Source organism: Neolamprologus brichardi, chromosome 20 (assembly GCF_056152115.1).
Source record: "Neolamprologus brichardi isolate AB-2024 chromosome 20, ASM5615211v1, whole genome shotgun sequence".
Taxonomy (NCBI): domain Eukaryota; kingdom Metazoa; phylum Chordata; class Actinopteri; order Cichliformes; family Cichlidae; genus Neolamprologus; species Neolamprologus brichardi.
In genome coordinates, this window is record NC_142123.1 from 27,677,602 (window position 1) to 27,961,739 (window position 284,138).

The window sequence follows — 284,138 nt, forward strand, 5'->3', positions numbered from 1 at the left end:
GCATGCATGCAATAAGTAACAAAAGTTACATGTGGCTGTGCAGAAGAAGCATATTGTGGCTTTCAGCAAGTGACTGAACTCACAGGAAACCAAATACAAGACATAAATAAACCAGAATAAACACATGTTCAGCTATCTTTGTCAGAACCAGTTTCAGTTTGAAACTGTAAGAGTGCATAAAACGTATATCTTTTTTTTCTTCACACCCCTTAAAGAGCCTGTTTGAGATTTAAGACTTGGCTTTAGGGTAAAAGTCAGAATTGCATTTAGATGAGAGTTTTTGAATGTCCACGCAAAGATAGCCAAGCAGCCATGTCTGTGTCTGTGTATGCATGCACATCCCTCCACACACAAAGTGGTGTAGGCAGAAAGTCTCTCAAGGGCAAGGGTGTCAGACCCACTTTAGTTAATGGGCCACTTACAGCCCAATTTGATTTCAAGTGGGCCAGGCCATTAAACCTATTGCGTGACAGCCTACCTTTCTTTCAGTGTGAAGAAGTGCATCCATTTACAGTAATGATTAAAAAAAAAAAAACGCCTGACATGAAAAATATATGACTGTAATTTTAACAGTATTTCCTAATGCACATCCATTACAGTTTAACGTCCATCTACAAAGCCACAAAATCTTCTCAGGTAGAAGTTTTTGGAACTCTGCAGCAGATAAGAAGGGAGTCTCTGCTCTCAACAACAGATCACGCTGCCTGCTGAAAGTACACTGCATCCTAAAGGACTCATCTCCCCTGCTTATCAGCTGTTTGAATGTCAGCCCTCAGGCAAACATTTCAGGTCCATCAAAGCATGCACTGCACGATTAATCTCAGATCCATCACACTGAGCTCTTCTCTGAAATCACCCACTCTAAAATCAATAACACATCAAATCTACAAGCACCCAGGGCCACACTATTTATTGTTATTTCTTGTTTACTATATATACACAATTTTCTTACACAAGTGCAATAAAACTGCTATGGGCATTTTTACTATCTTAAGCATACAAGAATATATGGGACACACCTGAGCTAAATGGACTGATTCTTATATAGCGCTTTTCTACTCTCCCAGAGTACTCAAAGTGCTCTACACAACATGCTTCATTCACCCATTCACACCCACTCATACAAGCACTTCTAAACTCAAGTGCAACTAATACACATTCACACTCCGATGAACGCAATTTGGGGTTAGTATCTTGCCCAAGGATATTTTGCATGCAGACTGGGGGAGCCAGGAATCAAACCACCAACCTTCCGATCAGTAGCTGATCTGCTCTACGACCTGAGCCACAGCCACCCAGGTAGTGTGCAGGATTTCTTTGTGCATTTTTTACACATTGACAATAAGTGAATCTAAACAAGCGCAGTATTTTACCCTTTCAGTCAAAGACATTCTCAAGACCTAGAAATACATTTCAGGCCAAGAGCTGTAAAACTGAAGCTATTATTGACTTAGCATAATTATCATGCTTTCTGAGGTTATTAAGCAATTAGTATTTAGTAATCTAGATTCGGGGTCGGTTCTCACCTTCAGGCCACATGTCTGACACCCCTGGTCTGGAGGAAACTCACACTAAGCATGACATGAATAGGACAAACAGCTCACACATACACACACAACTGACAGTTCTCAATAATGCCTTTAAAGGCATCTCACAAGAGCTGGCCCCAGAGGTCATTTCCAAATCTTGCAGTCTATAGAATCACCGGACTTCACCTCAAGTGACATCGTGCTACATACATTAGCGGGTAGACTGCTCCCAGTGGCCCATCATCTCACACGTCAGATGCAGTGAAGTGGAAATTTAAGCTATAAAAGTCTCATGTTCCACGTTGGAGTTTTTTTTTTTTTTTTTAATTGGGTAGAAACATCTTGAGATGAGGCGTGATATAAAAAAAAAACCCTGGAAAATATTCTGTTAATTTCATGTACCTGCATCACCTACTTCCAATTCTGAAGCTGCTTTTCCACTTAAACATTGTAAGGGAAGAAAGTTTATAATCCAGCTTACTAAGAATTGTCATAAACTATTGTGACAGTTGAGATGGCAGTTAAGTATATTAGTAATTAGTTCAGGAAGCACAAACTGAAGCACAAACTGAAGCAAACCTGTCAAACCCACTTGTGCAAAGACTAAAACAAATTCTCCACTTAGTCTTTATGTCAACAGCAGTCTTTAAGCTTGTGGGTGTCATGCAAATATTTGCAACAGCAACCACACGCCTAGCCTAATCTCCTGTGGTGTTAATTGCTGAGCATCAACTGCACCCTGCTTGTTTGGGCCCCACATCTCTGTTATATAGCTCTTCCACACATTGTGCACTAAAGACAATTATCTTGACTAATTAAACCCTCGTTACACATTTGGCCCATTCACTCCAACCCCATATTTTAAGCACCAACACACACGCATAACAATCCTTTATAACGACCGTCCTTTCCTCTGCTTCTCCTTCTCACTAGAAAAACGAGGATGAGAGGGCCTGGCTTTGACACATGTCCACATACCATCGCTCACCAGCATCGTCACTCCTAATGCATCTGTGAACGAGCAGCAGAGGACAAAAGGGATCAACCCAACAGAGCCAATGAGAGAGTGACCACCATGACCTCATGGGTCAGCTGGGAGCCAGGAATGAAAAGACTCCAAGCGACCCCCGCCCAACAAACGCTCACACACCCCAACACCCAGCGAGCCTTTGGACAACTGAAGCCGCCATGGGAATATGGTAGTGTGGAAGAGTAGGAATCAGCATTCGCCTGCAGGAGCTGAAAGAAAGCGGTTGTGTTTGGAATTCTGGGTCATGCCTTTCTCTGCACATTCCTCACTATTCTCGCAACAATAAACTGTGTCAGAGCAGATACAACAGCTTCCATTCTGGATATCTCACACCACAAAAAAGCCTAAAGCATCCCAAGCCGCACGCTAACCTCCAGAACTCGGCTGATAAGATTCTTAAACGGTGGAAGAGTTGTGAAATTATAAAAGCTTACTATATTTAAAAGCATCACATGGAGCAGAGCACATCTCCACCAGGGGAAATTACAGATTGTGTGTATACTCGGGGTCTTGGCACTAATTTAAGCTTGGCAGCTACAATTCCCACAAACAGTTGTGGCTTGGGGAGGAAAATAGCTTTTCAAGCAAGTTCTGCACAAAATAATACGCATATAATCATCAGCCACAGTTTTTATTTTTGGGAACCGTGACCTCGAGTAGAGAAGAAAAAATATGATCAGCCTGAGTCATCTGAAGTCATTATCAAAGTTTTTTCTTACAAAATGTTCTGCAACGCAATTACAATGATCATTGGTGTTTTATTCAGCTGTCAAAATTAAACTTGTGCATGCAGTACAAACTGGGACATCCTTCATTCTGAACATAAACTGAACATGCAAAAATAAATAAATAACTTAGAACAAACAAAAAAAAACAACTTATGTACAGCCATAAAACACTGAATGCTACCAAATGTAGCTAAATGTCCATTGGTCTACCCATTTAAACAGGAAGAGGTGCAACTACAGAACCAATACACTTTGGTCTTAAATTCTTCACTCTTTGGGGCTGCTTGCTGTTTTCTTTGGCACTTTAGTTTGGCAGTAATTATTACTTTAAGTCTTTAGTTCTGCTGTCTGTGAACAGTTTGCCGCTCACAGTTTGCTCTCCTCCTCCTCCAGTGGTCGGTTCAAGCCGGGGATGAATTTGAGGAGGCGTCTGCGGAAGCTTTTCTGTTTGGGCTTCCTCTGCAGCGTGGCTCCCGGCTTCTCCCCCGGAACGGACGACGAAGATCCTTTGACGTAGCTGCGAGTGCTGGCGCTGCGGGTCAGCTGCGTCTTGGGCGTTGAAAAGAACTCGCTGGTCGGCCGGAGGCGCTGCAGCTTCGGTAACTGTTCTTTCTTTTTTTCTGCACTGTCAGAGTCCACGCTGCCATCCGCCTGATATATGCAGGTTTGGTAGAGAGGGTCATCCTCGGTGGCCGTGCTGAGAAAGCTGGCGCTGCTGCTGGTGCTGCCTGTGCAGTGCAGGGCTCTCTGAAGCGCAGGGCTAGGAGCGCCGAGGCTGCCGTACACACCGGCTGACTCCAGGGACTCATACAAGGCAGCGTCACTCATTACTATACCTGCGGTGAAGAAGGGCAGCGTGAGGACATGGGAAACTGACCAATTGTAAAGAAAGCATGAATAATAAATGAAAAACACTGCTTTCATTTTCTGTGAGTCTTGTTTGCCTCATTTTGCACAAGCGACCACCCGACTATAGCAACGAGCTGTTTGTTTTCTACTATGTAATCAGGACTTCCTGCAAAGCAGCAGTCATACACATCCTGATTCTCTCCCCCTCAAGAAGGAGGTAATGTGATTGGTACAGTTTGTTATCAGGATGACATAAAATGTTCTGGATACATGTACATGAACTTGTTTTTAAGTAATTTATGGTTTGTTTTTTTACATTTGGGATTTAGTGTGACCTGGAATTTGACTACATTTTGGAATCTTGTCTGGATGTGGAAAAAGTACTAATAAAGTAGAACAGAAGAATGCAAACTCTGTATGCATGCAAGTTGAGCTGCACAAGGCCAAAAATCACCTACCATGAACAAGGCGCTGCTCCTGCACCATCAGTGAGCGATATTCATCCCATTTCTCATGCAGCGTTTGCTAAAAGACAACACAAGATGTTGGAATTGATTACAAGAGGAAAACAAAAAAAACAACAACATACAGACAGGAAATCCACCACCCTCATGTGCAACCTTTAAAAGCAATAAAGCTAAATCATCTGAGCCCACACCACAGGTGTACTAAACAAAAACATAATAATAATAATAATATTAAAAATAAAAATACGGTGCCAGTTTAGATCAGTGCTTCAGCAGGCAACCAACAGAATTAGAAGCTACAGACTAAAACTGAGTTGAAGATGGTAAATCTATATGTCATAGACTGTTAACTGAAGTTTAGACTTGTCACCGTTGCATAAGCGGCCTTCACTCATTTCACTTTTTTTTTTTTTTTTTATCTGTTCATAAATGAGTCAACAACCACGTCACATTTATTTACACATTAACATTTACTTCATCTTGTGCGTCAAACGTGCCGCGTTCGGCAGCAGGTTGCCGTGTTTTAAAATGTTGGTTTATTCTCTCACAAGGCAGCTGTGTCGCTGAGGATTAGAAAAAGGACAGCTGCTGTAATCTTGGGGGAAAGCTCGCTCACTTAAGGCCACTTCACAGGCAGCTCGAGTCGAGAATGTGTGCAGCCATCAGTGGGCCTGCTGCACAAACTGCTAATGTAACAGGTGGCGGTGCTGCTGGAGGGACAGGTGTGGACGGAGGGAGGTGTGGTGTCTATATCCAGCGTGTAACTTAATGTTTAAGCAGGTGCGCGTGTGTGAGAGGCTGCTGGACGCTCATCCGTTCTGACTCACCACTGACAAACAGTGAAAAACTCACCTTTAGATACTGCAGCCGGGCCTCTAGTTCAGCTTTTCGAATTGAGTCACTGTAAACCGTCTCCAGCCTTTAAACGAAAAACCAGAAGGCAGTAGAGTTAACAGGCGTAGCAGGAAGCGCATAAAAACTACAAGGGCAGAAAACAGTGATTTAAAAAAATAAATAAATAAAACTTGACCATATGAAAGGCTCTTTTCATAAAGTTAGTAACAGGAACGGGTTTGGTTTACAAGCAAGGGGGGAGAACAAGAAACACACAGTTTCCACTCAAGTGCCGCAAATCTGTTCAAATAACATGAGCGAGAGAACATACAGAGCTCGTTTTCACTCTAACAGCTTTTACTGACTTGAACTGTAAGTATAATTTGATGATGTCAGTCTGTAAAGTGTGTCTACACTGGCGCTCAGATGCGGTTCGCCTCACTTCTTCTGCATCAGCTCAGAGAATCTTACACCATGCTAACTTTCTTTTAATCTTTTACAAGCAGAGAAGGGGGTTGAAGAAGACTGTGTGGTTCAAATTAAAAACACCCACTCAGCACACCGACAGATAAGGACTCTAAACGGCGAAGTGCCAGATAATAAAGCTGAGGCAGACAAATTATTCTAAGAGAGTTAAACGAGTACAATACAGAAGGATTTTTTAAGTTAACCTCAATTATTTTTCGAGTTTTTCCTGGACTCCAAAAACAGAAATAGCATCTTCTGATTGTTTTCCTATCCTACTGAACATTTATGCAAGTGACAATAAAAGCAAACTGGCACGTTTCATGCCATTGCAAATGTTTACCATCTGCATTGTTAATGAAAAACCGTAACTAACATCTTTCATGTTACCTTAACAGAATTCAGGATGTACCGCCTCTCTGACGTTAATCTCAAAACCAAAACAGCACTTTTGTGAGAAATTATTCTCATCTTTCCTGATTTGGCCCTCTGTTAGCGTTCAAACTTATTTGGTTTCTGTTCCCATGTGTTCCCACATTCACTTTTGTTTTTTAAGTTAGAGAGGTGAACCATGAAGTGAGCATCCTGTCAGCTCTATCAAGCGTTTAGCCACCGCGATGAGCTGAGCATACTTATTAACAAATTCTGAGGAAAGTGTTTTGAAGCCACTGTTGTTGGGTTTTGTGAGTCTGTGTACCTGAGCGAGTTCCCACTGGCTCTGATGAGCTGAACGATTTCCTTGTGTCGAAACCCCTCCACGGTGGCTTCGTTCACACTTGCGATGGTATCCCCTGCACAAACACAAAGATACAAACGTGTATGTTAGCCAGCCGCGCCTCACGAAGCAGCCAGATGAGGCACGCTTCTGAATGAAACCTCAACACATGTGCAAGACAAATGTGGGAGGACTAGTTTGCGTCTTCGTGGCATATGGCTCGTGACAGGACCGCAGAAAAGCGTTTACATCTGGGTAGCTGTAAAGTCGCGTATGTCACAAAGTTCTACTTCAGTTTCATCAAAGCAGGAAAAGATGTGGCGTGGATACTCATGTGACAGCATCTTTTGTGAGATTTTAACCTACTTTGACCTTTTAAAAAAAAAAAAGGGAAAAAATCCCCACTGCGATGAAGTCATTGTGTTCACAGCAAAACTGAGAGTGGGGGGGACAATGGAGCGAGTATGCAAGGAATTTAGGAAGTGAAACTAAAGTGACAGACGCAGGTTGAAGAAAATGGGCGGTAAGAGCAGCAGCACATAATCTCCTTCCCTCTTTTTTTGACATAATGGAAACATAACACTGGGTGTGGACAGCTTGTGACTGACCAATCACAAGTTTCAAAGACTGAGACAATTCACAGTTCAGTTGATAAAATATTTTCTTGTCTTTCCCCAGTCTCTCAAAAACACAAAATATGAATGCACTTCCTGGTTTAATTAATTAGTTATAACACATTAGCTGTTTGTAATTTTGACTTCTTTTTCTCATTTTATTTTGTTTTTTTAAAAGGAAGCCAGTCATTAAAAATATCACTTCCTTCAAAGTTAATTTGCTTTTGTGTCATTTGCCACGTTGGTGAGGAGTAGTCGATCACCAGCTTGTTTGTTGACTGGGAAAAATGAGTAGGGATACAGTCTTCTTTGTGCTTCCCTAAACAACCAACAGAAACTCACGAGTGCTTATGTTGACGCACGTTACACAAGCGTCAGCTGGCAAACAACGACCTGAACCGAAGCCTCGTGTCACGCTCGCTTCCCCTCGAGTCTATTTCAAGTTTTTCTCCAGGTTATTTTAAGCTTAAATACAGCTCAGATAAAAAGAGGAAAACATACAGAAGGAGGAAGTTTGCTTACCAACTTTAAGTCCTGCTTGCTGAGCCGGGCTGTCATTGTGGACCTTACACACAAATGTACACATCTCTACAGAGTTTTGGTCCTGATGGTGAAGACCGTAAGTCTGAAGGAGACAGAAAAATCACACTGAATAAAAGGAACTCACACACACACAAAACTTTCCCAATGCTAGGTGCTGTCTTATACGTGTTGTAAAAGAATGTGGCAACGCTGAAAAGCCACTGAATAACCGGCAGAGGAAGTCATGACAGACAATGCAGGAAAGAAGATACCACTGAACACGCGGAGATGTGACGCAAAGAAGCAAATGAGGTTTTCTTCCTCTCGTCTGATGAAACATGCCCGGTTGATGCGCGACACTGAAGTTATTTTAATGCCCCGCTCATCACAGATCACAAATCAACTACTATACACCACTAAATGTCAAAAGGAAGTACTGTAATAATAATCTGGAAAGCTACAGCTATAAAGATAATAAATTACAAAAAGAAATTTCAGTTGTAAAAACTCTTTCTGTTCTATCATCACATGAGCAATTTCATAACCAGTTGTTGGGTTTTATTAACTGCTGTAAGCAAAAAGTGACAAGATTGGGGGAAAAAAAAGAAGGAAAATCAAAAAGTAATTGCTGTAAACTACTCAAGGGTAATAAATGTCCTCTATAACTTTTGAAAACTTCAATCTGACTCCAGGATATTGGGTTGTATTTGCTACTTTAACCTAACCACATGACGTGAGCATTACTTAAACTCAAAGGCCAAATATTTTGTTGTTCTGGCAACCGTTTTTGTAACTTCCATACATATTTGCATGCTCTTCCTAGTTTCTGTCACCACAGCTCCTCTACAGAAGGTCAGACCACTGCAGAACATAGATAGACTTCCCCTAGTAGCAAAACTGTTAGTCAGCATGCTGCTGCTGCAGGAGCTTCTACCTTACAAAGAAAACCAATTTCCAGCTGAGAGAAAAAAGAAAACGAAGCATCCCATAAAATAAAATTCAAGTTATAAAGACTATCTGCTCCCGAATTCAGCCCGACAGATTGTATCCTATTCAAATCAGCCTGAGCCTGCTGCTCGTTTCCTTCTCACGCAACCATGCAAATATTGTTTCAAATGCAAATATCACATTGATGTGCTCGATCCTCAGCTCCCAGTATTAACAGGGCAGACAGCGAGAGAAAAAAAACAAAACAAAAATGTGTCTTTCTCTGTCTCTTTCACTGTGTAGCATCAAACTTGTCCTCATGATCTCACTTCCTTCTGGTCAGGAAGGGTGGGAACGTGCAGCAAAAATCCAGAAATAGAACAATATAGTTATATCGCTTCCTCAAAGAAGTACTTCAGTCCAAGAAGTCTAAAAAGACCGCCAAAGCACGATAATGTGAAGATGTACTCACACGCTTTAATCATTTAGCAAACTATTTAAAGAATGAGGTCTGAGCAACAGAGCCGATATTGTGAGGTAGGGAGCTTCAGGGCACACGAGCGAGATCAGAGACAAACTGAGGTCAAAAGTGAAAAGTTTCTGTCTGCTGAGCGGGGCAGGTATTACATGGAAGGCATGTGAATAAACCACACTGCTCAAAATACAAATGCTGGGAGAAAAAGTAAAAATAAAAGCATCTCCACAGTCATGGGATTAACATCAACAGGTCTATTGATGTATTGACTGATGTGTGACCTTTCCTACACAGAACAGGATGTACAAGCTTCTGTCACTTAGGTTTTATCATGTGTGGACAGACATAGTGGCGGATCGTGAAAGTGGTACTCGAGAAGTTCAGAAATCCACTCCAATCCCCCAAATATCACTTACCTGAATCTCAAAACCAAATGCCTCCTCTTCTTTTTTCTCCAGGACCACCACCTTCCTAAAATAAAACGATAAAAGGAACATTTTGTCACTGTTAACTGGACAAACTCTCCTCTGGGTTTGCTGAAGCCAGCGCTGCTTCTTTTCCGTTTTTAAAGGTAGCAGTGCAAAGACCAAGTGATCGTGTAAGAGTCATGTCGGTCTAACAGTTGATGCCTACTTCTTTTTAGTCTTAAAGGAGGAATTCACCTTCTGATTCAGTTGTAGAATCAAGAGAAATAAGAAGGTTAACCGGTACAAACAATCTCAATAAACGATGGGTAAACAAGGGGGGGTTTGTCAAGGGTGTACCCAATTATAGCTGGAATCAGCTCCAGCAACTCCACGACCCTGAACGGGACATTTAGTTACGACAATGGGCGGATGAATGGGTTTTATGCTACAATTTGGACAAAATAGGACATTTATAGATGTCGCCTTGAACACTACGATATAGTTAAGGAGAAGTTTTCACTGTTTCCAACACAGCAGAGGCATAAATGTTCTTTCCTTTTTTAAATTTGATGGGGGTTACATGAACCACAATCACAGCTTTTTAGTTTTATCTCTAAACTCGTAGTCTTCAAAGCCAGCAGAGTCTGTGTAGTTGCTTTAGTTTCTGTAATTTATGCAATGTGCGTGCTTATATTAGACATGGTCAGTTTGAAATGATAAGGTCAGGGTATGACACTGTAGGATGTTAAAGAGCGGGGATATCCTTTAGAGGCTTATATCACCTTTCTGTCAAAAGTTGACAAACAGTGTGTGGAATTTTTCTTTTTCCGACTTCTTAAATTGCAGCAGGTCAGATAAAGTTAGAACCACAAGATCGAAGTGGGGGAAGGGACCGTGAAGTAGACTGCCCAGAATGAGGTAAACTATGGTGCAAATCTATTCTAGCACAGTCCAATAATAAAAGTATGGTTTATGGTTTTAGAGGTTTTATAGCTCGTTCGAACATAGCTTAATGATGTTTATTCTGACGCGTCCATAAAACAGCCTTTTATGTACGTCAAACACAAAATTCAAGAGGAAGGAAGAGTGAAAGTCAGTGAGAGGTTAGTGTCTGTGTTTCTCTGCATCCTTAACTAAACTGCATAACAAAACTCCTCCACTGGCTGCATAGCACTTCCTCTGTATGCAGGAGCATGTGGACGTCACATGCAGACATACAGTAACAGTACAACGGTCTGTTGGAGTGAGGCTCAATGAATATTTATAACCTTCCTTAACAATGGCTTTAATCAGTGATCCCCCTGTTCGAACGACTGCCAGTCACTCTGATATGAGGCTGCTCGCCCTGAATCATTTTTCTGAGGAAGATGCCACCGTGAAAGAATTCATGTGAAGGCACAGTAAGAGGGAAAAATTTAAAAAGTCCAAAATAAATATCAGAGAAAGATGAGGGATATTGTACCTTTGTGGTTCTGGCGTCTGCGTAAGGGGTTTCCACTTCTGTAAGCCGCCACCCTGCAAGGAGAAAACGAAACAAGATGTGAAGCATGTCACACACCTGCGTAGCTTCAAGTTTACTCGCGAGGATTTCCCCCCGCCGCCCCGGGCATTTCCTAGGCACACCTACTGAGCACATCAGCGATCAGCGGCCAGTCCATCCAGTCGTCTCGAATAATGAGCCAAGAGTGTTTTGGTACTTTTAAGCTACTTAACCAGCATGGAGATATTGTTGACAAAACCAGAAATGCATGACTGCTGCTGTGTTTACTCATTACATCAAAACAAGTTGCACGCATACCTACAAGCATAACAGCAAATTGGCTGCCTTCAGGCACAAACTGTCAACCAATCTAAAAACTGCAGCGCTGTTTACACCAAGTTCAGTCTATTAAAAGAAGCAAATAAGACACAGAGGTGAGCACTGAGCACAATAACAGCATTGAGAGAAAAGCCAACTCACCAGCAGGAGCAGTTCAGGTCCCTGCCCCACCTAACTGTGTAAATAAGGCAGGTATCTGTCCAGAAGGCTCCACTAAAATCACTTGAATCAATCCACCTCTGTTCCAGCTCAATCATTTTCAAATCCTGCTCCAATGAAAGGCTGCTTTGTGCTACAGTCTCTCTGGGTAGTAAAATGTTGCTTTCTTTATGTCCCAACACTTACAGAATTGACCCAGAGGAGTCTCAATGAGTGCATTTATTCCCAAATACCCAGAGAGACCAACAGGGGTGGCTCGAGCAGGATCTCCATCCCCGAGTGTACACAATGCTGTGTTGTAACCCGGCGCACTAGCGTATGTGTGTGGGTTTAACTATGCCTCAGTCACAACAGGGCACTGTGAAAGGAGTTTTTCCCAACTCTGATGTGCTCTTTGGGCAGAAAACTCCAAAGCAAGTTGAGTAACAGAATTTACTGAAATCAGCTTCATGAGAGGAAAATAAAAGCGACTGATGCAGTAGCCAAACAAATTTACAGTATAAACATTAAGCATTACGCAACATGGACTAAAGGATGAGGGCTGTCTGAAACCGTTCCTAAAATCCAGACTAATATGTAGGCCACGGGTTAAAATCATTTCCCCCTGAAATAAGAAGACTCAGGGCCAATTTATAACTAATCAGATCACAATCTGCCACAACATTCAAACCACGGCAGGTGATGTGAATAACAATGATCACACTGATCCTCATACTGACCCACCCCCACATACCTGCCCCAAAGTCAACGGCTGTCCCTAACTGCAAAACGGCTCAGGGAAGGAAGAAGACAAACAGCCCGAAGCGAAAGATCCGGGCAGGTAATCTGCATGCTGTGACTAACTGCTGTAAGTGTTAAACAAACAAGCACGTCCCTCCGGACTCTGTAGCGCATCCTGTAGCTCTGATGCAACTTACTGTTAAAATGACTACAGTGACAAACTTTCTATGAATCATCAAATGCAAATTTGCTTTTGTAACAATCTACCTGTTCTCAACTAAAACTCTTATCAGTCATGTGTTTAATATTGGAGATCACTTTCATCTAAATAAAGGTTTTAAGGCATAAAGAACATGGGCGAAGTCTGTTTCATGCAACATAAGATTCAGAGTCTGGGTGGGCACCCTTGCCCCTAGATGGGCTGCTATAAGATGTCCTGTGTGGCGCCGACCAGCCACTCACTGGATACAATAACTTGATAACCCTTTTAATAAGCTTACACAGTCTCTGCTTAAATAATAAATAATAAAAGGACTAATAGGAAACATACAGAACTTGCTGTGTAAATGATTTTTGCCTTGTAAGTTAAAAAAGCACTAAATAAATTTAATAAAACTTTAATTTATTAGTTTACCTGCCAAAAAATAAACTTTTGCAGGTACATTCAGCTAATAAACTTTTAAAAGTAAAAGTAGCAATACCTTTTTGTAGTTTCTGGGCAGCGTCCCCCCGGAGTAAGCCAGGGTCTTGTAGTTGTAAACCTCCGAGGAGTTGCTCGGTGTGTCCATAGTCCTGCAGCTGTCCGACTTTGACGAAGGGAAATAAATGTCGTCTTGAGATGCGGGACCGCTGTCCGGTCCATTGGAGTTCACCTTCTTCAGCCTCCTGAACGTCATTGTTGTTGAAAATGAAAACTGAAAAAAGTAAAAATAACTTTCTTGGTGTCCTCCCACAGAGTCTGAAACCTGCCGAGGGAGATGCTGACCGAGTTTGGAGCTTCAGCGTGGAGCCAGCTACAATTTCTCTTGTTTCCTTTGAATAGTTTGGAGGCGGGGACTGTTTTGAGGAACACAAATGAGTGCCAATAGCAACAGAGACTTGCTTCCTCCGCGGTGCCTTCAAGTGCACCTCGGATCTTTTCTGTTTCGTATTGAAACAACAGCAAACAGTGTTTGTCAAGACGAAATAAATAAATGTCGTTAGTTTCTTAGCTGAAAGAAAGAAAGTCGAAAGAAAATTAACTAGTAGAGACAAGAAGACGGAGTTTCCGCTTATTTGCTTTTTATATGGTTGCAGACTAAATATTTTTACTATAGGGACAACTGATAGGACAAAACGATACTTCTGATTTTTTAACAGACCGAAAATAGAATATCAGACAACATTATCAGCTGAAATACCTCAGCTTCTCATACTAATTGGTAGCAGTTTGAATGTTGGATTACCCACTTCAGCTTCCTTCTGTCTTTAGAAATCTTAATGACTCTTTGCCAAAAGAGATTAAGCCTGCTGCAAATGAGTGCTGGATCTGAACCCAGGCAGCAGGACCATTTGGATAGATTTCAATCCTCTGATAAGGTGACGCAGGAAGGTTTTAATTTATGTTTATTACCAGTCCATGCATTATGAATCAATCCAATATAATAAGTTGACTGATGATTTTCTGTCCTTTTGTTAAAAGTTAAAAAAAAACGATTCTGCTTATTTTTCTTTAATAACATTGAAAAGCTGCTTTGAGTATTTGCTCATTCATCAATTGGGGTTATTTCAAATGAGGGAGAAGCTGCAAAAAAGCAAATGTGCCTTGCAGAAATAATCATGTGTAAATTTCATTAGAAACCTGGGGTCTTACATAATGTTCTGAGTGGCCGACTGTTTGCATTACAGTTGTGTAAACCTTTGTGACCACCAGCCATTGACAGAGTTTCCACAAGTGTGTCATCATGTTGTTAGTGCTCACACTGCTGTGACAGCAACATTTGTTGCTTTCAAACCAACCTTTAGTTGCAAATTTAGTGTTTTTATTATTTATAAAAATTCAGCAGGGGGAAATATGAACAGATTATTGATCCGTGACACTAAACAGATTAATCTCTAAGATAAAAAAAAAAGTCAAAAGTCTTTCCCAGAGAGAGACTTTGATGAGAGCATGACCCAGGACTAAAAAAAGTTAGCAATGCCCCCTTGTGGTATGTAAAAATTATCGAATTGTAAGAAGTACAAAACAAAAACTGAAGTCTGGGTGATTTATTAAAATCTTTACACAGTCACTTATTACATCAACATCCTCCTGATATACTGGAATGATATGATTTATAAAGCATTTAAATAAAAATAAACATGTTTAAACATATCTTAACCAATAAGTTCGAATTGAACTCATAACAAATTACAAATTAAAATCAACATATCTCAGCTTTATGCCATCACACTCATACACGCTCACTGATGCACACAAACACACACACGGGAACAACAGGCAGTGAATCAACATGCAGCCTCTTTGCTATTCCCAAAAACACTTTCAAGTATCTTCAACATCACTGAAATATAGCTTTGTCTTTACTTCTGTCTTGGTTCCAAATTCACACAAACATATTTCTGACTTTCTTTAAAACAACAACGAAACAGCAATACTACATGGTCTATGCTCAAAGTGCATGCCTGTATGTTCGTCTACCTAAGCCATAATGAAGAGAACAGCTAATAAAGGCACATGGAGCTGAATACTCTACTCTTCGCATGATATTCAGCTTGCTTTAAGTTTCTACAGAGCAGCACTTCCACTTAGCACTCACACAGCAAGTGTTGAGTATTGATAGAAAACACTGAGAAAATTTGGTCAGAGTCATTTTTGCCACAATGCAAACTTATCGTACCATAACATTTGTATTTGTATCATGCCATGCTTAGTTTATGTGTTACAGTAATGCAGAACATTTGAAATAGTTATCCTAAGTTTGACTGTCACAATGCAGTTTTTCTACAACATACACATCCAAACTGATTTTATGTTACAAAGAAAAAGAGTCAGTTGTCTATTTACAGCAAACACTTGCATGTCGTCAGTCTGTTTCATTTGAAAAAGCCAGATGGTTTGGCTGGAGGACCCATCAACATACAGGCTTGATTCTTGTGTGTGATTTGAATCTGTAAATTAAAAAAAATCTAATCAAATCAGGCATTTCAGGCATGTGACTTCATTGCATTAAGCAGCCACTGTGTTTCTGTGCCTGTGCAGTGTTTACCGTGCAGGGAGGCTGCATCCACGGTTCTCCATCTATCTGCATTGGTAATGCTTTCTTTGTCCTACGTGTAGAGAAGGATAAACAGAATGCATCACGAAGGTCATGTGCCATTAAAATGTAAATGTATCTTCTTATGTAAATTAGCTAACAATGATCCTTAACTATGACCCACTGTTGAAGCTCAGAGACCAGCCTTGTCATGTCTGAACATGTCCATGTGTCTTTTTCCCCCCCCCCCTCACCTGATGGTGATCTGAGACGTTTTCGCGAGCCGCACCGCACTCTTGAGTCCAGTGTAAATCTGGCCCATCTCCATCGCTCCTTCAAGGCCGACCACCTCTAATCGCCGATCACTGAGGTCTGACAAGAAAGCAGAGGCTAATCAGTCCAGAGAAGGAAGACAAGATAGGGCCTGAGGCAGATGCCACTTCTCATATTTAATGTGCATCAGAGTGGAGATCGATAACAGCAGCGGTTTGAAGCACACCAATGCATATCAATATTCATACATAATGTATTATCATCATGCACCTGCAAACAACTGCAGTTTACGTGCACTTATTTCTCTGTGCATACAGTGGCAGGATGGTTGGACTCAGGTCTTGGCTGACAGCATAGAGATGAGTAGTTAGGAGGAAACTGATTTGAGAAGCAAACCATAACTAACCACCAGTGCAGAGAACCTCAAGAAAAAGAAAAAAACAACAACATTTTTGCAGAAGCTGGTTTCTGCTTCTTAAGATTTCAGCTGAGATGTCAACAGCTTCCAGCCTGTATGCGTCATCGTTTCTGAGAAGTTGGCTAATGTTAGCATGGTGTCATTCAAGCACTGAAGAGGCACGTGGAAACTTAGCATCCCTTCTGTGAGAAATTGGGCCTACTTCAAATGAATGCTGAAATCTTCTGATAAGATGATGGAGGGACATTACAGTACAATCAAAAGAAGAACTAAGAACATGGAAAATAACACACAAACATTTTTTTTTTGCAGATAAGAATACAGATGCATTGAAATTTTGGCTTGCTATTCTGGTGGCTCGGTATCATAACGTTCAATAACCAGATTACACAAATAGCACCAGGTACTTGTTTGTATGTATGCACTAAAACCATGCATTTAAGTGTTAATATTTTGGCAAGTCAAAAAAAAGTTAAACACTTAAATGGACTATCACTTTCAAAGAGAGAAGAGGGGCTGCTACAAATAAATAAGATAAATAGGGATTATCTTTAACTGTGAATTATGTAGTAAATATGTTTGTAGTAGAATCCAAGAATAAATATATGGAGATGGACAGAAGTACAGTATAGTACAGCATAGATCAGCGGTCCCCAATCCCCGGGCCTCGGACCGGTACCGGTCCGTGAGTCGTTTGGTACCGGGCCGCGAGAGTTGAGGCTCAGGTGTGAAATGTATAGTTTTCAGGGTTTCTATCGGTTTTCAGTGTTATTTTGTTATTGTTTTTATCGTTTACTCGGTTTTCCTTGGTCTTTTCACGTGTGTTATGAATAAATTTTATTTTTTTCGGTACCGGTACTAGTTTTATTTTGTTGTATTTATCTGCGACACCTTAAAGGCCGGTCCATGAAAATATTGTCGGGCATAAACCGGTCCGTGGCGCAAAAAAGGTTGGGGACCGCTGCCTTAAAGGGGTCAAAATCACGTACACGGGGTTATGCTGCCCTCAAGTGGCCGGAAAAATCAGTAACTCCACATTCAAAGTTAGACCAAACATCATCATATGGGTTCCAGTTTCATTGGACTGTTATTATAATTTGTGCAATTTAGAAACAGTGGAAGTTTGGTTGGAATAAATCGATTTTTTTTATTACACCCTCTAGTACTGTTGCTAGAGCACTAACTAGACTAGAGCACTAACCCCCTGTCTTTTGGAGAAAATGTGGAAATTAAAATGCAAATGACTACCGTGTATTTTGGGATTGTGTGGTTATTTAAAACTATCAAAGAGAGATATATGGTGCCCGCAACACATTTTTAATGGTGAAATTCCTCTAGGAAGTTTATATACTCTGGATATATGGATGAAGTATAAGTACTTAATGAACACACTGCTGGTGGCTCGTAAAAAGACTCATAAAGGAGTTGGTGACAGGTTAAACTTTGTGAAAAGTCTAATGTGTCTATGGTGAGTCGATGAGTCAGTGAACCTTACTTCTGTCCAATGACGCTGATGCTGACGTGAGTTTGAGGATAAGCGGAACTTTTCTATCAGTAAATGCTGCTGATAACATTCACATAGTGAATAAACTTCCATACGTTGAAGGAATGTAATCAAACGATTTAACAAAGGGAAAATGTAATCTTTAGAACACTAAAGCAAACATAATGTTAGCTTATATCCGCCTGATGTTGTTTAGTTTTCGATGTTGCTGGTTGTCAGTTGTTGCATGTCTAACTTGCTGACAAGAAATCGTTACAATATCAGAAATAAACAAACATATTATTGCACGTTTCTGTGTATTAGAGCCGTGACTTCAGGTCAGGAGATGAGGCTTGTGGTGAGGATGAATTTAGGTAAACTTTATACTTGCTGCTAATTATAATTTCATTAATTTCATTGTGTTCTCTCAGCACCACTGCTGTTAGATCAGACATCTGAATAATACAGGTCAACTGCAAAATACCTTGGGATGTCACTTTCAGGATTTCTGGATTGACGATCACCTCCGGCTCTTCCTGCGCCGTCAGTCCCTTAGTGTCCACTTTTTTGGTCTCCCCCCACAGGTTGGACCCACCATGCATGCTAGGAATGTTCAGGATAGCAACACCCTCAAGAGACACACCACTGAGATCCAGGGCAGTACCGCAACACTGGAGACGGTACAGCACACCGCAGCGTTAGAGTGAAATATCAGTGCGCTGTCTCTGATTGCTGTTTTGTATCGAGGCTACTTATTTCAAAGTAGCAAACTGCAAACTTGTGTGCTGTGCGCTCACCTCGATTGTTAAGTTTTCGCTCAGTTTTTTGCAGGAAGCAGAGATGGTTTCTGAAGTGGCAAATTCAAAATACCACAGCTTGTTCTTCATTCTGCCGTTAGAAAAAGCGTCTCCTTTAGGTTTACGTGATACTTCACTTTCACAGAACATTTTCTCCTTTTAGTGCACGCAGCGCTTTAGAAAGAGTAGGAGTCAAGCAGCAACACTTGCTGCCACAGACATCTGCTGTCACCTCGAGCATTCGTGCCTTTTACTGCTTTAAAAAAAGCAGTAATTGCAAAGGCAAACAGGAAATACAGAAGTCATGTTGCGAAGAGAAAATTTGCTGTCTTTTAGCTCTATTGTGTTTTTAAACTGTGCATCTGTTAAGCTATGAAACACTGTCGTATTGCTATAAGCAGGAATGCATTCGCTTTGTTTACTGTTCCTGACGATGTGCCCTAGAGACACATAATACTCAAACAAATATGCAAACCTGCTGTTGAATTTCTGAGGATGTTTTTCCCTCATTGTGTGAAACCGGTGGGCAATGGAGGCATCCTGCAAACACAAAACAATATAGCAATTATACGACCTACAAAACCGAAAATAAAACACTTCCTCTTGTATTACATATTTATGAGAAACTCACAACTCCAATAGAGAAGTAGTTGTTGATTATTTCATATGGCACTGGGTCACCCTCCTCTTGATTCTCATCAGTGATAACCTGCACGCTCCAGCGATCCATCAGCACCTGGGAGCTCCCCTCAATGTCTTTAAGAATACGGTTCAGATCTTCACCATCATACCCTTAAAGATGAAGACAAGAAAACTGTAATTTGGAGAACTTGCTGAAGCCCATTTAATTAGTGCAAACACTGTCTCTAAGCACACATAGACAGTGGCGCCATAGCGTGAAAATAGTGACCTGCAAGTATTATCTTATTTACATAAGGGAACACTTCATCTCTTCATTTCTCACCTCCTCCCCAGCGAAGGCATCGAGCAAGGTCATTTCCTGTGCCAAGAGGAAGTACAGCAACAGGTGGCCGCACCAGCAGATTGCCTTTGTCTGAATGCAAAAAAAGGGAAGGAAATACAAAGCGTGTAACAATCAATTTCACATGTGATGTTGTGAAGTTTATGCCAACAATCTCACCTATTGCATCGAGAATCCACCCAACTGTGCCGTCTCCACCGCACACCAAGATCCTGTACTCCTTAAGATTTCTGAAGAAACTCAAACTGAAAGAAATTTGTAACAGGAAGTTATGGAGGTTTAAGTAAGTACTCAGGATACTGTGGTAAGAAATAATCTAATATTAAAATCAAAACTCTTGTATCACTTTACTTACCCTGGTCCAGGGCCACCATTTGAAAGGTTGTATACTTGTCGTGGATTCAGTAAAAACTGAAATTTGCGAAGCACTCTGAAATAAAGAAAACATAAAGAAAACCAAGTTGCACAATGTTCATGGATTTGAAATCTCTTTTTCCGGTAAAATATTCTTTTCCGAGCTCACCTTTCTCCCTGCTTACCACCACTTTTAGGGTTGACGAACACTAGAAGAGGATGGGCGTTCAGCACAGGGCAGATCTGATGATTAATAAACAAATGTTACAGGTATTATACTAAAGGAATATAAAAAGCAAACCCCACACTAATAGCATGGTGTACATTTTCGAGCTCTTGTTATTCAGCTTTAATGAAAAGCTTTTGCTTGCATGAATAATACCTGAAGCACTTGTCCGTCAGGAGTGGTATTGAGCTCGCTGTCATCTCCTGACCCAGAGCAGCCATTTTTTACATTATTTGGTCTCTCCTTTAGGGAGAACAATAAAGACAGAGAGTAAATAAATCGTTAAAAATATCATAGTGTTTCTTGGATAAAAAATATCTACACTGTGTACCTAACAAAATGCCACACAGGTGAGAATGATTTACCAATGAAAAAAACAGCCTCTGGCTCATGTTATGTTTTGCGTTGGTGTGAGAGAGGCACTGTTTACGTACTCTCTGAGCTGTGCATTTGCTTGAGATGTGCCTGAGGATAGTTGTGTACCTTTATAACAGGATATATGGCCCATGGAGGAAGAATATGGTCTCTGAGCAGCCCACACGTACACTGTGTTGACTCTTGGTCCACACATTGATCGTGACACTGTAGAGTACAAATAAAATTACTCAGAAATACAGTGCAGATTTAGAGCATACAATAAAAAAAACTGTATAGAAAGGGGGGGGGGGGCTTCCTGGATTCAATAGATACAAATGCGCACAACAATTCCAGAATGCAACTAAATCAAATCTCCTCCTTGATTAGAAAATAATTTACTCAAATTTATTCCTCAATGAGTCATGCACTGATATGTTTGCTCACCATCGTGTGGCACCACACACAGTGTTTGCCTGTTAGGCCTTGCAAGCTCTTGATCTTCTTCTGGCATTTGTCACACTTCCTAGAGTCACAGTTCCCACTCACCCAGTCGTGTGTTGAAACCTGAAAAGTGAGATGGATTTTAAATTGTCCATGTAAGAGCACTCAGACATAGCATGAAATCAAATTTAGACCGTGCATGTGACCGTAAAGGTTGTCATGGAGACATCAGCATACCCCTATTTCTTTCTTTGACTTCACGTATGTCCTGGCGCAAGGGGCCGGGTTCTTGTTTGCACAGCGACCGTGGACTGTGAATTTGCAGGCTGCGCAAAACGACACACAAACCAGCTGTCACATAATTTGTAAATACATATAAATTACTGTGGTAAATGTCAAAGAGGCAGATGAGCATTGATTAATCCCAAAAAATATATATATGCAATTTTCAAATTAGACACTTCCTTGCGCCCTCTTCTGGTTAGTTCTTGTACTCACAGGTGCAACACAGTCCCTGCTTCCTCAAACCCAGCAGCATGCTGTGACACACGTTGCAGTAAACGGGCTTGTTAAAATTTTTCATCCTCCACAGGTGTTGCCCGTCTTTCTGGGTCATCTGTTTGTTGAAACAACAGTCAGTGAAGAAGTCAGTGCAAGAAAGGGAAGAATAAAACAGTTTATGATCTTTTATTTTGTGAATATGATTTTTGAGCAGAAAAATATATGTTTGCAAGAACAGAAGCTGTTCTCTCTTCCAATTCTTAGATATTAGTTCCACAACAAGGCATGATTTTCATCTTTTGCACCCATTCATTATTAAACTTAATGAGATGGCTCATTATGTAGTATGGCGGTGACTCTACATGGACATTCAAATCAAAACTATCTATAATCTTGCTTAACAAAAGATTATAAAATTGTTTCAATCTGTTTACTGAGTGGTCGGCGTTCTTATCCAGATTAGATACTGAAACATTTTTTTTTAATGACAGGATGTATCACCCTTTCACTTGCTGCAAGAGGATCAGTAGACAGAATTGCGAATCAGCACACAGGAACTGTGAGGAGGCTGAATTCATGCACCCTAGGCTTCAAATGTCCACTGGTGGCTAGAAATAGCTGGAGGGGAAGTCCCTGGCATTGTTGCAGAGGCCAAACCCGGCGACACAATCTAGTTTGTGGGTTTAGGTCGCTGCAGCTAACTGTCAAACAGACTGTGCGTAGCTCTATATTGTTGCCAACACATTAAACACCAATAACACAAAGCGGATCTCATAAAACCCCTTTAAAGTATAGGGCCGATAATAAATGGATTCATTTTAAAGAGATGAAATGAAAAACTGAATTGTCAATGGAGAGTTCTGTCTAACTCTTGTGAATACTAGCCTCAGATTAACACAACTGGTCAATGCAAGCATGTGTAACTCCTGCCAAGTTAAGTATTTATAATAAAATAAAATATACCAGACTTATATACAAATTGTGCAGATGGTGGTGGGAAACTGTTACTCTGTTTGGGATTAAAACATTTTAGGAAAAGGTCAGAGTGACACGTGAGAAAAGTCTCGCAAGAGAAATTCCATCAGACCCAAAGATGTTTCTGCTTTGCTTGTAGTCACAAAAATAAAATTACAAAAATAACAAACAAATATGCTTGAGCTCTTTGGGTTTAAGTTTTTAAGTGCCGAGTCTAGCTCTGAGTGGAGGAGGTGCAAGCATATGAAAATATTTCTTTAATTACATGGATTAGCACATACCAACAAAGGGAAACCCTTATTGTCATTTGTTTTCTTTTAATCTTAAAGTGCTTTCCTTTAACTATTTCCTTAGTTGTATATACACGGCCTTAGCGCTAAGCACTGCTATATCATTCAAGCATTCATATTGTGCAGAATAAACGGAAAACACAAAGGCATTCTGATGGTGCAGAGCATGGAAGGAATGAGATTACCACACCCTGTAACAGTGAGTTGGCAAAAAGGGCTTTAGGGAAAAGGAGGAGGAGGCGAAGGACAGAGGCGAGGCATGCGAGGCCAGGAATTTACAAGAGTAGTTACCACTTTGTGAGATATCTGCTATAAAAAAGAAATATATTTGAGCTTGGACTTTGGAGCCAACACACGCTCCTTTTAAAAGCACCTTTAGACCCAGCAAGACCAGCAAGGGAACGTTGTTCATGCCTCCTTGTACCCACTCATCCAGAGAAACTGTGCCGCTGCTGTCAGCATCAATTGCTGTCATCATGTCCTTCAGAACCTGATGAAATCACATTCAGTTGTTATTATCCAATCAGCACACACGTTTCTATTACTTAAAAGGCCATGTGGTTTCTGAAACTAGTCGAGTTGGAATCTGTAAATTGTATATGCAGGGAAGCTTATCACTTTATGAACCTCTGGCAAATGAGTAACAAGAAGTGCCATATAGTGTGTACCTGACACTGTTATGGATGTCTTGCGCAAATAAATCTGTCTTCGCATACATTTACTATACGTTACCTAAGTGCAGTGCATGCAGAACATTTACATTACATTTATATTCTGGGACTTACCGGCTTGAGCTCTGACACATCCCAGTCGAGATATTCTGCAGCGTGCATCATCTGTGCAATAATCCGATCCACTTCCTGTTCAAAATGTAGCAGGCTTGTTTTAGTGTTGCGGCTGTTTTGAAGATGTTTTAAATATACTTTAAAAGATTTTCTCAACAACTTACAGAGCTGTCCAAAACTCCATTCCCATCTCTGTCATAAAGCCTGAAAGCAACTAAAGAAAGAATGGAAATGAAAGTGGAGCTGCTAGATGAGTCATTACTATTTTGGGCACAAAAGAAAAACAAAAACTCACACTCCAGTTTGTCCCTGGGCTGGCCATCTTCGAGTAGAGAGAAGTAACATGAGACATCTTTAAGGAAGACTTCCTCTACAGGAGAGATTGAGGAGAGAGAGGAGGCTGTGAATTCTCTAGTTACCATATGTATACAAACAGTACGATGCAGGGATGTGGTGATAACTGCACGCATGCCAAATCGGCCATGAGGCGAAAAGGGTCGGCTGAAAAGGCGGTAAGCTGTTTGTATGCACGGTGCGTATGTATAATCTCACTGGTACTGTCTTCTTGGCCGGGTTCAGAGTTTTGAAAGGAGCGGAAGAGTCTCTGGCAGAGATCCACAGGGAAGTCCTCCACTTCTAAATATGTCTTGAGAAACAGACGAAAGCCTTCTTCATTGATGCACTGGGAAAAAAAACATGAATGGGAGAAGCATGTTCTGTTTACAGCGGTCTAGTGAAGTGCGAAATGAATGGGTTGAAGCTTATTTGTATATAATATGCTTGTTACTTCTGAAAAGAAAAAAAGATAATACTACGAACAACTGTGTGAAAAACTTATATTTTACAAGTGTCGCTTTATTAGCTGTTCTAAGCTCAAATAGGGATTGGCAAGATCTCAAAAGCCTAAAATAGATTTAATCAATAATTTAAAAATGTACCAAAACAAAGTGTCTACAGGGTGTCATGTGACAATGACATAAAACCAAAAAAAATAAGCTCCTGCTTGAAGATTTCAGTCCATCTGTCTGGCATGGCATCTGTGTTTCTCACATGATATTATGCTGCAGGGCAAACAAGCTGTAGTCCCCTGATAATGGTGAACTACAAACCCATTTCTTGTTGCTAATGCATTTCCCTACTTTTTACCCTGCAGAGCTGCCCGAGTAATAAACAACATGAATGCAAGGCAGCCGGATCACACAAAGAAAAAAACAAAACAAGGGAGAGAGACTAACGCAGCTGCACCACCAAAACACAACAACATTTCCAACAAATTATTTAAATGTAGTCTTGTAGCCATATTTGTATTTTGACAGCAATTAACTTGTAACTTTATGGACGCAACTGTGTTCTCTCCCATTATGAAAAACAACATTTCATTCTTCTAATTATCTCAAAGTGGCAAATAAACTTTCACTGCTGTAATAAATACTTGAGAAATTATTGTATTTGCTGTCTTCACAAATTAGTAGTCAGCATCAGCCATTTATTTGAGCAGTCTTTTTTTGCTGTTCAATCACATCTGAGCTTACACTGCATGAGGGAAGCCAGCACACTGTTAAACAAGGCCTTGCTGCGTGGGCAAATCTAAGGAGGTAATTTACATTTGCAGTCTCACTTGAATACGCTGACGATATTTCTCATGGACAGCTTAGTCAGCCTGATCGATACTGCAGGTTGAAATCTAATTCATCAGCGAAGGATAATTAATAACTGCCCAATACACGTAAATCTCATTCTCATTTTACAGCGAACAGCTACTCTCAGACCTATTATTCTGTTGAGCTATGAAGCTTTTAGATGGCATCTCTGTGAATTCGTTTTGGAGGGATGGATTTGACTGTGAACAGCAGGACACACTGTCCCCTCACCTCTCCATGCCTGTGCCGGGCCAGACTGCCATCTGCATAGAATTCCCTCAGCACATCTTTCACCTTCAAGTTGTTGTCTGGAAGCAAAGACACGCAGGTCACACAGGGATACGCACGCATACTTCGTCCATTTGACGTTTTTATTCCACACTTCTAAATGTCATCTGTGTATATGATTACACCATAAATATAGATTTATCTGGAGTACAACAATGCATATATATATATATATATATATATATATATATATATATATATATATATATATATATATATATATGCATGCTCAATTTGCAGAAAAAGAGAATGTGGTAGACTGCTACCTCCTCTAGATATGAGAAACCATGAGCGAGTGTAAATGAGTGTGTGTGGGTGGAAGTGGAAGTGGAGGGGGGGGTGTTAAGCGCTGAGAAAGCTGCCTGCCTGCCCGCCTGTCTGTACTCACATTCAATGTACTGTTGTAGCTGGATAAAGTCGACAGGGTTCAGTTCCTTCACCTCTGGGTTTGTGGGGGAGGACATGGTGCCTGCTTCTGCACAAACTGCCTGCCTGTGAACAAGCAGGCAGCGAGAGAAACAGTGAGATGTAGACGGAGAGAAAAGAGAAGGTGGGTGCACGCTAGCCTGCCTCTTTGTAAAACATAAAAGCGTGGCTGCAAGCAAAAGATAGCATCTCACATCTCGCTTTGTAAAAATCCATGATTATAGACAGGGAGAATCGCTCTTAACATCCAAACTTTCTTTGAAGCTGAAGCAAGAGTACACAGAACTGTGCACACATTAAAATGTCTTTAATCAGAAAACAACTACAACAGGGCGTTTTTAAATCAGAACGCAATATTGTCACTGTGCTCCAGGTGCATACGCCCACAGTTTTTCCTCAACATGATAACATTTTTCCTCGTATGATGCACTGAAATGCAACTTCACTGCCAAACACAGCAAACTTTAAGCACTTGTGCTTTTACGCTGTTTGTTTTAGATCTCACACCATCAGAGTATGCGACTAGCCAATGGAAACTGGGCCGAAAGGCTTTCAAAAATAATTTGAGGCTAAATTTTCCCATGATGCCTTGTGTCTAGGGATTTTTTGCACCCAAAGTCTTTTTCCATGTACTCACTGGCCCACATTAGTTTTGCAAAGTACCAGCTACAGGGAGTATTTTGGTTTCATTTAGGACAAGAAGATGCACCGGTGTGTTAAAATGCACAGATAAACAATAAAACCTTGTGGAGAGGTTGCAAAAACCAAACTGGCTCATCAAGGGGCCTCCCCGTTAAACAAAAGGAAGAGACTTAAATGTCACAGAAGGCTGAAAGAGAGCGTGAAATTTGAATCTGACACAGAAAAAGAGCTTGTAAGTTAATAAAAACTGGCCCGGCAAGTCGTTCAGAAGCAAGGAAGCGTGAAGTGCGGATGAAGATTTGGTATGTTTCTTTTAACGACTCCACATGATGGGGGATGAATTCTATAATGACAGGAAAGCATACAGCTCATCACTAATTAAAGAAAGAGGAGAAACTGGTTAATGGAAGGGAGCAAAGTGGCATCCTGAGGGGATAAAAATGGTTCCTAAGGAAATGCATGGATAAGATCAATAGCAAATTTCTAGCATACCTAACATACTCGTGATCAGTGTTCTACAATTAGGTGAGCCAGGAAATCTCTCCATCACGTCTGGCACCAAGAAATAGCACACGTGCTTTTCTGATTTACTATCCATTTCTTTAATGTTGAGGCAAAAAAACGTGCCATTTTTCTCGCATCTAGAAATGAAATATTGAATTAATAATCAAACAGAACCCTTGCTGTATTAAATAAATGAGAGGATATGTAGGTACAGTGTTAAATATTGCTGTAAAACTGACAAGACTCAGGCAGTTCAAAGATTTTATGGCTCCTCTGAACTTGTCACGAATTCTTTCTTTTACACATTTTCTCATCTATTATTATCCTGTCATCCTTTTGCTACATTTACTTGGCTTTTCTCAAAAGGATTACACCAGCGCTGGTTTAACCCGTGAATACTTCACGACAGAATGTTTTGTATTTGTCATTCTGTGCTATAAATCACAGCGAGCTACATTAGGTTTTGTCTGAATTATATTACCATAATGTGGCAATGCAGCGAAGACTTTTTATAAATCGATCCGTTCTTCTTCCACATTCTTGTGCAACGGTAATGGGTACTTGAAACCATTAAGTACCGTTTATATAACACTCTCCAAGAGTACAAGTACACTATGCGAAAGTTTGAATCGTCTCCTAATTGATTTTATTACTGTTTAGAAATGGAAACTGGAATGCAAAATAAGACTTTGAAGGCAAACAACAACAAAATAGATTCAGGTTTGAAAAACTGAGAACACTAATCTGATGATGAACAAACTTTAAATCACCCATGGTGATTTCATGCTTAAAAATGTGATCATTAATAAAAATTATTACAAGAAAAATCATTTTTGTTTGTTTCTTATTAAAGACGAGTTTCATGCACACGCTGCAAATCCAGTCTCATGAATAACAGAATAAAAAAACTTCATGGTGATGTTCCGTCCGGGCTGACGAACTGTAAATGTGCCGTTCACGCAGCTGTCTGCAGGTGTTATCACACATCTATGTGCAGTCTGTTTAGGCATTAGTGAAGGCTGCCTGCACCAAACAGGAAAATCAGAGTACTTAAAGAACATCCTGAGAAAATGAAATGAAATAATCTGAAATAACACCCACTCCCTTTGAATCCATTTGCTCCCTCTTTGGGCTCTGAAAGGTTCAGGCTGTCCTCACTTAATTCCCTCAAAAGGTCAGAGCCGTTGCCTAGCACTTTGTTTATGCAGCCGATCAGGTGGGCCAGGTTTTTATTGACAGCAAAGTGACACATGAAGGAATCATGAGAAGCCATCTGCTACTGATCACCAGATTACAGCCTGAACTTCTTTATCCTATAAATGTTCTCCTGTCTCCATCTCTTTAAAAACTGCCCCATAAATAAACTAAAAACAAGCTTACGAGTGAGTTTTTATTTGCAGATAAAAAGACACCTCATTTTCGATACGTTCTAGGTGTTTTTTGTTCATGATGTCACGAACAGCGTCGTGCCTATTTTCTCTCCTTCCCAGAGCATCATGATCATCATCATCACTATCATCATCATTATTGTCTGGTTCCACTAGATCTTGAGCCTATCTGAGTAATCTGATTCCACACTTCCTGATTAGATAATGATTTGCATGCACGATGCAGAGTGGGAAATCGGGACCAGTCAGGACAGGAAGAAGCATTCTATGTTCTCAGAGGACGGATGAAGAGTGTAATGCACACCGAGCCAGTTGTTTACACTCAAAAGCACAGGATGGATTTCTTTGAAAAATTATGGCCCTGACTAAATGAGCTTACTAAAGTGGGCATACATATTTCAGGAGGTTTCACGAATGCCTGAAGCTCGGTAAGACCAAATACAGACCATGTGACTAAGTCAAGTCAATAAGGTCCCACTGATAACATTAAATGGCAGATACCTTATGAAGGAACTGTTTGTGTTCCTTTATATAAAGTTTATGTGGTAGAGTCTTGGCTATGTAAATTCATATTTGGCCTAAAAAGAGCACAAATCTTCTACGTGATTTACTTTGATTTGCTCGACAGACAGACAGTTTGACGTATAACTGTTTAAACAAAATGTTGCTCCATATAATCAGTACAGAATAAATGATGCAACATATTCTGAGCAGCCGTGCACAGAAGCTACTGGCGCAGTAGGGGTTCTTCAAATAGCACTGAAGAACAATTTAAATGTTAAAGTGGTTAGCAGCGACTCGTGACAGCAACATCGACTTCCCAAATAAACTTCTGAAAAAAACCACCTGTCTCGGTCCTGACAGCGGCTTTAACTTCTGACCACTTGCTCAAAAGAAAAAACACCAAAGCAACTGCTTTCACCACATGGAAAAAAAAACCCCCAACAACAACAAAAAACTACAAAAATAAAACTGGAGGATTAAAGCGACAGTTCCGTTTGCATTTTCCTTAACATATGGCAAGGGTTTAATTATGAGCTCTTAAAGTTTTTATGTAAAACTGTCAACGACCCTAAAACCACCATGTTTACAACAGGCACTTGAAGGTATACTTGGGGATGACCTTTTTCCACGCAGGCTAATGTTTGTGCAAGCTGTCATAACGCCTACGCCTTGTGTCAAGGAAATCTGCTGTTTTGCAACACTTGCAGGGTGTAAGTCACTGACTCCGTCATTCTGCGGTTGGAAAACACTGCGTAGGTTCTTTGAAGAGAGAGAAGTCAACATACAATGTTGGCCATTTGTTTTTCTCTCGAATCTACAAAGAGTCTGCTCATTGAACCGTGTGCCGAATGCATCGGGTTAACACGAGTGGAAGGGCGGACATGTTTGGTTGCTATGGAAAGTGTTTCCCTACATCAGCTGCTCTCTGTCAAAGTGCTGCCATGGGTGACTAACAGGTAGGAGGATCCAGAGGCAGAAAGGGGGGGTATCCATTAGAGGGAAGGGGAGCCCAGTCATAACTGTGAGTCTTCCCCCTTCATCGGTGCCTCCTCCCACACCACAGGTCTTGGTTGGCCTTCAAAACTAGAGGACACGCTCCAAATTGCGTTCTACGTGCAGATGCTACTGTGACTCATTGCATGAAGAGGGAAACACTCCCCTAACTATAAATGGACTGTTTGCTTAAGGGGTCAGTTTGCAGGTTAAGCCTGAAGATACAAACCACTAACTGGTGGTGGTAGAAGAATGGTACTTCTGCACATTTATGTAGTGCTTCTACTTCTGTTTTTTTGTTTTTTGGGTTGGGTTTTTTTGTTTTTTTTTTTTTGGGGGGGGGGGGGGGGGTCATCTTCAGTAAAACTTCATTATAACTTTCATTGATCAGGATAGACAGACAGACAGATAGACAGATAGATAGATAGATAGATAGAGCACACAAAGCTGGGCCGAAACGATTCCACAGACAGAATTGAGCATGCTCTGTTAAACAGGGCTTTCCCTTGTCTACCACTGTTTGGTGATATTTGAAGAATGCAAACTGCAGGCTCCAGTTAGGAGGAATACTGGATAATGTGAACATAATAAACATGGCTTGTAAATCAAGACAAAGAAAGACTGGGAAAAACAACAACAAAAGCTATTCACTACAGCATGAATCACACATTTCTTGGAAATGTAGGCAGGGCTTTACATGCTCACAAGCTTCAAAGAGAAAGCAGCCCATCACTCTGAGTTCAGACTTGAATGTGACTTATATAATAGCTGTGTGTGTGTGTGTGTGTTTGTGTGTGTGGAGGCAGCCCCGTAGAACACCATACTGCCTTCAGAAAAAAAAATCCTCAAACCTGCCCAGACTAGTAAGAGTGCATGCTGTCATATAAGGGCCACATTGCTTTTATGGTGTGACTGTTTGCACTTATCAGGGAGTCTCGTCTGGTTCACCCACAGATCTCTCCACAACTAAAAATGAAACAAATGTCACATTTCTTTTAAAATGATCTCAAGTGCTGTTCAGCAGTATTTTCCACTATCATACCAGTAATTTAGTCTTTTCCATCCGAAAGAGTTATAATATACAGATTCGGGATTTCCTGCATTGAACATTTTTAAATGGTTCAGTCAGAGCCAGAAAAAACGGTTTTGTTGATTGAGGCTTTATTAATTCTTGCATAATACATATTTTTATTTCAAAATGGTCAGAACTAACGTGGAAATAACTGGACTTCTGTCAAATAAGATACCTAATCTTTGCTTTTAACTTATGTGATCTGATCATGCTTACTTGTGTAGTTACCTCCAACTAAAGACCAATTATGAACTGGGAAAAAACCTGTACTTTGAGGAATTTTCTTCACTGGAAAGGATCAGCGTTACAAGTCGCAGCATGCTACCATAGTGTGTTACTGAAAATTACTGATGTACACACACACACACACACACACACACACACACACACACACACACACACACACTTCATGCCATATTCACAGGTAGTAGCTCATTAATTTTAGGCTGGTTTGCTAATATAATAAAGGAAGGGAAGCTCATCCTTTCTCATATCCTGCAAAACTATAGCTGGAACATTAAAAATGTGCAAGTTAAACCGAAAGTCACAAAATGGGCTAAATTCTACTTAATTTACATCCTCTAGCCTGTGATGCAAATGTGAACAATGGCACAATTGACCTGACTACACTATTGATTGTCTGTTCCTAAAAACCCTCTTGCAGCCACAAACAAATGAGCACCTCGGAGCCTCTTCAGCGTTAAAAATAACCTGCTCACAAGATGACAAAGGAAAAACTGCTCCATAAATGAAATCACTTGGATGTAAAGCACTTGCAAAACTGGAGAGTTTTGGACAAAAAGAGTGGTGATGGGGGACACACAAACCTGATATCTAGACTGTCCTGTATGCTTTCTTTTTCCACTTAACACGGGGACTCGTGTTTTGCAGACAAATGCCAGTGAAAGGAGAGGTTTGAGAAAACAATGCAATAGTGCTATTCACCAACGTGCCCCATCACCTACTTCACACCAGGAAGGATTTTGCCTTCCCAGTAGTGACGAAAACTCATACAAAAGCCCTTATGGGGTGTACTTATTGTTTTTTCCCACTGGTATAGCACCATACCCTGCAACACCTGTAATCTTAGATGGGGGTTATTCAGATAAGATCCTATCAGGCAGTGTAATCACCCAATAACCTGTTTGTCGAGTATGCTGCTGACATGCTTTGACAAACACAAAACAGTAAGTGTTTTACATGAAGTATCTTCAGGTGTTCAGCAGCCTACATGCTTACCATTTCCTACTCTGACACATGAAATAGGCTGACAAAGGTACCAAACTTATTGGCAAAGGGAACTGAAATTATGCATGTTTGTGGGGATTTTTAAAAGGCTGATCTGCTGAGTGAATTACTCTGTTATTAGCAGCAAAAAAGCACTAAGCTGAAATTCATCGATATCCTCATGAATCTGCTCGGATCTTTTAATTCAATTCTTAATAGCAGCGCAAAACCAAGACGAAATTTTACCCTCTCTTATTTGACTGGGGCTCATCTGCAGCCGAAAGACGTATAGAGGTTTGCTAAAACTTCGATCAATGCGAACGGTGCAAGGTTTTGTTTTTTTGTCATTTACCTTTCCGCCGCCACTGTGTTGGTTGCCTTTACACAGTCCGTCTCGACGCTGTGCAGAAGAAAAAATCCAAACCAAAATCCTGCTCTCAGACGCGAAGCAAAGTGGTCGTTAACTTTAAACGGAGGCGGCGAGGTCTGCCGAGTGGAAGCGGTGAACTACTGCGCAGAGCAGCGACTGAGGATCCCTCCGGCGAAGCACCGCCTCAGCTGATCTGCGCCCTCCTTTGCTAGCCAATACACACCCGTTATTCCGGTCCCGTGCGTCCATCTGCGAAGTTAGAAAGTAATGCTTCGTTTAAATTATGCAGCTGTAAAAGCGCAGTTATCACTCTGCATCCTTCAGGAAGTATACGCTAAAAGCACCGTAATGCTTTCAACAGTCTTATCATTTGCAGCGCTGTTGTTGTTTTTGGTGTTGCTGTCCATCATGAGCCTTTTTAAAGTGATGAAGCTGACGTCACATGTTAAGGCGCAGAACAAAAAATGCCACCGTGGTTACAATAAAATAATATCAGCATATAACCCCTTCAAATTGCTTGTAACAACATTAACAAAAATAAATAAATAAATAAATACTAAACTTATGGCTACTTAGGCTACAGACGTCGAGCCACCTTGGTGTTGATAGAATTTGTTTATAGCTTAGTGACCAATAACGATAAATATTAATTGTATTTACGTGGTTATAAGCCTTATAGAGGCTACGCTGTTATCTGAGGTATGCTTTTAATCAAATAGTGAGTAAACAGTGAAATACTGTAAATACTGCGGCTATGAACTCATATCTTTAACAAACAGTGCGTATTGATATCAAACGTGAACAAAATCCGGGACTATACTATTGCTGACGAGTTTTACGTTAACTTCACCCAATTAGAAACGAGTATTTTGTGATTAAATAATAAAAGTTTGGTTTGGTTTTTTTTTTGTTTTTTTGTTCCTTTATACTTCATTACATTTGTACACCACTAACAACGGATACGTTACAGATAAAATGAAAAATTTAACTTACCAGGAAAGATGTCTGTTATGGGTGAACGCCGTACAGCTTCTGGTGTTATCGCACAGTATGTGAATGAGTTGCTCACGCAGTAGCCCGTTAATATAACAGTGAAATTCAAACAGTTGCACTGCCAGTTTATTTCCTAACAAAGACATATACAGCTACAGTATAATGCAGCCACACTTTAAATTTTCTTAAATGAGGTGAATGCTTCCTCTGCGTCTCCATTAAACCAAGTTCTGTTTATTTAAATTATGCTTCTTGTGGAAAGGCTTAAGTACTTTATTATACATTCACACATATTCTGAGGTGTATTGTAATATTCTGGCCAGTGCGGTACTGCAGCATACCAGTCCTCAACCAACCACATGACATAATTATATGTGTGGACTTTAACAAGAACCACAATATTTGGTAAAGCACACGATTTCACATTCCACTGAGCACAATGGTGAGGGCTGCACAATGAGGACGAGGCTGGCAGGAGAGGATAACAGACATGGAAAACATGTGGGTGTCTGGGTTAGAAAAGAAGGGTGAGTCAGGTCAGAGTTAAACTTTTCCCCGTCTTTAGTTTTGTGGTTAAACTTTCCTCTTTTTTCGTAAACTGGGTCAGCACCACCTCACACTCCATATCGTGACTTCTTACAGGCTGCATCAGTTTTCTCTGGAATTAAATCTTTATATAAAGCAGTCAGCTGAAGTGAATTATGAAGTGTACTTCCCAGCAGATCTCTGATGACATGGTGTGGTAAAATAAGGAACTGCATTTTTTCCTAATTAGGAAGCCAAATAACAACTCAGGCTTTTCCAATGACAAAAATCCACCCAGATTTTACATTTTATTACCTTGTCTGTACAACATGGTACATAACAGACACATAACAAAAACAATAACAAGGAAAATAGTAAAGGGAATTATCCACTTGTGTGGGTTTCTATAACAACAGCTTTTTTTTGCTCGTCTTACTACAGCAATGAGTGACTAATGGCAAAGCATTTCTCCTCTTGAAAGCCTTAAAAGTGACTTTACAAATACTGGTACAATCTCCAAGCTGTGTCTGGTTTTAGTGGCATTTCAGCGACAATGTTAGCCAACTGTGAATAATGAAAAGATGTCCATGATGTAAATGTCTATATTTAAATCAGAAATGAGCCACAACACTTTTTCAAAGCTCATTATACATAGTCATATCCCAAACTTTAAAACTTTCACTAGACCCAACATACAGACTATATGTACAACTGAGGCAACAAACAGAACACAAAATCAATTTCTTTCTGCAGTGAACTTCAAATGCACCGATAAAGGCAGAGCTCCAAATGTCACATGATAACATCTTCAAGCATAATTGTGTGAAAGGCAACACAATAAATAAAACAAATGGCACGGAAGGTCTGAACAATCTAAACTGAGAAGCACAATGTCTCTGGGAATATTCACAGGAAACTAAATACTAAAGCAAGCACGCCCCTGTAGACAGTAAGAGAAGCTGACTAAAGAGAACTGAGATTAACAAAAACAGAAAATCACAATCTAATTACAGTGAGGAGTATAACATTTATAATTCAATATAGTATTTCTATTTACAAGCATTTATACAACAGAGCACATTAAACTGGGGTTTGGGCTTATTACTCTATCAGGACATGGAGCAGAACAATCAGATCATATAATGCACTAAATATAAACCTTGTAAACATCACATCTCACCTTTTATCTTAGATATCAGTCAGTTTAAGTTTATATTTGTCAGGTTCAATAAGCATTTGTCCTTACTTTAAGGCATAGGTATCAAGCTTAGGAGTAAGCCTAAGAGTTTACTTTAAATAAGCCAGATTTATTCAAAAGGTTTCACTCCAAAGAGAGAAATCATACTCATCACAGCAAACCCCCAAACCAAAACGTCCCTACTCGTCGCTGGATCAGTTCAGCTAGCTGCACAGTTATAAGATCTCCTCGACTCCGTGCGCAAAGATCATAACCAGGCCGGGTTCCAGGATCATATCCTCCCCCATATGCTGATTCTCACAGGCCATCACCACCACTGCCTGCTTGCCAGGGATACGCTTGGCAACGTAGTTCTCATAGTAGCGCCTGTTCATCTGCCGCGTCTCGAGAGTGGCCAGTCCCTGCGGCCAATTACGCTCGTGGGCGTTTTCGATCAGGTCGTTTACAATCGAAAGAGGACAGCCGCTGTCAATGAGGGAGCGCTTGATGACTGCTTGGAGGACAGCATCAGGAGTGGAGATCATGCCACCCCAGCGTGTCACTCTAGCAGGCTGCATGGAGTTTACCCACCTGAAGGTTTATAAAAAAGAAAAAGAAAATTAGGAACTGAATTTATTTCAGATCAAATATTAGGAGAGGAAAGCTTCACTTACTCAAGTATCTCATTGTACTCGATGCTCTCCTCAAGGTTTTGCAAGTTTGGGTTTGCACTGCGAATTGCTCTCATGTAGGCTTTTAGCAGCTGAATGTCTCGTTTCTGGAAATGAAAAGCAATACAGTGAATGAAAAACCTCTCAAAACTGCCTCAAGTACAAAATCTGTAACTGTCCATGTAAAAAGCCCAAATAGATTCACATCCACACCAAAAAAAAAAGAAAAAAAAAGTGCAATAAGAATGAGGAGACCATTGTTATTGCACGTCCATCAAGCACATATAATAGGCATGCATCTGTGTCTTATACCACAAAGACATGGCACTCAAATTATTTCTGCCAAATATCATAGAGACAGACAACTGTTAATATTTTATCAAGACTAGACCTAATATTTTGTCCAAAATATACTATTGTGTTGACAAAATACTCATACTTGTTCCCCCAGCTGGTGTTTATGTTCTGCTACAGTTTTTTCCAGCTCTGAAATTTTAGTTTGCTGCTGCTGGACAACGCTCCGCAAGTGTTTAATACAGTTATGATTGGGCAGCTCATCTTTGGGCATTTCAAGCCTGCAAGAGTGAGAAAAACAGAATATTAAGAAAGAAAAGAAAATTTAATAGTATAAAATACAAAGGAGGCTTGTAAGGCTTTGGATTTATTCTATGAAATCCACTTACCCACATCCCTCCTCACAGTTGACAGGCCTTTTGGGGTTGTGCTCACAGTCCTTGAGATGTGACTGCAGCTGGTCCAACCGCAGTGTTGCTGTGCAGCCAAAGCTCGCATTATCACAGCTGATCTGAAGTTTGGACAACATGTTGCGCATAATGCGGGGCACAGGACGGAGGTGAGCCAGCGTCACTACTGTGCGGTCAACAGGACAAATCTGCTGCTGGGCAAACCACTGCGTTATGCAGGCATTGCAGAAAGCATGTTCACAGTGTGGAGCCTGAGGTGGAAAAATGCATATGCATATAAGACAAATGTAATGTCAGAAATACAGATAGAATTAAGAGGTGGGGGGTATTTTGATCAAAGACTTGCCTGCACTGGTTCTTCTAACACTCCACTACATATTGGACACAACAGGTCTTCATCCACCTCCCCTTGAAACCTCGTAACGTCGTACCCCATGGTACATTACCCACAACCTCCTGAACAGCACACAAAAAGGTTTTTAGCCATATTAACTTCTTAGAGACACAACTGTAGACAGATTATACTAATCTGTACAAAGATTTTAAGTATTTTTAATTGTTATGCAACAGAGAGGCACTGACTAATCCTAAATGTATTTGGGTGCATGATAATGACCCCAAAGTGATTAAAAAAACACTTTCAGTGACAAGAAAAACACCAGATGGTACTCAACTAGCCTTGAGGGGTGTACCACAAAGCGAGACTAATAGGTCAACAGCGTATGTCAAGCTTAAAACTCAAGAGTTTTCAGTGTCACAAAGGTGGTCACCATGGTAACTCATGTTAAACTCTTAACCTGGTCCAGAGCAGGTCGTATTCAGAGTTTTGGTTTACAATTGTAAGCAACTGCCACAATTTAATTGGTACTCTTAAAGACAGTATGAGCCAAGTGTGCTATAGATTCTCTGCTGAAGGAAACCATTTTATATATAGCACCAGCTGAACAACACTTACTAATAAAAATAAATGAAGCCATTACAGTGCATACTGTGGACCACATCATCATATAAATGTACATGTATTCAGTTGTCATAATTCATAGTAGACTGCTGAAAATACAGCAGATTAGAAATTAATCAGTCAATTTGCTGGATATCAGTCACAGAGTATATTTAACCAATAAAATTAATTTTGCTTTGATCTGTTGACAATGTCTAGCAGCAATAGTTGCCATTTGAGGTTATATTTTTGTATGTTCTTCATAGATCTCTATCACACAATCTGGCAATTTTATGCTGAGAAGCAGTCATGTGATGCATCAAATTCCCCTTTTTATGCAAGTGTGAGAATCAATAAAGATCTTCATTATGTTCGAATAAAGTTTTAGGTTTGGTAAAGCCAGCTAATGCAAAAAAACCCTGGATATGTTGAACCTGCTTCATAATACAACTGTGCTCAACACCATCAGCTCAGTCTGAGTTTACATAAAGAATCAAAAACAGTTCAGATTCAAAGAAAAAGGGCAAGTTTACCAAGACATGTTGACAAATTACTTGCCAAGCAATGCCAAATAACCTGCCTAAATCCTTTACATAGTTCAAATATTTTAAGCCTACCTCACGCACAAAAGGCCTCAAATGTTTCCATTCAGGTCCTGATGTTTTGCTGATACGTCACATCTGGTAAAATGGCCTCCTTGCTAAAAGAGTTTTTAAAAAAGAAAAAGAAAAATTATAATATTCATAGTGATTATTAGATTCAATACAGTTCTTGCATGGGACAAAATCCAAGATCGACGCAATTTATCTGGAGATATATTAAAAAAGACGTGAGCTCAGTCGTTTTCAAATTTTCTTGCAATAATCTATATTCTTTACCTAACAGCATCCCACACCTGTTTTATCTTTATGAACATCGTTTTCTGCTTTAATCAAAAAAATGTTTTAAAGGAACAATGACTCGAGACATTGAGCACACAGCCCTGTATCGATGCCCTTGACCTAACGTTGTGTAAATGTAACCCTACTGTCACCTACGGCACCTAATGAGAACATCCTGTCATTCCAGCTGACTGGCTGATGACCCAATTTGACTGAAAGCAGCACATGTAGGCGATTTACAGACCCCCATTTCTCCAGTTGCTCTCAACATGCCCTGCAAACATTAGCATCGCTAACGTTAGCTATATGGAAGATATTTCGTTGACAACGCTGTACTTTGCTCCAGTTATTTGGGGTTTATAATTAAAGCAACTGGGGTCATCACACAAAAAGCACCGCAATGCTTGGATATAAGAACCCCTCTCTAGTCACAAATTACATGTAGCTATCGCTATTCCACTAACCATCCCTTTTAGCAAATACGGTACCGTTGGTTTTCCCTGGATATTAGCATCAAGCTAACCAGACAGAGCTCAGTCTAGGCGTATTACACAGAGAAATGTCCGCTTACAATTGCACACGCTAGAAGAAAATACCATAACTAACAGATATACTTACCTACGCGTGTATTAAACTAGTTCTTTATGACGAATTCTGTGTTTTTTTCAGACGTCCCAGTGTAGCTAGAAGCTTGATAGCCACGTCCTGTGCTACATCCTACACTTCAGCGTCGTTGAGACGCAAGCGAGCGGCGACGTCATGACGTACCGCTACAACGTTCGTTTGATTGGTCCTTTAACTTTTTCTCTCTCCATCCATCTTTCTATCTTCATTCATCTACAGACCATATTATAATACACATTTACTCAAATCTGACTAGAACTACCAGTTCATTTTTTCCGTGATGGTTTCCTTTTTAAAGACAAATATGGCACAAATACATACAGTAATCTGGGACATTGGTTGCTTTTTTTCATTCATTTTCAGTCCATTCCTATTACCCACCACATTCAGATGAAAACATTTTTGTCTCTTAAACTACTTACAGCATTGCCTGAACTCTATTAGACAAGCTTTTTGGTACTTGAATGAATCATTCAAGCATTAAAAAGCAACATGTCATGGGATGAACTAGTGTTGTGTCTTTAGATAACACATTAGCAAAGATTTTGCTAATTTGTCTGATTTTAAATTGCATCTTTAGGTACTTTGTTTTTAGCAGCCTGTTGGAAGACAAAAGAAGTGGAAGGCCTATAAAAACTGTGTCTGAATGTTATGTCTGTAACAAACAGGAAAACAGCCAGCAAAGACTTGACACAGGACCCGAGAAATGCATCATTAGAAATGGTCTCAGTGGAAGAGTGGCTGTCAAGAAGACATTCTTAAAATATGAAAACAGAAAATGCTGAGGTATGCCAAATGACTGACAATGAGTCGCAACATGTGATTCAGTTCAGTTAAATTAAATTTTATTTACAGTTCATTAACAGTTGCCTTAAGGTGCTTTATATTGTAAGGTATACACTTGCCAATAATAAAGAGAAAACCCCAACAGTCACCCCAACTCCCTGTGACCAAGGAGCTGGTGATAGCGGCAAGGAAAAGCTCCCTTTACCAGGAAAAAAAACCTCTTGCAGGACCAGTCCCAGTGAGGGGGATCCATCTGTGATGACCAGTTTAGTGTGAGGATGATGAATCCAGATTTTACGTTTTTGTCTCAATGTTTGGAGGTGGTCAGGAGAGAATTAAACAATGAATGGCTTAATTTATAATCATCAAAATGACCACAAAAAGCAAAGTAAGTTAAAGAATACCCGGATTTACAAACAAAAAAACATACACACACAATGGATCACTATCCGTCATGGACTGACCTTCCCAGAGCCTAGACGTCAACGGTGTGGTGGTGACTTTGACAGGGAACAGAACACAAATTAGCCAACATCCAAAGAACTTTGAATCTCCTCCAAGATGCCTATAGAACTATTCCTGAAGACTACTTGAAGACTAAAATGTGTCTAAGAGAGTTCAGGCGTCCTTTAGGCATACCAGGAATACCAAATATTGATTTTCAATCTTGTTGGAGTTGTGCAAACTGCCTAATATACCAAATTTCAAGATATGTTTGTGCATGTAATGGAATTGCTGCAACCATTTGCCATTTTCCTAGCAAAGCATAAAGACACGGAGGGTTGCTCATTACTTTTCCACAGCACAGCCACACAAACATGACACGATTCTTTCTCAGCCGTGAAAGAACATAATGTTATATTTAGGACAGAAGGTAAACAGGAAGGGGAAAAAATAGGTAGAAATATCCAGACAGAAAATGCACTTTATGCAGAGTGGGTGGATCTGGTTTAGCAGAACGGGGCGCACACTGAAATGAATGACTCAGTCTATAACAGTGTGAGTGCATGCTCCTCCAACACTGACACGGTGTCATTGAACTGCACTGGTACTCTTATAAATCTATCTGGTTTTATGCAAAATAAAATCCAGCTCAAATCAGTCTCACTGTTAGAGGAAACTTAGAGCTAGTTACAGCAATATTCACATTACTTTTGCATGCAAGTCAGTCATTTTATTACATTAGTTTCTTATGAAACTAGTGGTTCAATCTGGTATAAACTCCAGCAGATCAATATTTTAATGTCACTTGTTACTGTATTTTGCACAAAACATAAACACTTTAAGTAGTATATCAATTCCTTATGAGTAACACACAAAGGTCAAAGTCCAATACACTCCCATCATACTACTATAAAATGCGAGCTAACAGTGGTGGTAAAAACAGTCAAGTTCTTTGCTTTGTCAGTTCCTCATTTGAGTTGAGAAACCTCAAGCAGATTCTCACATACACACACATTAAAAGGTTTAAAATGTCTTCTCAGCTATAATTTTTTTTTCTTGGGTTCCTAGTTTGAAAGACACTGCAGAAAACAACACACGAAAAAGATAAATAACTCCAGACTCAAGAAATATTTAGCAATAGCACTTTATTGAACACAAACAACCCTAAGCCACAATACTGAATGACAAGACCAATTGGCTGCAGCAAACATTTTATAAAATAGATTCAGGTTTAATGTCACTAAATTGTTTTTTTTTTCCTTTTAACGTCAGAAAGACAGATGCAGGTTTTTCCAAAACAGTGAATGATCTTTTACATATTTAACATTTCTGTAACAAATTATCATTCACATGTTCACACAAAGGAATAACAAGGCAAAGTGCTTTCAGGATTGCATTGTCGAAAAAAATTTAAAATAAAACAAAAACAGAAAAATGAATGGCTTGAGGTTAAAGGTGAGATGGTGGGTGAGAGGGGAGGGGTGGGGGAGTTGGGCTGGTCTTGTTTTAGAGTAGGCATGGGTGAGCTGTTGGGTGGTTGTGAGGGTGGTGGGATGGTGGGGCCTGGTCTGAAAAACCTCAAACCTTTCACCTTCGTCCCGTACCCCTTTGTAGTCAAAACTGGATGTAAAATGTTGGGGCAGTGCGGAAACAAGATGCCTGTGTAGCAGAATTTGGTACAGAGTGGACAGATGGATTCAAAGGCATACGGCTCGAGGGGCTCAAACTCATCCACATTTACAAATACACCTTACTATCATCCCTGTGACAACCTGTGATATCATTACAACTGTAGGGGGGAGAAAAAAATCAAAATAATGAAAATAAATAAATAAATGGCTGACCCAAAAGGAAGCTGTAAACGTTGAAATATTGTATAGCATAGGGCTAGATAGGGGAAGTATATGCATAAGAGGAAACCAAAGAAATAAATGCTGTTAAAATATAAAGCCAATGGTTATTCATTTTCTTAAAAAGATGATTCCTCTGACCATTCGCCACTGAATGTTAAAGGGGATAGACTATCATCATAATCTGCATCATAACGTTGTCTGGCTTCACATTCCAGTGGTATTTTGTCGTATAAATGCTTCTCATAAATATTTTTTTTTTCCAAACGTCAAATAGACAAGTACACATACAGCACAACCAAGCACACTTTATGTATAACTACCATTGCTTATGATAAAATTTTTATTCCCGCACTGTGAATAAACTTTTTTTTTTTTTTTTTGTAAGTCAGAACAGGTGGAGAGACGAACAATACTCAAGGCTGCAAAACAAGGAGGTAGGAGAAATGCTACTGAAAAAACAGCAAGTGAAGCTAACGCAATCGTTCACTTAAACAATTGTGACACACCAGGCTTCCTGAACCATGCTAGTGCCAACAGCTGCTAGTCCAGTTGGAGTTTGAAGAGCTGTGTTTTAACAAGTGTTTGATTTTAACTTTGAATATTGACTTGGCTATTTAAAAAAAAAAACAAAAAAAACCCTAATAAAAGTGTATCTGCAGCTTTCTGACAGCTCCTGCATTGACTGGGGTAGCAGCTGTGGTGATGTACTAGTTAAAGAAATCTTAAGAGGCTCATTCATCTTTACACAAAAAAAAAAAGAAGAAGAAAAAATATGTCTGAATCGTGTCTTAACCCTATATTCCCAGACTGGTCATATTTCAAAATTGACTAATTTCAACTTCATTGGTCCTGTTGTCATCACAGGTCTCGAGACCGCGCTGCTGGTGATGGCATTGACTCCTTTACACACAGTAGAATAGTGTATTTGCAGATTTGTAAATGAGGTAATCAGCGTTAGGCTAAATAGGGAACCCTGTCGTTGACACACACGCCCACTTCATTCACCAGCAAAGAGAAGAAAAAAAAATTCCTCAATCAGAGGGACAGGACTGTGGAAAATTAAATCAACTTTGGAATGTTGGGTGGACAAGCCAACTTTTTTTTTTTTTGTTTAACTTTCTATGAAGGTGCACTGTGAAACTCTTTGATTGTAATTCATCACATGACCTGATTCAAAGTCCTTCCACTCATGATAGGAGCTCCTTTGTCATTACCCCATAATAAGCCACTCAAAAAAAAATAACACGAAACAGGCAACCCATTAATCTAGCGTTTCCTTTTTAAAACTCGCAATGACTTAAGGCTGCATCAGCAGCAGATCAACGCCTGCTTTAAGTCCAGTTGTGAGAGGATTGTTAATAGCTCGTGAGTTGCAATGAGGTGGCAACATCTACAGTGAAGCAGACTAAACATAAAAACACAGAGAAACAAAAAAGAAAAAGGGACAACCACTACTAAAATGTCACAGAACATGCAGTATACATCCTTTCCTACAGTAAGCTATTCCTAATAGCACATTCAAGGGGGCTCCTAATGGGCAAATTCTTTGATATGGCTCTGCTTTAGAGTAATCAAGCTTGGTGAGAGACTACTTCTATTATGGGCTCACAGAAGGAGCATGTCGATAAGGTGCTCCGTCAGAAGATTGCTGCCTTGGTTCAACTGCACGAATGCGTTGTGTCATTCAGTTTGACGGTAAACACTGGAAAGTGTTTCGAACATTTGTTTTCCTTCGTGTAAATAAATGTTTCCCCCCAAAGACACATCTTTTGCTGGTGAAAACAAACGGCACTTTCAAGGGGAATGTTTCTCTAAAACCACAATCACAGGACCTCCAAGTAACAAATTCTGAAAACACACAGGCTATACAGTAGATATAAATCTCATGAGTTTCTTAACTGTACAAGCTTTAGGCTACACACTGAAAAGGGAGGGACACGCAAGAACCCTTAATGCTTAACATTGAAAACAAATATAAGGCATTTCATATTTCCATTTATCCGCATACATCGCCGACAGCAGGTCTAAATATGTTTTTTTTTTGTTTTTTTTTTTGAGAAAACATTTCATTCAAGGAGGAAGAAAGGATGCATATACACATCTACACATGCAAATGAACATGTCTATACCGGCTATTAAACCAGAAGTCCAAACTACAATACCATCAAAGTCCATCCATAAGAAAGAAGAAAAAAAAAATGCTCCTACTCAAATTTATCAACTTGTGCAGGGTCCTTTGTCTGAGCAGGCAGCTGTTAAAAATGTATGTTGATCACAGTTTTAAGAATGGAATATCACACACTCCACAATCAAATGCCACCTCTCTGATCACAAACAAGAGGACCACTTGAAATCCTTCATTTGCTACAGATGAGTGACTTTTGGTGTTAACAAAAAAAGGGCATATTAAATATTTTTCCCAACTGAGGAAGCAATGATAAACAAAAGGTTATTGCACTTTTATCTTCCATTTCAAACGAGGTCAGCTTGAGAGAAGATGATCCATGCCTTAATGTCGAAGTAAGACAACAAATGTTACGTCACTCCTATAATATGATCACACTGTTATTAACACTGCACACAGCTACTACTGCAACCCTACTTGTAGTCAGTCTAGCCTAAAAATAAAAGACAAAAAAAAAAAAACAATCTCCACAATCAAATCGCAACACAGTCACAACAAACAGTTTACCTATGTCTGATGTTGAATTCAGGTACCGCATCGTTTCACAATCTGCACTGTGAAGTTACTAACCGTCAACGAATACCCAAGAGTTGAGAAGAACAATCAGAAGAAAGCTCTGAAATTCCAGGCAATGGTCTTTCTACAGTTAATGTGTTACTGACAATCAAACCTCATGTTTCCTGCACTAGAGAGTTAGATGTTTTTCCTCACTTCTTTGCCTCAATTTGGTCTATAGGCTCCTTCGCTTCTTATTGTTGAGAGAGCCAGCTGAGCCCCGAGGTGCCTTCTTTGGATTTGTGCTTTCGTACTATTGATCCTCATCCATCTGATGTTTGATGTGCCCTAAATCGCATCAGTACTGTGCAAGTTATTGAGCCTCCCGGAGGGAGCAAATAGTGAAATCCAGACTAAAACTGTAGGAGTTCTTTAGAGTGTTTTGTTTGTTTTCGTCGTTTTAACTTGGATCACACTAGATTGAAGTAATAATGCTCAGTGGGAGTATGAGCCCATCTACTGTAGTCATGTATGTTCAGTGTAATTTCTCTTTCCCAATATAAGGCTTCTGGGAAATACAAATGGAAGACCGTACCTTTCGGTAGTAACAAATAAAAGGCACCATGCCAACACTGTGTTCGATATTACACAGGTCTTATTGGTGGGGGAAATTAATGACCAAGTGTTCAGGCAGGGAAGGCGGTCAAACGAGCATTAGTCATAATGTAAAACTTGTATTGTTCTGACTTACAGAGGTAAAGTTTTATAGCTACCTTCATTTCCCACCTTAACTTAGACTCTACCCTTCGCTCCACATGACTTGCGTCAGATAACAGAGTCATTGGTTGATCGTAATGAACATGTCGCAACAGGGTTAACTAAGCTTTTCAGTTCAGTTTTCAATTCAAAAAGGAAAAAAGAAGAATAAAAGGGCTTGTGCATGTTTAGGTTCAACATGCATATGTTGAAAGGTCACTCACACTACACGAGAAATTTTCACAACTGGCATCAGGAAGGAAAAAAAAAGAAGAAAAAAAGAAAAAAGAGAACGCCCCGCCCCCCCAAAAATCACAGAGGATCAATGTCAGCATTGTCACACAAAAGATCACTGATGAGGTAAAACTGCAGGTCCAATAAAAAGTACAAAGTGCAGTTGGCTGCCCCTTCGTAAGGTAGGAAACATGAGACATCTACTGACACTAATCAAACACTTCCGCGTAGATACATCTGATTTAGGCTGGTTTAAGCAGAATTACACAACTCACAACGAAATGGATCAAAAGATCTGAACTCTTTGTTAGCATAGCTGTACAAGCAAGAATTTCTTTTCTGTCTGAATATTTCTGAGGTACACCACTGCTCTCCCCCCACCCCCCACCCCAGGTCGTTTGGCTCTAGATATTACATAAGCCAAAGTTGATTGTTTACGAGTGAACTCTGAATTCATTCACAGTGGAAAATATGGCGAGATCCCAACCACTCCGAGCAATCTCTGCACCATGGCAACCTTGAGCTATGTGCTACCTCAATTTATTTGTGTGCTTCTTGACACCCAGAGATTTTTGTAAGACCAAACAAAAGAAGGAAGAAAAAAAAAAAGCCAATTTTCTTTTTTAGCAATCCAACCTAGCAGCATAACTCTGAAGGTGACACAACTAAACAGGTACTGCCAGGTATCATTTTCTTTTATAGCTTTTAAGGCAAAAGGCTCAACAGTGGATCAGAGGGTTGAATTGAAATTTGCAATTTACTTCAAGTAAGAACCAAGACATCCATTGAGGCAAATCAATTCTATTCTGTATATATACCATGCAGTTTTGGACATCAAAAATTGTTTTTTTCTCCTTGTAACACACTTTACAAACCACCTTATTTACCACAAAACCTAGGGACTGCTTTGCCAATACCAAAGGGACTAAGTATATTCTTCAAAAAATGTCCAATTATAAAATAGACTTCTAGCAACACCAAATTTTTTTTAAACAGAATACTTGGTTTCAAGTATGAATATCCCATGCAAATATTTATAGCTTTTCTTTTGACTAATATAACTGGTGAAAAGCATGCAGCTCCAAACACAAAATTTATAATACTCCTGCCTATGTCTGAATATGTTACGGACTGAGTAAATGTGATTAATGTCTAAAGGCAAATCAAGGTTTCTATGGCACTAAATGGGTGTAGCTTAGGTGCATTTTTTTGTCAAATATAGGCTATTTAACGTGTGATCGTATCTACTGTAGACCTTCTTGTCCCTCTTGTTTTACTGTACTGTAAGGCAATCTCAATGGAATGGATGAATATGAATGTTGAATTCATCTGAACTCCTGTCCCCCGTTTACCTTGTAGGCTACACTCCACACAATATGTATAGAGAAAGAAAAGTGATATTTCACAACAGTAAGCCTATACACCAATGATAATGCCAAAAGAAATATCCAGACTTTCGATGCAGGAAGACTACTACACACACAGTATAATATGCAGAGAATCATTTTACTACATGCTACCTGTATAATCATATCTATGCAAGACAAATGAAGAGCAACAGTTTAAAGTCGGGAGAAAGCAATTTGTCCTGCTCTAAACTGACCCTACATTCATTTCAGTCAGAAAATTCATGGCTCAGATTTGATGGTCAGACTGTAAACTGCTTGAATGCATAAATCCATTGCTGCTTTACTAAGAGGGGTTTCCCCCCTTAACACATTTTGGCAATCAGGCCTTTTTCTTTTTGTGACCAAAGATTATGACATCTAACCCGCATTTAAATCTTCCATTGGCATTTATGCTTTGATTTACTAAACTGGCCTAAATGGATGGCAGTGCAATATTTGTGCTGCACACTATTACACACGCACGTGCGCTATTGCTACAAGTGGACCTTTCATTGCTTTCCGTTTCTGACTCCAGATATATTGTATATGCTCCATTTGTTTAATCGTTGCTATATCAAAATCGTGATCTAGCTCCGTGCACAATCATTCAGTTATTACTGGTACACACAAATAATAATAATAATAATAATAATAATAATAATGAAAAAAAAGCATGTATAAGAACACTGTAATAAAACAAAAGGATTCAGTTACGACTTGTATAGTTGCAAGGGGCAATGGCTCCATTTACTGGTCAGATATGGACATCACAAGAGGCAAGCAAAAAAAATTAAAAAAGGACACCCCTGCCTGGACAGGCTGGCCTGACAGCACCTACTGATGGCAGAAAGAGTATGTAGTTTTTGAGGAGCCTGCCTGAGGTGTTTAAAAATCATTGGACTGACTTTAAGTGACTTAGACCAGAGTCTATCGTCAGCAGTAGGCTGGGTAATGTAACCATATCACGCTGCTGGGCCATGCACCCAGAAACCGATAACTCAAGTCAGCGGGCAGTGGACACTGTCGCCAAAAATACACCTTTTTTTTTTTTCCTTTCTTTTTTTCCTATTTTAAATAATGCATTGTTGGAGTACAATTTCATTGCAGCCTTTGCTTGTCTTTTTACAACCCTTCTTTCCTGTTTTCAGCAGCATTACACATGCATGTAAACATAAGTACATACATTACATCTGCTCTATTTTGCACACTTAGAACCTGAATGTACTAAAGTGCGTGCTTGACTATCTAATTAAGTGCTGTGGGATTGGGGTTAAAAAGGAATTAAATTATGGAACATCCCATCAAGAAGAAAAAGTGTAGACATAATAATCCTGCAGAGATCTGATTGGATTAATAAATTCTGCCTGTTGTTTCAGCACAGATCCTGAGATTACAACAAAGTATGTACCTATCCCCAGTAATATTATATTGGTTCTCGAGAAAACTAAACTAATCAAGAGAACGAAGGCTGGGGTTCACCAATTAGTTTCGCTTCATTTCAGTCAGTTATAGAGGTTGTATTAAATGCAAACTATGAATCATTAACTCATAGAAATCACTGCCCTAACGTGTACTATTGTCAGTTTTAGAAAACCAAGTTAAATACAATTATGCTAAAGTGTTTTTGTAAGATGTATTTAACAACATAGCCTAGCCTAGGTCCTCATCTCTCATCCAGTCAACTAACGTGTGCAATTGTGCCACTTCATTACCTGTGGATATGAAGTTATCGCGCCAATGAAAACAATCTGACTCAGTGTAATTTAACCACCAGCCGATGGTTTTTAAAAATAAAAACAACAACAAAATAGCATAGGTATAACATCTAAAAGTCACAAACAGCTCTAGTGGTCCGATACAATCATCTTTAGTATGCTTAGTACCAGAAAATGGGATGAAGAGACAAAAAAATGAACACAAAAAAAGCACATATTTGGATTTCTGCTATTCCTGAAATCTAAATAACAGGTATTGGCCTAAGCAAAGATCCCTCTCTTTTTCCTCTTAGCCCTATTTGATTCTATTAGGAATTTCAAACTCCCTGGTCTTTGATAATGCCGGGACACAAAGATAAGCCGGGCAGTTTTATTCCCACTAGATACTGTGGTTTAATGCTGTTCCAATCAAATTGGTGGAGACATAATTGGTCTCAGGGCTCGTCATTCTCTGCCATTAAGCGATCCAACTGAAATGATGTGGTACGTACGGAAGGCATGGGTCAAAAAGGCATTTCATGAGATGCCATAAAGGCAATCCAGTGCATTTGTGTTGACACTGACAGTAAAATGCCCGGCACACAGAGCCATTCGTTTAGTCTTTAGGTTATTTTTCCATGAAATATTAAAAAAAAAACAACCAAAAAACTAACCCCCGAGAAAAAAAAAGAAAAATCAAAACACATTCCAGGGAAACAAAAGCCCTTGTGACAGTGATTGTCTATTCAATAACGCCAAACAAAAGAAGGCCAAAAGAAAATATTGCTTGAAAACTGCCCAATAAAAATAGCAGACAATACTCCTTAATCTGTTCTAATTGATCAGCGTTCACCGGTTGACATATAAGCTATTAGATGCTTAAGACTAGTTCATCAGCTCCGAGAAATACTCCTTTAGAGAGAGCTTGTTAAAACCGCAATGCTGATGGCCGGTTCAACTTCAGAAACACAAAGAGCAAAAACATCATTAGTGCCAAAACCCAAAATTGATCACTCTTTTCAACAATCAGGCCATTCAGATTCTAAAATCTTTTCCTTAAAAACACTGTTAAAGAGATGGGAAATAAATTGAAATGGCTTGTTCACTTATGTGCTCAGATATATGATGCTTTGATGAGGTGTTGTTGGCAGATATTACTAGTAAAGCCTTCATCTAGAATAAACAAGGCCTCAGTCAGTCACTATCCTACAGTAGTTCTCTAGTCCTACAAAAAGAGAACATTAGGCCTACGGACCCTGGGTGAAGATGAAGCAGCTGCTAAACGAGTTGACGAGGTATATCGAGATCTATTGTCTTTCTCTATACAGTACAGTTCATCTCAAATAAATAATTTATAGCCATAGTAGTGTTGATCAACTTTGGTCATAACTTATATGCTTAGAAACATTCTAGCTTAACAAACACTTATTTAGCATCTTTAAAAAAAAAGGAAGTCAGCATTAAGAACAGATCGATGTTACGATGCTGACCCGAGCATGGCTCTCCTTTGGAAGGAGAGCATGCCAATGTATTCAGCAGCATTACCAAATTATCTTAAAATGCCAAACAATTCTAGGCCGTACATTTAAAGTACACTATGGAATTAACATCTTTGTGACCCTTTTCCAAATTTGCAGATTGTACTGTAGTACACAAGCATTGCACTCTGAAGCTAAATTTAGATTTTTCCCTTGTGTGGTTCCTTCATAAAAATCTAGGCTAACGGACAATTTAAAAACAAAATTAAAAAAAAAAAAAAATACCATAAAAAACAAAGAAACTCTTTGATCATTAATTTGGGAAGGCTGTATGTTCCTCTACAAGGTCACTGCAACTGATTTAACATGATATGACTTTCTTTATAGTGAGTGATATGAAGCGAAATACAGTTGAGGATACAGACATGCTCTTAAATGTTGGTTATATAACTATGTGAACATGATTTTAAAGGGTTAAATGATTTAGAGATGGCCAGATTGCTAGTGTTTATTTTGAATGCCACACTTTATCTGAGTGACCTTGTAGAGCAATGTGCCTCTACATATTAAGCACTATTAGGAGATGGAGGAATGGGATCTAATTGCATATTAGGTTTGACTGCACCTCAAGAGAAGACCAAACACTCACGCACACACAGACACACAAACACATACATACACAGAAAACAGACATGTGGGTGGGTGCTCTCCTGGTCCTCTGGGCCATTTTAAAGGGAGTCGCCCCCTGGTGGTGATGATGGTGATAGCAGCTGACTGAGAGGGCCGTGTGGCCTCACTCAGACAGACACCCGTCGAGGCCAACTGGTGCACCGTGACGGTCTTTGACGTAGCCGTTGTGGAGGCCGTTGCTGGGCAGCGGGGCGCAGGCGGCAGTGATGCCGCAGTGCTTCAACAAATTGAGACCCGGGGAGGGGGAGACTGTAGGAGAGGAGCAGGAGCAGGAGGAAGGGTCCCGCTGGGGGAAAGGCTTCATGGTAGAGAGGATCAGAGCCAGGCAGTCAGCCACGTCCTTGTTGGGAGCACAGGCCAGAGCTGGGGTATGTCCTGTTCCACATCAAAATGCACATTAGAGCATCATGTGTCAGAGATGTTCTAATCAATATTGGAACTACTGATAATTAACTAATGAAACATTATTTAAAAAATTAAGAAGTAACTCAGTGGTACAATTTCAGAGAAATACTACACTTTCTCTTGGCTCTAAGAACATTTCAGAGTCTTAATTCTAATTGCTTAGTTTGCCTCAGCTCCCCATCTTAAAGCTCTTATTACTGACTCACTTCCAGTACATGGTTTGTTGTCCACAGGCATCGGTAAACCACTTTAATATTGAGTATAGCTCAACTTCTGAACACTCGCCTCACACATTGTTGTTTCCATCTCAGCGGCCAATCAAAATCAAGGGGTGGGACTTGCATCAACATTGTCTACAATGATCCTGTCTGTCACTGTCATCCAGCACTGAAGAAGGAAGCTTTTGTAACTAAGCAACAATAAGCACTTCAGAAAAAACCCTCAACAAATTAGATCACAGGCACACCCAGTGCAAAAGCAGCTGCCTTTGGACAATGACCCTCAGAGCACTGAAAGGCCACTGCTCACTACCTGCACAGCCACGTGTATGCAAAGTCTGTGTTAGTTAGTGAACACAATGAAATGTTTTACATCTGAAGAAAGACATTTTGCACATTAGGTTATTAAGGTAATAGATCTTTTTCTTTCACCGCTGGCTACCTGCACATAAAGGGCCAACATCCAATAAGTAATGGCTTTAATATCATTCCACTGCCTGCATATTTAACCCATGTGCCATTAATAAAGATCACAAGTTTCAGTAATAATATAGAGCTAAAAACAAAAAGAACACTTGGATATAATGGTAGCAGTGTTTGGTGGCCAATGCATGTTTGGTTACCAGACCCATTAAAATCTGCTTTCAACATTACTTCCCTCAAACAGGAACAAGATTAACAAAATAAATGAGTAAAAATGGACTGCCTTTGGGTTCTTATCTATAGAAAAATGAAACAAACTGAAAAATCTCAATTTTGGTGTTGCTCACCTTCCTCATCCACAGCCAGCACCGTGGCTCCTCTACTCAGCAGTGCCTGCACCACCGTAGCCAGGCCATTGCGTGCTGCAAGATGGAGGGGCCTGTGGACAAACAAGGTAGTGTTTGGGAAGATAAATAAATAAATAGATGCAAGTCATAATATTCAATAAAAGATCCATCCTAAATCCAATGCTCAGATGTAGAGCCTAGTGATAGTAATTAAATTCCTGTGCATCTGTTACTGCAACATGGCAAAATATCTTCTTAACAATACAGGAGATAAATTCTACAAATTAATTAATCTAAATTAAGTAGACTCCTGCATGAAAAATGTAATATATTAACACTTTACAGTTGAACGGGAGAAAAAAAAAAAAATCACGCTAGAAAAAACATGGACTATGCAGCATGTTGTGGGTGTCAGTCTAATTCCACATATACAAAAAAATCTATTGTTGGTTTAAAATGTTGCCAAGTTCTCACATTTGCAGAGCACTGTTGGTGGCATTTATCAGAGTGGGACTGTGGATCTCGCCCAAAATCAGCAGGGCGCACATCTCATGAGCCTGAGGAATAAAACAAATGACCATAAAAAATAATAATAATAATAAAAAATAATAATAATAAAATGTCAACAGAAAGATATTCCTTAGAGAATCCTGTGATTTGAGGATCTTGTGAAAAACTAATGTGTACCTTGCTGCAGGCCAAGTGCAGGGCAGTGTTCCTATTCTCGTCCAGCAGTGTCAGGTCAGCCTTGGCCCGGTGAAGGAGGATGGCTGGACAACACCAAGACACAAAATTTGTTTATTCTTTTTTTGTTGCACTAATTTGCCTTTTTTCCTTTCTTTTTTTTTTTTTTAAATTGTTATAGAAATGTTTCACATTCTGCAATAAAAACTAAATCCCACATAAGTAACAGTTGTAGTACTTACCCACGGTGCCGCTGTGTCCCTTGTCAGCTGCTACCATCAGAGCAGAGCGTCCACTTTTGTCCACTGCATTGATGTCTGCTCCATGACGAAGCACAAGCTGAAGTCCTGCGACATCCTCAGCAAATGCAGCAGCATGCAGTGGGGTCCTATAGAGACAGGATTTGTGTTTTTTAAAAAAAACTAAAAAAAAAAAACCCAAAAACTGTTAAATGGCTGTGCTGACGAGCCAACTTTCCTGTCAAGCTCTTTGCGGTCAAACAGGACCAGGCTGCTGTACGTCTTTTTAAAATGTATTTTATGCCCATTTTATTAAAGATCTGTTTTGGATATTCCACCAAGATCTCCCAGTTGAGAATGTGGGAAAATGTTTGCCCATTTATAAACTATGTAACATTTAACTCCACATCCCATCCCTGCATCTATATATTTCTTTTTTGTTTATAGCCAAAATCACACCAAATCACAACAACAGTTGCCCCAAGCTGCTTTGTACTGTAAGGTAACCTTACAGTAATACAAAAAAGAAAACAGGAAACCCCAACAATAACCACAATTTGGTAACCACAATTGCTCCACATTGGTCATCTTTTGCACAGTCCCAGGCTTTTTCTTTTTTCTAAATTGAACAAATGTATTCCTAAAAACCTGATAAAGTACTTTTCATTCTGCAGCCTCACCTTCCTTTGGCATCTCTGGTGTTAATCATGTGGACCCCAGAGGTTTCCAGCAGTCTTTCTGCAGCACCGCAGTGGCCATTCATCCTATCAGCAAGAAAACCATGTTAATGAAAAGTTAACGTTATCTAAAGGTGCAATGCATATATCCATATTTCGCAGACATCAATATAATCCTACCCTTTCACCCATGTGCCTCAAATGTGAGACAGAAATTGGTACCCTAACTCACAGCTTCTGGTCATGTTTGAAATTGCAAGAATATTGGTCTAATGTGTTATCTGAAATGGAGAAGATTTTCGGTTGTGAATTGGAGATGGACCCTCTGTCTCTTATACTGGGCCTCCCCAGCCAGCTATTAATATCCAAGAATAATAGGAGATTGTACTGTGTTCTCACCTATGCGGCAAGGAATAATATACTACTCCAATGGATTTATGAAAAAGCACCAACTATTAAAGGTTGGCAAAGAGTAGTGTTGGATCTTGTGCCATTGGAATATCTTACATGTATACTGCACTCAAAAACAGATCAATTCTTCAAGGTGTGGGAACCATACTTGAATTATGTGGAACCTGATGTTTCTAATATTATGTTACAAGGATTCTCTTGAGGGTTCAAACTGCAACGTACTACTGGGACCACAGGTATTGTACTGTATTGTATTCTCTCTTTATTTATTTTTTAGATGGAACTGAGCTGGTGTTCTGTGCTTAGTTATCAGTCTGTTTGTTTTTGTTTTGTTTATTTGTTTTTATTTATTTATTTATGGTTCTGAATTGTATACTTTATTACGTTATGTAATTATGTACTATTTGTGAAAAAGAAAAAACTAATAAAAATATATATTAAAACAAACAAACAAACAAACAAACAAAAAAAACAAACAAACACGTTATCTAAAGGTAATTAGTTTTTCCAGACCAAGATACTCACAGAGCACAGTGCAGGGGGGTGAAAGGGTTTCCCTCTTCATGGATAAATGTTTTATATTCAAGTAAAACCTCCAAACAGTCTTCATGCCCTGAGAACAAATACACAAACACACACTTAGCATCAGAGACAACAAATGTGACAGTGATTATGTGTAACATTAATGTTTGGCGTTTAGGCATTAAACTGAGCAAACCTTTGTAAGCAGCCCAGTGTAATGGGGTGTATTGTTTGTTGTCCAGCAATTTATCTTGTGGGTCTGTTTCCATGGCGGCCTGCACCAGACTGGCCAGGATCTTTGTGTGGCCTCTGGATGCAGCGTAGTGCAGCGGTGTCCTACCCTTGGTGTCCCGACATAAAGCAGAAGCTTTGTGCTCCAGCAGGGCTGTCACACACTCATCATGGCCCAACACAGCCTGTGCAACAAAAAACAATGAGGAATGAACTAAACTTCACTGTCAAAAACTGAATTCAGAATATTACTTTTTTTTTTTTTCCCCTTTACATTTTACTTCCAAGGAGCCAGACTTTTTCTTAAGTGGCCTTGAACGATAGTTCTCCAGGCTTTCCAAAGGTCTTTCAAAGTTTTGTTTGGATACTGGCTGCTTTTTCCATTTATTTTTAGTTCAGTGCTTGTACGTGACCAAGTTTATTTTTCTTTAACAAAAAAAAAAAAAAAAAATGCCAAAGACAACACAATCTAACATGCATTTGGGTATTTTTGCAGCAACACACATTTGCATAGGACTAACAGGTGACAACTTTGTGTATCTGAGCAGTGTCCAGTTTATAAAACATTTGATGGCAATTTTACAACTGGAAGAAAAAAAAAAAATAGGGAGAAAATCCTGGCATTGTCATTGTCATTAGAATTTTCAAACAGGGGCACCTGTTAAAAACGAGCTTTACAGTTACAATGTTGTTTTTGTTTTTTAATACCAACTTCCAAGTTTAATAGCAACTTTTAAATTACTATATTTCAAACAGCGATGGCATTTAGGAGTATTCCAGCTTTCTCTCACAGTCCAAAGACATGCATGCTAAGTTAACTGTTGTTTCTTTGACCTACCCCTCTGTGCAAAGCTGTGCTGCCTCTCTTGTCCTTGGCATCTGGCAAGGCACCCTTCTCTAGCAGGAAGTGGACACAGTCAGTGTGTCCTCCGAGAACAGCTAGCATCAGAGGGGTCCTGGATGGGGACAAAAGCAACAAAAAAAAATACACTTTAGCACTGGATGTTCACTCGTCAAGTTAGCTGTAAGCATTAAAGTTTTTTGAAGCTGAATGAAAAAATAAATAAAAATAAAATAAAAATAAAAATAAAAATAAAAAAATAAAACAACTCACTGGCCAAATTTGTCTGCCATGTTAGTGAGATCTCCCTCCTCCCCATAATCAATCATCATGCGCAGGCAGTCAGAGTGTCCATTCACAGCTGGAATGTAATAAGATACAAAAGAACAATTACAAGGGAAAAAACAAAAACAAAACACAAAATCGACTTGTGGGAAAGAATCACAAACATTGCTGTATCAAGAAATCTTCCAGCTCAGATACCTGAAACATGAATTGGAGTCCACATGAGGCGGTTGTCATTGAGGAGACAGGAAGCCCCCTGGGCCAATAGCACCTCCACACAACGTGCGTAGCCTTTCTGTGCAGCCAAGTAGAGTACAGAACGGCCTGCAGCGTCCTGCATGTCCACATATGCTGCTGTCTCTGTGAGCACACGCAAAGCCTGCCAGTGGCCCTTATCAGCCTGAACGAGCAGAGGAAGGTAGTCACAATTTTGCATTTAGTTAAGATTATGAAGCTGAAGACGAGCAGAAGTGACTGCAAGTGAGTGCAACACTTACAGCAAGATGCAGTGGACTGACTGGAATGCTGCTCTCTATGTCTCCTAGTGCATTAAAGGACATCTCCAAGAGCTGAAAGCAAGGCAGAAGAATTGATGTTGTGTAATTTAGGAAAGAAACTAGTAAAAGAAAATGTTACATAAATGGTCATTGGCCTCATGAACTAATCCCCAACCTGATGCGAAACGTGTGAGATGACTGATTAATCTATGGGCCAAGTTATTTGGGGAGTTCAAAACAGGAAACTCACCAGCTCCAGATTCTGTTTGTTGCCATGGTAAGCTGCATAGTGAACAGCACTGTAACCCTTTGAATTCACCATTGATGGATCAGCACCATTGTCCAAAAGATGCTCCAAGCAGCTGTTATCAGAAGAAGAAAAAAAAAGACATAAAGAAATGGTAAATGGCCTGTGTTTGTATAGCGCTTTTACTAGTCCCGCCTAGGGACCCCAAAGCGCTTTACACGTCCAGTCATCCACCCATTCACTCTCACATTCACACACTGGTGGAGGCAAGCTACAGGTGTAGCCACAGCTGCCCTGGGGCAGACTGACAGAAGCGAGGCTGCCATATCGCGCCATCGGCCCTTCTGGCCAACACCAGTAGGCGGTAGGTGAAGTGTCTTGCCCAAGGACACAACGACCGAGACTGTCCGAGCCAGGCTCGAACCGGCAACCTTCCAATTACAAGACGAACTCCCAACTCTTGAGCCACGATCGCCCCAGAAGACATGTAATTTGCCTACAATTAACCGGTTATGGTCAGGTGATGACAAAAAAACAGAACTTACAAGTATGACTCCTTTGCCTCGTCCTCATCATTCTGATGGCTCCCAGAAAAATGACGATCAACTCTGAAACAAACAAGAAATGCTTCCATTTAGTCAACCTTTCCTAAATGATGCTGTGACGTGGTTAAAACTTAACTTCTCAAACTTGATGGTTCATATGGGTCATATATAGAGTCATATTTGTCTGTATAGGCTGACGAGAACAGTTTATCCGATACAGAGGAAAACGTAGTGTCTGCTGTGAGTAGTGCTCAGACCTTAACATGGAGAAACAAAATAATTCTTCCACAAACACATGGCACAAAATACCAGATCCACCTCAACAAGTGTACACCTGCATTTAAAGGGTGCAGGACCGTGAAGACAGCTGGTTTGAAAGAGGAGTAAACGAGGGACCACATCCACTGTGAACAACCATCGTTTAGAGGTGGTGGATTATGACACCACTTATCAGCCACTGATGATACAGTTTTGAGATGCCTTCCCAGGCATTTCAACCCCATCTCACACCTTGCATCAAAGTGTGAGCTGCTGTTTTGGAACACCCAAATACCTAAAACAACCATCACATGTTTGAGAACATGTGATGGTTGACATGAGGTGTTGTACTCCTTGAACACTAAAGTGGCCCTCACATGAGATGACAGTGCCAGCAGTAGCCTACAGCTCATTTAAGTTTGAGACCCCTGCTTTTGGATGAGAGGCAAAACGTCTTCACAAACAAAAAGACATCCAGCTGTTTTCTTTTCAGGCATTCAAGACTACAGTCGCATTTGCTCCCCAGCTGCAAATGAATTTCAAAATAACGTATCTATATTACAGGTTTTTAAAATCAGCCAGCCATTTTTCTGAAATAACAGTTGACTTTTTGACTTGGACTGAATTTGGTAGCTTGTGTTGACTCGGTCTTTTCAAACAGAAAACAGAGAGAAGGAGATTAACAAGTGTCTAACCTGCTGAAGGCTTGAGAGGCAGCAGAATAGTGCAGGGGAGTACAGCCTGTCTGGTCAGGCTCGTTGACCTCAGCGCCAGCGCTCACCAGGGTCACAGTGCACTGGTACCTCCCATTAGCAGCCGCATAGTGCAACGGTGTCCTGCAGACAGAAAAAAAGTCCTCGCTTTGAATTCTAACCTGTGTTGAGTATGCAGGACATGATACTCAGATGCTGTTTAAAACCAGATGATACCTAAACAAGATGAGCGGGACTCACCTTCCCATTATGTCCCTCTTATTCAAGTCGGTACCGCTACTTAAAAGCAAGTTCAGACATTCAACATTTCTGGGAAAAAAAACAAAAAAAAGATCATGAGAATAAATAAAATGGAAGTAAACAATTTAATTTAATGCATGTGCAACATTTCTGCTCATTTTAATATTTTAGTGTTAAACCAGATTCTGCATCTCACCCTCCAGAGGCAGCAGCGTGTAGACAGGTCCTCCCAAAGTTGTCAGGGGTGTTTATGTCAAACCCAGCTGATAGTACATGCTCTTTACTCATAGATGAAACTATACTATACAGCTGACCTGTGGGCCAATGAGCAAACAGCTGGAGGTAACTATCTCAAAGTAATACACAGACACAGATGGTAAGGGATTAGGGTAAAGAAGAGTGCACACATTTATTAAACACACCTGAGGAGAGTAACTTGCGACAACAGTCTGAAAACCCGTACAGCACAGCTAAGTGCAAGGGGAACATTCCATGGATCCCACGTCTGCAAAGAAGAAACAAAACAGTCGATGGTACAAATGCATCTACTTACAACCAAGCGTCTTACATCGTGAAGCATAAACTTTAATGCACCCTCATATTGGGCTATGCTTTAAACCATTTCTATAACCTCACAGTAAGATTACATTACTACATTAGCAACACCACTTAAAGTTGTCTGATACCTGGCCGTGTCTGCTCCGTTGGTCATCAGAGTGCTGATCAGCAGTTCATGGCCGTACTTAGCAGCAACGTGGAGAGGAGTATTGCCATACTTATCCACACAATCAATTTCCCCACCTGACGGAAATCAGAGTACAGGGAGTAAATCAAAGACCCATTAACAGAAGAGAAAGAGACGGTGACATGATCTTATAATAAAATAAAAATAAATATGCGACAGGACACTCTGTGTTACCATTTTGGATGAGGATCTGAGAGCGTGTAAAGCGTCCGTGAATGGCTGCCATGTGCAGGGGGCTCTTCCCTTCTTTGCTCTGCAGGGGGTAACAAACACATTTCAGGGTAGATCTTATGCATGGGGGGCTTTTTTGCCTTTTTAGATAGTGGAGCAGTGAAGATAGACAGAAAAGTAGAGAGCAAGAGAGAAAGAGGGAAGGCAGCACAGACTTAAACCTGGGCCGGTGCACTCTGGCACTGGGATAAAGGCACCTATAGATTTTTGTTTGATAATTTTCTTCAACAAAAATGTGCAGTAATATTCTTCTTAAGGCACTGTAAACTAGAAACTGAGAAATCATAAATGGTAAATGAAACCTTAGGACCTGGATTTCGTTTGGTTCTTTTTTTTCTTAATATTTGTATATGTTGTCAGAATGGCCAAAGGATCGAATAATCGGATCAACCCATCTACAACTATTCCAACTCTGGTTCTTGCAAAACGGCCCTAAATAAAAATGTGGAGTTTCACTACTTTCAGAAGTAGTGAAATAAAGTAAACAAGAAGAAGAACCAAAACAGCTACCTGCTGGTTGACATCTGCCCCGTTGTTGACCAGCAACTCCAGACAGAGGGCACCGTTGGTGGAGACGGCAGCCAGGTGCAGAGGGGTGTAGCCACACTTGTTGGGTTGGTTAACATTAGCTCCATGGTTCACCAGCTCTGTAGCCACAGCTTCTTGCCCCATGTAGCAAGCCACATGAAGCGCAGTGTTTCCAAAGCCATTGGGCTCATCAATCTGACAATAAAACACAGAACAAAACGACATCAGAATGTGCCAAAAGCCTGAAAAATAAATAAAGTGCGCCCTGAGCTGCTCTCAGACGCTCACAATTTATAAACCAGACATGAGGGAAGACTACTTTGGCTTTGCTGAAGGTAAATATTTCTTGCATAGTTACTCACATCTGCCCCCATCCTAAGCAGGTACTTTACAATTTCAATGTGACCACTTGCAGCAGCAGCATGGAGAGGTGTGTAGCCCTGTTTGTCCTTGCAGCTCTTGTCAGCACTGCGTGACACCAGTAACTTCACAACCTCTAGATGCCCTGTGGATAACACAAGAAAGACACAGTTCATTACAAGTTCTACTTATTTCAACAGATTAAAAGCCCAGGCCAGCACTTGTCATCACTCCTGTAAGTGCTATTTGGCAAGAAAAGTAAAACTTGCTTACCCAGGTAAGCAGCACAGTGGATAGGCTGTCTCTCCTTCTTATCGATGGCACTCAGGTTGGACCCTTTGTTCAGCAGCAGCTTAACCATCTGCAAGACAAATTGAAGGAACTTTATTGCAAAGAGAACACTCTATGTCCTTCAAAAACAAAGCAAATCACTTAAGCCTCACCTCCTGGAAACCACTCTGCGCCGCATGGTGCAGGGCAGTCCTGCCACTGCGATCTGCCATGTTCACGTTGCTCAGCTGGGTCAGCAGGGCCTCTGCGCAGCGCGAGGCACGGTTGGCAGCAGCCACATGCAGAGGCGTCTGCCAGAACTTGTCACGTGCATTTGCGTCAGCTCCGCGCCTCAGCAGCAGACCCACTGCCCTCTGGGAAGAGGGAAGCAATCACCACAGCTTAAGATGTATATCACATCTGCAGCTTCCCACATTTAATTTAGTGCAGTTCATAAGTGTGCAAATCTAAATAAGAATTATAATCTCTGTATTTTAATACATAAAAGACTTAGATGATGAGGTCATCTGACTGGGAAATCATCAGTCTTAAACGAAAAAAAGGAAATACATTGCTTACGTCATTCCTGGAAGCAGCTGCCCTGTGCAAGGGGGTCAACCATATATGGTCTTTAGCATTTACACTGGCACCTGTGATACAGAAACAGAAACACTATTACATACTATATTACATAGTAGATTTTAATTATATTTCAGGTGATACAGAAGTAGAGTGAACCAAGAATGAGCAAGATTATTTATGTGGAACAATGATCAGGTGTTAGGATTACTTCGCTAACAGAGGTGCCCAATACTTGCACAGATAGATGGATGAAATTCAGTCACCTGATTCAATGAGGAGGTCCATTATATGGACGTCTCCCACACAGGCAGCAGCATGAAGTGGCGTACGACGCTCTTGGTCCTGATATGCGGGGAAAAAAATAAAAGGGATTTTTTTTAATGTTTCGGGGTAACGTCCTTCAAAATCATGATCATGGTAACTGAATCTGTTTCATACCAGTGCATTGACATCCTCCTTTTTGTGCAATAATAGTTGAACTTCTTCAGCATTGCGACTGAAGATGGCCTGGACCAGAGGAGGCTGCAATACAGGAACATCAGTCAAATTACCGCAAAAAATAACGTTGCATAAAATTACGTGCAGCCGGAGCGCTGACTCTTATACGACCATCACACATCATCTACGTCTCATCTGAGGAGGTTAAACCATCGTTAAAGCCGCCAACTGCGCAGTGGAGAGGTTAAATGTACTCCCGTGCCATTAAGTGTTTCACTGAATACTTTTACTGTGTGTAACTGAATGGGTTTCTTGTTTGCTTCCAGCAGATACACCAAGCCTTTGGCTGAGGCCTATAGGCCATTTTTACTTACGTCAGCTAGCCAAATGGCTTCTGTTAGCTAATTCTGCAACAGAGCTGGCCCTGACCCAGACCAGGGCCTAAACTACACCATCAAAAAAATAAAACAAAAAAACCCTCACACATTAACATTTAAAAGACGAACATTGCTAATCTTTTCAAATAATACCATTACCATGCGAATATCCGCCTAAATATGCATGCACCCGCCGCGAGCTAATAATGAAAGCAAGCCGTTCGGCGGAGAAGACGTAGGATGTTGCGCACAAGAGCAGAGTCTCTCCCAGCAAATAGACTGCGCCACAGCACAAATACGGAGCGCTTTCTTTCAGCGTACCTGGTCTGCAATATTGAGTACTCCCATCTCCCAAACTCAGCCAGGACGGAGCTCCTTCATGAGGATAAAACTTCGAGGTATATTGTGGTGCGCTACTGTGTTCTCTTCTTAGACTACACCCATAGCTGATTGCAAACAGAAATACGGTCTCGGTCTGTCACTGTTGTTGTCTGTATCCAGTGTCTGGTCTGCTGATACTGGCTACGACTGTGCGGGTCCGCCTACAGGCGTGGCGGTCTGTTTTCGTCTCCTCGGGTGAAATGGCGACACCGTGCGGCAAGAGAACGGTAAAACATCCCATGTTCACCCGGCGGTGTGACGTCTGTGGCATGGAAACTTGATTCTGCCACCGAAAAAAAATGTTTTTAAACTTGGAACCTACAAGTTAAAATTTCGGTTAACTTACTCAGTAAGTCGAGATTTCAACTTAGCTCTGCCTGACAAAAGAAAAAAAAATCCAACCACTGAAAAACAAAAAAGTTCCACTAATTCCAGGTTATTTCAAACTTTCGACTTAAGAACTCAAATTTTAAAGTAAATTTCTCAATTGTGAGTTATTTTGAAATAGTAGCCAACTCTTTATGATAAATAAATAACCTGACATTTTGAGATATTATCCCAAAATTTTGAATTATGGATGGTAAAAGTGTTCTATTTTGGGGGGGTTGGGGGATTTTTTATTCAATGGTTGAAGAAACCCCCCCCCCAAAACACCAGCTGTGGTGGTTACAGGTCAAATACAATAACACTTTATCACATTGATTAGTCATGTATTCCTTTTCTATCACTATAACTTAAAACATTCATTCCATCATATTGTTCTACCCGCTAACTGGCTTTTGGCTGTCACTGCAGAGCCATATCCATGCAAATCTCCATTTCAGTTTACTTTTTGTAAAACTAGAGCCAATAAAAAGTAAGACATTTCCATTTCCATGTGTGAGAGTGAAACTGAAGTGAAAAATCACAGATAAAAAAAAAGTAATGTAGGCCTTGGGTGTAATAATTAAGATCAAGTTAAATATCCAGATTTGCTGAATATTCGTCCCCTATAACATCAGTTAATGTTGTGGAACAAAGTGTTCTTTAGTAATAAATGATCCACTGCTACTTTTTTTTCATGAGTTGTCACTCCGTTTTTATTCTTTTTATTTGTTATAGTGAGTTGATAAGGCGACAGCAAAAATAAAGAAAAAGAAAAAAAGGCTACAATGGTAAACAGTAAAATAAGCCTATAAATTATTGACTGTTATTTTTTATTTGGCTTGAGGACCTTTGTTTTTAAACGTGATCTATCTCCCCTCTTTTATCGTTCTCACCATCACTGCCTCTGTTCCTTGCAGCTTCACTGTTACTGTCTCTATCGCATTCACACACTGTGTTCTGTCTCGCTTCTACTGACTTTTATTCTTCTTCTCTCCAGTGCTACTCTCCATCTGCTTCCTACTCAGACTACAGATGTCTTCCACAAACAACATATTCCTCGGAAGACTGGAGATTCCTCCCTGACCTCATCAGTCAACCTGTCCATCACCAATGCAAAAAAGAAAGATCTCAGAACCCCACCCCCACCTTCATCCCATCTGACACTCCTACCACACACATCCCTACTGTTGTCGTCCACATATATGTGGGCTATTGGATAAAAGATGTAAGAGAAATATAACTTATAAAATATTAACTGTGTTTCTTTAGGGGTCATTTTAATCAAAGTTAAAAAAAAAACAAAACAAAAACAAACAAACACTTGAACCCTGTTTATACAGTCTCACAGCATTTTGTTCAGGATATTTAAATATATATATATTGTTATACTAATATAAAAGTGTTTTCGTAAGTTAATTAAAATAAAATAAAATACAAATATTTTTTCCCCGCCGTTAACCTCCTGCAGAGTAGGGGGCGGCATTTCTTCTCAGAGCTGTTGGGCAGAATCGATCACAGAAGAAAGGAACAATTTGTCCCACCGGCGTTTTATTTAGCAGCAGAAGGTCGTTCGCAGCTGGCAGCAGTTTGGCAATATTTATAGCCATAAAGTGACGTAAATAATTTAACTTTGTTTCAAGTTTGGAACTCGACGCGTGGAGTAATGTGAGTATTACGTTAAAAAAAACAGCGGAACGTAGCCATACGTCGTGATTGGTTGGGCTGTTGGAAATCTTGCTAGCTAACGTTAGCAGCTGACTGCCGTAACTAACGATAGTTACGCTCACAGTTCGGAAAGCGGCTGTGCTAACGCTACGTGTTCATTAATATACCCGCACCGAAGCAGCGTGCAGGTTGGACTGGACCCTTGAATCTCTGTGCCCTCGGTCTTAAAGCAGACCCCGGGCTAGCTCGACAGACCCAGGATCTCCCTCTCTTGAAGCGGAGAGGCTGACTTAATGGCAGCCTCGACCGGTGCCCGGAGATTACCCATGGGTGTTCGGACGTTCAGTGACTTTCTCCAGATCGCCACTGTGGGCTCCCCTCGCTCGTGTCGCACGGCGGTGCAAAGAGGATGCCTGCGACAAAACATCAGGTGAGCCTGTCGGGGAGTTACTGGAGGCTGTTATTATTATGGTTAACAGCACCGAGCTGGTCATTCAGTACAGAGGGACTGACGCTCTGCCGCCACTGAGGGCGGACGATATATAACGGGAAGGTCACAAGATAATGTTATCAAGCTCCATAATTCTGGTTTCTTATCTTTAAAGTGTGACCAGCCTCCATTTGAGAAGCAACTGCTGATTAGTGTAACAGAACTACCAATAACCAGGACTGTCTCACCAGGTAAAGGCAACTAACAACTGCCTTCGACATGGGTTCTGCAGTCCAGTCTGCTTTAATGTTTTTGTAGAATATATACATAAACATAAATGAAAACAAGCAAGTTAATCGTTATAATTGTGCCATGTTGCTGGTGAAAACAAATTACAAGAAGCTAACTTGATATAGAAGGATATTAGCTACGTTTGCACTGTTGTATTGACTTCACATAACTGTAAAATCACAACTATAAACCACTCAACTTTGTTCTTTCATGCATGAAATATAAACATTACAGAATACCCCCACAGTTATTTTATTCCATAAGTAAACTGCTGAAAATAAGACCTGAAGAATGGTGTAAAAGACTTGGGGGGGGGGGGGGGGGGGGGTATAAAAGGGACATCCACACTTATTCCTAATAAATTCTGTGTTACACCAGCCAAATGAGGATAGCTCAATAAGGTAAAGATTACAAAGGTATCACAGGAAAAAGCGTAATAAAAATCTAAGTAAAATAACCTAACGCCACTTAAAAAGCTTGATATTTTCTATAAATTCTAGTTATCATTACAGTTAATTCAAATATTTTGTAACTCCTAGTTTTAATTATTAGTTTAGTTTTAGTAATTATAATAACCTTGGTGCAGATGGTGGCTTATCCATAATGGATAACATGTTTCCAAAATGTGGAGAACAGTTTCCAAAACAGCCTGTTTGTGGTAGCAGTGAATAGTATGATGCATTGACTTAATGAATGAATGTTTTCATGTTTTGGGAAGCACACACACATAATCACTTGGATTAACTAGTGATCACAACCCAGTTGATCAGGTTGACCTTGATCGAGGTAAACTTTGTGTTAATGGATCTTTAGATGAAAGAATAAAATAAATCACTGCTTCACTGCTCTTTAACTTGATTCCAACAAATGGCAAACAAATTTTCTGTCATAACCTATAATGTCTTATGGTAAAGTTATATAAAAAGTTGAAAACTGGTGCTTCATTTAAGTGGAATATTTTATTCACGAGGATCTAATGTTTCGTGTCATAATTTGATACAGCAATACTTTAATTTGCTTATTTAGTTTGATCCTTAACTCTCAGTATGAGGAAAAAATGTTGCTCACCCCTATCCTACAGGCTACCTTCCAGAAAGCACAAAGCTAATTTGTTCAATCAGAGCAGGTAGGTGTCACCTTACAGCTTTTTGCTATTCACAAAAAAAGACCAGACGTGGAAAATACCAGCATGCTCTCAACACTGACCTTTCATAACTCTCTGGTCCATCTGCGCACTCACTGACTGTTGGAACTGGAAAGCAGTGGACCTATTTTGTTGCAGACTGCACTCTTTCTAGATAGGGGCTTATGGCACATCACTTCAACACAGATTCTAATTACCTTTCCAGACACTTGTCGTCATGTGGCATTTTGATGACAAGAAGTCCCAGGGTGCTTTGCCTTCAAGATTGTGACACAATGACAGCGGTTTCCCAAAGCAGAAGCTTCATCAGCCTCACCAACAAAAGGAAGGAGTACTCTGAACGTAGAATACTTGGGTAAGTATTGATGAGCCTTTTTATAATCATAAATTTGATCATTAATACAAAAAATTTAATTAAGAGGATATTCCTGTTACAGGTATTCTATGCAGGAAATGTATGATGTTGTGGCCAACGTTGACGACTACAAGCACTTTGTGCCTTGGTGTAAGAAGTCCCAGACCATCATGAAAAGAGCAGGTCACTCCAAAGCCCAGCTTGAAGTGGGATTTCCTCCAGTAATGGAAAGATACACATCTATGATCACTAATGTTAGACCTCATCTAGTCAAAGTAAGTAATGGTAGAAAAATATTATCCCAGTCCTTTTGAATTGTGATATGTGATTTTTAATGCTCCATCTGTTGCTAGAATTTGTTTATATATAAACTATATGACTGAAACACAATTTCTGTGTTTTACAACTCTTAATTATTGTCTTTGTTTTGGTTATTTGTAGGCAGTGTGTACAGATGGAAAGCTCTTCAATCACCTGGAGACGATATGGCGCTTTAGTCCTGGCATTCCCGGTTACCCTCGTACCTGCACCGTAGACTTTTCTGTAAGTAGCCTATGCTTCACTTTAGCCTGTAGCTCACTTTAACTTTAACTGCTTGTGTCTACTAAACACCACATGGGATAGATGATACATCAGAAGACTGATATCATTAAAGTCTGTATTCATGCTCATTAGTAATTGTTTTTTATGCTGTGAAAAAGCACAAATGTAAAAATTACACTTTGTGGTTTTGTGAGTGGTTACATGTGGGAGACCACCTGTGGAAGTGTTTCCCAAACATTTGATTTACCTGTGTTATATAATTTTTAATATTACTACTTTTTGCAATTGTCAGTTTTTCCTTATATCTATTCAAGAGATGATTTACTGTTTGGTTGGCAGTCTCCAACTTCTTATTTTAAAAGGTCAGTTGCTTCTTATCAGCAGCTCCCGCCCCCTTCCTGTCTAATTTGTTCATTTTGGCTGAAGACAAGCAGTGGCCACTATAGTTTCACTCTCTCTAAAGGGTTTGTTGTCCTGTGGTCAGATTCCAGCTCCACCCTTTTTAACTGCAAGTTAAAGGAAATGCCACCAGAACAAGATCTATTTCTGCAGGAAACCTTTCAGTCGGGTTTTTGTTTTGTTTTTGTTTTTTTAAACCATCAGTCTGGCTTCGTCCCACTTTTTTCACTCTTTATACTAAGCTAACTGTGTTCCAATCTCATCTGATATCTTTGCAAGAACACAAATAAGCTTAGCTTTAACCTATCATGCCCACTATATATATTTGCCGTATTTCTTTAAACTTCTGCTCTCTAATTATTATGTTTCTGTGTGTTTAACAGATATCCTTCGAGTTCCGCTCTTTGCTGCACTCACAGTTAGCCACCATGTTCTTCGATGAAGTGGTAAAGCAGAATGTTGCTGCATTCGAGCGGCGAGCCTGCAAGCTTTACGGCCCAGAGACTCGCATCCCACGAGAGCTGATGTTTCACGAGGTGCATCAGACGTGATCTCAGCAACTGTACGTCTTCATCTGGCCTTAAACCGTACCCTCTTTATTCCCCCAATAAACTTAAACCTGCATGATGTGGCTTAGAAGGCCACTACATCAAATCTCCACTGCTTCATAGATGTTATAGCGGCTACCAAAGGTGTAGCGCATCTAACGCTTGCAAACATAATGTTGTAATTCCTGCCTTAGTAAATTTTTGCTCACCTCCCTTCTCATTGTGTTACGTTTGTCCATTTTCTGTCTACCTCCAGATTAGGGTCTCCTTGTTTAGCAGAAAGAACAGTAAGTCATCGCAGCATTGTTACATTGTGCTGGAGACTCAGTTATTACTTTAAACTTAAACTTCGGTTTTTCTATAAGACACAGAGTCCCTTTTGCCGAAGCAGTTGTCTCACTGTAACTTGAGGTTACTACTATCAAGTGAACTTCAGCTCTAATATATTGGGAAAGCACATTCTTTGCTTTTACACTTAGCATTGACTTCATTTCAAATGGAAATAGTAATATATAGTTTGAAATAAAGTACTGGTATTGCTGCAAAATAATATTGCTTTTAGTTCTTTAATTTATTCAGCAGCACTTTTCAACCAGTTTTATTGGGGTTCATATTGACAGTGCCATGCTATAAGAGCATTATTGTAGGTTAGTATGAAGTGCAAAGGAGGAAAATTAGCTGTGGCCTCAGTATACTAGGATTTGAGAAATGTCACTTTAACTTGGATGCTGTGAGGATTGGGCTTTAGAACGTTAAAAAAGAAAAATTAGCATAGTAGTTTTAATAATGCCTTGTTTTACAGCCCAGCACTAGTATCAGTCAGTAAAGGTGGGGAAATAAGAATTAGCACAACCAAGAACCCCTGTTGAAACGGTGAAAAATCTGCAGTACTGTAAAAGCTATCTCAAAGAATGTAAGAAGAGTACAATGTTATACTCAAAAATTATCTTTATGATCGATTAAAAACAAAACAAAATTGGAAATTAAAGATGGCTTCTTGTGATTTGAATGTGGCTTATATTGTAATTGGATCAAAAATAAATAAACATTGCCATGTTATGTGGATTCTAACTGTTAGGAGTCAGTTTAGGTCATAGGTTAAAAAATGTAGGCGTGCCCTTGCTAGTGGGCTGTTTTGTGTTTAGATTCTTTTGAAGGTGATCCGGAGGATGAAACACTCGAGTCATCTTTCTATAAATTGTAGCGGTGGGCTGTAGAATAAAACATTACTTATTTATCAATGAGTTTCATGCTTATTTGTTGACATTTTGGCTTATCTTTACACACATTTTGATGCATGGATATAAGTAACAAAGGCAAATATATTTGTAGCATTTATGCGTTGCATTGTCAGGACTTGACTTAAATTTAAAATCAAGCAGCCCCTTCACAGTATTCTGTGATAAAGGGCTATTAAAGGTAACTGATTGTATTTTGCTACATTTTAAAGGTGACTCGTAAGTTGCTAAAGAAGTAATTTAGTGTGACCTTCTCTGTGAAAAATGTTTCATTTTGTCCAAATGGTCCAGTAAAGCTAAAAGGTGTTTTCGTATTTTTGTGAAACTGAAGTATGTTGTTTTATTTTTGGTTAGTAAGGTGATTTGGGAATTAAGAAAAATGAGTCATCAAAACCCAATACAGGCGTATTCAGTCTGAGAATCACTGTTACTATTTAAAAAAAAAAAAAAAAAATACATTTAAAAATGGTTTGAGGTAAAATCATTGAATACCACTTTTGTGTATTATGTTGCAATTTGGCCTTTGTGTACTATCAAAATTTGAAAAGAAGCAATCAAGATATGATTGAAGTGTAGTTCCAGCGTCTTTTTTTTTCTTTGAGCAGTTTAACAAAAGTATTGCATTAACTGTGTAGTTTTATTTAAGATGGTCCTACCATTGCCAGACTCAAAGTGGACTAACATAATTATAAATAATGTTAATGAAAATTTTGTGTTGTGTTTTTAACGTTGCATCACATTAGAATTCATCTTTACTCTCAAGGGTTTTTTTGTCTTTAAGTGTATTACAGAGAGAGTTTGTTTTTCATTGTAAGTGCCAATCCTTGTTGGAAAAGAAGGGGCAGTGTAAACAGAAATATTTTCCGAATTAGCCTATTATGCTTTTCTTGATTTTCTGACATATACATATAGATTCTTATAATAGTGAATGCTCGTATTAAATATGCCAAAAATTGAACATAATGAGGTCAGCGTATGCACAAGTAATGCCTGTGAGCCAAACGCTCAGGTTCCAGGCAAGTTTTTCTACTGTCTGCACTATATGATGTCAGTGACAGTGGTTATCTCAGGCACACTGCTTGGGTTATGAGCTCAGAAGCCCCGCCCACCTGCTGTTCTAACCTCCTGTTTGTAAAGGCTGCCCAATCAGAAAGGTGGAGGAACTAAAACAGGTTATTTCAGACAGTGGATGAACTGAGGGGCTGCACCAAGCTGTAGTATAAGATAAACTGATAAATGAACTGTGACTCATGCAAAAGCTACTCTAGTACAGTCCAGATGAGCATAAAGGGTTCACTTGAAATTATTGTAACCCTTCGACCCCTCTGTACATTTCCACATCAATATTCATGCTGCAGGTGTATTAATGACCACTGGTCTTAATACAGGCAGCCTTGTATGTATAAAAGGAGATATAAATAAATATCAGTCACTTGTTGCTTCAATCAAAATTATTTTCACTGTTTTGGATTTCAGTTGCTTTTTTTTTTTGCAAGCAGAAAATGTATCTATGTAAATATCAGTGTATTTTAAATTTGTATTTAAATAAAAAGGAGCTGTCACATTTTGCGTATGCGCTTTTTTTAAAAGGTGATTGATAAAACAAAAACAAAACCGACTCCTGAAGGTATACCTGCATTAGTGCTTGAGCATTGTGTCCTTCACTTGCAGCAGCTGCGTTATAATGCATTTAGATGACACCAGGTACCGTTTTTAGACTGAGCTTGTGTTCCAGAGGATGGCATTGAGTTGATGTCCCTAAGCACTGCTTGCTTTTGTTGCACAAGTGGAGTGGAAAGAGTGGCACAGCTCAGCTGACCAGCAAGAAACCAGAGTGGGGTGATGGTATTTGGGCCAGTTATTAATAACAGCACATAGGAGAGGTGGGCATTTGGACCGTCTTCTCATGATCACAGTATGGAATAAAGACTAATTAAAATTGGAGCATTACAACAGGAATCATTGATGATCATGATATTCTTAAATGAGCAGGTTTTGTATCTGGTTTTTGAATTCAAACACTCCTTTACACTCTTGCCTAGAGCTGTATGTCTCATCGGAAAGAGAAAATTACTCAAAGTTTACAGTGTAAATACATTTTTTTTACGTTGTGCCATCATCCTCATGTTACAAACATGACAAGAATTTACCTAACTGACCTCACTTGAACCCTGTCACTGTCATAAATCATTTTGAAATGCCACACACGATTGCAAGAAAAAAAAGTCTGTAATGCCTTTGAAGTTATCAAGTAGCACTAATCACTCATAAAATATATTTTTTTATCTAAAGTCACAACAGCTGACAAGTTCAAGATCTTTAAACATTGATGCTTTTCATATTTTATGGTCCATACTGAATAACCACACAGTGCGGGATGGAAAAAGGTAAACCTCTGTGGAACAGCTTCTCCAAAAGGTATTTAGTGAGGTCAAGTGTTCCAGCTAAGGATCTCATTTTGGAAGTGTGAGTTGAAGAGGTGCCCTTCCTATAAATAAAGGCATTCAAAGTGTGTGAACTGACAAGAAGTGATGTTCTCAGTAAAGATTGCTCAGTGTGAATGGTCTTTGAATCAGGAGCATTACAGTGACACACAAAGTCCACAATAAGGGAAATTAACTGCTGTTAACAAATGGACATAAGGTTTACTAATGAATACATTGGTTTGAAGATCATTATCTGGTTATTATAAAAATGCAAATTATGTTTATACATCTTAGTAAACTGGTAATATGTACTGTGTAAAGCATTATCAAACATTATTTGGATGCAAGTGTAAAGTCTAATACTTGTTTAAATAGATAATAAGTAGGTAGGTAAGGGTGTAAATCACCAGACTGTGAAGCTGGAGAATGCAGTTTTGGTCCTGTTATATTCACTGTTTATTACATTTGCTCCTGAATGTTAGGTACACTTGTTCAACTGCTCTTTAATGCAAATATCTAATCAGCCAATCGCATGGCAACAACTCAATTCATTTAGGCATGCATGGCATGGTCAAGATGAACTTGTGATGTTCCAGTCAAGCATCTGAATGGGGAACAACAGTGATTTACATGACTTTGATGTGGTATAGTTGTTTGTGCTAGATAGGCTGTTGTATTTCAGAAGATGCGGATCTACAGGATTTTCCCCACACAACCATCTGTAGGGTTTACAGAGGATAGCCTGAAAGAGAGAGACCTTGAAAAAATTCCTTGTTGAAGTCAGAGATGGAATGGCCTGACTCTTTGAGCTGAACGGTAAGTAAAATTACCACCAGTTACATCCAAGGTATGCAGAAGAGCAGCTTTGAATGCATGTGTCAAATATCTAAGGAGCTTGGAAACAAAAGCATCTAGACTTCTTTTCTTTAAGTTTTGTCTTTAAGATGTTTCACCTCTTATCTGAGAAGCTTCTTCAGTTCTAAGCGCAATTGGTGGAGAATCCCAGATTTTAAGCCCTATGGGAGTGTCCGCAAGAGGGTCATGGACTCTCTATTGATCTTTTACCTAATCACATGAGCCAAGGTCTGAAAACGGGTGTGTCTCACAGTCAGCCAAGGTTTCAGGTGAATCCATTGTGAAACCCATCCCCACCCTATCATGTGATTTATTGAGGTCAAATAGCCCAGGATGTGAGTGGGCATTAAGGCGTCTGGGAAAGGATCTCAAAACTGTATTGCAGATGGCAGACAGTTGGTGTCGTGAACCACCGCCTCTGTTCAAAGATGGCCGTTCACAGTTGACATAGATGGATTCTTTCACACCATCCTTCTGCTCTGTCCAAAATGTGAACACTGGCATCCTCCTTTAGATGCAGATGTCCTGTGGAGGTGGCTCTTCTGTGTTGTGCCATGCTTTTATGAGGTGTCTGTTTGGTCTCTCCGATGTAGAGGTCTGAGCATTCTGAGCAACAGCCTGAAAGCATGCTTCCACCCTGGCTTGTATCAACTGTTCAGGCTGTTGCTGGAACCTTGTGAGGGATATTTTCCTTGGCCCAGTTTAGATTCCAACTGTACCAACTGAGTATCGTTTAAACATCAAAGACATTCACATCATAGATGTACAGCCAACAGATCAGAAGCAACTGTGTGATGCTATCATGTAAATATGGACAAAAGATTTTTTCCACTATCTTGCTAAATGCCATGATGAAATAAGGCAGTAATGAAAGCAAGAGTCTAATCTGGTACTAGCAGGGTGTAACTAACAGTATCCAGTAAGTGTATAATACGGTATCCAACAAGTGCAAATTTAATTGTTAAATAATTTAATAATTGTTAAAATATTTTTTTCCACAGCCATTAATAATGATTGTTAACTATTATTTCAGTCCTTTTTAATCGTGAAAGCTTAACAACTGTTAGCAATGGCTAAAAGACAGCGTTTTGTGAGACTGTGTTTGTCAAAAGATTTTACCTTATTACCTTTCATGTTTAGCTTATTTAAATTGCACAGTAATGCCTGTACATAGCGTGTCAGCAAATTCTTTAGCTGGAACAAAGTGATCACATGAGGAAGTTGCTCAAGTTTAGACAACACCCACATGTATTGTTTTAACCCACTACAAGATCGTTAATCAACTTGTCCATCTTCGTCTTGCAAGGCTGCATCCTGTGCAGCCTCGTATGCAAGCACCAGATAAGAAGTTGTTTTTTCCTAACTTGTACTCCACCCATGAGTGTTACATGAGTAAGCAGTATATAATAAAGTCTGACCAGATGCCTGGGCGCATTCCTGCATAGGATTCGCCCATGTACATGAATTAACTCTGGGCCCGTGATTCTTTGCTTTCCTGAGGTTTTTCTCCTTACAGTGTTTGTGTATTACAAGGAGGGTACGTTTGGGTAATCACTTCAGAAATCCTGGTAATTTCAAAGGTTTCACAAACTTACATGCAACTGGAACTGGAATTACATCACAATTTCTTTTTCAAGCACTTATGAAGAAAATGAGACCAAACAAGTGTTAATAAAAACCTTTATTTTTCTTTTTTTTTTCTAAGGTTTTCCAATAGTTGTTTCAAGCTTTTCTTGCCCATTTGACCCACCCAGCCCTGTCCCCCTGCCCCAAGTGTTTCTCTAATGATTCCTCCCAGTTACAACCCATAAGCTCCTCTACGATCAAAATAACCACATCTGTTGAACAACCTGCCACATGGAAGAACGCTACAATAAAACACAAAACACGTGCCCGAAAAAGCCAGAAGAGCAGAGCAGAGAGAATCAAGTATCGGAACGAACACGTTAAAGAGTATTCTTAGGAGGAAATACGCAAGAACTCTAACTAGACAAAAATGGAGTGTTGAGAAACCCAGAACTTAAGAGCAAGCTTGACACATTCAAGTGAAATACCTGAAATACAGCACCAGCTGAGGAAACAGAGCTTGGGAATAAACTGTATATACAGAAGATAGCTGCAGTTTTTTTTTTTGTTCATTGTCAGATATTCACAGTGACCAGCGAGACTGGACATATAGTGGACACGACTACTCTGCTGGTAAACTGTGGTGCTCATTGTGGTTATAAGCAGCAAGTGAATGCTTACAGCTCATACATTAATGCTATACATATATATACCTATGTACACAGAGTATAAATAAAACCACAACAAAATTCAAACCCAAATATATTTTCATACATCATTCAACACCAAAAGAAAGAAAAAAGGGGGAGATTTTCTACTGTTACAATTTAGGAAATCCAATCAAATACTTCATAACTTTATAATTGTCATTTGAAGTGCTCTGCTGCTGGGATAAAGAAATGAACATACAGTCAAATAAAAGAAGACTTAAAAACAAAACAAAACTCTACAAAGCCCCCCCTCCCATCCTGTTTTTATTCAAGCTTGCTCTTAAGGATTCCCTGCAGGTTGCCAGTTACAACACCCTTTGCTCAAATCTGTATCAGTTACCTTCATTAGTCCTGATTCTCAGGCATTCTTATATAAGAAACCCATTAAAAAAATAGGAAATTACTTTGAGGAAAATAAGACCAAGGAATCAAATTTTAATAAAGACTGTTATTTTGATCATAGAGGTATTACAGGTCATCTAGAAAAAACTACAAGTTAGAGAAGAAAAAAAAGGGGGAGACCAGAGATTTAAAGGGGCAGTGTCTTTAAACGAATATTTTTTCTTAAACGGCTTTCTAGGATTTTTACTAGTGAGGACCTTTTTTTTTTTTTTTTTCTTTGTTACACTGGAGTGTTCATAAGTGGGAGTGAAACGCATTGATCAACTGGGTGGGATGACAACGTTGCATAGACGAAAAACTAAAATTAGAGCTGTGTGACAAACTGCATTTTGCTTGGAAGTATCCTCTACAACACGTCACTGTATTGGCCAAAAAGATTTAGTCAGATTTTTAAATGTAGAAGCTTACATACAAAGGAAGTGCAGTTCACTCCCACAATTCCCTTTGAATGCCACTACCTATTCTTAGTTTAGACCCAGTGTCCAATGAGAAGCACCGCTCAGGGGAAATCTTAGCAATGCTAGCAGACCTAAAAGTGGTAGGTAGTTTGAGCCTACCGTGGCCATATATAAAGTTTGTTCTGCTCATGTTTTAGATAGAGAGACATGATTGGAAAGCCTGTCAGTGATTAACTAAACACACTTGAAGACTAATGCTATGACAATTTAAAAAGGCCCTTTTTTTTGTGAAATGGCATTGAAAGAATACTGTCTCTTTGAATCCTATTAAATCCCTGGGGTTGGAAATGACAAGGGGTCAACTTATGTCTGCTTTTTGATGTTTCCACCTCCTCCCACCCTTAACACTAACCCACAGCTACTTTCAGGTTGGTGCTTCAGCCTGACTTTGCTCCAACCAAAGACATCAGTCCATCTGTGCTCATGGACTTGGGGCGCTCCAGGGGGAAGCCCAGGGCTCTACTCCACACCAGCTGGGCCAGCACGCCGAGGGCACGGGACACACCGAAGAGCACAGTGTAGTAGTTCATTTCACTCATTCCATAGTACTGAACATACACACAAACAGGGAAGCAGTCAGTTACTTCAGCATCTGTGATTATTTCAGTTAGATAACAAATGCATAATTATAATCCCAGGTCTTACCTGCAGCAGCACTCCACTGTGAGCATCTACATTGGGCCAGGGGTTCTTGGCCTTACCCTGCTCCAGGAGCACATTGGGTACAATCTTGTAAAGCTGGGCAACCATCTTGAACATGGGGTCACTGGGCAGATGCTTCAGGGCAAACTCGCGCTGGCAGGTATAACGTGGATCAGTCTTCCTTAGGACAGCATGGCCATAACCTGGAACCACCTACAGCCAAGAAACCAACATTTTTAACCTGACAGCGCACTCTTCTAGTCTCTCTGACAACTCTAAGTACTCACGAGACCTTCAGAAACGCATTAAGAACTTAAACACACCCATAAGGTCAATTTACAATCACTAATTACCCTAGCATGCATGTTTTGGGGAACAAAACCAGAAGAAACCAACCAGGTGCAGAACTTACATGTAAAACAACTTGCTGTTAGGTGACATCAACACCATTCTATCTGTGCTAAAATACTATTATTTTACAAATTCTTTATGGTATACATTAACAATTTTAACCTATTATGAAAGACAAAAACAGAATTTAGTTATTCAGTAAATCAATAAACTAGAATATGAAGGTTTAGATGAAGGTCAGAGTAAATCAGATGTAAAATATAGTAAATTATAAAAATTGTAATAATAGCAATTTCTTGGTTTTGGAAACAAAAAAAACTGTTGTAATTACACAACTTTATTTGTGCCAACATTAAATCAACTACTCCTCTTAGTCCTGTAGGTGAAGGAAGACTATACAAAAAACAACGATGCCATATAAAGTGACAACACTGCTGCAACAATAAGCCACTTGTGTTGATGTTGCTTTCGAGTTACTGCTTTGACAATGGGGTTCTAACAGATTAGGGAGATTAGGGAGATTAGAACCAATTAGAAATGTTCAATGCAGAAAGCCTCATGCCCAAAGTTTCTACTCTTTTAGACAAAAGCCCACCAGGGAATTTTTAAAGTGTTAATTTTTTTTCTTTTAACAAAGAATCTGATTTGAGTTCCTCCAAAGGTTCCTAAATCTAGCTGTAACTTCTGGTAGAAACAACTGGACCCCTGACATCCCCAGAAGTGTTATTCTGAAAATGAGTGAGAGTGGAAAATGAAGTCATAATAATAACTAGAGTTGTTTGTTTGCAGATGTGGTGCTTATTTACCCTTCCAGACTTGAGTGTGTTCCAGATATAATCCCTCATCCTCTCATCAGACACCTCTCCTCCCAACTCCTTCTGCAGAGCAGTCAGCCACACCAGTACCTCCTGTAGGTGCAGCAAAAACCCACAAAACAAGACAAAACACACATTCATAAGCTAAGTGAATTTTCTGCGGTATTTTTGTTGGCACTGTGTTTGAAATCAAACCAAAACTCATTTTAAGTGTCAATATGTCAAATATGTGAGCAAAGCGCAAACTGAAAGAAAAAAATCATTATGAACATTTTAATCTAAAATCATAGGTTATTGTACAACTGCTCATAATAGTTGGTCATATCATATGACTGTATTTAACTAGTTAAGTAGCTAATAAATAAATGAAGCAGGGATAGGCTCCAGCCCCCCCTGACACTATAATTGGATAAGCACTTAAGAAAATGGATGGATAGTAATTAAACAGATGCCAAAATTTATTGGAGGAAGTAGAAGCAGCTTTGACAAATTGCTAGCTAATAAAAGTAGGGGAGACCTTTCCTCAGGCGCTGGTATACAAGCAGTGCTTTGTGAACGTTATTGAACTCTGAAACCTTTAGTGTTTGTCTACTGCACTGACTAAAAACAGCCAAGTCCTCAATGATTATGTTGCCATGTTGGCACAAAGGTGACAAGGTTGTTTCAAAAAAAGGCTTCTACCACAGTGGAGATTTTAATGTGTGATTAAAAACACAGAAGTGTCTAATAATTTAATGATCCGTTTTAATCAAGTGTTGTGACAATGTGACAGTAAGCTAGTATTCAGAATACCAGGCCTGTGAAAGTAAAGCTGATTAGCAGAACTCGGTCATCTTTAATATTAGTAAGAAGGTATGGCGAAATAAACTCTAACCCATCTATATGCTACAGAAGAGATCTATGACATTATAAAGGCATTAAATTATTATGAACCAACCATTAAACTACACATTAAACTTGTTTTCAGTTTTTTTCCTCATCAGATTTCTTAGTTTTTTGGTAAAAATCAAATAATTAAAGTGTTGTATGTAGTGTTTTTGGAACAATTGTAATAAACTGACTGAAATAAAAATCATTATCACATAATATCCACTGCAGTGTTCCTAATAAAAATGCTTTCTTTATAAAAAGATGAATGGGGGATTAACCTGGGATCTCTCAGTGTGAAAACAGAATGAAAATGACAATCTGTGCATTACTAACCTGATTGGCCAGGCCATGGAGAGGACCGGCCAAACCATTCATGGCAGCGCTGAAGGACAGGTAGGGGTCAGACAGGGCACTCCCCACTAGGTGGCTAGTGTGAGCACTGACATTGCCTCCTTCATGATCACTACAATTTTACAAACACACAAAAACACATAGTAATGAACACATTAAATTTTTAATTCTAACAGTAAGGTTTCTAGAGTGTTCCATTTAAGTCTACACCGGCATCTGCTACACATCATCACAATGGCAAACAGTAACACTGGGGAGGCTGGAGAGTTGTCAACCCTTTTTATCTGAGCAGAACCATCTGTGTGGGACATAAATTGAATTTGCTCTTAGAGTTTGTTTTTTTCAGCGCACATATCCTGCATGGCATGTTTGATTGCTAAACAAACTGCAGACTGTGTAAACCAATATCTATTTTTATTGTATATTGCATCAAATTCAGGATAAGAGGACTGCTGTCACAGTAAAAAGCAGGAATTTCTCCACATAAATAACTAAAGATGCTACTTTCTTGGTTAAATTTCTTTTCTTTTCTTTTTTAATCTAGCATTTCTTTTGAGGCAAGAAAAAGCCTCGCTGCTCTAACTTCTGTCTGTCTGTCTGATAATAGCGATTTTATTTATATACATGCGCCTTAGCAACAGTGGATTCTGTTTATCCAGGAGCACTGAGATTCATTACCTCAGCACTCAAACCTTAAAGCCTTTGCACATCATTGCACACTCAGGTTGGATGGTCTGTTTTGTCATATTGTAGCAGTGTTGGGTAAGTTACTTTAAAAAAGTGATTAATTACTAATTACTTAATCAATATTGTATTTAAAATACTTATCTAATTACTGTGTCAGAAAAGTAACTTAATTACTCAATAAGTAATTTAACTAAATACATTTTAAAATCCCTATAAACCTTGAGTGGACAAACAATAAAAATTAAACTCTTTAAATAATAAATACATTTTCTGAAAGACGGAGACTCTACAGTACGCAGCGGTAGCATCTCTTCCACAATGTAGCCTGCAATCATTTTTTAAGCTCACCTTCAGACGCTTTCTGTGCTGCTGAAGTAAAATCAATCATTTTGCCTGCTTAGCAGGAGTTGCCGCGGTGTTATCCATGGATGATGAACAAGGATCACTCAGAAGTGTTTGTCTATGCTCTCGCGTCAGGCGCTTCAGTAGATTACTCGTGCCATTAACAACGGCCGATAGTTTTTTCTCCCCAGGACATAGCTTACATATTACTGTAATGTTCTTGTCTGCTTGTTTCAGAAAAGTGAAGTGACGGGAATATTTCCATTTCCTAAAACAGCCACACGCTTCAGCCGAGTCCGACATCTTCCGCTTTAGAATACGACTATGCAGCAAACTGGCGCGAAATGACGTGCAGCTGCACTACAGCGATGTTAAAGCGGCAGAGTTTACTTCTACGTTTAGAAGATAAATTATTGAAATTAAATAATGATATTCAGCGAGTTTAATTATTTTACAATGTAACGCAAGTACATTGTAAATAACTGTAATTAAAATACCTAAAAATGAACAGTAATCAGTTACTCTACTTTTTCAGTGGAAAAGTAATTTAATTACAGTAAAGCGTTACTTAGTAACGCATTACACCCAACACTGTGTTGTAGACCAGCGGTCTCCAACCTTTTTTGCGCCACGGACCGGTTTATGCCCAACAATATTTTCATGGACCGGCCTTTAAGGTGTCGCAGGTAAATACAACAAAATAAAACTAGTACCGGTACCGAAAAAACAGAAAATTTATTCATAACACACGTGAAAAGACCAAGGAAAACCGAGTAAACGATAAAAACGATAACAAAATAACACTGAAAACTGATAAAAACCCTGAAAACTATACATTTCACACCTGAGCCTCAACTCTCGCGGCCCGGTACCAAACGACTTACGGACCGGTACCGGTCCGAGGCCCGGGGATTGGGGACCGCTGTTGTAGACTACACTACTATATATATTCCTATTTACAATACTATTCTCAGTCGGCTCCCATCTTACTTAACTGACCTACATCAATCAAAAAGTCTGGGAAGAGTTTTTGCTTCTGTCCATATTCAAATTGGAGAAACAGTCATTACATTTGCAGCTCCTTCCACCTGGATTAAGCAACAAATTCAACTAAGCTTGAGGAAAAAAAAGGAAAAAGGTCATGCTAAATAAATTTAAGGTCACTTTAGGAAACCTGTAGGTAGTTACCTCAGGCTGTGTTATACCTGAGAACTACTGCTTCTGTTTGTAATAGTTTGGTTAGTTTTGATGGTCAGATGATGAAGAAAAAAAAAAACCCTTTAAATTCCCTCACACTTGGCCAAGTCATCCTCATCAGTAATCAATCAAACCAAGTAGTGACATAATGTCATGCTGTCTAACTCCAGATAGGTTTGAGAGTTTCATTGTCATCTTTTCGACATCTCACTTAACATCTCTAATTCTTAGATTAAAAAGGCAAGACTTTGATTCAAGTGTTACTAGAAAAAAAAAAAAAAAAGATTAAATCCAACTTGTTTTATGTAAAAAGGCATCTTAAGTTGCACCTGTGGATAGTGAGGTAGAGCCTCATAAGCTCAGTGAACTGGGGATCACTGTAGCCCAGCATGTTGGTGAAGTTGTGGGACCAGTCGAGGTTGGAGTCGATAGCTCCGATACTGCTGCCTTCACGGTTCAGGTTACGGTAGATCTTGGCAGCAATGCAGGGGAGCTTGGCAATCAAGTCCATAGAATCTTCATAGATAAACTTTAAAAAAATAAATAGATAAATTACACAACAAGAAAAGACCACATGAAACCAAACTGAAAGTGTTCTTGTGTCTAAAGTGATTCAGTCTCTTGAGCAAAAAAAATTCTGTTAGTCCATATTTTTCAAAAAAGGTATGGGTGTAAACTCACCTCCCAGTACTTGGACTTGTGGACTCCCTCAGAGTAGGCCCGAGCAAAGCTGCTCTCACTGTTCAGAGCTGTAATGGCAGCGCTGAACTGGGACATGGGGTGCAGATTTGTGGGGAAATTATCCAACATGGTGACAACATGAGAGGGAAGTGCTGCTCTCTTTGCCCACTCTTTGGACACCCAGTTCACCTGGAAAGAAAGATGGACACAAAATAAATAGATGAGGCAGAAATCTCAGAAAACTCTTCGATCAATAAGGAGACAAATGTGTGTTGAGAATAAACATTTCCTCCTTGGCCTTTTTTGAGCAGATATGAGATGCAGGAAGAACAGATGGAGAGGTGCGCTTGAAAGTTGCAAGTATTTGAAAGGAGCATAGGTTGTCCTCATATCATTCTGTAAGGAGATAGTTGGCAGCAATAAAATCCCTATAGATTGTTTTTACAACTGAGAAACAAGATACAACCGTAGGGTTTATACACGCCAAATTTTTGCCGTCATACAATCTCCAGCTAACATGAGCTAGAAACAGTTTTTCTTAGATATCGACTTTGGTTATTGATTCCCTGTAAAAAATCAAGATTATTCTTGTATCTACTTTCTAAAAATCTCACAGCTCCATATCGAAAACTTCACTCAGCCTTACTTGTGCTTCTCAGAGCTTTTAAATTAACATGAGTAGCTTTTATATTTCACCGGCAGACGCTGTACAAAAAACTAAATACTGATGATTACAATTAGGGGGATAGGTTAATTGATTAATCCAAATTGCCTATAGGTGTGAATGCGGGAGTGAATGTGAGCGCGAATGGTTGTCTGTCTCTGTGTGTTGGCCCTGCGACAGACTGGCAACTTGTTCAGGGTGTACCCCACCTCTCGCCCTATGACAGCTGGGATAGGCTCCAGCGCCCCCCGCAAACTTGAAAAGGAAAAGCGGAAGCGAATTGATGGATGGATTGATTGATACAATTAGGGCTGGCTTAGTTGATTCTGACTCTTGCTGCTACATGGGCCTATGTTGCTGAGACCTCTAAATTCACAGAGCACCTGTCTTGTGCTGTTCTGTATTTCACTCTGCGGGCATTTATTTATTATAGTATTGTATGTCATTTGCTTCTATTTTCTTTCTTGTAGTTTGTGCATTTTGTTCTGTCCTCACTGTCCCTGTACCTTTTCTGCAAACATTACAAATCTTTGAGTTTAAAACTGCATGCATTTCATCAACAGTGACTGGCCCTACCAACCTGCCCAGAAGTTATTATTGTTGTGTCATTTGGTTTGTAAAATGCTCATCTTCGCTTTCCTCAACCCAACCAATTAAGGCAGACTGCCACACACACAGAGCCTGTTTTTTTACTCCCCACTGCAAACAGGTTCTTGCTCAAGGGTGTTTTTTTTTTTTTTGTTGCCTTAAGTGATTCTCAAAATTTTGGTGACTCAGTGCAAATATATTTTTACAGGCTGCACAAGAGAAATGCTCACGTCAAGACATTTAGTATAATATATCACTTCAGTTGGTTGTTTGTGTGCATTTGTCACTTTTTCACCGAGTTAGCTTTTAAACTACTGTTAAGGTACCATTTCTTTTATTGTGAACGTAAAGAAAAATTAAATGTAGATGATAACTAGAAACAACTGAAATTAAGACATTTCTGAGTTAAAGATTACTATCGTAATTGTCGGGCTATAAGCTGCTACTTTTTGCACAAGCTTTGAACCCTGTGGCTTTTAGTCAGGTGGGGCTTTTCTATGGATTGTCCATGATTTTTGTGATATTGTAAGAGGATTTGTTTTGTTTGTTCCGCTGTTGTACGGCACTACGTTGCCTGGTGGAACCCCGATACACACAGTATCGGGGTTCAAGAGTGGTATGTTGGTCACATGTCCGTCCGCCAGGCAACGTAATCCCGTACAAAGTAGAGCAAAAAACAAACTTCAAAGTAGCGCTACGCGTTCTGTGGGAGGTGTGGATGACGAGCGGTGATAAACTTGCGAAAAGCAAGTTATGCCCAACTCCACCAGTGGATTCTGACAGCGTGGAAAAGTGTGAAAACATCCATGATCACCAACGGATTTCGAAGGGCTGGACTGCTGCATGATGGAGAGGAGGACACCGCCATGGCCCTTCTGAGGGTGTTCGACTCTGACACTGACGACGAGGATTTCTTTGATTTTGAAAGTGACAACGAAGGAGAGAAGCGGAGAGTGGATGACGAAGCCATCCTGAGCCTGTTCGTTTCCGACACTGGAGAAGAGGACTTTGGTGGTTTTAGTGCGCAGGAAGAAGAGAAAGATGGTGGTGAATGACTGACTTTTCTTCTTGTTAAAGCCGTGTCACTGCACCTGAGCCTAAAAGGTAGTCCGAATCTATTTTTCTGGTGTGCTGTAGATTATTGTTATGTACTACATTTGTTACTCATTTATGAAGCACAGTACATGTTTCGTACTTGTAATTACCGGTACTTGTACATCTACCTAAAAAGTTATGCAAATATGTACTCATAACTTGTTTTCAAAATATTAATAAAAGGGATGTGTCTCCAAACAGCCATCTCTTTCCTAACAATTCCCTTGCATATTCCCCGTGCATATTCTCTTACATATGATAAGTCAACATTGAAACACCTGCGGCTTTTAGTCAGGTGCGGCTAATGTATGTACAAAATAGGATTTTCCCCTGAGTTTAGCTTGTGCGGCTAATATTCAGGTGCGCTTTGTAGTCCAGAAAATACGGTATATAAATTCTTTCCTTGACAAGGCCATGGAATTTTTTTTTTAAACAAGGATGGCAGTTTGCACTTTGAGAAGAACCAAGGTTAAAATATAATGTGCCTTGAGCCTTTGTACATTTGTATCTGTCATTAGATAAATACACTTGAACTGAACACACACCAAGCATCTTGTTATTCACGTTTCCATGATGCAAAAGAAAATGTCGTGACTCACGATCTTAACTGATCCAGGTGCCAAAGTCACCTTATTTACTGCACTGCAAGAATATTCAGTTTTGATGAAGCATTCTGAAGAGATTTGACAGCGTCTGACATACCATGACAGATACCTGCTCTCTGAAACTCCAGTAGACAACAACATTTTACGACAATAACTTCTTGCATCGACTCACCTGCTCCTCAGTTGGGATCTGTCCTGTGACCAGCAGCCAGAAAAGACCCTCGGGCAGTGGCTCCTCACCTCCTGGAGCTTTAGGCAGCAGCTTCTGACACTCTGGAATACTGTAGCCCCTGAAGCGGATGCCCTGATTATCAAAGTAGAGACGAGAGGGGAGAGAAGATGTTGAAGTAAATGTTATTTGTGATAATTAGCTACATATTCCTGTTATCATCAAATGCACAATCAATTGAGTACTGGCAAGCTGCATCTCTACCAATGAATATTGATGATTCAATGCCTCAGAGTGCCACAGCTTTGGCCAGAAAGCAATCAACTCAAGTGCCTACAGGGAATGCTAATGCGTATGCAGTTAAGAATAAAATAACAGAAAAAAGCTTACCATAATAATACCTTGTGCTTTTTGTGTTTAGAGTCTGGCTGATAACATGTTTGTTCAAAAACCTTATCTGATTTAAATTTAAGATATCATGCCATGCCAGTGCAGCTTTCTGGCTGCTGCCTTTTCTACATTACTTCCAAGAACTCTCCGCACAGAGCAAGTGGTCACTGCTATGAGAACTTACACTATGCACTCTGCGCTTTTGTCATCGATGTTGAACGTGAGCAGAGAGCAACCATTAATTTCTAATATAGATTAACCTGAATTTCAAGCTATGCAGTTATCAGCAATTTTCAACAGGAGAGTCAATAATTTTTAAGGAGAACAAGAGGAAGTATGCTTGTTGTTAACAGAGTATCTGAAGCATGTGAGGGAAGTCAATCACTGAACAACCTGAATTGATGTGCATGACAGTATGCCAAGTAAATTCATTTTAGGCCTGAAACTCCCCCCCCCCCCCCGAAAACAATCACAAGCTAACATCAAGTTTAAGGATCACTTTTTGACATGGTGTTGAAGATCAGTCCACAAATTACAGAGGAACAAGGGCAAGACAACAGAACAGGATGTCCAAGGAGAGATTAATTAGAAGTAGCTGCAGTGAAAAGGATCCACAGGTGGCAAAAGTAGATAATCTTGACGGGGAGATTAGAAAAAAAAAAAAAAAAAAAAAAAAGAGTATAAACTCATTTTTATGGGTTGCTTAACAAAACAGGATTCATCTACTAAATATTTGTTTTATTAAAAAAAAATACAATAAGAAGTTATCAACTGTTAACTGGATACATACTGCAAAGGGGGTTTTAATTAAAGTGGTGAGAAAAAAAAAGAAAGAAAGAAATTTTTTTTAGAAAACTAAAAAGACCAACAATATACCGTTCACGGTATAATGTTGGGCAATGATAAGAAAATTAAATATCGCAATAGAATATGGGTAAAACGCGCACGCGCAGTGCCTTTGTTTTCATACGCACATGGCGGAAAAAGCATGGCGGCGACAGAGAATGAGAAGGGCGAAAGCGGATCGTTGAATGAAACAGATGAACCAGAATTGGTTTGTAAAAATGGTTCAACTTCAGTGATGTGGAACTGGTTTGTTTTTTGTCCGTCAGATAGCCACCAAAGCAAAAAAATTTTGTAGAACATGCAAGCAGGCCATCCTTATTACTGTATTTTTCAGATTATACGGTGCTCTTAAAAGCCTTTAATTTTCTCAAAAATCGACAATGCACCTTATAATCCGGTATGCCTTTTGTATGAATTCTGGTTGTGCGTACTGACCTCAAACCAATTTTATGCGGTACACAGCGCTCAAAAATCTGTCAAAAAATGTTTTAGTACGACTTTGCTAAACTACAAAGCTGCACCGCTTGATGGATTGTCGGAACATTAAGACTACCGTAGTCAGGAGCCTCGTGGAGTAATACGTACAGTGCTTCAACATAATTTTACCGTATTGTGTGTGTGGCACTTATGCGTATGAAGCAGATTTTAAACTCAAGGCTATCTGACTGTTTTGTTTCGCTTAATCTATCTTATAATCCCGTGCACCTTATGGTCTGAAAAACACGTACTTGACTTACTTATTTGGCACACTGCAGTTTCATGTTGCAAAGCACCTCTTTTAACTTTTGTGGATATTATACGTGGTTATGCTGAGGATACGTCAGCCCATTTCCACTGGAAATGCCTTTTGGTTAAACTGTCAGCAAGGAATTTGCGTTTGCACTGTCAAATTTTTTACATGGCTTTAATGCACATAAAAAAACAGCTGCTTTTTTAAGTGAAAATAAAGTTATGGGGGTTTTGAGTTGTGGAGTTGTAACATATTTTGTCTTGCATCAATTATAACGTCAGTTATATAGTTATCGCAAATTTTCAAATATATAACGTGATAAATATTTTTGGCCATATTGCCCTGCCCTACTTTGCAGTACTGACTTGATCACAAGTCGTTCTGTTTCTAAACAACCTCAAACCTAGTGTGGCACCTCTGTCTTGCAACACCCCCCCCCCTTTTTTTTTTTTTAAAATATAAATGTACCAACAAACGCAGGCACTAATAGATGTGCAATAATATATCAGTGTATTCTCTGTGGCTCTGATACTGACCTCCTCAGGATCCAACACAGAGGTTTCATACACCAGACCCTTCATTCCCCTCATACCCCCATAGACCTATGGATGAAAACAAACAAAAACATGGAATGACATTCAGAAAATTGTCTTGTCAATAATATATATAAACAGCCGTGTGTGTTTGTAGTAACCAAGTTACGCTATACTGGACTTTAAAACCTTTTAGCTACTGATTATTTTTATCAGTAGACCATTTCAGAAGCTCACCTCTTTGATTTTGCTATCAGTGTCCACCAAATGTCTTTATAAAGGCAGGAAGAAACATCCTAAATACTATTCAGGTTTGTAATTCTGCACACAGAAATAAGTTAATAGACACTGAATGCATTATTGCAGTGACACATGAAGTGACACACATTAAATCTACAATGCAACAAGTTAGATGCAGTGTTTGATAGATGGAAGAGGATAGATTTGTTGCAGTGGTGTGTGTGTGTGTGTGTGTGTGTGTGTGTGTGTGTGTGTGTGTGTGTGTGTGTGTGTGTGTGTGTGCGTGCGCGCGCGAGAGAAAAAGTGCAAGTGCCAGTTTACAGTGGAGGTTTGAGAGTCAGCTCAAATATCCCTGTTGGCAGGAAGCAGCACAATTTGTGACCTTTGAGGGAGATGACCGAACAGTGATACCTGGCACAGTAAACAAGACCAGGCAGGCCTAGATGGATTATGTGCAGCTAACATGCCACAGCTAATCTGCATCAAGGTAAAGCCCAAATGCTCCTCCCTGAATTAATATAATCGATCTGAGGAATCCAGCTCAGTGCCTCACTTGTGTGAGGGTCTTATTTTATTCAGCTCACTAAACGTGTGCAAAAATCTCCGCCACTTACCATGTCTACAGTAATCTGCCCTATGTTGGTTTTCCCATACTGTTGTTTGAAGTTCTTGATCCTGGTCTGTTCTTTAGGAATGAGGTCTGAGAGGACATCCTTCAGATTCTGTAAAAGACGATGTTTACTCTTTAATGCCCTTGAATAAACATTCAGCCTTAAAATAGACTACATTCCCTTGTGATCCGTGGTTAAACAAACTTTATGCAAACATTTCAGGAAAAAAAAATGATTTGTTGCTCCACAAATGTCAATATCTTCACAGAGACCACAGAGTAAGGACCAATGTCTCTTCCAAAGGTTGTTAACACAAACAGTAAAACTACAGAACAGCTATATAAAACAAGCAGAAAACAGTGGAGTAAATTAAATGCACTTACTGTTGTTGATGCGCTGGCATTTCTGGCAGCCACAAATAGGAAAGAGGCATTCTGCAGAACATATTAGGAAATACAATTTGGATTGTTAGTACAACAAAACACACACACAAAACAACATTATAGTAATAACAGAATTTCTAGACTACCTACTGCTTGTATTTAAAATGAAACAACCTTGGAGGTCCTTAAAAGCTACAAAACATTTCTAAGGATAATACTGCAATCAGTCTGTGAGTGAAATGGCTCCAACTCTTTCTCTGTAGTAAGCAATATACATGTTAAACGAATCACAGTGTTTTTACCAAGTGTACAGAAACTTTTACACAGGAAAAAAAACATTTTCTATAATAGTCAAAGGAGCTTGCAAAGAAAAGCGTCTGGAGCTTGCTTTTCTTTGCAAGCTCCTTTGACTACGATGACCTGGATGACTGAGAACCTTCACAGACATTTTCTATAATAATTTTTTTCTCTTTTTTTGATTTCCCACAGTAACAACTGTTCTTATTGTGGTCCAGAAAAAAATGACACTACAAGCAAACAGTATTATATTTATATAATACTGTTTGCTTGTTTTGTCCACAGCACTAGCACGGCTGTCACTCAGGAGGTAGAGCTACTAATTGGAAGGTCAGTGATTCGGTTAGAGGCTCCTCCTCCAAATGTTAATGTATCCTTGTGCAAGACTGGTGCTACACCAATATTACACTGATTGTTACAAGCACAAGCCCATTTCCATTTCTGCTCTTCATCAAACAATTTCTGAACACTAACCATTACATGGTACCAAATACATATCGGCTACTGATGTTGGTAAATGCCATCTTATTTTTTTAATATGACGATAAGCTTTCACTAAACTAAGCAGTTATTCAGAGTACTTTCTCCATTTTCATCATCATTTTCTAACTGCCACTCAAACTTGCCCAAAATTTAGAGTTAAAAAAACAACAACACTTATAACTGGGTAGTTCACAGTACATGGTCTGCAACAAAGAGCCACTAGTGACAGCCATTTCAGGGCATTCTGCACCTGATACCTTCAAAGCCTGACAACCTGGCCCAAAAAAAAAAAAAAAAAAAAAAAAATCGGATCACAAACTGGGGCTTTGTGTTATCTGCCAAAACTGTGGAGATGTTCCAAGTCACACAAATATTACCCCGCCTCTTTCAAACAGCACAGTGTGCACCTTTTCTAAAAACCTCACACCACAATCTCATTATAATATAAACAAATTATTCGCGCCCGTGTGTCATTTCTAGTTTGTTTTTTTCACAATGTTAATGCTGGTGTAAAACAATCAGACTGGTCCTGTAAAGCCAGGAAAAGTACATCTACTCTTATTCTTTCAGATCTAACTGTTGGTAAAATGTAAACCAGCCATTACATGTATCCAAGGGGCAAATCCAGAGTGAAGCAACCTAATTACTCACAAACTAGGAAAAGATGCCTCCTTCCTTTCATGTCAAGGCATGAATTAAAAAAAAAGTGTTTATAAAAGTACTCTTAATGGAAACTCATTAATAGTAGTGAGAAGTTCAGCTGGCTGTCTCACTCACTAGTGAAATACGACTCCTGTGTGTTCATTTAAACATATCAGTAGATTATCAATGGGCAGGAGACAGTTACTCCTCATAACCACAACCGTTTTGAATAATCAGGAACATCAAGGCTCAGCGAAACAAAAAGGTAGGGTGCGTCACTACATACACAGTTTACCCCGCTGAGCATCAGGGAGATTATGTAACAGCTCAGTGTCTTAAATATAGAGCACCAGTTAAACTCACTCACTCCCAACTGTCCATCAGCCAGGGTTAAAGAGCAACTACAACCACACAAAAAGGCAACCCCTCCGGAGGCTGTGTTTAGAAGAAACACATGATGCTTGAGTGATTAGCAACAAAGCCACCCTCTCTATGGACAAACAAATCAAAACAGACATCTTGGTATAAGGAATACACATTTTAATAACATTTAAATCTAGAGGTACTTAAAACAATCCCCCTTTTCAAAAGATGAAATGATCTGAAGCAAGAAAAAAATAAATCATGAGACTCTCCTTTATAAGACTTCATTGTGTCACTAAAAATCACATGACTTTCATAGTTCAGACACATACGTTCTTATGTAACTACAGCTTACTAATAAATCTCCAGAGCAAAGATTACAAATGATAAGAGAGAAAGGTAACTGTGACATAGGTGAGCTCCCCACATATAATAGAGATTTCAAAGAAAGAGAGACACTACTTAGTCGCCATGACTGAAAAATTATCTAGTAGTAGGAGACTTGACTTGATATGGCAACCAAGTAGTTCATACTGAGAGGTCACTGGAGTAAAGCAGTGGACTAAGGTCACTGGAAGGGTACTTTAAGATTGACAGGCTGGCCAAAGCATATTTTAAATGATTTAATTAAAACAAAGTCATTTATCTGTTCAAATAATCACATTTTTTCAATGGACATTACAGCAATATGCTCTTCCAAATGCAACTGGATTTTACCCTAATGTTGGACATTTATGTTTGTTTGATATGTTTTTATTGATTAGCATTCAAATATCTCAGTGAAGACAGAACAAAGATCTACCACAAAGCAAGAAAGCATGAGACAAGGCTAATCAAAAGGTATTGGCTGAAGCATTTGCTTATTACGCCAACCCTTTTAACAAAAGATCTTTTAGCATGCAGCTCCTGTACACAGGGCTTGAAGCAAATAATAAAACAAAGCAAAAACAAAACAAACAAACAAGAAAAAAACAAAAAAACTTTCCACCTTAGTAAGTAACTACATCAAAGCAAAAGAATCAAGAGGTTTTTTTGTTTTTTGTTTTTGTTTTTTTTGCTCTTTTCATTCTTGATATATATATATTTTTCTAATACTCTATTTATAAAAACATAAGATACAAAATGTGCCCTGCCCATTTCATAAACCATAAATCTTATTTCTGTCTCCATGTCAAGATAAAGCCACATTTAACCGGTTAATCTCCAATCTCACAGACAAAACCCAGACTGCTGCTGATGGGATTATATCATCAATCATGCAATTTTACCATTAGAAACAGAACACCACAGGGGATCTCTAGTTGTCAATGTAATTATTTTAATGAATACCTAATTGTCCTAGCTCAGAGTATGACTATGCTTCATCTACCTTTAACATTTTCCAAGCAGCCACATCCTAGTTTTAAAGGCAGAAAATAAAAATGGTGTTATATGCCCTTACAAAACACTTTCATTTAAGGGAAAATAAAACAGTTTATAATTAAAGAACCCTGACTTCCTCCACTGTAGTCAACCTTCATGCCTGTCCTTGACCATGGACATCTTCAAGATTGTGGGGTGTACCTATAAATACTTCTGCAGTTAAACCACGTCTAATAAACAACATTTTATACTCATCACTGCTCTTTTTGAAAAGGTTGAATGGACTTCCTTCCCGTCAAGAATTAAAAGCTATCTTATGGTATTCATTTGTAAAGCTTTCAAACCATCCCATAACTATTATATTATTAACCACACAACATAATAAATACTTCACCTCTTAACCCCAGATGTTCCAAAGGTATGCACCCTTCTACCTTGTAAGTAGTATATTCTCTCCCTTTAGATATCATAAAGTTTTATTATATGATTTTTGCAGCTTTTTTTCGCTGTAATTGTCTGCTGACTGCCTCTTCATAGCTCTTATTTTAAGAGAGGTCTTTTCAGTGGACCTAACCTGATTACATAAAAATTGATTTATGAAAAATGATTTATACCGGCTATTCAGCTGTATTTTAAACATATAAGCATTATATGGTTGGTTAAAATCTTAATATGAAGATCAACTGCGATGGTGAATAAACACTGAGTTTAAAGTGAATTTAAAAGAAAATACAATTTTATGTTATTACGCTATTCTACAAATAGTTAGAAACTCGTAGCGTAAAGTTAAGAGTTTGCTCTGTGGTGGTTGGACAAACATACCACAGTTATGACACTACAAGGCCAACATGAGTGTAATGATTCATGCGCTATCGTTAGCTAACAAGATACGAGATACACGGTTTCTGTCTCTGAATAATATCTACGAAAAACAGGGTCCATACATTACTATGATTAAAGTTCTTGTCAGTGTTTAAGCAAATTGCAAAAAACTCGGCCAATTGCATTTCACAATGTGGTTGACAGGGCTAAGCTAGCCTGTTAGCTACCAAACCCGACGTTAGCTTAAAGGAAACGTCCACAGATTTAACCAAGAAAGCGGCATCGAGGCTCATTCTGTTTCTCTTACCTTTGAATTAAGTAGTTTGGGCGCTAGCCTGGTGACAGTGAGGAACGACATTGTGTCTGTCTAAAAGTCTTGTTTCCAGTTATTCTTTACAACTAAGACAGCCGCTGCCAGTGCACCGCGGACCTGGTTGAAGGTGCCCCTCCAGAAAGCAGAAGGTTGAAGAGGGATTCAGGCCCGCATTTACAAACAGCGTTGATTGGACAATGGGCTGGATCGGCGCACTTACTTAAAGGCATCTGATTGGTTTACATACCGTTGAGGTTATTTTCATTGGATAGAGATTCTCCTTCAGCCTGTCACGAGGGCTGAATATCAGGCTGTGTTCACAACCACTGACATTATAAAAACGCGCAATTATTTAGCTTAATCTGACAAATCGAACAAATTGAAGGATTTTTCTTCTAAAATTATCTTTATCCTTCCTATTGTTCAGATGCAGTTAAAGAGCTTTTTTGTGAGGCTACAGTATACTTAACCATATACTATACTTAACATTTAAGTCTTCACAATGTTAATAAGTGGTATTCAGATAAAAGGACAACAGCAACATAGTGTAGTTTTTCTCATTTGACCTTTAAAGGTTCCCACATCTACCTATAGCTACCCCAACCCTAGCATTGTGCTATGGCCTCCTTTTACCCATGAGTCTCCTCTGTGGCATTCTTCATTTCCTCCTTCCTGGGAGCTCCATCTTCAACATCCTTTATCCACTGTACCCAGCATTCCTCCTCTGCAGGTGTATAAAAAATAATCTCAACATTGCCTCTCAAATTTGTCTCCAAACTACTTTACCTGAGCTGTCCTGTTTACTCTTGCTGCTATTCTTCTGTCACAAATCATCACTCATCTCCAACTGCTCCATCCTGCCTGCACTTCTCTTCACCCATCTCATGCACAGTCTGTTGTTCTGGGTGGTTGACCCAAGTTATTTAAACTCATCCAACTTCACTTCCTGCTCTTTGCATCTTTAAATTCCAATCTGTTACCCTCCCATTCATGCACACCTATACTGTCATGTTTATACTGGCTTTCATTCTTCTTCTCTTCAGGGCATACCTCCACCTCTCCAGGCTCTCTTCCACCTGCTCACTACTCTCAAGACAGATCACAGTGTTGTCTTTGAACATCATAATTCAAACACCCTTCCTGCTTCCATCCTTCCCACTTCATCCTTCCTGGCCTCATCTGTCAACCTATCCAACACCACTGCAAACAAAAAGCCAATCCTTGAGGTAATCCCACCCCCACCCCACCTTAAACCTTTCTATAACTCCTGCTACATACCTCACCACTGTCTCGCTGTCTTCATGTGTGTTCTTCACCAACCTCAAATGCTTCTTTCCCATTATTGACTTCCAGATGCAGTACCATAGTCCCTGTCTGTCATATACTTACTCCAGATCCACAAAAGCACTCCTTCTGACCTCCTCTATTCTTCTCTAGCAACAATGTGAGATCAACCATGTCATCTGTACTGTTCTTTCTCTGCATTAAGCCATACTGCTGCTCACTAATCGTCACCTCTCTTCTAAATCTAGCCTTCTCATGTCTTCATGGTGTAGCTCATCAGCTTTATCCCTCTGCAGTTAATACTTTACAATACACTACACTACCCATGTTCTTTAAACTCTATACCAGTAGCTATTCTCATTTCCTCCAGGATCCTCTCACTCCCTAACATTCTCTATTAGAAATACTCCACATGATACTAAACAATCTGGTTAAAAGGTCCACTGCCCTCTCTCCTAGTCTTCTTCCATACCCCCCACATGTGTGTAATCCGGAACAACCTGCTTTCCACTCTTCATCCCCTTCATCGCTGCCCTTACTTCCTCATTACTAGCAAAGAAAGCAAAATGTATTTTCACTGTAAAATGGGAAACTTTATTTTCAAGGAATTATGGGGAAAGGAATAGCTGGTTGTCTACAATCAATGGCATTCTTTTCATACCAACTGCATGCATGGTTGACAGACTGATGGTCAGGCCCAGCATCTGTGGACTGTAACATAATGGCTCAACAGTTTGTTTCAAGGAATAATTTAACTGTGCAATACACAATAAATGGTTAAAATGTATCAAAACAGAAATGTACTGCACTTCCAAATACAGTACACAGGCCTACAGTTGTTTTCATTCTTAAACTGGAGCATTTAGTATAAATACGCTCAGCCTCAAAGTCATTCATAATCACAAAATGCAAACAAAACTAGTGGATAAAGTCCACAAAATGTATTTGGCACACTAAAAATGATCCTTATCTTAGTTTATTTAAGCCGGGAACACACTACATAAAAAAAGAACTTGAAATAACTGATTTTACAGTGACACCTCAAATACTGTGCAGAGTATGCATAGCTCAGTGACCAGTGGTGACAGCTTGTGTTGTATCTTAACTTTTGTGATGCAGACATCTTGCATCACAGCTGTCCCAAATATTTGGTTTTGTAAGACTGGACTTGTTCAGATGGGGTGATCCAGCAGCTGATTTATTTTAAGCCTTTTAACGGCATTTAATGCAAATCACTAAACATGCAAGGCTGATTCATCTCTTACACCGAGTTTCCTTTAAAGTGCGTCGTGTATTCCCGGCTGTTGGCAGATTTTGCCTTTGCAGGCAAGATTTAAAATCAGCAAAACACCCAAAATGCAATGTAAACTAATCCACATCATGCAGCCATTACGACATGCATGTTTTAAAATCTTTGTAAACTCTCAGCAGAATCATTAGCTGTCTAGTAGTCCACATCTTCTAAAGTGAATTTTGTAAACAAATAGGGCCTCAAACATACATTAAAACAGCAGGAACTGTGCAACACATTATACAGTACATCAATGTTTCCAGAAGTTATAAGAGGTGATCTGATGCGGTTGGTCCCCACTCCTGTGCTCTTGCGCCTGATATCCGACTCAAGGTAATGCATTAGATGGCATACAATCCTTAGAGTGTCCCTTCAGAAGAAAAAAAGGGGAACGCTGGGCTCAGTCATCTTCCTCCTCCTCATCCTCTATGGGATCTAGGAGGGGCCTGTGCTTCAAGCAGGTCTGGAGGTAGTTCACCACTGTCCGCTGGAAGTGTTTGATGCTGCGGGGCTCTCTTAGGGCGTGGCCTTCATCTGGGTACAGCTGCAGAGAGTAGTTGGCCTCCACCTTTACCAGACGGCTCAGGAGCTCAGCGCTGTGCTGGAAGTGTACTCTTGCTTTGGATGAATACACACAAACCCACAAATAATGTAAGGAAAATTTACCCCCCAGAAATATAGCTGTCACATTTTTCATAAAATGAACATGATCTCACCGTCTGCAGTTCCATGCAGAATGAGGAAGTTCTCATCTTTCAGCTTGTTAACCTCCTCCAGCATGGAGGCAGTCTGAAAAGATTACAAAAGGGGATGAGATATTGGGTACACCTAAGCGAAATAATAGCAGTCTATCACACTGGCTCCGCAGTAAATCCCTCCTTGACAAAAAAGTTTCAATGTTTAGTATTGGTTTAACTCTCTACCTCTTGAAACTAGACTAGAAGTAACCCTTAAACGACCTAAGCTCTTTTCTGAACCGAACAATCAGTTTCTGGGTTTCTGGCAAAATTACTGTGTCTATATGAGAAGTAAGTGAGGGTGGTCTTGACGGCTATCTTTGAAAAAAAAAAAAACAGTAAAAACGAATCTAATGGTCATCAAATCATGTATTTATTGATACATATCATATACTGGAATGTCAAAACTCATAATTGAGGTTACTGGGGAGTTAAATGTCGTCTTAATAGGGTAAAAAGTTAAAGGGTGGTGATTCAACTTTGAAATCTTCCATGAGGCTGTGGTCTTTTGTTCAGGACAATTTTATCATCAATGTATTTATAATATTTCGCACCATTCATAAATCAGCGAGGGAACACAGTACAATTCAACAGCTCTGCAAACTAAAGTCTCCAAAATGACCATAAATTGTTATTAACAACTTGGTAAAATGGTTTAGTTATTAGTGATTAACTTGCAATCAACTTCAAGTTATCTCTTAACCTATCAAAACACACTGAGACACCTGAATGTCTCAGTTCTAGACTAACTTTAGAGTCTCACCAAGTAAGCATGTTCCTCCTTTGCAGGAAGTCCTAGGTACCTCTCCGAGAATGCAGCACCTTCAAACAGTAGAAAAACTTTTACTCTGATAAATTAACAGCCTCTGAGCTGTGACACAATTTTCGTAGCCCGGTTACATGAATAGTTAATGACAAGATCTCTGCTCACTGTAAAGCCTGAAGTCAGTTATTGGTGCCACAGCAGCTGAGCACTGGAAGAGCTTATCTGTTGCTGCCAACATCTTGAGAGTTAAATAACCACCAAATGCCTGTATTGAGAAAATGAAACGTGTTAACATCAATTATATCTGCGATGAGTTTCATCCAAAGGAAATAAATGTCTAAAATGAAAAGTGCCATAACCTTTCCATAGAGGGCCATCCGGCGATCGTCTATATAAGGCAGCTGCATTAACAACCTGCGGAAACAACATAAAAGACCTTTAGTTTTTCAATTACCAAGATTTATTTTTATATTTAATCTATAAATGCTTCTGTTTTAGCATAACTGGACTGACTCTATAATTGCCAGATAATCTTTGACTCTCATTGAGCCAAGTTTGCGTGGATCCACAGCAGTGGTCTTCTGTCCACGGCCAACCCCGCTCCTGCCATCCACCCGGGCCAAGGCCACGTTGTGCATGCTGGAGAAGACCTGAGGCCAGTCGAGGGCAAACTCCTCCGTTACGGACTGACTGCCAGGAATGCCATCTCTGAACAACAAGAGGAATAGGATCAGCAAGTGTGGCGAAATCTGTTAGTCTCGGACGAGCGATGAAAAGATTAGGGGTCACAGGTTGCGAAACAAATGGCAGCTGTCATTTATCAAGCTTGTTTAATGATACTTACACAATGATGAGGAGAGGGTGCAGGTTGGCCTCATACCCCTGAGGTAGAGATAGCTTCAGGTGCAGATCTACAGAAAGGAAACAGGCCTTGAAGAAACACATTTGTCTGCAGATATTTTTTTAGTTACTAATTACATCCCAACCAAAGCACATTTTTACTATAACTCACAACCAAATAAAACGAATTACTGCTTTGGTCAATACTTAACTACAGTTGTCCCTTCCAGGCTGAGATTCTTGTTCTGCCAGTGCTCCATTGTTTCTACTGATATTAACTGATTGCTTAAGAAGTATACTTCTTCAAACAGAGTTTAACAAATAAGTGCAGCGGTGTCTTTGCGGTACCATGGTTATCTGCTGAGAGTGTCCTGAACAGAGTCTCAGGGAGTCGTTTGTCCTCCAGAGCTTTAGACAGACGGCTGTTGTCTTCCAAGACGACATACCCTGTGGAGATTAAAAGACAAACAAAACACCCCCCCAATACTGTCTTAATGTTTTTCCCCCATCAAGACAGGCGCAGCATGCCACCTGGTTCCATATCCTCTTCACATAAATGGCTCTAACTGAGAGCCACAAGCAGAGGGCGGTGTTCACAAGCATGACACTAATGGATTTACATTTGGGCTCTGCTTGAATGTATTGCTCTCTGTAGGCTGTCTGGGGAAACTGCAGACAGCCGGTGTGTATGTGTATATGTGTGTATTACTTTACCATTACTGAGACAAGAAGATCTAACACTCACTGGAGGGTTCCTTTGTACTGTGAACTGTCACTTTAGGGATTCCCGGGCCTGTGGATTTTTCAAATTGACATTATAAAACCAACTGTCTGAGCAATGCAAGCCTGTATGTGTATAAATATGCGCGTGCGTGGGTGATTTACCCAAACAGTAGAGTGTAAAGTGGGTTTGATTGGGGCTGAAAACGGCTTTATAGAAACGGCATCCATCTATGAGGTTACAGGTAATGCACTGGCGCTGAAACACTCCATCTAAGTCCACGCTTTGAAAAAAAGAGAAGAGATTATTGATCACACTTCAAAAGAACAGGAAAGTCTAAAGCAGTTTGATTTGCTCCAGGAGTGGGACAAATGACTGGGGCAATATAAAGGAAAATGTCAATGTCAAGAGACAGACTGTTCACAGAGTTGACTTTTCAGAAACAAATGGGGTTCAATAAGGTTAGACGTAAAAGTCGTTATACAGATTGCTCTGTTAGGCGGTGTTGAGTCTCTAAATGTCTCTCCACCACAGTGCTTACAAATTTTAAACAGTATTAATCATAGACAAAGTTTAAGCAAGCCATCTTCCCTTCTCTATAATGGTGAAGCATTTCCCCAAGCCCGAAGGTATGTAAGCTCATAAAAAAGATATGAAAGCTAGGAGGCTGATGAGGGAACAGACAAGTGGTTTACCATAGGTGAGATCATTTGTCTTAAATGACTCTGGCCCAAGCAGCTACAGCTGATGCAAAAATGTGCAGCTACTCTTTCTTAGCTTTATTTGATAATTTTATAGAAACATTAATGACCCCCACATGATATCCTGCTAACATTCCCACTAAACATCGCACCACTTTCTTTGGTTTTAAGTAAAGTATCTTAACAGCTATTACCCGGATTGTGATAAAGTTGGCTTAGACATTTATGTTGCATTTGAGATAAATTAAAATTACTTTGGTCATCCTCTAATTTCTCATTTAGCAACATCCTGAGGCAAAAATAAAAAATTAAGTCTGTCACGGTTTATGGCCAAGTTCCCAGAACATTAATGACATTTCCACCAGCCTCAGCTGCACTTTCTGTTATCTTCTAATTGGCAAATGTTAGCAAATAAGAACAGCCTCACAGAGCTGCTAACAGAGCAGCAGACTATAGGTCTAATTATATGTTAGAACAAGTAATGTTAATAAGCTAAATATCTAATTACCCTGACTACTGTCACAATGTTGCACAAAATCTGCATCAGGTCAGTGTCTATGACAAGCAATTTTAACACTTAAGTGACACTCCTTTTTGTAGTTTCATTTTATGTATCAATAACTACATTTCTCCTAATGCAACGTTTAATCTTGAAGGTTTCACAATAACATGACTTGCTATAGCAATATAAAGTACTGTAAAGTAACTTTTATATTTTTGGCTGTATTTTCGACGTCCTGAATTAACATTCTGGACCAAGACATAGAAAAACAGGCCTTTGGTCAAGAGTCAGGTACTTCTTTTTAAGCACTCTAAGCACTAAAACAACAGAAATTGACCAGTATGCCCTCCAGCTGAAAGAGCAACAGCGATGAATAATAAGAAAAAAGTAAAACAAAGGTCTGATGGGAGTTAAAAGATCAGAGAGGTTAGGAGGTGCTAATTCATACAGTGATTTTACAAACAGGCAATAAAATTGTCAGGGCTCTGTGTGCGGGCAGGCGGAGAGGAGGATCCAAACGCAGGACTCAGACACTAACTTGAAACTCAAAAACCTCAGCTTTATTGCTGGTACGAAAACAAAACATGAAGTGAACACTGAATACGGAGAACAGAAACACACAGGCATAACCTGATGGTACGACGCGACACTGGGTTGAGGACAACACAGGGCTAATATACACAGGGTGGTAATCAGGGAATGGGTAACAGGAGGGAGACACAGCTGGGAGAGATCATGGCTAACAAGACAGGGGGAACTAAGCTGCACACACTAACATAAGACAAAGACTTTTACAATAAAACAGGAAACAAGAAACCACTAAACAAAGATGCAGACTCGACACTGAGAGACAGACTAGACACTGAACAGAAACTGCAATACACATGAGAACCCAAAACCTAAGAACTGATCCCTCGCCAAGAATAACAGAAACAGATCTATAATAATAATAATAATAATAATAATAATAATAATAAACAAAGCACCAGAACATCAGAAAACAATCCATAATGCAAAAATAAACCAAAATATAAGAAACTCAAAATGCTGGGTCAACACTGACCCAGAACCGTAACAAAAATCTTTACATCAATACTAAGATCACCTGTGAGGAAATGCAGAGAGGTGAATATAGTTAATACGTCTTAATTAAATATGCATTTTTTAGGTGACTGCAAAGACTAGCTGCCACGTACATAAAGAATTATACAGCCAGTGTGAAATGAATGAGGGAACCACCTTCTTAAAGTCAGAGAAGGAAATGAAGCTAAGAAAATGATTCTGACAACTGATAACTTTATTTTCATTAAATCAAAAGATTTTTTTTTGGGATTTTATGGTAGCCAAGGTCACCACAAGGCATGAGACAACAAACAATGTTAAAAGCAGGTTATTCAAAACAACCAGAAGTGAAGCTGCAAAATTTTAGTTGGTTTTGGAGTACATCTCTAATTAGTCGTTTTGCATCTTTGTAGTTGAGCTGAGAACTACTGTTTGTGTTTTTGGAGTGGTTTTTAATCTTTCATTCATCTTTCATTCATCTTCAAACATCACTTTAAACAGAGGCTCCGTATCAAGGTCTGCCAACCCTTTGGGTCCCTGGGCCTTTACCCCCATTCAAACCATTATATATCATAATCCATTACAAGCCATAATTACAATTTCAGATCAAACATTACCTGTAAAGGTGTCTGCTCTGTCTGGATTCCTCTGTGCTCAGGAAATAGCTGAGGAGGACAAAAACAAATCATAGTCATAGCACGTTACTCACAGTATAGTCCTAGCACTGCAGATAACATCTGAGAGCCCCTCCTTCATCCTAATTATTCCAGATATCAATAATTCATGACAAAAATCTATTTACAGCTATTTACATACTCCAGCATGTAATAAAAAATCTGCCATATTTATTTTCTAAGGCAGAATTAGAAATGATGATTTTTCTCACAGTAGAGTATTCCTCATGCTTACCAGCCACTGTATAAATGCAATCATATAATTGTACACTTGTGTCAAATGTAAGTAGAACACTGTAAGTCAGAACTACTTGTCTTCAGGCAGAAAGCAGCTACCTGGGGGCTTTGAGACTGAAAATAACTGCCTTTCTTTGCTTGTCTGCCATGCTCACACCTCAGTCAATCAGTTCATGTGGGGTTTCTGGCCCCAGCAGGATAAAGACAGATTTAAGCAATAATTTGCTCTGGTCCAGTCTAAGTAATCCTTTACGCTCTTCAGTTTCAATGCAATGCCTTCCAAAGTCAGAGTTAAAGCTGTTTCCTTTGGGGTATTTAACCGAGATCAATCCTACATGTTAAAATGGCTTTTTAGTTGTTTTTAATTACAATCACGTGTGTTTGGCCTGATAAAAGAGCCGAGCAGGCTCAGGATGTGTCAACTTCTGGGGAGCACCCAGAGGTTGACACATCTAGAACTTATTCTCAGCTCACAGAGCATAATTATGGCCAGTGTTCGACTCTACTATACCCGCTGTCACTTGTGTGTTCATGGTAAGAAGCACAGCACTGATAAAGCCTTATTCGCCCCAGCACCACACACTGTGGCTCACACATACATTTTTCCAGCCTTCTCGTCTAGGGCGCAGAGCACGGTGACGTCCCAGCTCCCTGATGTCAAGAAGCGAGGAGGGACAGAGGGGATGGCAGGCTGCGTTAGACAGAGACACAGAGATAAAGAAGTAGACACCTTCGCTGACTAAAAATAGGCAGAAGGATACAACAAGAATGCGCCAGAAGGTGACAACAAACACGAAGAAAGGGTCATGAAGTTCAGTCGAGGAAACTGACACAGAGTGAGGTGCAAAACTAAAGTTAAAGAGATATAGGAGAGAAACCTCAGAATATGAGCCCAAAAACTACAAAGGTGTTAACTTTGAAAAGATAATTTTCTCCTGCATAGTTTATGTTTCTTATAAAGCATCATTAAACATGTTTAATTACCCTGCTCAAGATGAATGAGCTGTAAAATGGAAATAAACTGCAAAGATAAAAACAGCGAAGGACCAAGAAAATATTAATCTGCAAAATCACTCCGGGGATAAAGACTCAATTGTTTGTATAATTAGGGGGGAAATAAATGCAATCAAATAGCTTTGCCTGTGAAAGAAATGGAGGAGACGGTAAGAAAAACACACTTTAGCTTCTATGCTGAAGAGATTAGCAATCACAGTGGGGGCGTATATGTGACGTCCCCCAAATGTTAACAACAGCTTATTTTAAAAACCTCCCAAAACTGACCTGGGCTGCAAGACCAGCAATGTGGCGAAACTCTCCACGAGCACCTTGTTTTGCTGGCAGAATGGTATAGAAAACAGAGCCGTCTGCTGAAAACAGTGGCACATCCTGCCACAGAAAAGCACACAGTCAAAAAAAAAGACAGAAGAAGAGGAGTGAACAGATTTCATAGGACAAAAGAACAACATACCTGTCGCTGGTTTTGCATTATGTCCATGGCCATCTTGTGTTTCTGTGAATTTTAATTTCAGATAAGGTAGAAAAACATTAATTATATGAGTTATAAAGTGCTTTATACTAATAAAAGTGAACTAAAGCAAATGAAAATAGAAATTGTTGTGGGTTAGGGTTCAGCTTTTATTCTTTAGACTTTTTAATTGAATAGAGTTACCCGAGGCTCTCAGTGTACAGATAGATAATAGTAGAGGAGAGGGCAGTAAACACTGAACAAATATGGATTACATTCTTTCAACTTTTCTCTAATGTTTACTGTTTTTTCTTTAGCCTTCAGGATTAGTCAATTCTGTTAATGTGTTTTTATTATTGGACTCCAGTACAGCGTGCTTTAGCGCAACCTCTGATAACACATCGTCTGACTGTCACACACAAGTCATTCTAGCTCCCTTTCCTCTTCCTTTAAGCCAGCTTTCTTTTGATTGCTTGCCCCTCACAAACACAGGGTCTGAACTGTATGGGCGGGGCTTTTGTGCTCACACAGAAAAAAAACTTCGAGAAACCAAGCATTTAGAGCACTCTAGTACGTCAGGATTTGGCTTCCAGGGCTATGCAAAAGTCTTGAGCCACCCCTCAATTCCTCATATTTTTCTGGGAAAATGGGAAATCGATGCAGCAATTTACTGAAACATGCAAACATAAATAGAAATACAGTATATATGTCAAAAACATAATTTGTTCTGGTATTGAATGGTGGATCAAAATCTGTACTTTTCTGTGTTCATAATTCAGTTTCGATAAGATCTCCAACACCCCTGGCTGAAGTGCAGCCCAAAACCATGACAGAGCCTTCACTGTGTTTTATAGCTGCAGACAGTCACTGTTTGATCTCTCACATGACCCCTTCTATACATACTGATGACAATACAAACCAAACATTTTGAATTTGTCTTCATCAGTCCACAACATGTTCTCACTCCCAAAGCTTAACATTTTACGCTAGGTGACAAATCGTCAATATATTACCCTCCTATTCACCCAACACTCCCTGGATTACGAGACTGGAAAAATGAGGAAACATGAGAACCGCTTGGAATGAATCTACACATTTACGTTTGTTTTACTTAAATGGCTTTGGAAAACACTATCTAATATCGTTAAAGTGCTGTTTAAGGTTAGGGATAAGGTTATGGTTAGGGTCAGGGATAAGGTTAGGGTAAGGGCTGGAATACATGGCTGGAAAGTATATTATTGCGGGAGTGTCATTCTACTGGATTACATCCATAACTCGGCGCGTAGTCTAAGAACGCGGATGGTCACCTTTCACATTCCTCAGGAACGCCACGGGACGTGACAAATCATCATTATATTACACCTTGGGAGTGAGTCCCATTTCTTCTATAACTATCAGACTGTAGTGATGATGATTTGAAGCAAAATTTTAAAAATCGAATCCACTGGTTGTAACTTGACAAACCTCAGACTTTTTCTCTTTTTCTGTTTCCTTTCCTTAAGAAAAACTCTTGGCAGCCACCCTTCCACTGAGACCATTTCTGATGAAGCTTCAGTGAACAGTAGATGGATGAACTGAAGGGCCAGATGGATCTCTTAAGTCCTGTGTCAGCAGTTTGCTGGATTTTTTCCCACAATTTCCTAAGTACATGACTTTCTGTTCATCTTCTGTAGATGAGAAATGAGAACAAATTGTTCTTCTCGGGACAGGCTGCTAGTAGGAAAGTCCCCAGAGATACAAGTAAATTTGTTTATTTGCTAAGTTGTCTGCTATGTGTAGACACAGCAGTGGTTCATCCCTTGAATTAGATGCCACTTTTATGCTCGAATGATTCATCGTTCTGTGTTACTTGCCTTAACAAACAAACAGACATCCTTCTGAAAACGGTCAGGTACAATGATCGAACGGAAAATGAGGGAAAAAGCCGCCAATGTCCAAAGAAAAACTTTAAAAGACATTACTTTGAAAACCTGGAGAACTGTTGCTCAAGATCTCTTCAAAAAGTTACAAGCGAGTCTGGCGCCTTGGAAGCAAAATGAGGCCTCGCTTAACATTTTTTCACAGTACTGTATATATGACAAGAAGGAAATATTAAAATAAGTCCCCTTTAATATAATATTTTGGAATATTGAAGTGAGATCTGTGAGGATTTATAGAAGAGCAGCAGGGCTAAAATACTGCAGTACATCACTGAAAATTCTTCTCATGCAGCAAATGACCTTAAATATTAATCCAGTCAGTGGAGATTTGAGAGCTTAAGGAAATCAATCTTAACTCCCAACACTGTGTAAATGAAGCAAAAATTCTATTACAGCTGTATATTGCAGCAGAAGGTGCTCAGATTACTAATGTGGAGCAAGTGATGACCGCTCACCTCTGAGCATGCCCCTGTGGTAGCCTCGCAAACACAGAGCACAGATTGGTTCTGTGCACGATTCAGCCAACGAACTGCGAGCCGGGTGCTGCTGATCCAAGTCACCATGGATATGTAGTTGTCTCTGATACATGAAGAAAGTATTAGAAAGTGGTGCAAAGAAATTGAAAGAAAAAGAAAAGCAAGCAAGAAAACTTTGGACACGTGTAGTCATTTCAGGTGTGCTTTGAATCCTTTAAGGCTTATTCTGTTTCAACATTTACAAAGGTGTACTACCTGGCTCTGAGGGAGTCCGGAGGCATCATTTCCAGAGTGTGAGCTGGACCATACAGATTCACCACAAACAGACTGACTGATGGGATACTTGAGCCAGCCTGTGAAGACATCCACGTGAAGGAAAAAAACCCAGATCAAATAAACTTATAAAATATGAAGTGGATGCTCTTTATAAAAGCAAATCTTTTTAGTCATGCTAAGAGCAAGAGACCAACTGCACTACTTGTCAGTCCGCTATTTTGGTTCAGGCTGAGGCACAGCTGCTTCAGAAAGACCCCTTTGTTTTTCCCTTTATAGTTTATTTTATAGTTTTGCAAACTCAACTTCAAATGATGAAACAGTGGCATTTTTCTAAACTGCCTACACTTGGTGACTGCAAAGTGCTTAGCTGTTTTCACCTTGGGGTAAGGGAAGAGCACATTGGAGGGGTAGAGACCACCTAAGAAATGAGGTATTTCCATCACAGGTGTAACAGAGTTGTTGATGCTGAGGTATGCAAGGCGGGCACCATCCACAGACCACCAGTGGGCGGCATATTGTAGCAGCACCTCCTCTGTTTTGGAAGAAAGAACTATTGTAATATCAAAGTAAAAGTATGAATCTGCTTTTCATGACTGCTGCCGTGGAGAGTCAGCAGGTGAACTACATTTTACCTTCATAAGTCCAGTCAGAGAGGCCGTTCACCACGTATTGCTCCTGGTCAGTGGATGTAAGACGCAGGGGTTCGCTGGTCACACTCGGTTTGTAGTAGATATCTCCGTCAAACACAAAGGCCTGGCATGAGCAGTACAGACAGAAAGCACCGCCAATCCATTATCAAAGACAGCAAGGTTGCAGACTTCATTGCTGGCTCCATGATTCGAGAAGCGGACACCCTCCAAGAATGAATGAATCATTGGCTAGCACACACACGGGTGGGAGCCAATACATCTTCACTTGCCAGTTAATAAGCTGCAGATGAGCACTGACATAGCAGCAAAAGCCAATTACATTGCAGGTCAGGTAGATGAATTATATATGTATTATGAGCACAAAACCCCATTACAGTGCGACAGCCACTTCAGGTGGAGTTCACTGTATAAGATATTGTACCTTTGACGTTATGATGAATAAAATTATGTCAAATGGAGGATGCATTCGGCATTATTATGGATTTTAAAGGGTGATAAACACTTCCATCCTACTGACAGTTTTAATTGATGCAGATGACAACACATGAGTAAGGCCATCACTTACCAGCTGGTTCCCCTGAGGTCCCCAGGAAGCGTATTGTAGTGCTGCCTTCTGCCCCTCTGGAGGGCTGAGTTCAAGCAGATCCCTGAAACACACACAAAAACTCAAACATAAGCCCTCCATTAGGGAACACTCTCCTCTTTGAAGCCATCCAAGGTCCATCCAAGCCCTGCCCTTGAGGGAGCTACTGCACTGTGAGAACAAAGGGGCAAGATGCAGAGAGGGAAAATGAAACAGAGAACGGGGCTGATTCATGCAAGAGTGCAACATTTCCTTTTCTATATTTCTAGCCACAATTTTTTTTTTATTTCCTTAGGACAGGCAAACATTTTTCTCCAAGGCATACTCGGGCAATATTGCAGGTCCTCCAGAAATCCTTTTCAGAATAACTCCTTAGAATTTCAAAGGATCACCCACAGCTACCAAAGAGTTTTTTTTCCCAGAGATAATGCTGAATATGATTCTCAGGCAGTGAAATCTGAAGTACAATACAAACCTTATAGAGCCTGGAAAGAACACTGACAAATGAATGGACGTCTGAAAGAAACATGAAATACTGATTCAAATGAAACACGCTTTGGGGAAAGTTTTTTTTTTTTTTTTTTTCCAATCTGCAGGTCCGCTTGCATTGGTAACGCTCATGCCCAGTGCAGCCCATGCATTAGCAGTGATGATTCCACCTACCCATTAGCCACACTGTAGATAGCATAGGAGGCAGTGAAGGACTGAGAGAACACCTGAAAAAGGTAGAGGATATCATGCACAAAGGTGTGCCGCACATAGATGAAAACACATACTTTAGTGCTCACACATGCACCTGTGCATGTACAATTAAGGTTAAATGCAAATGAGACAAATATTATGACAAAAAAAATTTACAGTTAAGCATAAGCAACAAGGAGCTGTGTTTGCAACGTCTAAGTGCTTCTGAAATCACTGCAAAGACTGAGTCGAGTGGCTTATTACTTAGCAAAAAGGAGCAGCATAATTTTATTCCAAAATTACAAAGGTAAAGGTTTAGTGAGCCTATAAATATTTCACTGATAATAGTTATATTTAATATTATTCTTTCACCTAACCTAGAATGGAAGTGGAAAATTGCTTCGTGCTGTAAGTATTTGCATATGCAATCATTTTTAGTAGATGGTATTTTAACACTCCCCTACTTTTTATTGAGCCAATCACATCTTTACGTCTTAGTGATATGGACTTAATTTGCAGGAGTCATTAAACTACTGGCAGCAATTTCATCCATATTACATCATAACTGAGATCTCAAGTGAATAAGAGAAAGTTGGACCTTCAAGACTGAGCAAAAGAGACAACACCAAAGACATGGCATGTGAAAGAAAAGACAGACATTCCCATTAAACAGCATCGTTAAAGTTAATATCCTTCACACTGAGCTCTATAGTGGCTGGCAGCTGTGTCGCAAACCTTAGAAAAGCATCAGAAGCTCTGAATAATTAAATGAACACATGTGTGAACGAATTTGTGCGTGTAAGTGTGTCTCTTAACCGCAACTGATCAAAGCAATAGCTAATGAATTCAAGGCAAAATATTGATTTGCACACCTCTTTTTTAAGCAAAGAATTGGAAGCAGCATTTGCCCACTGGCCACTAAGGGCCCCAGCCACCTGGAAAACCAATCCCTAAAGAAATTAAATGTCACATCCTCTATACAACACACTTAGTAGTGAAATTGGATTTTTTCCCCCCTTCTTCAGTGCTGTCTGTTGTTAGAAAATGCATGAATGGAGTGACACAGCGCTAAAGCTGCAGGGATAAAGGAGTGGAAATAAATTTTAAGGCTATCTAAATGAAATCGAAATCTGATTGTAGCATAACGGCTGCGCATGAGGGGCTATGCATTAGGTGGAGCAGAAAAAGAGCTGTTCACAACACAAAACAGGAGCAAGAAAAGGAAGAGGATAACATGAAGTGGTGGACACAAAAGGGAAGGTGAGGGAAGAAGACAGAAGAAGCGACAGGACGTTAAAGGGGGGTACCAGTCTTCGAGACCAAAGGGGGCAGCACTGCCGTCAGCACCATACTAAATCAGCTATTTGTGATTTTTTTAGAAACCAAAAGATTCTGCTTGTGATTTAACGTCACTGGCAGATTCTGTGTTATTGTGTGTTTGTGTGATAAATAGAAAGAGAGAGTGAGAGCATCTGTCATAAAGAGGCAGAGTGAATTCTAATGTGGCAGTAACATATCATAAATCCTCCAGACCGCGCTGCCTGTCAGCCTCCCTTTTACTACCCACCCCCTCCATGCTGCCAAATAGGGGGGTATGGGCACAACACATGATTACATTCTCAGAAGATATTGCTGGATAATGTGACAAAGACTGCGTATAGAGATTACAGCACCCTTTGCAGGAGCACAGTTATTAGAAGCTTTTGTACAACGTAAAACTCACAATGCGGAGATAATAGCATCCTTCCTTCTCAACATTGTTCCTGCCTCACATGCATTACTTAGCAGCCCCACAATGCGCTGCCTTTGATACAAGCACCCATCAGGGTTTGCTGCAGAGTGCAGATCCAACTCCCTTTGCTTTTTATTTGTCCCGAAACTACACTGTCTTGGCAGGCACCGGTTCATTTGCCTCCGCTCATCAATCCTGGTAACCTCCACCGCCGCTGAACTATTTCAACATCACTCATTTGAAAATATGTACGTCCTCGCTTTTTGCTTTTCTGCTCTCACTCACACAGAAAAGAAACTCTTAAGGCAAACCTCTTTAATTCAAATAAGCTTTAAGAAAAGATATTTTCCTGCTTTCTCTTGTTCCTATGTGTGGCAAAATTCCCTAACTGACTTATGCACATACTCTCTTATCAAAATCCATTTATTTTCACTCACGGGGCACAACTCTCCCCTAAAGCCTCTAGAGGTAGTACAAAATCCAAAGAAGCCTTTTAACTTTACACATAGCCTGCACACACATTTCTCTCTCTACTACCGCTCTCTCCTTCTAGTATGGACATTTTTGGGTATTCTTTCTGACTAATTTCAACTGGGCATTGTATCTAAGGTCAAGCGATGCATATCCCATTTGCAAACTCCTCCATCGTTACTGCCTTTCCCCACTGCTTTCTGTGTTTTTTCCTCTCATTCTCTACCACTCTCTGCTCTTCTGAACGGCAAAGCCGCTGCCTGGCGCAAACTGCTTCAGTCAGCACAAATCCCCCCAGAGATAGACAGAAAAAAGTGAGTGAGAGTGAGGAAGATGAAGCAGGAGAAAGAAGGAGGCAGCCACAGAAAAGAGGAGCATGGAGGAGGAATAGCCCCTGCGCACACTGACAATATGCCAGCCATGCTAACACAGAAACTCATTTCTAAATAAACAAACGATTCCAGGTGCCATGCCCATTGTCTCTGATTTCTTCGAGTATGCGCACACTCTGAGCATACAGATTAGACAGGACATTTCCTGCTGATATCAAAGGAAGTATGCTAATGACATAGAGTACGATCAACCAAAGCAACCCACAATCTGGGCACGGATCTGAGCTCTTTCTCTATAGAAATGTGTGAAAGCTGATTGAATCCCCACTAACCGCTCAATAATTTAGTTAGAATGGATGCACTGTGTTTGTGATGATGCTGTAACACAGCAACAGGCTCATTCGTTCCCCCCACACAGAGAAAATATGATACGCAGTGATTAGAGCAAAAGCAGGTCTCTAAAGGAAACCCAGAGAAATGGAAAAGCCTGTGAGGTTGAATAAAGAGGAGACCGAGAAAGCATAAAAATCTGTTTCAAGATTGTTAATAAAAACGTAGGGAAATGTGCTGAGAGCCTTCATTTCCTCCTAATTCTGTTTTCTTGCCTCATCGATTACTTGCACATTACACAACTTGCCTTCCCTTTGAAGAAAGATTCACCTATTTATTAACCATGAGGGCATTTACAGAGCGAGGTGGCTGGTGGGGGGTGGAAACACCGAGCTACGCGGTGTTAAAAGTAAAGTGAGCAAAAGATCTGTGGTTTGTCCACCCCAGCGCTGATCTGAAACCACCTGCAATCGAGATTCTCGTCAGATTCTCATTAAAATCCCCCCTCCCCGAACAGGCAGAGGTGATTTCATTACTGCAGCTCCAACTTCACCTCTTCATCTCCTTGATCTCCCCTTCCCCCATTTGCACTTGTGTGCTAAACTCTTCACTGCAATCACATTCAACGCTTTCCTCAACTCCCTGCGCGTCGTGCCATCAGCCAGTTTAAATATTCAGCCCCTCATATGTTAACCCAGTCATCGAGCAAGTGGTGTTATGGAGCTGAAGATTGCTGCAGTTGCATAAATGAGCTCACTCACACGCTCTTTTCTCCTCACACTCCTTCTGTTCTTGCTCTTCTCCTCGTTTTTTCATCGGGGCTCTGATCAGGATGCATGTCGCAATTGTTTTGCTTGTCACTAGTGGCCTGTCAGACATATGGTGGTCTGTGAGTCATAACAGCTTGTCTTTGATACTAGTGGATAATTCATGACCCTGGATAATTTCTGGATAAGATTGATGATTCTTTCTGGGGGAATCTGAGCCCACTTGTCATTCAAAGGCAACTTACCGGTCGAATGTTATATGCCAAGAGGACAAACCTCTTGTCTGCAGACACTTGGAACTGAGTAGTGGTCAGGTCCTACAGAAAAAAAGAGACAACAACGCTTTATTAGAAAATCTTCTTTTTCATTCCAAAATGTTTTAGAATATTTAGTATGATAATTCCACTTTTAACTGCCCTCTATCATTTCAAATAAAGCCTGTGACTGTTGTTCTCTGATGTCGAGTCCTTCCTCAAGAATCATGTCTGTCTTGTACTTTCTATAGCTGCTTTACTGGAAACATTACCTGCCCATTATTATGATGCCGATGATGCATTTATAATTTTGTGAATTCTGCACATCTTGCAAATGTCACATAAAGTCACAGAGGAAAGAATATGATGTAAATAACGTGGAAATAATGTGTATTTCCAAGTGACATTGAATAAACTGAGCCACACACGCACATTAAACGTAATAACTGTCATGTACCCTGTAATTTTTGTTTCCTCTGTTGTGTACGGGGTCTCCAGCCTTTCATGTATCCAGAACAAAGCCAAAGACCATCAAATATAAATTACTGCCGACAGAACATCAGTCTTCTTTTCACTATTGTGGTGTTCACTAAAGCAAAGATTTCTTCAGTCCTTTTATTCAGTGTGTAACAAGACATACACAGAAAACTCACAAATTACCAAAACTACTGTTTGTTCTTCAGTGCTATAAAAAAGCTACATAGCTTCAAACATCAGTCTGCTGTTCTCCTTCACATTTCGACAGTTTTAATGTTTTATATTCTAGTTTAAACCAAGTAGCTGTGGGATGATTATAGTTTAAAATTCTCGAGGACATTTTCTAGCTAAAACTCCATGTCACACTAATTCCTTCTTCAGATTACTGACTTTCTTCATAATTCATGACTTAATTAAAAATCCCTCTTACAAGCCAGTTTTGTGTCATGAGAACATGTGCCGTGTGTTTAAGGCTTGTGGTGATCTAGCTTTTGCTTCCCATGTTTTTGCTTTCATTAAAATCTTCATTCACTCGTTCTTCATTGTCTCTTATACAGGTACGAAAGTCTTGGAAATAAAGTTTTACTGATTTAATGTGAATTTTTTATCTTAAGGATAGACACTATATTTAGGTGGATCTGTCTCAGCGATTCATTTATTTAAGGAAATCCTGTATACTTCTTCATACCAAAAAAAAAATTTTTTTTCTGGAATTGGAAACAGCAGCAAAGATGAAAAAACGCTCTATCCCAAAACCGAGGAGTGACTTCTCAACCTGACAACACAGCCCTGCTTTAAGCTCCTCGGCAATGACCCACATAAGTCTGTCAGTGTCGTGCAGAGGCGGCGTTCAAAATGATGCCCCTGCTTGGGAAATTCTCTTTGAAGGCTCGTATTGCGGGCTCACAGAGCAGCCAGATTGGGGGGGGGAAATTAGACGATGCTGTCACTCTTCCAAATCTTTTTTTGTCTGAAGTGTGGGATGTGGAGCAGTGGGAAATACAGCATACTCCTCTTAATCTGTCTATTTGGGCATCAGTGTGCCCAGGTCTCTGTGGATATGATCAATTGTGTATACTGAAATCTATTCTCTAAAGGTTTAGTGTTCCTGTTACTCACCAGGGAGCTGTTGTCCAGCAGAGTTGTGGTTAAGTTGCTGGTGAGGCTGAACGACAGGACATGTCCCTCTCTGGTGCGAAGAGCAACTTCGTTTTCTAAAAAAGGTCGGGTTCACAGAAGAAGGTCTTGTGCTATTAGAATGAAAGAACAGAACCAGTGGCTGCTGCTGCAAACCAGTGGCTCGGTCGTAGGTGACCTCATTAAAGAGGCGTCAGACTGTTATGAGGACTTTATCAATGAAGAGTGATCTGTGAGTGAGAATATGGATCCTTACCATTCAGCCATGCCACACAGGGGTTATGAATCTTAAACTCTTCACTCTCGAGGTCCTCCATCGTGAGATGGGAGCGAAGTAACAAGTGAGACTCGTCTTTAAAAGCAAAGAGACGGCGATAACTAGCACATCGAAAACTCTCCTTTGTTTACAGAAATGCAAAGTCTGAGGCTTTTCGCAACTTGGCCTACATTCCTGCTTCATCTTGGATTCATATTTTGCATTCTCAAAGTTACTGTTATTATTTTGCAACACTCAGTGGAATATTTTCTATAATGTAAGGATGGGGTGGGGGGGGAATACCACTGAGAGATTGCCTAAAATTATCAGTAGTAAAACAGACATCTCAGTTCTTTAAAGGGACTCAGTATGGCATCAAGCACAGTACAGCTACAGGAGCATTGGTGCATTTAATATTTGTACGTGTCATTACCATATTATGAGCACAGGGCAGATGTCTCATTACCCCATAAGTCTCAGTTATGGAGCCATGTTGCTATTTAAATTTAATAATAATTCTCCTCTCTTGAAGAAGAACATTAAGAGTTTCATGAGACTCCAGAGCTGTCCACGCAGAACTGTCAGTAGCCTAAAGAAACCACCTCACTCAGTCATTGAATTCAGTATCTGAGTGTGTGAACTAATCTATTATTAACCGTCACAAAGTCGGACTTTTAAATCATAGCACGGTGCTTTAAGGGATATTTTAGCATTTGAGTCAACTCATTTTATGATTTCCCATTAAACATTTTCCACGTTATTAAATACCTACCACTACTAAAATGCAATTTACAACAACGCCCTTTTCCTTTTTTTGGACTCCTTGGATCTGAATTTATATTCACTGAGCAGCCTTGGGGGAACCGCTAACCTGGCCCGACAATAACAACCTACCAGCAGCTCTAATTAACAGAATATATCCTGTTTGCTTAATCTTTACTGAATCTAAAATGTGAACCCAAGAAGTCACTTTTGCAGGTTTTTATGATCTATCTAGTGTGGCTGTATAGCTTCCTGAATTCGTCCTTGGTTGCCTGGCAACTGCTCAGGGCCAAGAAATTGTCACCTAGATTAAAATCCCATAAACGGTTGTATTTAAACTGTGTTTTTTTTGTCAGGATTAAACAAACAGGAGAGACAGCGTTAATTAGTGAGCTTTAGAGGTGCTGGTAGGAGGATGCTGTTACTTCTGGAAAGAAGGGAGCTGGTTCCCTCTGTTTCCAGTCTTTATGCAACTAAGCTAAGCTGCCTGGCTGCTGGCCTCATATATTCCCTGCCCTACTATAGACTTATGAGGAGTGTATGCAATCAGCATTGCATCAGAGGTTCTTCAGTGCTCCTTAAAACATCTCCTCTCTGCTATGATACTTTTACTTTCCCCAACATCTTTCCAACTATTTTAACCATTTTCTTTGTCCACATTCTTACCAGGTGTGAGGAGGATGACGGAGAGAATGACCAGAGACATAACAGCCAGGATCACCACCATGGCGATCCCTATGCCCTTCCAGTTCCTCGGAGGACCATCTGTACTGCCCAGGTCCTTATGTTGAAGAGTACACAAACACACAAACACTGTGATGAATGCGAGAACAGCTGAGGAGGAGGAGGACATTAGTGCTGCTTCATTTCCACAGTCACAGAAATTTCTCCCCGACAGGCTCAGGGGGCTAAGACCAGCCTTCAGCATCGTAGGGCTCTCACTGAATTACACCAATTTTCCATATGAGAACAGCACAAAATTGCTGCATATGAGAGATATGTCTTTAATTGCGGCACCAATTTTAGCCAGGCCATATAAAATTTTTCATCTCTGCTTCATTTCACCTGTTACATGACTGATGGGCCATGTGGTACGGCTAAAACAGAGGGGGATGAGTTAAAGAGTTGTTGAGAAATGTGTTGTTCTTGTGTGCATTTACCAAAAAAAAAAGAAGCTATCTCATACTTCACCTCCAAAGAGCTGCTTTGTGTGTCGGGATTTAAACAACAGCACTGGATGAAGTTGTTAAAAAGTAAAAAGGAAGCAATAAAAGGAAGAAGAAGATAATATGATGAGCAACAAACAACAAGCAATTACCAAGAGAAAAAACATTTCAAACTTTAGATTCTAGTCCTCGCGTACCCTCCGAATGCAATCAGGGGAAACTGATAGAATGAGCCTGCATCAGTATCAGTCACAATTAAACACAATTGTGTGTCATTCCCAGGCTGTGCCCTGCTCCCCTCATAATGAGTTGCTGGCACTGCTGGAGCCACGCGCCTGCTGGAGTGTGAAAGTTCAGTCACAAAGCAGCCATAAAACTCAGGCTTCAATATTTCTGTTCACCCTTTGACTTGGCCCTCAAAACCTTGCTGGTCCTGATCACTTTCCACCAGGCCGTCAAGAGGAGGGCAGCGGAAGAAGGCCATATGGGGTGCACTGGTCAACAGATTGCTGCTCTTCCGTGCTCCCTGCATGACACCAGATGCCCCAGTTCTGTGCCATACTATCCTTGACATCAGCCTTTAATATCTTAGCACTTTCTCTCCCCCACACATGTGCCCTTACCTCTCTTCACAGTCTGATTTAAAGCCCCCGATACTTTGTCTATTAAAGTGCTGAAAACTGACAATGTACTTACATAGCTGGAGTTAAAATGTCTGGAAAAACTCATTTCCATGTGTGTTTCTTTATGGGTCCAACTGCATCAAAAGGTTAGTTCTGAGACACATTTTTTACCACTTTCTAAAACATTACATGTTTTTACACTCAGGGCCTGCCAGCATAAAACTCCTGCCAAGGTCTCATCTTTAATAGATCTGCTTGGCTGCAGTATCGTAACATGTTCAAAATGAAAACCAGTTACACCTGCAGGGCCAACTTGTAAGCAATGTTTGAACTTTCTGTGCAGGCCAGAGCTAGAAGATTGATGTCGAAGGCTGTGTATCTCCTGGCTGGTCTAACACTGCTTTATCACATTCTCCTGCCCTCTTGGTTAACAATTGCTCCCCAGTCTGTTTCTGTTAGATAAAAAAACCTATAGTATGTGAAGACTTTGGTAGAGTACAGTTACTGAATCATATTGCACAGTTAGCACTTTTGGCTAAAAGTTTTAAAAACTGCTATAAAAACAATTGAAGGTCCATAACAAAACAGTGGATATGCTGTAAAATGCAGTCATTATTAAGCATAAAATAAAACTGCATTGTTATTTCAGTCAAAACAGGCATTTTCAACTAAAGCCTTCACTTAACTGATACTACTACACTTTGTTTTCATTTGCACGTCCTTTCTCTCTTTATATGAGCAATATGAGACCTGGAACATCTGCCTAATGAGATGCACGGCTCTTATTATTCTCCTGAGCACAGACATTAAGCTATACTTCCAATTAAGGTCGCGCTGTTGTTAAGGCAGACAGGGAGAATCCCAGATTTCAGTATATAAGAAGTTTTGTCACGCTTGTAAATGAGGTACAGAGCAGACAGACTGAGCAGAATCCCCAGAGTGAACATTGGCGAAGCTGCTAGTGCCTACTGGCTGCTGGTCACAAAGCATGTGGGAACCTAATGCAGCACAAACTGCTGTCACAGTCGAACAGATGACAAGCTGTATGACAGACCAGGTTTATCTCAGTCAGCACCCTGACGGACAAGCAAAAATATCTCCATGTGGGTTTTCTGCTGAGCCAAACCACAACTGAATCACACAAAGACAGTCTTTTTATTCAGCCTGCGTGATCCCACACGAGCTGGAGTGGAATCCGGGATGTGGTGTCAGTCAAACACCAGAGGGTGCAAGATTGCAAATCAAAGGCAATACCTCTGTGGATAACTCATCCTGAAGGCATCCCCGTGAGAGGATTTTTGGCGAACCACGCAGAACTGAATTAGAACGAGAGAGAGGTCTTACATTTGCCAGCAGAGCCACAGGCTTTTCATTCAGCCAAATCATAGAATCAATAACGTGTACAAGGTCCAAGGGGAAACAATTAACAGTGGGAATACAGCCACTGAGAAAACTTTTAGACAGACACTCTTCGTTAAACACTGTTTCCTGCAATATATGACAGCTCCTAGTGGAAGAACCTCACAAAAACTAAGCCTGTTTTGTGCCTTCTACCATTTTGACTTAGAAATTACACTAAATAGAAGCAACTGTTTATTTAACTGCACACAAACAGACTCAAACAAACTGGCCCCCTTTCCTCAATGAAGTGCACACAAAATCAGACAATCTGAACTGTATTGATCGAGTTTGCACACTACAAAAGCAAGTCACGCCAAACACAATTACTCAGTCTGCATAGCCATGCACCACAACTGGGTTGCGCAGAATCCAGGCGGCGCTCAGAATTCATAAATTAGGCTCAGGAGACCTCCTTAACTCCATCTTCTGTGTCTTTGAGGCATCCAACAATAAATCACATGCAGGGGAATGAGGAAACCAATGCAGGCTGTTCAGGGATTCTGCTTGTAGATTTGCATACCTCCGGGCACCCACCCTACTCCACCTCATCCCTTAATACTGGCCAGTAATGTTTATTGCACACAAAACATCGGAGAAGGCATCAACGAAATAACTACAAACATATAAAAGGGAGAGATGTATTGGCAGTCACATACAGCCCTCGATATAAACAAAAGCTTCCTGATTTTAATGATTCACAATAACAGGTTGCAAGGGACATCTGCAGATAACCCACATATGCATCATCTTGTCAATATTTCCCCTTCCCTTCATTAAAAATGAAGGTTATCATTAGAGCAGACTGCTAACTTTAGCATAGTTTGAATAAATGGTAACCAAACTGCTGTAGTAATGAGATCAATACTGATCCGTATCTAACGCTGTCTTTCATGAACTTCAGTGCTCCCACTCACTGCACCAGAATTATGATTTTTAGTTTCTTATCCCCCCCCCCCCCCCCCCCCCCAAAAAAAAAAAAACAGTAGGTGGTAGGACACCATATGGAACTAACAGGGCAGTTCTTTTTGCCCTCGAGGCTATTACCAGACAATGCAGCAAAAGCCTTAGTGAAATGAAAGGCTGCTTTAGCCTCTACTGCTGCAAGGCTGCCCTATCTTCTTTTCATGCTCCCCATCACACGCACGAAAATTACTGTACAAAAGGTTGCTGTACAAGGGAGCTTTTCCTCAGCGTGTCCAGCCACTCAAAGTGGCCAAGCTCCTGCCTTAGGAAATAAGCAGCATCAGTAAAAACACATGTGGGAGAGCTACGGGTGAGATACAGAGTTACAGTACAAATAAAAAAAAAACGAACATGCCATTTTTAGCAAGCTCTAAAGGGATACCAGCAAATGATATACACGTAATAGGTTCAGTGTAAGCGCTTACAGTGTCATGCTGGCACTTAACCAGCGTTAAGGATAAAAAATATTGCTGTCACTGCTAGTTGCATTCCTTAATGGCAGGGATTTACTGAACCACAAATGAAGCGCTGTGTTTTTTTGACACAAATATGCTTTATTTTGTTGATGATTGTCACATTAAGTGGAATCCACAATCCACTTTGTGCATTCTCTATCTAATATTTTGACACACCAACACACGACACAAGTCATTTTCACTTTTTTCTTTTCTGGTCCAAAGGCCAAGAGACAGATGGTGCCTTGTCAGACTGTAGATTGCAGTCTTGTAATACTAGGCTTTATAGTGTCGATAGTATTTGAACTTCGCTGACTTGAGACAGGTTAGAGTCTATAACCCAGTGAAGCAGCAACAAACCCTCTTATTGAAAATGAACAAATATTATTGTCTCATTAATTGCTTTGCATATTGATTGGAGACTGCACTGAGATGCTGTGTCACTTGCAGCTAATGGAATATTTATAAGCCTCACAGCCGTTTGTGGCCCTCTGAAAGAGACAAAAGTGCAGAAGGATTATAATAAAAGATTCTTTTAGACTATGATTTCATTAATACTTCCTCTCATCAGCCTGTAAGTAAAAGACTTAAATATAAGTGTGTCACTTAATGCCAGACATCTCCGTGATCTGTATCACAAATAGGCTATTTACTAATTAGATATAATAAAACTACTCAATCTAGTCTCTTGAACACTTTCACCTTCCGGGTAGCCCTGTTCTAATGACCACTTGATTGAAACCCTTTCCCAAGAAGAGTGACAGTTTGACCTGCTCATTATTTGACTTGCCAAGATTTGAAAATGGACTCTGCTGAAGAGCAGCCAATAAAAATTCCTGAATAATTCAAGATTTATTTTTTAATTTAAGGGTTAAATTCAGAGTTTACAAATGATGCCACCTAACGTACGTGTATTTTCAATTTTACATTAAACCATTTATAATGCAACCACACTTACACACCATCGGTGAATGAAAGGCAGAAATTAATCTTGGACATCACAACCTGTGCAATAACATTTCATGTAAATGCATATCAGTGAGCTCACAAGTTGTTTAGAGGCAAAACTGTCTACTCATGAAAATACATGAATGTTACATTTGAATAGGGAATCTGTATAGAATCAGAATTACAGATATTATGGAGTATGTGCCATAACTAGCAAGGGTTTAAAGTGTAAAAAGAAGATATTGGCTCATAATCTTTGCTCATTGACAACACATCTATGCAGCAGAGGGCTGATCAATCATACAGCGCAGCCTGCCTCTTTATCACTGTGCAGGTCCACGCTGGAGGGGACAGTCTCTTAGAACAAATTCTCACGTCTGACTGTTGGAGGAATGGGCATTGTTTCTGGTGCAGATATTTTGCTGAAAAAGTCTGCATGGGACAGAAAGACAATGTAGGAGTGACAACGACCGGACGTTAGCCCAGCCTGCACCGCAGTGCACAGAGTCAAGCCTGTCCAGGTGATGGATATTAACGAAGAAAAGTGTGAACGGGCGAAAAGGCAAAAACACCAATTCCTCACTGCACATCACAAAACACCCCCTTCTCTCACACACATACACGTGCTCTGAATCTAAAAAGGAAAAAAAAGAAAAAAGTGCGGACAAAACAAAAGAAAATGCACACATACCAGATCCGTGGTCATATTTTGTTGAGTTGTTGCAATCATTGTTATCCGCTGCAAGCTCTGCTCTGCCTCTGTAGCCTCAAAACTCGCCGAGCTGCTGCACTGTTGTCTTGCGGAGCCTTTTCTGTATCCTCTGCTTCTTGCAAGTTTGTCCTCGGTGGGCTGGTGGTCCCCCTCCCCACACTCAACCAACCCACTCCCTCTAAACGTCTCTCTCCGCCTCAGTTTCTCTCTGGTTGGGTGCCTTTTGTTCATTCACTCATCTGTTTTTAGGCTATTAATCATGATAAAATATTGTTGGGCATGTAAATACAACCGTAGTCGACTCCAGATGTTCAGCTTTTCCAGCCCCCCTTTAAAATGCGTAATTATAAAACAAGAAAACATGTTGGAGGTGATATAAACCAGATTAACGTAAAAGCACTGGCAAAGGTTAGTGCCATAATTTAATACCGTGACTATTGCCTCTATAAGTAAATTAAAGCGCAGTGAACACCTATTTTAATATAAGGAGTACCACAATAGGCAAGGACCTTTATATAGACACATTTAGCCCATCTGTCATGACTTGACTAGCTCATACACAATTATGAATATAATATGGCCAGAGAAGAATAATATTGCTTTAAAAGTATGATTGGAAAAGTTAAGGATGTGTGTTTTAGGGGGTCGGTGTCAAATACTTTACCACGCAACGTCCTTCTGAAGTTTGTGTTAACAGAACACATTTAATATGGAAAAAGTGAAACTATTTGCACTCCTGTCGAATAGAAAAATACCCATATTATAAGGTGAAGATAGTTATTTGTATAGGTTTATTTAAAAAAATTCAATAATAAATTATGCATAAAAATTAATAAACACAGTCTAAGTGAAAGCCCTTTGGGACGTTATGATCTAAAAACATTAAAATTAAACAATTAAAATTCTTAGCTGCCCTGCTGTGATCCTGGTTGTGCAGAAGGGTTCATCCTGTTAAAAGGGAGTTGTTGTTTTTTTTTCTTTAAAGTGCTTGCACATATTGGGCTGCCTGATTTGGGGGATTTTTTTCAGAAAGCGATAGGGTCTTTACTTTACGGTATAAAGCGCCATGAGGCGACTGTTGTCGCGAACTGGTGCTATATTAAAAACAAAACAAAACTTGAATTGAATTATGACCTATGTTGGACACAAACAGGTTAAGGATGGGAATTTTAGTTTTTGGTGTATCCGTGGCCCTGCAGATTCTGGCCATATTACTTGCTAGCATGAGCAGTATATGTTTTATAGAGTGTCTGTGTTTTGACAGCCGCAGCATAACGGCATTAACAGTCCAAACTCGGAAGTCGTTATTTTTCCACTTACGTGCTCTTGGGAAAAAAACACGGGTCTCTATTTTTGAAAGATATGACCGGAAGTATTACTTTTTATTCTCATTTCTTCTTTGTTCTAAATTTGTTTGCTTATTTGTTTGCTAAATATTAAATGTATTATCATTAGGGTTAACACTGGATCTATAAACAGTTCTACCCATTCTGACGCAAATCTACTCGCTTACCTGTGAGCGACTGGCCGTTACTGGGGTTTTACTTTGAAAATACAAACACGGAAGTTGCATCGATTTTTTGCGTTCACACCCGAGCCGTCTTCATCTCTCATTGGGTAGCGGTGAAATTTGAAATGCAACCCGCTCAGTGTGGCTGTAGCTGCCGAAGGATGCGGACAAAGGTTCGAAAAGCTAACAGCTAAAAAAAGGAAACGGAAAAAGAGCAGTGTGGTGGCTAAATATCACCGAAAGGCTTTTTTGTACAACGCCTCTCCAGGTATGTAGGCAACTGTTGCTTTCTGAATTTTGCAAATGGAGGAGATACACCACCTAAACTTAGACCCATCGTAATCGCCATGTTGTTTAGGCAGTGTGCGGTTAATAGAGAGTTTCGTCTTTCCGTCAGAAGAAAAGCAAAATAAGCCAGCGTGTCCAACATAAGGGCAAACACATATTTGCGTGAGCATACCAATACAGCAAGTTATCTGTTTTGGTTAAAATACTTGCAAAACTGAAAGGCAGCTAGAAAATCTAGATAATCCACGGTATTCTGTGTGGTTGAACTTTAAAATGTATTTCTTCTCAGAGGGCCTTAAATTGTAAGACACCATGGAGACTGCGGTGCTGAACCTCCAGGGCTTATATGAAAGGATGAGGACGCAAGTTGACCTTCTCAGTGAGAACATTGAACCCAGTGAGTATATCATGGCTACAGGTTCTGTTGTCTTTACCTTCTATTAATTCACACAGGCACTTCAGGCCCCTATAGACTATACTAATGCTCCCATTTCCCCCTAGACTTTATTCAGATGGCCCAAAACTTTGATGACTGCCGTCGCAAATGGCTAAAGACTGAGCATGAACTGGGGTCATGCAAAGAGATGCTGAGAAAAACGGAGACTGAGAGGGGAGCCTTGGAGGTCAAACTGAAGCATGCCCGCAACCAGGTAGACGTGGAGATACGGCGCAGACAAAAGGCTGAGACAGACTGTGAGACACTGGTAGGAAGGATGACTGGACCCTCATTGCCAACCCTTCTTTGTTGTTGGTGTCAATTTAGGCTACAGTGTGATTTCAATTGACTCATTTTTGTGTCGTGCTTGGATTTCTATGATACAGGACCGTCAAATTCAGTTGATCCGGGACCTCTTGACCTGTGAGGGATCCAGTAACAGCATCCAGTTGAGTGCAGAACAGCGCTCAGCTCTGGCTTTCCTGAACACAAACTGTCAGGCAACAACCAACCTTAATACCAGCCGGAGGTAAGTAACTCAAGATGTTTTATGTTAAATTCAAGCTGTTTAATGTAAAGCTCTTATTTCTGATCACTGATTGTTTGATTTTAAGGTACTTTCTCTTACACATGGGTACATCTAAACATTTCAGCCTTTTTATTGCATTACTACTTAGAGTTTTGAATCACCCATTAAGTTAGGTGGGACAAATGTGAGTACAAGAACAGCATTAGCTGATCTGATGCATATTTTCTGTTACTCTTGATAGACTGATGACGATAGATGAATCAGGCTCCATCTTGTCAGATATCAGCTATGACAAAACGGATGACTCTCTTGTAAGTATTTCTCTTTTACAAGTTAGAACTTGAATGTATGAAAAAAAACCTTTAATTTTTGAAAGCTTTTTTTTTTTTTTACTTTATTTTTATCACTTTGTTTCAAAGGAGCAAACATAACAGAGCAAAATAAAACTGGTCACCAGGGGTAGGTAATACAATAAAGCACACAGTTACTGTGTGCTTTATTGTATTACTGCTTTACTGTGCTATTTTATTGTTTTTTGAACGTTATTTTTATCATTGCATTTCAAAGAAGCAAACAGATTTCACAAGACAGAGCAGATCAAAACAAATCACCTGGGGTAATACATGAAGCACACAGTAGCTAGTTAAGTACATGATAGCGATTGTTTTTTGAATTAATCCCAGGGGTCTACCCACACAACTGTGGAAAATCAACAAAAGAAAATGAATGGAAGTCCAGACTAGTCCATCAAGTCCTTCCAGACCCCAGATGAAGCCAAATGTTCACGCATGAAAAAGTTGATTATGAAGAGTGCACAATGTTCAAAACTATGGTTACCACAGGAAGAATTGTCTAATATGATATAGTTATTATATAATTATCAGTCCATCTTCTCCTCATGTAAAACTGCTGTTCATATATAACAGCCATTTTAATCAATACTTCTGAAAGGTATCTCTACAAACCCTTTTCATTCCTTTTCCATTTCATACATTTCTTTTACAAGGCCAGCCACATTCTCAAATTTAGTGTCTTTAATTTATGATACTATATCTGAGCAGTAAGATTGGACTGCTGGGCATTTCCAAAATATATGATAGTGGTCAGCCAATTTATAATTACATTGTCAAATCCATGAAAATTCTCTCCACAGGCTACAACTGGAGGTGCTGACATTTATTTCACATATATTTTAGCAATCCTCATTTGTTAGTGTTATATTTGCTTCCTTCTCCCATTTAACTTTGAAATATAAGGTGAAGTGTTTCCTGAGAATTTGCATACACTAATACATTGTAGATACCAGATTGTTGTGGATGTTGTCCCTGTCGGTATCAATGAAAATAATTGAAATCTGTTAATGACATGCTCGATCTTGACAGGATTGGGATTCCTCCACTGTGAGGACAGTGCGACTCAAGAAACGAGAAAAAAGGGTGTGTTACTTCTGCTCTTTCAAATTTGAGAAGTGATGACATTGTTTTATATGTAATGGAAACGAGAGTGTTAAAGTTCCGTTTTGATTTTAGCGCTCCTCGAGAAATCATGTTGATGGTCCTCCAGTTACCTCCAAAAGGTCTCGATCAACAGGAAAAACTTCAGAGATGGTAGGTTATTTATTTAGCTCTGGATATTGCTTTCATATATCATACATGATCTTAATCATTCATCGTTTTTGTTAGCTTTGGCAACCAAATGCTGATGGCAGATTGCAGCCAAGTCTTGCAGCTCATTGCTGTGCCCTGATGTAGTTTGGCTGTATTTGGTTATTCTGACTGTTCTTATGTATTGTGACAGGGAAATGAGGCCATTGTGACAAAGACCACAGTGACTGTTCCTGCAAATGGAGGATCTGTTGAGGCAGTTTCTACCATTGAGACCGTTCCATACTGGACCCGCAGCAGGAGAAAGACTGGTAAGATGTCTGTTATGAGGTAGTATATAGCTAAAATATCTGTGGACGCTGCTTTTATATGTGGCTTATCTATGCTGGAGTTATATTCCAGCCTGCTCAAATGATTGTGCTTAGTTTCATCCAGCTAACTTTGTTCTTCAGTAAGTAAAATCATCTACTCGGCTAACAAGATAACAACATGGGGCTCTTTTGGGTTTCAGCAAAAGTAATAGCACATAATTTAATGGAAAAACAATGTTGGATGTGTTGGAAAAAAACCCTTCATTATGCAGTAGGAGTGATTCAGAACTGCACGATGAAGGTTTGTGCTATTTTACAAGCAGGTATTTATTTTCTATCTCTCCTGTTCAGCTGCCATGGAATGGGACTCTGAATCTGTCAAGTCTGAGGATGTCTTCAAGCAGCCTGCCAACCCTGAGCTAGAGATGAAAGCTGCGCCTAGTACTCCACAAAGCAATGGAGGCGTCCGCCTTCATGAGTTTGTCTCCAAAACTGTAAGAATGACATTAATGCGAAAGAACAACACTGACTGAATGTGACTAGAAAAGCACATTTTCCTTTCAGATTAAAGGAGGGTTCTCTTTATCTCCAAATTAAATATGTTTTGCCATTATACAGCAATGGCTGAAAAAGTAAAAGGGATATTTACTTATACATTTTAAGAATTGAATGTGTTAAATTATTTATTTTTTTATTGACTTAATTTAGTGTCTCTATAGCAAGGGTGCACAATTAATTTCCCCAAGGGGCCACATGAGAGACTGGGGCTATTGTGGGGACCTGCACTAACATGCTTATGAAAAGATAAAATTAATATTGAACAGAATTGAGTTCAACTTCAGATTGGTACCCCCCAAAACAATAGTCCCAGTTTCTCTTGCGGCCCCATGGGAAATAAATTACCCAGCCCTGCGCTTCAAAAAAAATGTTGGCATCCATATTGACAATGTTGTTTGCTCATTTGTATCGCTATTTATGCAGGCCATTAAACAAAGTGTCTCCGCTTCTTTAGCTGCATATATATGGTAGATAACTTCAGTCTCCTGTGGAATGTCTTTATAGGTCATTAAGCCTGAATCCTGTGTGCCCTGCGGAAAGAGGATCAAGTTTGGCAAGATTTCACTGAAGTGCAGGGACTGCAGGGTGGTCTCGCACCCCGAGTGTCGTGAGCGCTGCCCTCTACCATGCATCCCCAACCTAGGTGGCACACCAGTCAAAATTGGGGAGGTTTGTAATAAAAAATTGTACTTTTCATGTGCAGGTGGATCCACTGAAATTTAATCACAGTTCTGGCTGCTTAACCCATATCCTGTCTTTGTTTTTGTTTTTTTCAGGGTGTTCTCGCAGACTACGTCCCAGACACATCACCCATGATCCCTCCCATTGTGGTCCACTGTATCAGTGAAATCGAGCAAAGGGGACTGCATGAAGTGAGTGCTGTTTCACTGTCCTAATATTATGCAGAAATGTGAAGAACAGTAAAGCCTCAAGCCCCAGTAGTTATTTTTAATGTCTTTCCCTTAAGCTGAGACAGAGCTGTAACTAAGATTTTACAATCTGTTACTGGGAGCTTAAGTTTGTAATTGGGCTATGGAAAGGCTCCAGATCTGCTGATTGCTGTTTGACTTTGCTGCCATCTCTTCTTTCTGGGTTGTTTATTTAGCACTTGTCTTACTTGCCTTTTTTGTGCATAACTATCAATTTCATGTGAAAATTGTTGCGTTTTCCCTACCCGAGTTTCTTGCCTTTTCTGTTCTTATTAGATATCCTTTATCTTAACAAGATGAGTTGTGGACTCATCAAACTCTCTTATTTGCAGAAATTTTGCTAAAGTTAATGTGCAAATGGAGCTTAAGTCTGACTGACTGACAGATCTGCTGATACTCTGTGTGATTTCATGTGCTATTCTTTGCTATTTATCAGTAAATATTTAGTTGAACCATTTCTATGAAAGGGTGAAAGAGGAAGGCAGAAAATTAAGGAAATCAGAGCTAGCAAATGTCCTGGGGATGCTGTCTTTTGGATATTGGATTTTTTTTATTCGCATAGTACTAAATCACAGCAATAACAGAGTTAAGACACTCTATATTGAAAGATAAAGACCCTACAATAATAGAGAGAAATCCCCAACAATTGGACATTGCCTTATAAATAAGCACTTGGCAACAGTGGGATGAAAAACTCCCTTTTAACAGGAAGAAACCTCAGGCAGAATCATGGATTGGGAGGGGCAGCCATCTGACACGACCAGTTGGGAGTGATGGGGGAAGACAGGATAACTAAGGGAGAGTTCAGTCACCTGATCCAGCCCAAACTATCAGCTCTATCAAAAAAAAAAATTAAGCCTAATTCAGACTGGGAGCTTTTCCATAGAAGAGGGGCCTGGAAGGCTTTTCCTCCCAGCCCTACGAACCATAACAGCCTACAGTATAAGAGTGAAGTGCTCTGTTGGGCTTTTATGGTACTATGAGGTGTCTAAGATAAGATGGGGCCTTATTAATCAAGACCTCTTGTTTCTGGATTTTAGTACCTTGCTGCAGAGGTGCCCCTTCCTATCAAACAGTACATTACAGATAACAGCTACAGTAATTTCCCCTAGAAACAATATCAGTATAATTCAGATAAAAAACGTTTTTCCCCTTACTCAGGCTGGACTGTACCGTCTTTCTGGTGCTGAGCGCACTGTGAAGGAGCTGAAGGAAAAGTTTCTCCGTAGCAAAACTGTTCCCGTGCTCAGTAAGGTGGATGATATCCATGCCGTCACTGGCCTCCTCAAGGACTTTTTGAGGAACCTCAAGGAGCCTCTTCTCACCTTCCGCCTCAACCGTTCCTTCATGGACGCAGCTGGTAAGCGTGTGTTTACTAGTCTAGGGTTTTGGCACAAAGCAATGTCTACTTGAACTAACTGCAGTGTTGAAAGTTAAGCAATTTATCCAACACATGATTAAATACAGGTTTCATAAGTGGTTTTGCTTTACATTTGTGATTTGTTTTGATGAGTGATGGAAACCTCTGGTGGGAATTTGCCTGGAACAAAAGCAAAAGATTGATCTCTAAGTCTGTTAGCCTTTTTAGTGTTTGTTTTCTACTGTAGTCAGATGCATTTTCCTTCTAGCCGCTAATAAATCCAGAAGTCACAACACCCTATTTCTTGGTCTGTACTGAAAAAATGTGTTTTTCTTGTTTTCCCACAGAGATTTCAGATGACGACAACAGCATAGCTCTGATGTACCAAACCATTGGTGACCTGCCACAGCCCAACAGAGACACGCTGGCTTTCGTAATCCTTCACCTTCAGAGGTTTGCACCTACTCTTCTCTCACCACATAAGTCATATATACATCATGTAAAAAAAAAAAAAGAAAAGAAAAGAAAGTTTATTCTCTCTAAAAACAACATAGCAGCGCAGTTTTGGTTTGCAAGTTGCATCTTAACATCAGCTGTCTTTATGGCAGATGAAACCAAAGTTTTTGGCCATAATGCACAGCATCACATTTGGTGAAACCCAAACAGCACAAATTATGTCAGCACAAATACATCATGAAACACTGTGGGGGAAGTCTGATGATTTAGACTTGTTTTGGGCACCTTGCCAGCATGGAGTGGAGCATAAACTCCTCTTTATACCAAAGTTATTCCAGAGTCAAATGTTATGCATGCTGCCCCACAGCTAAAGCTTGGGCCAAACTGATTAATACAACAAGAACTATAAAACTAAATGGCTGAAAAAGAAGAATCAAGGTGTTGCAATGGGCCAGTCAAAGTCCAGATTTGAACCGAAATGAAATGGTGTGGCATGACGTTGAGCGCTGCAGATAAATGAATGCCCCACAAACCTCAATGAACTGAAGCAGCACCGTAAGAAGTTGGCCAGAATTCCTCCACAACGTTGTGAGAGCCTGATAAAAAGTTATTACTTCTAAGTTATTGCTGCTAAAAGTGGTTCTACAAGATATTGAATTATGGAGTATACTTAGTATTTCACAGGCTTTCAGAGTCCTGTGGTAAATTTCTTTTTCAAGCGACTGTATTTGTGCTTTGGTAGATATATTTTAACTCTAGTCTCTTTGTACCTCACCTTTATAGAATATCGATATGCATTCTCTAATTGTAATTGGGTCGAGAGAATTGCATAAACAACCTGAACTTTTTACTATATATTTATTTCTGCTGTTAAACTTAAAATGAACTTTTTTTAAAGGATGCTTTTGTTTTTACTTTTTATTATATTTATTCAAAAACATGGTGGATGCTCATTTTTAAAATGAGAAATCAGCACATGTACTGTTGTACCTGTGAGCCAAAAGCGCTGTTTGAGTTTTCTAAACTAAGTCAAAAGGCTTAAAGGCAGAGAGGGGCTGCTCCAAGGACTGTATATGATAAATGATTATTTTAAGTGGTGAATGATGCAAAATCACTTTCTGCAGGCACCAAATTAACATTTTGGAGCTGGACAAGGGCATTATAGGCCTTCTTTAAAATATCAGTGTAATCTCTCGGGAGTTATTTTCATATATATTTCATATTTCGTTGATTATACATCAGGTGGTCAATCTAATCAATTCTTTCAGAGTTGCTGACAGTTTGGACACCAAGATGGACATCAGTAACCTGTCCCGAGTTTTTGGTCCAACAATTGTGGGACATGCAGTTCCCAATCCTGACCCTATGACAATCCTACAGGATACCAAACGACAGCCTAAGGTAAGCTTGGAAGATGAGACACAGCTCTTGCATACCTGTCCTAGTGTGCACTTGTTGAGCACCTGCTGCAAAAATAAACTAAAGAAGAGCAACGGATGCCTCTCTTTAAGGTGTAGTTGCACACACTTTACAGTTGCACAGTTTCCTTTGCCTTAAACTGAAGCAATCTGAAATGCTGAGAACAGCTCTTCATCTTTTTCGATTACTCTTGGATTATTTATAACTGATTCTCTGACAAAAGTGACCATAATAAACCAAGTCTGTGGCAAACACAGTTGGCTCATTTTAATGTGTTCGCTGCAGGCATCAACAAAACATGTAATTTGCCCAGGGGTAGCCAGACTTCTTGCAGCTGTTCCCTTCATTACACTTGTTGTGGTTACAGTCTCCTTCCACATTTGCTGGTTGAATACTTTTAATGTGAAATACCAAGTTGGTGAAAGCACAAATTTATCTCAATGACACGCAGTTTTCCTGTGAATCCCTGTGAGCTGTTATTATATAGAGGTGTACCTCCACAATGTAAAGATTGTTTAATAGTTAGTGCTGGAAAAGAATGCATAAATAATTTTTAAGATGTCTTAAATCTCACAGATTATAAATGCATTATACTTTCACTAGAATTTGCAGCAAAAGCTGCCATTTCTTAAACATTTACTTAATTTTTAACATTTATAACATATTAAAGTGTTTTGTTGTTTTTTGTTTTTTTGTTTGTTTGGTTTTTAAAAAAAATCTAATTCTGATTCATTTTGCTATTTATCAGGATGACAGTGTCTGGCAACATATTTAATATAAATTATGTGGAATGGCTTAATCTAGGAGTATGAGCACACACAACAGCTGGAGGCCACACAAAATCTCCTTACAGTGTAATATTGCACAGAAGAAGAGCATAACACCATTATTTTTTTTCTATTTTTCTTTTTTCTTTTTTTAGTAACTCCCCTCGATCTTGCTTAAGGCAAGCCTAACTAGCGTAGCACGGGCGGAAGTGGATTAGGCAATACTCTGAAATAACCCTGATCTTTTTCCATTTTTTACTAATCCCTTTCTGTTCAGGTTGTGGCGCGTCTGTTGGCTCTGCCGGTGGATTTCTGGGCCCAGTTTGTGATGGCAGCAGAAAACGAGCAGCCGAACTTGGCGCATTTGATCATTGAAAATGCAAACTGCTACGCCACCCCTGAGAGAGCTGGAGGTTCGTTAAAACTTTCTTTGTTGTTGCCGTATGAGTGTGGGCGCAGTCGTTTCAACAGCCTGACATTTCATGGGAGGCTGAGATTGTAAATGTTAACTGTTTGTGATATTTCAGTGAGCATACTGGGACCTCTGACCACTCCGGAGTACCAGCTCAATAAAACCCCCTCCTCCAGCTCTCTGTCTCAGCGCATGAAGTCCTCTCTGACACCCAGGTAATCACATGAGCACAGTCCTCCCAGCCCTGCTGGCATTATAATCAATGATCTCATGATTAATTGAGAAGATAAAGCTACAAAGTGTTTTCTCTCCTAATTTACATAAATGCTGACTTCTTCTGACTATCATATAACTTAATCTACTGTGTAATATCTCATTATCATTCATCAGCTCTGTTTTATTGACTATAGCTCCTAATTAATAATTCCATCATGTTTTTTTTAATGTATGCTGTTTGTTGCAGATTTGGGTCAAAGAGCAAATCAGCAGTGGGATTTTCTCGCCAAGGAAAGTTCTTTTCTTCTCCGCTCCTCAAATAATATCAAAGCAGCTGCATTTAATCCTTTATTCTTACTGCAATAACAGCGACTAGTTTGTTTTATGAATAACATTTAATTGCGTCTATAAACACCTCCAATGTAGTCTTCCTCTGCATTCTTAAAAATTCTGTTTCTGAATGTTAGTTTTTATTGTTTTCTTTTGTTTGTTTTTAACATTTGTAAAATGGGATTTTTTTTTTATTTTTTATTTTTAAAACAACTAGTTTTTTCTGTCTGTGCACACATGTGTCTTTAGGACTGTTGCTCCTAATAAATGTCCAGAGTGGCATTCTCATTTCAGATGACAACACACGAAAATGCACTGTCTATTCACTCTTAGATAAGTGTGCTCATAGATGAAAATATGTACTGTATATGAACAGTTTTATTGTGACCTGCTTCTAAATGTAATTGTTTCCCTTTAATAGTTTTTCAGCTCATGTGTCACTCAGAAGTTGAGAAACTTATTTTTTTTTTATTATTATTATTTTTTGGTATTTTATTCTAGGTTAGAGTTGATTGTGTGGCTGATGTTTGTATTTCATTTGTTTTTATTTAGATTGTCTTCATCCCACAGTATTTTGTTTAGTGAATATAATTTAGAAGTGTGCATACCCTTTCCTTCTTGCTTAATAACAAACTGTAGTAATAAGAACTCAATGAAGACTTTTCAACCAGATCTACTTGGTCATCGTCTGCAAGCTTCACTAGGTGTGGATCGTTTTAGTAAATGTCAATGATCTCATTGTCATTGAAAGGCAACAAAGCTTTTACCAGGAGCTTTGGTCACTGGTTTGCGCTGCAGGCTGTAGCCTCTGCTGCACCAGACCCTTTGGTGTTTATTGATCTGTGTAATATTTGTACTGTGGGAGGTTGCTTAAAAGCAGTCCTGCACAAAAGGCAATTACAGTGGGCTATTAGCCTGTCCAATTACTGGGGCATTATTTGATAAACTATAATCACGCAGTTTGAACAAAAATCCACTATCTGAATTTCATATAAAATACATTTACAAAAATGTCTCCTGTCCTTTCTGTGAATGTTTTGTGTAGCTTCTTTACATTTTGAAAAGTAATCAGTAAAGAAGGGTGCAATCCCATTTAGTCTACTTTAATATCATTATGTGGGATCATCCTGAAAGGAAGGCTAAAGCTGGTTGAGTAGGAGATTCATATTGCCGAAATCCAGTGGAGAGGCTTGTGCTCCCATCGTTAAGATGATTAGGTGTACTAAGAGCCAATTATTTTTTTGATTTTGTATTGTTGCAACCAATAATATTGCTGATGTGAGGACTCCATATTTGGATTTTAAGTCTTAAGAGAAACATCGGGAAACCTCAAGAAAAATTCTAACTCCTGTAACTGATACCACCTCCTCTGATGACTGATGGTATTTCCACTTTGATGCCCATTAACATGTTTCACTCTTAATGCCAATAACGCCTGAATAACTCAAAATTATTACCAGCACTCAAAGTAGAAACATTGAATGTAAAAACAGAGGTGACTTTATGCTCAACAAAAATGTATATATTCAGATATTGATCAAAGCCCCAACAAAATATTTAACATGACTTTTATGTAGATGGTGTATGTGAAAAATTTACATTTAAAAATTGCAGACACCAAAAGTAAATTACAAAAAACCTCACTCATTTTCAGTGATTTGAACGTGCGTAGCTTCTTTGTGAGAGGTAACTCTTGTTCAGTGTTCAAACATAAAAGTGACATCAAAATTTAGGGAGTGGCCACAGAAGGGGGGTATTTTTCACATAGTTCTGGAAGGCAGGGTCAGATCCCCACTTCTTCATGGCCTGCTTTTCTAAGATGGGGATACCGCTGACGTAACGTAGCAGGAACCAGACGAATAGAGGGGAGACCACACTGAGATACTGGGAACCCTGCATCGCTGAGGAGGCTGAGAGCCAGAGACCTGACCACTGCAGGATTTCTCCAAAGTAGTTAGGATGTCTACTGTAAGCCCAGAGTCCACTCTGGATGAACTTCCCCTGGAGGTGAGAAAGTAAATTGGACACTACAGTTACAACACTCGGTGAGTGAGACATTAATACAGTTTAGGGTTATCCTCACTTACAGCATTATCTGGGTCACGCTTGAAAACCCACTTCTGCTGGTCAGCAATAGCTTCTGTAGCAAAGCCAAGGCCCCAAATGGTCCAGCCAATGTAGTCCCTCGTTCCCAGAGGCACATTTTGCTTCTCACTGTTCAGCATGAGGGTGGGCAGGAGGGTCATAAATACCCACACAGCTGAAAGAATGGAGGAAAAAATGTATGATTTTCAAACAGCATAACCTTAATACTTCCATAAAATAAATATAACTGTAACCTACAGCTCTTGCCTAGAATAAATACATATAAAGAGCCAGAAACTAGACAGTGATTTATTTGTGCAAAGTCTCCCTTCACTTGGGTGCAGTTGGTCAAGGACTCTGGTAACAAGAAAGAGGTGTTTACATTACTTCCAAGTACCTTGAACAGTCCAATACACAAAGAATGTCCCAGGGCTGTCTCTAACATTGTTAAACCTGCGATCATGACCGTCCTTTAAGATCCGCATGAAGAGGAATGTCCCCAGCCTGCAGAAAAAACATACTTAAAGTCTTTTCACATTAACCAGGCCATTATTCATTAACTTGAGTTACCTGGCTTTAAAGTCTCACATGCATTAGTTCCTCTGACCTTACCAATGACCCTCTAGGACTAAAATTACACAAAACTCTGATAAAAAAAAAAAAAACATAACCTGCTCATATCTCTGTTTAGTATTCTAGCGTAGCAGAGCGGTCAAGAGGTGTTTGGCACTTGGCATCAATACTGACTGCCTTACCTGAGTCCCCATGCTGTTACCAACCCTGTCTGCACCTTCTGCCGGGTATGACTGGCCCCTCCCCAGATACGACTCAGGTGTGCAAGTAGTATAAATGTGCCAGAGCCTGAAAATTTAGAAAAAGAGAGACAGAGTTGTAGAGTGAGGGTGGTTTGAAAGTGGGCACGGCTGGTGGCTGTACTTGTTGCAGACTAAGGTGTGTCAGATAAATCTTTTACTCAGGATACTGCAGGCAATTGGTTCCAAAGTTCAAGGGTACAAATACACAGGAGAACAGCGCGGAGTTGGAAAACCAGAAGAAGACGAGTAAAAGAGAAGTGTCAAGGTGATTAATCTGGGATTTCTTTTTTCTAATTCCGTCACTGGCGTGGGCAGGTAAGCAACGTCAGTCTATATCTGACAAATGTTTGAGAACTAACTTTAGGCAGACTATGTTCATTTCTATACTTCCTTATTGATTGTGAGCGTACGTTTTTTTAATAGATATCACAGGCAGATTCAAAGTCACACCAGGCTGCAACTAACATTTATTTTTTAATAATCTGTACATCTTAGTTATTTTCTCAGTTAGAAAGTTTGTAATGTGTGGTATTGATAATAATATGGGCTACATGATGCTGTATTAACCTGCACAAAACCCAATGACATTCAGTTTTCTTTCAAATGAAAAAATGATGACCCCCCCCCCCCCCCCCCCCCCTAAAATTAGGTAACTATATGTAGAAGTACAAAGTAAAATCTATTCAATTATCAGAATAAGTGCAGTGAAATTTGCTGTAAACTGGCTTACTGACTCATTGGGTAATTCTGTCAGCTGTGGCGTGCAGTAACGAAATGCAAAAATGATAAATATGACACTAATATCTCCCTACAGCCATATGAAATACTGTTAAGCTTTCTCTCTGTCTCTCTCTCTTTTAACCACTGCATGATTAAAACTAATTATAAATTGTTTAATGGGGGCCCTTAAAAAGCGCCCTTTTTGATTCAACCCAGGATAGCTGTGCACGCCCCTGCTGACACATGCGCCTGTTAAGCCGGAGGAGGAGCTCCTTCCGCGCTGTTTCACAACAAAGCTGTTTTAGATAATGCAGGTTTTGTAATGATCAGTCTTTTTTTAAGTGCAAAACACGCTTTTACAAATTAAATCAGTCTACACGGATCAGATATATCGACTGTTCCCCCTCTAGATGTATTTCGCTTTCAGTCGAGTCGAGTTCGAGCACTTTTTAGTTGCAGTTCACTGACAGACAAGCAAAGCTGCAAAAGCAGTCAGTACAGGGTCGCAAATTACTGTTTAGGAAACGGTTTTTCAGATTACCTGCCAAGTCATAAAACTTCTCGGTTTTGAAAGCCGCAGCCAGAGCCCAGCCAGCCCACTGGATGCCCAGGTCGGTGATGGCACATTTGGCCAGAATGCTCCCCATGATCATGTCCTGCAGCTCGGCGAGTAGCAAGGGAATCTGCGACTCTGTCATAAGACCACTCCTCCTACGTCAAAAGTAATAAAAACACTCCGTGTAGGCGAAAGTTCACCAATATCACACTGCTGGAAGTGGGTTGCCGCAGGGATTTCTGGGTATTGTCGTTCTAAGAGGTGATGTAAGCAAGTAAGCTGCTGCCCTATATGGAAGACTCGGAGTGCCAAACGAGTTAAGCCAATGCATTAATAAATAATTAATTACATTTGACATAATAAATTAGTTAGATACAATGTTAATTAGATATCAATTTAATTTATTTAAATCATTTCACAAGTTAGTTAGTTATTTCTGACGCAGTTAGTATGAATTAAATGCATTTATTTAATTCATTTTGTCACTTGAGGCCTTCTATAATCCCCCAGTGGAATCAGGGGCGTTTCCAGGATTTTTTCAAAAGGCCCAGAAAAGTCAAGAGTCCTCAGAGAGCACAACTTCCCCCGAAGGGCAACACTAAACACTAAAACATTGAGTTTTACAATACGATGATGTCAACTTGTGACGAAGCAGGGTGTCAGACTGGAAAAATGCGAAGTGCATTTTATTCTCTCCATGCCCTTTCATATTCAATACATTTCCTTGAAATTATTTTTCAAGGTCAACTTTGACCTTAAGTGCTAACAATGAAGGTCAAGGTAAAATACTAACCCTAGGTACTCATATCACCAAGGCCTAGTCTATTGTTGTGAAGTTTGAAGACATTTTAAAAGTTTTTACTCATTTTCACGTTGCTTGTGACCTTGACACAATTTTCACCAACATTAAATCAGCTTGAGCTGTTATTGGTATTTACTGTCACAAAGAAGTTAAACATTATATCTTGGAAACCGTGATACATTAATGTGTATGTGACTTAAATGCTGCTGCTGGAGATTATTTTAATGACTTGTTGCTCTGTCTGCTGACACACAGACTCAGCTTTGTATTGGCCACTATTGTTTATTTGCAAAAACTGTTCACACTTTAGCACTGTGGGTTTTTTTTTTTCCAGTCGTGCACATTGTGACAAGCCTGCACTGCCATGTGTACTCAGGGTTAGATTTCTCAGTTGGTTTCCAGCTATTGTCTGTGCTTCCATCCTGCGTTGGTGCCAGCATGCTGCTGCATAAGTAGAAAAGACTTATTAGTCCATGTGCAACAGCTGTCCCAGTCAGCCTCTCCTCTGCAGTGAACCTTGAACTTCCTGCTTCACCTCTCCCGCCACAGCTGAGCCAAAACCAGAACCACACCCTGCAGCCACACTTATATACAATAGCTTTATTTATATGTGGCTCCTGCCAATGCAGCAAGGGTCCTGCAATTTAGTTTTAGGTTGATTTATAGTGCTTAACAAATTTATTCTACCACCCAATGTAAGGTTAATGTCACAGTAATTTACTTGCATCTACTTGATGTAAACTAACAGTATTGGTATTTACTAAAATCCTTTTTAATGCTTCTTTAATGGTTAGACTATTATTATGTGAAAGTTCTTTAATACAAGTGACATTTAAATTATAATTTTTGACAGATTTAAAAAATATTTGCATTTGTAGTTATTCAAATTCTAATAAAAAGGCACATGGTCAATGATCTGTTAAAACAAAAAATTGCAGAGGCACATCAGACTTGCACATAAGGCCATAAAAAGGAAGTAATATTGAAAAACTGTACTTAAAGTACTCGAGTAAATGCGCTTAGTTACAATCCAAACCTCTCTCTATCAGTGTTTTCACTCAGCAGTGTTGTGAGGTTATTCTTTGTTCCAGACACAGTAGTAATTCATGTCCACCAAAAATGTTTGGTGCATTGTAGTGTAGTTTCTCCAGAGAGGTAAACTCGCAGAATCTAAAACCCGCCATCAAGGCTTTTCTCGTCCAATGGGTTTGGTGGGTGTGGGGCAATCACACTTTACAGGGTGTCATTGCCAACCTGTGCCATCCCTTTAGAGGTAACTCTGCCTCCTACATTTTCAGAAACTCCCACAATATTCTTGGGTCTACCTTTCTACAGTGAAGTCAAGTGCCAAATAACAGTACTTCAGCTGTTTTGTGATAATAAAAAAAAGAAGACAATGCATGAATGTTTAACTAATTGTCCCACACAATATAAAACATTGTGTCTTTGTTCCACATTTAGTCTGTTGGTTTCTTTTTACTAATGCAAGTGTCATCAGTGTGTGTTGCCTACAAATACGGCTAGGAATTAAATGTATCCTGTATCGTTCTATTAACTGTAGTTATGCACATTTTAAACCTGATTTTACCTATTTTATTCTCTTATATTAATACTACATTGGTGTGCATTAATTTTCCAACCTGTGATTTTCATCTTGTGTGTTTCCATCACTTGTAATCACTTGAATTGCATTTAATTTGTATGGAAGGTGCAACAAATTGAAATTAATACTGTGATATAACAGCCACAAAGGTAACAATGTAATGTAACAAAGGCAAAATATATTTGAACCAGACATTCTGCAGAAGTACACCAAGTAATTGTGATGTTGCAGGACAGTATTGTGATATTTATTTTTCTCTTTTTCCTCTTAGGAATAAACACAGACAAGACAAAATATGGCAGACAAGACAAGTCCGAGAGGCAATTCTGGTGACTTTGCTAAAAAAGTCCAAAGACAGCTGAGCAGAGGCAAAGAAAAGGTACATAGTCTGCAAGTTCTTGTTTCCCCTATGGCAAGAAAGACAAATTTATTGCCATTTAATTGCTGTTTCTTTGAGATTTAGCTTTTTTCTGTGCTTTATCTGCAGGTAATGCAAAGGCTGGGAAAGTCAATGGAGACCAGAGATGACCTTTTTGAATATTGTCTCCAAAACTTTAGTGACCAGCAGGTAATCATCCCCCAGCATTGTTTTTATTATGGGAGTTGAAAAAGACTTTGAGCAGAAAGTTTCTCATATCTGTCTTAACACATTTTGCAGTATATGCAAACACATGGTTGTTGAGTAAAAGCAGTGAATCAAACATCATAAAAGTTAATAAAGGTAAGCAAGATAATCATGTGTATACTTATGCTTTATTTGCAGACTGATGGGAACCGAATATACAAGGACTTGAGGGTCTACGTTAATGCAGTTAGAGGTGACAATAGTCTTTGTTTGAAGATGCTGTAGAACTGTGGATTTGTGCCCTCTGCAGGTCTCAAATAGTCGATTCTGCTTTATACAGACATGCGTGAAGCTTCAAGACGCCTTTCCCAGTCTCTGTTTGATGTTTATGAGTCTGACTGGGCTGGAGAGGAAGATTTAGGAGCCATTGTTGAGGTCAGTGGTACTAAAAAAAAAAGACCTATTGCAGCACATTTTAATTCCACAAGTGCAAAAACAGCGAAATGCATGCAACACCAGGGAAATAAGACCCCATATTTTCCCCCTTGTTATGCATAATTAATGCAATATTTATGCTGTACTTGTGATGCAGGGGGAGGACCTCCTGTGGAATGACTACGAGGTGAAGCTATTAGACCAGGCCGTGCGCACCATGGAGTCCTACGTGAGCCAATTCCCTGATGTCAGGGTAAGGCAAACAAGTATGCAAGCAAACATAAGTCAATATGGAGACAGACAAAGAGCCTGAGAGCAAATGCACAAAACTAAGTTAAGACAAACATGTACTATAATTCACTTACATATACATAGACAATATGTATGACTCTGTTTTGCTCCATTGTAAAAACTGTAGGACAAAATTGCCAAGAGGGGAAGAAAGCTGGTTGACTACGACTCCTCCCTTCACCAGCTAGAGGCACTGCAGACTGCGAAAAAGAGGGATGATGTCAAGATAAGCAAGGTAATTAGAATAACATCAATATCTCTTTGTAATCAACCCTAATTTGTTATAACACATGCATTGAAATTGACTTGCTTTTTCATTCTGCAGGCAAAAGAAGAGATGAATACTGCCAAAGTTATCTATGAGGGGATCAATAACGATCTGAAAGAGGAGCTCCCAGTTCTCTTTGACAGGTCTGACAGTACATATTTATTCTATCAGAATGAATATGAAGATTATTCAGTATTGGATATTATTCAAATATTAACTGAATTTGCAACAATTTATCTTTTTTAAAACACGTTACTTGTCAATGTTTGTCTCCTTTAGTCGTATTGGATGCTACGTAGCTGTCTTCTCAGCTGTGTCAAATTTACGTGACATCTTCTACAAGGAAACGAGTACGGTATGTTTGCTCTCTTATGTGTGACCCAATATTGATTGTTCTGAGTTTTTGGTTTTAACCATCCATCTTCTATTTTAGCTCAATCAAGATCTACAAAATGTGATAAAGGAGCTGCAGGCTCAGCATCCAGACAAAGCATTTGCTGTAAAGGGATTGTCCCGGTGAGAGTTTTTTTAATTCTTAACTTTAGAGCTTGAAGGCAATTTCCAAATGAAAAACATTTTTAATTTCTCATTACAGTTTCAGAAAAATGTGGAAATTACCCGCCATAGTCACATCCGTGTCTTCCCCTAGAGTAATAATACAAGCAGCATTTTCTTTTAATTATTACTTTTGCAGATTCAGAAAGCATTTAATTGTGCTTTATGGCTAAATGCACTGTTGTTATAAAGCTTTATTCATTTGTGAATTGGTCCACCATATTCTGGCAATACTCCACAGTACTGAACTGAATTCTTATCTCTATAATTTGATCTTTCTCTATCTCACTCCCTCTCTCTCACTATATATTCCAGGTATGGCTCACTGAAAAGACGAAGTCTGATCTCTCCAAAGGCTTGGAAGGCCAGCTTTTCTGAGGTTCACAGGAGCTTCAGTCCTAGAACGAGCCAGCGGTTTAGTTTCAGATCCCCGGAAAAACCTCAACACAGCACCTTGTCCAGAGAAGGCAGCATGCTTAGAGGGTCTTTAGTCGAGTCCAGGGAACTGGATGTAGGGTCGTACCAAAGTGAGGTCCACAGCCCTTCTGCACAGGAAGATGCTGTAGAGAGTGCATCAGGAAGTGAGCTGAAGTCGGGAGACAACAACAATCAAGTTGAAGGAGAAAAGGCTGTGAAAGAAGAAGAGCCTAAGCCGCCCATAGAATCGGAAAATAAAGGAGATGGAAAAAAAGATCTACCAAGTGCAAGCAGCTCTGAACAAAATAACTCCTATGAATCAGATAGCTTGGAGCTCCAGCTGTCTGCAGCAGACAATGGCCCACTGCACATTGAAGAGACGGACGACAGCCCGGTAACCCTCGAAACTCCAAAACTGAACAGACTGGAGAATGGTGACGCTTCTGGCTTGAATTCTGACGCCAAGGATCTGAGCATTCCTCAGAAGGTTTGTCACTCGAGTAGCACACATGTGGTGCAGCTGTCCTTTTTGTTATGCATATTGTGTCATAGCTCTCTTTTTTTTTGGGTGTGCTATGTAGGATGTCCCTGCAGAGAAAGAGATATCCTCGAACTCAAAAAACACAATGGTTTAAAGTTTTCATAATAAAACAAAAGGTTTGTGCGTTTCATTTTGTTCTACAAGATGCCATATTATTATTTCTCTTCTTTCTTTGTCTGCGTTTCTTCATTTGACTCACTTTATCATCAACCTTTGAACGCCAGAACCAAACAGCGCCGAACTGACTGAAGTCAACAGCTGCAGAAGAAAGGAAAAAAAAGACAGGGCGACAGTTGCAACTGACAAGTTCAACTGCGATTTCACGACTGACAAACTGTTGCTGTTAGTTTTCTTATTTATCTTTTAAGGAAATCAACTTTACATATATATTGGTGTCTTTGGGAAAAGCTATATTTTCATAAACTCACTCACTGCATTATTAAAGCAAATACATTTTAAAATGAGGGATTTATACAACTAATGCTAGCAAAGACAGAAGCTCTACATAGGTTTACACTGCTAAAAAGATACTGACCACAGAATGGTTAATCTACACAGATATGATATGTTTCTGTCTCTGTGTAAATGTGAAGAGAATGCCACTCCACTCTTATTTTGGAACCAACAAGGAGGCGTTTTAATCATTCTAGCCTTTTAGTCTGTTTTATTATTTCTTTTTATTTGTTTTTGATTAGATTTTATTAATTATGCTTGCAGTGTGAGGACAAACTTTGTAATTCTGAAAAATAATCATAGTTCAAATTTTGTTTATACTAAAGCTTTTTGGGTTATTCGATGTATATGTGCACAGGATATAAGAACATTGTGTAAACGGCAATAAAAACTGGGTAATGTCACCATTTTGTCTCTCTGTTAGTAGATGTTTAAGATGATGGGGTGGAAAATGGTGAGCGCTCACTCAGCCTGGACTTCAGTACTCATCAGCAGTGTTGGTCAAGTTACTTGAAAAAAGTAATCAGTAATTAATTACTGATTACTTCCCCAAAAAAGTAATCCCGTTACTTTACTGATTACTTATTTTCAAAAGTAATTAATTACTTAGTTACTTAGTTACTTAGTTACTTTTTAAAAACATGATTTACAACCTGAATAGGCGATAAAGTGATAGATCTTTCAGCCCAATTCTACTTTTTCTACATAATCCATCATACAAAATGTAATCGAATGGAAAAGTCTCTTTTTAAAACTTGTTTTGTTAGTTTTAATCTTTTAACTTTATGCATGAAGCAAAATTTTAATTATATGCACCATTCTCTGACTGGAAGGAATTAGTTTAACATTTAAACCTATTTTCTGCACATTCCAGCACATCATATATATATATATATATATATATATATATATATATATATGTGTGTGTTTACACTCACTCTTTCAGATGCAAGTAAAACACAGCAGAAAATAAATAAAGTCAAAGACTAGCGGTCCTTTTGCTCTATTTTCACCTGTAAAGCAGGAGTAGGGTAGGCGGAGGGTTATCCTGGTGCAGGTGTGCAGCGGTCAGTGGAAGGATACGGCAGTTTCTCTGTGAGTTTCCCATTACGTCGTAGCTACTCGGTGCTTGCTTGGAAGTTTAGGGGTTTTTTCGCTGTAAAAAGAAGTTTTCTTCCCACGCACAACGGACACTAATGTTTTTGTCACTTTTTACGGAATCAAACTCAAAATAAGGTCAGTACTTCCACGCTTTAAACGCTGCACGCTCATACATACCGCACTCGATATATGATCCATTGTTGATCTGCACACAGCTGTTGTCACACACGTCGCACTCGCTTACGTCACTGTCATGAGACATTCTCGCAAGAAAATCACGGTTTTAGTAACGCAGTAACGCAGCGTTCCTACGGGAAAGTAACGGTAATCTAATTACCGTTTTTGCAATAGTAATCCCTTACTTTACTCGTTACTTGAAAAAAGTAATCAGATTACAGTAACGCATTACAAGTAACGCGTTACTGCCCATCTCTGCTCATCAGATGTATACAAATTGCTTGCTTAATGATTTGACTGTCATGACAAATTATCTGTGAAATAACATAATTGATTAGACAGTATTGGAAAGGTTTGATTATATATACACACGTTTTAGCTTATGTTTCTTTTATTATAACGAAACAACATGAAGGGACAGCTTCCTGAAATTTCTCGTGGTCATCTGAGCCCAGTGTATGTCTCACTTCTTGATGTGGAACGACAGTTTTGTTTTCAGTTAGACAGCTGCTAACTTACTTACTGGATTTTACTGGTGACCGTTACACATGACAAATGAATGCTTACGTGTAAGAACGCTTACCAAGCGCAACTACATCTACAGAGGTTTTCAATCTGGCTATTTCGGCTTAAGATTGTTCCTGCTGTATGTGCAAACAATGTGAACTTTGTCACATATTTAAATAATCTGTCATGACTCAGTCCCCCATATTTATGCATAATGTAAAATAAAATTGCTTTTAAGGAGATACACCTACACCTATGTAATAAAGAACCCCAGACATAACTAGGATTCTGTATTACATAGATTTCTACACTAGGGCCAGCTAACCAAGGCCATCTTTGTCACAAGTAAAATTATGTTCAGGATTAGTAAAATATTTTTAGAATACATGTTGTCATAAGAATTTTTTATTTTGTTTTTTACTTCACTTAACACGATGTATGTTCTAGCATTCTTTAAGAATTAAAACAATGTTAAATACTACTACTACTACTACTACTACTACTAATAATAATAATAATAATGACCCAAATGTATTTCAACAGCTAATAGTTTATAATACCATTGTAATAATTAAATAGGTAAATTTATTTCAACTATTAGTTATTTTCTGATTGTTGGCTATGTACTAGAACACTGTCTGCAAAGTTAAAACACTTGATAATGTCATAGTGTGTCATTTATAAAGTCTTTGTAACTGATTAATACATACCATAATGCAGCCATAAACATTACAGGCGTGGCTAGCTATTGAGTTGAAACTAATGCCCATAAATCTTGTTTGCAAGGAGTGTGAAGTAGGCAGGTGGGGAGGCGACTGAAGCTGCAAATCAAACACGTAAACCTGGAGAGCTGGTTTGTGTCCTTTCCTACTCACTATTTACTCAGTTTTCACTTACTCTTTGGTTGGGTTAGCAAAGGATTGTGGTTTACGTTCAAATACCACGAGTCAACGCGTACACTAAACCAAATATCTTGTCATCTGCGACACCATACACAAAACTATGCTGTATATAATTCATAACTAATGACATTTGTAACCCATTGCATAAGTAATTATTATTAAACCATAGTAATTAGTCATCATTATCATCGGTTTACCCTTATTAAAGGGGTTCGCGGTGGTAGTGATACATCTTGATGAGAGACGATCTTTGACATTGAGGAAAGGGAGGGGAGGCGGAAACTGAGCGCGTGTGCTTTATGACTCACGAGTGCTGGAAGGAAAACTGTAACTAGTTAACTGTATTCAACAGACGCAGATTCAGACCCCTTACCAGAGCCGCACGCCGGTTAGATTACCAGACTTAAAAAGGGCAGTGGGCGTTAGTTTTCTCCACCATAAAAGCTCTCCCAGGAGGGGGGGAAACTCAGTGAATTTGTCCGGTTTTGTGACGCGCTCCTCCGCTGCGCTGCGCCCAGACAGGTAAGCTCACTCAACAGCTGCGATGAACAATGCCTGGTTGATCAGCTCGAGTTTGAGAAGTGTAAAAACTTCTTCTGGAAGTGTGTGTTACTCACTCGTCGGTTTTTGCCCCGGGCTTCAGGTGGATTTGTACCAAACAAGTACATTTTCAGTTGAGGGCTCCTTAAAAAAATAGTCAGATGGTTGACTGTGATAAAAAAAGACAGCTGGGCTGCGAAACGCGTTGGTAACAAAGCCGAGGAACGAGGTGTTGAGCGGTTTGAGAAAACATGTGTGACAGATTCACATCAACATGTTGGAAAAGCTCTGAGCGGAAATCACCATGAGCTCGTTGTCTGTTTTTACAGTTTGTGTTTTTCTTTCAGGTATAACCGGTGAGAACAATAACCAACCATGAATCGTAAGCTCTCTTTTTTCCCTTTTTGTACTATATAGCCTTTTATTGTTTTCTTCCTGTTTTGTTACAGGTGTCATCTGACAGTTTGATATATTGTTGCGTTTTGGAGAAGTAAAGTTTCAATCTACTTTTACTCGAGTAGTTCTTGTTGGCTAACATTTCAACTTAACCATCGTAGAGCTTCCACTCTGGTCGATTAACCGATCACTTCAGTGAAAGTTAGTTGGCAGCTATTATGTAAATGGATTATTTAAGTAAATAAATACAAGATTGCTTTCCTTTTCCTGGTCTTATATTACACTATATTGTAAATCCTTTGTGTTCAGTTTTGACTTGTTGAATGAAACAAACCATGTGTAATGGGAATTTAAAAAGTCTTCTTTAAATGTGAAAATATTATATTATATATAACTATATAGTAAAGCTGCATTTAATAGTTTCTTTGTATTTTCTTTTTTACAAGATATAAAAATCCATATATGTCTGTTTTATGTTTTTATTACTGACCATTCTCACAAGCTATAAACCTTTATTGATTAAAGCTGCCTATAAGTCTGTAATAACATAGAACCCAAAATGACATCTTTATTTGTCTTGTTTTGTCCTGCCAGTAATCCTTAAACCACAAAATTTAAATTTGCTGCAATGCAAAGCTCAGAAAATGAAAAAAAAAAAGGCCCAAAGCAATGGCATTTTTGCTGTTTCTGTTAAATCTGTGATTATTGCAGCTCTGAGTTTTTATATTACAGTTACTAGTAATGTGTTTCTCTTTTCCGTGCTCTGACTAATACCATTGCATCACAGCTATTCAGAAACATAGGAGTTGGACAGGTTTGTTTCAGTCCCAGCTCTTAATAATAATCAGATTACTGTGTCTCAACAGTGAATATTCCCTCCTCAGCCAGCAGCTGCGGTGTTACACAAGCCACTCTCAGCAGACTGGGAGCTGAAGATAGAGTGCTGTGACATTTTTAACATGCTTTTTTTATCTTCCAGATACAGATAGCGAAAATTTGACAACAGCCTTTACCACCACATATAAAAGCAATAAAGTGTGTAAGTACATTTGTCTTTCACTACGATTGTTTTTACTTTGCTTAGACACAACCAACAAATGTTCTGATATTGTGACCTTTAGTTATAGTTTTTCTTATTTTAATAAATAATGTTTATATTTTTTTTCTTCCCCCATTTTTTTTCAGCCCCAGATGTGGCACTTGTTGAATCACTTCCCACACAACCAGCATCCACTACCGTTCAGGGTACGCTCGAAAGCTTTTTGTTTTATGTTTTCCTTTACTGGTTGTCTCTTTTTTAACTCACAGCATTACAAATGGCAACATTTACTCAAAGTAGAAGTATATCCTGGTGATGCATGTCTACTTAGCTCTTGTTGTGTGACTTTTTTCTTCAACTAAATACTTCAAAATCAAGAATCGAACTGTTCAGTAGTACAAATCATTTTGAAAGTGCCCTAGGTTCCTTGTCTGCTAATTTGATGTCTTCAGCGTGAAATTATTGCAGTTTGAATCCCTCCCAACCTTTAAACAACACATAGCTGTCCAATTCTGCTTCTTTCAAATAAAAATCCAATCTCTCAAAACCGAAGGGGAAAAAAAAATCTCCTGAGCTCTCTGTATACTTTAGAATTGGTTTTAGGATTTTACTGATCCTTTTTAACATTGTAGTCCCAAAGTGCATAGAATATTACTCTGTATTAGCCAGGTCCTCCAATATGGCTTTACTGGCTGTTCCAAAATTGATGAAGACAATGCAGCTCAATGAACTGATCATCAGCAAGTCTAGACACATATATAAATACATATGTTTTGGTAGCTTGCTGTCTGGAGCATTCAGGTGTGTGTGTAAGTGTGTGGGGACAGCTGCCAATCTTCTCAGGAGTTGACATCCCACCAAATTCACTGTCATACTGTGCAATGATTAGAGAACCTACAGAAAACAAACCAGATTCTACAGGCCCCAGTTAGCACCTTAAAGTTAATGAAAGTACTATTAGAAAAAGACTGAACAAGTATGACTTCTTTGAAAGTTTTGCCAGGAGAAAGCCTTTTTTCTCTAAACAAACATGGCAGCACAGCTTAGGTTTGCAAAGTTCTCAACAAACCCCATATCATTTTGAAATGGTGTCCTTCTAGATAGACAAGACCACGCTGAGTATGTTTGACCATAATGCAGAGCACCATGTTTGGTGAAAACTAAACACAGTATATCAGCACAAACACCTCATACCAGCTGTAAAGCACGGTGGTGGAGGGTGTGATGATTTGGTTTTGTTACACAGCCACAGGATCTGGGCCCATCTGTCCGACAGCTAAAGTTTGGCCAACAATGGGCCATGCGACAGGACAATAATCCTAAGCACAGGAGGAAATCTACAAAAGAAATAGCTGAAAGAGAAAAGATTCAAGGTATTGCAGTGGCCCAGTCAAAGTCCAGACCTCGACCCAAATGAAACGCTATGGTGGGACCCTAAGAGACCCCCAACACTGAACTGAAGCAACACTGTGCAAAAAGTGAGATAATGACAGTGAAACAAAAAATAATTGCTTATTGTTGCCAAAGTTTGTTCCACAAACTGATGAATCACGCATGGCATATAATTAGTTCTTCCACATACTGCTTCTGCATTTTGGCTCAGTTTATGCTAAATGCTGACACGGTGTAACATGTCACGTGTTGTTCTTCACAGGTTGTTTTTAAAGATCTTGTAAGGACTACATAGTGTTTCATGTACTGATTCGTAAATCCTTAGAAATGAAAGCAGATGTAACTTATTACATACTTGCTTATTTTTTTTTTATTTTGGACGGTGCTTTAGGGGTCTCTTGACTTCTTAGATCACTTCTGAAAATACATTTTTGTAGACTTTGTGTGGCAGCTTTTTATAACACTTCTTTAAGCATTTGTTTATCCTTTTTTTCAAGTTTTGTGTATTTTTGTTGTACTTTTATTCCTTTAGTAGCATTAATTTGTTGAATTGTATTTATTTTGGTATTTACTATTGTACATTTGATTTTCAGAGTACTTGGTAAACTATTTTTAAATATTCTATTTTCTTTCCCTCAGTGTTAACAACAGTTGCTCCCACAAGTTCAGACTCTGCAGTTATTGCAGGTAACTGTTTGCACTTTATCTTGAGATTTATTTCTTCTTCTTCTTTTTTTTTTTGCTGCAGTTCAAAGTGTCTTCTAAACCTGCCTTTCCCCCCCCCAGTTGTTGTTATTCTCATTCTGCTGACACTAGCTGCTTTGAGCTTTGTGCTCTGCCGGTATCTGTACCACAACAGAGGGGACTACAGGACGACAGGGGAGCTGGCTCCAGGAGAGGACCCTGATGAAGAGGACAATAACAAGCCTGCGCCCGAAAAGAAGGAATACTTTATATAAACCTGGTGGAAGACTTACAGCGAGTTAGTTGAGCTTAAGAAAATGATCTGTGGAAGTGTGATAAGAAGGAAAACTATTTCCTTGCATGTGTGTTTTGAGAGAAACCCGTTACTGGCAGCACACTGTGCAGAGAAAAAAAAGCCTTGTTGAAGATATTTTTCTTTAAAAATGCAAGTGAAACCAAAGAAAAGAGTACCACTGTGAGGGTGAATGTTGATTGGCTGAAGGAGGTGAAAGCTGAAGTTGTGCACAGGTTAGCAGAGCCAAGCACAAAATAGTTACATGATCAGTAAATGCAAAAAAGTCAAATCAAAGGAGTGCCTTGAATGTAATATTTATCATCCTCATTTAAATTTCTCTTTATTTGCCATTTCAGTTAGTTACCATACTTTTCCCAAACTAACCATGTTTAAGATGATTTCTGGTGCTATTATGGGCTGTTACTTTCATATTCATTTGCTTTTAAGAAATACTTTTTTTATGCAATTCTTTTATTATAAGCTGGTCAAAGAAAGTGGTTATCTTTTAATAGAACAGGACAGCTACACAATTTTTCTTGTTCTTGGTTGTGTTTTGTATACCTGAAATGGTTGCTGGTTACTTCCTTATTTATTATAAATGTGGAAGTCAATTAAACTTGTTTTTGGACAAGTGTTATTACCGTGTGACAGTGTGTGAATGTTTTAATGCATTGCTGCCCCCAGTCTGACATTGCAGACAATGCACTAGCACACTGCACATTAGACTGAATAGGTACACTTGGCTACATCCAATGTAATGTAAAACCTGCTCAAACCAATATGTTGTGATGCTGTTTAGTCTTGAAAGAAATTCCTTAATTTACAAGCCATCTATGTCCACTGTGAGCGACCATCTTTGAACAGAGAGGGTGGTTTACGACACTGTCTGCCACCTGTAATCCAGTTTTGACATCCCTTCCCAGATGCCTTAACGCCCACTCACATCCTGGGCCTTTTGACCTCAGGAAATCACATGATAGGGTGGGGCTAGGTTTCACAGCGGGGTCACCCGAAACCTTACCTTGGCTGATTGTGATCTAAACCCGTTTTCACACCTTGGCTCGTTTGATTAGGAAGAGGATCAACAGGGGGTCCATGTCCCTGTTGGGGGAACACTCCCATAGGGCTTAAATCTGGGACTCGCCACCATTTGACCCTAGAATTGAAGAAGCTTCTTGGATGAGAGGTGAAACGTTTTCAAGCAACTTAAAGAAGTCCAGACACTTTTCTTCCTAAGCTTCTTAGACGACGATGATCTGGATGACTGAGAACCTTCACAGACGTATTTCTTAATTTACAATAACCAGAATCGCAATATTTTCCATTCTTATAGGACAGAAATAATTACTTAGCCTGATGTTGTAATGCATCATAAATGTGTAAGAACAATGAACTGAAAGCAGTGGATTTGCTTCATTTTGGTTTGGGAGTTTAAGTATTCTAGGATCTTGTTAGTGTGTAATGTAAAATGGAGCATGAGATGGACAGGTGGATCAGTGCAGCATCAGCAGTAATGCAGGTAGTACGCCATACCATTATGATGAGGACAGCTGAGCCTATGGCCATTAGCTCTGGGTATCAAAAGAAGGAATGAGGTTGTGGACACATGGCTGAATCAAATATCCTATGCAGGGTGCCTGGTCCTGGACATAAGATCAGAAGCTCAGACATCCAAACTTATACTAGAGGAGCGAGTTGATCGCAACACCTAATTGGATGCTTCCTGGGCACCTTGCTTTGGAGGATTTCCTGGTACGTCCAGCTGGCAGGAGACCCATAATACACTAGAGAGAAAATACATCTCACCTGATCTGGGAACGTGTTGGGATCTCTCAAGATGAAGTGAAAAATGTTGCGGGGAGAAGAACATCTGGAATACTCTGCTTAGCCTGCTTCGATTCAGAAAATGGAGCGACTGATGCACAAAAGGAAGACTTCGCTATGTTTCAAATTTCCAAAATAACCTTTATTCTAAACTTACATTTTAAATTTTAAGTTTAGTATAAAAAAGTTAAGTGCACCTAAGTTCTTTTTTCAAAGTATTCCATCTTTGACATGTCTCAGCAAACTGTAGTGACACTCATCTCCTTTAGTAATCTTAAAAGATAGAATGTGTACCAAAGTCCATCACATCACTTTAGTACATACATCTATTTTAGAAAATATTGTAAAGAGAATCCCTGAACTATAAATGTCCATAATCCTTCAACAAAGAGTGCTCCTTTTGCTGGCTGTGGTTGGCATAGCATCTACTGGTCAGCTGTAAATTACAGTACTTCATATTGCTGGGACAAAGCCACCGTTATGCTGCTTTACAAACAATCAGAGCATAGATGGGAAAAAAAGATAACGTTTGTACAGTTTCTAAGTTTTGATAGCTGTGGCCTCCTTTTCCAATGAAGCTGTATGAAATGACAGCATGAGCGGGTAAATAAATGGACATGGAGATGACTGTCACATCTGGTGCTGCAGCTTTATGTATGAGCTGCGGAGGAGAGGTTTATTAGAAGAGTGATGCAGGTTTCCAGACAGATGATTCTTCTGACTTAAATAACACTTGAAAACACTAAATGTTGGTTGACAAGAAAACAGGTTTTGTTTTCTGGCGGCCACAGCTGTTAAAACTTGATATGCTATGTCGGATACCCAGTGACACATTGACGCTCGACACAAATGAACAAGTCTACAAATATTAGCTGATGGTATCCATACAGGCAACTTGCCTATGTTTAGCAGTCTTCTGTCAGTTTGCCAGATTATGTAATATGTTACGACCCTAAGGAAACAAGTTTAAACAGCATTAATTTTTTTTTTTTTTAAATCCTGGAAATTAAACATTATGCCGACAGTCATTTAGCCTCTTTGCAAAAGGTTTGCATACACGTGCAGCCAACTGAACAATGTGACATGTCAAAAGTTTTAAAATTGTTTAGACTGAATGAATTTTAAAATGTGAAAAGTGCTAAAAAAAACAAAAAAACAAAAAAAACCCACCCACACAAAAAATAAAATAAAAAAAAAAAAATATCCCCAAAATATCACAGCTTTCTTAAAAAAAGCATGAAAACTGATTTAAAATAAAATAAAATAAAAAAAGCCCCTTGTCTGCAACTCCTCTCTTTTGCTTAGCAGTGCATTTCAGATAAAAAGTACTTTAATCTAACTTGTACAGGTGCAAAAGTATGCAGCAACTTAAAGATGCAGTTTACCCACATTAACTAACAATTGCAGTCACATCAGATGACCATCGGTTCCAATGGCCAACAGTGTCACAAATTCTTGTCCAAGGAAAAGTTTGCTTTTAAATTGTGACATTTCAAATATGACGTCACAACCAAACATAAGTGCATTGTAGACCAGATCTTTGGTACAACCAGCTCATTGGTTATACTAACAAATTTATTAGCCTAACTACTTGCGTAAGTCACTTAAATGTGGAAAAGTAAAGAAACACTGAAATATAAGTCTCAGTAACTTTGCTGAAAATGTTACCTAGAAATGAATGCTATCACCAAAGGTGACATTTTTCTGTGAAGAATAAATACTTGATGATCTAAGATATACTGCGTGAAAAGGAAATAATGAAAAGTAGTTTAAATCTGTACAATAAAACATTTAGTGTATAAACTCTGGGTATCCGACTGTGAAATAGAAACAAGAGACAAAAAAGCTAAAATGTTACACCAACCACCCCTTCCCATCCATCTTTCTATTTGGATTTACTTTAATTTTTCTTTCCTTTAAGTTTACTGAAGTTAATTTGCTTAAATTTAGGGCTATCCCCAGTGCTCTTTGGCACTTGACTATGTTCATCTACAAGTTGCCCAACAAGGTACAGTAAACCACTTTCATATTGCAGTAAATCTTTTGATTTTTTTATTCTTTTTGCTTTAATTTCTTTAATTTACATGTGATTTAAATAGAACAATCTCTCAGAAAGTTCACTGTGCAACAAATTTTCCGTGGTATTTTGGATACTGTGCAAAAGACAAGACATTTCTAGCTAAAAGCATCCAGGATGCTGACTTTTTTTTTTCTTCTTTTTTTTTTTTTTTAAATAGTTGAGATGTAATTTCTCATAATCATACTGGTACTTACATGGAACTACTAGACACCTATTAATTGAACTACACTAAAAGTTTCAAAAAAAGACAAGTGGATGTTTTTTTTTCTTTTTTACTGCAACTTTGTAACTGCGTTTCACTTTCACCATAAAGCAGCTAAACTATATTTATGCGGGTCTGATATTTCAATATTTCATTAAAGTATTTTTACAGGAGTACAAGAACATCTCAGTGTAATTTGCGACCATTCAATCAAAGAAGAGAAGATCTTGTTGACAAATAAAGATGCCTGAAAGAGGTCAGATCTGGAATGACCAAAGAGGTTAGACCCAATGAAGAACTATGGAATGGATTCTGTAACATTACAATTTTCACTTGTCCTCTTCAGGCAATGGAGTTTATCATTTCATCTCTAGGTCAGAAGTGGAGTACTGTACCTTTCACAAGGGCTCTAAAATATTACATTCCGTTAGGTGATATCAGTATTGTGGCATGGCCAAGCAGCCTGAAGAGGGAGGCATATGGGATGGGGAAGTACTGGGGCATCATCTGGGATGGGGACATGGTTTAGGCATGAAGAAGGAGCTGCTGTTACCAGATGGTATAACCTCCACTGGATCCACCCAGGAAGAAGTTATTCTTGCGCTGTGTCATTACAACATTGGCACCTTGCATGGCAGCCAGCTGAGCGGCATTAGGGGGGTGTCCAGGAGGTGGGGGCTAGCAAAGGAAAGAAACAAGCACAAACACAGTTAAAGAGTTCCTCATTTTAAAGTGCATCTCATCTAAGGTGGATATGACTTCTTAGGATGGACACTCACTGGGATGGAAACACTGCTGCCGGCCGTGAAGCGAGCACCAGCATCATATCCGCTCTCCACCATCACAGTTGAACCATGCGGGTAGACTGCTCCCATTGGATAATAAGCCATGGGGACATTCTGGCCCACTGGCCCAACTGGCATATGTGGCTGCATGGGCATATACACCTGAGCACCAGGATAGGGAGAGGACATCTGAGGCACCTGACCAGGCACCTGAGGTGGAAGCACATATCTGGGCTGGTATATCTGGAGACACAGAGAACAGAAAACAGATTTTTCTTTTGTTTATAAATGTAAGTGCGAGTTTGAACTCTGCTCATCATTTGACTTAAATACGGATTGGTTACCTCAGAATATGCAGGTGGTGTGTCTGTGTAAGGAGGTGCCTGAGGAGACATTTGCATAGCAGGAGGGTATACAGGTGCAGTGCTCTGCTGAGGGTACACAGCCTGCTGTGGATATGAACCTGCAAGAAAAGATTTTACATTAAAGGAAAGAATTAAGAAAGAACAAAACTCTGAGGGACCAAACATTCCTCTGTCGTGCCTAGTGGTATTAATACATTTTCTACTGTAATAAAAATGTCATTTTGTTAAAATGTGGACAATAGAGGAATGCAACACATTCAATTTTGCTTATGGGGTCAATGTCCATTGTCCAGTGAACTTGAAGATGGCTTCTGAGAGCCTATTAGTAAGATGTAAATTTCCCCAAATATTTTTTTTCCAATAGTTACATATTCATAATCACAGAAAACCACAAAAAACAAAACAACCCCCCACAAACTGTTTCTTCGGGAGCAGATTATAACAACTCACAGTACAAAGGAGAAAAATGAATATATAAAAAATAAGATTCAGGGTTTCTTGGCTACACACAAGTTATGTTAAGTAAAATTTGTTTTATTATTACTATTATAAGAAAAGGAAAAAAATAACCCCATTTAAAAAAAAAAAAAAGGGGTGGGGTGGGGGATGCTACAAGTGATCAATTAATAAATCAATAGAAAATTAATTAATTCTGATATGCAAAATAATATTTAAAAGTAAGAACTGCACTTCTCCAGTTTTAACTTAACAAGTGTGACTGGATATTTTTTTCATACTTACTGCTCTTCTTAAACCGAAAATGTAACTAAGGCAATAATAGGCAAATTAAAAATAATTTATGTATGTCTGTTGTGAAACTCTAGTCTAATACAAACGCAGACACGGAAAATAAAAACCTGTCTGACTGGAATTTATTTATTTATTTATCTTTTATCGTTGTTGTTATTTTTTGTAACTTTTCCGGACAAAGAAAAAAAAAGGAATCCTCCTATTCCCCGATGTCGATATCGTTCTCCTCTTAAATTACACAATTACATATTATTTCCTCGATACAGATAGCCGATACATCTTTTTAGTCAACTACAATCATAATCATCAAAAACCTAAAGAGTTAAAATGTACAGATACGAACGAAACTGGGGACAAAAGAAATGAATGTGTTTAAATAAAATAGTCAAATAATATATGAGGATATAATACGTAAATTGACAACAAAAGAAACCAAATATTACTAAAATGAGCCTCGCACATTATATTTGTATGATGGGTCCTACAAAAGAGAAGGAAAGAGAGTCACGTCAGCTGTGCCTTTAAAATGTGCCTGTCTACAGAGATATTAGCTACCTAGAAAACATGTGACCTGCCCACTAATGGTATACGAATATAGAGAGACAGTAAATGTAAGATTTCACTGTAAACAGCTTCACTGCTAACAATATAGCCGCCTTGGTTCAGAGTAGGAGCCACACTGTTACCCAGGAAGCGTCGGGTTATTGTTATGTACGTGGCTAAACGTGAAGTCCGCTTCGGAAAGCCATAACGGCAGCTCTTCGTCTCTAGTTAATCACGTCAGCGTCGTATAGCGAACAGCTGACTAATTATCTAAACGAGGTCTGGAGAAATACCTTTGTTGTTCATTGTCGTGTTATAATTCAGAGGCTGAAGAATATCAGGTTAAACGGAGCTCTGCGTATCTTCTCACGGCCTTAGTTCAGGTCACGGCTTCACACAATCGTCCACTTCCTTGTTTTTCAGCTTCTTGTTGTTGTGGAAGTTGTGACGTCACCCGTTCTCTATCTATCTGCGGTTGCACGCACGGTTTTACGTGCACGCACGCGCCCCCTACTGGTAGAAATGGAGCAGAGGTTAGCCGCCAGCTGGAAGGAAAAAAGGATTGTCTTGGTTTTAAGGCAGAGGGCGTCAAATTTACTTTTATTAACGCCCACACTGATAAAGTTGGGCTCACATCAAGGGTCATGCATACCTAGCTGCTTCTTCTTCTTTTTCATCTTCGGGCTACTCGATGTACGAGCTGGACACCACCTTATCTGCCCCCATTGCACCATGTTCCTGCCATCCTCCTCTGTTACACTAACCCTCTAAATGTCCTGCTTCACTACATCTATGACTCTCCGCTGTGGTCTACCTCTTTTCCTCCTGCTTGGCAGCTTACAAACCACCCACTCCACCCTACCTGCACTCTTTTCTTCACCTCTGCACTGCACTGCATTGTTTTGGATGGTTGACTCAAGGTATTTAAACACATGAACCATTTTCCCTGATACATCCCCGATGTAATCCTACCCTGACCATGAACCCATCTGTCACTCTTGCCATACAATCAATCCTACCATAAAATTATCCTGGATAATGCTGGTCCATGTCCCATACAGTAATATCACACACAATTCGGTCCGCATGAAGGCCTCAAAACAATCAGCAGAATTTCATGCTATTTACCTCGTTTTTATATTGTTTAATCAATCACAACAATAATAAAAAAATAAAAAGATCTTTGGGGAGTTCACATGTACCACATGTAAACTGCCTTCTAATAAGAAAATATATGGACATAGATATTTATGCAGGATAACCTACATTTATTGCTGGGCACAATTTGCAAAGGGCCCTGGACCTTGGGTTTGACATATGTACTTTAGGGCCAGTAAAATATAACAGAAATATACAATATTATAACACCATCATTGCTATTTTCTTGCGTGTCCTTAATAAACTCTTGCGCGTCCTACACAGCATCCTCATATACAATTTGGTCCAGATAAAGACATCAACAAATCAACAAAAATTAATAAATCAATTATGTTAAGGTCGTTTCAGCTATTCATGTTCATAAACATGAACATGAACATTATTCATGTTCATAAACATGAACATGAATAGCTCATAAACATGAAACACTCTACACAAGAATAGCTCTCTTGTGTAGAGTGTTTACTAAAACTTGCTTACTAATTAACTCTTATCAGTTATATCCTGTTTTACTTTTATATTTAGTTGTCTTTTAGGTATTATTTTAAGTTTTATTTCCTCCCCTGTCTAGTGATCTTGATTATCTGCACCTGTAGCTTGTTTTCCCCAGGTGTCTCCACTCTGTCCCGATTAGCCTTCTGAGTATGTGTGTATGTATACAATTAATCTCAGTCAGTAAAACTCCCGAAAATCATTGGGATGGCAAACCAAGCCGATAAAAAATATTAATTTTTGGCATTTGTTTATCCTGATGGGTTACCTAAAAAAATTAACATTATTAAAATGGTTAGTTTTGTGTGAGTCAACTCATTTATTCATCAACTAAATGATGACCTTTGATCTCGGAACTACACATTCATTCCTTATGTATCACATTCAGAATTAACACGGGATTATTCAAAATAGCACGACTGTCTACACCATGATCAAAGGTTATATATTATCTTCCTATTTAAAAAATATGTTATGACAATCATCAGTCAGAAATGTTTTAATCCAGTGAGAAACACATATAGAGCAACCACAAAAAAACATATCTACGTCATTTTAAGAAGAAAGCCCACAAGTCTCCATAATTATTTCTGCTGTATTAAATAATTTAATTCTCGTTCACATAAACGCAAAAACGATGCGAATATCGTGATATTACAGACAAACAGCGGTGTTGGGAAATTGAAACGTATCGGCACAGCGTTCATGAAAGCGTCTCCATTGCTCGTCTTTGTGTGCGCTACTTCCCCTTTAAGAGAACCATGGCACCTCTCAAGTCGAGGCAGACATTTTTCAATGCAAGATTTTTTCTTGCATAAATTATGTTCATGACGTAGTGCAAAAGGCCAATTTTGTAGCAATTTTGACCGACTTTACAGCTCAAATAGGATTCTGTGAGACACCTCAAGGATTTTTGATTATCTGAACTGTTGCAGAAAGGGCATCGTCATTAAATATTAAGAGACAGGAGATCCTAACATTGCAAGCCTCCTTATCAATGCAAATACCTCTTTTGTGTGCGGTCACAGCGCCTGTCTGGGAGCTGAGATGAATTTTTAATTATGTGTGACTGAAACAAACTGTGACAAGGACCTTTTTAAGAGCCGGGGATTACAGAAAATAAGCTGCATATACGCGGTAAGTTGAATATAATAACCGGACCGTATTCTGGCTTGCGCTTCGCGCATAGCAGCGAAATGGCGAGAGGAAATGAGTTTTGGTTAATATGCAATGTTCGTAATTAGCATAATTTATATATTTATGATAAAGAGAGGGAAATACATAATATTCGGTCTCTTGGCACGGATCGAGATGATTTCCGTCGCCTGTGCTCCGTGCTTGCTGCTTGTCCTCAAAAGTGGCCGAGGCGGCGAGACTTTTATTGGCCAGGATGGGGGTGGGGAGCCCATCAACACCCGCTGAAGTTTTTGACAGATCCTCATATCTAACGGGGCATTGCAGCAGGAAACGCACCGTCTCGAGTCTTTTTGTGATCCGTGGTGGACGCGTAACCACTTAACGTCCACGACCAGCGTGTTTGATCACGTTTTCTGCAGCTTAAGTGCAAAACAGTATGGCCTGTTTACAGGCCCCTTTCAAATAGTCTACTCGTGCAATGACTATAATAGCAATGAATTGAAAAGAAAGAAGAAAAAAAAAACCCTGTCCTCTGCATTTGGTTCTGTTTAAGCTGGGTTTGTCATTAAAGTGCAGACACTGTGGGCTTATCCGGAAAACTTGATACATATTTTAATTTCTATAATGGTTCTACATTTTTTAAATCACTTTTTTTTCTCTTTTTTGTTAACCCAGAATGCCAGGAAGACAGTGATTGTGGTGGTGCAGCAAGCCATGAACTCCCAGGATCTGCCTGCCAAAGATGCCCCACTTACTGTCAATGAGCAGGTAACACTCATGTGTTTGTTAGGGAGCAGTGGACCCCCCCCTTCCCAACCTACTCTTGCAGTGAGCTTAACTAAACATAACTTTGCCTTCGACTTGTTTGCTGCTGTTTGCTCCTGTCACCCTCCATGCGCCAGCGTGCCACTTCATAATGGAATGATTAACAGTCACACAGCAGACCACTGAGATCCCGATGCACTTTTGTGTTTTATAGACTAATAATACCTATGCTTGTGTTGGAAACAGTCTTTGAATTGCCATGCTTAATAATTAATTGTGGTTTTTCTCTCTCTAGTAACATTGTGTCTAGACATAGTCAGCAAACAAAAGCAATGCTCTTCACAGAAGCACAAAGGCAACCTTGAAGAAAGCATTGCTTGAGCTGCTTGTTGGCTGATGCTCTTATCATTGTTTATGTGTACTCATGCTCTTTTCATTTATGTCTCTTTTTTTTTTGTTTTTTTTTGTTTGGTTCATTTTGTCCTAACATGTGCTCGGCTTCTCTGTTCTCCTTAGCCATTCACTGTCTGACTGCAGAAGTCTTTTTTCAGCCATTTAAATCCTGCACTTTGAAATTCCCTGCCAAAGACAACCAGGTATGCATCCTCCTCTCTCTTCCTGCATTGTCTCTCTGCACCTTGTCCTCCAGCCCAGGTTGTCTTGCTGCCCCTCCACTAGGTCTGTCATTATTGCATACCACGAGTCATCAGCTAAGTTCTTCCAGAGGGAATTGACAAGGTGGAGAAATACTGAATTTACAGAATTTTTGTTTTACACCCCTCAGGTGCTAGGTCAGATGAGAATTATCTCCTGTTGTTTCATAAAATAATTGCACATAACTATTTTATTACATTTTTAATACAAACTCAAACAAAAGCAGAGGCCTTCTTTGCATTTGAGTCCTCTTAGATTTAAATCCTGATCGCTGTGCAGGTCATTGTGATGTCTGGCCATGAAACCATTCGAGTGCTAGAAGTAGAAGTCGATGCGTCTTCAGCCTCTTCAGCAGCTGATGGGAAGAGCGAATGCAAAACTGATGAGGGCGTGGCTGAAGCTGGAGAGCAACCTGATGCCAGCAGCACCCAGGACAGCCCCACAGTGCCCCAGAGCACAGGGGGTGGTGTAGGTAAATCATTGTCATCCTTGATAATGCTGGATAGCAGAGAACTCACTTCTCATATATCCAGACTTGTAGTGAATTCTTAATAACATCTGTGTGATTTTAAAAAAACAACAACTTAAAATGTAATTAATAACCAACTCTGGCTGTGCTCCTGCAGTGCTGGGTGAGCAGCAGCTGGTGTCTGTGGAGACTCCAGCTCCTACGGTCCAAACTCTGACCCCTGCTGTTCCCATCAGCGTGTCTCTGCCCCAGCACCAGGCCGCCATGCCCATCACTGTGCAAGGCTGTCCACAGGTCTGACTCTTTGAGATGCACACACACTGCACCTCATATTCATATTTAACCATCAGAGAAACAAAGTAGTTTTGCTGTCTGATTTTAAAGGTCGGTAGAAAGAGCTCAGAGTGGGTGGGAAAGCCATTTGGATTTTTCTCATTTTACATATTATTCTTGTAGAAAACGAATGCACCAGAGAGCCAAGTGTCAGTATTATTACATTAAAAAATCATTGTAGGTGATTTAGTGAGGTTGTATACCGATGACATTGTGCACTGTGAAAGTAAAAAGGATGAGCAAAGTTTAATCCAAGTTGCTGAACACATAGCCTGAGGCTATTAGCACAACATTTTCAGCAATTTCAGCAGTCAAAAGTAAAACCCCTAACATGCTTTTTTAAAAAAGAGCTTAATAGTGGAGTTTTCAGTCCACACACAGTAACCGAAGTATGACTATTTAGTTTCACTGTGTAAAAACACAACAGCAAAAATAATAAGGAGGCAAAATAGTCCACTGAAAGCACATTGAATACCTCGCAGGCATAAATGTTGATGGATTTTTTTTCACTAGGTGCTGACCCAGGAAAGTCTGGCCACTCTGATGACTGGTATGATGGCACAGACGGGGTCACTGGGTCAGCCGCTGCTCATTCCTCTCAGCATGCCAGGTTCCATCGGTGGCCAGGGCGGTTTGGCTGTTCTCACTCTTCCTACTACCAATGTAGCTACTCTCCCTGGTTTCACAGCGGCTAACCCAGCTGGAAGTCTCCTCAAACTGCCCTTTGCTGGCTTTCAAGGTAAAACAATTTATTTGACCTCCTATATCTTCAATATGTCTGCATTTGTGTTGACAAGATTACAAATAAAAAATTCAACAACAAATGCAGACATCATTATCTTCACCAGCTTTTTTATTGAATCTTGTGACCTTTTGTACATTTGATTGTGATATGAGAATAATAGTGCTTGCTTAAAGGGAATTGTTGAGTTTCAGCTCAATGAAATATGCTCTGTAATGACCTATACTGTGATTTCAGCCTCTTTGAATGAAATAAAATGAAATTACTAAGTTAATATATCTGATGAAGTAAACTGTCTAAATGGCATAAACATCTATGTCCTCCTATTATACTTGTAAATGTGTAATTGATGTTTCAGGTCAGATTTTCCATCAGCTATTATAAATTAGTGTGGTAAACACTAAACAATTAACCCCAAAAAACTAAACCACAACAAGTAAAAATGTTACCCCGAGCTACTGTAGACTGTATATAGAAAATGGACACCTGTTTGTCAGTGTAGTGTCATTGTCAAGTATCAAGCTGAAAGTTTTCTTTTCCTCAAGCTTAGCTTTTTTTAAAAGTAGTCATCACAAATACAGATAAGATGCAAACCAGTGGAAACTGCATGCTCATTGGTTAACTACTTGTCAGTGATACAGTTAAGCATACTTTGCTCTATCCTCCTTTTTGACTCTATTTTGGAATGTCATCTATAAAATGATAATCTTGTTGTGTTCACACAGACTTGTATCTGGTGATCGAGGCCATAAACTTATCAGGAAAGTCTAAATCAAGGCCATAGATCATGACAGGGCTGTTTTCCCATAAAATCCTATGCAACGACATGCATTTTTGCAAGCACAGTCGCCCTCTGTTGACCACTAGAAACACTGCAGATTTAAAGGCAATTTTGCATTGGCTTCACTTTCCATTACTAGCTGCTACATCGGACTGTACTAAGTACACAGAGCTGCTAGTATAGCTGTAGACTTTCCAACATACTGTATATGTAAAAAAGTACTGCACTACCTACACACCTACACATGCACTACCTGCCATGGATGCTCCAAGCGCACAGTTTCTATGCTGATGTTAATGTCAGAGAAAGTTTGGAGTTCTTCAGTTACTGAGTCAGCAAAGAGCTAGCTACCTTTATTGGCTATTTGCTTCAGCACACTGTAACTTTACCTTGTCTACAACTTTGTGTTGAGACTTGTTATACTGTTGGTATCTATCTATCTATCTATCTATCTATCTATCTATCTATCTATCTATCTATCTATCTATCTATCTATCTATCTATCTATCTATCTATCTATCTATCTATCTATCTATCTATCTATCTATCTATCTATCTATCTAAACTTCATTGCAGAACATTACAATGTTGCATAATATCTTTCTCAGCTGCAACTGTCCTGAACTCAGTCCAGCCTCAGCTGCAAGCCAATGCACAGGCGGTGTTCCAGTCTCAGTCAGCACCCATTCAGCAGGTGCAAGCAGCCATGCAGCAGGTGACACCTCAGGCCCCGCAAGTAACCGGTGCACAGATTACTGTTGCTCAGGTGGGAACAGCCCAGACGACCACTGCCACCAACACCATCTCTCCGTCCAACTTGTCAGTGGCAGCACTTCAGACTGCAGGACTCTCCATTAACCCCGCTATTGTAAGAAATCTCTTCCTCTGTTCATACCATTCTTCATTTGTCATCTTTCAAATACACAATGAACATGTTATGATCTTTGTGCCTAGATCAATGCTGCTTCCTTGGGAGCGCAACCGCAGTTCCTCAGTTCCCTTACATCCACTCCCATCATTAACAGTGCCATGTCCAGCATGGCTGGAATCACCAGTCAGATCATCACAAATGCCCAGGGCCAGGTGAGTGCCATAAAATACTGCTGCTGTAATAATATTATGTCAGTGAGCTTAGATTTGAGTAATGACCTTGTCCTGTTCTCATCCTGTTACCTGCCTTTCTTCTCTCTACTTGATTGTTTCAGCTAACAGGAAAATGCCTTTAATAAAATGAAAGCAATCCTGGCAGCAACACCATTGTCCTTGCAGTAGGAGCTAGACAAAACGCAGACTAGAGCACATATTGGACGCCATTAAAAAGAGAAATGAGACAAATAAGGGATTGGCAGACAGTGTTGTTTAGTTACTTAATGTGGCTCACACTTTTGCAAAACTTTTAAAATGATGCATAGTGAACTATAATCATCCCAAAGACAATTATATTGTTTTCATGCATGTCTGTTATGGAAAAATTGCCTCCAGCCTCCAGTTTACATTAGTTCACAGTGCTATTTCAAGGCAGTAGAGCATCAGACAATTTCAACTGAAACTGCTTGACCTCTAAATAGTTTCATTACTCATTCCCACCATTATTGCAGCCTTTTGGACTTGTGCAGTGTTTAATATTGAAAAATACAAGGCTTCTGTGACAGAACCTCTAATAGGATGTACATATTCCCCAGTAGCAAAAACACGAGCATATCAGGATACTGAATGTCCTAAAAGCAGATTTAAGTGAAAATCAGCTGAGAAGTTTATATTTAAATGTTTGTTTGGATTTCATTTTTAACAATGTTTTTAGGTCATAGGGACACTCCCACTTTTAGTGAACCCAGCCTCTCTGGCTGGAGGAGCTGCAACTCCCACGCTTCCGCTCCAGGGTCTCCAGGGTCTCCAGGTCCAGACTGTGGCCCCACAGCTGCTTTTTAACACACAGGGACAAATCATCGCCACTGTAGGGAATGGTCCTGCTGCAGTCGCAACTTCTGCAGCAGTTCTGCCTAAAACCACAGCTCCTCCTACACTTACCAAACCTTGCACACAGGTAGGAAATAACAAAAAGTACTGTTTGAGGTTATGACAAATTAAAATATTGTTGAACATTTAAATATTGGGGATTTGTTTTTGTAAAATTGGATTATAACACATTGGATCTAACAATTATTTTTATTAAAAATCCTCCCAGGCTTCAGTAACAACTGTCACCCAGTCACCGGTTGTCATTGCCCCACAGCCAACTGTACTAAAGACCGCCACCACACTCTCCCCCTCAGTTCCCATCACCTGTGGAGACACAGCAAAAGTGGGCCAGCTTGTCAGCAGTATGTACACCTGCTTCTCCTTCCCAGCCACTGATCTGTTTTAAGTAAGTAGATATTTTTAACCAGATTCTTCTGAATTGTAGAACCCCAGCAGGCAGTCAGCACAGAGGAGGGCATTAATCTGGAGGAAATTCGAGAGTTTGCCAAGAATTTCAAGATCCGTCGGCTGTCCTTGGGGCTTACTCAGACACAAGTAGGGCAGGCTCTCACTGCAACTGAGGGTCCAGCTTACAGCCAGTCTGCCATTTGCAGGTATTACCCTCCTGTTTTTGTTGCTCTCCACGCAGATGCTTTTTTTCTTCTACTTTTTTGTAATTCTTGTGATTGCAATTCATCTGTAGCCTTCATTTTATACAGCTCACTCGTCTGTCTTTTATGTAAGAGAAATGAAAATGTAACTGCAAGGGAAAAGCAAAGACGCTTAGTAAAATTAGTCCTGATATTCTAACTACATACAAGCAGTTTGCTTTTAATATATATGCTCACACTTTATTGTTTAGAAAGTTGCAAGTATATCTGTCAACATGCTTTTCAACAGTCATTAAATAAGAAAATAATTATTGTTATAGAAATAAGGAAAACTAATTATACTAATGGAGAGTCCTGCAGTCTGATATATCTATTATATTCTGATATAATAGAACAGGACATTACAACGTTACAGCTCACACTCATTTTTCTTGGTTTTCTTTTTACACCCGTATTGTCTGTTTGCACATGTTTAAATTAATTTATGGACCTTACTAACAAAATATAAAAAAAAGAGGGTAGATTTAACACTACTGTACATATAGTCAACCAAGGTTATCAAGAACCTAGTAAATTTGTCTGGCTGCAGTCTGCAATAAATAGCCAGCTTCGCTAAGAGGTACACAGTATATTATACATTACATTTATTCAGTTCTCAGCGTCAGTTACAACTCTTTCTTCAGCCATGTTTGAGTAATGGCTTTTCGGCTTGCAGTCGGTATTATCCTAAACATAAATTTGTCTCCAGGGCTTTTAAGTCTTTTGTTAATTTGTCCTCAAATATATTACCTTTTGATTTTACCCCTGTAGAGTACTGTAAAAATACTTTATTTCACCTTATATCACTGCTGAATCAATGACAGGGATCATTCACACAGCAAGATTAACCGCTCCAATGTGACATGAATAATAACAAACCTACAAACACCCTGCAAATCTTAAAGCCATTATTACAGGTAACTGAATTATACCTGTGCATTTGCTTCGGCACAGGTCTGTTTGTGCATAAATTGGACTTATGCACAGCTCATTAAGCATGCATCCAGGTTTGCTGTGGAGCTGCGTAACATACCACGTATTCCCATTACTGATGTGATGATCACAGTAATTAATTTGTGTATTGGATAAAAATTAACATTCTCAATAACAGCAGATGGGTTGCAGGGGGTTGATATAATACATAATTAATGATGATGGCTCCATTTATTTTCATTTGAAACCAGCCAAACGTCTTTGAAATGTTACTGTATCATATCATCAGGCTTACATATATATCCCACTGAGAAATAATGGCAATGCATGTTAGGGCCTCTAATTTGGAGATACTAATTAGTTTGGGCATGTGCAGTTTAGTGGTTTGTTTATGCATGCACATTCAGATGATCTCTGAGCCATTTCTTGCATCCCTAATCCCTCTGAAAAAGTTCAGATTGAACTTTTTTTTCTTTTGCAGGTTTGAAAAGCTGGATATCACCCCTAAAAGCGCTCAGAAACTAAAGCCTGTGTTGGAAAAGTGGCTGGCTGAAGCCGAGCACTGGAACCAGAAAGGCCAGCAAAATCTGATGGAGTTTGTCGGCGGGGAACCTTCCAAAAAACGCAAGAGGCGTACTAGTTTCACACCTCAGGCAATAGAAGTGCTCAACTCCTACTTTGAGAAGAATGCTCTGCCAACAGGACAGGAGATTACAGAGATTGCAAGAGAGCTAAACTATGACCGAGAGGTTGTGCGTGTATGGTTCTGCAACCGGAGACAGACACTGAAAAACACAAGCAAGATCAACGTTTTCCAGGTTCAGTAGTGACCTCATTCTGGGAGATTTTCTAACCGATCTTTTATCCTTTTGGGAATTTGAACATGTAATTCAGCAGCACAGAAGTGAATTGTGTTGTAAATATGACTGAAAGAATAGCAACTTTTTGAGAAAATTAAGAAATTACAAAGATCTTTTGAAAGAGTGCTAAAACTGAAGTATAATTGTGTTCTACTTGTTTACACTACTTTTGTGTGGTGCATAAGTCAAACTGCATGGTCCTCTTACCTTATACAGTGATATTAACATGTTATATTTAAAACAGTTCATGAACTTTTATACAAGTGGTTTTATAGGCTATCCCTCTGACTTATGTTAAGTGGTTATGTATTAAGTCACATTGAGTTTAGTTACATGTATGTCACGCTGCGACAATGGCTTGATGTTTGAATACGAATATGCTTGGGTCAGAATGGATAATGTGAAATTTCTAGCTGCTTTAATTTATATCCAGAAAGTATTTGTCCTGCATGAGCAGCTCTGCGAACATAAATGCAATGTTGCCTGACTGACATAGGACTCTGCAGGCTGTGGCTCTGCAGAGTAGTGGTTTACACATTTGCCTATCAGGAGAAAGATCCGGAGTCCTCACAAGGAGGACACACAAATCTCTTTGGGGTTGCATAGGGAGGGCATCCAGCATGAAAAGTCCAAATCAAACACGTGGAGCTACTTGCTTAGGTGACCTCCTGTGAGTAAAGGAGAGGCTGAAAGTAGCTTCTTTTTCTATAAGACTTTACAGACTATATTAACATTCATTTCATCAGATTTATTAGGTCCAATAAGCCCTTAAAGTCACAGACTCCTGATTGTGTTTTGGGACAATCATAACTTTGATATATTTAGTTGCTCATCATAAAGGTGAGCTTAAAATCTGTGCTCATCCTGTCTTTAATGGATGTAAGGTTTTTTGTTTTTTGTTTTTTTTTCTTTTTTGCACCTGTGTGAAGTGTGTGACGCTGCTCCATGTCCATGGGTAACAAGTTAAGTTATCAAACTAGTATTATAGCAGTCATCTATGGTGCCACAAGTGTAAATGTCTTTTTTTTCATGACGCTTTGTTTGTTTGTGACTAACTGATTGTGCAAATGCTCATGACATTTCTATGTGAATTTACGATCGTCTGACCTATTTTTAAACTTTTTTTTTCTTTACTCTTTTTTTCATTCGGCTTTTAGGTGCTCATATTACTCTGAGTGTCTTTTGCTTTCTCTTTGCTCATTGCTTTGACTGTTACATTTTTCATCTTGAGTTTGATTAAGTATATGTGGAAAATGGGAGCTTAATTGGTCTATTATGAAGTCGATTTAAAGCGGTGTCATGCCGTTTGAAACATTAGTAGCATTTTTGGGCACTCTTAATAAGCCTAATGTCAATCAAATTGATTAAGTAAATTAAAAAAAAAAGTGTGTAATTAACTGTTCAGTGAAGGAAAGCAGTTTGTGGTTTGGTGCGTTATGATATTCAGCCTAAGCTCTTAGTGAACACTTTGCACATGCAGTATAAAGCTACTTTCTGATTGGAAGAAAACAAAAAAAAAAACAGTTGGCGTCTTCTGTACTGATGTTTCAAGGATTCTTTGCACTTTAGTGACAGTGAAGGGTTATGAATGGTTAATCTACCGTCAAGGTTTCAGTTTTGATTTTGAAAGAATTCTCTTTGCTTTTTAATGTGCTTGAACAGTAGGAAGCTTTGCAAAATGTAGCAGTACTGGCAACAGTGCAGCCATCAACCTGACAAGCAACATCTATTATTAAGATTCGCTTCCTTTTTATGCAGATAAAATGTCCAATACTGCAAAGTATAAAGGCTATTATTATTCTGTTATGAGTTTGTGAAACGAATAATACATTTTATGTTCCAGCTAATATTTACCTTTTGACTGACGGTATGAAGGCCTTTGTTGCGGTGGACATGTACCTAACCATAAAGTAATAAATATTACAAAGGTTTTGTTTTCCTTGGTGATCAAAAAGGGAAGGCAATATATCATATTGATCAATATAAGTTGTCCAATAAGATAAATTAGATTAATAATATGAAAGTTATATTAATTTGATTCAACAACAAACATAAAGCTTTGTGTTTTTGGAGGATAAGGGAAAAAGAAAATTGGAAGCTGTTGTTTTTTTTATATATATAATTTTTTTTGTCAAATAAATAAACCCATCTTTATTACTTACTGATTGTTGTCTGTTGATATACATGACTCAAAAAATGAGAAAAAGAGTGTCTTTATTAATATACATTGTGGGCCAGTCATCTTCCAAGAACTGCCCACACACTCTGGTCACAGAAGGCTGAGCATTGTCCTGCACCCGAAGGAGCCCGGGGCCCACTCCACCAGCAAAAGGTCTCACAGTGGGCCTGAGGATTTCATCCTGATACCACAATTCATGACATTCAGTGCAGTGTCTCCAGTCTTTATTATGTGTATTACATGTGATCAGTGTGAATTTGCTCTAAATTATAGCGACAACAGGGCACCAGTGGCGGACCTGCGAGTTTTGATATTCTCGAGTGAATGCCAGTTAAGCTGCATGGTGCTAGGCTGATAGCACAGGTTCTCACTGAAGAATATTGGGCCTCTGTGCCATACTCAGTGTGTTTTTGACAGTTTGCTTAGAAAAATACATCTTAGTACCCTGCTGGAGGTCATTTTGTAGGGCTCTGGCAGTTCTCCTCCTGTTCCCCCTCACCCAAAGGAACAGATATCAGTCCTGCTGCTGGGTTGATGTGCTTATTCAGCCCTGAGCTGTCCTTGTGAAGTGGCCCATTTCCAGCTATGTCCTCCACACTCTTCAGACTATGATGGGAAACAACAAACTTTCCTATGGTGGTACAGATGGCTGTGTCATCCTAAAGGAGCTGGACTACCTGTGTAACTTGAATAGGCTGCAGAAACAAGACAATACCTACAGGACACTGACAAAAAGCAAAATTAAACCAAAATCAGTGAGGACACTGGTCAGATCACCTGTTAAACCATTTGTTTTCTGGGGAGTTGGTTTGTTGTTGTCTGTCCAGAGGACCTGTTGTGACTTTCTTTTGGTGAAATTGATTCACAGTGGTTTTTACTCTCTTGACAGACTTATATGGCTGAAATGTAACTAAATTTGTGTTATACTGTGAAAATGGCGTGTTCCCTTATTTTTTTCAGCAGTGCATATTCTTTCTAGGTAGCTGAACGTGAATGATGAAATGTGCTTTTCAACAGAGATATACAATTTTTTTAAAAAGGTTTTTTTTGGATCCCTGTGACACAGACTGAACAATAGAAAATGGATAGTTACAGTAGATGTTACAGTCTATCAGTTTATGTATTCATTTTAGTTTTTTGGGTATAACATGGATGCTATGAACAAAGGGCAAAATTTAGGAAGTTTAGATTACATGTTACAATAGAAGCTTAATTCTCTGTGAAGGTTTTATTCACAGCCTCAATAAACATATTCTTGCTGTGTTGGACAGGTTGACAAACTAAAACCACCTTTATTCCCGCTTTTAAAAATAATTTTGTTGATTAGTTTAATTAATTATTAATAAATGATTTTTGTTTTAAAGCTTGCTTGGTTGGAGACCTTTCTTTATGGAAAAAGAAACGAGGCGCATAGTAGAAAAGGATCCTTGGGGATTTTGTGACAGAATTTATTGGTGTGGTTGGTCAAGTAAAATGATTTTTAATTTGGTGAGTGATTTTAAATATGGAGAAAAAAAAGAAAACAAAAACTTGTGATGGGTATCCTGCAGAGCTCAAAAAAAATCACAACAAAAGGATATCCAAGGAGATGAGAGATGAGTAGAGGAGGTGGTTGATCTCTCTCAGAAAACTTCCAGTGACAGCTACTTTGCCTTGGAGTTGTTATGTAACAGCTAAAAAGCGTGCTATAGTGCCATATTTGCAGTGAAGAGGAATCATAACGGCATATTTTATTGGACTGTTTCAGAGTTCAGGACAACAATGTGGGACTTTGGTGTAAGATTCCACCTGAATTATAAATCTGTAATTTAGGGTTTGTTGGATAACAATTTGCCAGCACCTTTTCAATTGATAATGTGTGTTGTATGTTTTAAATTAAAGAAAACTACACAAGCCATTGGATTAAATCAGGTCTTTCATGACAGTGCTGTGGTAATTAAACAGATTCTTGGTGAAAGGAAAATCTTTAGACCGTAAAGATGGATGAAATGCCCTGTGGAATTTTGTCATTTAGGAATCCAGCTGAGTGGAATGGTCTTGTGTGCTAAATGGCATTTTGTTTTATTCTGGTTGTTGTATATGGTTTATTTTAAGGAAAATGCCCCAGTAAAGGGAGCTGCCGAAAAAAAGTAAAAGAAGAAAAGCATTATTTGTCGTCACTGACACGTTATAAGCAACAGTCATTGGTTATTTCAGCCATGACCTCAGCGGAGGGTGGCGGTAATGAGTCACAATGGTGTTTGTTAGCACTCTGAGACGATACAAAGAAGGAGACGGAACGGAAATTACGGCAGCTCCTTTCCCGAGGAAGCTAGATAAACAAACAAAAGCAAGACATTATAATACATATATTTAAACATCTCGTGCGATTTTGACCACTTTTTATGTATAGATATGCTAACCACAAATAAACCGAACCACAGAATAAGCTAGAGAAGGGCTAGCATCCCTGGGCGTTTTAATGATTTCTAGCATCCTGCTAGCTGAACGAACTGGCTGGCTACGCAGCTAAGGTGTTAGCTCGACATGTTTATTTTAGCGCTTGGGCGAAGGAGCGTGACATGATGGCGTAAAACTTGCAGTTATTACCAAATAGTCACACTTCCCACCTAAAGGTAAGCTTTGCAGTTCCAACGACTTACGTTACTATGTGAATAAAAAAAGGTAAAGACATAAAGTGTATTTTAGCGTGACACAAGTTAGTGTGTGTAAGCAATACACAGTTACATAAAACGTGTGTTAACGACTACCGTTAACCACGGGAACGCTGCTTTCCTTTATGACACCTGACTGGTTCGTGTTTTTAACATGTTTGGGGAATGTCCTGCTAATAAACACAGAAATATCCACTGTTTTTTAAACATCAGAGCCACACTTACGCATTTTTTTTTTACTTTCTCTTCTAAATCTTGAAAGGCTGTGAGAAACTGATAACGTTTGCCTCGAGTTTCAACCGGAACTGCACTCCGTTAAAATCTCCACACCGTCACCATGGCGTGGGCTCTGAAACTGCCTCTCACGGATGAAGTGATTGAGTCCGGACTGGTCCAGGACTTTGATGCCAGTCTGTCCGGCATTGGCCAGGAACTCGGTGCGGGGGCGTACAGTATGAGGTACAGTATGAGTTTTGGACGGGTAAGGCCTTTTACTGAATGCTGCCAGTGCTACATTTATAATGGGCCATATGGTAATTTATTAGATTAAACAGTGTTGAACAGTGTTTTGGTTTATTTATTTTTTTTAAAGATGTAAGCTATCTTGTAGTTTGTCTTCAGACAGCTGCTCATGTCAAATTCATTTGGACATTTTGCGTAATTTAAAGATGAGTGATCAGGTGCATCCATTATGTGCAGTGTTTCCCATTTTCTGACTGCTACGCGGGCAGTTTGAGTGGCAAAATCTCTTCATGCTGGCAGACGTGCGAATTAAATGCCATGTGCAGATAAAGTGAAAAGCCAAAACACTACTTGGAGAATATTAGCTGGAGTCTAATAGTCTTTGAAGAAAATAGTTCCCTGGGGCATTTGATCTATCTTATCACTCTGTAGCATATCCTGAATTCATTAGTGTAATTATCTGCAGACACTTCTGTGCTTTTTCATTTGCTGTAGCTTATCTAAAAGTTTAAAGAAAATATTTTTTGCTGATTGAAGTACTTTGCACCAACCCCCATCTCTTTTTGTATGCTTTTCTGGCTCATTAAAACTGTTGAAAGTGGTGGCTTGTTTCAGAAATTCTTGTGTGGAGAGGAACAGTGACATGTAGACTGGATACCTTGGTATTTGGTAGTGTTGCCTCCATTATAGTTACTGAGCTGTGAAGCTAGAGAACACCATAATTCTCCAGCCAGTTTTAAGTGTTATTTAGTAATGACAGAGAGACCTTTTGTATCATGAGGCTGAAGGTCGTATCGGATCAGTAAGTATAAGTGTTTAGACTGGTTTTCTGTAAACTCTTTGAAAGAAGCCCTGTTTTAATAAAAGATGTTCTGTATTGCATAAGGAAGTGATAAGAATTTGGCGGCTTACCAAGTTTGTTTTTCTTTTGTCTCTGCAGCGATGTACTTGCCCTTCCTATTTTCAAACAGGAGGAGTCCAACCTCCCACCGGACAGTGACAACAAGATCCTACCCTTTCAGTATGTTCTGTGTGCACCTACCTCGCCAGCCGTTAAACTGCATGATGAAACACTCACCTACCTCAACCAAGGTCAGCATCAGGATCCCAGCCGCTGTGTACTTTTCAACTTTGTGCAAATTTAATGATATCTAAGAGTTCAAAGTCAAAAGCTGCTGAGAGAAAATTCAGCTGCCTACATATATATTTATTTTTTATGTGGACTTGTCATTGCAGGGCAATCCTATGAAATTAGAATGCTTGACAATCGGAAAATTGGGGAACTTCCAGAAATCACTGGAAAAATGGTGAAGGTAAGAAAATTTTTAAAAATATATTTGCATAATCCAGCAGCTGCTAGTGTAAACCTGTATAAATATTATTGGAAAAGCTCCAGCCAACGGCTCATCTTGCATCCAGCCATGCTTCACAAAATCCCAGGGGGCTGCGAGTAGAATGGAATAAGTAACTCCAGGGTTAGATTAAATTAATGGATGATTCATTTTTGTGTGATTACATTTCTTATATTCAGTGTAATATGAATTTTAATCAACTTTTACTTTGAAGGTATCTTCATTGTGTCAGAAGCATCTCTTCAGTGGTGGAAAATACAGATTGTGTGTGTCTCAGCCAGTTGTTTGTAGTCTCAAAAGTCTCAAAGGCATTTTCTTAGTATTAAAACTATACCTAGAGATTAAAAACAGTCTAACAGCTAAGATCTGTTTTATTGTTTATTGCTGAAGTGTTTATGGGGAATGAAATGGCCACTAGGGAAAGGTTTTGGGACAAAGACCACATCTGGATGAATCTCCTTCACACCAGCCTTTTGTAAATTGCTTAGAATCTTATATTGTTGAGTAGTTAGGCAAGCTAATCACATCGCTTTATTGCAAGGCTGAACTAAGCCCTTGTGCTGGGGTACCAGGGTAACAATAGTGTATATTCTCTTTAATCCTTCAGTAAAAATTACTTTCTCTGAATTTCAGAGCATAATTCGTGTGGTGTTTCATGACCGACGACTTCAATACACAGAGCACCAGCAGCTGGAAGGCTGGCGCTGGAACAGGCCAGGGGATCGCATTCTCGATCTGGGTGAGCATTAAAAAATATTTTTAAAAAGCTAACAGAAAGATCAGGTATTTATTTATTTATTATACTAAATTTGTGCTTTGCAAGGTGGTTGCTGTGTAGCCCTATATGTATGCTAACAATGAAGTAGATTTTGCAGAAAGTAAATTCAGGATACCAACTGTTAACCAAAACCGGAAATTCATACTCATGGTTGCAATAACGAGAAGATGGTGTATATTAAAAGCATCTTTGATAACTGCTTGTTTTGCTTTGATCCATTGCAGATATCCCGATGTCAGTGGGGATAATTGACCCCAGGGCTAACCCCACTCAGCTTAACACGGTGGAGTTCCTTTGGGACCCATCAAAAAGAACCTCAGTTTTTATCCAGGTAGCTTGATGGGCAACACATAGTAATGAATGTGTAATTAATTCTTATTCTCTGTATTATTAAATTAAAATGAACAATAGTGATATGAGGCCGTTTAGAGTGCTTTGGCGTGACGGAGATGAGCCTGTTTACATTTGGTTTACTCATTTATTATACAAGTAAACTGATGTCAGTCTGCACTTACTAATGTAACACTTTTGGCATGATTTGTTGATATTACAGTTAGGTCATCAGTCTTGTGTAGATTTTGTTTTCATATTCCTTTCCTTTTTAGGTTCACTGCATTAGCACAGAATTCACCATGCGGAAGCATGGCGGAGAAAAGGGCGTGCCTTTCCGCATCCAGATTGACACGTTTAAGGAGAACGAGAATGGAGAGTACACAGAACATCTTCACTCTGCCTCCTGTCAGGTCAAAGTCTTCAAGGTCAGAGGAATGACATGGAAAAAGAGAAAATCTGAAATAAAATCTTTAATGCACCCCAGTGCAAATGTTGTATTTGGTCCCTGTGGTAGTGCTGTCCATATTCACCATCTTTATTTCCTCCACTTGACGTGTTCTAGCCTAAAGGTGCAGACAGAAAGCAGAAGACGGACAGGGAGAAGATGGAGAAGAGGGCGCCACAGGAAAAGGAAAAGTACCAGCCTTCCTATGAAACCACAATCCTGACAGAGGTAAGCATATAAGAGCTCAAAGCAGTAATCACTGCTTGGATAAAAGTAGTTTAAAGGAAATCAAAATGAATTTTAACTTAATCTAATTAACTAGACTGCTGATGTTAGCCTACTGTCAAACTATATTATGTACTTATTTTAAAAGTAACAAAACATTTTTTCTAAGCATAACCAGAGAATGTTTTTGTGATAAATCGGTTATCAAAAGAAATAACTCTTAGTTTTTTTTTCTTGAGGTGACTAATGAGCTTGTCATTTTAACCTCAGAATTTGAAAAGTATTTACTAGGAAATAACAGGTGATTTGACACTTGCGGAAGAGACACAGACACAGCGAGACACAAATGATGTGGAATCATCCATCTTTTAAATCCATTTTCCTAAGCACTTAAGGAGTTTGGCTCAAATTCAGTTTAATTGAAACCTAAGATCAAATCTACTGGCAGCAAAAAATACTGGTGATGTATGTAGACGCTACAGTAACACAAATGTTGGGTCTTTTATAGTGCTCTCCCTGGCCTGAGGTCACATATGTCAACAACTCCCCATCTCCTGGCTTCAATAGCACCCACAACAGCTTTCCAGTGGCTGAAGGGTATGCTGCCTGGATTACTTTAAAAATCACTATGAAATCCATGTAGTGGCCTTATTTGTTTAGTAAGGGCAACACATGAGGTCTACGTTTTTCTTAATGTGGAGTTTGTTGTTATTGCTTCTTTCTAACTGATAAAATTTTCATCCTTTGTAGAAACGGGTCACCAAACCACCAGCCTGAGCCTGTTGTTCAGGTGGCAGATGTAAGTTCATTTTTAGTTTGTGGATTTATTTGGATTTATTTTACCGGCTGCTTACCTCCTGCCACACCAAGCAACTGCATTTTAATAAGCTCAAATGCAAAGCTGACATCTGGGTGTTAAACTTCTGCCTGGGATGAGATTCATTAGCAAGTATAAAATATGACTCAGTGTGTAACTAGAAAGCATTTGATATATATCTGATTTGAGTCATATATATGTCAGATTCAGATATGATTTAGCTCATCGTGCTTATATCTAAATAGTTTTTGAAATGGGTTTTACCTGTCTCTAAAACCCTGCCTTTTAAGGTAAAAGCCAGCAGCTCTTGATAATCTTCATTGATGTGTGTTTACAATTTAATTTTTTTTTATGTTTTACAAATTTAGGACTTGATGGGGTAACCATGGTGACACGGTCTCTGACACGGTTGCATATGTCCGAGTATTTTGATGAATTCTTTTTTTCTTTTTCAGAATTTGTTACCAACAGCAACACCACAGGATGCACAACAGTGGCTTCATAGAAACCGCTTCTCGCCTTTCTGTCGACTCTTCACTAACTTCTCAGGTAATATGGTTACCTCTTTGGTCATATCATAAGATAAAAGGCTGCACTTTAATGTGAAACTAGAAAGATATTTTCTGGAAATGTACTCATTTATTTAAATAGCACCTTGTTATATCCAGAGGTTATTCAGAGTGCTTTACTGAAGGAGACATGAGAATTAAAATCGGGTAAAAGATGACAAGACAATTTGAATTATAATTCATAGATTTAAAAACTATGTAAAAGCAACCGTGTGTTTGTAGAGACTGAGAATAGGATCTGCTTTTGTGTACCAGGGGTAGACCTGTTGAAGCTGACCAGGGAGGATGTTATTCAGATCTGTGGGCCAGCTGATGGTATAAGACTCTTCAATGCACTTAAAGGACGGTGGGTTATATTACATTTTCCTACCTTCTTTGGATATATAATTTATCCAATTTATAAAAAAAAGAGTATGAATGTTTTTAGGCATCTGCATTTTAGTTGTTTCTCTCTTTGAATTCAGGGTGGTACGTCCAAGACTCACCATCTATGTTTGCCAGGAATCTCAGCAGGCACGGGAACAGCATCCGAAACATGAAAATGGAGATGCTTCTGCCAGCGCTTTCTTTGGTCAGTGTATGTTCAGGGTCAAATTTAATCATTATCTTTGTTGACGTCCAAACGTTTTTTTTAATCTAATGAATTTCCCTTTGGGATTAATAAAGTTTTTCTTATTCTTTTTTTAATTTTTATTTTGAGGGGCCTCAGTCACACTAGAGTAAAGCTAGGATTGCAACCTCCTCGTAAACAGGAAAAACTGGTGGTTGGCGAGTGATTGCATTAAAAAAATTTTATGTCTGGGACTGTTGCAAGTAGTTGTCACAACCAACTGTTGACCACTTTAATTCAAGGCAAATGGAAATGTTGCCAGGTTTGAGGAAGCCTTCTTCCAAACCATCTTTGTCGGACTCATACTGACTGGAGAGTCTCAAAAGATTGGCAAGGATGTGCAAAAAATTGTTGTCTAAATTTTAAATGCAGACAGAATGCTAACACAATGATCTCAAACCTGGTCTGTCTGTTCAAAATGACCATTTCCATAAGCAGGCTGATAACAAGTTGATTGCACGTGGTGACAAAACCTTTGGTCATGTAGCAGTCTGTCCACTGTTATTCTAGTCTACTGTAGTGACTGTAGCCTAATATTAAGGATCTAAACCATTCACAGGTGCCCAGCCAGGAAATAGCCCCGCACTATTATTCTTCTGAAGTCTAAGCAACAATTATGATTTAGTTTTGCTATAATTGAGCATGCCTAATATCTAGTGAGCGTCCTTTGTTGTTTAGCTTGTGTTAACCTTTCTGTTTCTCTCTCTGCAGTATATCACGCCATTTACCTGGAGGAACTCACGATTACAGAACTGACAGAGAAAATTGCTCATCTGTTCAGCATCTCACCCAGGCAGATCAATCAGATCTTTAAACAAGGCCCTACTGGCATCCATGTGCTGGTTAGTGATGAGGTAAGGCAATCCCCCTCTTATGATCTTATTGTGAGTTGAAGATTTGCACTTTTTGAATCAGTAGAGACTTGCTGTTATTATATATGAATTCAAGCACAGGGTTTTCCCAGGAAAACTGGTAGATCTTGTGCCTGGGCTGGGTTGGGTTCATTGATTTGGTAAAATTAAATGTTGCACTGGATCCATGTAGCTAACTCTGATGTTAATTGCTAATAGTGCAGTTGCACAGACAGAATAGTGGAGCTGTGTAAATGTACCCATATTCACAGGAGAGAGGAACAGGAGGATGCAGGAGTTTTCCTGCATGAAAATATATACACACAAACCATTAGGAGAGCAACAAATCACATTTAGTCTGCCTTAATTAGTGGATTGATATTAACAGGACAGGCAAATGTTTTTAAAAAAGTAGAAAAGAACCAGAAGATAATAACACAACTTGTTAACTTCTTTAAAGTTTTTGTTCTCATACTTTTATACAGTTTTATTTATTTATTTATTTTTTAATGCTGCCTGGCTCAAATGACAGTCATTTGTGAGTTTCAACATGGGGTTATTTAACCCATGTTAGAAGACACCCTGATGTTATGGAAATATGTTAGGAAAGGTTGGATCACGTTATTGGCAAACAAAGAAAACAACTAAGGATACTGCTTAAACTACTAAAAGTGGGTTAAAACCTGTCCAACGCTTTGTTAAAAACTGGAAGGATAGTGGTGAAACACCATCTTGGAGAAAGAAGTGTGGTTGGAATAAATCCTGAATGTTTGAAGATCAATGGGGGAAAAACAGCAGTGGAATAGACAGCTATGTTTTAATAGTGAAAGTAAAAACATTTTCCCACAATGCAAAGAGAACTCAAGGAGTTATAACTGAACAGCTGTGTAGCCTTAAAATAACTACTCAGTAGTGATGCTAATTAATAGGGCTGCAACTAAAGATTATTTTGGTAGTCGACTAATCTGCCAATTTCTTTTATTAGTCAATTAGCCAATGATTATAACTCTTATCTCCACTAAACTAAACAAAACTAAAATTGGCTTCAGTCTATAAGTTCAAATACAGCTTCGAATTAAATTAAAAAGTTTGTTTTCCAGTCCAAAAAAACATTTTCTAAAGTTTACAGATGATTCGGTTCATGAATTCATGATTGCAGTGGACATGATCTGGAGTGAGGCTTGCTCTTGTTTTTGAGATGATGTTCTCAGCTGCAGCTGATACCATGCGGCCATTTGAGAGGTGCACGAGCCTCTTTTAAGGACACGCCTGTGCTTAATACTAGTAAAACAGAATTAGAAAAGACTGTTATATCATAGTTTCTCAGATGGTGTAGTACTCAATGCCAATGAACCTGTTTAACTGATTATAAATATAGTTATTTAATGATATAGTCCAACCCACAGATTAACTACCTAACGTTAGATGGAAGAGGTTTACTATAATATTAATGTGAGGAAAAAAACTAGGAAGTAGTTTAGCTACTCCTGTTTAATGGTTTACTATCAGATTGAACTCAATAGCTAACAAAACTAAAATGTTGTTTGCTTAGAAAGTATCATCCTAAGAAGTTTCTGACAACTGAGCTAACATAAACATTACTGTACAAACACTAACATAAACAATGTATCAACGCACTAACTTAACTCTCTAAAACTGTCAAACGCCAGCTCCAGGGCGCCAGCGTTTTAAATGCTTGTGCACTGCAGTAGTGCTGTCTGCTTTGCACTATCTTTGTTTGTTTTCTGGGAAATTATTTTACATTTAAAAAAGAAAGTTTCTATTTTCTTCTATCCTCCTGTTTTGCTGTTTGCGCTACGTTCTTTTTTGAAAGTGTTGAGTGCAGCCTTGGAAGACAATATAAGTGATAGTGTCCCCATAGCTTCCTGTAGTCTATTGCAGTTACAAAAACACATTTACTTGGCATTAGTATATAACATGTGGAAAATTGAATTCCACATCAGTTTACAAGGAAACATAAAGATGGGACTCTGGAGCAATAAAAAAAAAAAGATCATGTGGTCCGCTGAGTACAGATTTACCCTGTTCCAGAGCGATGCACCGATCAAGACTAGTGTCTACATTACAAGCTTGTGGATTCAGGATTTAGGTCTAGAGTCAGCTGACTACCTGAATCTATTGAATGACTACATTTGTTTTCATCAGCAGATTTTGTTTTTTCATCTCTCTGATAGTACAGCATATTCTGAGATGACAATGCCAGTATTCATGAGCCTCAAATTGTGAAAGAGAGGTTCAGGCAGCGTGACACATCATTTTCAAACTCATCCACATCTTAACCCGAGTGAGAATCTTTGGGATATGCTGGGGAAGACTTCACACAGCGGTCCGACTCTCTCATCATCCATACAAGTTAAAAAAATGAATCCAACTCTGGACAAAACTAAATGTTGCATTACTTAACCCGATCGAAATGATACCACAGTAAATATGTGTTGTTATAAAAGCTAAAAGTTGCCCAATTCATTTTTAGACTTTGACTTTTTTCCCCCTTTTGTTGAGGGAGCCAGGCAGTACATATGTAAAAACAGCCAATTGAAACAGTTGGCTAATGACTTATCAGTTGTAGCTTTTTGTTTGTCTTAAAAGATTTTCAAAGAAAGACAGAAATATGGTCAACTTAAGGTCTCAAGAGCTTACACAAGCATAAACCTGCAAACGATATTGTCTTTTTCCCACCTGCATAATCCTTTCCTCTCCTCTCAACAGATGATTCAGAATTTCCAAGATGAAGTTTGTTTTGTTTTGGACACGATGAAAGGTATGACTGTGGCAGCAAAGAATGATAGTTTATCTCTATCTGTATTTACCGTTATAGTCCTGCTGCAAGTTTATCTTAGTGTGTTTCCCTGATATTTTTTATTTTTATTTTGATTCCTATTCCTTTCTTTTTCAGATGACACAAGTGACGGCTACCATATAATCTTAAAGTGAATCCCAGGCAGGAGAGTTGTCGAGTCCTTCTCTCTTGTTTAGTCCTGGTTCAGTCAGCCCCTCTAGAGCTTTGTACTTTTTGCTGTTCCTTTATGGAGATGTGACCCCCCCCCCCCCCCCCCCCCCGAAGAAGAAAAAAACCCCAAACAAACCCAAAACAAAAACCTTGTGAGGCAGCTAGGAGGAAGATGCAACTGAAGCAGTTGCCCCTCTTTTAACGTTACCTTATCGTCTGACTTTTGAGGGAGTGACTCTGGTTCCACAGTGAAGTCTTACCCTGCCGTTTGCTCACTTAAATGGTTGCATTTCCCTCTGTTGGTTACATCTCAAGAAGGAGGTTAATGGCACTACATCTGCTGTTGTTTGTTACCTGACCATCTGGCGTGCCAAGACTCTTTGCTTCGAGTTCAGCCGTTCGTTCTCTTTTTAAAAAAACAAAAGAAATGATGACTGTTAAGATGACAGTACTTGACTTTCAGCCTGCAATTCAGCATGAGTCCTCCTCTTCATGCGCGGTTGCCTTATCGAATCCAAGCCAGTCTGCAAGAAACACAACCACTCAGTTGAATCATAGTACAACAGGTATTAAAATTAGCAACTGGACAATTAAGGGAAACCGTTAGAATCCAGCTGCCCTTCCAAATATCCGAGGTTCCTTTGAAAGCTAACAATGTCTGCCTGTTACTTCTGTGGAAAAAAAAGGCTACTAAACACTGTTAGATTGTCACAGTTTGTTTAGAATGCTTACTGGCACATGTGATTGTTACTTAATCGTCTTAAAAGAGGATAAGCACTGTCTGTGTTAGTGATCTCCGTGGTAACACCAGCAAATTGTCTCCATCTGCTTCCTGTATCTATGAGCTTGTTTAGCACACCAGCGTTTTATTGTTTGTTTTTTGGTCATTTCCATCATAATTTTGAAATAGATCATTGTTTTAAAATAATTTAAAATAATGAATCATGCTTTTTTGACATTTAAAAAAAAATATTTTTTACGTACTTTCATCTACTCTGCTTCCTTTTTTGGATGTTACAAATGCTAATAAATTAATAAGTTTTGGGGCAGGACAGAGCTTAATGTGAATAATATGGTTTATGTTGAGTATTTTGTAAATGGAATTGATGGCTCAATAGCCGTATTTGCCCCTCATCTCATTGGCATTATTAAAACCTAACCATGTACTGGCTGCTATTTGCTGTCTTTCTTTAAAAATATGAAACAGTGTTTAACAAAATGTTAAACTAAATGTGTTGAAGCTTTCCTAAAAAAGGAGACATGATATTTTATTGGCACTATCTAGCACAGGCTCCACATCTGTCCCTTTGGTGTACAGATGTGGATGCCTAGTCACTTACATTTGACTAGACTTTAGCATGTCATATACTGTTAACCATATTAAGCTTAAATGCAGGTTAATTTAGCGCACTACGGTTTCGTGCTTTGCACATCTGCTTCTGCACAATATGAACAAAGAAACAGGGGAAAAAAAACTGAATAGATACTTCATTTCCCAGCATACCCCGGCGCAGGACATGCCCGTGATGTCACAATAAGTATATATACTGCTACAGGGAAGAATTTCTACCTCCATTGTTACATTGTAACAAACGGGGCCGGGGCGAAGCGGGGAGGAAGGCGTCTTCTCGCTAGAAAACCTGCAAGATTTTGACACCAAACGATAAAGAGCAGAGCGCACCGTTATTGCGAGAAGACGGCGAAGTAAGCCCAGACGACTGAACCCGCCCCGGCGAGAAGAAAAGGATAAACGAACACAGATGTCAGCGGATTTCTCCATTACACCCATTTAAAGGCTTACATCAGGAAGACAAGACACTGAGGGTCTTACATTATTCATGCTGCACCGAAAAATGTTGGAGAATAAAGCGCAGCTAACCCTATGACGCCCCTTCTTCCTATCGTCTGTCCTTTAAATAGATAGGAATGCATCATTTAAATAAAACCCGCCGGTCTTGCACAGCTCCCGTTTTCTTCGTCATCTTTCAGTGTGCAGAACAATGAGCATGAAGCCTAAGTAGCCTGAAATAGCCAAATATAAGTGTTGCAAATTGACAATCACGCAAGCTTTCATCCAGATTACTTCGGCTCCACGGTTGCAGTCTGGATACTCGTTCAGGGATCTCGGTTTTGGCATAAAAGAGCGTCTCATAGGGCGTTGAAAGATTGATGTGCAGCTCCTATTGGAAACAGAAACGACCTACGAGTTGGTTGGAATAAGGGTCCCTGTTTCTGCCCCAGGTAAGTGGGTTTAGTGTTTCATTTACCGGGCGGTTTGCCATTGTGTCTCTGTGTGGCTCTTTTACCTCTGTGTGTGTGTATGTGTGTGAAATGGAAAGAGAGAGAGAGACAGACAGATAGAAAGAAAGAGCCTTGCCTTGTCAGACTGGCAATATCTAACCTCCCCCAACACAGTCAGTCGGTATGTCCACATTTAAACAAATAGCTCCTCTAAACTGCGTGTCCCTAACGGGTAATATACCGTGAAGTCACACCTGTCGGTAAACATCCTGTAACATGTCAAAGGCAAACTTAAGTCCTGAAAGAAAAGCCTTAAATTCTTAAACTGAAATAAACATTTAATGTCAGACGTGTTACTCTGGTTTTAAAAAAAGGGCACACATGTGGTGTCATAACCACAGCTGCATCTTTACAGGTTAGGCCCTGTCCCTTACAGCCTGTCAAGGTGGTTAATTTTGTTGAAATTAGGTCAAGGTATTAGTCTTTAATGCTCATAATTATTATTAGGACATAGATTAGATAATTTTGGACTTTCCCCCCCTCAGAAGTAGTTCCAGGAAAGATCACTTAGACTGTATTTGAGCAGCTTTTTGGTATCAGCACATCCCTTTTCTCTTTTTAGCTGAAGGACAAATTGAATTGTGCAGTTATTACTTAAATTATGCTATAAATGTACGTGTCAGTTTGAACATTCTGTTGCAAGCACTTAAAAAAAAACTGAATGAAAAACTACAGAATGGGAGTTGCTCCATTTGGTATGACATTACAATATGTTGCAGGCAGTAGCATGCTGCATAGTAAAATATGAATTACCTTGAGAAGTAGCTGGTTCACACTATAGGATGTATGGTAGTAATATGGTAGGTTTAAGATAGATGGATATAGTGTCTCTATGGGATATAATCATCGGTGTTAATGTTGATGTATAATTATTTGGAATGTATCTGTGTGAATGCAGGTGCCTGTGTAATGCACAGGACATAACACAGTGTAACATCAGACATGTATTTAGCTGCTTTCATTCACCTTGTCTGACCTCTCAACAGATCCAAGTGATCAGCTCCCTCCCTCAAATTCACCCATATTGATCCCTCCCCCTACACTCAGTTTATAGCAGATTTTCTTTAGGGGTAAAAACAGATTGTGAAGCCACAGACATTATTTGCTTCAAGGCTGCTTGCATAAACTGTGCTTGCCTAGTTGCCATGGTTACATTTTCAGACTTGATAATTTCAAAGTCGGATTTCATGTGAGATGGGAGCCACACAGACGAAATGATGGAGCTGGAATACAGATGAAAGGAGGCAGGAGCGAACAGATGTCACCTTTTTGTTCTGTTTGTGTTGTCAAGGGCTGACCTTACACGGGAACAGTTTGATAAAAAAATTAGCTCATTCTCCAAGTGATAACAGGAGCATTTTGTTTCTGTGGTAGTAAATCACAATGTGTCATGTGTTCACATCTTTTGAACACTGGTGCCGGGTATGTTTTTTTGTGCTCCTCTGTGCCCCCAGATACTTAAGTTTCCATGGAGGCAGGTTCGTCCCTCAGCCTCAAACGAAGATATGAAGAGGTGGACAACAGCTCTCCATTCTCTACACCTAAGGACTCTGACGATGACATCTCCAGCAGTGACAGTGCTGACAGCTGTGACAGCCTCAACCCTCCCTCCAGCACTACATTTACCCGTAAGAATCTCATTAAAGGAAGTCGAAAAAAACTGAACAGTTAATCAACGCAAGTATTTAGTATTTGGTGTGTAAGACTGTATTGAAAATCTTTCTCCCTTTTCCCCCGCTTTAGCCACGTCTATCCTCAGGCAGCACAAGCCGTCACCAGGGGGGAAACGCGTACGTTTTGATTTGGTGACGGTGTATTACTTCCCCCGGCGGCAGGGCTTCACCAGCGTGCCCAGCCAAGGGGGCAGCTCCCTGGGTATGGCCCGTCACCACTCCTCCATCAGACACTACACACTGGGGGAGTTTGCACGCGAACAGGAAACCAGTCACCGGCACACTTTGCGACAGCACCTGCGGCAGGAGAAGCTGAATGCCCGCAAGATGAAGGTAGATTAGATGTATCAGTCGTGCCCCAAGAGGGTCAAAATTCAAGGCACAGTAGTATCTTCCAGCTGTGGGCACTTTGCATGTCTCCACTTGCAGTAGTGACTCAGTACATGTACTTCCGCTCTGTCCTTCAAGACTTTACAAAACTTTCTGCTTTGTGACCCCGCACAAAAACAGTCTAGCTGGGGCCCCTTTCCACAGTTCCCATGCCTGTGAGTTGCTAGGTGTCCCGCTGAAGACTAATTACCCCCATTAAACTCCTGAAACAATTTTACTTCAATAACTGTTTGAGGCCACTGATGTTTCAAACAAATTCACACAGATTAAAGATCGATACAAAAGATGCATATGTGTTTATTTAGTGAAACTTTTTTCTTCTTTCCTCCCCCATAAATCAAGTCATAATCCCCTCAGATTTATCTTGTGACCCATTGGAGGGCTCCGGCCTCCAGGCTGGGAACCAGTGAACCAAACTACCAAAATAGAAAGTATTTAAAAGGAGTTCAGTTTGGACCAGCTGTAAAATGACGCTTACATACAAGCTAATGTGTATGTAACACTTAACCAACGTAATACAGCAAAAAGTTACTAATTTTCTCATGATAGCTTATGTTCATTGAATCCTATCTGGGTTTGTGTCCTTTAATTTAAGCAGGAGTTTTAGTTTTTTGAGGCCTTTTCTTAAATAACGATCGCAGTACTTCCTTCACCATTCTCCGTTTGAAAACCCTTTGTTCAATCAGCTGCAAATATAATTGTTTTTGAAGTATCACTCTTCAGGATACTTATCTACCACTTGAGCTTAAAATAGGCAATCAGTTCCTCTTTCACCTCAGCTCACAGTTCCACGCTGTCGTCCACAGCTGACAAGGAACGGCACGGTGGAGTGCGCTCAGGCGGAGCTGCTGACTCTGGACGACGTGTCGGATGAGGATCTCGACGTGGACGGCGTGGAAGTGGACGACTGTTTCTTCCTTCAGCCGCTGCCCACCAAACGGCGTCGAGCCCTCCTGCGAGCCTCCGGCATCACCCGCATCGATGCGCGTGAGAAAGCTGAGCTCCGAGCTATCCGCCTCTCTCGGGAGGAATGCGGCTGCGACTGCCGTTTGTACTGTGACCCTCGCCATTGTGGCTGCAGCCAGGCTGGTATTAAGTGCCAGGTAAGAGCTGTTGAAAGCGAGTTGGGTGCATTTGCAGAAAGAGGGGAGCTTCTTTGCAGTTTGCTGAGACTAAAAACTTCAAAAACACATTTACAGTATTTGAATTGTCTTTTATTTGAATTAAACTATGAGTGACATTTTGCTGCTTGTACGCTAAGAGGGAAGTTTCACTGCAAATCAAGCCAAAGTTGCTCTGAGTGATCCTGAAACATTTCTATCCTGAGAGAAGTGGTCTCCTCCATGATTACAATGGCCCCCTTTGAGTTCAATTACACGCTGTTGCCATTGCAGCCTACAGATCTCAACCCAGCTGAAGACCTGTGGGACATTTTGGTCAGCTGTGTTGCAGAGCTTCTCCACCATCATCATCATTATGACCCCAAATGAGGGGATATCTTTTTGAAGAATGGCGTTCATCCCCTCAGGAGAGTTCAGTTGCACTGATGCATGTAGATGCCCAACAATTGACTAAAACAGTCTATGCTGGTTTTCAGTGTTTCTCCCCTAAGATAAAATAAATAACAATAAATACATGAAAATAACGAAACCAAAATATTTGGTTGTTCTGTAACAGTGTCTCCCCTCATTTACGGCCACGCTAGTTCCTGTCATCCCGTTTCTCTGTCGGGAGACTTCAGCCTATGTCTGTCAGAGAAAAAACGTGTAGCGCAGTAGCAGAAGAGAAGATTGTGACAACTTGTTAGCCTGCGGCGCACACTTCCCCACAAAAAAGCAAAAGACAGGGCGTCAGAAGACTTCAACCTCCTTTCCTTTCAATTTGTTTTTCACTCACTTGTAGGTGTTTTGACATTTCACAGGGGGAGGGAAGCGCATTAGTAAATAAATAATAGAAACAAATGATGACTGACTCCTGTTTTGTTGCTTCTGTTTAAGCGTGCTGGTTTCGTGCAAGGCTACATGCCGGCTCGCTGTCACATTGTCATGGCGTTCCGGGGCTCTCGAGTATAACAGAGCCATTGTTAATATTATTAATAACACTGGTGCTCTCCCTACGATAGCTTAAAATGTCTGCTATGAAAAAAGCCTATTCATCTCATTTTATGTGTTTTTTTTCCTCTCTCTTTTCTCGGCTAAGGCGAGTGCTGAGGCGGAGAGATGTGATCAGAGCTGGGTTTTTTTCTTAAATCTTCTCTTCTTTTTAGCACGATCATAAAAAACAACAACCAAAAAACAAAATACAAAGCCAGTTTCTAGCACTTTTCATGAAATCTGGTGGTTAGATGGAACACGGGGAAAAGAAGGTCCCGTTTAATTGTGGAGCAGATATATGTCAGCTAAATAAACCAGTTCAGTGATTCTAATAAGAACATCTTTATTCTTTGGTCATTTTTAAGCAGCAAGTTAAACAGCGTGAATGCATAGGCGAGCTGTGTTGAGTAACTTTGTTCAAGTTTTGAGAATTTACTCACTTGATGTGTTTTATAGAGGCAGATGCTTTATTCTGCTCGCTCTGTTATCTCTTTCCTCACTATTACAATGCTGTTATCTGATCCAGAACCGGCTGCACGCTTTTATTGATCAGTGCAGTGAAATCAGAATTCATAAAACATCGGAATGAAGCGGTAAATCAGACATTGTGTTATCATTTATTTATACACCTGGTGTATAAATAATAACCTGAATCTTTTGTCTCATTTGCTTATATTTTTACCTGTTAGGAGGAAGTACATCTCTGTCTCAGCCTGACTTGTTGCACAGTAACCAGATTATCTCTTGATTGCCATGATTTCCTAGATTTTCCTAGATCTCCTGAACAACCGTAAACACTTTCATAACTTATGTAAATTTAATCAGTATTTAAGCATTTTACTTTCAAGATGAAATGAGAGTAAATTACCTCTGCCTTATTCTTCAGGTGGATCGAATGTCTTTCCCGTGTGGCTGCTCTAGGGATGGCTGCGGCAACGTAGCAGGTCGTATTGAATTCAACCCTCTACGTGTCAGAACTCACTACCTGCACACCATCATGAAGCTGGACGTGGAGAAGAGGAGGATGCTCATACAAGGAACAGGAGACCAGTATGCCGAATCCGACCCGCTGTCTTCCCCCTCCTCCACGTGTCCCACTTCACCGGACCTTTCTTCAGTCGCTGGCCTGGACTCGGAGCTGGAGGAGAGCGAGGTGCAGTCGGTCGTGGAGGTTCAGGATCTTCTGGCGGAGCAGGATATACTGGAGAGGGAGAACGAGACAGCCGTGCTGCACCTGCAGAGCGCAGAGGAGCAGGAGAGGAGGGAGAGGGAGGAGGCTGAAGGGGAAGCAGTGCAGCCAGAGCTGAGTGCCGATGGGCTCGCAGAGCAGCCTCTCTGCCTCCTACCCAGTGCCTTGGGAGGGGAGCTGCCTGAGCAGGCAGAAGTTCCAGGTGTTGAGCAGGTCCTCCTGCAGGGGCCTTTCCCTACAGGGGCTACGGTCTTGTGCATCACTGACAACCAGGAGGAGAGCCCCTCTGACCTCCTCAAAGACTCCTCTTCCCTGCTCTACTATCAACTCAGTCCCATAGAGCCTGGAGCCTTTGAGACGCTGCCCAGAACAGACGAAGCTGAACAGGAGGAGCCTTTGGTGAGGGAACAAGATGCAAGAGAAGATGAGTTTGCGGAAAGGAAACAAGAAGGAGGAGAGGAGCTGAAGGAAGATAAGCATGAAGACAAGCCTTTGACCGATGTTATTTTGTGCTCAGAGGAATGCGTGGCAGCAGTGGAGGAGAGGCCTGCGAGTCCTCAGCAGAAGATCCCGGAAGAACAGTGCCAAGAGCAGTCGTGCATGAAGAAAGAAGTAGATCCACTGCCTCCTGAAGTTTAGTACTAGCGTCTCTGCAGATAATTTGCACAATAGCTTCATCTAAGATGAGTAAATGACACATTTTACATGTATTACTGCTATTATCATAAATAACTACAGGTCTCCTATAGTGACTGTCAATAAAATATGTGAAGAATGAGCTTGAGTGTTACACAAAGGAGGAGAGATGCTGAAAGCACATACAGATCACTCCCCAGAAGTAATATGGATGCAGTTCAAAGACAACATTGTAGGTAATTCTGTTGGGGGTGATGAATGCGGCCTTAATGGAAAAAAAACACGGAAACACTTGTGCGTAGGAGTCGATTAGGAGTACAGCAAGTAGTGTTTTGTTAATTTCCAGCGCAGCAAACAGAAAATACAGTGTGTGAATGCTGACATAAGCCTTTTGTTTTGTGATGTATAAAGGTGTCAACACTAAACACAAATTGTTTTTTCAGCGCGCAGGAAGCTGGTGTATTTTGATACTTTACCGGCTCACTTTCCATTGCAGCAATCTCACACTGTAGTCAAGCCAAATGAAGGCCTCCGATCCAACCTTACCCTGAAAATAGACCTAATAATCCTGGAAATACTTGTTTTCGTGTACTGTATATGCATTTGCAATGTGCAGGACAGAGATGGAAGTTTCTTTGATCTGTGTGCACATTGCGAAATGAGGGCAGCAAACGTCGTGGCTCTGTCGCGTTGAGAGGAGGAGGAAAAATAATTTTAAAAAAAGAGCAGAAATTAGCACTGGCTGTAGTTGTTACTCACTTCGGACTGCTCGTACAAATGCAGTCGATTTGTCAAACAAAAAAAAAAGAAGTTTACTTGTAGTTGCAATGCCTATGACATTATTTCTTCGAGTAATGTGTCATTTGTGGATACTATACTATTGGTTTTGAAGTTGAAGTCGTTGCAGTTCGTTTTCTTTGGGAATGAAAGGAAATGTAATTTTTTTTCATACTGCTACATTATAATGTCATGTTATGATGAGTTGCCAGAATAGCGCTTCCTAGTCTTTTTTTAATTGATGTTCTATAAGAAAGCGAGGATTTTGAATCAAGTCAAATTTCCCGAGAAGAAAACAGCAGTAAGAGTCAAAGTCAAACTGAGGCCTGTGCTGTTGGAAGTAGTTATTATATGAAACAATGTGATGCTAGTAATTTATGGATCAGATTGACATCGACCTGAATCTGCGTGTTTTATGTTCCGTCTGTGTGTGTGCGAGTGTGTGTACACCTACTTTGCATTTGTACGTCTGAGTGAGGGAGGAGGGTATGTACTGTATTAGAGATTGGGAGGTGCTGGCGAGGACACGCATTTCATTCATGACAGGTGCTGATGTTACAGATTTACAGTTTACAGGATCTCCTCCCCATTACCACGAGAAACAATGTTTCTCCACTTGATTGATGTAAGAAGTACCAGAGAGCCTCTCGTAGGGACGCAATAGCTACTGCACTGCAAAAACCATTAATGTGGTGATTATGGAATGAGGTGTCTCATGATTATGTAAATGCAATCGTATCGCATTTCTGCTCTTTCAGTGTCTTTTTTTCTAATCTCGGTCTGATTAGTACTGATCTGCGTAAGCGTGCCGACTCTTCTTACACAAAATCAGTCCTTTGTTTTGTTGCCTATAATTACAGCTGTTGCTTTGTGTAACTGCTCGCCTAACACAGGATGTGCTGCCGTGTATGAGATGTCTGATGTGTTTCTTTGCCTTTTTTGTTTTGAAATTGTCTTAATCTAAATCTGCTTACAAGTTGCACCAAAGCAGTGGTTTCAAACCTAATTAAATGATGCTTTCATCCATCAGATTCTAACAAAGCAGTCTCCTCTAGTTATTGTGAGGCTGCAGATTTATTGTGGCTCTTTGTGTTTGCGTGACTTGCCTTGATATAGTACCATCTTTGAAGTGATGATGATTACAAGCTGCCTATTGTTGAGCTTTTGTCCTCGGCTTTCTACTAATAAACTTAGGTTTGGGACCACTGCACTGAATTAACTCCAGTACACTATGTGATTGTGTGTTTTCTCTGCGCGAATGGGGTGTGTGATTGTTGAGAAGACTGATAAGTTTAGACTTCATCTAACAGCTGTGAGAACTACTCTCATGCTAACTGTTGCCTAAAGTGGACACAAAAGATTTTATACAAAAGTAAAAACAATAAATTACTCATTGCAAAAAGGATCAATGTTTCTGTGTGGTTTTTAATAAAAAATAATAAGTCTCCTATCATTCCTGAGTATTTGTAATCGCAGTCATTCAGACAGATTATGTAGAATCGATTAGTATAAAAATATTACACAATGAAAGGTTTGATATTATCAGCACGCAATTATGTATCGATTTAGTTCACAAAAATACATTTTTATTCATTTTTTTAAATACTTAATTTTTGTTGCATGCACATAAAACACAGACATGACTGTAAAAACAGAAATACACAACTGAGTATAACACATTTTTCTTAATAGTTTGAACTGAAACAATCTACAGTTCAATGAAACACAGTTCATTCATTGTTTTCCAATGCAAAATTGAGTGATTTCATTATTAGTGCGTATTTTAAATTTTTGCCTTTACGATTGTTATATTTTAAAAAAAATGACTGAAGAATGCGTGAAAATAGCAGGTAATATGTCGTAATATGTATTATTAAAAATGAAGTAGAAGTGGAAAACGAAAAGCCTTTCTTCTCATTTAGTTAAGTGTTACGACTTATGGGTGCCCACGGTGCAATATGATGTGTCACCGCTAGATGGCGGCATAAAATCAGTACAGTATCTGTGATACGGCTTCCACTCTCTGCAGTTACCGTTAAGAAATCTAAGGCGCCACATGTTAACTATGGCTATAATTGTAGTTTTAAACGACTTAACAGATATTTAAAAATTAATATGTATAATAAGTATGCCAGCTAGGTTAACGGGTTTCCTCTTTTACAATCATTATTATTATTTTTTTTTATTTTAAATGTCATTGATACGGGTCTAAGTATTCAATCTGACAATTTCAGCATTGCCCTGCCTATGCCTCTTGACGTTTTCTTACATTTACAGCTCAGTGAATGTACCAGCCAATTGTGGAACAAAAAATATTTTCCCTTTCCTATCTTAAGTTGCAGGAAACTGTCAGCTAGATAAGCTATCGCCTCTGTTTTCCATTGGCTGCTAATATAATAAGCTCTTCTAAGGGATACAAGTGTAAGTAAGTGTACAGCTCTGAGGTCTTTGCTCTGGGATCCAGGATGCCACTGCACTTACATTCACTATCTGGCAAACAGCTCTGCAAGCCAGTCACTGGTAACTCTGGTGCAGACAGAAATCATACAGTGACTGTGTGAGTCTCTCAAAGATCGCTATAATGTAATTATATATCAAACAGCTCCATTTTTAGACATGAACTTCATTTTCAAGTTGAGTTTACTCCTCAGCTTGTGAAAACAGCAGGTCTACAAGAGGTGTGTCCAGTCTTTGAAAATAACCCTAACTTCCAAGACTAACATTATGTGACCATAGTGATAAAACTTTAAAACATAGCCTGTAATTAAATGTGTACGTCTGCAGCAAGATATTACTTATAATTACTTCATAAGTAATTATAAGTAGTGCTAAATTAAATCGTGATTCTAAATCAGCTATTGGTGTGAATGTGAGCGAGAATGCTTGTCTGTCTGTGTGTTGGCCCTGAAATAGACTGGCAGCATGTCCAGGGTTAAACCTCGGTTTTACCCTGTGCCTGGTGCCCCTATGACCCTGGAATGAATAATCAGTTCAGAAAATGGACAGATTTACAAAGTTACTGTTAATAAATGTATTTCTTTTTCATTATTTTGGCCACAATTGTGAGCAGGCTAAAGCAACTTGAATAGCTGGATGCATAAAAGAGAACCTGCTGAGCCTTTATTTGATGTGGGCTGGAACTGATGTGAGGTGATTTGCTGAGGTCTGCTAGAATCAGTGGTATGCTCAATTTATCTGAAATAAATTCCCCTCTTTTTGTGCCTGTCACTGTGTGTTTGTGTTTTTATGTGTAGAATCCAGGATTGAGACTAAAACAACAAGCATATTACATCGGGAACAATTGTGGCAGTGGTCCATGGCTCTGAGAGCTCTACATCATCTGTTTAGCCTTTCCGGCCTCTGGCTTTGCATTGTTGAACTTCTCCAGTGGCCGGAAGAACTGATAGCTTTCAGGATGATGATGGAGTCCATCATGAGCCTGTGGAAAGACTTAAAGAAAACAGTTAAAAAACCATTGTAATCAGAGAGAATCACTCCCACAGTCATCTCAGAGCGTGTTGACATATGTGCTAAATCACCAGCTTTATCTAGGCTTTAATTTTACTGTTGTGACTGGACAGATCCATGAAGAGCAGCTGGGTGTTATGGGTGACGTATGTGACATGGAAAATTGCCACACCATCTCACTCCAGCCTCCCAGTCTGAAAGTGCTGCTCCAGCGCCTGGAAAGAATGCTCTCTGCCCCCCCTCCCCGTCCGTGACGCCAGCGCTATGGCATCATTAGACCTTCACCGAAACCGGTCCGTTTTAAATGGAACTATTCATAAAACTGGCTCATGTTATTTTCACTAGTCTGCCCCGCTCGTCACATGCTGGCTGAACTGAAGAGGGAAATCCAGACCCTCTTGTGCAAAGTTCATTCTGTGCACTCGGGAGAGAAGATCGCAATAACCTTCTGAAGGCAGGAAGAAGGAAACAATGGGGGCAGTGAAGGTAAAAACAATACTGTGGCTGCTCAAACTTTCCCTCTTTGCCCACTGGTGAAAATACAATATATCTTCCTGAACTTCCATCCATTCTCGTCCGCTTATGTCACAGGGCGAGAGGCGGGGTACACCCTGGACAGGTCGCCAATTTGTCGCAGGGCCAACACACAGAGACAGACAACCATTCGCACTCAAATTCACACCTATGGGCAATTTGGATTAACCAATTAACCTATCCCCACTAAGTGCATGTCTTTGGACAGTGGGAGGAAGCCGGAGCGCCCGGAGAGAACCCACGCAAACACGGGGAGAACATGCAAACTCCACACAGAAAGACCCCGGCCTGATGGTGGAATTGAACTCAGGACCTTCTTCTTCTTCCTGTGTGGCAACAGTGCTAACCTGTGCTGTTAGAAACTCCAGTCTCTATACTTACCATTATACATATATTTATATATTTTGTTAAGCTCTTATTAAACGTAAGTTTGCCTAAAGGTAACAAAATCCCCCCAAAAGCAAGAAATCTGAAAACTACTGGGACATATAGCAACAACTTCAATTTTTAAACACCTTATTTTTTTTAAACTTAAAGGTACTGCTGAAAGGTACTGATAGCTGATATGTTACTTTTGCAGGAACCAGAGTGCAATCCTGTGTTTCTGATACGATGCCAACACAACAATAAATGAAAGATAATAAATGATACATTTGTATTGTCACCTTTTAAATTTAGCAAGGCAGCTGACATGCAGTTAGAAATAACAAAAATAAAAATGTATACATTACTTTATAATTCTGTTGTTCTTTTTGTAAAAAGATTGTGTTTTAATAATTTCTGGTAATTGACTTTGTCGTATTGAAAATGTGCAAGAACACAGCAGCCCAAAGCGGAAGATTTCTATTATGTCATGTAGCTCTGGGTATGGGATGGCACTGACAGAACAAGCACACAAAAACAAAACAATGCAAGTCGACGAAAGCCAAACAACTCTCACCAGAACCAGAAAAACAGCTGTGGACACACAGCTGTGTGAAATATGGTGTGTCTTGCACTGACTGCTGGTCCCCAAGGACATGTTCGTCATAGCTATCCAACTTCCCTAACAACAGCCCTGAAACACCACACATTGTGGAAGTAAGTTAAAAAAATAGCAGCATGTAGTTTCAGTCTTGTGCATGTTTCCCTTTGTTTTTTCTTAAATGTTCCATGTTCTTCCTTCCTTTCAGTCTTATAATAAAAACCATCCCATTAGCTAAGCACCTGGCGGCACGCCCAGCTTCCCTCGAGGTGGAATAAATATCTATATGCTTACAAAGTCTCTTAACAAAAGCCAGTATGGATAACCTCATTTGAATGTTTTCTATTTTACCCAATGAGGAATAAGAGGTGACTTCATATCAGAGGCATCTGGAGGAAGAGGAATCTCTTGGCTTGACCTTTGCAGCTGTCAGGATGCGTTCAATTTGTGTAAACAAAAAAGGGGCCTTTAAATTGCCTGTTGTTAATTGGTCGGTAAAAGTGGTGCTCAATTTTGGTGGTTAGTGTCTTTGCTTGCCGAGACTTCTCTTCGTGTTTATTTCAAGTCTCGAGAGGCAGCTGAATGGTCGCAGTGGTTGATGTTAATGAGAGAAACGCAAGTTTCAGGGAATGTCTGGCGAATGATGACATCGTCTTTGTGTGTGATAATATGTCGTTAAAATAAGGTTCTGACCGTCAAACCGCATTTTAGCCACATCTCCACCGCGGCTCTGGGGATGGGAGTGTCAGTCGGACCATAACGTTGTTCCACGTTGAAATATATCAGCACTAATTTGATGGATTGCATGAAACATCGCAAATATGAATGTGTCACAAAGCCAGGCGTCCTTTTTGTTATAAATAGCTTGTCATGTTGGAAAAATCTTTTAAAAAAAAAAGAAAATTACAGCTTCGCTCTGAGAGTTAAATGTAATGTAACACACGAGAGGCCCAAAATTGTGCCGTGTTGTGCATGAAAAAAAAGTTAAGCTTTTCTAAGCATGCATTTTTTATCAGTACTGTTGTGGCTCTGTTCATCTGTTGATTGCTGCTGATATGTATCCAAACTTCTTTAATCTTAAAGTACTTACTTAATAATGACAACTGATTTTAGTTGCACTGTATTAGTTGCATTAAGCCACATCTAGTAATCTAGGTACATACATGTCTTCTTTATGTCTTCCTGTTATTTCAGTGTTCTTCATAACTTCTTCTTCTCTTTCTCTCTGTTTTGTCTTATTTTATATTTGTTGTTTTACCCTTTTTCTCTTTTAATACACGACTTTCCCTGTTTTTATTATGTTATTTTTATGCACATGAAGCCCCTTGAACCTTTACATTTGCTACTGGCGTAACAAATAAAACTGACTGGACTTGACACAATCTGCTGGGGTGGTCCTTGTTTCACAGAGGTGGTGGGAACAAGAGATAACTGTGCTTTCAGAAATCTGGGAAAGGATACAGAGTCACTTCCTGTCCATGTGCCCTATTCCCTAATGGACAATTAAGTGAATCATGTAAAAGTCCCCACTTGTGGCAAATGTCTAACCCCCATTACAGCGGCCAAGTCACTTAGCTTAATTAAAACCATGCCCCAACTTCATATTTTTTGTGTTTCTCCCATTCTCATAAAAAACCTAGCAATGATAGTCATCCTCAGCAGGGGCCAGGCTGTGCTGACTTTTATAGCAGCTCAGTTTTCAGTAGTGGTATTGTACATTGATGCTTTAATCGAATGACCTCATTTCCTGTAACAAAGGGGTTCGTTGGCCTACCTGTAAAAACAATGCACTGCCCTGCTGCCTCTGCGGGTAAGACTTTCCATACTGTGTGCGCTGAGCTATGTATGTGCAGTGTGTGTGTGTGTGTTTAGGGCAGTGATGACTTTCCATACTGTGTGTGCTGAGCTATGTATGTGCAGTGTGGAGTGTGTGTGTGTGCGTGTGTGTGTTTAGGGCAGTGATGTTGGTAGGACTGAGGGTGATTTCCAATGTGGAATAATCTGCAGGGTTGCAGGAAACATATTGCATTAAGGGGGTTGCAGGTGCAGTTGAGTTTGAAACTGATAAGAAATATTATGTTTTATATGATTGTTTTTTTCCCCCAACACACTTATTGGAGGGATTCTGTTAGGGGCTATATTCAACTAATGCAGTGCCTGTTTGAGTAGTGTGCAACACATGCTACGATTTACAAGTGTTTCCTAAATGCATTACTGGAGGCATTCATTAAGTTCCTATATGACAAAAGGATAGATTTAGGGAATCACTCACTAAATGCATGTATTTTACAGCTTTTTTAAGTCTTGGTTTTTATGGGTTAAAGTTAGATTTGTTTAGGATAACGATTTGGCCCTTAGTTTTGTTGGTTAAACTTAAAGGGCTTTAAAGACTTGGGTAGCTTGTAGTAATGTCAATGAATGTCCTCATAAAGACAGCCAAATAAACATGTCTGTGTATATTTATGCCCCATCACACAGATATTCCTATCCATGACTCAACACCTTATCACAGTGGAGGCATTTTTGTACCTCAGTGATTCTAGGATCTATGTTGCTGAGGGCAATTTACCCCTTCTTTCAAGGCAATTTTGTTCTAGGTGAAGGGCCAGACTATGTGCGACAGCGGTTGTACATTCTGGACAGTCACATGATGAGAAGAGCAGAACTGCAAACTAATCACCACCTGGAGGTGAGTTGGATTAGGTGGTGGGCAGAGAGTGCTGGACAGGCCTGGCGTACTCAAACATACAGTGTTTGCAGCATAGCTTCAACAGCATTCCTCAAAAAGGAGCTTTGGCCTATTTTTGTGAACTATCTAATCCATGTACAGATCCTGCCAGAGCTTGGTCTGCAGTGCAGCAAGTCAGATTTGTTCTTGGTTGGTGTTGGACTCTGTCAGGATTGTCTGTCATGGTTAAGAGCTGGAGGAAGTGGCTGTGGATCGGCAGGTCTGGGTGTCTTTACTTAGACTGCTGCCCCCACGACCCACACCTGGATAAGTAGGAAAAGATGGATAGTTGGATGGATGGATACAGAGTGGAGCAGGCAGCAGTCATTCTGGGGGAAACACTGCTCACCTAACTTGAAAATCAGCAGTGCATTTTATGCTTTCTAGCTGACAAAAAAACCCCCCCAGACACAGAATGAGTTGGAGACATAGAAAGCATAAAAAGATTGACATAACCACCATGAATCCGCCCACTGGTTTTGGACTCTGCATTTAATGCTTCAAACTTAGCATTTTTGCAGACATCATTTTGCTTTTTGGAACCAGTAGTTACCTTTATGCATGAAAGGGTGGAATACTCGTTTCTCAGCTAACACTTTTAGCTTTGTTAGGACGCTGAATTCCCAATTTATGTGAGTGCATCATACAGACACACATTACTAGTAAGTGATAAGTAGCAAGTAATAAAAAAAAGGACTTTAAAAATACCAAAACTGAAGCACAAAGTTTTTTGATGGTCTTTGTGACACAACAAGACAAATATTAGTAAGCTAATCCATTAAAATTCTCCCAAAGGCACCAACAGTCCAGACACAGTAGAAGGTCCAGTTTAATGATTTAAAATAGTGGATGAGGCCTAACAGAGTAACTTCAGCTGTCTGTCAGGATTCATGTCAGTCAGTGCGACAACGCACCCAACTCGGTTATCCAGTTGGATAAGTTATTAAAAAAATACTCAAAGATGTTCGCAGTGGAAACAATCCACAGGAGATCAAATCATTTTGTGATCCGTTGGCTCATTTTTAAGCTCTGGAGGTTGCCTATAGGAGTAAAAAGAAATAGATATGCTGATTAAAGTTATTACCGGCTACATCGATGCAATGTGGAGTTATTTTGCCAGGATGGTCTAGGTTACAGCATCAGTTACGGCGTAGAGTTGCAGAAAGGTTTGGAATTACAACAGACCTATGGTGTAGATTTAATACAGAGGTATAAATCCAAAATTATTCAGGTCAGTGACAGGACTGAGAGACCTTTTAGATTGTTAGTATGATATTAATTGTGAACACCACTTGCTTTTTTGTTGCATTGTTACTGCTTTAAAGAAATTGGGAAAAAGAAAAAAAACATTCCTAGATATAAAAATATGTACCTTTTTTGTTTTAAATAAACCTCCTGTCTTTTTGTTCCCCAGAGTGTGCTGGGAATAGAGACTTGGTCTCAAGTTACAGCTGGGAAAACAAGTGTAGTATGAGTCCAACAGGTGATGGGCTTGATGGAGAGGCTTGTCATAACACTGCAGTGCTCCACCACTGCCGGCCTTCTCCTGGAAATTAATTACACATCAGGGGTGACTTCAGATGATTATTTATAGCCCATCTTGGGGGGTTTAGTGGAAAGGGGAGCTGCTTAGAAAGAATGGAAGTATCAGAGAGCTGCTCCACTGGACACTGAGTGACATCCCTTTGACTTGTGGGCTAAACAAAGTAATGCGAGGTCATTCAAAGTTTGACTCTTTAAAGACCTGCTCTGCATCTGTGAACTGCTGTCAAATTTTAAATGTTGGCAATCAGTAACAGATAACAGATCAGTTCAACCAAATGAGCACGAGGTTAAGCTGGCTAATGCTCTGGAATGTGGAGTGGGTTTTGTTTACTCTGTCCTACCTTCCTTTTGGATTATTTTTAGTTCATGTTCATTCAAGTTCATGTTCCATATAAATCACTGAGAAGCAGGACAGGCAGAAAAAAATGCATTTAACTTAGGATTCAGATTCAAAAGACTTCAGTGCAAGCATGCTGCGTCACCTGAGCTGTGTAAGCTGTGCAAAGCTGTGCAAAGATAGAAGACGATGCATCATCAAGAGGGTAGACTAAGAAGGTCACAATAGTGCTGAATGTCAATTTGATCTCCTGCTTCTCTCTTTAATGACCACACACTCCCAGCTGCTCCCGGAGAAAATGTTATGGTTCAGCACTTCCATGAGATGTGATGGCTTTCCCACCAGTCCCCCTGTAGGGAATCACAAAGAAATCAGATTAACTGGGATCTTCATCTGTCTGGGTTTGTAAGAGTTAACAGAGACTGATGAGGCGTTCCTAAAAAACATCAGAGGACGCTTCTGTGATCTTGGTACAGATTTACTCCACTCCCATGTCAGACAGCATCCTGGGAGCTGATAAAATATTTCAGTAGAAACCCAAAACGCCTTTCCCTGAGATTAAACTCCAGGGAGGAGAGAACAAGATGTATGGAAAGACACAAGGAGCTCTAGCTGCTATAAATCCTAGGCATAGTAACATGAACTGGAGAGCAACGACATGGTTAATGAATATGTCCTGATCCGCTTCACTTCACTCTCTAGTGCCTTTTCCCACAGGCCACCACTTTTCCTTCTGGTCAAAACTAAGGCACTGAGAGTAACTGCTGACAGAACAAAGACATAAATAGATGCAATCAATGTACGTCTTCCTGGCACAATGAAACAAAGCGAAATGTGCATTGTGGGCACCGACTTCTCTTGGATGTTTTGGCTACTGTATGTGAGTGGATATACTCATTGTACTGTATGCTGACTCTTTTCTGAGCAGGCGCCATGGCTTCCATCCCAGTGAGTGATGGGTAAACCCAATATTTTATATCCATAGCCAACAAAATTTCCCCCCTGTTTTTCCACTACTGAAGTGCTTCCCTCTTTAAAGGCTTCAAAGTACCCTTTTAAAGTGGGAAAGTCTCACTTGACCTGCTGCTCGTGCTGGCACTGGCTTGGTAAAAAGAATGAACTGATGAAGAGGATCCAGAAGTGACTCCAGTCCTGGAGTCCATTTCTGACATTTCTGACTCCAAGCAAACACAGCATTGTGTATTTATGGTGAACCTTTTAAGAGGCACTTCAGCTAAATCAAATTCACACAAACCCACACACTCACCTTGACACCCCCCTGGACACACATACACGCACAAATCTCTGGGCTCCTACACTCTGTGTTGGGTGTCACCGAATTAGAGGGTAGGGTAGTTTCTCATTGACATCAGCCTCTGACCCTGTGGGGCTTTCTTTGCCTTCAGGCCCCTTCATTAGGCTCCTGCAGAGTGTGAGCACTCACCCGGGGAGAGGAGGTCGTCTCTCAGCTTTTTACTAATCACTATCTCCCTTTCTGAGCAGGGAGACCGCCTCACCAGCAGCTGGCAGGTGAATCAACACACTCTTTGTCAAATCACCTGAAGGCTTCTTCATCTTCTTCTGTTGTGGTTGATTACGGGAAAAAGACCAGTGAGTCAGAGAATTATCATTGTTGGTTTAGAATAAGTAGCTCCTAAATAAATTGAATGAACAGGACTACATTTAAGAGAATGATAAAAGAATTGTGGGGGCTGCACAGGGTGGGGCGGGTGGGGAAAGGAGATGGGTGGAGATGTGTGATAAAAGTGATATGATAATGTGGAAGATTTGGGAGCCCTTGGAGTTAACGCTTGGCTTTAAATCACTGTTAGAGCAGGGTGTGCCCATGTTAATGAAGGAGGCATGTTATAGCCCCAAGCTGTGCTAATAAGGGTACCTGTTGCTTTATCCCAGCATGCATGCATATGCATGTGGAGGAGGTTGCGGGAAAATGGAGCTGCAGAGTCAGAAAGTCTACAGGATATGGGTGGAAAAAGTCACACTAAGAAGAAAGGTTCCACATCTGATGAAAGAAATCATGCACAAACTTATGGATGGTTGGGTCAAAGACTTTTAATGCTTATCTGCAGCTATTAAGGAAGCTGAGACTATTGGTTAGTTCAGGGGGGAAAGCATTCTTAAAGGTAAATAATTAACACAAGTTATCATGCGGAGCTAATCTAGAGCTTTAGAGCTGCTGGTAATGGCCTAGATTTTATTCTCTTTATATGGGCAAAGCTGGGCTAGCTGTTTTCCATTGTCTAACTCTTTTTGTGAAAGCTAATGCTTTCACCAGATTGTTGCATTTGTACTTTAAATAAATGTCATTTGGGTATTTCCTTCACTTCCTTAGCTACTGTATATGTATATAAAGAAACCTGTATAAAAGTCCCATCATTCAATCTGTGACTTTGCAGCAGGAGATAAGCTTCACTGCGTTTTTATCTCACTTTATGTAAATTTCAGGGTAGTGAGTTACATTTAAGTATCTGTAATTCTAAAGAAAGAGCTCTTTTTTTACTGCAGCATTTTCTCTTGATGTCTTCAGTTAATGGGAAATGTTTTAAATAGCTTTAAGCAAAAATAATGAACTGTGGGGCACGAGTAGGTCTTAATCCTTTGTTCGGTGTAGCAGCATGTCATTAGAAACTGCTATATTTACAACTTCTTCAAAATGTTTCCTTAACAAGATGTGTGAAAACCTCAAACTGACATTTTCCACAGTTGTTCCACACACTGACAGGTTTTGTTGTTTATCTATAAACCGCAATGACAACACATTGCTTTTCAGTTTTTACATGTGCTTATAACCACCTACAAAGCAACAGCACTTTCAAAAATACATATTCAATCCCCTTTCTTACCGAGAGTCAAATAAAATGATCGGTATGACTTTCATGCCTGTAGGATGTCTGTAGGAAATCTCCAGCCAACAAGTTTAGAATAATGTTTGGAAACCTCGAGCTTGGCCCTGAATAAAGTTGACACAGGCTGCCTACCAGCACATCTAAACATTAAAGTGCATCTATCTTATCAATTCAAGGCAAGAAAGCAAACATCTGTGTTTCTCTTAAAATGAGACTATTCTTTTAAGTAACCTGTGCACACATACTGGTGATAAGTTCTCGCTGTTTTCCCACTGAGGCATTGTAGATGCTTTTTGGAAACAATGCGTATCTTATGTGGGAATGCCTTTCTGTCAGATCACTTGATCTTCTCTCTAACATTTTCCACAACTAAAGAGTTTGCCAAGTATGTTTTAAAGACAACTGGAATGGAAGAAAAGCTGCAGTCTAGCAGTCATAACCAAACCCCTCGAAATTACAATCTCTTTTCAGGAAATAGTTACAGCATGTAACTCCCTGTAAAACCACAGCTTGTTTGTGTTGCATCACCGATGTGCGACTCAGCAGTCTCCCCACTGAACAGATGTCTCTTGAACTTGATCTTTGCACGGTTGAGTCACCGACTAAAGATACAGATTCAATTCTTCATTTTTTACAGCAATACTTCTTCATTTGTAAGGACGCTTTTTGCCTGAAAGCCCTTTACAATACATGCAATTGTTTCATTAACAGATGATGTAAATGTGAAACTTTTGCGGTAAAGATGAAGAAAAAAAAAAGAGTGGGCCACCCTCAGATAATTCCACTGTGATGAATAAAGATTCGGATCCCAGAGCTGGAGAACAATCAGCTGCTGTTCTCACGAGTACAGCTAGACTTGCCTTTAGTTCCTCTGTGATGTGGGGTGAGAAAGAGGCTGCTGCCTGTGAATCATTTCATATTCATTTTTGCTGCTATATAAATATACAGATGTTTGTCCTGATATCACCTCAGTTTTCTGCTCACTGAGATCTTCAGAGGGATGCGAGCAGCTGGAAGACTGAGACCAGAGGAACCAGATGGTACTTGTGGAGTGCAGCCTCTTCCATTGCTATAGGGTTGTGGACCCTCCAAACACCTGGAAATAGTGTGGGCATAGAATTGCAGTGTTTGCCAGAAAATATCTGGCATTGACTGTTTGTCTGAAGTTTCATCAGACTGACATGTGTTGAGAAGTAAAAAAAAAAAAAAATCACATCTTTAGAAGTTTCTGTAGTTTTCCATCAGCGCCATGGATGAAAGAGATTTCTTTAACTCAGAACATAATGATTTATGAATAGTTTCCAATGTGTTTTGTATGAAAATATCTCATCTTTTACAGTTAAAAGGCTCCAAAAGATTGCACGCTCTGAATTTATCTCATTTCTCTTTTGCTAGGCGTGTGGTGGTTTTAATTGGCTGCAGGAGGTTCGCCTGACATGACTGCTGTGGAAATAGCACATTACGAGCAAAGGAAAGCCTTACTCATACAGCGCACACATAGAAGTCTCAGTAACCGTGTCATCAGCGAGCAGGCAACTCAGCTGAGAGAATGAGCTCCCCACAGCCAGTAAATGACTCCACCCAGCTGGTCTCTGTTGTCTTTATCCAAAAACTCCCCTCTGCACCTCATACTAACATCATCTACATGGCCTGCACCACAACAGAGAGACATGGAAGCAATTAGCAGCGAGCACAGGAACATATTGTATAGGCAGGGTAAAGTCCAATCTGAGCTTCCTAAGACAAGCACTGGCTCTGTTTTAGCTTGCAAGCAAACTGATCACTGATTCATAAAGCTGTCAGGAGTGGTGTAAGGAAAACAGAAACTCTTTATGGATGTCTTATTCCAAAAATGAGTGGAAATTCCCACATGGAACAGACAGAAAAAAAACTTGTTGACAAGCTGACTTGATTCATATTTAATTCTTAGAATTATTTTGGCTCAAAAAGATGCTTTCGGGCTGCATTCCTGGCTAAATAACACTCTGAACCATATTAGTTTCACAAGTAATAGAAAGTAGTCTCATTATGGGTTAGGTTTAAGACTGTTAACGGAAAAAACAATTAATGAGCCAGGGAATGGATTTTGGAAAAAAAGACGGACTAGTAAAGAGACGTTTAATGAAAGCTGCAATCAGATTAAACGAATCAGGACTTTACATTTTTGGATTAGCTGACTAAATGTCAGAATATTTCAAAATCTGTTGAATGTAAATTGTTTTCTTCGATGCCTCCTAACATTATGAACGTGGACTGTTTATTTGCTCCATACCAACAGTATATATATGATGTTTTTGTACTTTTTTTTTAGTCTTTTAAATGATTGCTTGTGTGTCTTAAAACCAGCGTGAGACCCATTCTGCATGTAATGGTTCAAAACCCTAGGTTCTTTGTGAAAACATTTTCATGGAAGAAATCACCAGATTACAGATTTTACAACTTTTTGTTACTGGGGTTTTGAATTTAGTTCCAGCAGTTAATTCTCAGATGTCAGAGCAGTTTGGATGCAACTAAAATATATTTTCCCAAACCAGTCAGTTGTAATATTTGCATGACCAGACTGGTTAACAGTGTGTTGCCTTGGTTAAAGGTTGTTCATAGTGCAAAAAGAGAACTAACTGGAATACTTTATAAATGGTCAGCACTAGTGTGAAATATATGCAGTTTATAGTGGTCTTTATTCGTCTAATTAATTGTGAATCTTGATGTTATTTACTTTCACCACTCAATGCAACATTTCCTGTGATCCTCCCATCGTATCAGTGCTTTTCTTTCTTGTTACTCCGTCCTTCCACCCAGCCGGAGGTCATTATCATTCATATGGGGTATTACATAGTCAACAAGTTATTTCTTCCAAAAGTAAACCAACTCCTTAGTGACTGTGGTTCTGCCAGGTCCTGATGAACGGAGGTGGATCTGTCCAGAAAAGCTGGACGCGCCCATGACAGCAGCTCCTCAGAGAATCCAGCTCTTCTTGTTACTCATGGAAACCAACATGTTAATACACACAACTTTGCTGCAAGACTCAAATGTTCCGGGTTGTCCTCTCCTTGTTACAGGGGTGGGACAGTGGGGGGGCAGCTGTGCTTTGATACATTCTTTACACTATATTTGCATCAGTCAAAATGACAGAGGCAGACTGAGGGATTTCTTGTAAAAGAGAGTTTTTTGTCCTTTTAACAGCTCCTTTACCTAGGCAAAATGTACACAGTGATCTGTGCCAAATCCCTAATAAAAGCCAGGCACATGGTGCATGACGAGTGAGGCTTTCACCGCAAAACTCCAGAGGGAAGCGCAGCAAGAGTGACGACGAAAAAGGAGGAGAAGGTGGGATGTAGGCAAAACTTCCCAAGATCCAGAGAGATAACAAACTTTTAACCATTATACGCCCCCTGTAGTCAGGCTGAGCTATGCAAGCATTAAATCCTTATTTGTTTCTGGGATTTCTCCATTCTTTCGCAAGATGAGTACTACTGACTGATAAGAGGAAAGTCAGCAAAACACTTTACTGAGATAATTCTTTAAAACAGAGCCAGCTGCACTTTTGAGAAAATTATCTCCCGCTTGACATCTTATTGATTTGGCTTAATGGATAAAGCACCTAACTGCAACCACATGCGCGCACACACAGATAACCACCCAGCATCAACTTTGAACTCACTGACAGTTTACTGAAACGCCGCCAGAAATATTTTAGAAGATAAGCAAGTGCTGAGAAAATGTTAAAAACTAAGAATGGTGTAATACTAATGGAAAAAGAGGGGAAAACATTGGGATAGTTGCGTAATTTAGGACACTGAGACCTCAGATTAGATGATTCATCATCATAGTTTTGTGAATCAGAAGTTTTATCAAGACCACCAGACTTTTTACCATCCTCTGCTGGTCATGTGTGAGACATCGGGCAACTAAGAACAGAGGCTCCACTTTAGTTTAGCTCAGCCTGCTTGTACTCAAACCAGGTCATAAGCTTAAACACTGAGTACTAGTACTGTGTGATGAGTGGTACACAGAGGTCTGCTGCCTTATTTAGAATTGTACTTGGAAGAGAGTTTGAGTCACAAGACATTGACGGCACAGTCTCTCCCAAGGGAATTCATTACAGAGAATGAATCAGCATTTTACGCAAACACAAGGTGTTGGTGTTTATGCTCAGTAGGGTTTGCGTGAGTTCAATATTACCATGAATGGTCAGTCTCTCCTTAGAGTGAGACATTTGGTCTCCAGGTTGTTCAACATGAATCAGCATTTAGAACAATGCCGTGACTTCCTGAAGGATGCTGGAAATGGAAAAGTCATCTTTCAGTGAATTTTTCATTGGACAATGACATGAACTGAAATGAAACTGTAGAGGAGACATAACCTCAACTTATGTTTTCATTATTGTTTTATTTCATAAATGAGCATCATGACAGATATTTAGACATTTTTATTCTAGTTACCTCATCAAAAATGGGCGTGACCCTTCAAATCAGGCTCTATTAAAAACAGCTGTACTTAGTTTGTCACGTTTCTCTGGAAAAATGTTGGAGAACCCATAACCACAATAACTAGAGAAAGACTATTTACAGAATATTGTTTGTCTCATTTAGAGGAGACCTTAAAGCTCATACTCCTCAACAAGGATGTCCAAGTATTTCCAAAAATATCATTAACAGCTATCAATAGGTGTACAACTTATCCCTGTTAGATGTCATGAAAAAAAAAGTTTTGCTCTGTTAAAAAAAATCTGTTAAAGTGTTAAAAAATTAATAAAACAAAATGGTTTGTTCAGCTGTCTGATGCAAGCCTTCCGTCTCCTGTTTTATGAGAACTTTTACGAGAGGTTGGCAAATGGCAAGATAATGTTTTCCAATTGTTTTCTACCTGGGTGTTCCACTATAAAGAATTTATTTAAAGTGAAATAAGAGTTGAAGCTCTGTTGTTAAAAAATGTATATTTTGTCATTTTCCCCACAGGGCAGAAGCTACAGCTGTAGCAGAGAGTAGGTGGTCTTTCTCTAAAAGCCCGGAGCTGCATTATATTCCATTACTGGTCAGGCCACAGTTATGTGTGGCCAGGAAAATGCATTTTAGCCATAAAGCAATTAATGTAATAACAAGGGCTTTACATAAATTCCAAATGAAAGTGAAATGGGTGCTTTTATAGTGACAGAATTCATTGCGGTCTCAGATTCAGTAACAGGAATGAAGTCATCAACACAATTGCATAAACAACATGGGACGTTAAGTAAGCTGTGAAGTGAGTCTCCGTTCCCCTGAGGTGAAGGAGATTCATTAGCGGCACAAACAAGCAACATTCCTTAAGACAAATGCAGGAAGACTGGGAATTGTTTGACTTCAATGCTTGACTGTGCTGGCGACCTGGCACTCTCCTAATAATGCAACACAAACTCCCTGATAAAATGTGCCAGGATGTAACAATCATTGAGATTTACACAAATTATGCTAATACACAGAACCAGGCTTCATGCAACGGATAAACTTGTATTTTCTAAGCAAAACAAAAGGCAAGATGAAAAAGTTATTTTTCCGTTTTTTCACTCCAGAGCACGCTGTTTGAATTATGGATTCTTTAAAGACCCATCGTACAAGCTGTGGCACATTCAGTATCAAGTCTCAGTGATGGTCTTAAAAGCGCAGGCCTTTGTAAAAAAAAAAAAAAAAAGATTTTCCATGGAAATGTACCAGAGCGGGATGCAGCAGCAATAAAATACCTGCCTGTGTGGTTTTTCCTGCTCTTTGATACGTGCTTTTGTTTGAATTTGAATTGACTCATAATGCGGTGATCTGCTGCTTACAACACCTGCTTATTTATTTAAAGGCTTATCGTATCACTGAACAAATAAACTCAGAGAACAGGTGGAGATGTTTAAATGATAACACATAAACTTTGGCGACGAGTCAGATTTCAACTGGAGGAAAAACCTGCAGCTGAACCATAATACTACTACAAACCCTGAATCCTTTCATTAGAGAGGACACTTCATTTCCACTCTACTCTACTCTGTTTGCTTGTGTGCATGGTTTGGTTTGTTTGTATTCCCTCCACCAAATATTTCATTGAATTCCTCATCAATAGAAGCCCACCAAAAGCTGATTGGGTTTCCCATTACCTCTCGTCCTGTGCCTCCTTTACTCCTATAAGGGTATGAGCTATTACTAAAGAGCTTCAGACACACTGCACATAACCTTGCTGTGACTTGTACATTAGCAAGCTGACAGCATACCCTCTTCATGTTGGTTCAGACCAGCTGATACTAATAATGCACTGATCATAAACCCCAGAGGGCTTCTATATAAGACTGCGCAAGCATTCATGACACCTCGGTGGTCTGCACAGCATTGACATCAACATTGACTTATAAGGAGGAGCCGCACAGATTAAGGGGAGTCAAGGGATACTACATTTTTAATGGGCATTTCTTAGTCACCATACTGAGTAGTGTCTTTTTAAGGTTTCCAAAGGGTGACACGGCTGAAATAGGGTACATTCTTTTGAGGCCGCCACATAGTTTACGACCTACCGTGTTGTTCATCAGCCCCAGTAAGCAAAGTCTGGACAGGAAATAACACACAATACATCAGGAAGTTGTCAGAGATGACAGATAGGGTAGAATTAATGGCATTTTACCCTGGCAAGTGGCAAAACTGTAACGTTGGCCATATTGGAGTAAAAGCTAATCTATTCTAAAGTATCTCAAAGCAGAAATTCATGTTATCCACATGACGGATGTGAATCATCCCCTAGGTTTTCCTCCTGTGTCACCGTGAAATAAGTATTTCTTACTAGTTTGGTGATTACTTAAGTTTCAGAAGAACCTTTAACAACAATAATAACGGTAAATATTTTTTGTAAGACTTATTCAGCTTATTCAATCTTGTGGCTCCAAAACAAGCCCGAATCATCACCCCTTCACCACCATGCTTGACAGTTGGAATGAGGTGTTTGTGGCGTTTGCTTTGTCAAATGCGGTGCTGCTTTATGGCCACAATCTGCACTTTGCTCTTGTCCGTCTAAAAGGATTGTTCCAGAATTCTTAGAATTCTTGTGGCTTGTTCAGATGCAGCTTTGCGAGTCTTAGGTGTGCTGCCCTGTTCGTTTTAGGGAGAAGAGGCTTTCTCCTGGTAACCTCTTCAAAAAACCCATGCTTGTTTAATCCTATTCTAATTGTACTGTAATGAACTTGAACAGTTATCGTGCAAACTGAAGCCTGTTTGGTCTGAGTGGAGTTCTTTTTTGCAATTTCACAAGAGTTGCAGTCTGGCGTCGGGGTGAATTTGTTGGGAAGACTGTGGCTTTTTGTTAACACAAACCTGAATGCTCCAGACCAGCAAACTGCCAAAACTTCAGATTTTATAGAGGTGGTTATTATAGAGGTGCGTTTTTCACACGATTGCGGAGAATCCTGTGAAAACTTTCTTATCACACATGATTTAAGACCCGTTTTTCCTTGTCCAATAATTTGATTTATGACCACATATCAACAAAAAAACATAAACTTATCATATATGCTTCCATTTTAGTATTTTGAAACATATTTAGTAGGGTATTTTATTCGTGAAGAAATCAAGTGAAAATTGCACTTGGGTATATACACAGTAGCTTTTGAAAAAAAATCATTAATCAGCCTTATATCTGCTGAGCCAAAAATTTAAACAAGCACTGCTGTGTCTATGTGAAGCCTCACAGAGCTGCTGAGCTGTAAATTAGTTGCTATGAATCAAAAAGACAACAGTTAAAATGCTATAAGCACAGAGGAGGCTGTTTTAATGATTCTGCACTGCATGGTTCTGTGTAAAGAGAGTGATAAATGTGAGCTTACACTTCAGGAAGGAAGCGCCAACCTGAAAGCATTAACCAGAAACATTCAGGAAACTATGAACATATTTTGCCCCTTATATTGGTGTAGATGATGATAGTAAATGTAAAGATCACCCTTGGTGTATTCTTCATCTGTCAAATTAAAAGCAAAACGATGTGAACTTCATTATTTTCATCAGTCGTATTTAGAATTTTTCCATCAGTGAAATAAAATACACGTCTTCATTAAGTTGAAGAAGTGCTGAATGTCACTGCATTAGAGTGTCATGCATAAGAGTTCTGATGTCTCTATTAATGGAGTATCTGAAAGCACGATTATGCATGCGCTTAAACTGGCAGTGGTTGCTCTTAATTTTCCTGATTTTGCAACAGTAACATGAGGCTATAAAAAAAAGCATATTTTTTCTTTGTCTGTGAGTAAAAGAAGAAACCGTAGCTATATATATATATCGATTTTTACTCTAGTGCAGTTTGTTTTGGTCCCGCAAAGCCGGGTGCGTCCGTTTCCATATGAGCTCTATCAAACATATTTAGCCGAGGGAGTGGGTGTGGGAAAGCAACAGAAGCAAATCGGAGGGAATGTGTGAATGGTTATATGTGTGTGTGTGTTAAACAATACCCTGAGGCTCTCTCAGTGCTCACACTGATTCAGTGCCCTCTCCTGCTGTACCCCCAGATCCACACATTTTAACAGTCGCATTCCTTCGCACAGGGTCCTGGCGGCAGCCCTGTAGTGCGCCTGCCCCAATAGCAAAACACAGAAGGGGGTCAGGGGGCATATCATTACTCTGTAAGACAAACAGACCATCCAAACAAAACATGACACCCTGAACGTGAATGCAAAATTGTCCAAAGGGCAGTGCACACATTTTTTTTGTTCAATAATGTGTTTTAATTCAAATTCTACAGTTTTGAGACCTCAACAGTCAATGTCTTCTTTTTTTTAATGTAATAACATATAAATGTTGCTTCCCGAATCCAGCTTGAAGTATTTAAGCACTATTAAGCTTCACTGCTGATACCAGTATTAAAGTGCGTTTTCACTCTCTTGCCAGTCTTGTTCCATGCTCCATAGCCAGGTGCTGGCATTTTGTCTCACTTTATCAGCCTGGACACTCTGAATCAGTGACCCTTCTCTAAAGGATGTCAAGTATTTTATGCGGCCTCTTAAAAAGTTGTGTATTTAGGCAAACATGTCAATTGAGGGACCACAGAGACTAAACACTCCATGAAGCACAGTGAGCTGTAAATGCAGGCGGGTTAGAGAGGCTTTGTGTGTGTGTGTTATGGATCGTAGAACAAAGCTGGTGGAGTTGATAGTGGGGTCGTTTCCCCGCTTTAGTACCCTGCTTCCTTAAACTGATTTGCAGATGCACATAAAAACCAAAATTGCTCATTTTCAGCCATTTTACGACTCTTTTAAAAAAGGCAACAAAACAACGGACACGGTTTGAGTTATCTTACTACCCACACAAGTTGTCTCAATTTGTTTGTATTGACAGTAAAAGCTCACAAGAGGAAACCATAATGCACCAGGGTGGGTAAACTTTCCCTTGTAAGGAGCCTCCGGAAAGATTTCAACATCTGAAACAATCATATGATTCAGCCACTGTGTTGCTAAGAGCTTGTGTTGAAAACAATAGACGGGCTTCTCAGCAACACGGGCCGGCTCAGGACTTCCACCCCATCATGACAAATCTGTCATCCTGTATGAAGTGTCTCATACTAGCGGGAGATATCAGCAACACTCACCACCCTTCTATTATAAACATGGGGAATGTTACAGAGTGCAGATGGGAAAGCAAAGCTGATAGGAACTGACTGCGCATATATTCAAGGTGTGTTTGCGAGTGAAGTGTAACAGAGTGAACAGTATGAACCCAGCGAAACAGGAAAACCAGGCAGGCTTTTACACTAGAGGAATTTCCTGCCTGTAAGATGTGTGTCATTGTGTTTCTCCTGCTTAGGAGAAACACACAGCTTTTAGGCTTACCATTTACATTAGCTGAAGCTTCTAATTTCAGTGTCCTATTCCTCTCAAAGTCTTTGTTAGGTTTTACACAATAATATAGCCCTCTATTCAAAAACCACATTCTCCATCATTGGCATCATTTTTCTTGATTAGAAAAACTTTTTATTCCGAGCAAAATTCCACTAAATGTTAAAAACACAAGAAACAAACAGAAGTTAAACTTCTTAATCATTGTCACTCGTGACCTGTCTGTGTTTGAACTACTGACTTATCTGTTGTGGCCTTTATTTATTGTCTGTTTCCCGGTGGTAAAAGGGTGTTTACTCTGTGACTTAAAAGCAAAACAGTTACCGTCAGGGTGTCTCTCCAGCCCCGTGGAGCCAATCAGTATCATCTCACAGTTGGTGACACAAAGAGAAATGAGGAGGTGGGATGGAAGTTGGTGTCTTCTGGAACAAAGATTAATAGCTGGTAATGACTGTTTGCTGATTTAGAGCTGGAGATTACCTTTCTTTTGAAACTTCGAGTATTTTACAAAACTGTCTTCTTTGCCACAGTGCACCTACAGTACAACCTAATTTCAGTTGGGGATTTGAGTGTTTGTGGTATTAGAAACTAATGTAGTGTTAAGCTGGTAGACACAAACTGCTTAGGAGGTCTGGGAAGCCTGATTCGTTCTCACTTCACACTCCAACATTTTTCATCTTTAAATGTAAAGTTTAGTCTTTGCATCCCAAAGCACTCTTCACAGAGCTCCCTCTATTTAAAAAAGCTTAAATGATTTTATTCACTGTGAATATATTTTTTACAGTTGAAGTGCACTGCTCTATTGCAGATCCACTTTAAAAGGGAGAACAAAAGAAAAAACTTTATTTCTTTTCTCGTGTTTTCAGAAAGAAAACATGAGAAAATTAGTAACAGTCTTATATCTAAGCTGGGACCACCACATCCTAAGCTTAAGACAGTGGTTTTCAAACTGGGGGATGAGCCCGCCTGGAGGGGCACATAGTCTTTGCAGGGGGTCATTGAATACCAAGGAGTGAAAATAACCAGAACAAATGTGATTTATTTAAGGAGAATAAAAAGTGAGAGTTTTTTGATGCTATTAGACTAACCTTTCATCAGAAATTTCTTTGGATTTAATTAGTTAATCAATAATTGAAGACGATGTCTGTTCCTTCTTTGCCTTTGGAGGGAGACCTCGACCTCGTTGCACTGTGTAAACCAACCGAGAAACAGAACTTACCCATGTGAAAGCATGATTTCACACCTTCACATCTTGATATAGCTGTCCTAACATGTGATAGATGCTTGTTTGTTGTAAAGCATATCCTCAGTTATTACAGAGAAAGAGTCAAGTGACACTATACGTGTGTATGCATGTGTTCGCATACGCGTACGTACTGCATAGAGGCTATACCACAGTGCCGATATGTCAGTTCTATATTTAAAATAGTTGACCAGCTGTGTTGAGTCCTGTGAAGTGTGCTATAAGTGTTTTGCAGCACTTCAAATCTGTTGCCATAGTGGCTGAGTGATGATGTCAAAGCCCAGGCATTGGAATAAAACCACACCCCCTTTTCAACCGAAAAGACAAGATGGAAAATACTGTTCAGTTAGCCAGACCCAATTACACATCATCGAAAGCAAAAGAGACTCTGGTTTTAGGCACAGAACATACTTAATAACGGAGCATGCTTTGTTCACTGGCTTGTTCCTGCTTGATGGCGTACATGCAGGTATGCATGAAAAGAAGTAGAGGAGGAATTACTTCAAAGAAAAATGTAACCAATACTCTGATGCTTTAACAGGTCACACAGATAAATCTGTGTGCACAGATAGCACGAAACCTATGACTGTCAGTAAGTAGACAATAAAGAAGCCCGTGATGACTAAGAGCTGATTATCATTTGCTGATACTATTATACCCTGTGTCTAACCTCATGCATGAGGTCATAGGACTCTGATTGCACCACCATGACTACCTCCAATTGCTTCAGATTTCAGAACATCCAGAAGCATCATTATAAAACAGCAGTGCATCTTTGGAAGCTGCACTATCTTGTTATTTGAGAGCCATTGTGTGTTGGGGTTTCTGAATAACAGACCATGACCTCAGCTGAAAACTTTCAACAACAAATGTTTTTTATGGGTACAGCTCGTTTGTCTATTAACCACACATTGTGCCTTGGCTCTCAAAATGAACCAGCACTCTCATCTTAGGGACTTAAAAACAGAGTAAGAAAATGAGACCTCTCTGGGATTAGGGCTTTGAACCATCGAGCACCCCCGACAGCTGTGAACTGCCCCCCCACCCTCTGGATTACTCCCATCAGTTTCTGCTCTGTGTGTCAGAGCACTTAGAAGAGTTATAAATATGAGCAGCACTTGACAGAGAGTTCATGTTGCTACTGCCACACAGCCAAATTTGGCCCCTGTGTTCAATCCCTGAGGCCTCAGATGAATCAGCTAAACCAACAGTCACTAATTCCAGTCGGCCTGGATTGGTTTATTAAAGGTCTCATTGCAGTGAGTAGATGCTTTTCACAGCCTAACCACTTTCCTTGCTCCTCTCTCGTGTGACTCAGACAGAAATACATAATCTTCCCACACACCCCCTTAAGCTCCCCAGAAAACATCATATGCCCAAATCAGATCCACGCTGTAATTAGATAGAAATACATATGGATCACACATTGAGATCCAAGAGTGGCTGATGGACGTATAATTAGTACAGATTTATGCAAATAGGTCATAAGGGAAGGGGAAAAGGCACATGGGAGTCTTGCATTTGGAAAGCGAAGCAGTTATATTTATAGTTTTAAAAAAAGCGTGAAGTGACGTTTCACTGACCTTTCAATCACCTAGCAGCCTACCTCCTCTGCCAACAAATTTGGTCTCAAAGGGTCACGATAAGTGTGAGATAAAATCAGAAAGAGGCTTTAAGGTCCATTGTTAACAGTCTTAGTGTGAGTGATAAAAGCGAGCGCATTTCTATCACATTAGTAAACATATGGGTTAATGGATTAGAAGATCCCTCTTCGAAGTTTTTTTTCTTCTCCCCCCTCTCTCTCTTCGTTTTTTTAGGGAATCACAAACTCCTCCTCTTCTAAACTCTGTTACGGGTCTGGGAACTCCCTGCTGTATGTATCCTGATTAGGTGAGCAGAGAAGGCGAAGAGGGGGCAGAGAGAAAGAAGCCGCAAGAAGAGCGGGGACGCCGAGAGGAGCTGACGGAGCATTAATGAGATATTGGCCGCTTAGAGTTACAGGGATGCAACTGTAGTTTTACTCCCCACTGTTTACAGGCTTGATCTACGGACTAGAAAGCAAAACATTTGGCCAATTTCGCCATTCAAAACTAACTTTAGTGGATTAATTTATTGCCAAAAATGGGCTTGGTGAGATTTCTCACAAAGACGCCGGGGATAGTAGCCTTTCTCGCACGCTCATTCCTTTGTATTATCGGGCTATTACTGACTCTTTCTAAGCCTGCCTGCAAGGCTTTCAACTTGGATGTGGAGAACCCAGCTGTTTACAGCGGACCCAATGGGAGCTACTTCGGATATGCAGTTGACTTTTATTTGTCTGATTCTGGCAGGTAAGTGTGCTTAATATAGAAAACAGAAAATGTAACTGCAGAGCGTTATGTAGTAAAAATAAATAAATAAAATATATAACATAGTTTCCGTATAAGGTCTGAAACATTTGAGGTTTATCTGGGCAATTCAAGTTTCCCAGTTGTACGCAAATATTGCGCACAGATTGCAGTGTTCATTGAAGTATTTCGGAACTTCTGGCCAAACTTCAGCCATCTACAGCTCACCCGTTAAAGTCAGAAGTTTCCAATAGGAAACACATTTCATTTGTGGGATGTTGTTTTGGCTCGGAAAATCGGGGTTTTGTGTGTATACTGTGCTTCCTGGACGCATGCCTTGCGCACAGCGCGCACACGGTCAGTCTGCCTACAACTTACTGCAATTGAATTTATCCAGAAAATTGGATTTTTTGTTGTAAGTGTTTTCTGAAATAAAGCCCACATAACTCCAATATAAAAGACTGAAAGCTTCAGTCTTTTATATTGGCATGAACCGAAACAAAGATCGGAACATTCGGAAATCTCCCTCAAAGCTTAATCTCATTGTCCCACCAAATTACAAAATTAAGATGACCTTTTAATCCGCCCTTACCTCGAAACCCCAGAACAAGCCACCTCACTGCAACCTTTAACGATCACATCTCGGTATTAAATGCTGTGGCTGATTGTAATGCTTCCTGGTTCATCTGGGATGTGATCCCAGTGACTCTTAGCATGCAGTGACCATCTCAGTATTCTTCCCGAGGGGTTTTTGACATCAGTCACTTTTGGAAGTAAAACTTTGGCAGGCATGGCTGTGACCAGGACTTATACTCCAGTATTCTGTGGGGAATATAAATAAGGGGTGGGGGATGCTCTGTCCCAGGATCATATAGTCTTTCTACCAGCTGGAATGCAGGAAAAGATAAGACATAGATTACATTAGTTCCTGACAGTTCTGCATGTGTGTTTGTTTTTTGTGTTGCTGACCATTCACTATATTTTGGTGAGACTTCCACCCAAACCTGTAATTGCAGTAATCATTAACAAAATGTTATACAGCCGGAGTCAGGACTTCACTCCAATGTAATCACACTCTCTGGCTGACGATGTGTCTGCTGAACAGTTTCTCAGACCACTGTTCAAGCAGCCAGCATGCAGCGATTTGAGAACGGGCTTTGTGCCGAGTGGGCCGCGAGCATCAGCTTTAGTTTCCCTGTTTCTCCTCCCCACTTCCCTGGACGGCAGACTCTCAGACATGAACAGATTTCCTCCTCTTCTATGGCCCTGACTGTCTCTTTAAACTCCTTCTGCTATTGGTTTTTATTTCCCTGCCTGGGAAGCAGGGGTTTTAGGAGAGCTGTATGATTTAGAATGTGAAGCCTGCATGCACAGATCCCTCTCCCCCTCTCCGGCTTTCCCCTCCTTATTTCCTCCTATGCTGATGTCATTCTGCAGGCTTTTTAATTCACCCATCGCCTAAACCTTCCCCCACTGTCTAGCCTCTCTCCCCATCATAACTCCTAGTCTCATTAAGTATCAGACACTGTAGACGTCATCTTACCGATGACTTAATCTGAACTTTTTTACAGTTGAGTCGCTCTGCTCATAGAGGCGGACGTGAGACAATGGTTTATATGTCCAGGACAAGGATATTGCTTAAATGTAGTTTCCTAAAACACACTGCCCTGTAATTTTCCTCCTGATGATCTGTGTTCAAAAGGCAGACATCAAATAAAACGAAAGTCTGAGAGAGCACATTTAAAACCATTGCTCATCGCTTTATCTGCAAACCACATTCATCTGCCACATTTCATCCACACTTTCTTAGAAGTGTACGCATCAAACATTATCAGCAGTGACATGAAATGAGTTCCTATTATCTCTTGTTTTGCCATCACATCATCATCATCCACAATTTTTGGAGCCATAAGATGTGGGGGAGTATCTGGAACCACTGTGAGGTCAGTTGAGGGTTGCACAAAGAGATTCTTCATGTCAGGATGAACTGCTGTGAGCCTGGCTCCAACCTTTAGGTAAAATTATTGCTGCTTTTCATCCATGCAGATTGCAGATGTGGACTTTCTCCTATCAATAAAGCTGCTGTCAAGTCAACAAAGAAGTGGGCTGCTTTCACCCAGTTTGATGATCCTTGACAGCTAGTTTATATATGTGGGCCTGCCATGCCCTTTGGCATGACATAATAAAGTTAAATTTAGACATTTGTGGATGGCCCCCCATGGAAGGACGCCTGAGGATAGAACTATGTGTGACAGCTCTTGTCAGAACAGGGCAGGAAGAGCAAGAGGATATATGGTTCCCTGTTGTGTTAGCATGTTTCTCCATGTTGAGTGAAGATGGACATTTCACAGGCTTGCTGTTTTCTGTGTACATCAGTCCCCTTGTGTACCCTCCTCTACATGGACTTTGGAGGGCTTACTCTTTCCTCAACCACTTAATCACAACCACTAACTGCTCTTTCACTTTCTCTGGTGTCTGGCATGGATAAGGGAGTGGATCATACCGAGATAGAAAAGGTTAAAGATCAGGAGCTGTAAACAATAACAGACCTCGCCTGGAGTGTATGAGCAGAAGAGACAGGTTGATGTGTTTCAGTGATGTGTTTGGCGATATGGATTAGCTTAGCAAGCCCTGTGCCTGTCCTGGTTTGGCTGTGACAAACACATGGCAAGGTCAGCCAGTCCATGTTGGTAACTCTCCTACAGTTTAATCTCTCAAACAGTGTTAGAGTTAAACTAATATTGACACTGGACTGGCTGCTAATGCAGCAGTGTTTTTTCTGTGCCTATGCAGGGGTCGCTCTCCATATATGATCAGTCTTATTTCTGTTATTGTTTTCATTGGTGTCCTGTTCTATAGACCTGGTTCTAAATCAAACCAGTAAGTGAGCTGCAGCACAGCACAGCTTGTATATTTGGGTTGCCAAGCTTTTCTTCATCCAGGTTCTCGTTGTTACGTGCAGACAAAGGGGCCCTTTGTCTAATGGCAGAATTTGTTTACCATTTTCCACTGGAGGAGCTTTTACTGTGACTCATTTCTTTTTTTAATTTATTAGCCTTAAAAAGCAGCTTTAATTTTCTGTTGTCAAATGTTGTTTTCACCTACTGGCCAGTAGGTGGGAAATATTCATGCAGGTTTTTGTGAAGTCAGGCGGGAATAATTAGCGCGGTTACACTGTAGTCTCTTTCTGGGTTTTGCTGTTTTTCTTTTAGTAAAAGATACTTTTTTATAATGAGTCTCTGTGTGTTGCAGTGGAAACAGATGTCAACGTGGATGGTGATGATGGGCCAGTGGACCCCACTGTAATGTCTATTCTATTAGCCATGTCCCGAGGATGTCACGTTTACTTTGGTTTTGGAATGGAGCTAGCCACTGGTCAGGGCTGCCCTGACTGATGCTTCAGATTTAATGTCTCACTGCCAGCAAGCCTGGTTTGTTTTACCTTGAATCATGAATGACTCACTTCTATAGTAATCTGATAAGGGCTGTCCTTTATATGGCAATAAGCACATGATGCCATTGTTCTCTTGTGAAATTCAAATTAGATTAAGTTTTATTTTTTAGGAATATTTAGGTAACATTTAGCCTTTCTTGCCTATGAATGTGAGCTTCTGTATATGCATGTGTGGGTGCAGCAGGGGTCAGAGGGGTGGAGAGGCAAAGTGCTCCAACAGCTGCAATCCCCCATGTTTAATACAACAGCTTCTCTATTCTGAGGTGAGAGCATTAGACCCCCTGATGTGGCCATTGTGGAGAGGTGTGAACCAGCAGCAGTAAAATCCCAGCAGAGGACTGTGAAAGAAGAAGAGACTGTGATCGTTGTTGGGGATGGGCAACAGTTTGGTATGAGAAAATGCAAAGATGAAAATCTGAGTCATTTTGGATGTTTTTCTTAGTAGCTGGGTGTTTTAAATGTCTTGCTTGCCACTTGTGAAACAACTTGACACATCGATGGTTTTAACAAAACAGCTGCTGCTTTCCCCACATTCACTCTAGTGAGTTCAAACTGATTGCTGCTTGTTGAAAAGTTGGAAGACAAGGCAACGATCGCTGAATGAACTTGTTGTCAAATTGCTGATCCGCGTAACAGCTCCTGGTTGAGAGCTGTGAAGAGAGTCAGCTGCTGAATAGCATAAAGTATTGAAGTCTAAGCTGTTATTTCTGGTTGTGACATCTGCTTGGATGCGCACACATTTTGCCCGTGTGACAATAAACAACATTATTTGGCTACCTTAGCTAGCAGTGCCTCAATTTCCAGGCCACCTGTTGCCCGGCTATATTATCCTTCTGAGGATACAGAGGAAATGGTTTTGCTGTGATATGGGATCAGATCCTTGAGAGACTGGGCTGTTTATCTTATCATCACTGGTGGGTGCATTTTCAGATCTTAATGACTTCTTTTCAAGTCAGTGCTGAGATCTGGAAATGTCTGTAAATTGTTAAAAAAAAAGGGACATAACTTGCTCTAGGCTTGTAGAGCTACATATAGATCTTTCCCCCGTCCTGCAACTTACAGTAACATCTGACTGTTAAGAAAAAGGTGGCCTCTGCTCAGCGTAGTAGACTCACTGTAGTCAGCACGCGCCAACCAAACACTGCTACTCTCATCATATTCAGGCTCCTGGACAGCAGCACTGACAACATGTGTGTATGTGGTGTGTGTGTGTGACTAGACGAGCGTCCATATGGCAGCTGTAAGGACTCAAACAGCTTCTGTCTGGCCTTGACTGTGAGAGTACTATCCTATTTGTATGGGTCCATGTGATCTGCAATAAATCATCAGACACTACTGCCTCTCATTTCTGTCATTCAGCTGATCTCACTTCTCAAGTGTCAGTCACGCTACAGTTGGAAATCATTCAGCTTTTGTTATACGTGTTCCACATTTGAACTTGCTTTCGAATTTTGTCTCTGCTCCCGCCGATCCAGGTTTCATTCAAACTGTTCATGAGAGGGACGTTTAAATCTCTTTTTTTCACTGAAGGAATGAGAGCAGCGAAGGTCATGAGCTGTCTCTGGCTTAGATCAGATCACTGCATGTGAGATCCTTTTTCTGATATGGAACCACTCCAGTGTTTAACCATATCCTAATAGGTTAGTGCAAACTCTGGGGCGCACGTGTTTTACTTAGGTGTCGCTAAGGTTCAAGGCCCGCTGGTTCTTTTCTCTGGCCCTCTTTGTGCACAAGAACCGTAGCATTTGTTGAGCCGTGTTTATGACTGCAGATGGTGACTGCAGCCGGCACTGGAGGCTTAAAATGCGATTGTAATTTTTCCCTTTTCGAGCTTAAATCTTTTTTTTTTTTTTTTTTTTAATAGTGTTCAAATGACATCAGCCTTGCAGCTGGGTGGAAGACAATTAAATGTGGAATGGGGGGAAAAATGCTGTGCTGAAAAGGAGGGGGGTAACAGAGGAATTTGACTGCTGACAACTTCCCTCTGTAACCTCATCATAAAGCGTATTACTTACGGCTACGCACAGTTGTGTCACATCAGCAAGTTCCAGCACTCTGTATCACCCTTAATTTCTCAACCCCACATAAAATAGTGGTTGCAGTCTGGCAATTATGGCGTGGTGAAATGTTTTTTTGCCGAATGTCCCCTGATTCCTGACCTTCTAATGAGACAAACCCAGTACTTGGTTACAGTGAAGCTGTTGTTTACGCATTCCTTACTTGCAGCCTAAATCGTTTAAACTAGTTTAATTAATGCTTAATTGTCAGCTGGGTGGTGCGCATCATTAGTGGCTGCTGTAAGGCAGTTGGTGGGACACGAAGAAGCCGCTAATGCTTTTCATCTGCCCTGACTTTCCCATTAAAACATTGCTCAAATCTCTTTGTGTGTTGTGAAATTGGCTTGCCATTTGTTCATAGCAGCATGACCAAATGAGCACACCGATCGGTTTGAGATGATCACATTTGACCTTTTTATTGCCTGTCAGATGGATACTGTACTGCTGTTTTCACGGCACTACAGGAATTATTTGCCTAGTCTCCACTTTAGCCATTGCAGCATTAATACAGCCCATCTCAGGAGTATCTCTGTCCTGAACAGCTGAGAAATCTTGTGCCTGCCTCTAATTACGTGTCTTTTCATGCCCCTACTTTTACCAAGGAATTTGATGAGTCGCACTCAGCAGATTGACGTTTGAGCCTCATTAAAAGCTAATTATGCAAAAGCTCTTTCTTTTGAGCGTGCAGCTATAAGATAAGGGTGGGGAAATGCCAACGAGAAGTTGATAGATCATCCACAGATAAAGACCCATTAAATGCTAATTCTTCCTGCTTTACAGTGCAGAACTTTGTGTGTGCGCGTCTTTGCACATCTGCATGTATCAGTGTAAAGTCGTCAAAAAAACTGCCTTCAACTGCCAGCTTGCTGATTAAAGCATGATGTGCTTGTTTGGTTATTTCCTGATTTTTTTTTTTCTCCTCTCTTTGAAAAGCTGCCATGGCCAACTGTGGCTGGACTCTGTTCAGATCTGATTCAACAAAAGATGCTGCGGCTTTGTTTCCTCTGCCTTATTATTGTGTACATGTTCCTCCAGCTGTGTCATTTATTGCATGCATGTGCTTGCAGATTAATTCTTAAATTATTTTGCCAAAAAATCATTTGCTCATCCTGGTTGTCCGAGAGCATTTGGCTGAAACAAAGGCAACTGTGCTCAATGAACTTTTCTCGCATAGGTTTGGAGGACTTGTGAGAGGCACACATGAAGGGTCTGCTGGTGAGAAACTTCTGCTACTTCTAAATTCAGATCTGAATTTAAAGATAGCAAAAGCAAGCTCTCCATCTGTCTTATTGTGAGAAATCACAACTAGGAAATCCTGCTGTGATTTACAATACTGAACATGCAGGTCTTTGCTGCTTTACTGGGATATCCCTGAGTCTGCATATGCAATCAAAAATAAAAGGGTGGGGGGGGACACAGGTTCTTCCTCTCCAAATTGAATTGGTTTGCTTCTTTGTTCCTCTTCCAACGGGATTTTCTGCTCCGGATTTGGAACTGGCATTGCACATTCTTATGAGGTACAGGCTACAGTAACAGTGCGACCGTGACCTTCTCTTTGTTCTCTCACATATGTGTTTTCATAACCATAGATGCTGAGAGGATTTGAAAGCTTTGTGCTGACCATCAATAGACCCTGCCCCACCGCTGTTAGATGTTTTTTCTCTGTGGTTTTCTGCATCTTAGCATCTACAGTTATGTTCCAGGAGGATTAATTACAGTGGATTATACCATCCTTGGAATATTCCACCGTTTAACTGCTGTTTGACTCATACTGACTCATACTGACTCTCCTGTCTTTTTCTGGACCATACTGAGTAGTTACCCTTCGGGCCATGATACTAAGTTTAGCCCCAATGTAAACCTTCATGCACTATTGGTAGATCTAGGGCAGGAAAGGGTGTATTCTTCCTGTTTTTAAGCTCCCTAGACACTGTCTGGTCTCATTGGTCCCATACCTCCTCTACCCACATCAATCCCAAATACGTCTGTGATGCTTGTCAGGTCAAGTGGCTCAGGAATGAGGTAATGGCTAAGCCCTTAGGCACATTATCTACTGGATAGGTCCCCCCCCTAATCTTGCCTAAGGCTTGATTGTCTCAATTTACATAGCACCCCCTTACTGCTTTTATTCTTTTATTTCTGTTTGGAACTCACCTATAACCTCACTATTCTTTCCGTGTCTACTGGTTGCGCCTCTTCACGGGTGACTTGCCTTTCTGTAGTTGTACAGTGTAGCTCCAAGGACACTTAGTATCACAGCTGTAGAAACAAGAGAGTGACTCTACTTAGCCTGTCTGCTTTTTTGTTTTCCTTGTGAATCTGGCCCACAGGGGAGCGTGTGGGACCATGCAATTGTTTCCCCTTGTATGTGTCTTACTGTAAACAAAGGGAGTGAATGTGCCTGTCAACATTGCTGCAGCTTGCAGTGGTTGTAGGGGATTATGTAAAACAGTGCTGCAACCTGTTAGGATGTTTAAAAAAAACGTGCGCCGGATCATGCTTAAAGCTGTTCAGGTGGGAGGTCTGGAATGCAGTTTTTAATTGAAGTCAGGTTGGAGATGTTTTCACACATGAACTCCCAAAAATGTTGGAAAAAATTTGGTTGGGACAGTGTCCGAAAGTTTTCCTGTCTCACATGTAGCTCACAGCAGGAGATGGCTGGCATTTAGCTGTGTTGGAAATATTCTCTTTACTTTAGGTTTGACACCTTAACCTAAAGCAAAGTACCCATGCTGTTCTCATATCGGTGCAACTTCAAATAACAGAAACTTTGTATCTGTGTGGTACATTTGCACTCTCACATGCACCTCTGATTGATTAAAAAAGGGTGTAGCATATGTGTGAAATGACTTTTGAGCTACAAACCGTGGTTTGATTAAAAAAATGTACATTTAAAAATGCTTGGTTATCTGTTAGTCACCCACCCTGTCTGTCTTTTCTTTGCAGTGCAAGTGTGCTGGTTGGAGCCCCCAAGGCTAGAACAAAGCAGTTCAACGTTACAGAGGGAGGGTCTGTATTCTACTGTCCATGGAGCTCCAGCCAAACCAACTGCCACACCATCGAATTTGACCTTGAAGGTAAGTCTTATGACTGATATTTACACTCTGGGCTTCATTAGCGCCAAAGAAGTTTTATGCTCTTTTCTAGCTTTGCAATTCAAAAGAAATCCTTCTCCACAGGGCCTTGATGCTGCAAATCAGTTCATCCACTCTCTGAAACAAATAATTTTCTTCTGCCTTCTCCCTCCCTTTATGTCAAATTTCTTCTGTTCAACCATGAGGTTTGATCAGAAGATGTGCTGTGTTTTCAGGCTCAAGGCTGGAGCTGTTTCTCACTGACATCATGCAGAGTTAAAAATGAAAGAAAAAAAATTAGCCAAAGTGGAGGCTTTGGAGCTTTTTACTTCATAGAAGGTTATTTGCACAATCCTGCTATCTGTGCAATGCAACTACACTCCCTTTTCCCTTTAACCTGTTTGTTGGGATACACTGTTTGCTCTTAAACTATTCAGTATTGTTGTTTCTCTGCCCATTTTTTGGAGCCAATCAGAGCATTTTCTTTCTGGAAAAGGAATCATTGTTTTACTCCATTGAGTGGTTGTTGGCTACATTAGTTCCTGGACTTTGGTTGTTCCTTTTTTCCTGTTTGTCTTCTCTTCAGGGATAAAAAGATAATGAGGTGTCAAAGAGTTCTTGAAGGGTACTACTTCCTTCCTCCAGATCATGTTTGTGTTGCCTGGCCTCGGGAGGTATACGGAGATAAGCAACCAATAAACAAATAGGTCGGACAAAGAAATATCCTGTTTGTATGACAGGTGAGGTAGACACTACCAGTCTTAACAAAGAGGCTCCAGTCGAGTCAAAATCAAGTAAAGTGGTTTAGAAGAACACGAGGAAGCGTGTGAGGTTGTCTTAAGAGTGGATTCATGTTTCAGTATGTTGACAGAGTGCCCACAAGCCCTGTTTTGCACAATGGATCCACGGCGAAGTGAAGAAAGAGCAGGTCAAATTATAAACGATGTAGCAAAGACATACTCCTATACAAACACACAAACAGTATGACTCATACATGTAGGAGGACCCCATCACTTCTGGCTTCTTTCCTGGGAAATCAAACTTAGAATTGTTGACCAACTTAAATTTTTTCTCCCTAATCGACAAAGTGGAGAAATATTCCACTGCATGTTTCACAAGCCCTTTTTCCCCCTATTGGATGCCACTGCTTGGTACCCTTTTCTCCACTATTTTAGCACTGCTTTTCTTGCAACATAAAATGTGTCGTGCAGCCATGGATGCTGGCTAAAGGCCACGCGGAGTGATATCATGCACATTCAATGAGCCCTCACGGTCAAGGTTAGTCTCCTGGGCTGTCAGAGTCCTTCATATTTTGAAAATGCTTTGAAAGAGCCGATTAGAGTGCCAGTGCCAGCTCTCACATCTGGATCAGAGTGAAACTGCAGTGCTGTGGAGGAACGCTTAGTCCATGAACATCTGCATGCAAATATGGCTATGACAAGCAGCTGTTACATGAATGACATTTACTGCTGCAATTCATTTACTGCAGCTTTGCCTGTATTTTCTTTGCCAATCATGATAGTAAAGACTAGTGCAATAAAAAATACATTTAGTGATTTTTTTTTTTTCTTTTCCCCCAATTTATTCAGTATGAATAATAAAGAAAATGGCTCTAGAGTGTCTTGTATATTCTTGAAACAAAGTGGTGTCAGAGGCCGCCTGTTTCTTGGTGTTTTTGAGCTCTGACCCAGAGGCCACAGAACCTCTTAATTAGCCTAACTAATTGGGTCAAAGTGGCCAGAGACTCCCTCCTATCCACTTCCTCTGCCACTGAGATAAGAGCCTGTCTATTTGAGAGGACACATACAGGATGGGAGGCAGGGAACGAGAGAAAAGAGGAAAGGCCAAGAAACCAGAGACCAGCTCTCTTCTGGTCCCCTCTCGTCTCCTGCTGTCAGTACTCCCACAGGGGCAGCTGATGTGATGAGTGAATTTGGCCATTTGTCTTCTACCTCACTGACACACAGCAAAACACATACACACTTAAAACAAGAGGGTCTGACCACACTAATGGCTCTCCACTCACCCACAGTTCAAAGTAGACAGTGAGTCTATGTATGCACTGCAGACCTTCACTGCCCCTCTGCTCCCTGGAGAGGCTGGCACCACATCACATCAGCACACCGTGCTATCCAGCCTCCCAGGGGGACTTTGGTCGGATCACATCTTGTTGTGGGTCCTTCTCTGGATTTCCCTTTATCTCCCCTGTGAATCTCCTCTATTTTCATCTTAAAGGAATTCCACATGATTACAGCTGGCTGCCTTCCGTCGCCTCACAGACAACAAAAAGAGCTTTTCAGCATTCATTATAGTGAGACAGAGCCACATAAAGACTTTGCTAACCTTGTTTGGGTCCTTACTATGAGGTGCTTCCTTTCTGTCACCCTGCAAGATAACCTGAGCATAGTTAGACAGTAGTAATAACAAGACCACCTTTTTGAATGCTACTCTTGGTTATCTTGGGAAGTTAACGCAAACCAACACAGATGTTGGTCAGTCTTAATCTTCACCTGGCCGATTAGCATTTGCCTTGACCAAACAAACCCTTCTGTTATGAAAATGTTAAAAAAAAACATACCATGCAGCTAAGGCAGATTAGTTAAAGCAACAAGGAGCTGTTTGAAGTACTGGTTGGGGTTTTGCCCATGCAGCAAAAGCACTTCTTATCACTCTTTTGAACACTCGAATCATAGCAGCCTGCTGCTCGCCCATGATGAATACTGTTAGCACGAAAGCCCCAGAGATGGAGATTAAACAGAAATACATTTGGGTTATTAAAAAACTATATTCTCTCTGCTTACTGCTTGGGTGATGGGAGGCATCACTCTCTGGAAACAGATGGGAGAAGGGGCTGTGCAGTTGAGGAGCCTTGTGGTGAGATAATGAAAGAAAAATGAATAGGAAAATAGTGATAATGTTGAAACTGACAACAGAGAAGGGGAAAGTGAAGTGGGTGCCTAAATAGAGATGAGTGAGAAGCTGCTGTGAGGAAGCGAGGCCGGAGTGTGTGTGTTTTCCTTGGACCCCAGCCCCTTTGCTGTTTCCGCAAAGACATGGTGCAGGCCTTCATCCTCAGCTCCAGGCTGCCTAGTTGGCTGGAAAGAAAGACTAGAGGAAGACAGGCATGGACAGAGTGAATATAATACACAATTCTTCCTCACATCCACATGGGTCTTGATCTTTCCCAGTATCTCCCAGTTCTGTTTGACAGACACTAGCTCTGTTCTTTAGAAAGACACCTGTGGTTGCAGAAGTCTGAGTGAATGGGGATTATGAGTGAAGGACTCGTGGAATGGCTGATCTTATACGCACATTTGCACTTCCCCTTACAGATGTCAGCTCCTACACTCATATGTGCGATATGTGTCTTCCTTGCAAAATCAATTAGTTGGGATTTCGTTCTTTATTGCAGCACAGATGTAGCATCTGTTTTCCAATAAAGTTGTGTTTAAACCTGACTCCCCAGACCACCTGTCGCATCACCTGCTGCTGTCAGAGCACTAAAGTGGGAGATCAGTGATACTGTCCAGGTGGTCAAACAGGGCAAAGGGTCAGCAGGGTTAAGCCACACCAGTCCAGTCCAAACCTGGCAAAAGCTAACACAACTACTATCAGTAGAACAGTGGCCGAGTAGGAAATAACATTCTTTTCAAGTCTAATCATCTCTGTATGAAGAAAGTGTAACATAATGCATGTTGTCTGCCAGTTTTTACAGATGTTTCCAAGAATCTGGAAGGGAGGGGCAGGCAGCGTTATGATGCTTGAGGTCCAGCTGAAGGAATGCATGTGTTATCATGCTGCTATAACTCAAATTCTTTTCTCTCTCTCTTCCTTTATTTCCCCAGGGGATCGCAATGTCTTGCTCAATGACACAAATTACCAAGCTGATTTCAAATCCCACCAATGGTTTGGTGCCACTGTCCGGTCTCATGGTGACACAATTCTGGTAAGGTAGCCTTCAAAGAGATGCATTTAAAATGATAGAGTCTTCCTTAAGGGATGAAAACCTCAGCTGTTGCTTTCTGCTGTTAAGATCAGGAATTTCAGACTAGCCTGATGGCCTGATATACGACTGTGAGAAACTTTTTACTTGAGTGATGACTCACTCTCATGGCTGGGTGATTGCACATATCCTGTGTTAGTTAGAAGTTAGGAGAAGTGGCTAGATTATTGCCCATTAAGTTGTTGTCATTCAGGTCCAATTTTCACCCCTAGTCTCAACTCACTGTGCTCACAGACACACACATACACCATGTGACATCAAAGTTTAGCTGCCTGTTGTTTGGTCTGATTGTACGGCTTGTGACCTGGGTTGAGTTACATGGTTACCCCCACACAAGACACTCCACTGACCTCAGCTTGAGACCCATTCTGAGTTCAACAGGGGGGGGTTTTCACAACTGGAAAAACATCTCCCACCTAATGGCTCACCCTGTTCATCAACACACTGTTAATCCTCCACTTTTCTTACTTGTCAATCCCACTCCTGTGAACTGCAGGCTTGTGCCCCACTTTACTCATGGAGAACTAAGGAGGATAATCCCCATTCTGATGCTACAGGAAGCTGCTACCTCTCTGTCGAAAACTTCACCAACTTTGTGGAGTATGCTCCTTGTCGTACAGGTAATCATCACCTCTCTTCAAATCTTATTGGCATGGATGCTTTAATATATCAGGATAACATCAATGGTTGTTTCCTGGATGGTTTCTGGATATCATTTGTTGATGCTTCACTTATTCTGACAGTAAGTCCTTCATGATACAACGCTCCTTTTGTCCTTCAGAAATCAGTGGTCCATCAGGACAAGGTTACTGCCAGGGAGGATTCAGTGCCGACTTTACAAAGGTAAATGTACATTTTCTGTCAGTGAACCAACACAGGTTTCTTGAATAGTTGTATTTTTTCCCACTGAGGTAATTCACAGGTGTTATTTTTTTTAGGATGGCAAAGTGGTGCTGGGAGGACCAGGCAGTTATTTCTGGCAAGGTATGTACGACCTGCATCCATCAAAAGTCAAAAACAAAAATCACGCGCACACGCACACACAGAAATCTCAGTATGTCCTTCCAAGTTTCTTTCTTATCATTATCTTATCTTATTTTAGGTCAAGTGATCTCTGCAGCTAAGGAGGACATTATCAGAGCATACTATCCAGGCTATTTTATTCAGGCAGTGAGTGGCCAGATCCAGACCAAACAGGCCCATTCTTTGAAAGATGACAGCTATCAAGGTAAGCTAATTAAAATTTTATAAATTTTGCTAAATCACATATCGTCATGTACCTGCCACGAAAGCTAATTTTTCTGTTTCCTACAGGCTACTCTGTTGCAGCTGGGGAATTTAGTGGTGATGGGGTAGAAGGTAAGTCAACAAATCAGGTAGCAGACACTGCCAGCATTAGGTGAGGTTGACAAATAGTGAAACACTTAAAGACATTTACAGAGCAACATGAATGTTATAGTTGTAGTAAGAGAAACATAAATCCCTTACAATATTTTACATAATTATTGAGCTGGAAATGTCTTTAGTAAATTCTGTTATCCTCTGACTGGGCTTTAACTGTATTTTTCCCACTTTAAATCTTTGCTTTGTCTCACAGATTTTGTTGCTGGGGTTCCAAAAGGACACATGCTTTATGGTTCGGTAAGATTGCTTAATCATCACTCTCATTTTGGCTTTCATTTAAGCGCTTTTAGAATGGGAAACCTGGGATTTATACTTGGGAATGATACAAGAAAGAAAACAACCTTAGCGATATTGTCACAGTGGGGATTATTTTTGCAGTGAATTCCTTTCCATGGATCGTGCTTATATTAGACCCTATAAAAAGAAAGTTCGCCATATGTGCTTGCTGTGTTGCAGGTGTCTATTCTGAACGGTACAGATCTGACAAACATGACTGAGTACACTGGAGAGCAGGTGAGTCCAAAAACTCCCGCCTGAGCCAACTACAGAAAGTTCTGTAATGCTCCACTTCCTCTGTGTTTTTATTGCTCAGCTCCCCATGAGAGCTCTTAATTTGCTGATTCATAGTAAGCATAAATAATTTCCTCTACTGCAAACCACAATAGAGACAAAAATCTAGCAAACACAATACTGCAAATCTCAGTTCTTGGGGGGAAAGTGCAGTTGCAATTTGTGCAAATGGTTCTGGGAATAGAAAAGCAATCAACTTATTTCAACACTGGTGATTGACTCAGCTGAAAAAACATAATCACAAGCGAATTTGAATACACTCCGGCGAGACTGCTTTTGCAGTGCTATGTAGACTGAAAATCGTGACAGAAACTGAACGAGAAATGGAACCGACCGGCCTTCACTGGACCCAACCTGTAAAACCCATCAAGCCTTTGTGATTTCTTGAGGCTTTATGATTTTTTTTTTTGTTCTAGTAACAGAGAAAACGCGCCTGAAGTTTAGTTTAACAGTGTGAGGGGTTTGGGATTTTGGACTGCTTAAATTGTAATCATGCCTTCTGTTGATGTGATGTTTAATGTCATGGAAACACCTTTTCTTTTTTCTTTTTTTAATAGATGGGCTCATATTTTGGGTATGCAGTGGCCACAACTGACATTAACAGTGATGGGTGAGTAGTAGCTGTCTGTCTTTCTTTCTTTTATTTTTCAGTGTATCTGACTTTAAATTCTTTTTTGTGATGTTCCTGTTTTGTCTGCAGGATGGTTGACCTGCTGGTGGGAGCTCCCATGCTCATGGTCCGAAGCTCTCATGGACGCCTGGAAGAGATGGGCCAAGTCTACGTTTATCTCCAGCGTAGCCCCTTGAAACTAGAGTCCCGCCTACCTCTAACAGGCACTCAGGTGTTTGGGAGATTTGGCAGCACCATTGCACCATTGGGAGATCTGAACTTGGATGGTTTCAATGGTAAGAATATGGCATTATAATATGGTAGGACAGAAATTGGTAATGTGGGGAAATGATATATAAGGCAACAATTTAAAAGAAGGAAATTTAGTAACAATCTATTATGATGCTACTTTTTTCTCATTACACTTTGAGAATGCTTGTATGCTTTGTTATAATATCAAAGATTACGCTATAACACAATGGCACTCTGTAGAAATGTGCTTGCTTGAACCACTTATGGTCTCTAAAGAATGAAGCCGAATAGCTTTGGTGACTTCAACAATATTTATAGCCTACAATACATTTCACTTTATGAATGAACCAAACTAGAATACTAATAATGCTAAACCTAAAGACTGTTATGGATGGTAACTAAGTGTTTAGCTTAAAAGATAAAACAGTTATAATAATACAATAATAATAATACATTTTATTTAAAAATAGCGCCTTTCAAAGCACCCAAGGACACTGTACAACAGATAAAAACACAAAAACTGAAAATATACACAATAATAATAAAAATAACAGATAAAAGTTAAGAACATACAGTGGTTTAAACATAAGCAATTTTAAACAGATGAGTTTTGAGGGTGGACTTAAAAAGAGGGAATAAAGTAATGTTTCTGAGGTCAGGGGGTAAGGAATTCCAAAGTCGAAGTCAAAGTTGGTTATGAACTTTAAGTGTTGCTGCAATATAAGGCATATAGTCAATAAATGATATAGTGTATATATACAATGATGAGTATATTAAGTGATCTTGGTATAAGAGGATGAACATGAGAGCTGATCAGCTAGGATTCAGTTTTAGCTTTAATCACAGAAATGGACCGTAAGTTTCATTCCTACATAACTAGAGATTATGTAGATCACACAGAGCATTATACATAGGTTGACTTCTAAATACCCCAGGGTCCTTATGTCAAAGAAAAAAAGTTTTGCATCTTAAGTGGCTTCTTTGTGCAATTTCAAAACATTAGCAACACTTTGTAGAGCAAGAAAATCTACATAGGCTATTTAAGAAAAGCATGCATATTAATTTTGTAGTGAAAAACAGCTGAAACTGTAAATAAAGTGCTCTGTGATTTTAGTTTCTTTCTCTAAATCTTAATTTTTTCCCCCTGCAAGATGTGGCTATCAGCTGTCCATTTGGAGGAGAGGATCAGCAGGGACTGGTTTATATTTATAATGGATACTCAGAAGGACTCAGACAAAAGCCATCTCAGGTGATTAGGGGACAGTGGGCTGCAGGGACTATTCCTGCTAGCTTTGGATTTGCCCTCAGAGGTGCTAAGGACCTGGACATGAACGGATACCCAGGTAAGTGAGGATGAAATTTGTAATGAGCATCATTAACGTTTTATTATTATTATTTTTTTGTGTGTGTTTAATTTATCTTTCTTAATTTCCTCAGATCTCATTGTTGGAGCTTTTGGTATTAATAAGGCTATTCTATATAGGTATGTTTTATTGATTTTGATTTTGCTTGATTGAAAAGTCAAATTCCAAAATTAAGTCTGGGGGAAAAAAGCATGGCTGTGTTCGTCTGCCTGGTGTGCCAAGATAAATGTTTGGTCACTCTACAGATATAGTGTAAGAACAAAACAAAAGGAAAGACAGAGAAATAGAGTTTCCAAAATCTGAAGCTAATCTATAAAGCACTTAAAGTGGAAACTGTAATATCTGATGACTGTGTCTTCAATCAGCATTCTTGTTGTTGCCTACAGATCCCGGCCGATAGTCAACACCAGTGCCTCGCTGACAGTTTCCCCCACCATGATTAATCCTGAGGAGAAGAACTGCATTCTCACCACTGGAAACTCCAGCATTCCCGTTTCCTGGTGAGTATTCAAACGGTCCAGAATTACAGAACACTCTGTTTCCTGCAGCTCTTCACTTTTGGTATTTATTTGACCCAACTGCAGAGACATGGGCTTCCCCATTTCCCCCATGCATAAACATTTCTATCATAATAGGAAGTTTTGATAAAGAATATCCTTTACACAGTGATGGTATTCTGAGGACTGCTCTTATCTGACCTATTTTCAGAGTGTCTTCATATAACACACTTTATTTTGTGGAGTGAAGAGAGAGAGAAAAAAGTTGAATAGAAGCATTGTTTGCAGTTTTCAGCCTGATCTAACTGTGCAAAGTATCCAGCTCCAAAAAAAGAAGAAAAACCCTGGAGGAAGGAGACGACGGTAGCTTGCTGCTCGACACGGTTGACACTGTGCTCCTGTTTCGGCTCCCCCCCCCCCCCCCCCCCTTCTCTACACGCTGATCCATAAAGGAAACTGTTGTATACACATATGTCTTGATTGTGCTACGTTGCCTGGTGATGGGGAGATTTTGGTGATCGGGGGGAGGAGAGCAGAGGAAATAATGGGAGGGGAGGGGCTGGAAGGTTTTTGCAGTTGCTTTGAATGAGATATTGTTTGGTGGTGGAACACAGCTGGGAAACATCAGGACACGTAGACTCCCGTGAGCGTGCGCACACAGTTGTGCCGAAAAGGGCAGACACAGGAGCATTCATATGAAGTTACTGCTACTCTTCAAAAGGAGGCTTTGCACTTTCTCTGTCTTTTGCTCTCATTTTTCACCTTTCTTCCTGTTACTTTGCTTTTTTTTCGGTAAAGCCCATCCATCTTTTTTTTCTCTTTTGCATTATTTTTTTTTCTGTGACTCTTTCAAGGGGTTACTAGTGAAGGGGTTGGGGGTTTTGGGGTTGCAGACTTGGACAGCGGCGGCATGTTGTGTGGCTGATGTCATGGGAGAGAGCTACAGGCTTATATAGACAGCCACTCACTGGTCAGCACTGAAACCTGAGTCGTTGCTCAATTTCACCCTTCTTAACTCTGCTATTTCTTTGTGTGTGGGGAGGGCTGCGGGTGGAAAGCGGAGACACACTGATTTATCAGCCTGGCCGGCGAAAGTAGTTTTATGCCAGCCTATCTCCAAACATGTGTGGTTTTTGTCATAATATTCGCTGTAAGCTCAGTGTGCTCCACGCCTTGTAATGTGAACCATGTAATGAGCTGACACACACAAAAAAAGTCACCCATGAGAAAAGGCGAGAGAACAAGGGAGGGCATGTGAGGTGTCTTATGTGTACAGTATTTACACTGAGTCTCTGCCATTAATGGATATGCTTCTCTCATCATGTCCTTGTCCTTTCTTCCCAAAACAGTGTCAACCTGAGTTTCTGCATATCTGCTGATGGGAAGCACCTTCCAAAGAACTTAGGTGAGCCAATTTTCCACATCTGCATTTTATTACAAGCAAGGAAACTGTCAAATAGCCACCAGTGGTAATGTTTTAAATCCATAACAGTCTGTAGGTTAAAGTGTTTTGGCAGCTAATGCAGATTTTCAGACTTTGTTATGACAAAAAGGGAGTGCAGCATGCCAAATGTCCTTTGTGATCCACCTTGAGTGATCTAACCTCTTCTGCCCTCAACATTTTTCCTCGTTACCTCTTAGTTATCATCTCTTATTAGTCCCCCTCAGTACACAATAGCTCTATGTGCCATTGACGATGTTGTGTGTATTTCAGAGTATTTACGGAGGTCCTTTTCAGACCTGTCGCTTTGTGACTCTAGAACATTCATCACACCATGAATGGTCATTTGTGTGTGTTATGCGTTCCAGATTTCCAGGTGGAGGTGCAGCTCGATAGTCATAAGCACAAGCAGAAAGGTGCAGTGAAGAGGGCTCTGTTCTTGGATTCCCAGCAGCCTTTGCTCCCGATGACTGTGAGGCTGAACCACGGAGAGCGAGTGTGCCAGCATAAAAGGATCTACCTAAGAGTAAGTCCTCTCTTTCTCTAACAAAAAATGACATTTAAGCCTGTGGGATGCGTAGAATCATTATTGAAAAACTGCAAATAAGTGAAGTGTAACTAATAGCTGTAGTCATTTTATAGTTGTGTTTCTGTGTCACTTTTGAACAGCCAAATTGCACAGTGGTATGACACAAAATGTGTTTTTTCTCACTGTAGGATGAGAAGGAGTTCAGAGATAAACTCTCCTCTATTTATGTGGCCTTGAACTTCAGCTTGGATCCAAAAGCTGCAGCTGACTCCCACGGCCTGCGGCCCATCCTCAACTATCAGACCACACACGTAATTGAGCAAAAGGTACTTTGACGTGAACTACACTTCTATCAGCTAGGTTAATTAACCTATCTACAGAGCTGTTTAAATTATTATATAGTAAGTTCTCTAATAATCTGCATGTGCGACTGAGATTCCTTCAACTCATTCTCTCTGATCTCTCGATTGCACTTTCCGCCATCATTCAGTAATCACTGGCCAACTCCTTACTGACTCTTCTGTTCATGATGAAAGTGTGAATCTTTTCTTTGTCGGCTGGGAAGAGATCCAGGGTGTCTGGAAAGTTGTTTTCAAAATGAAAATGTGAGACACATGTACAGTGGCGTGTTTCCTTGTCCCAGCAGGAGTACCTCTTGGCCTGCTTAGCTACCGAGGTGAGTGTTTTCAGAGCTGCAGGCACAGAAGGATGGTCAATATTTCAGGGAGGGGCACGGGCAGAATGTTGGCCCCTCTGGTTGAAGTGTCTCAGCATTTCTACATGAAGGCATCTTTTCAGCTGTGGCACAGCAAGCACCATATGTTTAATTCAGCAACAGCCACCAGATTGGAGCATTAGGGGAATAGCAATCAGTCTAGTTTGATCTCCGTCTCTTTCTTTTTTGTTCTCTGCCCTTGTGTGTTTCTCTTTTTTCCTTTTGGACCTTGTCACTGCTCTTTTTCTTCCTAAATATCAAAGCTTTTGGGCCTCCAACAGATGTGGTCTACTGCTGTACCAAGACCTTGAGACAAGCCTGAGAGAAAGAATTAGCCATAAACCTGAATCCGTTCTTTGAATGTATAAAAGCAGAGTAGGAGTGGTGTCAGACTGCCAACAAATTTAATTAATTTTGCTTTACTGTGTATGAATATAACGGTATACAAACAGAGTATGGTGACTATTATACCACAGCCTTGGCCTAGAATAGATACATGATGCCCTCTTGATTTCCACACATGCTTTGAGAATGTGTGGCAGGCGATATAACAGTTCATAGACTCTGCCAAGTTCGTACTCTCTCAAAGTTGGAGTGCGAATGAAAGGCAGCTGACGCGCCGAGCGCAGTCTCACTCTCTCATCCTAACATTTTCCACATGTATCTGTGAAGATTTGTGGCATTATGATGGATCTATTAATTGCTATCGCATCGCTCGTCTTGCACATAGCATGCATTTGTATGCATGCCAGTAAAGATTCAAGTTGCAGCCACCTTTGGAGATCTTGGAACCGGCTGAAATTGTGAAACAATGCCCTCCTTGTTCTTAAAACAAAGTCATCTGACAAATTGAATATGATTTTGATGAATGTGCTGCCAAGGTTGTGTTTTGTTTTTGCCAAATGATACTTGGACTCATTATGTCACATGCTGATGTCAGTGTTGATGTTGTTTAAGTACAGTAATGGTGGTACGAATGTTGTTTTCCTGCCCCAAACAGACATATGAGCTGGGGTGCACATGCGGCCAAGTTAGCATGGCGGTTACCATGGTGTGCATAATTAGAGCTCCTAGATGGTGTAATGACAAGAGGGGTTCTTGGCTCTCTCTAATCTTCTCCTCTATTTCTATTTATTGTCTTTATCGTCATGAACATCATCACACTGTCATAGTCGCGGCGAGATGCAATTTAGCAATCCACAGGGCTTTCCCTGCCACACGTTCAGCGGTCATCCACTTATCCGGCAGTGTTTCTGCTCCTTTCTTGTCTTTCCCTCCACTGTAATCTCTGAACCATCCCTCCTGCTGTCAGGTCAACAGAGATATCTTGTGTCTCAGCAAGTTCCTTTAGGCTGTAGGCTTCTCCCCTTACATTTGATCATGCTCCACAGTGGTGTAGTGTGTGGTGAATGTGCGGTTTACCACATAGCGCTGTGATGTGGGACACTGGTTAAAGTTGGGAGCTGGCTGCTTTGTGCTCAGCTCCATAGGAGTATCTTCTTTTGTACGGGCTCTGATCTGCACCCTGTTTATAATCTCCCCCTGTTTTACATTGCAAACAGAAAGCACGTGCGTGCCTGGACAGCTGGCTCATCAGGCTGTCTGTTCCTGTCATGACCTCACTGAGGCAGTTATTGTCTCTGTGTTTTTAGCTGTCTGATGTGTAGTGATGATGTCTTGTAAATAAGAGGGGTTGCAGTCCAGGTGTGTGTGCATCTTGGGTGGTGGTCCAGAGACAGGTGGTGGAATATATTAGTCATACTGCATGTTGCATCTTGCTTTACTCATCTTGTTCTCTTCCTTAAACAGATCTTGTGATTTATCTTGTGCACCTAATTCTTTTCACGTGTAGAATAAGTGTCACAATCTACTGTGTGATGTTGGCCTGCACCCCTATATTCAGACTTTTGTCATCTTCAATTTGTATCTTCTAGGCGCAGATTCTGTTGGACTGTGGAGAGGACAACATCTGTGTTCCTGACTTGAAGCTGGCAGTTAGCGGGTGAGTCTTTTTCCTTAGCTGTTGCTAAAAATCCCAGAGCATAGGTTTGAGAAAATAGAATAAAGTTCAATGGATATTACACAATGAACCCTGAACAGGATTACAGACACTGAAACTTTCACCTCCGCTATGCAAAAAGAGACCCTAGAGCATGAAAACAGCTGTTATTCTTGTTCTCTACTTTTTGTTTAGTTTAACAAACCACAGTGTTAATAGCTACAATTTTGCAGTACAGTAGGGGCACCAATCGTTAAAAACAAAACAAAGCAGGAAATAGCTCAGCTCCACAGGTGCTGTGACAAACGCTAAAGGGGGAAAGACAGAAAAGATGAAAGGAATCTGTTTGCAAGAGGCCCAACCCTGTCTTCATCGCCATCCCCGCTACACTTTGATTCGAGAAATCTGTTAGCAGTTTTCTCAAAAATAACTGCCTCCCTGATACTCCCTTCTCTGCTCTGTCATTTTGATTTCACATTCCTATATTTATCTACCATCTGACCCCATTTTTCCCAATGTATAACTTATCTATTACATATGGAACAACCTGCTGGGATTCTGCTGCGCCCCATCCGATAGAAACCCAGATGCAGAAAGTGTGATTAGTGCAATAAAACTAATACTTTGTTGATTTTCGTCTGCTCTGCAGTAAATTATGGCAGCCTAATAGTTGTTGGAGGGGGTGATCAGATGGTCGTGATTTAGTGGAATTTCAGAGAAAAAAGTATCCAACGTTTGTACGATGTTTTTTTTTTTCTATTCCGCTGCCAAATCACATAACCTGTTAGACCAAGGGTCCCTCAGGGAAGTCTTAGGGTTTTGTGGTGTTTTCTAATTTTGAGGCTTTGTTTGCTTTAAAAAGTGCCACGTCAGTTAAAATCAGGCCCCAGCTGAATCTTTGGCCAGCAGAGGATCGGCTTTATAACTCGTCTCCCTTTTGCTGTCTCTTGCTTTTATGAGAATAGACTTTAATTAAAAATGCCCTTGTGGCCCTTCTTGTGGAATTTCTCTTTGTGCCTAGCTTTGGAGGAAGATGTAGGGAGTGAGAAAAAGCAAGAAATGGGAGATGTTTTATAATTCTGTGCCTTTTGTATGTCTTTAATATCACATGGGGGAAAAAATTATGTAAAGTGGGCTATTTTGAGATTAATCTAATTGTTGCATTTTTGCAGCCAGGTTCTAAATAAAATAGATCTTATAAGCACAGTGCATGCAGTTATTAGTTTTATTAGAGCAATTTGCAATTTATTGCCTGTTCCACTGCCAGAAAAATGGGAACAAAGAATGGCCTTGTTTACTTGGAAAACAACTTAATCCATGTTTATTTATGGAGGTATTTATTTAGTGACCCAACTAATCATTTGGGGGTTTTTTTTGTTTTGTATTTTTTTTTCTTGGGTCCTCAGTGACAGGAAGGAAGTCTACCTTGGTGATGACAACTCACTGACCTTGACATTCAATGCCAGGAATGAGGGTGAGGGAGGGGCGTATGAAGCAGACCTGTATGTGGTGCTGCCCCCTGAAGCTGACTACATTGGCATTGCCCGCAATAATGAGGTGAATAGAAACAATCAAACTGACACCCTGATTTTGGGACTATTGGGACTTTAATCTTGATGATTTTCTTTCGATGTGGTTTGACCAGTCTGTCCTCTTTTCCAGACCTTGACCCAGCTGACTTGCAGCTATGAGACGGAGAACCAGACCCGATACCTCAGCTGTGATTTGGGGAACCCAATGAAGTCGGGCACCAATGTAGGAGCAATGTTGTCTTTTGGCTGTCTTTCTCTTTTAGCTCAGTGCTTAAGAAGTTTAAGTGTTGTGACACAAACAAGGTTGTTTGTTTGCTGGTTTTGTTTACATAGGACATATAAATAGTATCTGAAATTTAATGTATCAGTTATCAGTTCATAGAAACTAAAAAAGGAAGTGATGCGATCTTCATTTTAGGTGTGGACAGCACAGGAAAAGTCGACGTGTGTCAGGAAATGGTGTGGCAGGAAGTACAGGCTACATTTGTTCTATTGGTTCCCTTTTTATTGATTGAGTCACAAGTCAGCATGTTTTTAATAGGTTTGCGGTGCAAGACAGTTGGCTACATGTTAACTCAAAGCGACAAAAAGACTTCTTTATTGTAAATGGATCTGAAATGACCCGTTAATAATGTGCAGCACAGGAACAAGAAGTCCCATTTTTGTGCTGCTACGTGCTCAAGCAGTCAGTCAGTAATTTTAGATTGGGTCTATTAGGTCCTTTCCTTTTCTCTGTTACTTGTAATGAGAAAAAATTCAGAGGATGTTAATATGTCTGAACTTCCTTTCCTTAGCTCTGGGCCGGCCTACGTTTCACAGTGCCGCGGCTGAAGGACACACACAAAACGATTCAGTTTGAGGCGCAAATCCGCAGGTACAATTTCATGTGATCACCAACACAGGAAAAAATAGAAAAAGTGTACACAATATCAACTACTTCTGATTTAATAGTACTGATTTTCACAACTCTCAAATGACATCAGCTAATCAGATCTTTTTTTTTTTTCCCATTCTCTGTTTCCACAGTAAAAATGAGAATAATTCCCATAGTGAGGTTGTAGCCTGCAAGCTGGAGGTGATTGTTAAGGCTGATGTCATTCTACAGGGGTGAGCTGAGTGTTAGAATTCTCCCATTCGTGCTTTTGTGACTTCATTAAATCCCTATTGCCTCCCTACACATACTCTCATACCCCTCCTTCCCATTTTAAGTGTGTCTCGACCAGATAAGGTCTTCTTTCCGCCGGCCAACTGGAAACTGACCAAAAATTACAACGTGGAGGTGGACGTTGGGCCTGCCGTGGAACACATCTATGAGGTAATCGATGTTAGCTGTGCATGCTCAGTGGGGTTGAGCAGATTGGGTTGGAAAGCAGATATTAGAGTTTAAAAAAAAAAAGAAGGAGGAGGAAAACAGAGGAGGAAAACCAGATGACATGGTGGGATTTGCGCCAGTGCAGATCCATGGATTTGTAGATTAAAAAAAGTACACCAGATATTAATATTTCAGCATGGGAAAGAAACTGCTTGGAGAAACAAATGAAAAACTTATGGGGACTCTTATAGTTTTTTTAATGTTTGATATAGTAAAATGTTTCTTTTTCACTCCTTTTTCCAGCTTGTGAACAATGGCCCAAGTAGGATCAGCCATACCCTACTTGAGCTGCGCTGCCCTTTCCGTGTCCAAGGTCAAACTCTCCTTTACCCTCTGGAGTTCTCCACTGAAGGCCCCATTAACTGCACAGCTGACAAAAACATGAACCACCGAAACCTTAAAGTGAGTGACATTCAGCTGAACACCTCTCAGGGTCAAATGAGGCAAAGTCAGAGAGTGAAGATCTCCCATCATTGATTCCCAACGGTTGGCCCACACCCACCTTCTCCACCCTGAATCTCGACTCCACCCAGGACACTTTCCCCACCACTGCTTTGAAGTTCAAACTCTTCCCTATGCTCAGCACAGCTTGATGAACCACCTCACCCAGCAACACACTCATTCATCTACAACACCCCCTCATACTAAGTTGTAACTTGGGGATTTTGTGGGCAAAACATTTTAGTGTGGTTGTTTGTGTTTACATGTGACGTTTGACAGATGTTGAGCAGAGCTGTGAGTGGTCATCTGTCTTAGCTGTGATCTAATGTTTTTCCCCGCCCCCTAGTGAATTGCTAAGTATGGTGTATTTCCATGGGAATCCATAAGGAGTAGAGCTCACATGCTTCTGATTAATGACAAAAAGCCTCAGGGTCATGCTAACATTAGGTCTTATATTGACAGAAAGGGTGGTGCACTTTTCTGCCTAGTGAGGTCAGTATCTGTGTTGTTCTAATGGGTGGCTGGTGTGTTTCTGTTTTCCTTTAGCTCCAGCGCTCATCCACGGAGTCACCTATTCTGGCGCTAAAGGGCCATGAGCATCGCCTCGAGAGGAGGGACGTCCACAAGAATCAGCTTGCTCACTTGACTAACCTGGTAAGGCACTTAGAGGGAAATTGTCACATTCTGTAAGAGCAACATGTTTTATGCATGAATGAACCCTGTCAGACAAAAAGGTGGAGTCTAGTAGTCGGGGACTGATTGTGATAGTGTCTTTAAAGCAAAGACATGACAAGCTTTAGTTTGTAGTTTGAAGTAAGTATGATGATGGAAGTAAATCCATTTTTGCACCACACATAAACTTATATTTGAAACTATAGATTTGATGCTTTTCTGTGTATAAATGCGACCCTGTTTGGTGACACTGGCCCTGCTCCTACATGAGGCTCTGGGGATGGGAAATTAGGTTATGATGTCGTTAAAAGGGAGGGGTCAGAGGTTACAGGCTTGTCCCATTGTGGTGATTAACATTAAAGAGCCTTTAGTAGTGGTGGGGAAAAAGGCATGGGAGGCTTTTTGACTGTGATGCACTGCTTAGTTCACAGACTTGTCTCTAATTTTTGGCTCTGGGTGTTATAAGCCTGCTCAGCCCCCACACACTGGTCCTATTGATCCACCCAGCTGTAGGTAGCTGCTCTATCTCCCTCTGTCTGTGGATACCTGCCGCTACCAAAGAAGTCTTTGTCTCTGTGCCCGTCTCTCCTAACTGTGGTCGTTTATCAAGCATGTCCAATGACACTCTAGTATGAAGCAGCCCTTTCTCCTGTTTCTCTTGTGTCTGCACTTTTTCCTTATGCTTGAGAGAATAGACATCTCCATTCAGCGCGAGTCTTGATCAGAGTGCGTTACTGTTTTGTGGTCAGAGAAGGTGAGATGGTGAGAATTGTAGATGACCTGTTTAGTTTTTGAAGGACTGGGATTAACTGCACCAAAACTCAAAAGACTTCCAAATTACTTTGATTAGTTTAAAATGGCCTCACTTTCACTGTGTTGTGGGACATGCAACATTCAGTGGCACTGAATGGGGCGCTCTTTGAAGATAATAGTGGTAGATCTTATTGTTCTAGCACATGTAATACATTTGAAACCACTTTACAGACTTTTCTGCTTGCTAAAAGCAGGACTTCTTGGTTCAAAGATACGAGACAACTGGGGTTTTTCTGTGCATGTCCTCTTTGTGCTTGTGTGGGCTCTCTCTGGGCACTCCAGCTTCCTCCCACAGTCCAAAGACCTGCATGTTAGGTTAACTGGTGACTCTAAATTGTCCGTAGATGTGAATGTGAGCATGAATGATTGCCTGTTTCTCTGTGTTAGCCTTTCGAAGGACTGCAAGCCTGTCCAGGGTGTACCCCGCCTCTTATCTTATGACAGCTGGGATAGGCTCCAGCCGCCTCGCTACCCTGAATTGGACAAGCTGCTAAGAAAATGGAAGGATGGAAAAATGGAAAAAATTTATAGGCTAATAATGGCCGAGCGCTTTACACGTATGTTTAAGGCCTTTAAAACCTGATGGGTTTACCAAGTTGGGATACCTGGCAGATGTTTATCTTTATCGGAGGCTGAACCAAAGAACAATCTATTAACATACTGACTGTAGACTTGTGTGCGTATTAGTCTTAATTCTGTCCTTATTAATGATGAATGACTGCCATATTTTTTAACCAGCAACGGTAACTGTCAGCTTCAAGATTAACTAATTATAAATCTAACGTCAAGCATGTCATATATGAAAAAGGGCTTCCACGTATTTAATAGTTCTGTTATGTTTTACCTTGCCAAATGCTCTCATTAACTTACTTGAAATATGGCTGCAGTTGACAGTAGTTTTACCTGACCAACACTCTGATTCAAAACCACCTAATTTATTATTAGCACCATTGAAGCGTAATTGTAAAACTTTACAGACCGCTTCCGTACAGTAGCTGTGTTTTCAACCTCAACTGTCATTTTATTAAGGATCCATGCCTCCATGATCCAGCTCTTGACCACATAATCCTGCCAGCGAGGATATATGTGGGAACTGGGTCTGAGGCATCTTTGGCATTTGACCATGTGCATGCCATTTTCACAAACCTTTGAGGCCCTGCTGCCCTTGGGCATCAAGCATGACTACCGAACGGAAGCAGACTGATATGCTCTCTGTCTGTCTGAATAATTATTAAGTCTGTCTAAGACTGAGCCTAAAGGAACTAGGCGGGTACCCTCTTCTCCTACTTTTGCCTTTCTCTGTGTAATAAGTAAACTAATGCGTTCCCGCAGGAAACCCGCCGAAACCTCTCAGTCTAGGGGTGGTCTGGCTACAGTACCTTTAAAACAGAGTGTGCACATGTTTTAAAATGTTAAATGTATCAAGCTGCACTATGGGGATCTAATTAAGATTGTGTACTCTACAGTCTTGAGAAAAATGGGCTGGTTTTAGTGGTTGGGCAATAATGTGGCGAGTGGTGCATGCTGCATTTTTACAGTCTCATGACATTCCTTCAATCTAATTCGAAGCAGGCGTGCAATAGGGATCATAACATTGGGTTCTTTGTTATATTTGTATATTTGTTCCACCGGCTTTTATTTATCTGTTCTACTAGTTTTTAGATTTGCTTTAATGACTTCTACTTGAATTTAGGCTCTGTCATATTATTTAAGTTTAGTGGGAATAACATTTTTTTTAGATGCTGTTCTCGCACAAAATGTCTTGAAATGTATTTAACATCGCAAACCGCATCATAATGATGGCATTCTCTCTGTTTGCACAGAACTGCTCTACTGTGGACTGCTGGAAAGTTGAATGCAATGTGGGTCTTCTGCAGAAGGGGACTACAGCTATCCTTAAAATGCGATCCCGTGTCTGGGCTGAGACCTTCACTGAGGTTTGTGGGGGGAGAACCTTGCCATACAAACTCCCCACACACATACTGTACATTTTACATATCTTCCAAACATAAGACAAAATACAGTAATAAATTGATCTTCCCCTACCAGTGGCTGTATATTTTCTCATGTCAGGCTCTGGCAGGAAGTAAGAAGCCATTTTTATTAAAGCGTTATTGGAAACAACACTGAGACTCGACCTCAAATGTGCTTCTAGGAAAGGCAAATAGTTGGAGTTGTCAGTAAGACATGTTTGGTTGTGATCAATTTGTACTCAGCAGCAGCTCTAAATCAGTTAACAGTATTGCCAGTTACGCATATTTGCCTAAACAAATGAGAACAGTTGCTTTCTGAGGAAGCAGTTTGCTCCACACTGGTGTTCATACTGCAGCTTCTACCAGTGTTTGTCATGTCTAAAATACACAGATTATTTCCCATCTATGTGGTATGTACTGAAAATTTAATATTTGGTTATCACAGCTTCTCATAGGGTAGGAATGCTAAAGGGTGTTTCGCAGGGAGATGCACATGGTCAATGTCGCCACCTAGTGTATAACTAGTATATTATATGCATTTTGAATGTAATTTGTAATATTTTCTTCTTCAGAGAGCTTATAAGCAATATGTGCTGGAGTGCCTGGCAGAATACCGTGTGAAGAAGATGCCATATGCAATCCAGCCTAAACTTTTTCCCAGTGGAAACAAAAAGGTATTTAATGTGTTTATTAAGTTATTCAATTTATTATAACTTGTTCATTTCACACAAATCTATATTTTTAGTACATATTTTTGTATTGTTGTAGTTTGGAAGAAGACATCTTGTCTTGTCATCCTCAGGTGGTGACTCCAGTGGTTTGGAACAAGCCGGATATCGAGAACTCAGTTCCACTGTGGATCATCATCTTGGCTATTCTGGCTGGTTTACTGCTTCTGGCTCTTCTCATATACATCTTATACAGAGTGAGTACTGCTGTGATATAAAAGAATCATAGCATGCTTTTGATCTGAAAGATCAATTAATGTGATTTTGTCTGTTCTCATTTATGTTTCCTGCATTTCTGAAATGTTTTTTTTTCTTGCAGTTGGGCTTCTTCAAACGAGCTGACCCTTACGGCACTGCCATGGAGAAAGCGGAACTCAAACCGCAGGCTGCCTCTGAGGCCTAAAAGACCACCAAAGCTACCAAAACCACAGTACCTGGCCATATGATTGCAACCGAGAATTGTGGTGGAATATGTAGAGTGGATTTAAAAAAAAAAAAAAAGCAGTTGAAGAGTTACAAGAAAGAAAGACTACTGGAACTCCACTGTGCTGCACTAGAGGAAGACAAAACTCCAAAGATCTCAAAGCCAAATGAATGTTTTCTTTTTCTATTTTTAATTTATGTCTTTTTTGCTGGCAGGGTTGGACTGTTATCAAATGGAACTTGTGTCAATGCATAAGGCTAACATTGGACTGTACAACAAAAAATGACTGCAGAAGAAATGCAGGCTACCGTCAACCTGCAGATGCAGGAAGATGGGTTTAATTTTATGGATTCTTGGTATGGATCATTTTGTTATTTCCCTGTAACTGCCTTATATTGGTGCTAATGATCTGATATGATTGCTGCCTCTGACAGGATATGGCCACATGTTGCTTGTGGCATCTAGGAGCTGTGAATTATGCCACCTGCTGAGGCCTGAAAGTATTCTGATATCTCCTAAACACATTTAATTGACAAAAAATTAGAAAACTGTTTATCTGCCTTTAGTAAAGGCAACATTACATCGACAAATATTTAACAACAAAACCTGTTTTAAAGCTCTGATTTCATAGCTAATTGTAATTCAATTCCTTTGCTAAAATTTAAGTAATTTTAAATCCCAACTATTCAGAGGTGCTGATTCTTGTCCAGTGCATGCTGGGATATGCTCCACCACTCCACAACTCCGGAAATTTAAAAAAAAAAATACATAGATGGACATTTCTCACCCGACCATGGAACTGATCTCTCTCTGCCTCAGGTTGGTGGACAGTGTCGGGTTAAGTTGTTTTTGCACTCAAAGGAAATCTACTGATATTATTCCAAAGACACCAAAGACTGACTGACCTTCCTTTGAGTTCTGAATTTGACTCCTACTGATCACTTTGTTTAAATCCTGTATGTTTGAGTCGAGAGTTACCAGTGCTGGCAATGTCATTGTTGTGTAGTCGACTGGGATGGGACTGGAATCACCACAGACCTGTGAAACCTCATGTAAGGCCTGAAGCAGTGTGGTGCTTCTGTCAAAACGCAGTGTTCTCAAGATTTAGTTTTATTTTTAATGTCATCACTCCTGCTTTGTTTGGATTGGGTTCATTCAAGATGGAAGCCTAAATGAAGCAAATTGTGCTTACGGTGGAGGAAATAAGCATATAATGATATATATTTTTTAAACTGAAGACATGACAATCAGCAATCCTGTAGCCTCGACAGTAGGCTGAAGGCAGAATGATTCTTTTTCAGCATAAAATGTGTGTTGCTGTGAGATACTGTATTTTTCTATTCTTTTTTTTTTTCCTTTTTTTTGTGTAAATGCTGCCCGTGCTTAAAATGAGAAGTAGCTGAAGCCATCCCACACCCAGAGGCTGCAGGGACGCAACATTAAAATGCCTCGTGTTGGTTTCTTTTGACATGTGCGTAAGTTTAATGTGTCCTTAATGTAAATACTTAGTGCTTGTCAGTTACCGTTACCAGTTGTGTGTGTTTACATGTATACATGCGAGATTTCATGAATACATGCATTTGTGTGGATGGTATATTTATGAATGTTTGTTTTTGTCTTATTACCTTTCCCACTGCCTAGTCCTTTTTATGCCAATCACATCAGTAGCTTGAGATAATTGAGCTTAACCAGTTCTGCGTTACTTTTCAAATTGATAGCATAAATACCTCTAACAAAGGGATGACAGCTAGGCACTGGGAACTACATGTTGTTTGGAAGTGCAATATTTATATTCACTCGTTTTAATATTACAGTGCTTTCTTTTGATTTATGTTTTGTTTGTGATTGATTTGTGATAAATCAGACCTTTACGTGTGAAGGTATGTGATGAACATGTAGCCAAATCCTTTGTTGGTGGTTCACTTGCTTTTTCTCACTAAGCAATATTTCAGGTGTGAAAGTTTTTGATTTTCAAGGATTTTTCCCACTTCATATGTACTCACCACTGCAGGACCTTTCTGATCTCACTTTTTGTAGCATAGATTTTCATAAAAATACAAGCACATTTCTGGTATGCTGAATTAGTTTGGTGATTTATGTGCTCTGGTGTTGCACCTGTCCAAACAGCATCATACTGACCGTCTGCAATGCATTTGTTTGCTTCATTAAATTCTCTTCATAAATCCTCTTGTAGTTGATACATACAATTTTCCAGATAGTCCACAAAATTTGCCTTTTGGAAAATTACTTTTATCCTAAAATGTAGTCAGTAGACATTTTTTTTTTTTTTTTTAAACGAAACACAGAAAATCATTATTTATAATGATGGGATCATTTTACTTCTTCCTCCTCAGTCACATCAGGAGAAAGCACTGGTTTCTTCATTTTGTTATTTACATGTCTTAGCCAGGACTTTCAAAAAGGTGTTGTAAATATTAATAAGATGGAGAATTGTGAATATCCTCACCCCATATTGGGGAGACCCTTTAATGTCAGGTGGAATGGGGGCTCTTTGAAGGTCAATTTTTACCTGTTACGGTTTGTACTTTAAATAAAATGATTCCTTTTTAAACATTTTTGTACTGTCATTAAATACACATTAGTGGGAAAATAATTTATTTAGAAAACAATATACGAAATTATGCATGTCAGTTAGTGCCAAACATGATCTGATACAATATATTTAATGTGAAAACACTTGTGCACTGACCTAAAGTGGTTAATTGTGGCACAGGTCTGTGTTCTTATGGCAGTTTTGTGGAATAAACAATGTGATTCTTCCACAGACAGCAGTATAAAAAAAACTTCACAAAATGAATTTTGACACCAAAGACAAGAATACTTCACTGTACATCATGTTGTAACATTTCCTTTTGAAGGGATCACTTGAAATATTTAGACACCAGTGTGACATAAGGCTTTCTGAATAACCACAAGTCCTGTCAACACAGAGTCAGGGCCACTGGAGCTCATTTCTGTGCACAGAGCCCATTTTCACTGTCAATGTTTTGCTGTGCAGAAAGCTTCTCCAGTAATGTCCAAACTCCTTAAGTAACAATGAATTTCCATGGGATGCTACATCTCCATAGGTCCAGTTCCCACCTCTAATTGAGAAGAGTTTGGAGGTTTTATTCCGTTATACAGAGTTCATTTTTCAGCTGTGATTTTGCTTCAGTTTCACAGTCCTTGCACATTTTCAGTCATATGTCCTAGCAATCGATTGTTCTCGATAGCTGCGTCAGCTTGCGCTGGTTGTCAATCACCTTCAGGTTTTGGATATAGTGCCGGATGTTTGTGGAAGTCCGCAGAGGAAAGGCGTGATCTGAATCTAGAAAAGATTAAAATCATGCCTGAAGTTTTTGTACTTTTGTACAAACAAGGTTAAACTGAACCTTCTATAGATCCTATGAAGAAAATATTAAAAACTGTCGAATGGCATTAGAGATGTGGCTTACATGTAGACAAGCGAGTAGCAGCGCCTTCCAGAAACATACGATCTGCCAGGCCTCTCTGTGGAGATGAAGGCACTGCAGAGGGAAAATAAAACATTATCTTACCTGATGTATGCACAAACCTGCATTGTATGTGTTTACTCCAACATGCATGTGAATTACTTCCAACTTTTCCTGAATGCATACAGTCTCAAAGGTATGAAGTCAGTGGGGCCGATCATTTTGCCGCCAAACTATCACTTACCATAAGGTTGGCTTCTGCATCCGCGAACGATTTTCACTGTTTTGGCAAGCATTCGCTACGACAAGGTGAGAAAAGGAAACTCTTCAAGTCAGTCTCTTACTGAGGATATGATTTGTAAGGAAACAATTACATAACAACATTTGAAAATAACTTTTCCATACCATTTTCTCAAAATTGACCAGTTTGTCTACGTAGTTTGCGTTTCCCTCATGGATAAATGTCATGTCTAGATATAGGAAGGGACAGAAGTAATTAGTATCTTAATAATAAGGACTTGCCAGTGGATTTGTGATTTACTGGTGTCTGTTACCTTTCAGCAGCAGAGGCATGAAGGGAATGTAAGGAGGACTGAGTTTAGCTATAGTCAGTCTGTACGCCCTGTGGTTGCGTGAAGGGTCCTAAAAGAATAAGCGAGCATAGAACAATGAGAACATTAGAAACCTTAAAGAAAATATATTGTTTAGGACATTTATAAAACTTATTCAAAGCTGAGTACATAGTGTAATTTACCATGAGTCTCTCAAGAGAACAGTAAATCCTTTTTGTCTTGCTGGGTATTCTCTGTATCAGACAAGCAAAAGATTGCAAAGTCAATTTTAAAGTATTTGTGTGTGGCAGAACATTTATTATTATTATGCCTGCTGCCTCAAGGGGGCTCTCACCTCCCAGGTCTTGTAAAGCCTCTGAATTGCACTGTTGCTTAAGCCAAACATCACAGCAAAGAATGAATTTAGATTCTTCTGCTCCTTTAATCTGTGATGGAGAGGACACATGACTGTAAATAAAGTGCAGTCCTTGAAGTGATGCTGGATGGATAAAGTTTAAGAGGGGGGGGGGGGGATAAAAGTAAGTACAAAGGTCCTGCCCGGATACTCGCAGTGACAATACCTGTATGATTACAATATGTGATATTAAGCAGGATATTAATGTTTTAAGACCATGCTAACTCTTCTAAATGTATACTATATACAAAAAAAGTCTTGGGCCGCACCTCAGTGGATAAAAAATGTGTTGGCCTGGATCTTTTAGTTTCAAAGAACAAAAATCTTAATGCTTCTGCTTACTGAGACATTTTGGACAATTCAATGGATGAATGTTGTGGTAACAGTTTGGTGAAAACCTGTTTCTGTTCCTGCATGACTGTGCTCCACTGCACAAAGCAATGTGCAGATATTTCACACATTTCTCTGTGAACCATAAATGCCAAACGTTTGCACCAAACCATCTGAGGTTTCAATCAACAAGTCTAAACTATGAGTTGCTTTCTGGTAAAGTAGATGCACCTATGGTATGACTCTGAAAGTCGTAGGTGACTTCCTTGTTGTGTCATTACATTACAATGTGACATTGACCTTGAGGCTGACGTCACTGAGATTTGAACTTCTTTGAGATTTATAGTAGATGCATCTATGGCATGAATCTCAAAATCCTACACTGCATCATTCTTGAGTTATCGCAACCATAAACTTGACTGTACACGCCGCCAAGGTGATGACAACACCCCATCAGCCTTTTAGGGCCGGGAAAAAGGCAAGACATGCGTGAGGTCAGTAGGTTTCACTGTTGAGATGCTTATTTGTTCAGTGGCCAACCTGCTTTGGCTAAATGTATGGTTTATGCAATTAATTCTTACACTGAAGCGATCTTGATAAACTTCTTGAGCAGCATAGCACGTTTCATGAGGTCTTCACATAGGCACAGCTCAGTCAGTACCCAGTGCTGCACCTCATTAAAGCGACGCACAAACCGCTCTAGGTTAGCCGTGATGGCTCCAGGGAATTTGTGGCGCCCAAAAATGTAGTAGACCAGCTCCACCTGGAGAGACACAGACAATGAGTCACAACCACTGGCATAATTTAAACACACCGTGAAACAAGCAGACAGGAAGTCTTTTGCAGGTATCTTTTGTTTCTTTAGAAATGTGAGGCATGCAGGAAATGACCCAAATAATCTGATGGCAAAGATGATACTGGTAGATAAAAGGCGGTAAAGCTTGAGAGTCATGCAAAGTTCTTTGTTGCACGAATGCTACTTTGAGCTTTGGTTACGTATGTCGGTGAGCAAATAAACAGCTATGGGCGTAGTGGCCATGAGATACAAAACACAACTACAAAGAGAAATCCACAACATTTAGAAAATGTAACAAAAACAAAAACAAATGCAGAACACTTCAGAACATGCATAAAGAATGTACAACAGGCAAATACACTGTTGAGAAACAAAAAGGCTTCAAAACCAAAAAGGAAATGCTGTTATAGGTTCCCTCGCCACCAAAACAGTCTTCTCCTTCCTGCATGGTTCTTTCTTCTTTCTCACTCCCGTCAGGCTGTGTTTGCTCAAAGGGGATTACCAGATCATTGTGTATCACTCTCTAATGTTGTAGGGCTTTTATCTTACAATATAAAGTACATAAAAATAGCATTTTTTGTAAAATATGCTATATAAATCAAATTCAATACTATTAAAGTTAATTACTAGTTAATACTCTAGTGTTCTGAAGCAGTTTTGAAGCAGTCGATTGGTAAAATCAAATGAAACATCAATCATAGCCGCCAAGTTACCTCGTGCATGGCAGTGAACAACTCCCAGTCATAATTGGTGAGCTCACTGGCAATGTCTTTAGAAGACATCTGTTCAAGGACGTCAGCGGTTCCTTGCTCTGGACCCTGCTGCTCCTTTAGAGGTGTCTGACAGAGAGAGAGAGAGAGACGGCGCAGTGGCAGAGAGAATGAAAATCATCAGGAACAATGTTGTTCAGGTGAACATTTAATGACTCGCCTTATGGTTGGGGATGCTGCTTTCAACAAAACCATAATATGAAAAACCATAATAAACAACAAACATATTTAGAATAGATCCCGTGAGTTAAATCCTCTCCTCATTTTATATGAAATATAATAGGATGATATTAATCGTTACTAGTTCGTGACCATGCTACAGTACTTTATGATGAAACTTGGCTGTGAGATGAAAATGACATGAGGCTTTTATTAGGTACATAAATGCAAAAATATAGGTTGTTTTAGGTTTGGCTGCTAGGTAGTTGCTATGAAACATAATGATATTGTGTATGATTCAGCTTTTGTGGCTATAAATGAGATGTTACTGTTACAAAATTAAATGATAGGATGTTTTCATAGGTGCTGTACGTGCATAAATGCAGAAAACAGATCCTTTTAGCCTGTTGATAGTTGGTTGCTAGGCAACATCATAATGTCTGACATAGATAACAACCGGTAGCAATATCTGATGTAGATAAAGGACATAGGATGTACCTGTCTTCCAAGTCTGGTTGCTCAACCCCTGATTGTGTAGGAGGAGTTGGTGGACAGACAGACAACGAGTTCATGTATTTTAATAAGTGTGTTTTAATCAACTAAATAGACCAAAAAATGGCAAAGAAGTTATGGAAAAAAACAAATCCTCACCAGTTGTTCCACTTCGCTGATTGTGCAGATGAACAGTCTCTCGTTGAGTCCCAGGGCGGTGTAGACCGCAGTAGCATCCAGCTTCAGCTGAGCTCTTTCTGTGCGCAGTCAAAGGAAACACAGTAATTTTCACCGTAATTTTAAAAAAGGAGAGCATTTAAAATTCTGTGAACACAGCATAGGTTTGATGACAAACAGAATTACTCATCTGTTAGTACATTAGTCTAGCAATCTACCAAAAACGGATTATTTTAATGAAAAATAAGTGTTGATTCTAGAAAACAAAACAAAAACATATGACTAATGCCTCCCACCTCCTGTGGAGTTCATTTTGATGAGGACATGATCTTCTCCAGCTTTTCCTAATGCTGACATTATCTCCTGTACAGATGTATTCACCGGCAGCATCGGAGTGAGAGCTTTGTTGTCTGGCCTGTAGATCTCATACAACACTAAATCAGAAGAGGACAGAAAATAAAATGTCACATCATGCTAATTTGGTGATTAATTTAAAGACTAATGGCGCCCGTTAAGTTACTGGATACTGAGATTGTTGTCCTTTATTGACATATTGCGTGACACACACATCACAAGCACTGATTCTAAACCCTTTTCCCAACATTTGCCATCATGGCCATTCACGTGTTCATTTAAACTAACTCTAACCTGGATATGGACTTCAGCTTAGCATTTAAAACATTTTTGACTAGTTTTACTATTCCATCAATCAATCGATTTTCCTGTAGACTCCTGGTGGAGCATAGGGCCGCAACAACACCACGCCAACGGACTGTTCTGGTGCGTTCTCTTCAGCTGGGTCCACGTCCTTCGGGCAGCCAGTCCAGTGCTTGCCTTGTGAAGTTGTCGGATGGTTTTCGGAGTGTGTGGCCTATCCAGCCCCATTTTCTCTACTTGATGCCTTGACCGACCAGGTTCTGGCTGGTTCTCTTCCACAGGTTCGTGTTCGAGATCTTCTCCGGCCATCTGATGTTAAGGATGTGTCGCAAGCACTTGCTGATGAAAATCTCTATCTTGCTGGTAATGGTGTTGGTCACCCGCCACGTCTCGGACCCATACAGGAGGACTGCTTTCACATTGGTGTTGAAGATGCGGATCTTGCCGCGCTTTCTATTCCATACCGCTATTTAATGCATATAGTGACCAAGTTGAACTTTATATTCAGTATTTTTAGTGAACATTAAACATGAACATCTAGCAAAACTGTTTATACTGTTTAGCTATATTTCAGAACAAATTTAGCCAGGTTTGATTTTGAAGTTGTTGGTAAAGATAGGTGTAAAAGTTTATTGTGTATGATTTGCCATCAATTTCAGTCGTTTCCTTTTTTTCATTTATTTAAATATCCCCCACTAGACGTCTATCCTTATTATGGGGATTTGGTTTTCTTGATTATTGTCAGCTGTAGTGTTTGAACTTTACTCACCTTTATCATGTGCTCTGATTGGTTGAACCCTCCCCACTGACTCCTCAAAGTTTGAAAACCAATCAAACTGGTGGTTCTGCCAATAATATAAAAGGCGACTCAGTGACACTTCAGTGACATTAAACTCTCTAATGGCAGTAGAAAGACATTTCTTAAAATGGATTTCTGATATAACACTCTGTCACACTTTTTGGCAAACATCCCAAAGGGTTTAAGCTCCAGTAGGACTTGTAGTATAAAGAAAAACTTTCACTTTGGCCTTTAGCCTCTGTCAGGGTTATCAAAAATATACTGCAGATACAACTTTAAATAGAACACATTTTAAGTAGAAAAGACAAGCTGTGATATATGTCTGGTATACATATCCATCAATCCACTCAAATGTGTATTTTTGGGGAGGAAATTTTATTTTTAGTAGAAAATTATTCAGCATACATATTCACCAATATATATAAGGCCAACTGGGCCTTATACCTTATGAGCCCCCCCTCAAAACAAATGAAATATGTCATGGCTGTGTCCAGGCAGGCAGGGATAGAGGACCCAAATGCAGACTCGAAAAGGGCAGATGTGAGCTTTAACAGCTTTATTGCTGGACACAAACTGAACTAAACCGAGAGATAAAAACATAAGCTAAACCGGTAAGGGAGACAGAACACACAGCTAGGGTGAGGGTACCATGCGACACTAAATACACACACTTGGTAACAAGGAAGTGGTGCACAGGAGGGCGACACACCTGAATCTAATTGCTCAAGGGAAACAAGACAGAATACACTAACCTGAGACACGGACCCTCAAAGTAAAACAGGAAACACACAGACAGACCCTCCAGACACAGACTCAGACACACGATACTGACTAGACAGGAAAGGTGGCACCACGGCAGGTACAGAGACACCGACCAGACACTAAACAGAGGGAGCACTGAGTACAGGGACATGAGGAGCACAGGAACCAAAACCTAAAGAACTAGAAATACAAAACAGAAATCAAACCCTAATATATATGAACCAAGATGAAACCAAAGACTAATAAAAAATAACAATACAAAATCCAAAACGCTGGGTCACTCACCCAGGACTGTGACAAAATATGGTAAAGGATTGATAACTGGTCTAAAACCATAGAAAACATACTATTAAAAAAGTGCTCAAATATGATCCAGTTAAGGAATACCTTAAGGAGTTGCTACTGTAAGAGAATTTTCTTGGGCATGATATCTCTGAAAATAGGCCAATTTTCTTTACTTAATGGGTTGTTCCTCATACTACAAGAGTTGCTGGAGCTTCAGCCTCTTAAGACATCTGCTCTTCTCCATGCACCTTTGAAGTAGGCGAAGTTGTGCCAGAAACCTGTACTTTGTTTCCACACACTCAATAACTTACCCTGCTCAGTGACTGATAGCCATTCTCCAACCTGAAAAAGTATAGAAGTATTAAAGTGTTAAATAGTATGCGAAGAATATCTATGACTTGTGAATTGTTAAGAAATATGAAACATGATCTGATAGTGCGTACACTTTTGTCCTCCTCCTTTCTCTGAAGTCCTTCAGCACGTTGAACAGTTGTGAATTCGCTGCCATATCTTTCTTTAATCTCTGTTTCAACCCCAACATTAAAATAAAAAACATACTTATACAAAAATCACACAGTGATATGTTTACAATTTTAATTTATGACTTTGAGGCTGAGATCTCACCTCCAGAAAGTCCAAGGCAATAGGGTCTTCTTTCAGGTGAAGGCCAAACAGTGCCACCCACTGGCCAACCAACTTTACTACTTTCTGTTTAATGTTGAGAACATAGGCAGTCTTCTCCTGCTCTGAGCCCTCAGCAAGCTGTGCCTGGTAAGTGCAATGTTGGTTAAGGGTATAACACATAAGACCTTAATTACAAAATAAAAACAACAACTATAACAATTTATTCTGGTAATAAAATGCACTGAGAATTACATTATATTACAAACATGCAGTATAATACAGCTTTGTTTGACTATAGTAATTCTCATAAACAACACTAGCTTCACTGTTGTCAGTATCAATGACACTGTAGGATATTGGTGCTGTAGTGCAGGACAGAGCTGGCTGGAGGGCATGAAGACTTTGTGTGTGAGCAGGAAGTCACTCACACAAGAATCTGCAGGGACACAATCATCACCATAATACAGTGATTACAAAGTAACTGACTTGGTCTGAACATTTTTTTTTCAACAACAGAAAACAGGCATCTGTAATCTTAACAGTGTCACCTATAGCATCATTTCCATTAGACTCCAACTTTATTGTTTCCAGTAGGTGTTCCAAGATTTTCTCAGGTGATCCTGACATAACTGTGTACCTGCAAAAAGCAAGACAGAAAAAACAAAACAAAGAATAACTTTCAAAACCTTGCGTTTGCCTTACATTGGTCCACATAAATAAAGCAATAAATTAATTAAAAAGTATTTGTTGTGTAAATGTTGACTGGTTATCTCCTCAAAAAGAAGAAGCACAAAAAGTCTCTTGACGTAATCATCGCATAGTTTGTCTAGCAGACTGTGTTTACAACACTTTGAAAGTTCTTAGCTGTATATCACAGCCGCGTAGACAATAGCGCTCTGTCTGTTTCAGATCATAGCTTTACTGTGTTTGCTTAAAACACTTCACCTTCCAGCACATCTCTAATTTCCACACCCCTCTTTTGCTCATGATGCTTTTACATGACGCTCCCTCATGTTATTAACTTTTGTGTACTCTCTCCCATACTTTGTTACGCTCTTGTCTATTTATGCTCTCCTTTTTTTTCTCTTTTCTTTCCCTCACCCCTCCACAGCCAGCTGATTGCTGCCCCTCCCCGAGCATAGTTCTGCTGGAGGTCTGTTCCTGTTAAAACTAAGTTATTCTTCTCCATAATCACCAAGTGCTCATGGGGGATCGTCTGATTGCTGGGTTTTCTCTCCAACATCAAAGGATCTCTACAATGCAGTATAAAGTGCCTTGAACTGTTTTGAATTGATTGCTATACTAATCAAATTCAATTCAAAACTTTGAGAGTACAAAAAGGGACTGAATGTTCAGAGAATAAATGTTCTTTTCAATTGTGTAGATTTACAAGTAAAGAGAAGAAAGTGGTTTAAACGTAATCTAAATAAGAGTCCTGCATCAACTTAATTGACCTTCATACTTGATAAAGTGGTTCAAGACTGATAACAAGTCACTCAGAAAGGCAGGGTTAAAGTCCGCCTATTATATGAGTGTTAGGTAATACTCTATTAATAAACAGTTAATCACATCTTTAAAAAAGATTTATGTAATCATCACTTATTGTCAGCAGCAGTGTTACTAATTAACTGCAGTATTTTATAGAAGTTAGTAGGTCAGAGTCGCTTACTTGCTGCTGTTCCCTGCTCCTCCTTGTTCAGTCGAGTCTGCACTCTTTTCCAACACCAGCACAGTCTTCCCGTGCTCTTCCAGTCGCACTGTATTAGCCTCCACGTCCTGAAGGACAGGGAAGAATGACAACCAGTTTGAAAAGTTATTTGAAAATTTGCGTGAATCTCACATCTCTTAAATTGTCACATGGGGCTACATGTGTTCAGCAAGCACCCGATGTCTGACAGACAACTTCTGGTGATAAAAATGCAGTAAGAGGAAATCCAACAAACCTTGAGGATCCTTATGAAGTCCTGTTTATCAACACGAAGGAAATGACAATTGTCCTCTCGCAAGATGATGGTGGCGGCTCGAGGTTGCTCATTTAGCAAAGCTAGTTGCCCAAAATCCTCACCTTCATGTAGAGTAGTCACCAGACCCTACATGCACACAATACTCTGAGCTATACAGCATACTTGAAATCAATTGCAACGTGTTTTATTAGAGACAGTGGGTTTTATTAATTTGGAACCACTGGCTTTACCTTCCCATGCGTGATCACATTTACAGAGCCTTTCCAGATGATGTACCAAGAGGTTCCTTTATCCCCTTGACTGAACACTATATTGAAAAACAAGCAGAAAGAAACCACATCAGTCAGTCATATATCTCTCTAACCATTACAACTCCTAGAAGATCACACCTTGAGAGCACCTTCCTTAAAAGTACTTTGTTAAATATGGCTTTAACATTAAAGAAATGGGTAGGATTGAAGAGAAAAAAGACCTGATGATCTTCTTACCCGCAGTAAACAAAGAAATAAATTATAACATTAGACGGTCTAAATAGTCTTAATCTTATTTTCTGGAAATGATGAATGTTTCACAGAAAAAGATGCTATTTTCTGTGCATAAGAGCAGTATTATAGTGTGATTCAGCAACACAATGAAGCTGTGTAAACTCACAGACTGTTCCAGCTTTGGCATGTGATTCAAAGACCAGCACTGCTGCCAGCTCCTTACGCACCTACAGGCACAGCAGGACAAGAACAGACAGAAGCGCACTGATACCTTCTGCTATCATTGCTGTAAATGGGTTTTTCTTGATTTTCACTTTCATATTTCCAGTGTATTTTTAACATTTCTTTCATGTGGCATAAAATACAAAAGAAAAATATTATAGTTGATGTATGCAAGTAGAATACTGCCTTTTAAAAATATATATATTTTAATAAAATATATCAGATCAAATCCATGGTTAACTATCACGAAAACAGTTCACATTAAAAAAAAAAATCAATATGAAGAGCCTTTAAAAATGTTAGGGGAGTTTATAGAGACTGACTGAAGAGGAGAGATGAGCGGCAGCTTTGACGTGGAGCAGCTCCTCGTAGATAACCTCCAAGTCCTCGGGACTCCTCTGACTGGGGCTGTAAAAAAAAGGAAAGAAGAAGAACATAATAAGCCAAACAAAACAAAATACAGTAACTTTGCTAGCACCTTGAACTTGTTGTAAGAAGCTTTCTGACAATACAGGTTATCATGAAGAAATGCTCATGTAACAACTAAACCAACTGACCATTTACGTAGAATCATAGTGAGCAGAGCATCAGGACCAAGCTGAGACAGCAGAGACAGAGCTTCCTGTAGTTCATCCTCTGAATCCTTCTCATTCAATATGTGGTTAAGTCCAAACTGGGAGTCTTGGAAGCGATAGAACTGTGTGTCCTTGTCGAGGAAATTCAACTCATGTTTCACTTTGATTGAGACAAAACACAGAAGAGAAAATAAAACCCTTAAAATAAAATGCAAGAATGCGGTTAGACAACTCCAACACACACATTGGTTTAGAAACAACACAACAGAGGCAGATGAGTAAATTTTTAGATAAGTTTTATGCCGGTCATTTATAAAACTTTAGATAAATGGAAATAAATGCAAATGCTTTCTGAGTGAGTTCCTTCATTTGATGATGAAGCATTTCTGTCCTGATTGGAGTGGTCTCTTCCAGGAAGACAGTGTCTCATCCAAAGAGCTTAAGTGGTTAGTGAACACTTGACTGACTGAAATAACAACGCAAAACAAATGTCATGGTAGACTCGGTCACCAGATTTCAAGATAGTCAAGCATGTCTGGGACATTTCTAAGTGCTGCCAAAAGCCTTATCATCAGAATACATGAAAAGTAATTTGTTTGGACATTATTCCACATTCATCTTTACAAGAAGCCCTAAATTCACCCAACACATGACAAGTATCCTTCCTATTTTTCATCAAAATACTAAATTTTTCAAAAGTTAGCTCTTCAGTTCTTACCATGGAGAAGTATTCCCTCATCCACTAAGACCTGCCATATTCCCACTGCCTGACTTCTTGATTGGAGGCCTTCATTTTGGGTCATCAGCCAGTCAACAAGGTCCTTACCGGAGCAACATTGCCTATGAGAGAAATTTGCATGTAATTTAGAGACACTGTTACTTTTAATCATGAGCTAAATCACATCGCCAGAATAGGTACCTGTATGTTTTGAGGTGATGCTTTCTATCTCGGATCAGACCAGGGTTCTTCTCAATCATGACACTATACACTGATCTGGCTGCCTTCACCACGCGATCTGAGAGAAACTTGATAAACATGAAAGATAGGTGAAGTGACTAAATCATAAGGGTGTTGTGTTTTTTATAAACACAATTTCTGCCAATTTTTGAGATGGCGAAAGGCCGAAGTCAGCAAAAGAAACGAGTGTTTGTGAAAGTGAGGAAGACCATTTCCCCCTCAGTTTTGAACAATGTTGTGTGTGGAGACTTCTGTAGGTGTTGGAGTAATGGAGTGTTTTGTGGGGGTTGCATAGGTGTCAAAGTGTAATGGAGTGTGTGTGGGGGTTGCACAGAGGTGAAGAGGTGTTAAAGATGCAAACTTAAATGCTCTGAGACTTTCCAGCTTCTGACTCTGGCCAGCACAGAGCAACAACAAACTGTATGACAACTCTGAACTAGTTTCCCTTTAACCTGCTTTGATGTCCCCATCACTCATTCACAACAGCGCACACACACACACACACACACACACACACACACACACACACACACACACACACACACACACACACACACACACACACACACACACAGTCCTGTTTTCATATCTTAGTGGGGACATCCCATTGACATAATGCTTTCCCTAGCCGCCTACCCTAACCCTAACAATCAAAAATGAATGTCTGAACCTAACCATAACCTAACTGTAACTCTGACACTAAAACCACATTTTGAGTCTCAAAAATGCCTTTAAACTCATGGGGACAGGCATTTTGTCCCTGTAAGGGTTGTTATGGGGACAAACAGACCACACACACACGCACACACAAACACACACCCAGACACACACACACACACACACACACACCATAATATAATGGGTTGCATTAACCTAGACCATAACTTTAACCTAAACCCAAATCTTCAAATTTAGTGAGATTATGGGGGCTTTCTTTTTGTCCCTATAGTCCCAACAATATTGGTAATACAAATACACATAGCTGCACATAACACACTGAGGTCAGGTTTGAACTCACAAAGACCTGCACACAAGGGTGCACAACCTGCCAGCCACTCATGCAGAGGCAAAGCTTACGTAACAAGAATGTGCTTTGTTTGTGGCTGAAATTCAGCTCTCCAATTTTAGACCTTCTCATGCTTTATGCTCTGTATTTTGAACATAAAAGAATTGATTTAAACTACCACCCAATGATATTTACTGTCTCAATGACTGACAGTCGCACAAACTTTAATTCTGCGCCTCCCTGGTTGACTCCCACAGGTCTTGTGATTACATGCTTGACACAGGCTGTGGATTTTCCCCTAGACACTGTTGTTTGTCTAAGGTGGTGACCTGGAGATTCACACAAAATCCAACACGGATTACTTCCTATATTCTTCTCTTAAGAATGCAATGCAAAGAAGCCAGCAACAGAAACTACTTTCTGTCTCCTGCAGGTTTCTGCAATTCATTCAGGATGTAAAAACACCTACTGTTTGACTTATCTGCTGACATCATGCCTCGATGACTCCAACACAGCCCCTGGTTTTCCCTATTTAAAGTGGGCCATAACACATCCTTGGTAAATCCAAGTTCACACAAAGTTGTTAATTCTAATTTAAAATTGCAATTAGCAGCTGCGGGCACAGTGTACACTTTAACCTATCGCCCTGACACTAGACTCTTCCCAGACCTGACATCAACAGAGTAAATGCGTCCCGAGGCCTCTGCTGTGCCCTGCTGAAGTTAGTGTGTCGTGAGGTCACTTGTATTCCCAGAGGCCCATTTTCCCATGGGGCTCCTGCAGTCACATTCTCACGCCTGTCAACTCCCAACTTATTTTCTTGATGAGGCGACTTTCCATTACCTAACTCATTCCTTACAAAAACAACATCAAAAGCCATACATCACTGTGAGCCCTCTGCTGCTGACTATATGTGGTTGAGTCTGCTTCCTGAACTAGGCCATCTAATCCCATTATCTGAGAACTACAACACACATGTAACTGTTTCTAGTGAGTGAAATTAAAGAGCAAACATTTTTCCCACAGGTGTGCCAGTCAATGACACAGAGTACAACACACACTCAGCCCGTGCATAGCAACCGGCAGTGATGTATATGCCATCTATAACAGTTGGACAGGCGGCCATAATATATTCATGACAGGGCACTGTACTGTTGTTTAGGTCATTAGGTGATTTATGACTGAATATGTATAGTATAATACTCACGTGATCCATACTGGATCATACTCAAATTGTCAAGGAAATTATTCTAATCTGTGATTATAAATTATTACAGCCAATTTATGCAGGGCCAGGCAAAGAACAGCTGTTCTATAGGTTGTACAGTTTACTCAGACATGCTAGATGCTTGAGAAAAGCTTGTAATAGTCTTTATCACAGCTCAATTGGATTACCTTTTCTCTGTCTTATCCTTTTTGACTTAAATCTGATTGCGACTAAAACCATTAGTCATGCTCTTTTAAAATGTTTAATTTCACGCCTTTGTCTCATTCAGCGGAATATTGATGAGTGCAGCAATCACTGCATGTCTCCTTTGTAGGCGAGACATTTCTCTACTTTCTCTTTGACCTCAGTGGGTTGTGTTGTGTGAGAAGCACAGAGTGAGTTGACAAGCAGCTTCGTCTTTGGGCCGATTTTTACCCCTCTCTTTCTCTGTGAGAAAAAACAACAACGCCACACTTCTGCAGCAAACATATATACCGCAAACATGGGTAAAAACGTACGGTAGAAAAAAAAAAAGCTTTTCAGAGATTACAGACAGATTTCCGTTTCCATTTCATGTTTAAATCGGAAAATGTTGGAGCACAATCAAACCTTGCTTATTAAAAACACAAATCCTGTACAGTGCTATCATAATGTATGATGCTCACTACTGACTTTTAGAATCGGGAGCCAACACTTGCTAAGCAACAATAACAAAAAACCCCCAATGAGGTTAGCAACACATGTCTCCTGCAGATTCAGTTGCTCTGTCCTCCCTTTGTGTCTTTACAAACCCGAAAATATTCACAGGGTTGATTATTTACCCATATGGAAAAGATATATCTTATAAAGTTTGTATCTGTCTTGTGTGAAACTTGTATTAAAAGCAAACAAGAGTGAAAACAGATATAAGATCCCTTGAAAAATTATATAAATGAAACTTACTATACTCTCTGTACTGCTTTCTACCTTTTCTGTCGCAGGGAGACCACTGAACCTAAACAGAAGCCACTTTCCCTGTCAATTCTTCTTATCAGGGTTTTAAAGGTTCACTACTTGGCATGCTGTTGAAGAAGCTGAGATAAAGCAACGTGAGGGGCCTGGACTGAGTTAGGTAGGACTCAGGAGAGTGGGGAGGGTCAATTTATTGTGGGCCTCTGAGTGCTCTTTAGACTCCTTATGACTGCTTGCCCCTGCAAGGAATGTGTTTTTTTAAAACTCGGTTGAGTAGTAATGCAGGATATTATAAACAACAAAAGAACAAGTTCAGCAGTTTGAGAGGATGCAAGCTCTGCAACTCTGAATTATACTGGAGGTCAGTAAAACTAAAGCCACCAGTGCAGTGAAACCTGTCAAAGGCTAACTAGAGTTTAATCGGCTAATTAGTGACAACCAACAATAGATCTCACATGTGCTTAAATTATCTTTCAGGACGGGGGTGAAGGTGTTTACACTCTGCTTTAAATCTTACCTCTGCTCTCACATTGTGGTTCTCCTTATGGTCAGAGTGAGAGTCTCAAAGCACCACTGAAATGCTGTTAAATGTTAGCATACATACCTGCTTTATAGTGTCCTTTGAATTCAGAGCCTCTGGCAGTGGAGTCTGGGAGAAACAGAAAGACATACTTTATCCCCAGTGAACCGTTTCTCCATATCTAAAACCTCTAAAATAAAGAAAATAAATTGCTCGGGAGCAGCATTCCACAGGAACTAGCTGGGCTGGTTGTTGATGACAATCTTGTTGTAGCTAGTCTGAAAAAAACACAACCAAGCTGGACCATCGAGATAGAACGGAAAATTGTTTTCTTTTCTTTGGTATGAAGGTCACTACAGATGCATTATCTCAACCTGTGATGTGCCATTGTCTCCAACATGGTGTGGGTGGTTGTCAAGTGGGAGGAAAGAGTATTTAGACCTCGGCAACAGAAGGTACATGGTTAAACTCTGTGAATTTCGTTAAAGCAAATATTTGCTTTAAACAGCAGACTATCCTTTCATGTAAAACGAAATTGAACCTGAACATTTAAAGATTAATACTGAAGCAGCTGCCACAGGTAGACAATATTAATGTTTTTTCGTTACACTCTTGAAATGCTCACTTAAAAGAGTCAAATCATTGCTATCTCTAACGTCCTACCATGTAAAAATATTCAACATTCCCACGTTTGTACTTTGACCGAAGTCAGACTTCCCCTTTGTTGCTTAGATTTTATGTTTTTATGACCATCTTGTGGCTGGTGTTGTCTGTCTGTATTCCCAAGGTAATTGGGTTCAGTGTAACTAATTGAAAATATAAAGGACACACTACGTTTCAACTTGCCTCACAGTTCTAATAATGTACTAGTGTCACTTTAACACAAATCTCTCTCTTTCTACTGAATTGATGGATTGTAAGAGTTGTAACTAAACAAAAAAAGGTAAATATGCAGAGCACTCACGTGACATATAAGACACGTAAACAAACAGTAGCTGATGTGATTTTTCACATCGGTGATAGACATCGGTTTCTCTGCTTCTACTGCAGACACACTTTGTGGCATGTTTTATTTGGCCTGCTGTACAGGCAGCTACATCATGTGATATTAGCCCGAATGGACCACAATTTAGCTTTTAACCCAATTGCCACTGAATGGCAGTAACTCCATGAAACCTTATGCATAGCATAGCTAATTTATGAGCCAATCAAAGCAAATGTGCTTCGTAAGTTAAAAACATGTGGAGAACATTTCAATATCTGTTAGACAGACACACTTAGGAACCCTTATGTATGTGAGGTATTTTTTCTGCATTGTGTCCACGTGTCAGCACTGGTATGCAGGAGCAAGAAGTCCAGGAGGGATGCTGCAAATGATGACAGCAAAATGAGCTCAGCTGTGCTCTTATCTGCCTCATGTGCTCAGAGAAAGAATTAGCTTAACCTTCAGGGCTTATTACTAACAACACACGACAATGAATAGAAAGATTGGATATCACTCTACTGCCAAACAACTAAACAGCTTTGAGTAAAACCAAATACAGCATACAGGCTTGCTATTACCTGTTACAGAGTCAGATTCCACTAATGTGCTGGTATAGCACAAACAATATTTGAAATGCACAATGCGCAATGTGAATGCATGCATTTGTCAATTTTTAGCATGTTTTCAAGTTGTGTAATTTGTCAGCTGTAAGATATCCCTCGGTTTTATCCGGTTCAGCGATACTTCTGACGTTCAAAAAAAGATTGATACTTTTATCCTTCTAGATTAATTAAGCGGTTTGGGTGTTGTACATCATAGTGTTATGGTAAAAAAATCCAAAGCTGTTGCTGTTCATGCAGAACTTTTAACTAGTTCACAGAAGTATGACATTGATATTTGGCTGGTAAAAGCAGGCAGTTTGGGACACAGTCTCTGCACGTTATCTTTGGCCTCCTGATACTTACAAATCAGGTAAATTTAGAAGACTCTCAGCGCTGTTATGTGTCTTCCCGTGACCTGGAAACTAAAACCTCCCTCATTTTGCATTCTTCTACAAACTCTTCTGTAAACTGAGCAAGGGTGTTTCAGGGAACGTGAACAATAAACAATGCACTATTTATAACCCGGGGTAAATAATAATAATGAAATATGCTTTGTTACCTTCCTGTGTCACCACAGCCAACTGCTACAACAATAGAGGAACCTGCTTCAGTCTACTTGGAAGCGTTCCTGAATATCTACAAAATGCAGAGACTCCAGCTGATTTACATAGTAAAGGCTGAGCTAATTTTATTTATTGTGTATATGACTAAAACAGCTGCTTAAATGGATGACATTCCATCTATTTTCCCGGAATCAACTGATGATATGTTTTCAAAAACTAAGACAGTGGCAAGAAATGCCACCACAGTCAGCCACAACCAAAAGAGGAGGGTTCACACTCCTTGGTCTGTTTAATAGCCAAAACATCAACATTAATAACAATGAAAACAAGCTAAAATAATAATTCAGAGGGAATTTTGAAAAGTTAGACTCATGAAAATGCTGATGTCAATTAATTTGCTCTAACTAACTAATTTGTAGGCTTGTTAGCTGCGATTGTTTCTGCTGTGGTTTCTATAATGAGGCTAGTATACTGAGAAAGTACAGCTGGGAAAACAAGTAAACAGAGCAGTAAAGGCAGCATAGTGACATCAAATAAACAGAGAAGTGCCACAAAACTGGGCTGTACTCAGTTACATGTACTGTTCACACAACCACACATTTTGCTCCCAGATCTTCAGGAATGTTCTGTCACTTTTCCATCTTTCCTATTTCAGCACCAAATCTCGAAGCTTACTTGCAACGTAAAGGATACTTTTAGGGCCTTTTAGGCAACATGTGTCAGACATTTAAGAGATACCAAATTATGATTACAGTCTTTTACCCTCGCAGTAGCTCTACCAGCAGTGATTTTATATGAACTAAAGCAAGAAAGCAAATGACATCTTGGGATCCCTATTTTGTGCCAACACCTCAAATTTATAAGCTTTTTATGTTATTTTATTTTTTCTTAATGAATGCTAAGCCCTTAAGTCGTGTTACTTTGGAAATGAACGGATCAATACAAAAAGATAGAGAATTGTGATGCCATCGTAGTCATCATTCTCATCTCTTCTTATCCGCATATTGTGACACCATGCAGTAAAAGCAATTCTTGCTTATGTTCCATAAAATATTCCGCAGTGGTTTCGCTTAAGTAAATGTATAAATATTAAAGAGGCATACCCAGCTGATGCCCCGTATTGTCTGTTTTTCCACCGAGCGGCGGTCCGGGAACACTTGGTAATTGTGAGTCCGAAAGAGATGCATCTTGTTTCGGATCAAAACAACCGACAAACAAGTTTCCCAGTCAGAAGATCTGCAGCTCGGCAGCTCTACACATTATTCACGGCACAGTAATCTGGATAGCCCCGTCTCACACTCATTACTGCACAGCGGCGACTCAACACGGCGACAATGTGAACTCATAACTCCGCATTTTGTCCTCCTAGTAATTCCAGGCAGGTCCTGCATCAAACTCAGATCTTGCTGCCTCATTGAGGTCGAGTCGTGTACTGTTCAGCCATCCCTCGCGGCACAGGCGCACTGTTGCTGAGTTGCGTGTGTGCGCACTTTGGCTTTTCAAAAGAAACTGCATCAGAGAGACTGCCTCTTCTGGCAGTTTTACCACCTAATTAAAAACGGTGTTTGACGTACTTATCTTGACCTCGTGTGTGTGCATGTGGAACCTTAACAATTTGTCCTTCTGTTAAAACACGTCAGCGAGTAGACACATATGATGTGTATATTTCAACTCAAATTCACTCTTGAAGGCTAGAGATGAAATTTTCAAAGATGTCAAACCTTACTCAAACAAGTCTTAGTCAAACAAGTAACTTGCTAAAAATGTGCACTCTTTCTGTAAAATAACTGGCTTATTTGTTACAAATTTGCATCATTTCTTGGCTGAACTGTTAAAAAAAAATGGGTGAATCCACACAAACATTGGGGTCAGGGGTATTAAAGGAGGTATAATGTTGCATGAAGGTACTATATAATAAAGTTTGTTTAGTACAGTAGTTCAGGAAAACACATAAGCTGCAGCACGTTGTATAGACCACACACTTATCAGGTTATCCAGCTGCCTGGCTCAACTGGGTCTGTAGGCAAAGATAAACTGCTTCAAGGGCAGAAAGTAATTTAGGTTTGAGGACAACACTTAATGCGTTTATGCAGTTCTAGTTCACAGGTGTTTTTCCTTTTGTGTTGAAGTGTTATGTCCCCATTAAAGCTTTATGAAATCATAAAATTCATAACAGGTGTTCAGTTTTGAATGGATTTTTCAATATTTCTTCCTGTGATTCAAACCTTACACCTGTAGTTCACACTTTTGGCTTTTTTGTGTTCGTTTATAGATGCAGGTGACTTACGTCCCCCAACTCTGGTGTACGCCGCCTTGGTGGAAAACTGCTGTTTCTGATGTAGTTCTCCATCAAGAAAACACCTTGAACAAAATCTGTGTGAAGAAAAAAAAAACAGCATAATAATTTTATTCTTTAACAGTCGAGAAAGTAAAATGGGAAGGTAGCGTTTTCCCTTGTCAGTTAATAGCAAAACAAGCAGATGTAAATTTGCGATGTCTTACATAAGGACAAGGAGACCCTTTTAAAAACTTAATTTCCCATGTTCTGTTATAACAGGATCATGTCTGTGTGCTGCAGGCTGGAAAAGTTATGCAAGAATTGTTTAAATCCCAGCTATTGTTCTAGTGCAGGGCAGCCCTTCCTGTACTGACCTCAGTGTCTGAGTCACTTTGCCAAACCTTTCCACAACACACACTGACCAGAGCATCCATGTTTTCCATGCTTGGCTGCAATTTGAGCTGTGTGTTCAAACCGCCTCTTTTGTATGTTTTTATTAAAAGCCCAGCACCTGTTGCTGACCTTTACTGTAGACATTACTGCTTCCATCTTGGAACCCTGTTACATAATCGTGTGGTAAGTGAACGGTGGCTCTTGGAGTACAGAAAACTGTACTTTAAAAGGTACCGTGAGGCACATTTGCTGCAAATGTTCAGAAAAAAGAATGATTTCTTACCATGTTTAGACCTCCTTCGAGTCATGACAACACTCCAATCTTAGAAGTAGCCAAGCAATCAAACCCAACCAAACAGAAAGTACCGCTGAAGTTTAGTCGATAAATTTTGTGTTCTCTGACTAAACTGTGTGTTTCTCTGTGTCTTGAAAATGGCTCAGAGGGGCTCTCTGATGCCACATAAAGAATGTTCACAACCAAGGAATCCGGTTTTCCTTCTTATGACCTCCTGGGGGAATTTAAAAACAATAGTTTAGCTGATAAGGAAGAGCATATTGCTACAGTCTGGTTGATAGCATCTGAAAAAGTGACTGTCTTGATTGTCTTCTGTAAATAGCAGCATATTACTGGGAAAACATTCTTTCAGGGGATTGATGTTTTGCACCAAATATCAAAAGACCTAAGCTACACTTAGACTATGATCAGCTTTCACCCTGAAAACCCTAAAAAATTCAGCAGTGGCGATTTCTTTCTGGCCCTGGGATTGAAATTAAATCTTATTAACTCGTTTGGAGATTTAGGTGACCTTGTTTTAGCACCAGAGAATAGAACCAGCAAAAAGCTCCAAGTTTCAAGGTAGACTGAATTTAGACTGTTGACACCTTGAACTCTTATGGACCCAGGTCTGCATTGCGCATCACATTCCAGGCTGGCATTTTGAAAATAAATGCTGCCCCCTATTGATGATGCACACGCCCTGCAAAGCAATTCACAGGGTATTTAGAAATTGAGCAACTCGCTGATCAGTTTCTTATAAAGAATGCTCAAAATGAAACAAAAAAAAAAATGCAAGCATTAGTTATAGAATGTTATAGACTTAATTTTATTACACCATCAAACTATAATGGATTGTTTTATGTGCAGCGCTTCTCTCTGTGTTTCTGTCTCTAAAGTTGTATTTATTTGTGTGCGTGTGTTTCTATTTAGATCCTTCGGGAATGGGAGTGGGATTTCCTGCAACACACCCATGGAATGTACTTTGCCAGCAGTCTTTGTTGTGACTGTCTAGTGTCTCTTCATACACACACACACATAAACACACACATGTGCGTGCACATACACACATTTTCCTTCCTTTATCCAAGCCAGTTAGCAGTGACAGGGAAATACATGTTTGATCTGTTTGACCTTATGGTCTATTGAGGGCTGAAGCAGAAAGCAGAGCACACATAAGCAAAGACATTAAAGCAGTTGGAGACAATATTTCTGCACCCACTGCAACACTTTCACATTTGTCAACCACGTTCTTTCACTTCTAATCCCCGCTGTGCAGTCACATGTTGACATTTACATTACCGACTTAGTTTCAAATACTAAAAAAATAACAATTTAAATATATTATTTGGAGAAAAACTAGAATTTGAACACCTGTGATGGAAAAGTGCCTTTATAGACTGAAATGATCCTTAAAACCCTGTCAGACAAATCAGCAGGGGCTTTGTAAAGCACAAGATATTATGATTAAAATAGACATATAATATTCATTAATTAGCACAACGAACCAAATGGTCTGCCACAATTCCACACAATCATTTGCTCTGCAATCAGTAACTCACCAATGTCGCAGTCTTATAAGATTCTTCAGTTTGATTACTTCAGTTCTTTAATTTGTCTGCTTTCCTTTTCTAGCCTTCGCTTCTATCATATGTCTCTCAGTCAGGGTACTTTATGTGAGTTACGGGGGGTGCTACTGGACACAGCTTCCTGTGTCTTTCTGATTGGTCCTGAAAAGAGTGCCCGGGGGCATGGGCTTAGTACAGCACTGATACATGGCAATGTATGTGAGAATATGAAGACATAATTTGAATCTAAGCAATGTGAATTGCAGTTCATCAGAACTAGGTTATGTGGTTTTCTTGTTTAACAGTCTCGATTGTTGACGAGCTGCAGACAACCACAGGAAATCCATGATGCTCAGCTTCTGAGAAAAAAATTCAGTACGCTTTACTATACTTCCTTATCACTGTTCCATTCATAGTGAGATTATAAACACATTATGTTTTTCCATGGGAAAACTGCTTCGTGCCTGCCACTGTTAGCCAGGGGCCATGATTTATTTGAATATAGTCTTTGGTGTCTTTATTCTTTTCTGTGTGCAGCTTCATTAACACATGTCCATTTGTGCAGGAAAATACTTTGCTATATTTGTCTGACCTTATGACCACATAAACATTTGACATTTTACTCATAAACGTCTAATGCATTAAACAGAAAGAAAAGAGACAAATTAAAATTAATCTCAGGTCAGTTAGTTTTTTGTGTGTGACCAAAATGCAAATGTATGAACAGCACTACAGCACTGTATAAGTTATAGGAATTTTAGATGCTTACATTCTTATTTATCAAAAGTACATCTGATCAAGCATCAAGCATTCAACATAAAATTGTCTTCAGAGACCTGATCAAGTAGGTCTGAAATCATGACACTTCTTCTTTCGGGAGCTCCCTTCAGGGGTCGCCACGGTGGATTATCTTCCCCTATTCCTAGCATTCTCTTCTGATAACCCAGCCCCCTGTATGTCCTTTTTCAATACACCCATTAACATTCTCTGCAGTCTTCCTCTTTTCCTCCTACTTACCAGCTTCATATTCAAATATCCCTATATCCACCCAGCCTTGCCTCTCTAACTTTGTCCACAAACTGCTGAACCTGAACTTTCCCTCTGATATACTCATTTCTTATCCTCTCCATCCAGGTGACTCCCAGTGACAATCTTAGCATCTTAAGCTCTGCACCCTCCAGCTTGGCCTCCTGTCTTATTTGTTAGTGTCATCGTCTCCAAACCATACATCATTGCAGGTCTCACTGTCATCTTGTAAACCCTCCCTTTCACTCTTGGTTTTGTCCTTCTTTCACAAATCACCTCTGACATTTGTTAAATTATAATACATTAAAGCTGTTTAAATTTGCAGAATAGTTGCGCAAAGGTCTTTAAGGTGCTCAAAACAAAAGTCCCAGAGAGTACAGTGCACACAAACACTAAAGGCAATGGGTTGAAGTTAATAAACAAATAAAAAAATTATAAATTCCTATTTTGTTTTCAGTGCCTACAACTTTGCACAACACATTTAATTCTACATAGCTCCATTCGAGAAATGCTGTTTCTCTTTGCTCCACTAGGGGCGGTGTGTCGATAAGAAGGGGGTTTCCTCTGTGCAAAGATATTTAAAGGGGAGGTGATAGATAAATGTATGGCAAATTTTTGTAAACAGAGCATAGAAATTCGTTTTTTTCCCTGAACTAGCAATGCTAGTTCATTTGTTTGTCCTGTGTTGTGTAACAGCGAGTGGCAGGTAAAGACCAATAACGAAAGTTTTTTACTGAAATAAACATTTCCTCTGCGGCTGAAGAGGCAGCTCTCCGGGGTGGTTTTGTTTTCTCGATGATAGCCTAACGTCTTTGCGGCGTATATCGGATAAACTCGTCTGTTGTTATTTTGATGTTGCTTGCTAGCTGGAAATCTTAACGCCATTTTCGTCTTTGTATTACGTACAAGGCACATGAAGTGACTGATCTCTATTTCGAAATAGAGTTTTGCTAGCAGGGATAGCCGTCGGTCTCTCCCTGGGTCCTCTTTAGCGGAGGGGAAATTCATTTCGTCCCTTTCCTGTAGCTTATGGTATTGCATAATGTGGCAGTAAGCTGTGGTTTAACCTAATAATAGTTTGTTTTGAGGGAAAAAATACTCCTTTATCTTCGACGACGGTGCTAACGTTGGCTAACAGTAGCAATATTCCAACATGGGAGTCACCAACATATACATTAAAATAGGATATGCTACTGTTGGTACTGTGTTTGGACTGTCGGCTTTCTTGGTCTGGAATATCGCATATAAACAACCATGGACGGCGGCTATGGGAGGCCTGTCAGGTATGTTGAAACACATGTAGCATTAACTAAAAACACTGCAAACAATTAATGACTTTATCACGGGATATCGGCGCATTTAGCCATGTCAGGCATCCTAATCGCGATGTAGGCCTGGACAGTTAAGCGCCATAATCATATAACGACTCTTAAAATTTAGTCCGTCACTGAAATCTTTATAAAATACAACGCATTATTGGTACATTATGATTTTTGTTTTAAATTTGCAATGATATTTTTAATGCTAAATTATAATTATTTATCTTTCAAGAAGAAAAACCGTATTGTTCTTTTTTTTTAATTAACTTTAATAATTGAGTAATTTAAGTGATTTACTTGCATTTCTGAATATCATGTAAATTTTATTTTAAAACAAATTTTTTGCAGAAATTTCTAAAATAGTAGTTTTTTCTTGTTTTGTATGGGAGTAGTCTATTACATTCTATTACAACACTGTAATTTCCATAAATCACTGTCACGTGGTGATTTTCTGTAGTCTTCAGGCTGCAGTGTTATCATACTCAATCGAAATCTGTGTTTTTCTGTCTTGACAGGAGTTTTAGCGCTCTGGGCTCTCATCACACACATCATGTACCGTCAGGACTACTGGCGAACCTGGCTCAAGGGTCTTAGATTCTTCATAGCTGTTGGAGTATTCTTCTCAGTTTTGGCTGTGGCTGCCTTTATTATCTTCCTAACTATGGCCATCGCACAGAAGCAATGTAATCTTGTCTTTTCTGTTCCTGTTTTTTTTTTATTTTTTATTTTTATGAATTTTGTATTGTTGTTCATTTATGTTAAAATTAGTGACTGACAATTCAAGTACTCAGAGAGGTGAGGATTGTTGTAACTCTAGTAGTAACCACCTTGTTTTTTCTGTCCCACAGCTTTCACTGACCCGAAGAGCTTCTACCTCTCCTGTGTGTGGAGCTTTCTGACCCTCAAATGGTCTTTCCTCTTGGCCTATTACTCTTACAATTACCGCCAGGAGTTTGCGGACATCAGCATCCTTAGTGATTTTTAGTCAGTACTCATTTTAAAGACTTTGGTGGACTTAAGGGGTTTTAGGCTGCCAGCAGGAGATGGACAATGAGCTTTTATAATAAAGAAGAGGAAAAGCAGACATGGCTAGATTAAAAAAAAATCATCAGACTTTTGTCACATGGTGCTGCATTTGCTGCACTTGCTTAACAAGCTCTGTATTTGCATAGTAACCTGTTCACCCACTTTTAATGGCCTACGTGTTACAGTCCTGTAGAAATTGTAAACCTCTGAAAACGTCAGCTGCTTTTGAATGAATTTGTGGAGGACATTTGAGACGTGCAGGTGGTTTTAAACAGCTACAGCTTTGGATTGTTTCATTTTTAAACAGTCAGAAAATCCCCTCCATAACAGGCTTTTAATCCAGTGATTAGTGTTTCAAATGAAAGTTAAAATACTCAACCATAAAATTGAAACCAAAATTAAAACCATTTACCTTAAAAGTTATACTAGCTTGACAGCGAGTGATTGTTTTCATCCAAATTAGCTCTCAAACAGTCAGCACTCAACTGCAGAATACTCATATCTCCTGATAGTCACCGACTTAATGTTTGAGAAGTGTTTTATAGTCATTATAGTCCAGGATTTGCTAGACAATACCAATACCACTGTTCAATACCAAGTTCTTTATTCTGCTGCACTACTCTGCTATTGCTATTAGCGCTTGTTATTTTAGTATCACGACTAAACATTATGTGTGAAGCATTACTACAAAGGTCAAGCTGTTGCAGTGCACTAACAAAAATGGCAACATTATCGAGAACGTTTTGTTTATATAAACTTAACTGAAACTTGTTCACCTTCACTTCTGTGTACAGATACAAATGTCTGTCTTAGATAAGTTAAATATGTTTTATGTGCATCCTACTTTTTGATGAAAATCCTCTGCGGCATTGGTTTTATACCGACTCATGAAAAATATATACATTCACTTCTTTATATTTTTTCCCCTACAAGTCCATGTACATGTTGCTACATGTAGCCACGTATCACCAGTACTTGCAGCATTTTACTACTGTTGGCACCATTCACAAACAGTACTCTCAGCTTTTCACAGTTTTTGTTTGGAAAATGACTGGTCCTCATAACATTTCTGTCATTGTCAATTTATTCGTTGAACTATGTTTTTTGGAAATTTAGCTGCAGATATAAAGTTCTGTGTTCTCATCGAAAGCTTTCTGTCATGTGAAATGTTAAGAGCATTCATGCTTCTGTAAGAAGGGAAGAAGTGCTCGATTGTTCTGTCATTCTTGAAGGCGATGCCTTCATGTGACGTTTGTGCTTTTCTTTTTGTTCCACCAGAGGGAGACTTTCATTTTATGTCGAGAGGTTATCTGAAGTCTGGCATTCCTCTTTTAGAGAAAAAACAAATGGAACTACTATATAATTGCACTTTAGTCTATGATATTGATGCCATTGTTTTGCACACAAATTCTAATACAATGGGACAAAATCATGTGTTACACATTGTCATGTCTGTCTCACCCTTTTTTGTGAAAAGAAGGTGTTTGTATGTATCATTTTGTTGCAGTTAGCAGGATTACTTGTATTCGCCAAATTAAACTGGTTTGTAATTGGTTTAGTTCCAGCTCTATCTTAGGTCTACCCTTTTCCCATAAAATATGTAAAGTTGTATTTTTGTTTGTGTGTTTCTGTTGCTAAGTATGAATATCAGGATGCTACATGTATATAGAAACTGAACCTATTAAAATACATTTATTGGTAATTACATCTTGTGTCCTTGCTCGGTAGCGCACTGATGAAACGGCGCATTCCGCAATCAGAAGTTTAACCAATTTAACCACACTGCTCAATAAATTAAAGGAACACTTCAGTCAGAGTATACCATCAAGTCAGTTAAATTTCTGGGACATTGATGTGATCAGTTAAGTAGCAGAGGGATTGTTAATCAGTTTTATTTAATTTGTTTTAGTGAAATTCAACAATGAGACAAGCCTTCAAACAGGGATGTTTTTATAGATGGAAGCCACTGACATTTTTTCCTTCCTCATCTCTTCTAATGACTTTTTTCACTGGTTTTGCATTTTGCTAGAGTCAGCGTCATTACTGGTATCATGAGTCGGCACAGGTAGTCCAACTCTCCCAGGACAGCACATCGGTGTGTGTCATTGCTAGAACCCTTTGTCAGGAAAGTCTCCAAAGCATGGAGGAGAATGTAAGAGACAGGCAGTTACTCTAGGAGAGCTGGACTGGGTAGTAGAAGGCCTTTAACTCATTAGCAAGACCGGTATCTGATTCTTTGTGCAAGGAGAAACAGGATGAGCACTGCTGCAGCATTATGAAATTACCTCCAGCAGGCCACTGGTGTGTATGTTTCAGACCAAACAATGAGGCACAGGCTTCATGAGGGTGGCTTGAAGGCCCAACGCCCTCTAGTGGTCCCTGTGCTCACTGCCTGACACTGTAGAGCCTGATTGGTATATTGCCAAATATTACCGGAATTGGAAGTCCAGCGCTGGTTCCTGTACTTTTTATAGATGAGACCAGATGTTAAAAGGTCAGGAGATTCCATGGAGAACATTATTCTTCCGGTAACATTGTTCAGCGTGACTGGTTTGATGGTGGAGGGACGGACAGACCTCTACTGGCTAGGCAGTGCTTGGCCTCATGTGGCAGGAGTATGCAGGCAGTTCCTGAAAGATAAAGGAACTGAAACAGCTAACTGCCCCCCACGCTCGCCTGGCCGAAACCCAGTAAAACAGCTCTGGGACATTATGTTTTGGTCCATTCGATGCTACCTCAGACTGCCCAGTAGCTTAGTCATCTGGTCCAGATATGGGAGGAGATCCCCAGAAGACACCATCCATGGTCTCACTAGGAGCATCCCCTGACATTGTCACGTATGCATATCTTGGGCCTTCACATACATCTGAACACAATTTTGAGTTGCTACAATGAAAATTCAGCATAATGGACTTGCATGCTGTATTAATTTTTCACTTTGATTTTTTTGTTGTCTTTGAATTCAGCCATCTATGGTTTGATAATGATAATTTTCATTAAATGATGTGGCATCCTTATGATTTCATTATGTGTTTGAAAGTGTTTCTTTAAATTTTTGAGCAGTGTATTTCACAGTAAGCGTGCATGCACCAGGCTTTATCCCTTTAAGCTCCACCCAGCAGGTGTAGAAGGTCTTTAGCATTACTTCAAAAGTAATCAAACAAGTCTCATTTGAGTCAAACATCTGCAGACGTGCTTCAAGAGTAAGCAAGGCAAAAGTAAGTACAGTGTCTTAAAATTTCTGTTTTTTATTTAACATTGTACAACAACATTTCTTTTTTTTATGTTGAGCTTTAACATCTGTCTAATTGTGTTTGCCTTTACACACGGCATTTTAGTCAGCTGCAATCAGTCACACTACAGGCATACACCAGTTGTTAGGAATCGCTTATTTACATTAACAGGTTATATGTAAGAGATGTAATGTAATATCCCTAGGTTGTGATATTGATAAGATATATTATTCACACAGTATTGCCATATTGAAGATTTATTTATTAGACAAAAAGGCTAAATCTAATTTCATTTTCTTAATGCAGTTATATCTCTTTTTAGCTTTATTTATTTAAAATCTTCTTTTCCTGTTTAGTGTTTAACAGTTTATAACAATGTAACAACAATTACAACTGACAGCTGTTGGATCATCTGTTCAATATAAAAAGTAAAAATATCTGTGTATTCATAATGTATTGTCTTTCTGGTGAAAAATAACATAAGATTTTCTCCTGCATGGAGAAAAGGATTACTGAGGACTGAATAAACTTGTGCATGATCTTTTATTTACCCAGTGTAGATCAAACATTTTATTAGTCCCGTGAAGTTTTGGCTGATCTTTCATTCATCAAGGTTAGATAAGGACCTTACACTTAAAGTATGGGCCAGGTTTAGTATGAAGTATAAAATATACCATGATGTTTCAGGTATGCTGTTGAGTTTTCATGATATGGATACTTTCATGAATTAATGACAAATTTTACAAAAAAGACACCAAATGACTATGACTATTTTAATTCCTTAAATTTCACTTTGAAGACATTGCATAAAATTTCTGTCTGCTTAATATATTTTGCAATGTTGTAGCCATGCAACAGGAAAGCCCACGTTATGTGATTGACAGGCCGGCATATAACCTCCCTGACTTTGACAGAGAATTTGACAAAAAGAGTCGACAGTTCCCTGTTGGAGAAAAAGTAAAGAAACTCTTCAGGTACCGAACTGCAATCTTACTGCACAGTCAACATGAACAACGTGCTTTTCTCTCTCACAAACTCTTGTGATAAGCCTCTGTATTATATTCAAATAGCACTGGGATACATAACTAGAACTCAAGTTTACATGTGTGTTATTGAATTTTATAAATGAACAAGCAGAAAACCAGAGGTCTTCTAAGACAGTTTTTTGTTTTTTTTGTTAGATGCTCTGTACCCAGGCTCAAAGGCTTGTTACTTAAACACCTGCCGGTTCTAAGCTGGCTTCCCAAGTACAAAGTAAAAGAAAACCTGCTGTGTGATGTCATCAGTGGGGTCAGCGCCGGCACCATTCAGGTTCCCCAAGGTCAGTCAATCTTCTACTCTCAGATAACTCTGTATAACAGCCTTTGACTGATGCTAGCTGGTGGAGTGGATAACAGTTTTTGTGTTATTTTTTATTATTTATTTGACAGCTTCTTTTCTTTCCAGGCATGGCTTTTGCTCTCCTTGCAAATCTTCCTCCTGTCAATGGTCTCTATTCCTCTTTCTTCCCCCTCATCCCATATTTCTTCATGGGCACTGCTCACCAGATGGTCCCAGGTAAATCAGAATGATTTATCTACAGCAATTTTCTATGATGACAGTGATAAGTTACCAGAGCTGCATGGTGCTGCACTGAGCCTGACTTTGCCCGCTTTGCAATATGGCAAGGAAAATAGATGTGACACCCTACTTTCTATGTCTAGGTACTTTTGCTGTTCTCAGCATTATGGTGGGAATCGTGTGTCTTAGGCTAGCCCCCGAGTCGGATTTCAGTCATTTCAATGCCACTCTTAATGCCACAGTAGTGGACACTGACAGGATGAATGAAGTTCGTCTGGCTATATCTGGTACTTTGGCCTGTCTCACTGCAATCATACAGGTACTTATACATCTAAAAGCTCAGTCCTTTAAGGTAAAATCTGAAAGCAATATGGGATATAGTTTAAAGGTGGCACACTGAGTATGATTTATGTCTGTACAGATTGGTCTTGGCTTCATGCAGTTTGGGTTTGTAGCCATCTATCTGTCAGAGTCGTTTGTCAGAGGCTTCATGACTGCTGCAGGACTGCAAATCTTAATTTCAGTGCTCAAGTACATCTTTGGCATCACAGTGCCATCTTACAGTGGTCCGCTGGCTGTTATATATGTAAGTTACCCATTCATTATTAAAGAAAAATATGATCGGATACTTTGCAAAATTATGATTTGCTGAAAATAATTTCTTTCCAAACAGACTCTCAAGGATATAATATTGGGCCTTCCTGATACCAATATAGCCTCCTTAGTCTTTGCTTTGGTCAGCAGTGCAGTTTTGATTGTGGTGAAAGAACTAGGTTTCCACTTTCGTCATAAACTTCCTTTCCCTATTCCTATTGAGATCATCGTCGTAAGTAATAATTTTTTCTTTTAGATATTTGAGATACCTGTTGCACAGACGTTTTTCTGGGGGCACATAAGAGAATTAACAGTATATAATAGAACGTAGCGTGATTTCTGTTCCTGTTTTACACAGGTGGTGGTGGCCACAGCCATCTCAGGTCCGCTGCATCTTCCTGAGATCTACCACATGGACATTGTGGGCAATATTCCTCTGGGGTAAAGCAGACATCAGCTTTTTTGTCCTACTGTTATTCATAAAAGCCATTAAAGAATGTTTAACTCTGATTTGTTTCATGTCTCTGTTTTCTAGATTTCCTGCACCGATCCTCCCAACAGTGAGTCAGTGGGAAGACATGTTGAGCACAGCTTTCTCTCTGGCTATTGTCGGATACGTCATCAACTTAGCTATGGGCAGGACACTGGCAGCTAAGCATGGCTATGATGTGAATCCCAACCAGGTTTGAAAAACTGCATCTCTCTTAAAAGTGTAAGAAGTGTATTTTATTTCACTTTTGTCAACACCGAAACGGTCTTTTTGAATAGGAAATGTTGGCTCTAGGCTGCAGCAATTTCCTTGGATCTTTCTTTAAGATCCATGTGATCTGCTGTGCTCTGTCTGTAACGCTGGCTGTTGACAGTGCTGGAGGAACCTCACAAGTGAGTGCAGATCATACTCAAATTATAACTAAGAACCTACTGAGGAAGATTTAGTATGGACTATAAATACAGCAAATGTTTACCAAAGCCCCTAACTACTGCACTACTGCTCTCTTGTAGTTTGCCAGTCTGTGTGTAATGCTAGTAGTAATGGTCACCATGCTCGCCCTGGGAATCTATCTAAAGCCACTCCCAAAAGTAAGTGGACATAACAGTGTGAACCTGAAATATCATACAAAACATACAGACGTAAGAGAACAACTGAGACATATTAAGTAACTCCAGTTATCTTTGTTTCTCCAAGTCAGTGCTTGGAGCGTTGATCGCAGTAAACCTGAAGAACACGCTCCTACAGCTCTCTGATCCCTTTTACTTATGGAAGAAGAGCAAACTGGACTGTGTAATTTAAATCATTTGATATGATATTGAAGCATAATGCAATGTTTTTTTTTTTTACTATATTTTTTTCATGTCTTATTGTCTCTTTTTTAGTGTGTGTGGGTTGTGTCATTCTTGGCCACATTCTTTCTAAGCTTGCCTTATGGTGTTGCTGTCGGAGTGAGTTTTTCCATCCTGGTAGTTATATTCAAGACACAGTTGTGAGTAAACTGTATGAACATGTAGTACATTTGAACCAAAAATGAGCTCTACTGTTTTAGTTTTTCATAACTACGTTTTCCTTACAGTCGCAATGGTTCAACAATTGTTCAAATTAAGGATACAGATATCTACAGAAATCCAAAGACATACAGCAAGGTATATTAAGTATATATCATTTTTTTTTACCATTAGAAATGACAGGATAAATTGCATCTCATTTTTTTGTAACAACTCCACAGGTCATATCAGTAACAGGTGTGAAAATAGTTAACTATTGCTCACCAATCTACTTTGCAAATGCGGAAATATTTCGCCAGAGAGTCATCAAAAAGGTAAGACAAAATGGCCACTTTTCCCGTCAGGCAAGGTTGGCCATGTGTTCATGTGACATGTAGATGTTTATATAGTATTTGTATACCTAGACTGGGCTGGACCCTGGCAAACTTATCCTGGCCAGGCAGAAGTTCTTGGACAAAGAACAGAAGGAAAAAGTGAAACAAGATAAGGACAAAACGTCAAGAAGGCGGAAACCCAGCTCTTTGGTTAACATGAAAGCTCAGGTAGGATCAAGTTCATATGACATCAGACACATGTAATTTACGGGCCATCCAACTGTTGATATATATCCCACTGAGTTAAAGGTGATTCACTGAAAGTACAACTTGTGACCTTTTTGTACCTTTCTGTATTTGTTTCCTGTAAATCTAGACCATATCTCAGCTTGAACTGCAAAATGACTTTGATATGAAAGATGGCAGTGCCAACAATGTTGGACTTCCTACAAGCTATGTCAACTTCCATTGTAATGACATTGAACATGGCGAGCAGTTACCTGACCAAGAGCCATCCAGCCCCCCTGTTCTCACCCTGGAGCCCACGCCAGTGCCCTTCCACACTCTAATCCTCGACATGGCGGGGGTCTGCTTCATAGACCTGATGGGCATAAAAGCATTGATAAAGGTTATAAAGTTCTCTCCTGTGCTAACAGAGTCAGGATTAATATAATATAGGATTAATGTAATGTAATATAAGTACACTAAATGTTTTACATTTTGTTTTATGGTGCAGAAAGTAACCATAAAAGACTAAAGATGCAGTTATTTTAGATTGGAAAATAGTTTAAATTGGCAGCAAATGTTTTTTTGAAAGGGGCTTTATTATGTTTAATAATATAAAATGGATGTCTAACAGCTAAGTTAATTAACACAAATTATAATTTCAGAGAATTTCTCATTTTGATATTCCCATATCAAAGAGACTGAGGCAGTTATGTTCAAATAGAAAAAGAGAGCTTCTAACCTGCGTTGAACACATTTTTGAATCATGAAAGGATGCCTTACTTTTTTCTCAAATATTTCATTTTCAGTTAGCCAGATGCTGTTCAGCCGAGCCTTTTTATGAGAGCATTAATAATTGGATTTCGTTGTAAGTTCATGTATGTGCATATCCATGACAAGTTTTCTTTCTTTCATTTTCCACGCAGATGAACTCGGGCTACACGACGCTGGGCATTAAACTGTACCTGGCTAACGTTCAAGGTAAAATCTTAAACTACCTGCATTTGTTCACACCTGTTGGCTCATCTGTACAGTTGGCATGGCAACAAAGACCTAATCATTCATAAAGCACTGAGTCCATTAGCTCTGTGAAGTGCTCTGTCAGAGGAAAACAAGTTAGACATTGCTTATCATTTTGTGCAGGTAACCTCAATTTCCCAGCGAGATAAAGGGAAGATCCACAGTGACTGTAGTTTATCATGCTTGATTACTTTAAAGCTGCAAATTTTCTCTTGTTTCCTGCCTTAGAGAATTGTAATTACAATACTACAGGCGCGTTAGGCAAAATCACTACGTTTAACAATGTCTTTGTCCCTGTATAATATTAGTTGCCTTACTTGCAGCCCAGGTGTATGAAGAACTGGAGGCCGGGGGAGCGTTTGAAGATGGCAATATTGCCCGCAGTAATCTCTTTCTTTCTGTTCACGATGCCATTCTGTTTGCTCAGCAGACCTCTGGAGAGAGGGAAGTCTACTCAAAGGTAGGCCTCTCTGCATAAAATAGCCTTATCAGACAAATTCTTTTCAAAACATCACATACAAACACATGCTGTTTAAACCCTCTAAGGTTAGGGATATGGGGACAGATTAAACAGAGGAGAAAAATATTTTTTTTTCTTAAGTGAAAAATTCCTCTTCTTAGTACAGCTTTTGTCACCTTATCTGGTTCAGCAAAGGTAAACAGAAATATCACAGGGTTTTGTGACAGAGTAAGCGCCACAACAAACAAAGCTGTACGTTACACCAAGGTCATGGCACATGCTGTATGCTCTGTATCTGATTTAGTCTCTCATATTGTTTCTCATTGTCACATGAGCTAGAGCCGCCTTTTTATTAATCTAACATGACACACACACCATAGAAGACAATAGCAAATTATTATAGGTGAAAAGGTAGAAAATTGTTAATATTTTTTTAATTCAGAAGATTAATAAAATAGATTATGTTGTACATTTCTAAATAGAAAGTAAAATAGCTCCCTAAAATTTGGTTAATGATAAAAAAAAAATATTACTTAGAATGGATAACAAATGATTTTAAAGCATACTGTAGTTCTGTAATGCAAAAGTCTAGGTCTTTAAAGAGCACTTTGGAGTAACTGCTTTCACACAGTTAAAGGAGATTTCATTGTATGCCAACTGTCTTACTGCATGTCATGTCAGTATTAATAGAATCCCATTGTGTACAAGCCTGTTTAACTAAAATATGTGAAATGTTGTTGGCTGCAGGCCCAGGGAGCAAAACAGGGACTTGATTTTAACATTAATGAGGAGAAGGATCTGGAACAGGTACACTGACGTTTGTTTGCACAACCTGATACAAAATGACAGGCTCACCTACTTATTATTAATTCTGTAGCGAACATTCTGTGTCTAAGAGTCACTTTACTTTTGCAGGAAATGTTTTGAAGTGAACAAGAGCAGAAGAAACATACTGAAGATATTGTCAATAATCTTGACATTATTCTGCAATTTATGAAATGCGTTCTTGCCAAAATCCTCCAAAATTGTCCTCTGCTTGAGCTTTCATCTTTTATCCGACTATCTAAAATTTTCAAATGTTCTACCTTGATCAGTAATCAGGGGCAGTATCCAGTACTTCACGTCACTGGCAGGGGGTGGCACGTACTAGCGCAAGAGACACCAGCAACAAGCAAGTGCTAATGAAGGGAACTCTGGGGCTCGGTTTGCCTACCTTTTATAATAACTGAGGAGTGAACTGCTGACTGCGCAGTCATACAGAAGTGCTCCTGTAATTAAATGAGAGTGTGCATGGCCACAGCTGTGAGCTACAACTAGCTGAGCAGTCTGGCTAAGCCCCTGTGGAGGTAAGGAACTGCAAAAGGCTAAACATAAGTGAAAGGAAGATTACATAGTATCAGCAGTTTCATGGCTTTGTTGTTGCAAACTCTGTTAAGCACCAGAGTCTTCATAATTGTCCATAAGGC

General features: G+C 39.8%; 19 protein-coding genes across 22 annotated transcripts; 10 read left to right on the forward strand and 9 right to left on the reverse strand.

Moving 5' to 3' along the window:
• Window positions 1-3,297: 3,297 nt before the first annotated feature.
• tamalin (trafficking regulator and scaffold protein tamalin) lies at window positions 3,298-13,315 on the reverse strand. The gene is made up of 8 exons (XM_006794071.3): window positions 12,962-13,315; window positions 11,025-11,077; window positions 9,572-9,626; window positions 7,754-7,856; window positions 6,600-6,693; window positions 5,456-5,522; window positions 4,595-4,661; window positions 3,298-4,123 (listed from the first exon to the last, which is right to left on the reverse strand). Exons 1-8 carry the CDS (start codon window positions 13,154-13,156, stop codon window positions 3,654-3,656), a joined length of 1,104 nt encoding a protein of 367 aa, XP_006794134.1. The 5' UTR covers window positions 13,157-13,315; the 3' UTR covers window positions 3,298-3,653.
• Window positions 13,316-14,492: 1,177 nt separating this feature from the next.
• dgkaa (diacylglycerol kinase, alpha a) lies at window positions 14,493-32,779 on the reverse strand. The gene is made up of 24 exons (XM_006794070.3): window positions 32,415-32,779; window positions 25,695-25,798; window positions 25,250-25,326; window positions 23,931-24,060; window positions 23,674-23,748; window positions 23,543-23,592; window positions 23,379-23,453; window positions 22,967-23,083; window positions 21,326-21,443; window positions 21,065-21,153; window positions 20,831-20,950; window positions 20,513-20,611; window positions 20,186-20,272; window positions 19,973-20,046; window positions 19,805-19,879; window positions 19,609-19,694; window positions 19,432-19,521; window positions 19,099-19,259; window positions 18,943-19,007; window positions 18,468-18,558; window positions 18,155-18,341; window positions 15,751-15,868; window positions 15,509-15,569; window positions 14,493-15,410 (listed from the first exon to the last, which is right to left on the reverse strand). Exons 2-24 carry the CDS (start codon window positions 25,768-25,770, stop codon window positions 15,336-15,338), a joined length of 2,196 nt encoding a protein of 731 aa, XP_006794133.2. The 5' UTR covers window positions 25,771-25,798; window positions 32,415-32,779; the 3' UTR covers window positions 14,493-15,335.
• Window positions 32,780-34,245: 1,466 nt separating this feature from the next.
• On the reverse strand, window positions 34,246-39,063 carry rnf41 (ring finger protein 41). Its single transcript, XM_006794069.3, has 7 exons — window positions 38,942-39,063; window positions 38,060-38,142; window positions 36,849-36,958; window positions 36,482-36,753; window positions 36,238-36,373; window positions 35,802-35,905; window positions 34,246-35,718 (listed from the first exon to the last, which is right to left on the reverse strand). Exons 3-7 carry the CDS (start codon window positions 36,936-36,938, stop codon window positions 35,364-35,366), a joined length of 957 nt encoding a protein of 318 aa, XP_006794132.1. The 5' UTR covers window positions 36,939-36,958; window positions 38,060-38,142; window positions 38,942-39,063; the 3' UTR covers window positions 34,246-35,363.
• A 2,242-nt stretch (window positions 39,064-41,305) lies between these two features.
• Window positions 41,306-62,780, reverse strand: ankrd52a (ankyrin repeat domain 52a). The gene is made up of 28 exons (XM_006794068.3): window positions 62,586-62,780; window positions 61,888-61,971; window positions 61,713-61,791; window positions 61,447-61,517; window positions 61,041-61,241; window positions 60,871-60,958; window positions 60,600-60,742; window positions 60,220-60,432; window positions 59,653-59,731; window positions 59,420-59,534; window positions 59,156-59,238; window positions 58,930-59,047; window positions 58,734-58,802; window positions 58,476-58,616; window positions 57,523-57,585; window positions 56,981-57,092; window positions 56,731-56,802; window positions 56,432-56,633; window positions 56,222-56,309; window positions 55,946-56,063; window positions 55,073-55,292; window positions 54,880-54,967; window positions 53,947-54,030; window positions 53,270-53,415; window positions 53,031-53,113; window positions 52,818-52,900; window positions 52,344-52,435; window positions 41,306-51,325 (listed from the first exon to the last, which is right to left on the reverse strand). Exons 1-28 carry the CDS (start codon window positions 62,610-62,612, stop codon window positions 51,054-51,056), a joined length of 3,234 nt encoding a protein of 1,077 aa, XP_006794131.1. The 5' UTR covers window positions 62,613-62,780; the 3' UTR covers window positions 41,306-51,053.
• Window positions 62,781-64,517: 1,737 nt separating this feature from the next.
• Window positions 64,518-71,188, forward strand: coq10a (coenzyme Q10A). Its single transcript, XM_006794067.2, has 5 exons — window positions 64,518-65,106; window positions 66,747-66,896; window positions 66,979-67,171; window positions 67,338-67,439; window positions 68,222-71,188. Exons 1-5 carry the CDS (start codon window positions 64,970-64,972, stop codon window positions 68,387-68,389), a joined length of 750 nt encoding a protein of 249 aa, XP_006794130.1. The 5' UTR covers window positions 64,518-64,969; the 3' UTR covers window positions 68,390-71,188.
• A 3,380-nt stretch (window positions 71,189-74,568) lies between these two features.
• On the reverse strand, window positions 74,569-93,286 carry cs (citrate synthase). The gene is made up of 11 exons (XM_087833441.1): window positions 93,108-93,286; window positions 88,832-88,882; window positions 88,452-88,559; window positions 87,601-87,666; window positions 85,102-85,233; window positions 81,978-82,166; window positions 81,626-81,825; window positions 79,053-79,182; window positions 77,841-77,942; window positions 76,687-76,896; window positions 74,569-76,589 (listed from the first exon to the last, which is right to left on the reverse strand). The coding sequence occupies exons 1-11, from the start codon at window positions 93,156-93,158 to the stop codon at window positions 76,419-76,421; spliced, it is 1,410 nt and encodes a 469-aa protein (XP_087689567.1). The 5' UTR covers window positions 93,159-93,286; the 3' UTR covers window positions 74,569-76,418.
• A 1,690-nt stretch (window positions 93,287-94,976) lies between these two features.
• On the reverse strand, window positions 94,977-121,393 carry LOC102784449 (inactive dipeptidyl peptidase 10). The gene is made up of 25 exons (XM_006794300.3): window positions 120,744-121,393; window positions 115,163-115,277; window positions 113,735-113,830; window positions 113,461-113,555; window positions 111,856-111,927; window positions 107,961-108,013; window positions 107,280-107,361; window positions 106,697-106,817; window positions 106,442-106,596; window positions 106,044-106,141; window positions 105,768-105,891; window positions 103,397-103,438; window positions 103,210-103,314; window positions 102,528-102,619; window positions 101,635-101,682; window positions 98,917-99,035; window positions 98,777-98,824; window positions 98,380-98,478; window positions 98,036-98,102; window positions 97,705-97,899; window positions 97,551-97,605; window positions 97,357-97,456; window positions 97,189-97,247; window positions 96,405-96,477; window positions 94,977-96,306 (listed from the first exon to the last, which is right to left on the reverse strand). The coding sequence occupies exons 1-25, from the start codon at window positions 120,993-120,995 to the stop codon at window positions 96,089-96,091; spliced, it is 2,583 nt and encodes an 860-aa protein (XP_006794363.3). The 5' UTR covers window positions 120,996-121,393; the 3' UTR covers window positions 94,977-96,088.
• Window positions 121,394-122,241: 848 nt separating this feature from the next.
• On the forward strand, window positions 122,242-132,894 carry racgap1 (Rac GTPase activating protein 1). Of its 2 annotated transcripts, none has more exons than XM_087834301.1 (17): window positions 122,242-122,550; window positions 122,852-122,959; window positions 123,064-123,266; window positions 123,385-123,527; window positions 123,769-123,838; window positions 124,910-124,963; window positions 125,057-125,134; window positions 125,325-125,442; window positions 125,794-125,936; window positions 126,505-126,669; window positions 126,777-126,872; window positions 128,091-128,289; window positions 128,637-128,742; window positions 130,014-130,146; window positions 131,209-131,344; window positions 131,459-131,558; window positions 131,807-132,894. In XM_087834301.1, the coding sequence occupies exons 2-17, from the start codon at window positions 122,875-122,877 to the stop codon at window positions 131,880-131,882; spliced, it is 1,905 nt and encodes a 634-aa protein (XP_087690427.1). In that variant the 5' UTR covers window positions 122,242-122,550; window positions 122,852-122,874; the 3' UTR covers window positions 131,883-132,894. The 2 variants fall into 2 exon arrangements, with proteins under 2 accessions (XP_087690427.1, XP_087690426.1); XM_087834300.1 differs by having other exon boundaries at window positions 122,243-122,542.
• A 549-nt stretch (window positions 132,895-133,443) lies between these two features.
• Window positions 133,444-136,297, reverse strand: si:ch211-210c8.6 (uncharacterized). Its single transcript, XM_006794066.3, has 5 exons — window positions 136,051-136,297; window positions 134,730-134,835; window positions 134,372-134,478; window positions 133,977-134,149; window positions 133,444-133,890 (listed from the first exon to the last, which is right to left on the reverse strand). The coding sequence occupies exons 1-5, from the start codon at window positions 136,205-136,207 to the stop codon at window positions 133,612-133,614; spliced, it is 822 nt and encodes a 273-aa protein (XP_006794129.1). The 5' UTR covers window positions 136,208-136,297; the 3' UTR covers window positions 133,444-133,611.
• Window positions 134,865-142,373, forward strand: bin2a (bridging integrator 2a). The gene is made up of 13 exons (XM_087834302.1): window positions 134,865-135,104; window positions 138,742-138,849; window positions 138,958-139,038; window positions 139,234-139,288; window positions 139,376-139,470; window positions 139,628-139,723; window positions 139,889-139,996; window positions 140,087-140,172; window positions 140,309-140,384; window positions 140,463-140,545; window positions 140,900-141,488; window positions 141,583-141,658; window positions 141,767-142,373. Exons 2-12 carry the CDS (start codon window positions 138,766-138,768, stop codon window positions 141,634-141,636), a joined length of 1,407 nt encoding a protein of 468 aa, XP_087690428.1. The 5' UTR covers window positions 134,865-135,104; window positions 138,742-138,765; the 3' UTR covers window positions 141,637-141,658; window positions 141,767-142,373.
• Window positions 142,374-144,959: 2,586 nt separating this feature from the next.
• smagp (small cell adhesion glycoprotein) lies at window positions 144,960-149,607 on the forward strand. The gene is made up of 6 exons (XM_087833692.1): window positions 144,960-145,204; window positions 145,570-145,604; window positions 146,598-146,657; window positions 146,804-146,863; window positions 148,689-148,736; window positions 148,836-149,607. The coding sequence occupies exons 2-6, from the start codon at window positions 145,598-145,600 to the stop codon at window positions 149,006-149,008; spliced, it is 348 nt and encodes a 115-aa protein (XP_087689818.1). The 5' UTR covers window positions 144,960-145,204; window positions 145,570-145,597; the 3' UTR covers window positions 149,009-149,607.
• A 1,365-nt stretch (window positions 149,608-150,972) lies between these two features.
• dazap2 (DAZ associated protein 2) lies at window positions 150,973-156,027 on the reverse strand. The gene is made up of 4 exons (XM_006794065.3): window positions 155,871-156,027; window positions 154,264-154,382; window positions 153,914-154,162; window positions 150,973-153,812 (listed from the first exon to the last, which is right to left on the reverse strand). The coding sequence occupies exons 1-4, from the start codon at window positions 155,881-155,883 to the stop codon at window positions 153,684-153,686; spliced, it is 510 nt and encodes a 169-aa protein (XP_006794128.1). The 5' UTR covers window positions 155,884-156,027; the 3' UTR covers window positions 150,973-153,683.
• Window positions 156,028-158,020: 1,993 nt separating this feature from the next.
• On the forward strand, window positions 158,021-168,651 carry pou6f1 (POU class 6 homeobox 1). Of its 3 annotated transcripts, XM_087834093.1 has the most exons (12): window positions 158,021-158,364; window positions 159,040-159,132; window positions 159,681-159,725; window positions 160,063-160,255; window positions 160,410-160,546; window positions 161,099-161,324; window positions 162,717-162,976; window positions 163,063-163,191; window positions 163,910-164,152; window positions 164,294-164,429; window positions 164,513-164,681; window positions 166,132-168,651. In XM_087834093.1, the coding sequence occupies exons 2-12, from the start codon at window positions 159,079-159,081 to the stop codon at window positions 166,475-166,477; spliced, it is 1,938 nt and encodes a 645-aa protein (XP_087690219.1). In that variant the 5' UTR covers window positions 158,021-158,364; window positions 159,040-159,078; the 3' UTR covers window positions 166,478-168,651. The 3 variants fall into 3 exon arrangements, with proteins under 3 accessions (XP_087690219.1, XP_006794127.2, XP_087690218.1); XM_006794064.3 differs by lacking the exon at window positions 159,681-159,725; XM_087834092.1 differs by lacking the exons at window positions 158,021-158,364; window positions 159,040-159,132 and having other exon boundaries at window positions 159,325-159,725.
• Window positions 168,652-170,957: 2,306 nt separating this feature from the next.
• On the forward strand, window positions 170,958-181,922 carry tfcp2 (transcription factor CP2). Its single transcript, XM_006794061.3, has 16 exons — window positions 170,958-171,304; window positions 171,606-171,802; window positions 172,746-172,897; window positions 173,042-173,118; window positions 173,791-173,896; window positions 174,160-174,266; window positions 174,541-174,693; window positions 174,831-174,941; window positions 175,447-175,535; window positions 175,689-175,737; window positions 176,211-176,304; window positions 176,580-176,670; window positions 176,789-176,895; window positions 177,646-177,788; window positions 180,516-180,567; window positions 180,703-181,922. Exons 2-16 carry the CDS (start codon window positions 171,681-171,683, stop codon window positions 180,738-180,740), a joined length of 1,491 nt encoding a protein of 496 aa, XP_006794124.1. The 5' UTR covers window positions 170,958-171,304; window positions 171,606-171,680; the 3' UTR covers window positions 180,741-181,922.
• Window positions 181,923-182,320: 398 nt separating this feature from the next.
• csrnp2 (cysteine-serine-rich nuclear protein 2) lies at window positions 182,321-191,220 on the forward strand. The gene is made up of 5 exons (XM_006794058.3): window positions 182,321-182,997; window positions 184,512-184,685; window positions 184,801-185,063; window positions 185,927-186,223; window positions 188,100-191,220. The coding sequence occupies exons 2-5, from the start codon at window positions 184,526-184,528 to the stop codon at window positions 189,039-189,041; spliced, it is 1,662 nt and encodes a 553-aa protein (XP_006794121.1). The 5' UTR covers window positions 182,321-182,997; window positions 184,512-184,525; the 3' UTR covers window positions 189,042-191,220.
• A 24,021-nt stretch (window positions 191,221-215,241) lies between these two features.
• Window positions 215,242-248,122, forward strand: itga5 (integrin, alpha 5 (fibronectin receptor, alpha polypeptide)). The gene is made up of 30 exons (XM_006794056.3): window positions 215,242-215,654; window positions 224,109-224,239; window positions 228,082-228,182; window positions 228,736-228,859; window positions 229,021-229,082; window positions 229,178-229,223; window positions 229,342-229,467; window positions 229,554-229,598; window positions 229,837-229,880; window positions 230,100-230,156; window positions 230,771-230,823; window positions 230,914-231,119; window positions 232,227-232,418; window positions 232,513-232,558; window positions 232,826-232,939; window positions 234,286-234,341; window positions 234,746-234,903; window positions 235,095-235,232; window positions 237,556-237,623; window positions 239,027-239,177; window positions 239,283-239,375; window positions 239,947-240,026; window positions 240,179-240,259; window positions 240,362-240,467; window positions 240,768-240,926; window positions 241,512-241,619; window positions 244,274-244,387; window positions 244,996-245,097; window positions 245,226-245,348; window positions 245,471-248,122. The coding sequence occupies exons 1-30, from the start codon at window positions 215,446-215,448 to the stop codon at window positions 245,552-245,554; spliced, it is 3,177 nt and encodes a 1,058-aa protein (XP_006794119.2). The 5' UTR covers window positions 215,242-215,445; the 3' UTR covers window positions 245,555-248,122.
• Window positions 248,123-248,174: 52 nt separating this feature from the next.
• rapgef3 (Rap guanine nucleotide exchange factor (GEF) 3) lies at window positions 248,175-267,378 on the reverse strand. The gene is made up of 27 exons (XM_006794057.3): window positions 266,986-267,378; window positions 263,817-263,861; window positions 260,010-260,116; window positions 259,809-259,930; window positions 259,073-259,250; window positions 258,839-258,923; window positions 258,460-258,520; window positions 258,039-258,115; window positions 257,788-257,934; window positions 257,514-257,620; window positions 256,393-256,481; window positions 256,202-256,280; window positions 255,845-255,995; window positions 255,664-255,743; window positions 255,532-255,562; window positions 254,144-254,219; window positions 253,014-253,151; window positions 252,700-252,797; window positions 251,833-251,958; window positions 250,905-251,086; window positions 249,934-250,024; window positions 249,782-249,832; window positions 249,582-249,669; window positions 249,433-249,497; window positions 249,272-249,326; window positions 249,031-249,102; window positions 248,175-248,903 (listed from the first exon to the last, which is right to left on the reverse strand). The coding sequence occupies exons 1-27, from the start codon at window positions 267,067-267,069 to the stop codon at window positions 248,785-248,787; spliced, it is 2,604 nt and encodes an 867-aa protein (XP_006794120.2). The 5' UTR covers window positions 267,070-267,378; the 3' UTR covers window positions 248,175-248,784.
• Window positions 267,379-271,981: 4,603 nt separating this feature from the next.
• Window positions 271,982-275,471, forward strand: slc48a1a (solute carrier family 48 member 1a). The gene is made up of 3 exons (XM_006794055.3): window positions 271,982-272,704; window positions 273,256-273,423; window positions 273,589-275,471. The coding sequence occupies exons 1-3, from the start codon at window positions 272,575-272,577 to the stop codon at window positions 273,723-273,725; spliced, it is 435 nt and encodes a 144-aa protein (XP_006794118.2). The 5' UTR covers window positions 271,982-272,574; the 3' UTR covers window positions 273,726-275,471.
• Window positions 275,472-277,848: 2,377 nt separating this feature from the next.
• On the forward strand, window positions 277,849-283,671 carry LOC102793951 (solute carrier family 26 member 9-like). Its single transcript, XM_006794054.3, has 20 exons — window positions 277,849-277,973; window positions 278,181-278,320; window positions 278,446-278,556; window positions 278,703-278,878; window positions 278,981-279,145; window positions 279,233-279,385; window positions 279,512-279,594; window positions 279,689-279,836; window positions 279,922-280,035; window positions 280,156-280,233; window positions 280,340-280,435; window positions 280,528-280,634; window positions 280,722-280,791; window positions 280,875-280,967; window positions 281,058-281,195; window positions 281,344-281,595; window positions 282,119-282,173; window positions 282,536-282,672; window positions 283,420-283,479; window positions 283,588-283,671. Exons 1-20 carry the CDS (start codon window positions 277,849-277,851, stop codon window positions 283,597-283,599), a joined length of 2,313 nt encoding a protein of 770 aa, XP_006794117.2. The 3' UTR covers window positions 283,600-283,671.
• The last annotated feature ends 467 nt before the right edge of the window (window positions 283,672-284,138 follow it).

Excerpts from the sequence above, each read along its gene's own strand:
- tamalin (XM_006794071.3), bottom strand. The coding sequence starts at position 13,156 with ATGACGTTCAGGAGGCTGAAGAAGGTGAACTCCAATGGACCGGACAGC. Across the intron at positions 6,694-7,753 it reads GCAAGCAGGACTTAAAGTTG|GGGATACCATCGCAAGTGTG; the intron begins GTAAGCAAACTT and ends GTGTTTGTGCAG. Across the intron at positions 4,662-5,455 it reads CCCGGCTGCAGTATCTAAAG|CAAACGCTGCATGAGAAATG; the intron begins GTGAGTTTTTCA and ends GTTGTCTTTTAG.
- dgkaa (XM_006794070.3), bottom strand. The coding sequence starts at position 25,770 with ATGTCCTCCCCCACAAACCCAGAGGTGAAGGAACTGAACCCTGTCGAC. Across the intron at positions 23,084-23,378 it reads ATGTGTCAGAGCTCAAGCCG|GTTCTGAAGGACATGATGAC; the intron begins GTAAGTCCCAGA and ends TGATTTCATCAG. Across the intron at positions 20,612-20,830 it reads GTGTGTGGTGCCACACGATG|TGTCACGATCAATGTGTGGA; the intron begins GTGAGCAAACAT and ends TGTACTCTACAG.
- rnf41 (XM_006794069.3), bottom strand. The coding sequence starts at position 36,938 with ATGGGGTACGACGTTACGAGGTTTCAAGGGGAGGTGGATGAAGACCTG. Across the intron at positions 36,374-36,481 it reads AACTGTGAGGAGGGATGTGG|GCTTGAAATGCCCAAAGATG; the intron begins GTAAGTGGATTT and ends TCACTCTTGCAG. Across the intron at positions 35,719-35,801 it reads GAGTACAATGAGATACTTGA|GTGGGTAAACTCCATGCAGC; the intron begins GTAAGTGAAGCT and ends ATAAACCTTCAG.
- ankrd52a (XM_006794068.3), bottom strand. The coding sequence starts at position 62,612 with ATGGGAGTACTCAATATTGCAGACCAG. Across the intron at positions 61,518-61,712 it reads GGACCTCCTCATTGAATCAG|GTGCCAGTGTAAATGCTAAA; the intron begins GTGACTGAATTT and ends TCTGTATCACAG. Across the intron at positions 57,093-57,522 it reads GAGGCAAAGGAGTCATACTT|CTGCTTGGAGCATCTTTTGG; the intron begins GTAAGTTCTGTT and ends TTCTGATAACAG.
- coq10a (XM_006794067.2), top strand. The coding sequence starts at position 64,970 with ATGGCAGCCTCGACCGGTGCCCGGAGATTACCCATGGGTGTTCGGACG. Across the intron at positions 66,897-66,978 it reads TCTGAACGTAGAATACTTGG|GTATTCTATGCAGGAAATGT; the intron begins GTAAGTATTGAT and ends TTCCTGTTACAG. Across the intron at positions 67,172-67,337 it reads TTAGACCTCATCTAGTCAAA|GCAGTGTGTACAGATGGAAA; the intron begins GTAAGTAATGGT and ends GGTTATTTGTAG.
- cs (XM_087833441.1), bottom strand. The coding sequence starts at position 93,158 with ATGTCGTTCCTCACTGTCACCAGGCTAGCGCCCAAACTACTTAATTCA. Across the intron at positions 88,883-93,107 it reads CCAAACTACTTAATTCAAAG|AATGCCTCTTTCCTATTTGT; the intron begins GTAAGAGAAACA and ends TATGTTCTGCAG. Across the intron at positions 85,234-87,600 it reads CTGTGTTGGATCCTGAGGAG|GGCATCCGCTTCAGGGGCTA; the intron begins GTCAGTATCAGA and ends TTTGATAATCAG.
- LOC102784449 (XM_006794300.3), bottom strand. The coding sequence starts at position 120,995 with ATGAACAAAAGGCACCCAACCAGAGAGAAACTGAGGCGGAGAGAGACG. Across the intron at positions 106,818-107,279 it reads GACCTCAGGGGAACCAGCTG|GCCTTTGTGTTTGACGGAGA; the intron begins GTAAGTGATGGC and ends TGCTCATGCCAG. Across the intron at positions 98,825-98,916 it reads CTTTACACTCTACTGTTTGG|GCCCGGGAATCCCTAAAGTG; the intron begins GTAAATCACCCA and ends AAAAATCCACAG.
- racgap1 (XM_087834301.1), top strand. The coding sequence starts at position 122,875 with ATGGAGACTGCGGTGCTGAACCTCCAGGGCTTATATGAAAGGATGAGG. Across the intron at positions 123,267-123,384 it reads AGACAGACTGTGAGACACTG|GACCGTCAAATTCAGTTGAT; the intron begins GTAGGAAGGATG and ends TCTATGATACAG. Across the intron at positions 128,743-130,013 it reads GTAATCCTTCACCTTCAGAG|AGTTGCTGACAGTTTGGACA; the intron begins GTTTGCACCTAC and ends CAATTCTTTCAG.
- si:ch211-210c8.6 (XM_006794066.3), bottom strand. The coding sequence starts at position 136,207 with ATGACAGAGTCGCAGATTCCCTTGCTACTCGCCGAGCTGCAGGACATG. Across the intron at positions 134,479-134,729 it reads GTAACAGCATGGGGACTCAG|GCTGGGGACATTCCTCTTCA; the intron begins GTAAGGCAGTCA and ends TTTTTTCTGCAG. Across the intron at positions 134,150-134,371 it reads TGTGTATTGGACTGTTCAAG|CTGTGTGGGTATTTATGACC; the intron begins GTACTTGGAAGT and ends CCATTCTTTCAG.
- bin2a (XM_087834302.1), top strand. The coding sequence starts at position 138,766 with ATGGCAGACAAGACAAGTCCGAGAGGCAATTCTGGTGACTTTGCTAAA. Across the intron at positions 139,724-139,888 it reads GCCAATTCCCTGATGTCAGG|GACAAAATTGCCAAGAGGGG; the intron begins GTAAGGCAAACA and ends TAAAAACTGTAG. Across the intron at positions 140,385-140,462 it reads TCTACAAGGAAACGAGTACG|CTCAATCAAGATCTACAAAA; the intron begins GTATGTTTGCTC and ends CTTCTATTTTAG.
- smagp (XM_087833692.1), top strand. Across the intron at positions 146,658-146,803 it reads ATATAAAAGCAATAAAGTGT|CCCCAGATGTGGCACTTGTT; the intron begins GTAAGTACATTT and ends ATTTTTTTTCAG. Across the intron at positions 148,737-148,835 it reads AGACTCTGCAGTTATTGCAG|TTGTTGTTATTCTCATTCTG; the intron begins GTAACTGTTTGC and ends TCCCCCCCCCAG.
- dazap2 (XM_006794065.3), bottom strand. Across the intron at positions 154,163-154,263 it reads CACCACCTGCATATTCTGAG|ATATACCAGCCCAGATATGT; the intron begins GTAACCAATCCG and ends CTGTGTCTCCAG. Across the intron at positions 153,813-153,913 it reads GCAGCAGTGTTTCCATCCCA|CCCCCACCTCCTGGACACCC; the intron begins GTGAGTGTCCAT and ends TTCCTTTGCTAG.
- pou6f1 (XM_087834092.1), top strand. The coding sequence starts at position 159,618 with ATGTGCTCGGCTTCTCTGTTCTCCTTAGCCATTCACTGTCTGACTGCA. Across the intron at positions 159,726-160,062 it reads TCCCTGCCAAAGACAACCAG|GTCATTGTGATGTCTGGCCA; the intron begins GTATGCATCCTC and ends ATCGCTGTGCAG. Across the intron at positions 160,547-161,098 it reads CTGTGCAAGGCTGTCCACAG|GTGCTGACCCAGGAAAGTCT; the intron begins GTCTGACTCTTT and ends TTTTTTCACTAG.
- tfcp2 (XM_006794061.3), top strand. The coding sequence starts at position 171,681 with ATGGCGTGGGCTCTGAAACTGCCTCTCACGGATGAAGTGATTGAGTCC. Across the intron at positions 175,738-176,210 it reads CTGTTGTTCAGGTGGCAGAT|AATTTGTTACCAACAGCAAC; the intron begins GTAAGTTCATTT and ends TTTCTTTTTCAG. Across the intron at positions 176,896-177,645 it reads TTCTGCCAGCGCTTTCTTTG|TATATCACGCCATTTACCTG; the intron begins GTCAGTGTATGT and ends CTCTCTCTGCAG.
- csrnp2 (XM_006794058.3), top strand. The coding sequence starts at position 184,526 with ATGGAGGCAGGTTCGTCCCTCAGCCTCAAACGAAGATATGAAGAGGTG. Across the intron at positions 185,064-185,926 it reads TGAATGCCCGCAAGATGAAG|CTGACAAGGAACGGCACGGT; the intron begins GTAGATTAGATG and ends TGTCGTCCACAG. Across the intron at positions 186,224-188,099 it reads AGGCTGGTATTAAGTGCCAG|GTGGATCGAATGTCTTTCCC; the intron begins GTAAGAGCTGTT and ends CTTATTCTTCAG.
- itga5 (XM_006794056.3), top strand. The coding sequence starts at position 215,446 with ATGGGCTTGGTGAGATTTCTCACAAAGACGCCGGGGATAGTAGCCTTT. Across the intron at positions 232,559-232,825 it reads AATAAGGCTATTCTATATAG|ATCCCGGCCGATAGTCAACA; the intron begins GTATGTTTTATT and ends TGTTGCCTACAG. Across the intron at positions 240,468-240,767 it reads CCGTGGAACACATCTATGAG|CTTGTGAACAATGGCCCAAG; the intron begins GTAATCGATGTT and ends TCCTTTTTCCAG.
- rapgef3 (XM_006794057.3), bottom strand. The coding sequence starts at position 267,069 with ATGCATCTCTTTCGGACTCACAATTACCAAGTGTTCCCGGACCGCCGC. Across the intron at positions 257,621-257,787 it reads ACTTCATAAGGATCCTCAAG|GACGTGGAGGCTAATACAGT; the intron begins GTTTGTTGGATT and ends CCTGTCCTTCAG. Across the intron at positions 256,281-256,392 it reads TAATGGAAATGATGCTATAG|ATTCTTGTGTGAGTGACTTC; the intron begins GTGACACTGTTA and ends GTGTCCCTGCAG.
- slc48a1a (XM_006794055.3), top strand. The coding sequence starts at position 272,575 with ATGGGAGTCACCAACATATACATTAAAATAGGATATGCTACTGTTGGT. Across the intron at positions 272,705-273,255 it reads GGCTATGGGAGGCCTGTCAG|GAGTTTTAGCGCTCTGGGCT; the intron begins GTATGTTGAAAC and ends CTGTCTTGACAG. Across the intron at positions 273,424-273,588 it reads GGCCATCGCACAGAAGCAAT|CTTTCACTGACCCGAAGAGC; the intron begins GTAATCTTGTCT and ends TCTGTCCCACAG.
- LOC102793951 (XM_006794054.3), top strand. The coding sequence starts at position 277,849 with ATGCAACAGGAAAGCCCACGTTATGTGATTGACAGGCCGGCATATAAC. Across the intron at positions 278,321-278,445 it reads CACCATTCAGGTTCCCCAAG|GCATGGCTTTTGCTCTCCTT; the intron begins GTCAGTCAATCT and ends TTTTCTTTCCAG. Across the intron at positions 279,595-279,688 it reads GTGGGCAATATTCCTCTGGG|ATTTCCTGCACCGATCCTCC; the intron begins GTAAAGCAGACA and ends TCTGTTTTCTAG.